This window comes from Neoarius graeffei, chromosome 3 (genome assembly GCF_027579695.1).
Source record: "Neoarius graeffei isolate fNeoGra1 chromosome 3, fNeoGra1.pri, whole genome shotgun sequence".
NCBI classification, from domain to species: domain Eukaryota; kingdom Metazoa; phylum Chordata; class Actinopteri; order Siluriformes; family Ariidae; genus Neoarius; species Neoarius graeffei.
The window spans coordinates 115036226-115324583 of NC_083571.1; the positions used below are offsets into that span (position 1 = coordinate 115036226).

The 288358-nt window shown below is 42.3% G+C and overlaps 1 protein-coding gene across 1 annotated transcript; it reads right to left on the bottom strand.

The window, feature by feature from the left end:
* Positions 1 to 159821: 159821 nt before the first annotated feature.
* sox11b (SRY-box transcription factor 11b) lies at positions 159822 to 162158 on the bottom strand. Its single transcript, XM_060916150.1, has one exon. It carries the CDS (start codon positions 162087 to 162089, stop codon positions 160872 to 160874), a length of 1218 nt encoding a protein of 405 aa, XP_060772133.1. The 5' UTR covers positions 162090 to 162158; the 3' UTR covers positions 159822 to 160871.
* Positions 162159 to 288358: the final 126200 nt, after the last annotated feature.

Below are 288358 nucleotides of genomic sequence, written 5' to 3' on the forward strand. Positions count from 1 at the left end.
AATCCTTCAGGGTAGGGTAGTATGTTGGAAGGATTGTGTGTGTGTGTGTGGGTGTGTGTAATCTCTACCCAGTCTCCTTGAGGCAGGCAGATATTGGTGAATATGAGTGTTTAGGAAAGGTCTATCTCCCTCAGATGAAAGGAAATACTGAGAGAAGAATATCAGAGTAGTGGACTAACTGCTCGGGGCTAAGATCGCCCTGTTCTAGGCTTTTAAAAACCTCTTCTTTCCTGTAGAGCTTGATGGTATATTTATTTATTTCCTGCAGAAGCAGCACTCTCATCTTTCATTTGTTTTAACCCTTTCTGTTTTGTTTACCAGTGTTGCATAAGTAAGGTAGCCATGGCCCGAAGGTTAGAGAAGCAGCCATGGGTCCAAAGGGGTGCTGGTTTGATTCCCAGGACGTGAGTGAATGAACAGCACTTCTCCGTCCCTCTGTATCATGGCTAAAGTGCCCTTGAGCAAGGCACCTAACCCCAACTGTATGCATGTGTGTGTTCACTGCTTCAGATGGGTTAAATACAGAGGAGAAATTTCACTGTGCTTGTGTACATGTGACAAATAAAGGCTTCTTCTCCATAAGTATGAAAGACAGACTTTTAGGGTCATATACTGTACACATGTATAGAAAGATTATTTTCATTACATATTCCACCATGGGGCGGCACGGTGGTGTAGTGGTTAGCGCTGTCGCCTCACAGCAAGAAGGTCCGGGTTCGAGCCCCGTGGCCGGCGAGGGCCTTTCTGTGCGGAGTTTGCATGTTCTCCCCGTGTCCGCGTGGGTTTCCTCCGGGTGCTCCGGTTTCCCCCACAGTCCAAAGACATGCAGGTTAGGTTAACTGGTGACTCTAAATTGACCGTAGGTGTGAATGTGAGTGTGAATGGTTGTCTGTGTCTATGTGTCAGCCCTGTGATGACCTTGCGACTTGTCCAGGGTGTACCCCGCCTTTTGCCCATAGTCAGCTGGGATAGGCTCCTGCTTGCCTGCGACCCTGTAGAAGAGGATAAAGCGGCTAAAGATAATGAGATGAGATGAGATATTCCACCATGTTAGAAAGCTGGACTCAGGGTGGGGCCCTGATACCCCACTTTCAGTAACTGAGAGGGATAAGAGCTTGCTTACAGGCCCCACATTGGCATCTTGGTAGTGTCAGGGCTTGAACGCACGACTTTCTGATCAGTAGCCCAGAGCTTTAACTACTGGCTCATCATTGACACTGATGAAACATCGCTATGTGTTTTGGGATATTGAAGCTGTACAGGATACAGGATCTTGTACAGAACAGGACATTTGGTTGACTGGGGAAAAAATGTTCTAATGTCTTCGTGAGTGAATTCTGGCAAAAAATAAAAATAAAAAAAAATCATGCAGTAATGTTTTTTTCCCTGCCTGTATCATATTTTGACACATCGGTTCTAAGAAACAATAAATCTATTTCACCAAAACAGCATGGAATTAAAAAAACAAACAAACAAAACATTACGCGCTGGCAGGTGGCACAGTGGTGTAGTGGTTAGCACTGTTGCCTCACAGCAAGAAGGTTCTGGGTTCGAGCCCAGTGGCCGACAGGGGCCTTTCTGTGTGGAGTTTGCGTGTTCTCCCCGTGTCTGTGTGGGCTTTCTCCGGGTGCTCTGGTTTCCCCCACAGTCCAAAGACATGCAGGTTAGGCTAATTGGTGGCTCTAAATTGACCATAGGTGTGAGTGTGAATGGTTGTTTGTCTCTATGTGTCAGTCCTGTGATGATCTGGCGACTTGTCCAGGGTGTACCCTGCCTCTTGCCCATAGTCAGCTGGGATAGGCGCCAGCTTGCCCGTGACCCCGCACAGGATAAGCGGTTATGGATAATGGATGGATTATGCACTGGTATATGTGGCAGCATGGTGATGCCCATCTCAGAGCAAGCAGGTTCTAGGTTCAGGCCTTGGCCTGAGCCTTTTTGTGTGCAGGCTATGTTCTCCTTCTGCCTGTGTGGGTTTCCTCTGGGTGCTCTGGTTTCCTCCCCCAGTCCAAAGACATGCAGATTAGCTCAACTGGCTACTCTAAGGCCCTGTCCACACGGCAACGGATTCAGGTGACTCCGATACAATTGCTTATCGTTTAGGCCTGGCGTCCACACGGCACCGGCGTTTTGGGTGCCCAAAACGCAATCTTTTTGAGAACGGGTTCCAGAGTGGAAAGATCTGGCAACATTGCCGTTGTGAAGTCGTCTGGATGAGTAGAACGGATTTGTTTACGATGACGTCACAACCACATGACTGTGAGTGCTTCACGCCGGGTAGAAGTGTAACGAATATCACCAGGAAAAAGCCTTACAGAGCACTAGTGAGAGTGAAACACGAGCTTAGATATTATTATTATTATTATTATTATTATTATTATTATTATTATGTTCAGTGTTAGTTCACAGTAGTAATGCAAGAAGCAGAATAGTGACAGTAATAGTGAAGCAAAAACATGCAATTGTACAAACACTGCAGCTCTACAGCAAAATATTCATTTATGAAATGGTCTGATTCTTAACACCAGTAGTGCCAATGAGCTTCTCATTGCGATGTGAGTTGTCAACAAATCCTATAACTTGGTTCATGAAACGCACTTACAAAATATTTTCACTGTGAATATTTATTGTGTAATGGTGCAAAGTGAGAGAGAGAGAGAGTCAATCCCGCCAGCAAAAATAGAGAAAAAAAGAGCGATCTCACCTCTTCAGATGTGGGTTTAAGTCCTACAATACATTCCTCAAAAAGGGCGTAGAGGAGCAAATTAATCATTATTTAATTAGCATTCAATTTATTCCGGACCATTAAAGACACCGCCTTCCGCGTAGAATCATAGGTCATCCTCGCCGCCATTTTGGAGAGGTCAAAGCGGAGAATAAAGATTAGCTGCGTTTAACTGTACCAACAGGTTTGCCATCCAAACGAGATCACATGGGATTACCTTTCACAGCTGAGACTGGAAAAATACTTTTCATTGTATTTGGTCATTATAATGTAATTTTACAAACAGATTTTCCTGACTTTGTGGCTAATATGCATCCTTACTTCTTCTATTGTTCTGGTGTCTCCGAAGGGACCGTCTTACAGCGCCCCTAGAGGTGTGGCATGTGTATTGCATCGTTTTCAGCAAGCGTTGCGTTGCCATATGGACCTGATATTTTACTGATCGTTGCCCATTTGGACGCGATATATTTTTAAATAACATCTCGTTGCCGTTGTCGTGTGGATGTAGCCTTAGGCTACATCCGCACGACAACGGCAACGAGATGTTATTTAAAAATATATCGCGTCCAAATGGGCAACGATCAGTAAAATATCAGGTCCATATGGCAACGCAACGCTTGCTGAAAACGATGCAATACACATTCCACACCTCTAGGGGCGCTGTAAGACGGTCCCTTCGGAGACACCAGAACAATAGAAGAAGTAAGGACGCATGCGCATAAACTATTATGCGCGAGACTTCATATTAGCCACAAAGTCAGGAAAATCTCTTTGTAAAATTACATTATAATGACCAAATACAATGAAAAGTATTTTTCCAGTCTCACCTGTGAAAGGTAATCCCATGTGATCTCGTTTGGACGGCAAACCTGTTGGTACAGTTAAACGCGGCTAATCTTTATTCTCCACTTTGACCTATCCAATATGGTGGTGAGGATGACGTATGATTCTACGCGGAAGGCGGCGTCTTTAATGGTCCAGAATAAATTGAATGCTACACGTTGATGGATTAATTTGTTGTTTCTCACCTGTGAAAGGTAATCCCATGTGATCTCGTTTGGACGGTAAACCTGTTGGTACAGTTAAACGCAGCACATGAATCTTTATTCTCCGCTTTGACCTATCCAATATGGCGGCGAGGATGACGTATGATTCTACGCGGAAGGCGGCGTCTTTAATGGTCCGGAATAAATTGAATGCTACACGTTGATGGATTAATTTGCTCTTCTACGCCCTTTTTGAGGAATGTATTGTAGGACTTAAACCAACATCTGAAGAGGTGAGATCGCTCCTTTTTTTCCCTATTTTTGCTGGCGGGATTGACTCTGCCCTAAGGGCAGAGTCTCTCTCTCTCTCTCTCTCTCTCTCACTTTGCACCATTACACAATAAATATTCACAGTGAAACTATTTTGTAAGCGCGTTTCATGAACCAAGTTATAGGATTTGTTGACAACTCGCATCGAGTTCGTTACACTTCTACCCGGCGTGAAGCACTCACAGTCATGTGGTTGTGACATCATCGTAAACAAATCCATTCTACTCATCCAGACGACTTCACAACGGCAACGTTGCCAGATCTTTCCACTCTGGAACCCGTTCTCAAAAAGATTGCGTTTTGGGCACCCAAAACGCCGGTGCCGTGTGGACGCCAGGCCTAAACGATAAGCAATTGTATCGGAGTCACCTGAATCCGTTGCCGTGTGGACAGGGCCTAAATTGGCCGTAGGCGTGAACGTGAGTATGAATGGCTGTCTGTTTCTCTGTGTTAGCCCTGTGATAGATTGGTAACCTGTCCAGGATGTACCCTGCCTCTCACCCTACCTCATGTCAGCTGGAATTGTCTCCAGCTCGCCGACAACCCACAGTGGATAAGTGACATAGAAAAATAATGGATAAATGAACTTGCCTAGGTTTTCTTCCTGCAAAGATTGTGTTAGGTAAGATGCCACTTTAACAAATGTGTTGGATAAAGATATCTAAAACCTTGCTTGCTAAATGTGATTTCCTCACACAGTAAATGTCAGCTTTTGATTAAGTTGTTCTATGTCCTATAGCGAAATGGATATAAGCCTAATCAATTCAGCTTGCAATCAGATACTGACACTCGAAATGTCGCAATCAGACAGAGTCAGAATGCACTCTTCAAATGCAATTCACTTTGGGGGTAAAGAGACTTTAAAATGATTTACATGTAGTTGAGATATCTCAGTTCAGGAAAGTCTGTGGTCTTTAAAACTATGCAAAGTCAAACAGGTGAAAGATTTTCCCAGGCCAACACACATTCAATTTTCTGTCATGGCTGTGACACCCCAAATGCTGGAGTTTGATGAGGTGTAAATGAAGTAACTCACCATGCCAGAAGGTCACAGTATTCCAGAGGGGAACCATCAGGGCCTTCTAGGCCTTCAGAAAAGCACAAACATATCAGCATTTCAAATGTTATATTTAATTTCTTTCATTCTTTCATAATGTCATGATAATTATTCTCTTCTAATTCGACCTCATTTTCTATCAAATTTGCTTCAGAAATGAAAGGACAGAAATGACTGTCCTGAAAACATTAAAATCGAGGTATCCAAAGAGATTGTTTTGTTTGTTGTCTCCAGGCTGAGAAGAGTTTAGAGCTGCTCACTCATTGGTTAGGACGTCATTGCTGGGACAGAAGGCCATGGTGGTGTATGTTTATGTAGGAAGTGACAGATTAATTAATTAACCAATCAGATTTTGATTTATAGTGGGAGGGGCCAAAAATGTATCACCCTATACCTTCTCAAAGGCCAATGCGAGCTTAACCGCGAGTCAGTGCAGCAGTGCAGTCACTTTCCAGCCGATGTAGCATTCATCAGTAGTGTTAGCGAATGCTAATAAACCAGTCAAGCCAGTGCTACTGAGAGCTACATGATAATGACCAAGAAACTAAGAATTCTGTCTCCAGACTCTTCTTCCACGCCGCTCGCTACAGTATTTTTCACTCAGACTTAAGTATTAATTTCTCTCTGTAATTTACTGAGTTACTTTTAAAATCAATATCAACAAATACACACAACAGAGCAACTTGGCAGCCTGCCACTAATCTCTTACAAAATCCTTTGCCCTGTTGCTTTTTTGGTGTCTGGCTAAGTTTTGGCTGCGCTCAAGTCCCAGCTCTAATAGTAACAGTTCACCACTGCAGTATTCTGTACATTGGTACCAAACAGCATGTCACCTACCTACCGTTATCAGTATCTACATTGCCTTGCAAAAGTTTTCATCCCCCTTGGTGTTTGTCCTGTTTTGTTGCATTACAAGCTGGAATTAAAATGGATTTTTAGAGGGTTAGCACCATTTGATTGACACAACATGCCTAGCACTTTAAAGATGCACTTTTTTTTTTTATTGTGACACAAACAATAATTAAGATGAAAAAAAAACCCTGAGAAATCTGGAGTGTGCATAGGTATTCATCCCCACCAAAGTCTATACTTTATAGAGCCACCTTTTGCTACAATTCCAGCTGCAAGTCTCTTAGGGTATGTCTTTATTAGTTTAGTACATCTAGCCACTGGGATTTTTGCCTGTTCCTCAAGGCAAAATTGCTCCAACTCCTTCAAGTTAGATGAGTTGTGTTGATGGACAGCAATCTTCAAGTTATGCCACAGATTCTCAATTTGATTAAGGTCTGAGCTTTGAGTAGGCCATTCCAAGACATTTAAATGTTTCCCTTTAAACCACTGCAGTGTAGCTTTAGCAGTATGTTTAGGGTCATTGTCCTGCTAGACTGTGAACTTTCATCCCAGTCTCAAACCTCTGGCCGACTCAAACAGGTTTTCCTCCAGAATTGCCCTGTATTTAGTGCCATCCATCTTTCCTTCAGTTCTGACCAGCTTTCCTGTCCCTGCAGATGAAAAACATCCCCACAGCATGATGCTGCCACCACCATGCTTCACTGTAGGAATGGTGTTCTCAGGATGTTGGGTTTGCGCCACACACGGCATTTCCCATGATGACCAAAAAGATCAATTTTTGTGTCATTTGACCAGAGAATCTTCTTCCATGTGTTTGGGGAGTCTGCCACATGCTGTTGGGCAAACTCCAAATGTGATTTTTTTAAGCAATGACTTTTTTTCTGGCCACTCTTCCATAAAGCCCCACTCTGTGGAGTGTACGGCTTAAAGTGGTCCTATGGACAGATACTCCCATCTCCGCTGTGGATCTTTGCAGCTCCTTCAGTGTTATCTTTGGTGTCTTTGTTGCATCTCTGATGAATGCCCTCCTGTGAGTTTTGGTGGGCGGGGCCTTCTCTTGTCAGGTTTGTAGTGGTGCCATATTCTTTCCATTTTGCTATAATGGATTTAATGGCGCTCTGTGGGATATTCAAAGTTTGGGATATTTTTTATAACCCAACCCTGATCTATACTTCTCCACAACTTTGTCTCTGACCTGTTTGGAGGCTCCTTGGTTTTCATGTTGCTTGCTTCATAGTGTTGCAGAGTCAGGGTCCTTCCAGAACAGGTTGATTTATACAGACATCATGTGATGGATCATGTGACACTTTGATTGCACACAGGTGGATCTTATTTCTCTTATTTCGGGGTTTCATATGAAAGGGGACGAATACTTATGCACACTCCAGATTTATGTTTTTTCATCTTAATTATTGTTTGTGTCATGATAAAAAAGTGCACCTTTAAAGTGGAAGGCATGTTGTGTAAATCAAATGGTGCTAACCCTCCAAAAATCCATTTTAATTCCAGCTTGTAATGCGACAAAACAGGACAAACACCAAGGGGGATGAATACTTTTGCAAGACACTGTATGGTGAGGTAGTATTTTGCCATCCTATTTATTTCAGTGGAATGTGGTTTGATAAACAACCTATCTTAGTTAACATTTTCTCATCACTTTGAATCAGTTTAACAGAATTTTCTCTGCTTGCCAAAAAAAATCTAAAGATATACAACTGAACTGTGAGGTTGAGAAATGATTCTACTTGTAAGTCTCCCTGGTATGTAAATACTTTGCTCGAACCCTGGAAGTGTTTCCTCAGCAAGACAAACTGATGAAGTGTTTTAGATTGAATTTTTATTTTCTGTGCACGTGTACCCTCTTAAAAGTGTTGCTAGTATACTTTGCTCAATTCTGTTTCACTTCTCCTGCAGTGATTTGCACTGACCACTGAATTAACATGGTCAATCACCTCTGCTTAGTGCTCACAAGGGCCAACTAGGTCTAACGATGCATAACACAGTGCAAAACCTATGTCTGAAAATCCATTTGATGTGTAATTGTTAACCTTTCACCCTTCCAGCCTAGGTATTCTTCATTTGCACATGATGTCATAGCTAATTCTGCGCGAGGCTTTGAACTGGAAGGTGGCCATGTTGGAGGATCTACACAAACTCACATTTACGCACATTTACTATAGAAGATCTGCTTGAGAGGTCGTTACGCTCAAGAATTCCTTTTGTTTCTTTGCTATGCCTTTACACTCTTTGTGCTGTAACTGGATGTGGGTTCAACTCTATTTGAGACAAGGGGGCTTATAAGTTCTTTAGAATTCCAGCAATTATAAATAATCAAGGAGAAAAAACACGAGAGCTGTCCACGGAGCGTAGACGTCACTGACTGTCCAACATAAACCGGGCTGATCTCAGCGATGAGAAAGCAAAAACCACACGAGTCTGCAGTGAACATTTTATCAACGGTAAGTGCTACGAACTAGTTATTAATGAAAGATCACAATATATAAGAAATATCGGATCATTTAATAGCCTGGTTGTGCAGAAACTCGCCATGATCATCGAGTGCGTGATCCGACAATCAAAGGCTTCTACGATTATTTCATTTTAAAAAGAGCTGTATATCATTTTTGATGCTGCTGCTTTTATTTTGCTTTTTCTTTCCATTAGTGAAACCAGCTGATCTCGATGATTTTACGGACCCAGACTGGGCTCCGACACAAAATACGGGCCACGACAAAATCAAAGATGGGACTAAAGCGGCAGCTCGAAATGTGAGGCTTACAGAGCGCTGAAAGAAACGCAGAATTATTGAAGAATCTTCCCAAACGATCACAGAATCAATCGAACAAGATTCACGTCAATCCCCGACCTCAAATCCTGCAGCCTCGTCGCCCGGTGAGGGCTCTTTTAGAACTAAATATGTTCTATAGTGTGTTAGACACCGGTCTTTTGAAACAGTTAAAATGATTGTTTTTAAATAGATTTGAGAAACGACTGTGTGTATATGTATATTGTATATCCTCCAACATGGCGGTGGTCAGTGATGGAAGCAGTTTTGGTCACGTGGTTGCAAACGAAGAATACATTAAAGATGTAATAAAACTGCTCCAAAGAGTAACTTTCTGAGAGTTTGGATCTAAATGGTTTCTAAGTGAACAGACAGTCTTTTCTTCTTTTGAAATCTCAGTACTGTCTGGCTATCATTACTGCCTCTGACCTACTGTTGCTGAGTGTCATGTAACTACTTCCTCTCAACAGTTTTAACCCCTGAAACAGGCAGACAGTTCAGAGAATAGAGTGCAATCCAACAGAAAAACTAAAAAAAAAAAAAAAAAAAACCACCTCCTGGCACATTGGCGGCACATTTGCACATTACACGCGCACACACACACACCTAGGAAGGTACCGATAGCTCTTCCCCACACTATAATTAATTAATCAGACTGCTAGCTAATGCTAACAAGCAATGCATCACTGTTGTAAGCCTGAATAATAAATGTGAGGATGTGAGGATGAAATGTGGGGAAAGTGAGGCCCTTTGACTGAGACAAATCTGGTGCACCTGGGCAGAAAATCACATCTGTTACTCTGAGACTGCAGGCCATGAATCAGCTCCACCTTCACTGAGGTCTTGTCCAGCCCAATCTCTATTCCTCTTCCACTCTCTTATCACAGTGACATTGTTCACAGGCTCACTAGTACACAGAAATTCAGCGCTGTGTTTGAAGAATCAGTGTGCAACATGTTCAACATCATCTAAGCGCAGTTCTACATGACATGTTTGCAGATTTTTAAGGCTAAATGAGCTAAATCTCATATGGTTCTGTTTTAGTTCAACTGCGAGAGGTTTGTTCTGTCAACGTTCTTGCCAAGTGAACAGCCTCGCTGAAGTCAACATAAGTAGGTGAATTTATGCTAACTACTTAACCGAACAAATAAATTAATCAAGACAATTAATTAATAATAGTAGGCATAATGAATCATATAATTAATTAACTACACCTACTATAAGTGTCTTTATCAATTAATTATTAATGTTTAATTATTAATTTTTTAATTATTCGTGTAATTAATTATTTGTGAATTAATGTTTTCTAAATGGGAACTGTGGTAAATGTAAAAGAGCGGTGACATAAAAAAAAAAGTCCCTCGTCTTTAAACTAGGGATGTAGCTGAAAATGAATACATTATCCAATATGGACACAAATACAGATACGAATACATGATTTATGATGATGATGATGATACCCCGCCTTTCGCCCGTAGTCAGCTGGGATAGGCTCCAGCTTGCCTGCGACCCTGTAGAACAGGATAAAGCGGCTAGAGATAATGAGATGATGACGATGATGATGATGATTATTATTATCTCATCTCATCTCATTATCTCTAGCCGCTTTATCCTTCTACAGGGTCGCAGGCAAGCTGGAGCCTATCCCAGCTGACTACGGGCGAAAGGCGGGGTACACCCTGGACAAGTCGCCAGATCATCACAGGGCTGACACATAGACACAGACAACCATTCACACTCACATTCACACCTACGGTCAATTTAGAGTCACCAGTTAACCTAACCTGCATGTCTTTGGACTGTGGGGGAAACCGGAGCACCTGGAGGAAACCCACGCGGACACGGGGAGAACATGCAAACTCCACACAGAAAGGCCCTCGCCAGCCCCGGGGCTCGAACCCAGGACCTTCTTGCTGTGAGGCGAAAGCGCTAACCACTACACCACCGTGCCGCCCGATTATTATTATTATTAATTCATTAATTTGTTTGTTTATATATTTATTTTTTGAAAGTTTCACAGGGCATCTGGTTGAAACTCGAGGTGTACATCAGGACTGGGATCTGAAGACAAAAAATAAAATGCGAGGTTTTTTTTTCTTTCTCCCTTTCATGTGGGTGTGAGATATAAAGCCCAAACATATGCAATATTCATTAAAATGAGCAAGTGTCAGTTCTAAGTAACACGTTCAGGGTTGTGGTGATTTAACTTTGACTCATAGTTTGTTTATACTGTATTTTGGGCAATAAAACCAAGTGAATCTTATTTTAAAAAAAAGCAGGTATAAAACTAGAAGGGCACTCGGTTGAGTGCATACCTCCGCCAAGCCATGGATTAGAATATCCAGATGTTTACTATGTTCACATACATATCCGGATTTGCATCAAAATCTAATCAATTGTTCCATGGTCTGTGGTCCACCGTTCCTCAACATTTCATCAAAATCTGTTCAGTACTTTCTGAGTTACGTTGGGAACAGACAAAGAAACGAACAGAGGCAAACACATAACCTCTTCCAGTAAAGTTGGCAGAGGTACACTCTCAGAAAATAAAGTACATTTTTGTACCTTTAGGGGTACAACGACTTGTCACTGGGGCAGAACCCTCTGTGGTGGCGTAGTGGTTAGCGCTGTCGCCTCACAGCAAGAAGGTTCTGGGTTCGAGCCCAGTGGCCGACAGGGGCTTTTCTGTATGGAGATGCTTGTTCTCCTGTGTCTGTATGGGTTTCCTCTGGGTGCTCCGGTTTCCCCCACAGTCCAAAGACATGCAGGTTAGGTTAACATGGGGCAGCCATGGGCTGAGGTTGGGCTGAAATGCCCTTGAGCGAGGCACATAACCCCTACGGTAACTGCTCCGCGGGCCCTGTAGCATAGCTGCCCACTGCTCTGGGTATGATGTGTGCTCATTGCTCACTTGTGTGTGCATGTGTGTGTTCACTACTTCAGATGGGTTAAATACAGAGGAGGAATTTCAGTGTGCTTAAATCTGTGTTTGAGTGTACATGTAATAAATAAAGGTTGCTCTTCTTCTTCTTCTTCTTCTTCTTCTTCTTCTTCTAAAGTACTTATTTGTACCTTTTATGGACTTTTTGGAAACACATATTTACCATATGGAGCCATAGGGAGTACATTAATGTAGACTGGACCTTGGGGGACAGAAATGGACTCCTACTGTACCCCTATTTCTGCCATAATAATAATAATAATAATAATAGCAGCTTGAGCAGAATCATAAACAGTCTGGTACACATGAGGATATGAGGATTAGGAACTCATCTCATTATCTCTAGCCGCTTTATCCTGTTCTACAGGGTCGCAGGCAAGCTGGAGCCTATCCCAGCTGACTACGGGTGAAAGGCGGGGTACACCCTGGACAAGTCGCCAGGTCATCACAGGGCTGACACATAGACACAGACAACCATTCACACTCACATTCACACCTACGCTCAATTTAGAGTCACCAGTTAACCTAACCTGCATGTCTTTGGACTGTGGGGGAAACCGGAGCACCTGGAGGAAACCCACGCGGACACGGGGAGAACATGCAAACTCCACACAGAAAGGCCCTCGCCAGCCCCGGGGCTCGAACCCAGGACCTTCTTGCTGTGAGGCGAAAGCGCTAACCACTACACCACCGTGCCGCCCGATTATTATTATTATTAATTCATTAATTTGTTTGTTTATATATTTATTTTTTGAAAGTTTCACAGGGCATCTGGTTGAAACTCGAGGTGTACATCAGGACTGGGATCTGAAGACAAAAAATAAAATGCGAGGTTTTTTTTTCTTTCTCCCTTTCATGTGGGTGTGAGATATAAAGCCCAAACATATGCAATATTCATTAAAATGAGCAAGTGTCAGTTCTAAGTAACACGTTCAGGGTTGTGGTGATTTAACTTTGACTCATAGTTTGTTTATACTGTATTTTGGGCAATAAAACCAAGTGAATCTTATTTTAAAAAAAAGCAGGTATAAAACTAGAAGGGCACTCGGTTGAGTGCATACCTCCGCCAAGCCATGGATTAGAATATCCAGATGTTTACTATGTTCACATACATATCCGGATTTGCATCAAAATCTAATCAATTGTTCCATGGTCTGTGGTCCACCGTTCCTCAACATTTCATCAAAATCTGTTCAGTACTTTCTGAGTTACGTTGGGAACAGACAAAGAAACGAACAGAGGCAAACACATAACCTCTTCCAGTAAAGTTGGCAGAGGTACACTCTCAGAAAATAAAGTACATTTTTGTACCTTTAGGGGTACAACGACTTGTCACTGGGGCAGAACCCTCTGTGGTGGCGTAGTGGTTAGCGCTGTCGCCTCACAGCAAGAAGGTTCTGGGTTCGAGCCCAGTGGCCGACAGGGGCTTTTCTGTATGGAGTTTGCTTGTTCTCCTGTGTCTGTATGGGTTTCCTCTGGGTGCTCCGGTTTCCCCCACAGTCCAAAGACATGCAGATTAGGTTAACATGGGGCAGCCATGGGCTGAGGTTGGGCTGAAATGCCCTTGAGCGAGGCACATAACCCCTACGGTAACTGCTCCGCGGGCCCTGTAGCATAGCTGCCCACTGCTCTGGGTATGATGTGTGCTCATTGCTCACTTGTGTGTGCATGTGTGTGTTCACTACTTCAGATGGGTTAAATACAGAGGAGGAATTTCAGTGTGCTTAAATCTGTGTTTGAGTGTACATGTAATAAATAAAGGTTGCCCTTCTTCTTCTTCTTCTTCTTCTTCTTCTTCTTCTTCTAAAGTACTTATTTGTACCTTTTATGGACTTTTTGGAAACACATATTTACCATATGGAGCCATAGGGAGTACATTAATGTAGACTGGACCTTGGGGGACAGAAATGGACTCCTACTGTACCCCTATTTCTGCCATAATAATAATAATAATAATAATAATAATAATAATAATAGCAGCTTGAGCAGAATCATAAACAGTCTGGTACACATGAGGATATGAGGATTAGGAACTCATCTCATTATCTCTAGCCGCTTTATCCTGTTCTACAGGGTCGCAGGCAAGCTGGAGCCTATCCCAGCTGACTACGGGTGAAAGGCGGGGTACACCCTGGACAAGTCGCCAGGTCATCGCAGGGCTGACACATAGACACAGACAACCATTCACACTCACATTCACACCTACGCTCAATTTAGAGTCACCAGTTAACCTAACCTGCATGTCTTTGGACTGTGGGGGAAACCGGAGCACCCGGAGGAAACCCACGCGGACACGGGGAGAACATGCAAACTCCGCACAGAAAGGCCCTCGCCGGCCACGGGGCTCGAACCCGGACCTTCTTGCTGTGAGGCGACAGCGCTAACCACTATACCACCGTGCCGCCAGGATTAGGAACTGTCAGAGCATAATTCACAGAGCATGCTGAGGTCTTTCCAGTGTTTCCTGTTGTTCCTGTGGCATAACAGTAGTATTCATATTGATTAAAAACCAACCAAAAAAATAACCTTCCACTTTAGGCCACACCCATTTCAGGTTTAAATCCAAATACAGATACAAATATAAAAACTTAGAGCTCTAAAGAGATACACATACAGGCACTGTGTTACACCGCTACTTTAAACTATAAGCCATGTCAATTGGCTTACTAAGATTTAAAAAAAACAAAAAGGGAGGTGGGTGGAAGGGGGGTGAAAGGCTGTGCAGCTCTGCTTCCCCTGGGGAAATTTCCAGACTGGAAAAATACAAACAGAAGCCTGAAACAACAAAAAGAGCAAGATCCATTGCAAGGCAGTTTTGCAAAGCACCATTTTTCCAGCCTTTCTAAGGTGATTGTGAAATTGTGTGATTATTAGAGGTCTAGGAATGAAAACTTTTAAAAAAAAAAAGTACAATCTGTCCATTCCTGAGTGGCATAACATGCCAGAAAAGATTTAGCCCTATCACTGGGAGATACAGAGTTCAAATTCCCTCTAGGTGAGAAGGGTGGCATGTTCTCTCTCCTGTGCCTATCACAGAGATGTTAGCCCATCGTGGGTCTCTGTGAGCTTATGTATGCGGAAGAGGGCCGATAGAGCTTTCTTCCAAATGTTTTATGCTACTCTGATGCATACATGTCAACCTTTGGTCAATCAAACCTGTATAACCAACCTCCAAAATCCTTATTTCCCTTATAAAATCCGTATAAGATGCAAATTAAAATAATTTACCTAAAATTTGAATGATAATTAACAATGATGTATCCCAGTTACTTTTTATTCAATATTAATAACAATAAACCTTCAGAATGAATACAAAGCTCCAATGTTTGACAAAAACACAAAGTGTTATCAGCGTAGTTACGAAGGAAATACTTCGTTGTTTGGAGACAGGTTTCACCGAGCGGCTATTATGCACGAGACTTCATATTAGCCACAAAGTCAGGAAAATCTGTTCGTAAAATTACGTTATAATGACCAAATACAATGAAAAGTATTTTTCCAGTCTCACCTGTGAAAGGTAATCCCATGTGATCTCGTTTGGACAGTAAACCTGTTGGTACAGTTAAACGCAGCACATGAATGAGGCATCTTTATTCTCGGCTACTGTCTAGACGCTATACCAGAGACGGTTGAAGAATCTCCACTTTGCCACATCCAATATGGCGGCGAGGATGACGTATGAGTCTACGCAGAAGGCAGCGTCTATGTTTATATGTCTATGACTTCACGGTTGGCGGGATTCTCGCAATGCGGTGTGCGCATGATCAAAAGTGGAACGAAGTCTCGCTACCACAAGATAACGCGCGATTTCATAAGACTCTTTACTGGCTGTCTGTGGTGTACAGTACGTTTGTAAATGTTATGCGCTCTTTTATCATCGTGGGAATTGATTATAGCTCTAAATAAATATTGAAGTTTTTTTAAAGAATCCGTATAACTTTATTTATACACCCGTATACTACGTTTATTGAATCAAATCCGTATAAAATACGGACATTCCGTATAGGTTGACATGTATGCTGATGCAGCATGAACAGCTGTTGACTGTCCTCACGAGGAAACACATGAGCCTTCACCCTTCCCGTTTGTTAGCTGTTGTATGATAAGGGACAGATGGTTGGTAGGTGGGAATTAACAGATCAAACTCTGGAGAAAATATAAACACGGCACCTTTAAATGGATATACTTTTTTTTTAATTAAGGAAGCTCATGCATCACTTGATAGTTCCTCCTCTTTACTGAATAGCTTTTCCGAAGTCTATGAACAGACATACAGTGCTGTGAAAAAGTATTTGCCCCTTGCTGATTTCTTCCATTTTTGCTTATTTGTCACATTTAAGTGTTTTAGGTCATTCAACTAAGTCTAATATAAGATTAAGACGATGTAAGTGAACACAAAATGCAGCTTTTAAATGATCACTCCATTTATTAAAAGTTAAGGGTTAATCAAAGCCTATATCACCCATGTGAAAAAGTAATTATCCCCCTTAAACCGAATAACTGGTTGGGCCACCCTTGACAGCAACAACTGCAATTAAATGTTTGCGATAACTTCCAGTGAGGTCTTTTACATCGCTGTGGAGGAATTTTTGCCCACTCTTCTTTGCAGAATTGTTTCAATTCAGCCACACTGGAAGGTTTTCGAGCATGAACTGTCCATTTAAGGTCTTCCCATAGCATCTCAATTGGATTCAAGTCAAGACTTTGACTAGGCCAGTCCAAAACCTTCATTTTATTTCTTTTGAGCCATTCAGAGGTGGACTTCTTGTGTGCTTCAGATCATTGTCCTGCTGCATAACCCTGTTGCACTTCAACTTAAGGCCATTAACTGATGGGCTGATATTCTCCTTCATGATTTTCTGGTAGAGAGCAGAACTCATGGTTCAATTATGGCAAGTCGTCCAGGTCCTGAAACAGAAAAGCAGCCCCAGAGCATCATGCTACCATCACCGTGTTTGACTGTTGGTATGACGTTCTTATTTTGGAATGCTGTGTTAGCCTTACATCAGATGTACTGGGACCTATGTCTTCCAAAAACTTCCATTTTTGACTCATCAGCCCACAGAATATTATCCCAAAAGTCTTGGGGGTCATCAAGATGCTTTTTGGCAAATGTGAGATGAGCCTTTGTGTTCTTTTTGGTCAGCAGTGGTTGGTTTGCATCTTGCAACTCTCCCATGGATACCATTTTTGCCCAGCACCTTCCTTATTGTAGAATCACGAACAATGACCTTAACTGAGGCAAGTGAGGCCTGCAGTTCTTTAGATGTTTGTCGGGGTTCTTTTGTGACCTCCTGGATCCGTCGTCAAAGCACTCTTGGTTGAATTTTGGAAAGCCGGCCACTCCTGGGAAGGTTCATCACTGTTCCAAGTTTTTCCATTTGTAGATAATGGCTCTCACTGTGGTTCTCTGGAGTCCCAGAGCCTTGGCAATAGCTTTGTAACCTTTTCCAGACTGATAGAGTTCAATTATTTTGTTGTACATCTGTTCATGTAACTCTTTACTTCACGGCATCGTTTTAAGATCTATTAGCCTACTTCACATTGCCAGCCTGGTTCTATTTATGTGATATTTAGATTGAACAGGTCTGGTAGTAATCATGCCTGGGTGTAGCTAGTGAAACTGTACCCAATGATCAATTAAATTTGGTTAATTGTTTGATTGGTTTTGGGGGGGTAATTACTTTTTTCACATAGGGCCAGGTTGAGTTGGGTAACTTTTTTTTCCATCAGTAAATGAAATCATCATTTGAAAACTGCATTTTGTGTTTACTTGGGTTATCATGTCTAATATTAAAATGAGTTTGATGACATGAAATGTTTACGTGTGACAAATATACCAAAATAGAACAAATCAGAAAGGGACAAATACTTTCACAGTACTGTAGGAAATGAAAACATTGTGTGCAATGTGAATATATGACATATTCCTTCATTTATTGCCTTTCGGTCAGCATCTTTGCTGAGATGTGGGTTGATAAGACAGCAGCAGACTCAAAATGTGCCATCTGTCCTGAAGAACATGAAGTCTCCTTCAATTTGACTGAACTTGTCTTGGACGTATGTCCTTTTCAGACGGACTGCATTTAGTAGCTTGATTTGTTTAGGAGTGTAAAGTGACCTGGACAGAAAGAACATTTACAGTACAGTGTGAAAGAACTGACGAAGAGAGGGAAACATGACATCATGGTGTCATTGTGACAACAGGCCACACCGTGCTGTAAAAGCACATATGAATACGTCATGACACATACACACACATCAGGGCTCAGATCAATGCTCTTAGATAGGACACAGTAACCATCCACAGTGGTGATGCTATCTCAGCCCAGTATGGGGTGATCTGACTCTTTAGTCAACCAAATTGTTTGGTCTGGTTTCTAAAAGAAGAAATGATCAATGTTTATTCGAACCTCTGACTCAGATGGTGATGATGATGATGATGATGATGCATTGCTCAGTGCACAGCTCATCTGCCTTCAGTGTCTACTGGTGAGACATTTATTTTTCCTCTTTCCTAAGCCTGAGGCGAGCATTTACAGTAGTAGACTTATTTAAATGAGTTAATTTGTTGTGTCTCTATTGTCATAAGATTATATCATGACCGCCATGATTATTGACACACCTTGAAAAGATTTGTAAAAAGGGTTAGAACAAATGCACCTTTTGGTGAATAAAAATCAGACTATTTCAAATGCCCATATCTCAGTGTTATATTGGTCAAATTTATTGATCTATGCATCATCTCATCTCATTATCTCTAGCCGCTTTATCCTGTTCTACAGGGTCGCAGGCGAGCTGGAGCCTATCCCAGCTGACTATGGGCAAAAGGCGGGGTACACCCTGGACAAGTCACCAGGTCATCACAGGGCCGACACACAGACACAGACAACCATTCACACTCACATTCACACCTACGGTCAATTTAGAGTCACCAGTTAACCTAACCTGCATGTCTTTGGACTGTGGGGGAAACCGGAGCACCCGGAGGAAACCCACGCGGACACGGGGAGAACATGCAAACTCCGCACAGAAAGGCCCTCGCCGGCCACGGGGCTCGAACCCGGACCTTCTTGCTGTGAGATGACAGTGCTAACCACTACACCACCGTGCCACCCTTTGGTATATTTATCACACTTAAATGTTTCATGTCATCAAACTCATTTTAATATTAGACAAAGATAACCTAAGTAAACATAAAATGCAGTTTTCAAATGACAGTTTCATTTATTAATGGAAAAGTTACCCAACCTTACCTGGCCCTATGTGAAAAAGTAATTATCACATAATCAACAACCAATCAACCAATTAACCAGATTTAATTGATCACTGGGTCCAATTTCACTAGCCACACTCAGGCATGATTACTACCAGACCTGTTCAATCTAAATATCACATAAATAGAACCAGGCTGGCAATGTGAAGTAGGCTAATAGGTCTTAAAAAGATGCAGTGAAGTAAAGAGTTACAAGAACAGATGTGCAACAAAATAATTGAAATCTATCAGTCTGGAAAAGGTTACAAAGCTATTGCCAAGGCTCTGGGACTCCAGCAAACCACAGTGAGAGCCGTTATCTACAAATGGAAAAACTTGGAACAGTGACAAACCTTCCCAGGAGTGACCGGCCTTCCAAAATTCAACCAAAAGTGCTTCGACGACAGATCCAGGAGGTCACAAAAGAACCCCGACAAATATCTAAAGAACTGCAGGCCTCACTTGCCTCAGTTAAGGTCAATGTTCATGATTCCACAATAAGGAAGGTGCTGGGCAAAAATGGTACCCATGGAAGAGTTGCAAGGAGCAAACCAACCACTGCTGACCAAAAAGAACACAAAGGCTCATCTCACATTTGCCAAAAAGCATCTTGATGACCCACAAGACTTTTGGGATAATATTCTGTAGACTGAGGAGTCAAAAATGGAAGTTTTTGGAAGACATGGGTCCCGGTACATCTGGCGTAAAGCTAACACAGCATTCCAAAATAAGAACATCATACCAACAGTCAAACACAGTGGTGGTAGCATGATGGTCTGGGGCTGCTATTCTGCTTAAGGACCTGGACGACTTGCCATAATTGATGGAAGCATGAGTTCTGCTCTCTACCAGAAAATCATGAAGGAGAATATCAGCCCATCAGTTCATGGCCTTAAGCTGAAGCGCAGCTGGGTTATGCAGCAGGGCAATGATCTGAAGCACACAAGAAGTCCACCTCTGAATGGCTCAAAAGAAATAAAATGAAGGTTTTGGACTGGCCTAGTCAAAGTCTTGACTTGAATCCAATTGAGATGCTATGGGAAGACCTTAAATGGACAGTTCATGCTCGAAAACCTTCCAGTGTGGCTGAATTGAAACAATTCTGCAAAGAAGAGTGGGCAAAAATTCCTCCACAGCGATGTAAAAGACCTCACTGGAAGTTATCGCAAACATTTAATTGCAGTTGTTGCTGTCAAGGGTGGCCCAACCAGTTATTAGGTTTAAGGGGGCAATTACTTTTTCACATGGGTGATACAGGTTTTGATTAACCCTTAACTTTTAATAAATGGAGTCATCATTCAAAAGCTGCATTTTGCGTTCACTTACAGCGTCTTTATCTTATTTTAGACTTAGTTGGATGACCTACAGTAAATGTGACAAATAAGCAAAAATGGAAGAAATCAGCAGGGGGCAAATACTTTTTCACAGCACTGTATTTTGTAATGGAGGTTCAGATATAGGAAACCCTTCAGCAAAGCAAAGCAAATGTAGTCCAACATGTCTATGAAAGGAGTTTAAAAATAAATATCCACTCAGAATTTCATTACAAGTTAAATCTTAGGAATTTGGTCATTAAAGATCACATGTTAATCATAAAGATTGGCCTTTTCTTTTAACCACTGAACTAGTGCCGCATCTAAAGCAAACTCTCTCTGTACTCTCTCCAAATCCTACAGAGACATTGAATCAATTTGGAACATTAGCAGGAATAAGTAAGTTTATCCTATTGTTGCCACATCTTGGCAAGACGAGAGACCTTAAAGGAAGAGAGACATGAGGAGAGAAATATCACATCACACTGCTGAAAGCGAGAAAGCTCCAAGATGCTATTTTTTCTACCACAACCCAGTAGGAGAGACAACGATCAAGCCAAGCTCTGAAACAGCCCAGCCATACTGTGCTATTATAAGAAGCAATAAAAAGAGAAGGATTATGAACAGATGTGAGTTCCACAATGGATTTTACAGTACTTCCTCTGCTTGTGTTTGAATAGGCTGTGAAAGGTCTGAGAAGGTCTAAAGCTCATACAGTCCTGTTCAAAATCTTAGGCACACGTAAAGAAATGCTGGAGACCAAAAATGGCTTAAAAATAATGAAACGAAATGTTTCAGCTTTAAAACAGTAATCAGTAAGCCATAATAAATTAAACAAAGTCAATATTTGGTGTGAGACGATCCTTTGTTTTAAAAAAAAAAAGTCTCAGGTACAATGAATGCAGTTTTATAAGGAAATGATCTGTAGGTTTTACTGAACATCTTGCAGAACCAGCCACAGTTCTTCTGGACACTTTGACTGTCACACTCACTTCTTCATTTTGCACCAAAACTTTTGCAATAGCTTTCATTATATTTTCTTTTTTTAATCTGAAAAGTGCTCTCTTATGCTATGCTGCTCAGATACAAACAATGTTTAAAGCTATACTGTCTTTCAGATTTTTCAAGTGTAGATTAGATTAGATTAGATTAGATTAGATTAGATTAGATTAGATTAGATTAGATTAGATTAGATAAAACTTTATTGATCCCTTTGGGAGGGTTTCCTCAGAGAAATTAAGATTCCAGCAGGATTATTACAGATAAACAGAGAAAAGAAATAGAGAAAACTTCTAGATAAATTAAAATAAATTAAGTATTTACATATACAAATATAAAAAGAATAAGATATAGGGAAGAGAGGAAGGGGGGAAAGGTGGGGAGAAGGGGGGAGAGCGGCAGCAGGAGAGATATTGCACTTTATATTGCACATTGTCTGGTATTGCTTATTGTTAGGCTAGGCTACTGCTCCTTCCCGTCCTCTGTCCTCCTGTTACCCCTCCTCCCCCCAGAGAGGAGTTGTACAGTCTGATGGCGTGAGGGACAAAGGAGTTTTTGAGTCTGTTCGTCCTGCACTTGGGAAGGAGCATTCTGTCACTGAACAGGCTCCTCTGGTTGCTGATGACGGTGTGCAGAGGGTGACTGGCATCGTCCATGATGTTCAATAGTTTGTCCAGAGACCTCTTCTCTGCCACCGTCACCAGAGAGTCCAGCTTCATGCTGACCACAGAGCCGGCCCACCTGATCAGTTTGTCCAGCCTGGATGTGTCCTTCTTGGATGTGCTGCCCCCCCAGCACACCACAGTGTAAAACAGGGCACTGGTGACCACAGACTGATAGAACATCCACAGGAGTTTCCTGCAGATGTTAAAGGACCGCAGCCTCCTAAGGAAGTATAGCCTGCTCTGTCCCTTCCTGTATAAGTGTTTGGTGTTGCAAGTCCAGTCCAGCTTGCTGTCCAGCCACAGCCCGAGGTACTTGTAGGAATCCACAGCCTCCACCTCGACTCCCTCGATCAGAACTGGTCGTGACCTTGGTCTGGACCTCCCAAAGTCAATGACCAGCTCCTTGGTCTTCGAGGTATTGAGCTGCAGATGGTTCCTGTTGCACCACACAGCAAAGTCCCTCACCAGGCTCCTATACTCCTCCTCTCTGTCATCACTGATACACCCAACAATGGCTGTGTCATCGGCAAACTTCTGAATGTGACACAGCTCCGTGTTGTAGCAGATGTCCGTGGTGTACAGGGTGAAGAGAAGAGGGGCCAGCACCATGCCCTGGGGTGCTCTGGTGCTGCTAATCACAGTGTCAGACGTGATGTCCTTCAGCCTGATGTACTGCGGCCTGTCAGTGAGGTAGCTGGAGATCCAGGTGACCAGGCAGGGGTCCACTCGCATCCTGTTCAGTTTGTCCTGAAGCAATAGGGGCTGGATGGTGTTGAAGGCACTCGAGAAGTCCAAGAAGAGGATCCGCACTGTGCCATTTCCCTTATCCAGATGCGAGTGGGCTCGGTGTAGCAGGTAGAGGATGGCGTCTTCCACACCGACACCTGCCCGGTACGCAAACTGCAGACAGTCCTGGGCATGTTGTACCTGGGGTCTGAGGAGTGCTGAGGAAGAGCCGCTCCAACGTCTTCATCAGATGTGAAGTGAGTGCCACCGGTCGGAAGTCGTTCAGCTCGCTGGGCCGATTCTTTTTGGGAACTGGAACAATACATGATGTTTTCCAGAGGGTGGGCACTCTCCCCAGCTGCAGGCTGAGGTTGAAGATGCGTTGGAGTGGTTCACCCAGTTCAGCAGCACAGGTCTTCAGCAGTCGGGGACACACCTTGTCCGGGCCTGCTGCTTTCCTGGGGTGAAGCTTCCTCAGTTGACCTCTGACCTGGTCTGCAGTAATGCATGGAGGAGTCTGTGTTGAGGTGGGGGAGGAGGGGGCTGCTGTGATGACTGGGGGGAGGTGTGTTGAAGGAAGAAGGAGAGATGGCTGCAGTGAGGGAGAGGGTGGGGGGACGTAGGCTGGTTGAACCGATTGAAAAAGTCATTCAACTCATTCGCCCTCTCCACTGTCCCCTCAATGACTCTGGTCTTTGTATTGTGGCCTGTGATGGTTTTCACACCTTCCCAGACCTCCCTCATGCTGTTCTCCTTCAGCTTCTGCTCCACCTTTCTCCTTTAGCTGTCCTTAGCTTCCCTCACGCAGCGTTTTACCTCCTGCTGTGCTGCTTTCATTGCCTCCCTATCCCTGCTCCTGAAGGCGGCCTTCTTCCTGTTGAGGACAGCTTTGACTTCCTGTGTTACCCATGGCTTGTTATTAGGGTAACACCGGACAGTCTTAGCGGGGGAGACCACGTCTGCACAGAAGTTAAGGTAATCCATCAGACAGTGTGTCAGCCCCTCTATGTCCTCACAGTGTGAGCTAAGCAGCACATCCCAGTCTGTGATGTCATAACAGTCCCTGAGGGCATCTTCCATTTCAAGGGACCACCTCCTGATGGAGCTAGTTATTGCAGGCTGCCTTTGAACCAGGGGGGTGTACTTCGGCTGTAGAAGAACCAGGTTGTGGTCAGACTTCCCTAGTGGGGGGAGGGGTGCGACTCTGTATGCATCTCTCACATTAGCATACAGCAAGTCAATTGTCCTGTTGTTCCTTGTTGGACAATCCACAGCCTGGTAAAAAGCAGCCAAAGTAGAGTCCAAAGTAGCATGATTAAAGTCCCCAGAAATAATGATAAATGCCTCAGGGTGCTGTGTCTGCAGCCTTGCTGTGACAGAGTGAATCCTCTCACATGCAGCAGCTGTGTCTGCCCTCGGAGGGATATAAACACAGATGGTGATCACGTGACTGAACTCTCTTGGCAGATAATATGGCCACAGGCTAACAGCTAGCAGCTCCAAGTCCGGGCAACATAAAACTGTCTTTACGGAGATATGTCCCAGGTTACACCAGCGGTTGTTAACGTAAATGATGAGTCCCCCACCTTTGCTTTTCCCGCATGTGTTAGTGTCTCTGTCGGCTCTCAAAGCAGTGAATCCCTGCAGGTCCACGTTAGCATCCGGTACAAGGTGTGTTAGCCATGTCTCCGTAAAGATAAATAAGCTGCTCTCCCCGTAAATCCGCTGGTTGTTCAGAGCGGAAAGCTCGTCAACTTTATTCGGCAGCGAGTTCACATTCCCTATGATAACGGAGGGAATGGATGGTTTGTAGTGCTGCCGGTTGTCCGCTAGCCTAGCCTTTAGATTAGCTCCAGCCTTGCAGCCCCTGGGTTTCCTCCTCAGCTGCACCGGGATGGGGTGTCGTATCCCGGCTCGTGCCATTGTTTTCAGGGCCAGCAGCTCCTCTCTTGAATAAGAGAGAAAACTGGCTCCTGGTTGCGTGTTAAAGTTAAATATATCCATGTTATATAGTTAAACACACTATGTCTTCGTAAGAAGAGTAGAAAAGTAAAAAAGATGGAAAAAAAGGTGTAGGTCATAAAAAGAATTTTCCCCAACACCCAATTATTTTTGTTTAGTGACTGAAAGCTACTCAATTCGAATCACAGACTTCCAATTTTATTATTATTTTTTAAACAGAACAATTAATTAATTTACAGCCATGTGACCTTAAATTCTCCACTATTTTTTTCCTGCTTCACCATGACACAATACAAGATACTACATCATGCATCATGTGGTGGGCTTTCCCCATTCACACAAGGCATTGTGGGATACAAATTTGGAACAGGAGAGAAAAATGGAAGACGCGAGTGTGCGAATGAAATGTGAAAGACCGACTACAGTAACGGAAAGTGAGAAGAAAAGACGTTATGTTATATATGAAGGAAAGGAAACGCAGGACCAAACTAATAAATATTGGTGCTCAGTGAGCACCTCGGTGTGATCAGCTGTTCGTTTAGCGACAGAATGATGGAACTGTCAGTGCACGCTCAAAGGTAAACCTGTAGATGGCAGTAATGCAACACTGTGGACGCCAGCTGCTGTAAAACCCAAAAGAAGAAGAAGGTAAACCTGCGCATGCGCACACGGACTTCCTCTGTCTGCTTGACTGCACGGAGCGAGCGATTTCATGCACATTATTTGTTTTAATCCCCTCAAATTAAATAACTTCCCAGCCACGGAATGGTCTGATATTTTATGAGATATTACAGAAATAAACATATATCACAATGACCCCATTTCAGAAGGAACTAAATTTCACCGATTTTATGAAATCGAAAGGCCGTCTCGCTTTAATTTTTTGCTGGAAAACGAACGTTTGGAACTCTAAAATGTTTTTGTAATGTTTTGACTGGATAATGTAGAAGTCATAAAATAGAAATCTATAACAAAGTTTGTATGAAAAAAAGGGGTGCTTAAGACTTTTGTACAGTACTGTACATTAACATGAATACCAATGCAAGGGATTCAAATTTCCACCAAAAATAATATCTAGCACAATCCATCAAGGATAATACTTAACACAATTTAGGATAATAATTTTTTTTCCCATTTAGTAGATGCATTTATATGACTTACAGTTGAGTTGAGCAGATGAAGGTTTAAGGCCTAACAGTAGCAAGAAGGCAGTGCCAGGATCTGAACTCTTAACCTTCCAATCAGTAGCCCAGAGCCTTAAAGTTAAATCCACCTTGAAACAAATTAAATGCTTACATTACATTATTGCTATTTAGCAGATGCTCTTATCCAGACTGACGTACAACACACCCAGAGCAGCCTGGGGAGCAGTTGGGGGGTTAGGTGTCTTGTTCAAGGGCACTTCAGCCATTCCTGCTGGTCTAGGGAATCAAACTGGCAACCTTCTAGTCCTAAAGCTACTTCTCTAAGCATTAGACCATGGCTTCCCTGAAGCACAGTCACAATGGTGTTTAATAGGAGAAAAAACTTCAGTGGGCGGCACGGTGGTGTAGTGGTTAGCACTGTCGCCTCACAGCAAGAAGGTCCGGGTTCGAGCCCCGTGGCCGGCGAGGGCCTTTCTGTGTGGAGTTTGCATGTTCTCCCCGTGTCCGCGTGGGTTTCCTCCGGGTGCTCCGGTTTCCCCCACAGTCCAAAGACATGCAGGTTAGGTTAACTGGTGACTCTAAATTGACCGTAGGTGTGAATGTGAGTGTGAATGGTTGTCTGTGTCTATGTGTCAGCCCTGTGATGACCTGGTGACTTGTCCAGGGTGTACCCTGCCTTTCGCCCGTAGTCAGCTGGGATAGGCTCCAGCTTGCCTGCAACCCTGTAGAACAGGATAAAGCGGCTACAGATAATGAGATGAGATGAAAAACTTCAGTGATATCAAACATAAGTGATAAGTGATAAATGGTTTCACTGTGAGCTAATTAAAAACAGGAGAGCAAGAGCTTCATTTCTTACTCAGTGTGATATTAATGAGACATCCAGTGCAGGGAAGAGAGCAAGCTTAGACTCAAGCTTCCAGCACAGAGTTATGGTCAAGACTCTGCTCATTAGCTATCTGTGAGATGACAAGTGTGATGGTGTTGATGGTAAGATTATCATGACGGTTGATGCTTTAGAACGTGATTTTTTCCACCGCAGAGTTTATATAAAAGAGGAGGTGAGCGAGCTGGAGGACTAAATCACTGCTGCATCACTCTGTTTCGGTAGAAATGAAGTCAGGGCTTCGTGAAAAAAACCAGACCTACATGTTGACGAAAGATGCTTAAACCAAAAAACTCAGAATTTAATCAGAAAATAGATTGAACACAACTGAAGACTGCATAATGATTATAAATATTGAGATGAAAGACATACAGCATACTGGGAGGATTTTTCCTTTAAGCGCTGAGCCACTAACTCTGACTGAGTTTCCGACCTCGTTAGAAAGCATACACAGGAACAGAATTTTTACCCTTATCAATAAAATCAATAAAATCTCTTCATGACTTTAAGAGTGCATAGAATGAAATATTTTTAAATGCAAAAATGAAACCGTTAAATGCAATAAACATAATTATTATCCATACGGGACACGTTTGCCATGGAATAAAAACATAGTCAATTCCCTTCTAGTGGGTTTATTGATGGCATGCAATATTATCATATCTCTTATCCTCCGTGTATTATGCCACTCTACCCAGTGGAGAATGAGCGTGCAATATTGTTATAATATTGCACATTGTCAAGACAACACGACGTCAACATGTCAGAGCTCATGCGAAGATCCAATGACAAAACTTTTCTGCTGCGCATGCGCACAATCATTTCTTTGTCAGCCAGGACAGAAAGAAGACAAGGCTAATCCAGTGCTAGGATTAAGCACTAAATAAATAAACTGAAATTGAAGACACGCTGAATATCATTAGATATTCTTCACGCATATTTACAAGAGAAAAACATACCAGCAGACATTGAAAAACTGGAAAAGAGACATGTAGGAGATGTAAAACTTCCGCGCTAGTGAGTGATGGTTTGGAAAGAAACATGGCTGCGAGGTTTGCTTTGTTAAAAGCTGAAGATTTTGAGAGAATTTTGGCTGCCAGGTCACTCCGTTGTGTGTAGCTGTCGTTGTTAATTTTAAAAGCAACTAAGTAAATTACACAGGGAAAATAATAATAATAATAATAATAATAATAATAACTAGGCACTGCATCACTAATCAGCTTGACTGTGCTAGCATCAGCCTTCGCTAACACGACACCAGCAAGAAGGTAACTGGACTGCCGTGCTAACAGCACCGAGTTGCGGGTAAGCTAGCGTTGGCCTTTGAGAATGCTAATATGAAGAGAGAATGTATCTATCATAATAATAATAATAATAATAATGTTGGCTGGCTTTTTTTGTGGTCTGTCAGATATATTCCATTCAGCTACTCATTTTCGACTCGTTCAATAACATGCTAGCTGAATGAAATATATCTAATATACCACTCAATGCCAGCCAATATCTCATCTCATCTCATTATCTCTAGCCGCTTTATCCTGTTCTACAGGGTCGCAGGCAAGCTGGAGCCTATCCCAGCTGACTACGGGCGAAAGGCGGGGTACACCCTGGACAAGTCGCCAGGTCATCACAGGGCTGACACATAGACACAGACAACCATTCACACTCACATTCACACCTACGGTCAATTTAGAGTCACCAGTTAACCTAACCTGCATGTCTTTGGACTGTGGGGGAAACCGGAGCACCCGGAGGAAACCCACGCGGACACGGGGAGAACATGCAAACTCCGCACAGAAAGGCCCTCGCCGGCCCCGGGGCTCGAACCCGGACCTTCTTGCTGTGAGGCGACAGCGCTAACCACTACACCACCGTGCCGCCCCCAGCCAATATTATTTAATTATTATACATTCAGGACACTTTTTCGATGGAATAAAAACGTGTTCTATTCCCTTCTAGTGGGTTTCATTCATTTGATTTGACAGAATGCGATATTGTTAGCATATCGTTTATCTTACGTGTATTACGCCACTCTAGCCAATGGAGAATGTGCATTGAATATGGTTTACAATATTGCACGGTTGTCAAGACAACATGACGTCACACATTGGAGACATCAAAGTTCTGCCCTGGTGAGTGAGTGACTGTGACAATTTGCAAACAAACATGGCCACCAGGTTTGCTTCGTTAAATATGGAAGATTTTGAAGGAATTTTGAAAGAGAAAGATGCGTTGAACACCCGAAAGGAATGTGTATGTATAATAATAATAATATCTCATCTCATCTCATCATCTCTAGCCGCTTTATCCTGTTCTACAGGGTCGCAAGCAAGCTGGAGCCTATCCCAGCTGACTACGGGCGAAAGGCGGCGTACACCCTGGACAAGTCGCCAGGTCATCACAGGGCTGACACATAGACACAGACAACCATTCACACTCGCCCTCGCCGGCCACAGGGCTCGAACCCGGACCTTCTTGCTGTGAGGCGACAGCGCTAACCACTACACCACCGTGCCGCCCCATAATGATAATATTAATAATAATATTAATATTGGCTAGATTTTTTTTTCATGGTCTATCGGATATATTCCATTCAGCTACTGGTCTTCGACTTGTTCAGCATCATGCTAGCTGAATGGAATATACAGTGGTGCTTGAAAGTTTGTGAACCCTTTAGAATTTTCTATATTTCTGCATAAATATGACCTAAAACATCATCAGATTTTCACACAAGTCCTAAAAGTAAATAAAGAGAACCCAGTTAAACAAATTAGACAAAAATATTATACTTGGTCATTTATTTATTGAGGAAAATTATCCAATATTACATATCTGTGAGTGGCAAAAGTATGTGAACCTCTAGGATTAGCAGTTAATTTGAAGGTGAAATTAGAGTCAGGTGTTTTCAATCAATGGGATGACAATCAAGTGTGAGTGGGCACCCTGTTTTATTTAAAGAACAGGGATCTATCAAAGTCTGATCTTCACAACACATGTTTGTGGAAGTGTATCATGGCACGAACAAAGGAGATTTCTGAGGACCTCAGAAAAAGCGTTGTTGATGCTCATCAGGCTGGAAAAGGTTACAAAACCATCTCTAAAGAGTTTGGACTTCACCAATCCACAGTCAGACAGATTGTGTACAAATGGAGGAAATTCAAGACCATTGTTACCCTCCCCAGGAGTGGTCCACCAACAAAGATCACTCCAAGAGCAAGGCGTGTAATAGTCAGCGAGGTCACAAAGGACCCCAGGGTAACTTCTAAGCAACTGAAGGCCTTTCTCACATTGGCTAATGTTAATGTTCATGAGTCCACCATCAGGAGAACACTGAACAACAATGGTGTGCATGGCAGGGTTGCAAGGAGAAAGCCACTGCTCTCCAAAAAGAACATTGCTGCTCGTCTGCAGTTTGCTAAAGGTCATGTGGACAAGTCAGAAGGCTATTGGAAAAATGTTTTGTGGACAGATGAGACCAAAATGGAAATTTTGGTTTAAATGAGAAGCGTTATGTTTGTAGGAAGGAAAACACTGTATTCCAGCATAAGAACCTTATCCCATCTGTGAAACATGGTGGTGGTAGTGTCATGGTTTGGGCCTGTTTTGCTGCATCTGGGCCAGGACGGCTTGCCATCATTGATGGAACAATGAATTCTGAATGATGCCAGCGAATACTAAAGGAAAATGTCAGGACATCTGTCCATGAACTGAATCTCAAGAGAAGGTGGGTCATGCAGCAAGACAACGACCCTAAGCACACAAGTCGTTCTACCAAAGAATGGTTAAAGAAGAATAAAGTTAAATGTTTTGGAATGGCTAAGTCAAAGTCCTGACCTTAATCCAATGGAAATGTTGTGGAAGGACCTGAAGCGAGCAGTTCATGTGAGGAAACCCACCAACATCCCAGAGTTGAATCTGTTCTGTACGGAGGAACGGGCTAAAATTCCTCCAAGCCGGTGTGCAGGACTGATCTACAGTTACCGCAAACGTTTAATTGCAGTTATTGCTGCACATGGGGATCACATCAGATACTGAAAGCAAAGGTTCACATACTTTTGCCACTCACAGATATGTAATATTGGATAATTTTCCTCAATAAATAAATGACCAAGTATAATATTTTTGTCTCATTTGTTTAACTGGGTTCTCTTTATCTACTTTTAGGACTTGTGTGAAAATCTGATGATGTTTTAGGTCATATTTATGCAGAAATATAGAAAATTCTAAAGGGTTCACAAACTTTCAAGCACCACTGTATCTGATATACCACGAAAAAAAGAAGCCAGCCAATATTATTTACAAATAGTGTCCATAATTGCGATTAGATGATCATGTAATAATTGTAACATTCCTAGTTGTAGAATCTAAATCTAAAGAACATGTGATATTCATTACCCTGCTTCCTGCTCTTTCCTTCGCTCCATTCCTACCCCTGCATGTGCGACGCTTCACAATTTGCTGGGTGACCACTGAAATGGCATTTGCCTCCCTGATTGAAAGCTGTTCTGTTCCAGCCGTTTAGATGAGTGAGCTCAAACTTCAAGCTGTATGCTCTCGAGTGAAGGCTCCAATCAGGTCGGTTGGATGAAAGACTGTGGGCTAATCAAGAACCTGCTCAGCTTCATTTGGGATCATGGGGGATAAGTGGAGTCTTACTTGCACAGCGACTTACTTACATGGAGCTAACACTCTCGATCTGCCTGTTGATGTTGGCAGAGGCCCTTTCGAGCCGGATTCCTGAGGCCTGCAGCATGCTCAGAGCAGACTCTATATCTGTTCTTAATCACAGCTGCAGAGGAAAGCCCCTGCTTGGTAAAACTCATGTCAGTGCAAAATCCTCCTCTGATCTGAGCATCTCAAATGACCTCGGAGAGACAAATGAGAAACATGTCAGTACAGCTGCACTGCAAGGAGTTTCTTTTCTCCTCTAATCTCTCCTATGTCTTCACATAGCTTATGGGAATGGAAATCGATAAGCACACCAGTAGAAGAAATGCTCTCTCTCTCTCTCTCTCTCTCTCTCTCATCCTCCATCTATTCAGTGGATCCCATATTACAAGAATCACACAAAATGAATTGGCCTATCGACTTGCTATCTTGCGATTTATTTGTGCATTGTTACCATTAGCTCAGCGTCTCGTAGCATGCTATTTATTCTGCAGGAAGTAAGCAGTGCAGGTGTGTAGTTAGCTTTGAGGATTGTGCTCACAGAAGGGGCTCTGGCGCTAATGAGTGATAATAAGCATGCAGGTGTTCTACCTACTGAGTAAGTGGAAACAACAGTGCACAAAGAGGTGATCCAGAACGAGAGAAAAGTAATCTTGTTTTTGTCTCACAGCAGAACAAGCCCTTTATAAAGTCCGATTGTTATTCTCCTTGCCTGTAAATTACTGAAAAAGTAACTGACAAAGTGTTCAGTGGTTATAAGACCCCACTTCCCTGATTCTAATTAAGGCTCAGAGGAGGAAGGTAAAGGTTGGAGTCAGGCGTCTGAATAGTGCTATCCCCTGGCCTTACCCTCTTCAATTACATGTAAAGCAAGGACTGATCTTCACCGGCAGGAAATGAAGCATTGACATTTTAAATGACCTGCATGGGGTTCAGAGGTCTTTGTAGTGATCAGGAGATGGGCAGCAGGATGCATTTGCATGCAAAGAAAGCGCAGCGCACATGACAATGTCAAATTTAGCATCGACACACTGGAAATGATATGCGGAGAAAAGGAGAGAGTCGGAGCTGCAGCTCAGAGAGGCTTAGGGGAGGAAAATAATCCTTTTAGCAAACATTCGGCAGCAATATGGAGATAATTACGGTGGAAATGTCATGGTTTTATCACGGCCCTGTGCAGAAAAGCAATTTCATTCAGAATGAGTATGTGACTGTTTTTAAATGGGTTCACACCCACGTCACACTAAATGTATTTTATTTAAGCACTCTACTCAGCTTTTAGAAAATCATTACAGTCTAAAAAAGTCGAAGGTACCTGTGAGGGAAGATTCTTGTAAAACTAACAACAAAGGACAGTGAATAATATCAAATTAATTCAGCCTTTAAAACTGCATCAGTGCTCTTAGGTGCATTATCATGCGGTTTTATGAGGAAATGGTCTGGAAGGACTGGACTTTTTCTCTCACTCGCTTCCCAGACACCCTCCCTTTATGTTTTTTTATATTCTGAAATACTGTTAAAAATGTTTTTCTTTCGTTAAAGCGAGACAGTCTTTCTATTTCATAAAATCGCTGAAATTTAGTTCCGTCTGAAATGTGGTCATTGTGATATATGTTTATTTTTGTAATATCTCAAAATATCCAGCCATTCTATGGCTGGGAAGTTATTTAATTTGAGGGCAAATAATGTGAATGAAATGGCTCACTTCGTGCAGTCAAGCAGACAGAGGAAGTCCGTGTGCACATGCGCAGGTTTATCTTGACCGTGAACAGCCGATCACACCGAGGTGCTCGCTGACCGCCGATATTTATTAGTTCGGTCCTGTGTTTCCTTTCCTTCGTATATAACATAACGCCTTTTTTTTGCGGTCCGGTTTCCATCAAATCCTGCGCTCTGATTGGCTGGTGAGTGGGTCCGTATACTACGATATGGACCCCAGTTACGGACTCCGGTTATGGACTTCTGGCGACTCACTTGTTCACAACAACAAACATAGTAGCATTTTTTGTCAACATTTATCTTTTTTTTTATAAGATTTATTTATAAGATTATCAAAAATCTTATAAAATTTTGCCAGCAGGAGAATAGCATTAATTTTACAGCATGGATAACGACAGTGTTCACAGCGAAAGCGAGTTTTACTACCCTGAGGAAGACGAAATAAAAGAAAATATTTCAGGAGAAAGCTAAAAACCTCTAACTGTTGCTAATGCCGAGCAAAAACATGGCTGAATCCTGAATGACTCAATTTTGTATAAATAGGGGACTACATAGGCGGCAAAATGTAGTTTTTTTCCTGCCATGGAAGTGCACTTGTATACCGAGGAGGAAGCCATTTGCATTACAGCCGTGAATGAGGATTAAAAATGGCGGCTCGCCTCGCCTTGCCTCGCCTCGGCTCGGTTTTCCCTTTCGGGCGCTCTCGTTTTCTGTTAGAATTTGGTAAAGAAAAAAATTAATATATTATTTACCAGCTTAAGGTCGGTCCATATGGTGAAATACCGTGACCTCGGCCTTGAATACTGACCGAGGCCCACTTTCAAGACCTCGGTCACGGTATTTCACGATACGGACCTCCCAGCTGGTAAATAATATATATTTCTTCTCGCTTTCTTTCCGTTACTGTACTCGCTCTTTCACATTTCATTCGCACACTCACATCCTCCATTTTTCTCTCCTGTTTCAAATTTGTATCCCACAATGCCTTGCACGAACGGGGAAAGCCCATCACGTAATGCATGACATAGTATCTTGAATTGGGTCATGGTGAAGCAGGAAAAAATAGTGGAGGATTCAGGGCCACGTGGCCCTAAATTCATTAATTGTTCTATTTTTAAAAAAAATGAAATTGGAAGTCTGTGATTCGAATTCAGTAGCTTTTGGTCCACAAAACAAAAATAATTGGGTGTCGGGGAAAATTCTTTTTATGACCTCCACTTGAAAAATCTGAAAGGCAGTCTAGCTTTAAGGAGTGCAACATGGAATTCTGTCTGATGAGAAAATACTTGGGTGTAGGATTCTACACAGAACATTTAAGGGTTCCCACTAAAAGGACAACTGAGGCAAAAAGAAAAAAAAAGAATGTACTTTCTTTAACATCATGCAACATCCCCCCTTTGCCCCTGAGTCTTTTTTACTCACAGGTTAATGCAAAGAATTTTTTGTTTACAGTGTTTACAGTGCGGGTGGGGAGCTGTTGACCTCGACTGGGGACATTGTCGGGCGGTGGAAGGAATACTTTGAGGATCTCCTCAATCCCACCGTCATGTCTTCCACTGAGGAGACTGAGGCTGATGACTCAGAGGTGGACTCGTCCATTACCCAAGCCGAAGTCACTGAGGTGGTTTGCAAGCTCCTCGGTGGCAAGGCACCGGGGGTGGATGAGATCCGCCCTGAGTATCTCAAGTCTCTGGATGTTGTGGGGCTGTCTTGGTTGACACGCCTCTGCAACATTGCGTGGTGGTCGGGGACAGTGCCTCTGGAGTGGCAGACTGGGGTGGTGGTCCCTCTTTTTAAGAAAGGGGACCGGAGAGTGTGCCCCAATTATAGGGGAATCACACTTCTCAGCCTCCCAGGGAAGGTTTACTCCAGGGTACTGGAGAGGAGAATTCGACCAATAGTCGAACCTCGGATCCAGGAGGAACAATGCGGTTTTCGTCCTGGTCGCGGAACACTGGACCAGCTCTATACCCTTCATAGGGTGCTCGAGGGTTCATGGGAGTTTGCCCAACCAGTCCACATGTGCTTTGTGGATCTGGAGAAGGCATTCGACCATGTCCCCCGTAGTATTCTGTGGGGGGTGCTTCGGGAGTATGGGGTTCGGGGCTCTTTGCTAAGGGCTGTCCGGTCCCTGTACGAACGGAGCAGGAGTCTGGTTCGCATTGCCGGCAGTAAGTCAGACCTGTTCCCAGTGCATGTTGGACTCCGGCAGGGCTGCCCTTTGTCACCGGTTCTGTTCATAATTTTTATGGACAGAATTTCTAGGCGCAGCCAGGGGCCAGAAGGAATCCTGTTTGGGAACCACAGGATTTCATCTCTGCTTTTTGCGGATGATGTTGTCCTGTTGGCTTCTTCAAACCAGGACCTTCAGCATGCACTGGGGCGGTTTGCAGTCGAGTGTGAAGCGGCTGGGATGAGAATCAGCACCTCCAAGTCCGAGGCCATGGTTCTCGACCGGAAAAGGGTGGCTTGCCCTCTCCAGGTTGGTGGAGAAGTTCTGCCTCAAGTGGAGGAGTTTAAGTATCTCGGGATCTTGTTCACGAGTGAGGGAAGGATGGAGCGTGAGATCGACAGGCGGATCGGTGCAGCCTCCGCAGTGATGCGGTCGCTTTACCGGTCTGTTGTGGTGAAGAAGGAGCTGAGCCAAAAGGCGAAGCTCTCAATTTACCGGTCGATCTACGTTCCGACTCTCACCTATGGTCATGAGCTTTGGGTAATGACCGAAAGGACAAGATCGCGGATACAAGCGGCCGAAATGAGTTTCCTTCGCAGGGTGGCTGGGCGCTCCCTTAGAGATAGGGTGAGAAGCACAGTCACTCGGGAGGAGCTTGGAGTAGAGCCGCTGCTGCTCCACATCGAGAGGAATCAGCTGAGGTGGCTCGGGCATCTTTTTCGGATGCCTCCTGGACGCCTCCCTGGGGAGGTGTTCCAGGCATGTCCCCCCAGGAGGAGGCCCCGGGGAAGACCCAGGACACGCTGGAGGGACTATGTCTCTCGGCTGGCCTGGGAACGCCTCGGTGTTCTTCCCGAGGAGCTGGCCGAGGTGTCTGGGGAAAGGGAAGTTTGGGCTTCCCTGCTTAGACTGCTGCCTCCGCGACCCGGTCCCGGATAAAGCGGAAGAAGACGAGATGAGACGAGGTTAATGCAAAGGGTATCGCAAATATCTGACAAAACATCCATCCATAAATAAAGACTTCCTCTTCTTCTTCTCAATACTTATTTATACCTTTAATAGGCTTTTTGGGAACATATATGTACCTGGGCGGCACGGTGGTGTAGTGGTTAGCACTGTCGCCTCACAGCAAGAAGGTCCTGGGTTCGAGCCCCGTGGCCGGCGAGGGCCTTTCTGTGCGGAGTTTGCATGTTCTCCCCGTGTCCGCGTGGGTTTCCTCCGGGTGCTCCGGTTTCCCCCACAGTCCAAAGACATGCAGGTTAGGTTAACTGGTGACTCTAAATTGACCGTAGGTGTGAATGTGAGTGTGAATGGTTGTCTGTGTCTATGTGTCGGCCCTGTGATGACCTGGCGACTTGTCCAGGGTGTACCCCGCCTTTCGCCCGTAGTCAGCTGGGATAGGCTCCAGCTTGCCTGTGACCCTGTAGAAGGATAAAGCGGCTAGAGATAATGAGATGAGATATATGTACCTTTTTGTCCCTAAAAAGGTACACATAGTTACCTTGAGGTCCAATAATGAGCCAAAGGGGGTACATTAGTGTAGACTGGACCTTGGGGGACAGAACTGAACTCCTACTGTACCGTTATTTCTGACAGTGTAATAATAATCCATCCATTCATTATCCATAACTGCTTATTCTGTACACGGTCATGGGCAAGCTGGAGCCGATCCCAGCTGACTATGGGTGAGAGGCAGGGTACACCCTGGACAAGTCACCAGATCATCGCAGGGCTGACACAGAGAGACACACAACCATTCACATTCACACCTACAGTCAACATATGCCGCTTTTCCACTACCAACGCGGCTGAGTTGGGCTGAGCCGTGCCGTGCTGAGTTGGGCTGAGTCGAGCTGAGTGGGGCTGTTGGAGTTGCATTTCGACTACAACCGCGCTGAACCGTGCTGGCTGGAAGTGGGTGGACACATTGGATGGAGTTAGCGAAAGTGGGTGGACGTCATGTGATGTCGTTAGGCGGCGCAAACAGTGACATCAGTGACCTTTTAAGCAGTAGTCTCACGACCCGGAGAGTAAACAATAAACATGGAGTCGTTAGTGTTGCTGGTCTTGGTGCTGTGGCTTGTTGTCACCAACAACGCCAACAGATACTGGCAAGAGCGTATAGATGAGGCGAGGCGCATAAGGCTTCAGCAATTCTCGTAATTTGTAATTCTTCTTCTTCCGGGTTTACGGTGTTTACAGATCCCAGCGTGCTTGCGGGGCGTGTGTGGGCATGTGAGGACACTCCTCCTCACCAATCAGTGCACAGGGGAGTGTCTCCTCACGCCCCCAGCCCCACTCGGCTCGGTTTGGCTCGCTTCAGCCCCACTCCAAAACTGTGCGAGTTTTGGGTGCTGAGTGAGGCTGAAGCGAGCTGAGTCGCGCCACTCTGAGGTAGTCGAAACGCGAGCCGTGTCGGGCTGAAGTGAACTGAAGTGAGCTGAAAAAGGGTAGTGGAAAAGGGCCATTAGAGCCACCAGTTAAGCTAACCTGCATGTCTTTAGACTGTGGGGGAAACCAGATCACCCAGAGGAAACCCACACAGACACAGGGAGAACATGCAAACTCCACACAGAAAGGCCCCCGTCGGCTACTGGGCTCAAACCCAGAACTTTCTTGCTGTGAAGTGACAGCGCTAACCACTACACCACCATACCGCCCCTGACAAAACATAAATGACAAATTTGGGTGCCTAAACTTTTACACAGTCCCGGATATCTAACTTTCATTGGCATTGTGCATTTCTTAGAGGAATGCATTCCCTTGTATATACTATGTTGATTGCACATGAATTGCACAAGGTGTGAACTCAAATACAAATACACTTTGCCCATTTAAGGACATAGAACAATGTATAGACATTAAAAACACATGGAAAAGAATTACTGTACAAAGTATTGCACACGTGTCATGTGAAACATTATTATACACTACCGTTTAAAAGTTTGGGGTCACTTTGAAATGTCCTTATTTTTGAAAGATAAGCACTGTTCTTTTCAATGAAGATCACTTTAAACTAATCAGAAATCCACTCTATACATTGCTAATGTGGTAAATGACTATTCTAGCTGCAAATGTCTGGTTTTTGGTGCAATATCTCCATAGGTGTATAGAGGCCCATTTCCAGCAACTCTCACTCCAGTGTTCTAATGGTACAATGTGTTTGCTCATTGCCTCAGAAGGCTAATGGATGATTAGAAAACCCTTGTACAATCATGTTAGCACAGCTGAAAACAGTTGAGCTCTTTAGAGAAGCTATAAAACTGACCTTCCTTTGAGCAGATTGAGTTTCTGGAGCATCACATTTGTGGGGTCGATTAAATGCTCAAAATGGCCAGAAAAATGTCTCGACTATATTTTCTATTCATTTTACAACTTATGGTGGTAAATAAAAGTGTGACTTTTCATGGAAAACACAAAATTGTCTGGGTGACCCCAAACTTTTGAACGGTAGTGTATATATATGAGTCATTTAAAGATCAGAAAGGAGACCATACTAACTCATACTGTGTGTTACTCATGATCATAACACTGACCACATGAACATATTCCAGTGTTCACTGAGTGTGTAAGACTCAGTGTTTGACAGCAGTTGACTCCTTGAACTCCTGAAAGCCATGCTGTGAAAGTAAGCATCATGTAAAGATGATCATTTCAATTTAAGATGCCCATACTGTGACTGTAGCTGGGGAAGCCATGGCCCAAAAGTTAGAGAAGCTGCTTTGGGCACAAAAGGTTTCCGGTTCGATTCTCTGGACCAGCAGGAATGGCTGAAATGCCCTTCAGGAAGGCACCTAACCCCCCAGCTGCTCTGAGTATGTTGTACGTCGCTCTGGAGAAGAGCATCTGCTAAATGCCTGTAATGTTTTGAAACCAAATACATCTTCAGCTTCTGCTTGCTCATTAAACCTATCAAGAAAAAAATGAGTGATTGATATTTATGAAGAAGTCATGCATTTACAGAAAGACATGCATGATCTACTGTATACGTGTGTGTGAGAGAGAGACAGAGTGGCATAACTGTAAATAAAAAGTTCATGCATTAAACAAATAAATACAAGCAGGGCGGCACGGTGGTGTAGTGGTTAGCGCTGTCCCCTCACAGCAAGAAGGTCCGGGTTCGAGCCCCGTGGCCAGCGAGGGCCTTTCTGTGTGGAGTTTGCATGTTCTCCCCGTGTCCGCGTGGGTTTCCTCCGGGTGCTCCGGTTTCCCCCACAGTCCAAAGACATGCAGGTTAGGTTAACTGGTGACTCTAAATTGACCGTAGGTGTGAATGTGAGTGTGAATGGTTGTCTGTGTCTATAGACCCCTTTCACTGACGAAACCGGAAGTAAACAGACCCTGCGCCATTTTGGAAGACCAACAAACTCGTGATTAGGGGGAAATAAGTGAACCCACGAGAATAAAGTGGAATGGCAAACGACTTAAACAAATCTGAGCTGTTTTATTTATGATTTATTGGCCCAACAGTAGACTTGAAAGAAACCTGTGTGAGACTTGGCAAAAAACTGTGGATATAATGGATAAGTCTGTGCATGACCTGCGGACACTTTGAGGTAAGAAAACGCAAGAAATTCAGATTTAAAACATGCTAAATTGGCCCCAAGTTGATAACTGTATGAGGAGCAAGCCTCCCAGACTTCTACAATTTAATAATAATAATAATTTAGGATGGTTTGGGGCTTGCTCGCTGCTGCCAGGTTGGTTGTTGAGTAGCCTGACTGTTTTTTTTTTCTTGCGTGTGATATCATTGTTGACGCGAGGTTGTTTTTTGAACATGCCAATGCGGACACGATTTCCCCTGATGAGTTATGACTTCAGACGCGATGCGTGTGTGGAGGTGTGGAGTCCGCGTGATATGTGCGTAAGATAGGCTTCTCATGTGTTTGGAGATCCGCGCTCTGAGACAAGCGCAAGCATACACACCCCCAAGGGAAAAAAAGGGACCCCCCGAAAATATCGGCATAGTTCGAACACTGAGTGTAGGCACTGGGTGTAAACAACAAATAGTGTACAATGTCTGGGTAGCAAACAGATGGCAGAATTGGTGTCAGGTCCTCCTTATGTTTCCATTCTCCCTTGCCCCGAGTCTTATCATATGGGTCAAACCCATCGATCACAGCCAGTTTCTCCACATACCGTGCCCTTTCTGCAACTGGTAATGTACTCACATAACCAGAATTATCATCCATCATGTCACTTTACTCTCGCTCGTACTTTGTTTTATATTGTGAGTGCATGTACTTGGTCTTCCAATATGGCGCCTAACAAAATCTCGCGGCGCGGTGACGTCATGTGAAAGGGGTCTATAGGGCCTTTTCCACTACCCTTTTTCAGCTCACTTCAGCTCACTTCAGCCCAACACGGCTCACGTTTCGACTACCTCAGAGCAGCACGACTCAGCTCACTTCAGCCTTACTCAGCACCCAAAACTCACACGGTTTTGGAGTGGGGCTGAAGTGAGCCCAACCGAGCCGAGTGGGGCTAGGGGCGTGAGCAGACACTCCCCTGTGCACTGATTGGTGAGGAGGAGTGTCCTCACATGCCCACACACGCCCCGCGAGCACGCTGGGATCTGTAAACACCGTAAACCCGGAAGAAGAAGAATTACGACAAAGAAGAAGAAGTTCCCTCTCTTTCTGAAGCCTTATGCGCCTCGCCTCATCTATACGCTCTTGCCAGAATCTGTTGGCGTTGTCGGTGACAACAAGCCACAGCACCAAGACCAGCAACACTAACGACTCCATGTCCTCCATGTTTATTGTTTACTATCCGGGTCGTGAGACTACCGCTTAAAAGGTCACTGATGTCACTGTTTGCGCTGCCTAACGACATCACGTGATGTCCACACACTTTTGCTAACTCCACCCAATGTGTCCACCCACTTCCAGCCAGCACGGTTCACCGTGGTTGTAGTCGAAATGCAACCCGAACAGCCCCACTCAGCTCGACTCAGCCCAACTCAGCACCGCGCGGCTCAGCCCAACTCAGCCGCATTGGTAGTGGAAAAGTCCCATATGTGTCAGCCCTGTGATGACCTGGCGACTTGTCCAGGGTGTACCCCGCCTTTCGCCCGTAGTCAGCTGGGATAGGCTCCAGCTTGCCTGCGACCCTGTAGAACAGGATACAGCAGCTAGAGAGAATGAGATGAGATGAGATGAGATGAGATGAGATGAGATGAGATAAATACAAGCAATAGTTATGTCTTGACAATAGCAACAGGACAATAGCTCATAAAAAGAATTTTCCCCGACACCCAATTATTTTTGTTTAATGGACTGAAAGCTACTGAATTCAAATCACAGACTTCCAATTTTATTGCTTTTTTTACAATAGAACAATTAATGTGGCCCTAAAGTCTCCACTATTTTTTCCTGCTTCCCCATGACCCAATTCAAGATACTACGTCATGCATCACGTGGTGGGCTTTCCCCATTCGCACAAGGCATTATGGGATACAAATTTGAAACAGGAGAGAAAAAATGGATGACGCGAGTGTGTGAATGAAACGTGAAAGACCGACTGCAGTAATGGAAAGCGAGAAGAAAAGACGTTATGTTATATATGAAGGAAAGGAAACGCAGGACCAAACTAATAAATATTGGCGGTCAGCGAGCACCTCGGTGTAATCCGCTGTTCGTTTAGTGACAGAATGATGGAACTGTCAGTGCACGGTCAAAGGTAAACCTGTAGATGGCAGTAATGTGACGCTGTGGATGTCAGCTGCTGTAAAACCCAAAAGAAGAAGAAGAAGGTAAACCTGTGCATGCGCACACGGACTTCCTCTGTCTGCTTGACTGCGTGAAGCGAGCGATTTCATGCACATTATTTGCCCTCAAATTAAACAACTTCCCAGCCACAGAATGGCCTGATATTTTGTGAGATATTACAGAAATAAACATGTATCACAATGACCACATTTCAGAAGGAACTAAATTTCACCGATTTTATGAAATCGAAAGAACGTCTAGCTTTAAGTGAATCTGAATTGGCTGTACAGTTGTTTTCCAGCTGGCAGAAAACATGTTCTGTAATGCATCTGACAGGTTCCAAGAAGGACAAGTTGTAATGCTAGAGAAATAAAGTTCTGAAAATACACTATTTGGCCAAATATAAATGTGGACACCTGTTCTAATGATCCAGTTGCATGAAATCAAGCAAATTGCCATGCGTTCTCCAAAAAAGACAAACACTGGTAGTAGAATGGATCATACTGCAGAGCTCTGTGAGTTTAAACATGGCACTGTCACCTTTCATGAAATTTCTGCCCTGCTAGATCTGCCCTGTTCAACTGTAAGTGCTATTATTGTGAAATGGAAGAATCCAGGAGCAACAACAGCTCCGTACCAAAGTGGTAGACTATTAATTGCCTATTGTTTGTTGCATCACTGACCTCACAGTTACAGACTGCTTCTGGAAGCAACATCAAAACAAGAACTGTGTCAAGTCAAGGGTAATGTTAATGCTGGAGCACACAAAGGCATCGTTGATTGTTGTATGTTCTGGGGAAGACCAACGTATGGGTGTGATTATCAGGTGTCCATACACTTTCAGCCATATAGTATATGTGACATAATAATGATTCTAAGAAAAGTACTCACAAAGTAGCCCAATTCGAGAAAAATAAATCAATAAGGAAACAATTACAGTTGTTACAGAAATGCTGGAGGAACATTTAGAAATGTCAAACCTTTTCAGAACAGCCAGAAAACCCAAGATTGAGTATTCGCAGGGACTAAAGTTTCTTGAACTGTAACATTTAGTGGGGAAAATATTATTAGCAGGGTTGTTATCACCCTCTGCTTCCTCCTACTTCCCAAGCATAGTAATGAGGATAATTACCACTGGTGAGCTCTCGGGCCAGCAAAGCCTTCTCGAACAATTCTCACCAATGTCTTAATCATCTCTTACTCAGCTCCTGTCTACAAACTTAATATAATTTAAAAATTTACAAATTCAAAAGGGCGGCACGGTGGTGTAGTGGTTAGCGCTGTCGCCTCACAGCAAGAAGGTCCTGGGTTCGAGCCCCGTGGCCGGCGAGGGCCTTTCTGTGCGGAGTTTGCATGTTCTCCCCGTGTCCGTGTGGGTTTCCTCCGGGTGCTCCGGTTTCCCCCACAGTCCAAAGACATGCAGGTTAGGTTAACTGGTGACTCTAAATTGACCGTAGGTGTGAATGTGAGTGTGAATGGTTGTCTGTGTCTATGTGTCAGCCCTGTGATGACCTGGCGACTTGTCCAGGGTGTACCCCGCCTTTCACCTGTAGTCAGCTGGGATAGGCTCCAGCTTGCCTGCGACCCTGTAGAACAGGATAAAGCGGCTAGAGATATGAGATGAGATGAGACAAATTCAAAAGAACAAGTGTGATGGACAAGGGTTAATCCTGCTTGTCCCCAATCCCCCAATCAGCACGCCACATAGTGTATCATAAAATTACACTTGGTGTACTACTTGTTTAATTTCCAACCCTTCCATGACACCATGACACGGTGTGTTGTTGTTGTGAGCCTTTAGTCCCGTTTTTGTTACTCATTTTGACAGTACACATTCAAGACATTGGTCCATGGTTTCTTGCAGATGAATTCAATGTCACTCATATTTCAACCAATCAGCACACAGCAGTGCATGTGATTTCCAAAATGACAGCATCGGTGGAGTAGACTGGAAGTTTTCTTCTTAATTGAAAAAAAAATTTAACATTTGGATCAACATTAGCGACTTGAATTGAATAACACGTTGGGCCGAGTAATCTTTATTGATTCATAATCAGAATAAGGTTGGTAGACTGGCCGTGGAGCTAGCAGTTTACGAAATACATGACTTCTAACATGGGAACCCCCAGCTTTGAGATTTTTCTGGGTCAGAACTTGTAGGAAAAGAGGACCAAGGAGGGTTGTGTATTGGGGCATGTAGCGACTGTGCTATCAGTAGGTTGTCAAGTCAAGTCAAGTCAACTTTATTGTCAAATATGCTATACATGCTCGACATACAGCACAGATGAAATTTCAGTCCTCTCTGACCCACGGTGCAAACAGGCAATGCAATAAATAAAAATAAAAATAGAATTGAAAAAACAAACAATATAAACAAATGGCATTGTGGGTAATCCATCCATCCATCCATTATCTGTAACTGCTTATCCTGTGCAGGGTCACTGGCAAGCTGGATCCTATTCCAGCTGACTATGGGTGAGAGTCAGGGTACACCCTGGACAAGTCACCAGATCATCGCAGGGCTGACACATAGAGACAAACAACCACTCACATTCACACCTACGGTCGATTTAGAGCCACCAATTAGCCAAACCTGCATGTCTTTGGACCGTGGGGGAAACTGGAGCACCCAGAGGAAACCCACACAGACACGGGGAGAACATGCAAACTCCACACAGAAAGGCCCCCGTCAGCCACTGGGCTCAAACCCAGAACCTTCTTGCTGTGAGGTGACAGTGCTAACCACTACACCACTGTGCCGCCCATTGTGGGTAACCAAAGAGAAAATAGTTCAACATGCCAGTGAAAGTCAACTCGAAAGGCCAACTGGGAATTTAATTACAGAATAAACCCTCAACAACACCGAAGATCACATGTTAATTATAAAGCTTAATACACAAGTCATTCACAGTGGATTTCATCCTTTAACCTACGTACATTTCAATACAAAATAAGTTACAGTCATGGTCAGAAGTTTACATACACTCATTGTGGACATGAATGTCATGGCAACATTGGGCTTTCAATGATTTCTTTAAACTGTTCCCTCCCAATGGGGAAGCTGGATTATACAACATACATAGAAAAAAATTAATAGAAAAAAGAAGAATTTGGTGCACAAGCTTTAATTTACTTTAGGCTTTCTGAAATCAATAAATGGTCAAACTTTGGGTCAGAAATGTACATACGTCCACTTAGATTATTAATTCAGTCGTGCTGAAAGTTGCAAAATGTCTTTTCACTTACCAAGGCTAAGGTCTCTTAACTTCCTGTTAGTGATCATGATTGACTACAGCTGGTAGGTCCTTTGTGCCAACATAAAAAAGGCTTGCTTGACAAGTTATTGGAAGATCTAACCACTTTGCCAAGGTCTGAGAGGAAACTGATTTGGATGGTCAGGAACAACCCAGCATAGGGCTGCCATGAACTGGAAGCTGCTGGAACACCAGTGTCACGGTCTACAGTCAAGTGAATTTTACATAACCATGGACTGAGAAGCTGCTGTCCAAGAAATAAGCCCCCACTCCAAAGTCTACACCTTCAAGCTCGACTAAAGTTTGCAGCTGACCACACGGACAAAAAAAAAAAGTCTTCTGTCGGAAAGTTTTATGGTCAGCTAAGACAAATGTTGAGTTGTTTTGACCACAATGACCAGAGGAATGTTTGGGGGAGTAAAGGTGGGGCATTCAACCATAAGACAACTGAAACAACTGTTAAGCATGGTTAAACAAAGTGGATGGAATAATGAAGAAGGAGAACTATGTCAGAATTCGTCAGCATAACCTTAAACCATCAGCTAGCTGGTTAATACTTGGATACAATTGGGTGTCCTACCAGGACAATGACCCCAAACACATCAAAGATAGTTGTGGAATGGAGCAACATTAAGCTTTTGGAATGGCCTTACCAAAGTTCTGACCTCCGCTGTATGGGTTGGTAAAGCATTTATCACTTTATAATGTTGCCATTCCTTCTCACAACACTTAAAAAGATGTTTAGGGACTGAAGACACCAAGTGATGAAGCGTTTCAGGTGTTACTTTGTCCCCTTCTCCCTGCAAACAGGTCTTACGGTGTGCAACAGTACGGGGCCATCATTGGATTTTATTTCAAAATTCAACACACATTCTTTATTGGGGACAGAGGGGACAGACACCCTGTCCTTCCACAGCCATGCCTTTGTAATGTGTGCAGAATGTGGTTTTGCATTGTCTTGTTGAAATATCCCTGGAAAAGATGTTCTATTGAAGGCAGCATATGTTCATCCAAAATCTCAATGTGTTTTTCTGCATTAATGCACTATCACAGAGATGTAAGTTACCTTTGCCAAGGGCATTGATATAACCCTATACCATGACAGAGTCTGGCTTTGGGCTTGTTCCTGGTAACAGTCTGGATGGTCCTTTTTGTTTTTGCTCCTGGAGCACAAAGCATCAATTTCTTCCAAAAAACACCTGGAATACTGATTCATCTGACCACAATACATGTTTCCACTGTGTGATGGTCCATCCCAGATGCCTCTGAGCCCAGAGAAGTCAACAGTGCTTCTGGACACAGTTAACATAAGGCTTCCTTTTTACACAGTAAAGTTTTAACTGGCATTTGTGGATGTAACTCTGTATTGTACAGTGGTGCTTGAAAGTTTGTGAACCCTTTAGAATTTTCTATATTTCTGCATAAATATGACCTATGGTAAAACATCATCAAATTTTCACACAAGTCCTAAAAGTAGATAAAGAGAAGGCAGTTAAACAAATGAGACAAAAATATTATACTTGGTCATTTATTTATTGAGGAAAATGATCCAATATTACATATCTGTGAGTGGCAAAAGTATGTGAATCTCTAGGATTAGCAGTTAATTTGAAGGTGAAATTAGAGTCAGGTGTTTTCAATCAATGGGCTGATGATCAGGTGTGAGTGGGCACCCTGTTTTATTTAAAGAACAGGTATCTACCAAAGTCTGATCTTCACAACACATGTTTGTGCAAGTGTATCACGGCACGAACAAAGGAGATTTCTGAGGACCTCAGAAAAAGCATTGCTGATGCTCATCAGGCTGGAAAAGGTTACAAAACCATCTCTAAAGAGTTTGGACTCCACCAATTGACAGTCAGACAGATTGTGTACAAATGGAGGAAATTCAAGAACATTGTTACCCCCCCCCCCCCAGGAGTGGTTGACCAACAAAGATCATTCCAAGAGCAAGGCATGTAATAGTTGGCGAGGTCACAAAGGACCCCAGGGTAACTTCTAAGCAACTGAAGGCCTCTCTCACATTGGCTAATGTTAATGTTCATGAGTCCACCATCAGGAGAACACTGAACAACAATGGTGTGCATGGCAGGGTTGCAAGGAGAAAGTCACTGCTCTCCAAAAAGAACATTGCTGCTCATCTGCAGTTTGCTAAAGATCAAGTGGACAAGCCAGAAGGCTATTGGAAAAATGTTTTGTGGACGGATGAGACCAAAATAGAACTTTTTGGTTTAAATGAGAAGCATTATGTTTGGAGAAAGGAAAACCCTGCATTCCAGCATAAGAACCTTATCCCATCTGTGAAACATGGTGGTGGTAGTATCATGGTTTGGACCTGTTTTGCTGCATCTGGGCCAGGATGGTTTGCCATCATTGGTGGAACAATGAATTCTGAATTATACCAGCGAATTCTAAAGGAAAATGTCAGGACATCTGTCCATGAACTGAATCTCAAGACAAGGTGGGTCATGCAGCAAGACAACGACCCTAAGCACACAAGTCGTTCTACCAAAGAATGGTTAAAGAAGAATAAAGTTAATGTTTTGGAATGGCCAAGTCAAAGTCCTGACCTTAATCCAATGGAAATGTTGTGGAAGAACCTGAAGCAAGCAGCTCATGTGAGGAAACCCACCAACATCCCAGAGTTGAAGCTGTTCTGTACAGAGGAATGGGCTAAAATTCCTCCAAGCCCGTGTGCAGGACTGATCACCAGTTACCGGAAATGTTTAGTTGCAGTTATTGCTGCACAAGGGGGTCACACCAGATACTGAAAGCAAAGGTTCACATACTTTTGCCACTCACAGATATGTAATATTGGATCATTTTCCTCAATAAATAAATGACCAAGTATAATATTTTTGTCTCATTTGTTTAACTGCCTTCTCTTTATCTACTTTTAGGACTTGTGTGAAAATCTGATGATGTTTTAGGTCAAATTTATACAAAAATATAGAAAATTCTAAAGGGTTCACAAAATTTCAAGCACCACCATAGCTTGACAAAGGTTTGCTAAAGTAATCCCAAGCCCATGTGGTTCTATCAGCTATAGATGAATGACGGTTCTTGATGCAGTGCTGTCTGAGGGATTGGAGATCATGGGTGTTTAGATTAGGCTTGAGCCCTTGCCCTTTACACACCGAAATTCCTCCAGAGTCCTTGAATTGTTTAATGATATTATGCACCTCAGCGGGTGAAATAGCTAAATCCTTTCCTATCTTTCTTTGAGGAACATTGTTTTTAAACATTTCAATAATTTTCTCATGCATTTGTTGACAAACTGGAGATCATCGACCCATCTTTGCTCTTCAAAGACTAGGCCTTTCCTGGATACTGATTTTGTACCAAATCATGATTACAATCACTACACCTGTTGACATAATCTGTTTCAAATCACATCATTATTTATTTATTTTTCCTCATTACTAGCCCTAAATTTTCCTCGTCCCTACTTTTTTTGGAATGTGTTGCAGGCTTGAAATGCAGGAAGGGATATACAGTTGTGCTCATAAGTTTACATACCCTGGCAGAATTTTTGCTTTCTTGACCTTTTTTCAGAGAATATGAATGATAACACAAAAACTTTTTCCCCACTCATGGTTAGTGGTTGGGTGAAGCCATTTATTGATAAACAACTGTTTTCTATTTTTAAATCATAATGACAACAAAAAACATCCAAATGACCCTGATCAAAAGTTTACATACCCCAGGTCTTAATACCGTGTATTGCCCCCTCGAACATCAATGACAGCCTGAAGTCTTTTGTCGTAGTTGTGGATGAGGCTCTTTATTTTCTCAGATGGTAAAGCTGCCCATTGTTCTTGGCAAAAAGCCTCCAGTTCCTGTAAATTCCTGGGCTGTCTTGCATGAACTGCGCGTTTGAGATCTCCCCAGAGTGGCTTGATGATATTGAGGTCAGGAGACTGAGATGGCCACTCCAGAACCTTCACTTTGTTCTGCTGTAGCCAATGACAGGTCGACTTGGCCTTGTGTTTTGGATCGTTGTCATGTTGGAATGTCCAAGTACGTCCCATGTGCAGCTTCCGGGCTGATGAGTGCAAATTTGCCTCCAGTATTTGCTGATAACGTGCTGCATTCATCTTTCCTTCAACTGTGACCAAGTTTCCTGTGCCTTTGTAGCTCACACATCCCCAAAACATCAGCGATCCACCTCCCGTGCTTTACAGTAGGAATGGTGTTCCTTTCATCATTGGCCTTGTTAACACCTCTCCAAATGTAACGTTTATGGTTGTGGCCAAAAAGTTCAATTTTGGTCTCATCACTCCAAATTACCTTGTTCCAGAAGTTTTGAGGCTTGTCTCTGTGCTGTTTGGCATAAATTTTTGTTGGTCTACCTGACCGTGGTTTGGTTTTATTTGGTCTGATTTTCCATTTGTTAATCACAGTTTGAACACTGCTGACTGGCATTATCAATTCTGTGGATATCTTTTTGTATCCCTTTCCTGTTTTATACAGTTCAACTACCTTTTCCCGTAGATCCGTTGACAATTCTTTGCTTTCCCCATGACTCAGAATCCAGAAACGTCAGTGGTTGGATGAAAGATGCAAGAGTCTGTCTGGATCCCAGAAACTCACTCAGCTTTTATGCACACACACTGATTATAAGCAAACAGATCACAGGTGAGGATGCTACTTTTAGTAGCCATTCAAACCCATTTGTGTCAACTTCTGTGCATGTTATCAGGACAGAATCACCAGGGTATGTGAACTTTTGATCAGGGTCATTTGGGTAGTTTCTGTTGTCATTATGATTTAAAAAGAGAAAACACAGTCGTTTGACAATAAATGGTTTCATCCAACCACTAAGCATGAGTGGAAAAGATGTTTTTGTGTTATCATTCATATTCTCTGAAAAATGGTCAAAGAATCATAGATTCTGCCAGGGTATGTAAACTTATGAGCACAACTGTATATTAACAAGTGAAATGAATTTGACCAGAAAGCACATGCTATAAACTGGGTTCATATATTTTCATGTATATATTTGGCCCTGTATGTATCGTTTTGACACTGTTGATGTCAGAAAACCCTGAATAAATTAAAACTCATGCCATTCTTTCTATTAAAGATATGTATAATCATTCTTCCCCAGAAAAGAACAGTTCAAAGAAATCACTGAAAGCCAACATTCATATCCAGGGTGAGTGTATGTAAACTTCTGACTGTAACTGTATCTAATACCTACAAGATTGCAAGGGTGTCAGTTTATTCTAGCTTGTTGGCAGCTCAACGAGCATGCCACAGGTATACACTACGAGGCCTAGACCTAAGATGCAGTCCTTCATGGTGCTACATGCTGATCGAAAAGGGGAATGAACAACACTCTAGAGAGAAATGTTTTCACTTTTGAAAGTGAAATTGAATGCCTGATGGGAGCGCTACGTTTCCTGATTTATCCCCCAATGTTCTGTTTCCTTGATTACATCGAAAATACAGTGCATCTCAGAGATAATGAGGAGGGGTATTTCTTCGAGAGAGGTGATGGCGTACAGTCACCCACTGTGCTGTCATTGTGGCTTTTTCACATCTCTCATCCTGACAGTGGTGCTCAGTGGAAAACAGGAACACTGTAATCAGCTGTGTCAGTTTTCATTTAAGGCAGTAAGGTGGCAATTGGACACGTTCCTTCCACAAGAAATGAAGGCGCAGTTTGAGTTTGGATTGACAAGGTAATAAAAATGATGCTGCAAGGAAACTGATAAGGAGTCAAGGGATAGACTTGGATGGATTTGTATTCCTTGAGCACTCCATGTACCTCGACACAAAGAGCAAATGCATGAATGTGCATATACTAACGTATTAATGCATTTAAATGTACTGTATATGCTGACCGCAGTGAAGACAGTGGTGCTCCCTGGTTTGAACCTTTACACTCTATAAATGTTGCATGTCTTGGTAAATCTAATATAGTCACAAAATATTGTGAGGAGAGTATGAGTCAGACCAACAAACCTGCATGAATCTTGTTTTTATCTCATGGTTTGACTCCAATGGAGATTGAGAAAACTGATTGCCAGTTCTTCTGGCTCAATCTTTACGATTGCGTGCATTATCAGAGAAAATAAAGCAGTGAGCAAAGGATGATGCAAAGGCCGTTTGAGTCAACATCGCCTGGTCTGGGTGAAATCAAGGAGAACACTGGGTTCTAGAGAAGCACATGGTTTTGGGTCGGAAAAGAAACCTGAAGGTAAGTGATGCTAATGATGATAATCATTGTGATCTTGCAGTTAAGATACAGCTGAACAAACAGAGAACAACTTGAGAAAGCTGTTTGCTGGAACAGCAACAGGATCTCTTCTTCACGGTCCTGATTTGTGATGTGTGAGAACTGATACAAGACACATGGAGCAAATCAGTACAACCTGCTCACCTTTTAACCATGAGTCCATCATGTTTTTCTGATATATCATGAAAAAGGCTGCCAGTTTAATTTGATTAAACCTGTCTCAGAAATATGTTTTAATTCTGAAGTGAATGGATTTGTATGCTAAACCCCGTGCCTGTTTGTTTACTTAATTTCAGTTATGTTTTGGCCTTTGGAGCTGATGAAAAGTAATCCCATTACCATTCCATACCATGATTAATCCCATACCAATAATTAATCTTGATTTTCATTCGGCATCCTGTTGAGACTTAAGCCAACAAAGAGTCACTCACACATGCCTCCATTTGGAAAGACATTCAGTATTTGGTCTTGACCTTGCTTCATTTTGACCTTTGACATCTGGAGCATAATTATAGGTGCCGACCTCTGCCCTAACTGACAGACAGACAGAAGGGGACTGGGATGAGATGACCATCTAATTGCACACAAGACTCCTGCCTCATCAGCCAAATGGTCATCAGACCAATGAAAACGAATGTTTCTCTTCAACTGCCACATTTGAGCTTATTGTGAAACTCACTGGAGTTTGGATCTCAAACTTGCAGGAGATCAAGTTTCAAGTTTATTTATATCGTGCTTTTGACAATAAACATTGTCGCAAAGCAGCTTTACAGAATTTGAATGACTTAAAACATGAGCTAATTTTATCCCTAATCTATCCCCAATGAGCAAGCCTGCGGCGACGGTGGCAAGGAAAAACTCCCTCAGACGACATGAGGAAGAAACCTCGAGAGGAACCAGACTCAAAGGCAACAGCAGACAACATGACTATAACATTAACAGTTTTAACATGAAGTCAGTTTCGTTGATGTTATAAACTCTTCATTGATGGAAACTTGAGTGTGAAACTGACAACCGCAGTCCTAAAGTTAGCAAGTCAACTGTAGTCCTCAGCCATAAAAGCATTACTGTAAGTGTCCAGAGCGTCCTTCAAGTGTGACTTTCAACTGTCCACATGGGGCCGTTCTCCACAGGAGCGATGCGATGAGACTCCAACCAGACACAGGGCACCAGGATGGATTAGGCGGGTCCGAGGAGCAGAAGAGGTCAGCATCTCGATCCCAGGACCGACATGTAACTCAGAGGGACAGATTGGGGGGGGAGAGAGAGAGAGAGAGAGAGAGAAAGAGAACACAGGTTGTTAGGTATGCCCAATGTCACCTGAATAAGTAGGAACAGTATACATATTGCACTGAGTACAAGCAGGGACTCCGGCAACTAACTATGACAGCATAACTAAAAGGGGAGAGCCAGAAGGTAACACAGGCATGAGGGAGCCCTAAAGCAGCAGCCACTAGACCGTCAACAAACTCGAGTGAGCAAGCGAGTGGGGACTGACAGCATCCATACATCCCAGTTTACCAAAACACTCTAAACATTTAACAGCTGTTGACTTGGGGATGTGTTGGTAAGATTTTATAGCATACACATGAATAGATCTGATGGCAATCAGGCAGTGGTCCTGGAGAGAGCATTTTTTTCTCCGAGTTATAATTTACTCATCCTGTACAGAAATCAGAAAAGGGAAATTAGCAAATACATACTGTCCTAAAGAGATATTTACAACCCCGAATCCCCAGAAAAAGTTGGGACAGTATGGAAAATGCAAATTAAAAAAAAAGAAAGCAATGATTTCTAAATTTACTTTCACTTGTATTTTATAGCAGACACTATGAACCCAAAATATTTCAGGATATGTCTGGTCAACTTCATTTCACTTGTTAATATACATCCATTCCTATGTTTTAGGCCTGCAGCACATCCCCAAAAAATTGGGACGGGGCAATTTAGGGCTAGTAATGTGGTAGAACAGTTAAATAATGATGTGCTTTGAAACAGGTGATGCCAACAGGTGATTGTAATCATGATTTGATACAAAATCAGTATCCAGGAAAGGCCTAGTCTTTGAGGATCAAAGATGGGCCGAGGATCTCCAGTTTGTCAACAAATGCATAAGAAAATTATCTAAATGTTTAAAAACAATGTTCCTCAAAGAAAGATAGGAAGAGATTTGGATATTTCAACATCTATGGTACATAATATTATTAAACAATTCAAGGAATCTGAAGGAATTTTACTAAGGGCAAGGGCTCAAGCCTAATCTGAACACCCGTGACCTCTGATCCCTCAAATGGCACTGCATCAAGACCTGTCATTCATCTATAGCTGATATAACCACATGGGCTTGGGATTATTTGGCAAACCTTTTTCAGGCACAACAATACAGAGTTACATCCACAAATGGCAATTAAACCTTTACTATACAAAAAAAAAAGCTTTATGTTAACTGTGTCTATATGCATCATTGACTTTTCTGGGCTCAGAGGCATCTGGGATGGACCATCACACAGTGGAAACATGTATTGTGGTCAGATGAATCAGTATTCAGGTCTATTTTGGAAGAAATAGATGCCATGTGCTCTGGACCAAAAACGAAAAAGACCATCCAGACTGTTACCAGCAACAAGTCCAAAAGCCAGGGTGTGTCATGGTATGGGGTTGGGTCAGTGCCCTACGCAAAGGTAACTTACACTTCTATGATGGAGCATTAATGCAGAAAAGTACATTGAGATTTTGGATGAACATATGTTGCCTTTAAGATTACATCTTTTCCAAGGTGATTTCAACAAGACAATGCAAAACCACATTCTGTGGCTGTGGAAGGACAGGGTGTCTATCCCCTCTGTCCCCAATAGAGAATGTGTGACTAATTTTGAAATGAAAAGTATGACAATGATGATCCCATATTGTTGCATACCTTAAGACCTGTTTGCAGGAAGAATGGGACAAAATAACACCTGAAGCACTTAATCACTTGGTGTCTTCAGTCCCTAAACATCTTTTAAGTGTTGTGAGAAGGAATGGTAACATTATAAAATGGAAAATACTTTACCGTCCCAACCTTTAAAATGTGTTGCAAGAATCAATTTTGAAATAAGTGTTTATTTGGGGGTGGCACGGTGATGTAGTGGTTAGCACTGTCACCTCACAGCAAGAAGGTTCTGGGTTCGAGCCCAGGGGCCAATGGGGGCCTTTCTGTGTAGAGTTTGCATGTTCTCGCTGTGTCTGCATGGGTTTCCTCCAGGTGCTCAGGTTTCCCCTACAGTCCAAAGACATGCAGGTTAGGTTAATTGGTGGTTCTAAATTGACTGTGAGTGTGAATGGTTGTTTGTGTGTCAGCCCTGTGATGATCTGGTGACTTGTCTAGGGTGTACCCCGCCTCTTGCCCATAGTCATCTGGGATAGGCTCCAGCTTGCCAGTGACCCTGCACAGGATAAGCAGTTACGGATAATGGATGGATGGATGGATTGATTATCTTGGTCAATCTGAAGTCTATACAAGGAAAACTAGACACAATTCAGGAATATACCATGAACAATGTGCTAGTCTATTAAAGGGCATTTAATGCATTTCATGGACACACACACACACACACACACACACACACCTGGGAGCGATTTAGAGTTTTTGGAAGGTAGGAGGAAACCAGAGTCCCTGCAGAAAGCTCACACAGATACAGGCAAAACTCACAGATATCATCCAGCCCTCATGATTGAACCCTGAACCCAGGAGCTGTTAGACACCAAACACTACCTGTTTCCTTGTACCTACATATACCATATTGATTATACAAAATATTCCTGAACATTCCTGAACAAAAGTGAACAGCGCCTTTGGCCGGCTCTACAAACAAGTCTGGAACAACAAGGACCTGAAGAGGAACACCAAAGTTAGTGTCTACCGTGCTGTCATGCTGACTACACTGCTGTACGGCTCAGAGTCATGGGTCACCTATCGGCGACATATACACCTCCTCAAGTGCTTTCACCAGTGCTACCTCCATTCCATCCTTAACATCCACTGGAGTGACTTCGTCACCAACATTGAAGTCCTTCAGGAGGCAGGTCTCACCAGCATTGAATCCATGCTTCTGAAGTCCAGGCTTCATTGGGCAGGCCATGTGTCCAGGATGGAGGACCACCGCCTGCTCAAGATCGTCCTTTATGGTGAGCTATCATCAGGTCACAGAAGCATAGGAGCCCCCAAGAAGTCCTCCCTAGCCACTGACCAAGACTGCTGGAGAAGTACTGTGCATAATGCAGTTGCATCCTTTAAGAACACCCGTTGTTCCAGCTTTGTGGACACGTGAGCAAGGAGGAAAGCCAGGCAATCCACAGCTCCCATTCCTGACCAGACCCTACCTTGCAGCCTGTGTGGTTGTGCCTGTTTATCTTGCACAGGACTCTTTAGCCATGAGCGCACCTATAGGAGATGTGGACAGCCGCTATCATAAATCTTCATTTGTGAAGCCAAGCCATGACATATACCATATTGATTATACAAAATATTCCTGACTTAGGTAACTTGTTCAAGTTGGATCTTTCCTCTGGGGTCTGCTTTTGAACAAAAGTAGAGCAGCTTAAACCTCAGGTGATGTTTGGCATTTTTTTGATGAATTGTTTGTATTGCTTACATTACTGTTGTCTGTTGTAGCTTGTGCTACAGCTTTGCTTGTTTTTTTCCCTTATAGTTTAAAGGAACAGTCCACCGTACTTCCATAATGAAATATGCTCTTATCTGAATTGAGACGAGCTGCTCCGTACCTCTCCGAGCTTTGCACGACCTCCCAGTCAGTCGGACGCAGTCAGACACGCTGTCACTCCTGTTAGCAATGTAGCTAGGCTCAGTATGGCCAATGGTATTTTTTGGGGCTGTAGTTAGATGCGACCAAACTCTTCCGCGTTTTTCCTGTTTACATAGGTTTATATGACCAGTGATATGAAACAAGTTCAGTTACACAAATTGAAATGTGGTGATTTTCTATGCTATGGAAAGTCCGCACTATAATGACAGGCGTACTAACACCTTCTGCGCGCTTCGACAGCGCATTGATATCTGAGCTCCGTATCAATGCGCTGTCGAAGCGCGCAGAAGGTGTTAGTACGCCTGTCATTATAGTGCGGACTTTCCATAGCATAGAAAATCGCTACGTTTCAATTTGTGTAACTGAACTTGTTTCATATCACTGGTCATATAAACCTATGTAAACAGGAAAAACGCGGAAGAGTTTGGTCGCATCTAACTACAGCCCCAAAAAATACCATTGGCCATACTGAGCCTAGCTACACAGCTAACAGGAGTGACAGCGCGTCTGACTGCGTCTGACTGACTGGGAGGTCGCGCAAAGCTCGGAGAGGTACGGAGCAGCTCATCTCAATTCAGATAAGAGCACATTTCATTATGGAAGTATGGTGGACTGTTCCTTTAATGTTTACCCTTTTAATGTTCATCAGCTTGCCTACTGATTTCAGTTAGCTGTGGTCTTGGACTAATTTTGGACTTGACAGTGGAGGTCTTGACTACAGCCCTACTACACTGCTGTGCCATTTCGATTGGTGAGAGAATCCAAAGGCAGTGACACTGATGAAATCCAAGATGTGATGAGCTCAACCAAAGAAGCACTGAACAAATGGGCACCCAATCAAAATATAATTTTATTTAATTACCCATCTAACGCCTCAAGGGGTTCTTTGGTTTGTTGATTTGCAGGAACCATTGAAGGTTCTTTAATATTTTTTACCAGTCAGTGAGGGTTCCAAGTAGAACCATTTTACTTTGCTAAACAAACAAACAAACAAACAAACAAACAAACAAACAAACAAACAAACCCTTTAACTATACAAAGAATGTTTAATGAGTCATTTTGTTTAATGTCTTGGTCTCACATAGCCTGAATATCTTCATGGTAGAGGCCGGTAGACAATTTTGAGCCTTACAGGGGTCAACCAGCATGCGTTCAGGGCCCTTCTGTCAGAATATGAGAGAGTCAGGGAGCTACCTTGACAACCAGGAGGGCATGGCTTCCATCCCTGGAAAGTTTGGCCATGTTGAAAATTGCTGTGGGTCAAGTCCCGGATGAATTCATCAGTCACAACAGTGAAGGCATCCGTAAGCATCCTAGAGGCATATGTGAGGCTTTCGTGGGCTACCAGGGGTTACCGTAGCATTCCGTGGCAACCATCTAGCTCAAAATGTTCATGGAACAACATTCTGCAGGAAGCGAAAAGTTTGCCTTGGGGGCGTGGCTTATTTCGTCTTGCCATGGTTATGCCATACTGCAGCCGTGAAAACCATACACACTGCTGTCATTACCGTAAGGCCATATGTCGTGATACGTTGCTGCTGTCACCTAACCGGCCTCAACCATGGAGGCTACTGCTGCCCAGCCATCATTACCATCAGCACCGTCATTGCTGTCAGTGCTTCCAGCGTCAAGTCAAGTCAAGTTTATTTGTATAGCACTTTTAACAATAAGCATTGTTGCAAAGCAGCTTTACAGAATTTGAACAACTTAAAACATGAGCTAATTTTATCCCTAATCTATCCCCAGTTTCTACTGTCATGGCTATACTGGATTCATTTGCATATTTACTCTGCCCAAAATTATGCAATGGATCACCTCCAAAATCTATCGGAATGGCCACGGTAGCCCCAGCCGCGGTTTTCATGGATCAACCAGCTATGTGTGACCTTAGCATAAGAGTGTAGTTTTGTCTTGATGTGATAGCTAGCCATTAGCTGTAAAGAGTTCATTCAGGGCTTGTCTTTTCCAATAAAGTTTCTGGAATCAAAAACATTTTCTACAACCTCTCCATCATTCAATAACTGTTGAGTACTGTAGATTAGGGTGGCACAGTGGTGTAATGGTTAGCACTGTTGCCTCACAGCAAGAACGTTCTGGGTTTCAGCCCAGTGGCCGATGGGGGCCTTTCTGTGTGGAGTTTGCATGTTCTCCCCGTGTCCACGTGGGTTTCCTCCGGGTGCTCCGGTTTCCCCCACAGTCCAAAGACATGCAGGTTAGGCTAATTGGTGCCTCTAAATTGACCATAAGTGTAAATGGTTGGTTGTCTCTATGTGTCAACCCTGCAATGACCTGGTGACTTGTCCAGGGTGTACCCCGCCTCTCACCCATAGTCAGCTGGGATAGGCTCCAGCTTGCCCGCGACCCTGCACAGGACAAGCGATTATGGATGGATGGATGGATGGATGGATATTGTAGATTATTGAGATGGAAACTAATGCAGAAAGGGGTTACCAGAGGACTAGCCCCCCACTGTAACCCTAGCTGTATAGGCGAGAGGCCGAGGGCTATCGAAACAAAGATCAGTGCTGCACCCATATGCCTTAAAGAGTTGGTTAGTACTGGGACAGAATACTGCCTGGGAAGACCAGATTCTGGCGTGAAAGGGACTTTGACTTTTTTTAACGCAGAAAGGTCACTGGTTTCCTCACGAGGCTCTATTTGTTCATGTATTTCTGTTTATTGTAGTCTCCTAATGAGAGTAATTTAAGAATATGAATTATGCCATGCTTTTTTTTTGCCATAAATTACATTCATATTCCAGTTGAGAGCTTTAATGCTGGCTGGGAGCTTTATTCTTTAGCTAGCTGTCATTGTACTGAAAAACAAATACAAGTCCTGGATCAAATACAGTACTGCAGTAGTTGTCAGAAATTAATTTAGGGCCAAGAGCTGGAGTGGGTCACAGGGCTGTAGGGTCCATCTTCCGACATGATCCTCTCTCAGCAACAACTGCTTCCCTGAGTTATGGAGTAGCCTCAGGAGGGTTCAATTAATCAATGGCGAGCTCATTCAAACAAAGCCATGTCCTGCTGAAAATTTATGGGCCTTTGCTCAATTTCTGAGGCCTTGGTTCCTCTCCATTTTTTTTCTGCTCCTGGCCCACTGGAATGAGGACAACCTTGTTTGTGAACGGCTCATCCTTTACGATGAGGCAGACAGATCAAACACGAGCACAGTCGATGACACTGTAGCACAAATAAATTCCAGGTGACGTCCTGATTCATGGGGTCAACAAATTTTAATAACTGTCGCAAGGTTATTGACAAAGCAGCAGCTGAAAATAGGAGTTGTTTGGAGAAAAATGACGCTCATTTTACAAGGTTTCACTTCTTCTGTGTCCTGTGTTCTTTTAATGGCAGCAGTGATTCTCGTGTGACTTATGAGGCCACATGAGGTGGCAACCCAGCTCAAAGCCCCTTTCCAATATATCAGGAAAGCACTCACTTTGCTCTAACCTAATAAAGACAGCCGGAGCCAATTAAACTAATTTTTTTTTTTCTTTCACCACTCTCGCCTGATTGGATGGAAAATTGAAAAAATAAAAATATTGTTACCAGACGTTTTTAAACACACACAAAGAGGAAGAAAATAATGAGATACTTGGTTACTGTATTCTTCAACGGCATTAGGACTGGCGTGGGCAGACAGGGTGAGCAACAGCCTAAAGGGTTACATACATAGCTCATGAATGCATTTATTCACTATTGGTCCATGTACTGCTCTGCCTATTTCAGACCTAAGATAGGTAGCTCAGGGTCAGCCCACATCTGGGATCAGGGGAGCAGAGGAGGGTGAGGAAGGTCTCCACTGGATCCAGAAGGGAGTAGAAAAGTCAGTGAAAAGGTGCAAGAAGTTGCAAAAGGTCCTGAAGCCTCTCCACTAAAAGCTTGAACATTCATCTCTCGTCTGACCTCTTACCCCCTGCTTCTCGATGCATAATTTCACTGCGTGAGCACCCCTGAAGTTGAGGAGCTCTGGGTGATGCCAGCATTTCCACTGTGCATGTGATATGGAAATGACTTTTATGTTTTGCTGTCCCATCAGTAATTGTCTGTGCACACAATCCACAGTGATATTTATTTTCTATGATAGAGTTATTGAAACACGATAACTGCAGTGAGTCACTTAAAAAGGATGACTACTTAGATGTACTTACTGTAGATTGTGCAGATCGATCTGAACTGCTGCTTTTGGACAGTGTTTATTTTAACAGTTTCTTTCTGTTTGGCAGAGTTCAATAATTGTTATCTACAAGGGTGTGAAACTGCAATGAAAATGCAATAATTTTGAATAGGGGAACAAAATGCGGAGTTGAGTGAACATGTGCAAAACAAAATACTGTAAAAGCAAATTTATTGGAAGCAATAACCTCTTTCAAATTGAGCTGTAAACTGAACATGTGGGAGACGTTGGCATGACTTTGTTCAACCAAGCAGCTATTTGGTTAATGTAAAACATGCAGCCCTTCGGATTTAAGCCAGTGCACACATCTTCACTTTGGGTTAAAAAAATAGATTTCTTTTCTATCTATCTATCTATCTATCTATCTATCTATCTATCTATCTATCTATCTATCTATCTATCTATCTGTCTGTCTGTCTGTCTGTCTGTCTGTCTGTCTATCTATCTATCTATCTACACCTTGAGTCCAAGTCCAGTCTCCAGTGTTCAAGTCCAAGTCATTAAAGAAAATTTTGAGTCAAGTCCACTGTTGGGCGGCACGGTGGTGTAGTGGTTAGCGCTGTCGCCTCACAGCAAGAAGGTCCGGGTTCGAGCCCCGTGGCCGGCGAGGGCCTTTCTGTGCGGAGTTTGCATGTTCTCCCCGTGTCCGCGTGGGTTTCCTCCGGGTGCTCCGGTTTCCCCCACAGTCCAAAGACATGCAGGTTAGGTTAACTGGTGACTCTAAATTGACCGTAGGTGTGAATGTGAGTGTGAATGGTTGTCTGTGTCTATGTGTCAGCCCTGTGATGACCTGGCGACTTGTCCAGGGTGTACCCCGCCTTTCGCCCGTAGTCAGCTGGGATAGGCTCCAGCTTGCCTGCAACCCTGTAGAAGGATAAAGCGGCTAGAGATAATGAGATGAGATGAGATATATATATATACACCTTGAGTCCAAGTCCAGTCTCCAGTGTTCAAGTCCAAGTCATTAAAGAAAATTTTGAGTCAAGTCCACTGTTGGGCGGCACGGTGGTGTAGTGGTTAGCGCTGTCGCCTCACAGCAAGAAGGTCCTGGGTTCGAGCCCCGGGGCCGGCGAGGGCCTTTCTGTGCGGAGTTTGCATGTTCTCCCCGTGTCCGCGTGGGTTTCCTCCGGGTGCTCCGGTTTCCCCCACAGTCCAAAGACATGCAGGTTAGGTTAACTGGTGACTCTAAATTGACCGTAGGTGTGAATGTGAGTGTGAATGGTTGTCTGTGTCTATGTGCCGGCCCTGTGATGACCTGGCGACTTGTCCAGGGTGTACCCCGCCTTTCGCCCGTAGTCAGCTGGGATAGGCTCCAGCTTGCCTGCGACCCTGTAGAAGGATAAAGCGGCTAGAGATAATGAGATGAGATGAGTCCACTGTTGGTCTGAGTTGAATCCGAGTCCAAGACTCCAACCGCACCATTTAATGGTGGCTATTTCAGTGCCATTAACATTAGTTTGTTCCTGAACATGACACATGAACAGGTGAATGTGCTTCTCTTTATCAGGGAGCGTGAAGTATTCTGTCAGAGATGGTTGGGAGACGGATGGAAGTGCAGAAAGTGTGTTTATTAATACAAGTGAAGAGGGTAAACAATCCAGAATGGCAGGCAAAATTGTAAAACGGTGAAACAGGCGACAGGTCGAGCGAGGCACAAACAGGCTATCGTAGACTCGGCAGAATCAAAGATGAGAAACAGGAAATCGGGGATCAGGAAACCAAACAAGGAAATAAAGCTTGGTAATGTGTCAGCAACGCAGCTCAATACTTCGCAAAGTAAGTGTGTTTTCACAGTTTTTATATCAATGCGCTGATTGCGCCTTAATCCTATGCGGGTGTGAATCATTTACGGCGTGCATGAGTCCACTTGGCGCAGGCACTGTCCAGAGCACACCCGAGAGTCTATCTGATGCATGTGCCAAGGCGCGCAGGTGTGATGCTCTTGCACGAAATTAGTACAAAAATTAATGTAGATATAATTATGCCAAATTATTATGGCATGTTACAAAAAATAAAGAAAAAATCCAAGTCCTCGTCTCCAATTTACGAGTCTGAATGCAGTTAATGCATGAGTCCGAGTCCAAGTCATCAGTGCTCAAGTCCGAGTCGAGTCATGAGTCCTTAAAATTAGGGCACGAGTCGGACTCGAGTACTACAAGCCTGATATATAATAATTATTCCACGAAATTGAGTCATACATAAGCTGAAAACCAATGAGGTGTGTAGCACTGAGTTGGCTATAAACCATGTACGATGAGATTGAGTGGAATAATTGTTTTATTCTATCCACATTCACTGGATTTTGAGAGACAGAGTAACTATTGTAAAGGCTTTGTTATTTGGCAAACTTCTTAAAAACCTATCGATGGCTGCACAAAGTGACTTTAGTGTTGTTTTTTGTCGAAAGTGCCGTCTTGCTGTTGTGCCGAGGTATAGAACAGCTTTAGACATTTATTTAAGTCTTCCTTGGACATTTCAGTTCTGTAATTTTCAAACTTCTTGGAGCTTTTGAACCAGTCGAAAAAACATCAAACAAATTTTAATGCTTAAATATGAAGAATGTAAACGAACCGGTGAAATGACAGGAGCAATTTGTGAAAAATGCTATAGTATTAATAATAATAATAATAATAATAATAATAATAATAATAATAATTATTATTATTATTATTATTATTATTGAAAAAAAAACATATGTTCTTACCATCAAGTACTTTCATTCCCTATTTTGTTGCTTTTTTTTTTGTAATTTTTGGCGTTTTGTTTTCGAGTAGAGTTTCTATTTCATCTTCGGTTGATTCAGCAACATGCTCCACCATTTTGTTTTTCTCTACTCTTCTCTACTATTCTTTAAAACTATTTTTTCCAACCCATTAGAAGGAACAAAGCCTGGATTTCTAATTCTCCTTCCTTTGACAGCTATATTGTGAGAAAGTTGACAGTCAGTCCTTGTATCTTTAAATACACAATAAGCTTCCAGCGCCTCTGAATCCCACAGCCCCGAGGCCATGGCACAAGCCATGAAGTAGCCTTTCTTTCCTCAACATGGCTCCTATTGATCCAAAAAACTCAATATTACACTCATCTCCTGTGTGAGGCTGCGTCTCCTCAAAGCCTTAACCTTTAGACTTCTGAGCAGCACCTGCCCTGCGGGGCCCCTGGCCCTGAGGTCATTCTTAAGCATAAGGCTCTCCTCCTTTCCTTGTCCTTTACACCTCCATGCCCCCCCCCAAAAAAAGAGACTGAATCCCTGAGACTCAGCAGGGCTCCTCCTGCTGCTGCCTCCCATCTGCTGCACTGAGCCTGGGCCTCTGAGTCGCCCTGCCTGCTGCCCTCATTAGCAAGTCAATGATCTTAAACCACTTGGCCCGAGGTGGCATCCATACAGACCTGTAATTCTACATACCTCACAAAATATGATATAAAAATACCATCTTATGTCTGTTTTATTTTTAGTGCTGAAGGCACTAAACATGGCAGAATAAAGGGCGGCAGGTGCTGAGACTTGGCTCCTCCTTTTTGTAACGATATCTATTGTAATTAAGTGTTGCCAAAAAAAAACTGAAATGGCAAACAGATTGAATATATGTTATGATGGAATGTAATTTGACAGATTATACAACAAGTGAGAAATAGAAAAACATTTCAATATCAATACAATAACTCCAGAATATAAAGCTAGTGGATAATATGGTGCTGTGATACAATCTTGAGACAAAGAAAGAGATCTGATGAGACCCTCCAAGACCCTTATGAATATTTCCATTGATGAGCGCTACACTAAATCGTGAATAAAATATACAGAGTTGCAAGGGTGTTTCGCTTAAAATTTTAATTTGGCAAGGGCTCAGCTTGCATCTTTCATCACTTCTTCTGTGCGTGTGATTTCCTCATCCTTGTGGAAAGAGGAGTTGTGAGACACATTCAGCAAGAGGAAATGGTGTTGGCATGAAATGTATTTGGGCTTGATGCCAACTCGGAGAACGCTGTGAAGAGTTCAGACTGGTGGTGATGCTCAACTTAAAAAAAAAAAAAACAGCCAAAAAAAAAAAAAATTGTTTAGGCCAGAGGTAGAATCTTTGAGACCCAGTGAAAAACAAATGAAGGTAGTAAAGAATAAAAAAATGGCAGATGCACATTTACAGTACATCAAGAGTGAATTCATGAATCTCCATCTGATAATGTTGAAGCAGGATCCTTTCCGATGAGGAGTTAATTCCCCTCTAGTAAATAAGCAGTTCATTGTGTAAGACGTTGTCTTTCAGTTTTATTAACAATCATGCAATCGTGTCTGGAAGACAGCTAATGCTCCTGTTACAACCAGAGTCAGACAAGAAATACAGTAGGAGCAACGATGCTTGAAACAAGACGTTTAAAAAAAAAAAATCAGCGACCGTTTTAAAGGTACACAGGTCATAAAACTTGCAGTCTTAACTGCTTGAACGTTCCACCCTGGAATATAGCATGGGTTAACGTTTACAGATTGGCCATTAGAACCCTCTCAGGCCAAGTTTACATTAGACCGTATCTGTCTCGTTTTCTTCGCGGATGCACTGTCCGTTTACATTAAAACGCCTGGAAACGCCGGGAAACGGGAATCCGCCAGGGTCCACATATTCAATCCAGATCGTGTCTGATCCGGTGCTGTGTAAACATTGAGAATACGCGGATACGCTGTGCTGAGCTCTAGCTGGCGTCGTCATTGGACAATGTCACTGTGACATCCACCTTCCTGATTCGCTGGCGTTGGTCATGTGACGCGACTGCTGAAAAACGGCGCGGACTTCCGCCTTGTATCACCTTTCATTAAAGAGTATAAAAGTATGAAAATACTGCAAATACTGATGCAAATACTGCCCATTGTGTCGTTATGATTGTCTTTAGGCTTGCCATCCTTCCACTTGCAAGTGGTAAGTGACTTGCGCACAGCGGCTCAGTCCCGAATCACTGCTCGTGCACTACACTCGCGCGCTCTGTGAGCTGCGCAGGGCCGGAGTGCGCACCCTCCAGAGGGCACTCGCTGTTCAGGGCGGAGTGATTTGGAGCGCAGCCGCTGAGGAGGAAGCAATGAGCCGCACTGACACATTTCAACTTACGTGCCGAATTCATGTGATTAGCGTATCCGTGTATTGGCGTTGCTGTGTGCACACGAATCGTGTATTGGCGTTGCTGTGTGCACGCTAATCGTTTTTAAAAACGTTAATCTGATGATCCGCTGATACGGGCTAATGTAAACCCCACCTCAAAATCAGTGGGATGTGTGAAGGGAAACTTTCAAAAGACTCACGACATTTGGAACTTCTTTTCTCTCGTTATCCTCTCCATATTAAATCTGACTGTAATTTATAGTAGCAATGACAGGCCATTTTTAAAGTAGTTGTCCAAGTGTTGTGTAACATATCAAATTAATGAGTGTGAAGAGATGAATTAAAAACTTGTTTAATTTTGTAAATACAATGCCTTGTAAAAGTATTCATCCCCCTTTGTGTTTGTCCTGTTTTTTTGCATTACAAGCTGGAATTAAAATGGATTTTTGGGGGGGTTAGCATCATTTGATTTACACAACATGCCTACCACTTTAAAGGTGAAAATAATCAAGATGAAAAAACAGAAATCTGGAGTGTTCATAGGTATTCACCCCCCAATGTCAATACTTTGTAGAGCCACCTTTTGGTGCAATTCCAGCTGCAAGTCTCGGAGTATGTCTATTACTTTAGCACATCTAGCCACTGGGATTTTTGCTCCAACTCCTTCAGGTTAGATGGGTTGCATTGGTGAACAGCAATCTTCAAGTTATGCCACATATTCTCAATTGGATTGAGGTCTGGGCTTTGATTAGGCCATTCCAAGACATTTAAACATTTCCTTTTAAATCACTCCAGTGCAGCTTTCGCAGTATGTTTAGGGTCATTGTTCTGCTGGAACATGAACCTTCATCCCAGTCTCAAACCTCTGGCTGACTCAAACAGGTTTTCCTCCAGAATAGAGATCTTGCATGTGACATCACAGCCGATCCAGATTGTAACAGACGTCATCTTGTCGGTCAAACGCCATATTTCCGCCTTCTACTTCTGCTTCTACCTTTTCTTCTGGAAAACCCTACTATATACAATTCTACTACAACGGCTGCGGCTACAAGCTCTCCCTACCTGTGCACGTTTTTTATGTTTTTTGTGTGTATTTTTGCGTGTTGTTCATCTGTACCGGACTTCAATATCCACTACAACCGTATGGACTTACTGGACATTGGTTTCCAGCAAAAAATGACGGTTTGTAGCGATTTCCATTGGATGCACAACATTCCGGACGAGATAGCGAGACCAGCGGGGTCTCCGTGGATTGTTATTGGGTCTGGCAGGCGAAGGAGGCGGTGTCGGGAGCGGAAGCAAAAGCGAGGCTGCAGGCAGAGCCGGCCTGTTGACTAAGCTCAGAAAACAGCCACTCAAATCTCCACTGCCAAGCCTCTACCTCTCCAACGCCAGATCCATGGTAAACAAGACGGATGATTTGGAATTACAGCTGGAATTACCTTATTCTATTCTATAATCGGCTGGTCAGTGCTATACTAGATACTATTGATATATCTAGTAACAGCACTAGTAATACTTAAGTGACTTACCCGTCCAATGAGGATTGTCATTTTCTTGTTTACAAGATGCCACATCTGAGGTCGGCTGACAAATCCTGAATTTCTGTAAAGATAACTGTCCAGAGATTTATAAGCATGCAGTGCTTCACCACTGAACAGCGAGGGAAAGTTAATGAGGTAATTATACACGTCTGGGTATTCCACCTCTGGCAGTTCAGTATCCACTGACACGGTCGTGAAAACTACGTCCGGTAAGCAATAAGGGTCACTAATCTGTAGGTCGTTTATTTTAGACATATATCTAATTATCTGTTCATTAGAAAAATGAGCCGTGTAGTCCATCGGTTGAAATTGATCCATTTTGTACACGAGTGCAGCAGTATTCAGCTGTGTTTTTTACCGACAAGATGGCGGCTGTTTACATTCCGGTCACGTGACTGCAAGATCTCTATTGCCCTGGATTTAGTGCCATCCATCTTTCCTTCAGTCCTGGCCAGCTTTCTTGTCCCTGCAGATGAAAAATATCCCCACAACATGATGCTGCCACCACCATGCTTCACTGTAGGAATGGTGTTCTCAGGGTGTTGGGTTTGCGCCACACATGGCATTTCTCATGATGGCCAAAAAGATCAATTTTAGTCTCAATTCACCAGAGAATCTTCTTCCATGTGTTTGGGGAGTCTACCACATGCTGTTGGGCAAACTCCAAATGGGTTTTCTTAAACAATGGCTTTTTTCTGGCCACTCTTCCATAAAGCCCCACTCTGTGGAGTTTATGGCTTAAAGTGGTCCTATGGACAGATACTCCCATCTCCGTTGTGAATCTTTGCAGCTCCTTCAGTGTTGTCTTTGGTGTCTTTGTTGCATCTCTGATTAATGCCCTCCTTGCCCGGTCTGTGAGTTTTGGTGGGCGGGGCCTTCTCTCGTCAGGTTTGTAGTGGTGCCATATTCTTTCCATTTTGCTATAATGGATTTAATGGAGCTCTGTGGGATATTCAAAGTTTGGGATATTTTTTATAACCCAACCCTGATCTATACTTCTCCACAACTTTGTCTCTGACCTGTTTGGAGGCTCCTTGGTTTTCATGTTTCTTGCTTAGTAGTGTTGCAGAGTCAGGGTCCTTCCAGAACAGGTTGATTTATACAGACATCATGTGACAGATCATGTGACACTTTGATTGCACACAGGTTCAAATTCAAGTAACTTTATTTATACCCAAAGGTAAACTTGTTTTGCAGTGAAGTGAGTCAGCTTTCTCTTCCACACACGCCAAACAACACTTAAAACATCTAACATAAAACACATAAAACACAGCATGATGAAAATATAACATTTAAAAAAAAGAAAAAACAAACAAAAAAACATGATAAAAAACATGTAACATAAAACACGACATTAAAACATAAAAAAAACATAAAACCCCACATGAAGCTAAGACTTATTAAAAAGGCTTATGGCAACAGGAACAAAACTGTTTTTATAACGCTTGGTTTTACATTGTGGTACTTTATATCTACGTCCTGACGGGAGAGCCTGGAACTCACAATGTAGTGGGTAGGAAGTGTCCTTTAAAATTGATCCATATGTCCTCTGTACCTGTCTGGAGTACAGTGATTCTGGATTTAACTGCATCTCTCCCGTCAGCTTACTGGACCACTTCACTGTTTGGGTCAGGTGGATCTTAAATCAACTAATTATGCGATTTATGAAGTGAATTGGTTGGAGCAGCTCTTATTTAGGGGTTTCATACGAAAGGGGGGCGGCACGGTGGTGTAGTGGTTAGCGCTGTCGCCTCACAGCAAGAAGGTCCTGGGTTCGACCCCCGGGGCCGCCGAGGGCCTTTCTGTGTGGAGTTTGCATGTTCTCCCCGTGTCCGCGTGGGTTTCCTCCGGGTGCTCCGGTTTCCCCCACAGTCCAAAGACATACAGGATAGGTTAACTGGTGACTCTAAATTGACCGTAGGTGTGAATGTGAGTGTGAATGGTTGTCTGTGTCTATGTGTCAGCCCTGTGATGACCTGGCGACTTGTCCAGGGTGTACCCCGCCTTTCGCCCATAGTCAGCTGGGATAGGCTCCAGCTTGCCTGCGACCCTGTAGAAGGATAAAGCGGCTAGAGATAATGAGATGAGATGAGATTATTGTTTGTATCACAATAAAACAACAATGTGCACCTTTAAAGTGGTCGGTATGTTGTGTAAATCAAATGGTTCTACTGGTAACCCTCCAAAAATCCATTTTAATTCCAGCTTGTAATGCAGCAAAACAGGACAAACACCAAGGGGGATGAATACTTTTGCAAGACACTGTATGTCTAAAAAAAAAAAAAGTTATGAACATTTGAAAAAACTGTTTTATCAAATCTCCATTGCTGTCCATTGCCCTGGTCACAAACCAGCAATCCTTTTCCATTGGTTTAATTTTCCATTCATGAGAAAAAACCTCAATCAGAAATTAATAAACCAATAAGCCCAAAATAAAGAAATTTAGAATTTTGAGTATCAGGGTAAGAATTACAGATAAAGGCTTCTTCTTGTGCCCTGCGATGATCTAGCGACTTGTCCAGGGTGTACCCTGCCTCTCGCCCATAGTCAGCTGGGATAGGCTCCAGCTAGCCTGCGACCCTGTAGGACAGGATAAGTGGCTACAAGTAATGGATGGATGGGCTTCTTCTTGTAGATCACAATTTTGCACCTCGAAGGCTTAAAAGTAACACATCACTGAAATTGGTCCATCCTTTGTGTTTCAACATAAAAGCCAGAATTTATCAGGTATGTTCACTTTAAATTGTGGAAACTGAGTGTCACGAATGACGGTGGTGCTCGAATGTGCTGTGTATAAGGAGGTCAAAACTTTGTTAGTTCTCTTCAAAACCGTATCACTGATATTTATACGCCTTCTCATTTTTTCGCCATGAAAAAATATTAAGAAAATCATTGATCTTTAGGAAGGATACAAAATTTTCCTCAATGATCCGATCTTTCGCGGGCACGAGACAGCAAAGTGTTCAGCTGATTTTATTGGAAAATCAAGTCAACATGAGAGATTCGACCACTAGGTGTGAATTATGAGTTTCAAGCTGATTGAACCAACAGTGAGCAAGCTGGAAACAACAACAAAACACACAGACCAGTGACGAATATAAGATCACCATCTCCACTATATTGGTCATCTATGTAGAATGGACAATACTTCCCTCCTTAAACAGGTCCTATTCGATAAAAGGCGAAATTGGGGTAAAATGGAGAAAATATGGAACATTGAAAAAAGACAATTGATAAAATCATGCATGGACAAAAAGGACATCATGCAACTTATTTAAGTTGCAAGCCCCATGACCGTTCACGTGTCAAGTGGGAAAATCTGATGATGATGATGATGATGATGATGATAAGAAACCCAGGATGGCGGCACCCATGAGTTTGATGTATTGCATTACACAACGTTAAAAACGCTTAAAGTAAAAGCTCATCACAATGCTACACAGAATTACCAATATATTCCGTAAATATGTTATTTATTCTTGAATCAACACTAGTTTTATGTAGATTAAACACTTTTAAATGTCTTTAAAGGCCAAACGAAAACATGCTGTTCTCCCATACAAATGTATGGCGCGCTGTCAAAGCTACTGCAATGGCCAAAACCAAGCGTTTACATCTTAGAATGTAACCCAGAAATAGCTAAAGGGTGAAAATATTCTGTTTGAGGTGAATATTAAATTTAGATGATTGGATGGAAGAGTGGAAACATCTGATCTCCATTGCTGTACCTTGCACAATCCTGAACCCTGAAATGTTTGTAGTGGTGGTGTAATAATGCAATTTATGCGTCTTCCATTTCCCGTGAGGCTGCCTTTCTGTGGAACGGTTCATGGAGACAACTAAATGCTTACATTGTTCTTATTAAAATGTGGCTACTTCAGTGTTCCTGAGGAGTGAACAGCACATTTCCTCTAGCTCTGTTCAGTCAGTAAAAAATACTAAGTATTGGATGGCATGTTTACCTCTGTCAGCTTTGTTGGAGAAGGTTATGGTTTTGCCTCAGTTTGTTTTTTTGGTTTCCTGTTCCCAAAGTAACTCAAAAAGAAGTGAATGGATTTTGATGAAATTTTGAGGAAAGGTGGGCCATGAGCCAAGGAACAACTGATTAGGTTTTGATGCGAACCCTGATATGTACTTGGATCCAGGATTTTTTTTATTATTATTTTTATTTATTTATTTACTGTTTCCAACATAACTCAAAAAGAAGTGAACAGATTTGGATGAAATTTGGTGGACAGCTTTAGTATCATCCTAGGTTCAAGTGATTTGATTTTGATCTTGATAATATGTGGCTTGGCAGAGATATGCACTCTACTAAGGCCCTGTCCACACGGCAACGGATTCAGGTGAATCTGATAAAATTGTTTATCGTTTCGGCCTGGCGTCCACACGGCACCGGCGTTTTGGGTGCCCCAAAACGAAATCTTTTGAGAACGGGTTCCAGAGTGGAAAAATCTGGCAACGGCGCCATTGCGAAGTCGTCTGGATGAGTAGAACGGATTTGTTTACGATGACGTCACAACCACATGACTGTCAGTGCTTCACGCCGGGTAGAAGTGTAACGAACTCGATGCGAGTTGTCAACAAATCCTATAACTTGGTTCATGAAACACGCTTACAAAATATTTTCACTGTGAATATTTATTGTGTAATGGTCCAAAGTGAGAGAGAGAGAGAGAGAGAGAGTGAGAGAATAGCCCTTAGGGCAGAGTCTTTAGTCGAAACACTGCTGAAGTAGTACCAAACCGCGCACCGCCCGTGTGCTTTCCAAAAACAATCCCGCCAGCAAAAAGAGGGAAAAAAAAGGAGTGATCTCACCTCTTCAGATGTTGGTTTAAGTCCGACAATACATTCCTCAAAAAGGGCGTAGAAGAACAAAGTAATCCATCAATGTGTAGCATTCAATTTATTCCGGACCATTAAAGAATTCTGGAGGATATCAGAATGTTGGCGTACCGGCTTCCATCTACCCCCATTCATTCCTCTTTCCACGTCTTTCGTTTTACGCTACTGATTAATAATCAAAACTTTATGTGACTAATGCTATAGAAGAAGGGGTTTATGCGCATGCATCTACTTCTTCTATTGTTCTGGTGTCTCTGATGGGACCGTCTTACAGCGCACGTAGAGGTGTGGCATGTGTTTTGCATCGTTTTCAGCAAGCGTTGCGTTGCCATATGAGCCTGATATTTTACTGATCCGTTGCCCATGTGGACGCGATATTTAAAAAAAAAATCTCATTGCTGTTGTCGTGTGGATGTAGCCTAAGTGCCCTTCTGGTTTAAATAATGTCAACAGCCTCTTATTATTCTAATGCAACACTGCTGTACATGCAATGTTTTATTAAAAATAACAAAAACATTATTACTGAGTATTGGGGTTGAAAAAATACTGAGCTGTTGTGAGTCACCCTATAAAGCCTGTAACTGTAACTTAAAGCCAGAGATGTCAGATTTGATTTGAGTTTTGTATGCATATGTCACACTCCTTATCTGATACATCATGCTCCAAACTTAGAAACAAATCCAGTTCACACAATTAGCTAGTTGACCAAAAGACAGACTGGAGAACACAAACTGGATCAAACTGTCCAGATTAGACCACCAAAGACAAAAAGACAGCACATCGGATAATAAATATCCACACACTAATAACACGTGTGTAAGTTTTGTTCTGCAGATTGAGTTTTAGTTAGCGAGATAAGATAAGCTGGCTAACTTGCTACTATCAAAGCCTCATGGCGCCTTATATAGAGCAAGTATATTCACCATGTGGCTGTAAGCAGAGCACCCTGTCCCTGACAACAGATAATAGCTGTCTAGCTGACACTGAATGCTGTGGTCTGATCCCTCAGAATGAGTACAATGTAGTGTCTGTAATCTAAGGTGACCAGATTTCTGAGAAGAAACCCGGGGACATTTTCAATTTGACATTTCTGGTTTTCATGTATTTTGATCATGTGTTGCATAAAAAATGGGATTTTCCCTCACTGAGTGCACTGTAGGCTGATTCTGTAACTGATTTAGGTGAACTTTAATTAAAGACAATGTGAAAACCTCTGGTATGGGCACATAATTTAGATTTGTAGACTCTTAAATTGTAGGCTAGCTAAAATAGATGTTTTAGACCCATAGAAGTAAATATATTAAATTAACTGCCATATATGCCACTAGTAAGGGACAGTGTATTTTAAAAAAAAAATATACAAAACACACAACACAATTTAAATAAACAGTTTACTTCAATCCAAGCAATTTCAAGGAATGTTAAAATTATTATTATTATTATTATTATTATTATTATACAGTACAGTGTACAGTAGTTCTCCTTACGTGACAGTAGTCACCCCAGAGGCAGGCCAAAACATGTTAATGAGCCTGCTAAACTCAAGTTTGGACTGTGTGGCCCTCTTTGCCTGTTCGGTCGTGATCCCCACAGGTTGCTGATCTTTAGCCAGGGGTATCTGTAGAATTTTCTTGTCGGCAATGCAAATAAGACCTTTTTCATAAGTCTTACATTTTCTTCTCTACACATGAGCAATCCATTTAAAGGAGAACTGAAGGCAAATTTTTTATTATCAAAATTCTATTTCTCTCATTTTATTAAATATCGGAATGCATCTTTGATCGCTATTTCGTCGCTGCTATAGCAAGTTATGAGTGTTTGAAATATGCTCTGTAATATATCAGTCCATATGTCAAAGCAATGGCCATAAACGAGATTCGTTGAGACCTGTGCGAGACATCGTAGGACGGAAGTAAAACGTACAGCGGAAATCAAAGCGACCAACATCTGCTAACGTTGTCAAAAGACGCACGCACCCTCTTTCGAATGCTGACGTAATCAAGCTGGAAGTTTTGTTTGTTTCGATAGCAATCAGGAAAGTTTGAAAAAAGTAGGCAGTAATCGTCATTTAAACTCGTTTTTGTGCAATATTTCATTTGGAAAACAATTTTCAAAATGGCGGCACCGACACCTGGCTGACACTTCACATTTTGAAGTCTCGCACAAGTCTCGTGAAGATTGCGTGGATAAACGACACCTGCCGTGGACCAAATGAACTAAATTCAACGCGGCTAAAAACCGAATAGACCGATAGGTATAATATTTAATTGCAATTAGTTGCCAATACAAGTCATGATATAAGGTTACTAAAACCAAAAACATAATTGAACAACACGTTAATTAAGAAATAAAGCAAGTTTAAAAATGACTTTAGTTCTCCTTTAAGATACTGCACGGTGATAATATCTCTGATGGCCACAGTCTTTGTTATTTTCAAGATGTCTTCATTCGAGTAAACGAAGTGAAACACTTCATCCTTTTCATCAGAAGCCTTCCGGTGCCACCCACCCTTCACCATATTACACAGACATTGTGCCCAGCAAGCTGCAAGCTTGGCCATTTGACGCTCACTTGGAAGCCATGCTCGCGTGCCATAAATAAGTCATGAACGAATGCATGCTTCCACGATCTTTCTTCTAGTGGCCATGGAAACCCTAAAGTCTGTTAACACAATTCTCAACTCATTAAACTTCACGGTCACACTAGCCCAGGGTGTTCACTAGCCACCCATCTTCCGTATTGCTTACAACGTGCCTAAGATACCTAAATTCTCTCACATTCTTGATGGTCTGGCCATCCATACTAAGCAATGTTTGCTTCTGAGCAAGGGATTGGTTATTGAACACCTGTGTTTTTGTTTTCTTGAAGGATGTAGTCAGCCCAAAATGCTTACAGGTCTCATTGAGGATGCTCAAAACTTTTTCGGCCTCATACACGGATTTAGAGAAAAGAACATCATCTGCATACAAAATCCACTTGACATTATTATTATTATTATTATTATCATCTCATCTCATTATCTCTAGCCGCTTTATCCTGTTCTACAGGGTCGCAGGCAAGCTGGAGCCTATCCCAGCTGACTACGGGTGAAAGGCGGGGTTCACCCTGGACAAGTCGCCAGGTCATCACAGGGCTGACACATAGACACAGACAACCATTCACACTCACATTCACACCTACGCTCAATTTAGAGTCACCAGTTAACCTAACCTGCATGTCTTTGGACTGTGGGGGAAACCGGAGCACCCGGAGGAAACCCACGCGGACACGGGGAGAACATGCAAACTCTGCACAGAAAAGCCTTCGCCGGCCACAGGGCTCGAACCCAGACCTTCTTACTGTGAGGCGATAGTGCTAACCACTACACCACCGTGCCGCCCATTATTACACACATCACACATCACATTATCTCTAGCCGCTTTATCCTTCTACAGGGTCGCAGGCAAGCTGGAGCCTATCCCAGCTGACTACGGGCGAAAGGCGGGGTACACCCTGGACAAGTCGCCAGGTCATCACAGGGCTGACACATAGACACAGACAACCATTCACACTCACATTCACACCTACGGTCAATTTAGAGTCACCAGTTAACCTAACCTGCATGTCTTTGGACTGTGGGGGAAACCGGAGCACCCGGAGGAAACCCACGCGGACACGGGGAGAACATGCAAACTCTGCACAGAAAAGCCTTCGCCGGCCACAGGGCTCGAACCCAGACCTTCTTACTGTGAGGCGATAGTGCTAACCACTACACCACCGTGCCGCCCATTATTATTTTATTATTATTAAAGATACAAATAATTCCCGATCTCCCATAGCCTAAATTGGAGCCATAGCTGAATTAGCAACCTAGCCTAAATGAGTAGCCTTAATCAAAATGTGTAGTTGACTACACATCACAACAAATTATACAAATTACTGACACTTTGGTAAAATTGCCATCAGCCTACAGCTTTACAGAGCCAGCTACTCTGTGGAATAACACACCAATGTGTGTGTAAGTTAGCTTATGCCATTGACCTTTTACAATTTCACCTCAGCTGGATTTCTGTTCCAGCAACGCTACATCTAGCAACAACTTCAGCTGACTGATTAGCACTGCGCTGAGCTTTCTCCTGTTAGCATTAGCTGCAGTAGGCTACGGTTTGTTTGGTCAACCTCTACATCTCAATATAGTGTGACAAGCAATGTTATGTCAGTATACAACATTGCAAAATGTAGCTTACACATTTAAAAGCTAAATAACAGATGATAAACAATGTCACTTAGGCCTACAAGAAAAGACTATGGTTCACCTGTCTAGAAGCGGATGAAGCGATCTGTCAAAGCTGAACGGATGACTTTAGTTGAGGCAAAGATTCTAGTGCTCTGCTAAAAACTTGTTCCTCAGCTCCACCAATCAAAATAGTGGAAAGGCTATTACCAGAGGTGTTTTAGAACATCTCTGCGATTGGCCTGAGCCCGTCTTAAAGTGATCCACAAAACAATACATGAGGTGTCTGATAAAATCTGGTAGATGTTTAGGTCTGGGGTTTTTTCCCGGGTCTGTCGGTCATGGTTAAAAATGGGGACATTTTTGGGGACAACTCCAACCGAGGACAGGCCACCAAAAACAGGGACTGTTCCCAGAAAATTGGGACGTCTGGTCACCCTCCTGTCATCGAGACAGTCATACATGAACAGAGTAAGCTAGCCGGCTAATGCTAACTCAGTAGCTAACTGATCCTGTAAGTGCTTGTTGAAGATGAGAGATTTTGCTCTTTCATAGTCACGTCAATAAGGTTTTCATTCTCAAAACTTTTTCATAGAATTGAATAGATTAAAAAACTGTATGAAGACTTACTTGGAAGTTTTATGAGAATAAAGATGAGAATAAAGGCAGCTGGTATTTATATCCTAAGTGTTGAGAATGTCTCAGCTGTATCCTGTGTACTACTGTACAGGATGGCTATGGCAAAACACCAGAGCTGTTATTATTATTATTATTATTATTATTATTAAGGCATACTGTACATTTCAGAGCATAGTATGTGGTTTGAATGCTTTTGAGTTTGTGACAGAGTGATTAATTAAATTACTATATTTCGTATAAATACAGAGGTGATTATAGGAAATCCCGCATGTTGATTGGTCGAGAAATTCAGATTATTTCTCGATAATCACCTCGAGTGACTTGGCAAAATGGCGGCCAATCGCTTTGTCATCAGAAAATGCTGTTCCTAAAAGCACGAAAGATGCAATGAGGTTTGTTCTCAAACTATTCAAAGGTGAGGTGGAATTATGATTTATTTTATTTATTTCAAAACCAAGTATTTTATGTGAGTCAGTAGAGATAAGTGACACAAGTCTGCATGCATTACATTTGCATGCCGCATTTGAAGATTAAAATAAATTATTTTTTAAATATGATTTTTTAAATTTTGTTTTTGAATAATCACATGTATTCATACTAAAACAATTATCCAGCTCAGGCTGAGTGAATATCAGTGAATAATTGTTAAAGCTAGACGGCCTTTCAGATTTTTCAAGTGTAGGTCATAAAAATAATTTTCCCGACACCCAATTATTTTGTTTAGTGGACCGAAAGCTACTGAATTCCAATCACAGACTTCCAATTTTATTAGTTTTCTTTTAAAATAGAACAATTAATGAATTTCGGGCCACATGGCCCTAAATTCTCCGCTATTTTTTCCTGCTTCACCATGATCCAATTCAAGAAAATGGGCTTTCCCTGTTCACACAAGGCATTGTGGGATACAAATTTGAAACAGGAGAGAAAAATGGAGGACATGAGTGTGCGAATGAAACGTGAAAGACCGACTACAGTAACAGAAAGCGAGAAGAAAAGACGTTGTTATATACGAAGGAAAGGAAACGCAGGACCAAACTAATAAATATGGGCGCTCAGCGAGCACCTCGGTGTGATCAGCTGTTCGTTTAGTGACAGAATGATGGAACTGTCAGTGCACGCTCAAAGGTAAACCTGTAGATGGCAGTAATGCAACACTGTGGATGCCAGCTGCCGTAAAACCCAAAAGAAGAAGAAGGTAAACCTGCGCATGCGCACACGGACTTCTTCTGTCTGCTTGACTGCGCAAAGTGAGCGATTTCATGCATATTATTTGCTTTCATCCCCTCGAATTACATAACTTCCCACTTATAAACATATCTCACAATGACCAAATTTCAGAAAGAACTACATTTCACTGATTTTACGAAATTGAAATTCTATATAGCTTTAAATTATGCAATCAATTAAAACTATTTGGGCTCGCTAATTATGGTAATAACATCATTCTTTTCATACATCATTTTTTCCATGGCTATTTCTCCAATTCCTTCCACCATTATTCCACATTTCTATTTCAGAAGAACATGAGCTTGTTTATACAGCTAGTGTATGAGTATGACTCCGCAAAAATCTCACAGCTATTGGAGGTTCTGGGATCTCGGGGTTTCAGTATTTGCAGTAGTGCATGAAAAGCATGGAGGATGGTTGGGGTAGGTCACTGGTGCAGACAATCTGCAGATTTGGGCCTGATCCCAGCTCCTGCTGCCCCGACGGTTTAATTACTGGGAGTAGTCTAGGCTGAAGATGTCATATGGAAAAAGTGGAGGGACTTAAGGTTTGGGTAAACCACCAGGAGACTCACATACCTGGAGGCATTTAGAAACAATACTTTGCCTTTAACCTCTGAGCAGCAGTTTCATGATAAGTCTGTGCAACACTTTTTATTTTTAAAGTAAAATAAATAAAGCCCTTGGAGGAACTAATATATTCTCTGTGGGATGACAGGTTAAAGCATCCTGTGCGCAGAACTAGGTTACTTACGCAGCTCTGAATTAAGAAACAAATATAAACCATTCACTTGTGAAATAAAGTCCTTTGGCAACCCATTTCTGTGTGTGTGACTGGCACAAATTCAGTGGTGCAGGTCAGCCTGGAAGGGAAACTCTTTTGGAAAGATAATATGTGAAGTTTCCCTGCCTGGATGTTCGTGCACTTTCCAGCCTGTGGTAGAGAGACAGATAGACAGAGACAGAGAGAAAGGATCTGTCAGAAGCATATCCCCTGAGTGCAGCTTTACGGTGTTGGTGATTGAAGTGCTCCAGGGCATGAGAAGGGGAATTAGTGGGTGCACCGACACGAGACACCATACCGGCTACAGCCGGGATTGGATAGAAATGGAAAAAAAATAAAAATAAAAGCTGAATGTGTACCCTGTGGCCAAATGTTGAGAAAAATATAAATTAATGCCACAACAAGTCACAAATGCAACCTTTTTCCTGACCTCCCAGGAAAAAAAAAAAGAAGGCTGAAGCAAACACCACAACCAACAATGTTACTGCTTCTGATTAATATTTAATGGAGCCCAGAAAATATAAAACTGTTAAAAAAAATCACAAAGCTACCTCTGTGCAGTGGGTTATCTTTCTACCGGCTGTTGTATGAGTCACTGACCGGCAGAGGTTGGTGATCCCAAAGGATCTCTTTCATTATCACACAGAATGGAACTGAAACATGGTCTGATCCCACCAAGCAAATACATTATTCATGTCCACAGCAAGTACACCAACAAATTGCACTATCTATCTATCTATCTATCTATCTATCTATCTATCTATCTATCTATCTATCTATCTATCTATCTATCTATCTATCTATCTATCTATCTATCTACTCAGTTGTAGTCAGGAATAAAATGCATTCAGGAAAAAAAAAATTGGCTGGATCTGTGCTAAGGCCGTCTCACACTGAGGATGTAATGAGAGATAAACTAGACAAACAAACAGCTTTTGTACAGGACACAAGGGACAAAGTTTTAGATTTGCTTAAATATATGTAGGTTAACTGGACCTGACTATGAGGAAAATATTTTTATTTGATGAGTTGTGCGATGGGCGGCACGGTGGTGTAGTGGTTAGCACTGTTGCCTCACAGCAAGAAGGTCCGGGTTTGAGCCCTGTGGCTGGCGAGGGTCTTTCTGTGCGGAGTTTGCATGTTCTCCCCGTGGGTTTCCTCTGGGTGCTCCGGTTTCCCCCACAGTCCAAAGACATGCAGGTTAGGTTAACTGGTGACTCTAAATTGAGCGTAGGTGTGAATGTGAGTGTGAATGGTTGTCTGTGTCTATGTGTCAGCCCTGTGATGACCTGGCGACTTGTCCAGGGTGTACCCCGCCTTTCGCCCGTAGTCAGCTGGGATAGGCTCCAGCTTGCCTGCGACCCTGTAGAACAGGATAAAGCGGCTACAGATAATGAGATGAGATGAGTTGTGTGATTATTTAGTGGCACTAATTGGAGTAAATACCTGAATTTGCATCTATCTATCTAAAATTTTAGGTTAGAATGGAGTGATGAACTACTGGATGTTCTCCTCTTGAGCCAGTCTTCACTTCCCTGGTGATGGGGCAGCTTTAATCCATGTGCTTTGACTTTGGTGATGGATGACATAATGGCAGGATGGAATTTGGGAATGCACAAGGAAGTGACTAATGCTGTCTTTATGATAACTGGCACTTGGGTATTTTCCTCATCTCAGCTTCTTTCTTCACACTTCCTAAGCATCAGTGTTGTACTCGAGCCACTAAACCTCGAGTCTGAGTCCAGTCTCAAGTCCTCAGTGTTCAAGTCCGAGTCATTAAAGAAAAATTTGAATTGAATCTGAGAACAAGACTCCAACTGCACCATTTGACGGTGGCTGTTGCTGCCTTTATGTGAAAGCGTCTCTGCTACTGTGTTGGACTAACGTTCCTGCTCGACTGCCCCATTTTAGTTAACAGGCTACAGATAAAAAAGCTTGTTCATCGTTCAGCAAGGCCCGCCCACTATCAACAGGGCAAATCACATGAGAGAGGGTTAACACTAGCTAGTTCATCGCTCAGCAAGCAAGCCCTGCCCACTATCAACAGAGCAATGAACATACTGTAGCATGTCACTTCCTTCTCTGGGTGGAGTCTTGCCAAATGACGATTGAAGTTCGAGGTTGTCCCCGTCGTCTCCTCGATAGTTCTTCTACATATGGAACACACAGCAGTGCATTTTTTCCCACTGCACGAGAAGTCTGTATAAGCAAAGCGGACAATCCTAGCGGCGTCTCTCCAGGCATTTTAGCGCCATTAACGTTAGTTTGTTCCTGAACATGACGTATGAACAGGTGAATGTGCATTCTCTTGCACAAAATTAGTATTAAAATGAATTTAGAAATGTATAAATATCTTATGCCAAATTATTATGGCATGTTACAAAAAATAAAGAAAAAAAATCAGAATCCTCATCTCCGATTTACGAGCCCGAATGCAGTTAATGCATGAGTCCAAGTCCGAGTCATCACTGCTCAAGTCCAAGTCAAGTCATGAGTCCTTAAAGTGCCATTCCACCATTGGATGTATTCTTTGGCATAAAATACAATATATTTTATGACAACATGACTAGACAGAGAAATCTTTTAGCTTCAAAATGATATATCAAACATAATTTTTTGACAACGACAAGTATATTAATTTTGCGACCAAAGTCACCTACCCTTTTAATTTCCGCGCGGTAGTGAAACGTGATGTCATCGGCAGGTTCCCCTTCTTGTGTACCACGTGTCGGTCTATTTTTAGACCAGGAAACCCCCAAAGTGAGAGAGTCATTTCTCCTCATATATGGGGGCCAAAAAAATTGCGAAAAATTTTGAGTTAATCTTTCAGTTAGCTAGATTTATTGGTATTAGCTAGATTTATTGGTATTATTTTTATCGCGTTCTATCCGCCATTGCTGATAATATGTGCCACGTCACACGTCACGTGGTACACAAGAAGGGGAACCTGCCGATGACATCACGCGCGGAAATTAAAAGGGTAGGTGACTTTGGTCGCAAAATTAATATACTTGTCGTTGTCAAAAAATTATGTTTGATATATCATTTTGAAGCTAAAAGATTTCTCTATCTAGTGATACCATTTATATATGTTGTCAAAATATATTGTATTTTATGCCAAAGAATACATCTAATGGTGGAATGGCACTTTAAAATTAGGGCACGAGTCAGACTTGAGTACTAAAAGCTTGCTAAGCAGTCATGTGACCTCTACAATTTCAGGTTGGAAAACCTAATGCTTATTTGGCTTTTGTACTGATATAAATATCTCTAAAATCACTTAAAAAAAAAAGCACCCCAGGGATTTGTTTGATTAGGAACCTTTACAGGACATTATCCAATTATCAACCTGTACTGTGGCATATGAAACAAATATATCAGTTTAAAGGTCTGCTTAAAATGTCAAAACATCATACTATTTCATGTTTTTATTCTGCTCTATGGCTACTGTCATGGCGTTTCAACTCTGGGAAGACAGACGGAGAATTCATTTTTCCTGTTCAAAGTGACCTCAACCTTTTAAGCACTAAGAATTAACACATTTTCTCCAGTAGAAAGTATCAAACTGCACAAGCTTTATTGCTGGCCTTAAAATAAGTAAACAACCTTAAATAAATAAAACCTGAACTATAAGACTACGTTCAGACTGCACCCTGAAACGACCCATATCCGATTTATTTGCCCATATGCGACCTGTATCCGATTTGTTATTGACAATCTGAACGACACAGATCCGATTTTTTCACATGCGACCCAGGCCGCTTGGATATGTGGTCCTAATTCCGATGCATATCCGTTATTTTCACATGCGACTGCAGTCTGACCGGACAGGTCGCATTCATGCGACCTACACGTCATCAACAAGAGACAAACGTCACTATTCTGCATTGGCTAATCCCGCCTCTTTGGTGGAAAACAACAACATTTGTACAGTTTTCAGAATTTAAATAGACTTTTATAGAATTGATCAAGCTAATGGTGGATTTGGTAGGGACCTGGATGTTAAATCATCCTGTATTACAAGATTATAAGATTGTTCTGGAAATTTCCAGTAATTTGACACCTTCGGTCTCATTAGTCTGCTGCCCACATTAATCAGATTATTGTGTGAGTTCCGCCGCCGCCACAAAAACCACATCGCCAGGTCTCGCCTCATCTCCATGCTTTACTTGCAAACTTGAAGAGTGCGCTTTTTTTTTGTTTACGTATTACGTAGATGTGCTTATTATGTGTCAATTTGCGCATGCGGGACACTTTTGGGTCGTTTTCCGTTCATATTGGAGATCGCATACAAGTCTCATATAATTGGTAATGTGAACGGCCTAAAAAAAAAATCGGATTTCACAACAAATCGGATATGGGTCATTTCACGTTGCAGTCTGAACGTAGTGCAAGTGTTGATTAGTAATATTATCTAATATATAGAGAAGATTACACAGTCATAGATATGAAGTTTATCTTCAAGTGGTGAATATATTCATGAGTGAGTGAAGTGAATGAGTGAAATATTTTCAACACAAGAAGGTAAACTTCATGTCTTTGCATCACCATGTGATGTCCTTTATATTCCTTTTTATTCTAACCACATATACTGGATATGAGCAATCGTGCACTCTGATTGGCTACTCTCCTACTAGGATATCAGCTCATATACCATGAGTAGAGAAAAACAAAATGGCGGCACACATCAAGTCAGATACATCACTTTATCAAGTCTTTAAAAGAAACAGAAATAGCTAAAAGAATATAGTTTTTGTTTCCCCCTCCCCCCAATATCTCCTGTTCCACACTCCAGCCCAGTTGGTGGTGGTAATGCACCTTTATGTTGGTTTGCCAACCACCACAAACCCTAAATAAGAAAAACAACATGGTGGACAATGTTGCTGAACCAACCGAGGACGAAATAAAAACACTGCTTGAAAACAAAACCTCAAAAAATAAAAAAAAGCAACAAAATATGAAATAAAAGTATTTGATGGTAAGAACATATCTTTTTTTAATTTTTCAAGAATTATCACATTATTATCATCACATTTTTCACAAATTGCTTCTGTCATTTCGCCAGTTTGTTTACATTCAAAGCAGAAATGATTGTCGGACATTTTGTATAAAGTTTTTCTTTATCGGATTTGCAAAAAATAAAAATGTTCAGTTTCTCAAAATCCAGTGAATGTAGGTAGAATAAAACAGTTATTCCACTCAATCTCATCATATATGGCTTATAGCCAACTTGGTGCTACATGCCTCGTCGGCTATCAGCTCATGTACGGCTCGATTTCATGGAATAACTTAAATGTTATATGGACATATCCAGAAAAAAACCCCATGCATGTTAATCAAAAGAATTTTAAGTTTGAACCCGTTCAGTATTTTGACAACGCAGGTAAAGTCCAGGCTTTCGTCTAAACGGGGGAACAGGGGCGCTGCGCCCTCTTACTCTCGGTGTGCGCCCCCTTACGACTCTGTGAAAACATCCCAGCAACACTACGTGACAATGTGTCTGATCATCAAATACGTTATAATTACTCCAAAAATATTCCAATCATAGTAGATACACCGCCAGACGGTGCAAAAACAATCCGAATTGGCGTTTTCCAGACTGAGGCGCCATGTTGTTTAGTTGTTTACTTGTCGCGGCTGCTCTCGCGAGATTTGACATGGGTTACATACAAGGTCAGCTGACTTGTAGAGCGAGATTTCTCGAGACTGAATGACCTTTCACCCACCGGCGCGGGAGCTTTTGACAGAAGTAGTTCGCGAGTTGTTTTTGTTCACACTTGGGCATTTAAAGATGTCATCCCGCGGCACGAAGCGGAAGAAAGCCAAAGACTGTCTGGGGCAGAAGAAGATTACTTCTTTCTTTTTCAATGTTGACAGACAATTTGTTACAATTTCCCTCTCAGATACTCAGAATGTCCCATTGGAGCATTTTTCAAAGGCTTTGCACGGCGGGGGGGACAACCGGCACCATCCCCCCCCCCCCCCCCCCCCGCTTCGCTCCCTCGCCATGGTGAGCGCCCTCATACTAAATTTTTCTAGAAAAAACCCTGAAGTCAGTGGGAAAACATTGGAAGTGATATCATCGGAATTAAATATCAGGAATTATTATCCATACAGGACACTTTTTCAATGGAATAAAAACATTTTCTATTCCCTTCTAGAGGGTTTCATTCATTTGGTTTGATAGCATGCGATATTGTTAGCATACCGCTTATCCTATGTGTGTTACATCACTCTACCCAATGGAGAATGAGTGTTGAATATGGTTTACAATATTGCATGGTTGTCAAGACAACGTGACATCACACGTCAGAGCTGATGCAAATATCCAATAAGAAAGTTTTCTGCTGCGCATGCACAGAAGCATTTCTTTGTTTGCTGGGAAATAAATGAACACCCAAAAGGCTACCAAAAGTTCATTAGATGTTCTCCACACACATTTACAAGAGAAAAACATACCGACGGACATCGAAAAACTGGAAAAGAGACACGTCAGAGACGTAAAACTTCCGCGCTAGCGAGCGACTGTGACAATTTGTAAACAATCATGGCCGCCAGGTTTGCTTCGTTAAAAATGGAAGATTTTGACAAAATTTTGAAAGACACAGATGTGTTGAAACCCAAAAGGAATGTGTACGTATCATAATAATAATAATAATAATAATAATAATAATAATAAATAATATTGGCTGGCTGTTTTTCATGGTATATCAGATATGTTCCATTCAGCTACTCATCTTCGACTCATTCAGTGTCATGCTAGCTGAATGGAATATATCTGATAGACCACTCAACACCAGCCGATATTATTTAAATATGCCACTCAGATCCGTGATGCATTTTTTATGAAAAATGCAAGTTTTTCAACACGAGAACATAAACTTCATATCTTCAAGCAAACATGTGATTTTCTTTTTATTATATTGACACATTCATGAACAAAACGTCCCCAAATTTATCAAAACAATTAATCAATTTCCTCACCAGTGAAGATATTGAAAAATATGTTACGCAAAGTCCCGGATGTAGTTCATATGAAAAATATGAGTGGCATTTCCCAGTAAAACACTCATGTCTGTGTAATACTTAACAATTATTCCATGAAATCGAGTCGTACATGAGCTGATAGCCGACGAGGCGCATAGCACTGAGTTGACTATAAGCCATGTACGACTAGATTGAATGGAATAACCGTTTTATTCTAACCACATTCACTGGATTTTGAGAAACAGAGCATTTTTATTTTTTGAAAATTCGATAAATAACTTTATACAAAATGTCTGACAATCATCTCCACTTAGAATGTAAACAAACAGGTGAAATGACAGGAGCAATTTATGAAAAATGTGATAATTCTTGAAAAAAAAGATATGTTCTTACCATCAAATACTTTTATTCCATATTTTGTTGTATTTTTTGAGGTTTTGTTTTTGAGCAGAGTTTTTATTTCATCCTCGGTTGGCTCAGCAACGCGGTCCACCATTTTGTTTTTCTTCTTTTGGGTTTTTTTGGTGGTTGGCAAACCAACTTAAAGGTGCATTACCGCCACCAACTGGGCTGGAGTGTGGAACAGGAGATATTGGGGGGGGAGGAACCCCCAAAACAAAACCGTATTCTTTTAGCTAGTTCTGTTTCTTTTAAATACTTGATAAAGTGATATATCTGAGTTGATGCACTCTGCCATTTTGTTTTTCTCTACTCATGGTATATGAGCTGATAGCCTAGTAGCCAATCAGAGCACACGATTCCTCATATTCAGTGAATGTGGATAGAATAAAAAGAGAAGCATCAAGCAGCCATTAAATGAAAAACAGACTAATTTATTCTTTGGATAACTGTGATATTGCATTTACGTTTAAACTCCATACCTTGGCCTGAAGATCCTCCAGTTCTTTGGGTCATGGGTTTTATTAACTCTCTTCCACTTACATGAGAAAATGTATAAATGTATATTTCAAATGGAATATACCATGTTTGTATGTGTACTATCTGTATGATTCACCTCAGTGTTAGTACAGTTAAATAAATCACATACTATAGAAGGTATAGCACGACCTCGGAAATCATAGTGTGGACCTTTGGGAGTAGAATAAGGAGAATCCAGGATATAGCCTTTTGTCACATCCCTTTTCATTTCATATCTATTTTGCACCTCTTGGGAAACTGAGACATCACCTGCCCCATGCTAGTCTCTATTCGGAAAGGCAGAGAGGGTAAGAAAGACTAACAAAAATAAAAGCCAGTGTCTAATGTAATCAGCTCTGCAGTTCAAAATACACAAGCTATTCCAACTCTCCTAGTAACTTGTGCAAATAAATGCTTTGTTTCACCTGGTGTCTCTCACATGAACGCAAAGCAATTATTGCATGCATCGATTACAGACTAAAAAAAGATGACAGTATAGACCCTTTTCAGTCACGTGACTGTCGTAAACGCGACCGCCATTTTGGACATGTAGTGGACTTCGGCTCGAATCAGTTTGAATGCGAGGAAGGCGACAAACAAAAAACATAAAAGAAAAAGGAGTGAGATGCAGAAAACACCTTCACTATCCAGCGACGTAGGGCATTTACAGGGCGAGCAGAGGGAGAGGTATTTGCAAAAATTGAGGTTAGCAGGCTTAGAGAACGACGTTTACCTGCTTCCACCAGGATTGTTCACTGACGTACGGAAGTACACGAAGCCCTCGTCTTTACCTGACTTCGGCCCACATGATCTGTATACCTATGTCATTAAAAACCCATCGCCATACACATACACGCCAACGTCCGAGGTTCCGGAGCGCGCTCCGGCTTGCTCCAGGAGTGCTCCGGCCGAGGTTACGGAGCGCGCTGCTTAATTTGAGGGGAACCTCGGCCGGAGTGTGCTCCGGAACCTTGGCCGGAGCACTCTGGGAGCAAGCCGGCGCGCGCTGCTTAATTTGAGGGGAACCTCGCCCGGAGCACTCCGGGAGCAAGCCGGCGCGCGCTGCTTAATTTGAAGGGAACCTCGGCCGGAGCACTCCGGGAGCAAGCCGGAACGCGCTGCTTAATTTGAGGGGGAGCAAGCCGGAGCGCGCTCCGGAACCTCGGACGTTGGCTCCGGCAGCTATTTATACTGGATCCGGTGTAAATAGCTGCCGGATCATAATTACAGTAAACTAGTAAATACAGTAAAGGAAAAACTTGAGACTGAAAGGTTTTAACAGTCATCCAAATGACTGAACGTAAACATTGCTACAGTAACATACCAGCTACTTGTTGACATTAGCTAGTCAACAATAGCTACTACAGAAGAACAAAGAGGTTACAATGGGTTATTTTAACCTATTTGGTTACACACTCGCCGCCACAGAATGTTAACACCAATGTAATGCCTTTTCTGGCTAATTTTATACATCTTACCTCCAACAAAGTGGTCACTACACAAGCGTTGGTATGCCGAGGGAGGGCTGCCAATCTTTCCTGTTTATGGCCGCTATCTATCTTCTCCGTTGGGATCCGATAAAATGATAACCCTTGCCTTGTTTGTTGATGGTTACTACATCCAGGTGCACAACAATATAGTGGCATGATGGAAGTCTTGCTGAAAGTAAAAACTTTCTTTGCTGCCGTTCCTCAATGTTGGCTGTGGTAAACTACTGGTAGTACATGTCCAAAATGGCGGCCGCGTTTGTCGTGACGTCACGTGAAAAGGGTCTATACCATAGTGTCTTTAATCGTCTGTTTTACTGACAAAAAAGGCAAAGTGGGCAGAATAAATAAACAACCTCAAGCATCAGTGATGATTCTTAATGGATTGGAATGTTGTGTGGCATCACTTTAAAATGTTTGTATTTCCACCTTAGCTGTACTTTTATTTGTTTTGTTGAAGGCATGCTGATCTGCACACATGCTACATAATGTGAACTACAGTCCTCACTGGCAATGATGTAAATCTAATCACAGCGAAATTGCATTGCAAGAACCTTGCAACAGTCATCAGTAGCCAGGTTGACGTCGTCATTTTCTGAAAGCAGCAAAGCTTCTAGGCAATAGAAGGCTCTTCTTAACCACTGACAATTACAAGATGGTCTGTAGCTTAGGAAATGAGCGACAGAATCTCAAAGACGTTAAACACCAGCATTTGTCAGCTGGTAGCCTCCAGCCTGTGTGGGCAGAGTAGGGCTGACAGAGCTCTTTCATACCCTTTCATTAGCCGCTCTTGGATGAGGTAAGAATGGGGTGGAGCGCTAGCCATAGCATTTGCTAAGCCCGGTCTCTGCCAGGCAAAGTTATGTGTACCGTTTGCTTTGAGGGACTCCATGCTGCCCTGCTTACACAACGGAGTAGTGACTTCTTTAGCATGGGTTAAAAACATTAGTCAGCAGTGGAGGCTATGGCTAGAGGTGCAAGTGACTGCTCTCTTAGTCACATATGTGTGGTTTTTAGCTCTCTTGTTGGGCAGTTCCACCCACCAAAAGCATGTTCACAAAGACCACTGGTTAACAAATGTGGGCTAGATTTTTTAAAAATCAAATGGAAAGGAGAAAAAAAACCCGAAACCAGTATCTCCTCAAAAAGAAGGTTATCCTTCTTAGAGCCTCATTATCTTATATAAACATATTCAAAAATACAAAGTACTTGGTTGTATTTACTAGGCTGGATTCTGACACTGTGAAAAAATAAGAACATTTAAAGCTAGACGGCCTTTCGATTTCATTAAATCCGTGAAAATGAGTTCCCTCTGAAATTTGGTCATTGTGATATCTCATCTCATCTCATTATCTGTAGCCGCTTTATCCTGTTCTACAGGGTCGCAGGCAAGCTGGAGCCTATCCCAGCTGACTACGGGTGAAAGGCGGGGTACACCCTGGACAAGTCGCCAGGTCATCACAGGGCTGACACATAGACACAGACAACCATTCACACTCACACTCACACCTACGGTCAATTTAGAGTCACCAGTTAACCTAACCTGCATGTCTTTGGACTGTGGGGGAAACCGGAGCACCCGGAGGAAACCCACGCGGACACGGGGAGAACATGCAAACTCCGCACAGAAAGGCCCTCGCCGGCCATGGGGCTCGAACCCGGACCCTCATGCTGTGAGGCGACAGCGCTAACCACTACACCACCGTGCCACCCGGTCATTGCGATATATGTTTATTTAATAAGAAGTTAAATTTATATAGCGCCTTTCTCAATACCCAAGGTTGCTTTACAATTATAAGGGGGTGGAGGAGTCCACCAAATAAAGGTCAGGATGTCATTCCAATGGTGTAGCAGCCACAGTCCCACCAAAAGATGCGTGAAAACAAGTCCCACACTGCCTACACAGCTGCCACAACACCACACTATGGATCCACAAAGCGAGCACAGAAGCACCGTCACGCAGAGCGTCGGTATGTCCCAAACCACCTGCACAGCCGCCGCGACGCCACCGAGCAACATCGCTCGGAACACTGCGCCAAGCACAAAAGCACCGCCGCACAGAGCGCTGGACAACCACGATGTTAAAATGAGCAATGAGCTCACTTCAGTCCATAACGAGGAGCACCGGCATCACCCATGGTGAACCAAGGCTTGGAGAGAACTGACACCCAAAACTGGGTCTGGAGCTACACCACAACCAGCAGACAAAACAGTCAAACAAAAACAAACATCAAACTACAAAAACACAAAAAAGAAAAACAACAGAGAAAATAAAATGAAATAAAAAGCTCCAGTGAGAAGCAGCAGCCAGAATGTGCACGGCATACTCTCAACTGGAAATGGAAAAAAATATAAATATTTCTGCAATATCTCAAAAAACAGGCCGTTTCTGGCTGCGAAGTTATTTAATTTGAGGGGATTCCCTACCAAATAATGTGCATGAAATCGCTCGCTTTGCGCAGTCAAGCAGACAGAGGAAATCTTTGCCAAATCTTATGCCAAATTATTATGGCACGTTACAAAAAATAAAGAAAAAATCAGAGTCCTCATCTCCAACTTACGAGTCCAAATGCAGTTAATGCACGAGTCCGAGTCCAAGTCCGAGTCATCACTGCTCAAGTCCAAGTCAAGTCACAAGTTCTTAAAATTAGGGCACGAGTCCTGGACTCGAGTACTACAAGCCTGGGTAAAACATCAAATAATGTGCATTTGTATTGCTTTGAGTGCAATACAGGTCAAAGATTTTTTTATTTACAAATCATTGTTTTCAGTTTTAATTTCAATTTCAAAATACCATCCCAACTTTTTCTGATTCTGAGTTGTGTTTTGAAGTTTTTTTGCAGCCGTTATATAAATTCCTGAGAATATCACGACAATGCAAATCAAGCTCCTGGAAAGCTACTCATTTGTACCTCTGAGCAAGTTCACATCAGACCCAACTCATTCTGCACTTTTATGTATGTACATGTATTTATGGTTTTATGGTAATATATGGAGTTTCTAATTTACACATCATCAATATTCATAGATGTTAGAGAAGGTGTTGAGCTGTTTCAGCCATTTTTAGTAGTTTCCTGGGTGTTATACAACATTACTGAACAATTTATTGTTCAATGTAGATTCATGACATTAGTTTACGATGACATGGTGGGATATTTTAAATAAATAAATAAATAAATAAATAAATACATGGCTGAAAAGATTTACCAAGCTGTCATATTCATGTTTGGAATATTTCATTAACAACACTCAGAAGCCAGTTATGTAAAAAATGTAGTGGGATTTAAACTGAGCCAAGGACAAGAATGTTGCCAGGAGCTTTAAAATATAAAACACTGAGCTAAATTTGACAGCATAACCCAGGGTGTGTTACATTAAAAGGCAAAACTCAAAGCATACAATAAATAATCATGTTCACAGCCCTGCATAGTGATAAATCAGAGACTATAAAACATTCATAAAAACATCTAAACAGTCTGCAGGACGTTCATGGCTCCCACAGAGTCTCCCATACGAATACATTCGGAGGAAATGGTTTGCATGGTGCAGTGATGATATTACGAGCAAATGCTCTGTGAGAGCCTCTCATACAATATAGTCAGAACGTGTGAATTTGTTCATCAGCACCAATCCTGGCTGGCAGTGTTGTGCTTAGCTGGATCACAACAAACCTCAGCCAAGCACATTAATCACATTAATTGGAGAACGAGGTCTACATGGAATGGCTGGAAATAATTTGAGCAGTTGTGTCACACAGAAATGTTTGCGCTATGCTATTGCAGGCTGTGTTTAGAGAATCAGTTCCCCTGGGTCGCGGTGCTCACACTGGGCCGTTTGTGAAAGCCCGTCTGTGATGGCCAGGATAACCCTGTCGACCCCGGTGTCTCTCTTGGGAGTTCAGGCTTCAGCAAGCTGATCCGACAGACCAAGAACGTTGGGGGGACGCAGGAAGCAAGCGTTTGGCCCTGTCTGACCTCGGCTCATTTTCCTCTCTCTATGTGTTTTTCTCTTCTGAAGATTTCTTTCACTCTGCACTCCAGGCCTGATGAAGTGCTAGATGACCTGTGTTCACTCTATGACGAGTGTGAAAGGAAGTCCATGGAGCTGCCATCTCTAATATCACTAGTAAAATACGTGATGCTGCTGCTTAAGCCTCACTCCTGTGTCGTGCTGAAATAAAACACAGAAAGAAAGAAGAAACCAGCTGACCTGCAAAAGTAATGTACAGTGGTGCTTGAAAGTTTGTGAACCCTTTAGAATTTTCTATATTTCTGCATAAATATGACCTAAAACATCATCAGATTTTTCACACACGTCCTAAAAGTAGATAAAGAGAACCCAGTTAAACAAATGAGACACAAATATTATACTTGGTCATTTATTTATTTATTAAGGAAAATGATCCAATATTACATATCTGTGAGTGGCAAAAGTATGTGAACCTCTAGGATTAGCAGTTAATTTGAAGGTGAAATTAGAGTCAGGTGTTTTCAATCAATGGGATGACAATCAGGTGTGAGTGGGCACCCTGTTTTATTTCAAGAACAGGGATCTATCAAAGTCTGATCTTCACAACACATTTGTGGAAGTGTATCATGGTATGAACAAAGGAGATTTCTGAGGACCTCGGAAAAAGCGTTGTTGATGCTCATCAGGCTGGAAAAGGTTGCAAAACCATCTCTAAAGAGTTTGGACTCCACCAATCCACAGTCAGACAGATTGTGTACAAATGGAGGAAATTCAAGACCATTGTTACCCTCCCCAGGAGTGGTCGACCAACAAAGATCACTCCAAGAGCAAGGTGTGTAATAGTCGGCGAGGCCACAAAGGACCCCAGGGTAACTTCTAAGCAACTGAAGGCCTCTCTCACATTGGCTAATGTTAAATGTTCATGAGTCCACCATCAGGAGAACACTGAACAACAAATGGTGTGCATGGCAGGGTTGCAAGGAGAAAGCCACTGCTCTCCAAAAAGAACATTGCTGCTCGTCTGCAGTTTGCAAAAGATCATGTGGACAAGCCAGAAGGCTACTGGAAAAATGTTTTGTGGACGGATGAAACCAAAATAGAACTTTTTGGTTTAAATGAGAAGCGTTATGTTTGGAGAAAGGAAAACACTGCATTACAGCATAAGAACCTTATCCCATCTGTGAAACATGGTGGTGGTGGTATCATGGTTTGGGCCTGTTTTGCTGCATCTGGGCCAGGACAGCTTGCCATCATTGATGGAACAATGAATTCTGAATTATACCAGTAAATTCTAAAGGAAAATGTCAGGACATCTGTCCATGAATTGAATCTCAAGAGAAGGTGGGTCATGCAGCAAAACAATGACCCTAAGCACACAAGTCGTTCTACCAAAGAATGGTTAAAGAAGAATAAAGTTAATGTTTTGGAATGGCCAAGTCAAAGTGCTGACCTTAATCCAATGGAAATGTTGTGGAAGGACCTGAAGCGAGCAGTTCATGTGAGGAAACCCACCAACATCCCAGAGTTGAAGCTGTTCTGTACGGAGGAACGGGCTAAAATTCCTCCAAGCTGGTGTGCAGGACTGATCAACAGTTACCGGAAATGTTTAGTTGCAGTTATTGCTGCACAAGAGGGTCACACCAGATACTGAAAGCAAAGGTTCACATACTTTTGCCACTCACGGATATGTAATATTGGATAATTTTCTCAATAAATAAATGACCAAGTATAATATTTTTGTCTCATTTGTTTAACTGGTTTCTTTTTATCTACTTTTAGGACTTGTGTGAAAATCTGATGATGTTTTAGGTCATATTTATGCTGAACTATCGAAAATTCTAAAGGGTTCACAAACTTTCAAGCACCACTGTATGTTTTTTGGAGCATGTTTCCATCTTGACTGAATAGTGCATGTGTGATGATCTGACGATGAATACTATTTATTCTCACGTACTGCTCAAAGACTGATTCACGTGGCAGTTGCAGACATCTGAGGGACTGCAACTTGAAGCTGAGCTGTTCTGAGGTTATTAGCGGGCCAAGCTGTGTTCTTTCAGCAATGCTGCAGTTTGTGTATGGCAGACTCATCTGCAGGCATCATTAGCATGTCTGCTAGAGCAACCACACCAAAGTCCGGCTCCGAGTTAGGCACGGCTGATCTCAGAGCAGTTCTTAAATCAAAAACTCATTATTCGCTTGCCTGCTAGCTTGTGGCACCACCAGGACAAATCAGACTCTAGTCCTTTTTCCTCCAACTTCATGTTTAACAATTTCCTCCCCTTTGCAGAGCCAAATGTACCCACCCACCCCCTTCGCTCACCCTCCCTCTCCTTCTCTCTTTCTCCACGTAAACACCACAGCACTTGGTTCTAATAAAATCCAATGTAAATTAGCAGCTCAATGTACCAAAGTTACCAAATAATCATTAGCTAACTTTGCTAGATCGCTAAGAGAGCAAGCCAATTTCTCTGAAAACATCAGCCGGCTACTTTAGCTTACCAAATTAGACTCTTTTTTTTTTGTTGAAGTTCAGCTGAAGCACAAAAAGGCATCTCAGAAGAAATTAGAAACCAAATTAAGAACATTAAAAAGTCCTCCACTCTCCATCTATGTTTTTTTTTTTAAATTTCTTCTCCTTTACAGAGCCACATCTGTGTTCGACGTTCATGAAGATGTTACCTGGAACTTTCAGCTAGAGTCTGGCTTTCAGCATGTTCTCCCATGTCACTTTGTTCTTTCTAAATTTGAAGCATAGTGAACCCTTATATTTTTTGCAGCACGCCGTGGCATTCATCTTGGATAGTATAAATATTGACCCGAATGAAAGGATATGAGACACTTAAAATCTGAACTGCAGTGGAAAAACAATAGTATTGCTCTGTGGTGTAGTTTTCATTTTCACACCATGGCATAATACACATCACGAGAACATACTGCTATAGCAGAATAAGTCCGACGCAGTTCTATCCCAACAGCAAAGGCAGACCTTTTGGGAAGCCAGTGAATTCATTTACAGGAGAAATCTTAAGGTAAATGTCTCAAGGATTGTATTAAGAATAAAGCCTGGGAGATTGACATTACAAATAAAAATTCACAGAAACTCCAATTTTGAATCGCAGTAACACTCGGACTGTTTCAGAGTGTCATCAAACTGTTCGATTTACAACTCGCATAACTTGCTTCCTCATAAATAAAGCAATAGAATAAAATATAATTTTTTACAGTGCATAATTTATGAAGGAACCTACCCTGTATTGAGGGTGTGTTGCATCATTTCATCTTTAAAAGGAAAAACGTCTCAAAGGTAGCGCTTGTTTTTGTCTTTGAGTGCAAAACAGTTGTTTTATCATTTCTAGATCTTGGTTTCTGTATTGTATGGTACCTCGATACCAGTAGCATGGAATATGTCATGGAGTCCTGCAGCCAGTTGCATCATCCATCCATTATCCATAACCGCTTATCCTGTGCAGGATTGCAGGCAAGCTGGAGCCTATCCCAGCTGACTGTGGGTGAGAGGCGAGGTACACCCTGGACAAGTTGCTAGATCATCACAGGGCTGACACATAGAGACAAACAACCATTCACACTCACAGTCAATTTAGAGCCACCAGTTAACCTAACTGCATATCTTTGGACTGTGGGGGAAACCGAAGCACCCAGAGGAAACCCATGCAGGCATGGGGAGAACACGCAAACTTCCACACAGAAAAGCCCACTGGGCTCAAACCCAGAACCTTCTTGCTGTGAGGTGCCAGTGCTAACCACTACACCACCTTGCCACCCCCAAATAAGCATTTATTTCACATTTGATTCTTGCAACACATTTCAAAAAGTTGGGACGATAAATCATTTACCACGTTTTTTTCTCCTCCTGTGTAAAGACCACAAGCGAAGGCCATCTACATCGGATCTGCTTTAATATCAACAGATCTTCGATTAAGGTACGTGAATCTTTTCATCATGGCACACCTTCAGACTGTTCAGTGTGCTGAGTGCAGGATGTTTAGTCATTCTTCCTCCATCGTTAGTGATAGCTTTATTTGTGATAAGTGCAGATTAGTTAGCTCTCTGACGGAGAAGATTATAGTCCTAGAAGCGCATGTCCAGGCTTTAGAGAAGGTCAGTGAGCGTGAGAACAGTGTAGTTTCTGTAGAGGAAAGTCTGGATGCCCTAGGTGGAGTTAGTAATCCCCCAACTCCGACATTAGAGCCCTTACAGCAGGGCGAATGGGTGACGGCTCGGCGGCATAAGTGTAGAGCCAAAGCTACCACTGAGGCTCACCCACAGGAGCACCACTCCCCTCCGTGTCACGTGTCGAACAGGTTTGCTCTCCTTAGTGATGCACCCGCTGAGAAACCTGAAAGAGCTCTGGTTATAGGGGACTCTATCATATGGCACATGAAATTAGCTCAGCCTTTAGGGGCACCAGCAGTTTTAGTCAGGTGTATACCGGGAGCCAGGGCACCGGACATAGCAGGTAATCTTAGGGTCTTAGGCAAGCACAGGTTCTCATAGATAGTTATCCATGCAGGAGCTAATGATATATGCCTTCATCAGTCTGAGGTTACTAAGAATAACTTTGTAGAGGTGTTTAAATTAGCGAAGGCGATGTCCAATGCTGTAGTATGCTCTGGCCCCATCCCAATGCAGCGTGGCGATGTAGCTTACAGCAGGTTATGGTCGCTGAACTGCTGGCTGTCCAGGTGGTGCTCTGAAAACAGTGTGGGCTTTATAGATAATTGGGCTAATTTTGAGGGCACTGCTGGCCTGTTAGGGCTGGACGGTATCCATCCCACTCGGGAAGGTGCTGCTCTCATTTCCTGCAGCATAGGTCATAGTCTCAGAACAGGCCTAGTTAATTTCTGACAATCCAGAGCCAAGGCCAAGGAGCAGACAAACAGGCTAAACCGACTGTCTGCTAGCTGCACAGAGTCGTCACTCAAGGTCCACTACATCGAGACTGTGTCTGTTCCCCAAGCTCAACAAAAAGGTAGAAATACTCAGAGAGTTTGTTCCAGTAACCTAATCAATATAAAATTAGATCATACTGACTGTACACCTGCTGCCAGCACCTTTGATCTAAAGGTGGGGCTGTTAAATATTAGATCTCTTACATCTAAAGCGCTAATGGTTAATGAACTCATTACTGATCAGGAGTTTAATGTACTTTGTTCAACTGAAACATGGATTAAGCCAAATGAATATATAGCATTAAATGAAGCGAGTCCTCCTGGATACAGTTATATACACCAGCCTCGTCTAACTGGCAGAGGAGGAGGCGTTGCGGTTATTTATAACGATTATCTAGATGTAACACAAAAACCTGGTTATAAATTTAATACATTTGAAGTTCTTCATACTCATATAATGTATGTAGCCTCGAAAAATAAGTCTACCCAGTTAATTCCGTTACTTATTATTTACAGGCCCCCGGGGCCATATTCTGAGTTTCTTTCTGAATTTGCAGATTTTATCTCAGATCTGGTTATTTCCTTAGACAAAGCTTTAGTTGTTGGAGATTTTAATATTCACTTTGATAACCCAGAAGACCCTTTGAAAACAGCATTTGTGTCCATTTTAGATTCAGTAGGGATTAATCAGAATGTCATAGGACCGACCCATAATGGTGGTCACACCCTCGATCTAATACTAACATTTGGGTTAAACAGAGAAAATACAGTCATACTTCCACAGTCTGAAGTTATCTCAGATCATTATCTCATCTCATTCAAACTATGTTTGAGTAATAATATATGCACCTCACCACGCTACTGTATTAAACGTACTTTCACGTCAACTACTGCACAGAGCTTTATAAATGATCTCCCAGAGTTATCAACTTTGATTGGGTCACTGTCAGCCCCTGCAGAACTTGATCAGGCAACTGAATGCTTGGAGTCAACATATCGCCATACCTTAGATAATGTAGCTCCTCTTAAAAGGAAAATAGTCAGATACAAAAAATTAGCACCCTGGTATAATGATGACACTTGTATATTAAAACAGACCACTTGAAAATTGGAGCGTAAATGGCGTCAAACAAAGTTGGTAGTGTTCAAATTAATGTAGAAGGAGAGCTTCCTGAAGTATAGAAAAGCTCTTAGTGCTGCTAGATCAACATATCTCTCCTCCCTAATAGAAGATAACAAAAATAATCCTAGATTCCTATTTAATACTGTAGCAAAATTAACCAGGAATAAGTCCACTATAGACACATGCATACCTGTAGTATGTAGTAGCAACGATTTCATGGATTTTTTTAATGACAAAATTGAAAATATCCGACAAAAAAATTCAAACTACTAATTTAAGATCAGACAATGTAAGTGACCCTGTAGTTAACAATATAACTGTATCAGATCAGCAATTAGAATGTTTTACTCCCCTAAAAGAAACTGAATTCCTTTCATTAATCTCGGCATCAAATTCTCAACTTGTGTACTACAGTGGGGCAAAAAAGTATTTAGTCAGCCACCAATTGTGCAAGTTCTCCCACTTAAAAAGATGAGAGAGGCCTGTAATTTTCATCATAGGTACACTTCAACTATGAGAGACAGAATGGGGGAAAGAATCCAGGAAATCACATTGTAGGATTTTTAATGAATTAATTGGTAAATTCCTCGGTAAAATAAGTATTTGGTCACCTACTGGTACAAACAAGCAATATTTCTGGCTCTCACAGATCTGTAACTTCTTCTTTAAGAGGCTCCTCTGTCCTCCACTTGTTACCTGTATTAATGGCACCTGTTTGAACTCATCTCATCTCATCATCTCTAGCCGCTTTATCCTGTTCTACAGGGTCGCAGGCAAGCTGGAGCCTATCCCAGCTGACTACGGGCGAAAGGCGGGGTACACCCTGGACAAGTCGCCAGGTCATCACAGGGCTGACACATAGACACAGACAACCATTCACACTCACATTCACACCTACGGTCAATTTAGAGTCACCAGTTAACCTAACCTGCATGTCTTTAGACTGTGGGGGAAACCAGAGCACCCGGAGGAAACCCACGCAGACACGGGGAGAACATGCAAACTCCGCACAGAAAGGCCCTCGTCAGCCACGGGGCTCGAACCCGGACCTTCTTGCTGTGAGGTGACAGCGTTAACCACTACACCACCGTGGCGCCCTGTTTGAACTCGTTATCAGTATAAAAGACACCTGTCCACAACCTCCAACAGTCACACTCCAAACTCCACTATGGCCAAGACCAAAGAGCTGTCAAAGGACACCAGAAACAAAATTGTAGCCCTGCACCAGGCTGGGAAGACTGAATCTGCAATAGGTAAGCAGCTTGGTGTGAAGAAATCAACTGTGGGAACAATTATTAGAAAATGGAAGACATACAAGACCACTGATAATTTCCCTCGATCTGGGGCTCCACACAAGATCTCACCCCGTGGGGTCAAAATGATCACAAGAACGGTGAGCAAAAATCCCAGAACCACACGGGGGGACCTAGTGAATGACCTGCAGAGAGCTGGGACCAAAGTAACAAAGGCTACCATCAGTAACACACTACGCCGCCAGGGACTCAAATCCTGCAGTGCCAGACGTGTCCCCCTGCTTAAGCCAGTACATGTCCAGGCCCGTCTGAAGTTTGCTAGAGAGCATTTGGATGATCCAGAAGAGGATTGGGAGTATGTCATATGGTCAGATGAAACCAAAATAGAACTTTTTGCTAAAAACTCAACTTGTCGTGTTTGGAGGAGAAAGAATGCTGAGTTGCATCCAAAGAACACCATACCTACTGTGAAGCATGGGGGTGGAAACATCATGCTTTGGGGCTGTTTTTCTGCAAAGGGACCAGGACGACTGATCCATGTAAAGGAAAGAATGAATGGGGCCATGTATTGTGAGATTTAGAGTGAAAACCTCCTTCCATCAGCAAGGGCATTGAAGATGAAACATGGCTGGGTCTTTCAGCATGACGATGATCTCAAACACACCGCCCGGGCAATGAAGGAGTGGCTTCGTAAGAAGCATTTCAAGGTCCTGGAGTGGCCTAGCCAGTCTCCAGATCTCAACCCCATAGAAAATCTTTGGAGGGAGTTGAAAGTCCGTGTTGCCCAGCAACAGCCCCAAAACATCACTGCTCTAGAGGAGATCTGCATGGAGGAATGGGCCAAAATACCAGCAACAGTGTGTGAAAACCTTGTGAAGACTTACAGAAAACGTTTGACCTCTGTCATTGCCAACAAAGGGTATATATCAAAGTATTGAGATGAACTTTTGTTATTGACCAAATACTTATTTTCCCCCCATAATTTGCAAATAAATTCTTTAAAAATCAGACAATGTGATTTTCTGGATTTTTTTTTTCTCATTTTGTCTCTCATAGTTGAGGTATACCTATGATGAAAATTACAGGCCTCTCTCATCTTTTTAAGTGGGAGAACTTGCACAATTGGTGGCTGACCAAATGCTTTTTTGCCCCACTGTAGATCCCTTACCTACACATCTATTCAAACAGATAATACCTGAAGTAATTGAACCGCTTCTAAAAATAATAAATTCTTCTCTTACGATTGGCTATGTACCCAAATCCTTTAAACTAGCAGTTATCAAACCCCTGATTAAAAAACCTGACCTTGATCCCTGTCAGCTGTCCAATTATTGGTCAATATCAAACCTCCCCTTTATCTCCAAGATCCTTGAAAAAGCTGTGGCACAGCAATTATTTACATAGGAATAACACCCATGAAATGTATCAGTCAGGATTTAGACCTAATCATAGCACAGAGACAGCTTTGGTTAAAGTAGTAAACGACCTACTGTTGGCGTCTGATCAGGGCTGTGTCTCGCTGCTTGTGTTGCTTGACCTAAGTGCAGCATTTGATACCATTGATCATTCCATTCTTCTGGATAGACTAGAAAATGTTGTAGGAGTTAAGGGAACGACCCTCTCCTGGCTCAGCTCTTATTTAACTGATTGCTATCGGTATGTCGATGTAAATGGTGATTTTCTAGACGGACTGAGGTAAAGTTTGGTGTTCCACAAGGTTCTGTCTTGGGTCCACTGCCTTTTTCTTTATATATGTTACCTCTGGGTGATATTATTCATAAAAATTTTATTAGTTTCCACTCTTATGCTGATGACACACAGTTGTATGTCTCTGCAAAACCTGATGAGAGACACCAGCTTAAGAGAGTTGAGGAATGTGTAAAGGACATTAGACACTGGATGCTTATTAACTTCCTTCTGCTTAACTCTGACAAGACTGAAGTACAACGTACTTGTATTAGGACCACATGCAGCTAGAAGTAAGTTTTCTGATTACACAGTAACTCTGGATGGCCTTTCTGTTTCTTCACGTGCAGCAGTAAAAGACCTCGGAGTGATTATTGACCCCAGTCTTTCATTCAAAACTCACACTGATAACGTAACCCAGATAGCTTTCTTTCATCTCAGAAATATGAATGAATTTATTTTATTTTCGAACATGTATAAAAAAATGTATGTAATTATTTGTACATACAAAAGAAAGAAAATGAGAAAGTGAAAAAAAAGAATAAATGAAATAACATATTGCTAAGATAAGAAATTTAATGTCACTACATGATGCGGAAAAACTAGTTCATGCTTTCGTTACCTCCAGGTTGGATTATTGTAATGCCTTACTGTCTGGATGTTCCAATAAGTGCATAAATAAGCTCCAGTTAGTTCAAAATGCAGCAGCAAGAGTCCTTACTAGAACTAGAAAATATGACCACATCACCCGTCTTATCCACACTGCATTGGCTCCCAATCAAATTTCATATTGATTACAAAATACTACTATTGACCTTTAAAGCACTGAATGGTCTCATGTCACAGTACCTGAGTGAACTTCTGCTCCTCTATGACCCGCCACGCCTACTTAGATCAAAAGGTGCAGGCTATCTGCTGGTACCTCGTATAGTGAAGGCTACATCAGGGGGCGGAGCCTTTTCTTACAAAGCCTCAGTGCAATATGTATACTGTTCCTACTTATTCAGGTGACATTGGGCATACCTAACAACCTGTGTTTTCTCTCTCTTCTCCCCCCCAATCGGTCCCTCTGAGTTACATGTCGGTCCTGGGATTGAGATGCTGGCCTCTTCTGCTCCTCGGACCTGCCTGGTCCATCCTGGTGCCCTGTGTCTGGTTGGAGTCTCATCGCATCGCTCCTGTGGAGGGCGGCCCCATGTGGACAGTTGGGGGTCGCGCCTGGAGGACGCTCTGGACTCTTGTAGTGGTGATTTTGTGGCTGGGGACTGCAGTTGACTTGCTGACTTTAGGACTGCAGTTGACTTGCTGACTTTGGGACTGCGGTTGTCGTGAACGGTTTTGCACTCGGGTTTCTGTTGGTGGGGGGTTTATAGCATCAACGAAGCTGACTTTGTTAGGACTGTTAATGTTATAGTCATGTTGTCTGTTGTTGCCCAGATGGGGATGGGTTCCCTTTTGAGTCTGGTTCCTCTCAAGGTTTCTTCCTCGTGTCGTCTGAGGGAGTTTTTCCTTGCCACTGTCGCCACAGGCGTGCTCATTGGGGATAGATTGGGGGTAAAATTAGCTCATATTTTAAGTCTTTCAAATTCTCTCAGCTTTAGAATATAGCTTTGCAATAATGTTTATTGTTAAAAGTGCTATACAAATAAACTTGACTTGACTACCACTTTATAATGTTGCCATTCCTTCTCACAACACTTAAAAGATGTTTAGGGACTGAATACACCAAGTGATGAAGTGTTTCAGGTGTTATTTTCTCTCATTCTTCCTGCAAACAGGTGTTAAGGTGTGCAACAGTACGGGGTCCTCGTTGTCATATTTTTTGTTTCAAAAAGGCCCCCATCAGCTCCAAACCCAGAACCTTCTTACTGTGTAGCGATAGTGCTAACCACTACACCACCATGCCACCCTCCAGTTGCACCAGTTTGATTAAAAGTTAGAGTGTATTCTTGGTCCTAAAAGTTTGAGAGTTGAGAGTAGTTAGTCTAAAACTGGCACAGTGTAGAATTTTGAACATGTAAGGTAACATCATAATGAGGTAATGTCATAACTAGGAATGCACAGCTCATGCAAGGTCTATGGTATCTCTTGGACACAAATGGTTCATCTCTTGGACTTGTTCTGCTTGGGCTCTCATGTGATTTCAATAGCATTTTAATATCGAACCATTGCAACAAAAAGTCAACAAAGCGGCTGAATGACAGAATAAAGTCCTGTATAGCTTTACATTACTGGTAAAATGTTTTAAATATAAAGTACTTTGCCTATGGGTGGCACAGTGGTCTAGTGGTTAGCACTGTTGCCTCACAGCAAGAAGGTTCTGGGTCTGAGCCCAGTGGCTGACGGGGACCTTTCTGTGTGGAGTTTGTATGTTCTCCCCATGTCTGTGTGGGTTTCTTCCTGGTGTTCTGGTTTCCCAAACAGTCCAAAGATATACAATTAGGTTAACTGGCTACATTCACATGCATAGGTGTGAGTGCACAGAAAGGAACTGGCCACCCTACTGCTGCAATTCTGGCCAAATGAACCAAACATGGTTTGCCTCAAGCCTGGATCAGGGTCGGTTGTGGTGATGACCTTGCCTATAATCCTAAATAGACCTAAGTGCTTGTTCAGGTTCAGCATGCTTTAGCCCTTAAAGGGCTGTTGGCACTTCACTGAGAAACTAAAGGCTAAAATAATCAAATGGTTGCCACTCCACAATTGACTTGAAGGAGTTGCTGGATGGCTGTCACTAGCTCTCCGGAGCTGATGCCCTTTAGATGGATCTTGTATTTAATTCCATCAGGGTGTCCAGCCACCAAACTCATCATACACCAAGGAGTTGGTGGGGGAGATGGTTTAGTCACCTGCCTACCTGACCCTGCAGCAGGTACTACTGGATTACAGGATACCAGTAACAGGTCTCCTAGCCTGAGCTGACCTGACAAGTTCTTGATAAGTGATTGGTACACTGCCTGATCTAAAATATTCTGTTGTTCCTATTATCCCTTATGCTTATACCGTATGTGCTGTGGGGCGGCACAGTGGTGTAGTGGTTAGCATTGTCACCTCACAGCAAGAAGGTCCTGGATTTGAGCCCAGTGGCTGATGGGGGCCTTTCTGTGTGGAGTTTGCATGTTCTCCCCGTGTCTGTGTGGATTTCCTCTGGGTGCTCCGGTTTCCCCCACAGTCCAAAGGCATGCAGGTTAGGCTAATTGGTGGCTCTAAATTGACCGTAGGTGTGAATGAGTGTGAATGGTTGTTTGTCTCTATGTGTCAGCCCTGTGATGACCTGGCAACTTGTCCAGGGCGTACCCTGCCTCTCGCCCATAGTCAGCTGGGATAGGATCCAGCTTGCCTGTGACCCTGTACAGGATAAGTGCCTACAGATAATGGATGTATGTGCTGTTACAAACAATGTATTTCAGGAAGGTGGTCATGTTCCATGATTGTAGACCACAAAATACTTCCCATATAAAGAAAATCATAGTCGACACCAAATTTTAAAAAAAGCACAGTTATAGGCAGTAAACATGCACTTTTTACTCTGAACACTTAGAAAATAATAACTGAGTAGTTTTATTTATGGCAGATGTTGCACCTACCGTAATAGGGGGAGGAGAAAGTTTTAAGCTCTAACTTAAAGCAATGCTACTTATAACTCTGCTACGTTTTAGTTAATAGCGTATAACTACACAAAATTTTAGTAGCCTGTCAATGTGATCATAGGAGTATTAAAACTAGATTATGACAAAGGTTCTACTAGTGCAACCTGCTGCTGGCCAAATTAACCTGAAATCTTATAGAACCAACCTATGAACTTGAGGACAAAGTTTTGCGACCACTGTTACCCCAGCAATAAGCTTCACAATAACCCTACTGTCACCATATAACCTCCTGGGGTGGAGAGAAGGTCATATGATAACACAGAGAGAGAGAGAAACATTTCTGTATATTGGAGATGTCACTCATGATCACTATCTGAGAATGAGTCTGTGGTGATATTTTTCAAGCTGTGCAGGCAGGGGATCATACTGTTTACCTTAAACCTTCTCACAGACACATTAAGCCTCAAGCACCCAAATCTACCCAGATAACACAGCCAGGTTCCTCTGTGGGTCAACAGCAACAACCGATGCAGCAAGGAGGGAAGATTGGCTCAGCAGTAAACACCAAAGGCACTCAAATCCAATATAATCTAGTGGAAGATAGCAGCTGTGTCTTCCAGAGTCACCAACCGGCAGAGTCACTAAGGGTAGCTTGTTGCGTTTATTATTAAAATAATCATTAGCTAATTTAGCTAGATAGCTAGACAACTGAGTGACCAAGGTTTCTCTGAAAATATTAGCCAAATATGTTAGCTTGCTAGATTAGACTATTTAATTAGTAAGCAAGTACACATCTCTGCTGTGGATCTTTGCAGCTCCTTCAGTGTTATCTTTGGTGTCTTTGTTGCATCTCTGATTAATGCCCTCCTTGCCCGGTCTGTGAGTTTTGGTGGGCGGCCTTCTCTTGTCAGGTTTGTAGTGGTGCCATATTCTTTCCATTTTGCTATAATGGATTTAATGGAGCTCCGTGGAATATTCAAAGTTTGGGATATTTTTTTTTATAACCCAACCTTGATCTATACTTCTCCACAACTTTGTCTCTGACCTGTTTGGAGGCTCCTTGGTTTTCATGTTTCTTACTTAGTAGTGTTGCAGAGTCAGGGTCCTTCCAGAACAGGTTGATGTATACAGACATCATGTGACTGATCATGTGATACTTTGATTGCACACAGGTGGATCTTAATCAACTAATTATGTGACTTATGAAGTGAATTGGTTGGACCAGCTCTTATTTAGGGGTTTCATATGAAAGGGGGTGAATACCTATGGACACTCCAGATTTCTGTTTTTTTTTTATCTCAATTATTGTTTGTGTCACAGTAAAACAACAATTTTTACCTTTAAAGTGGTCGGCATGTTCATCTCATCTCATCTCATTATCTCTAGATCTCTAGCCGCTTTATCCTTCTACAGGGTCGCAGGCAAGCTGGAGCCTATCCCAGCTGACTATGGGCGAAAGGCGGGGTACACCCTGGACAAGTCGCCAGGTCATCACAGGGCTGACACATAGACACAGACAACCATTCACACTCACATTCACACCTACGCTCAATTTAGAGTCACCAGTTAACCTAACCTGCATGTCTTTGGACTGTGTGGGAAACCGGAGCACCCAGAGGAAACCCACACGGACACGGGGAGAACATGCAAACTCCACACAGAAAGGCCCTCACCGGCCCCGGGGCTCGAACCCGGACCTTCTTGCTGTGAGGCAACAGCGCTAACCACTACACCACCGGGTCGGCATGTTGTGTAAATCAAATGGTTCTAACACCCCCCAAAATCCATTTTAATTCCAGCTTGTAATGCGACAAAACAGGACAAACACCAAGGGGGATGAATACTTTTGCAAGACACTGTGGGTTAGAAGAAAAATGTACATCAGTGTCCTACAACATTCACTCCACCTTACCCTACCTGACCACATTCATACCTTTGAATGTATATATTCCACAAGTCACATGTTCAAAAGAAAATTGTATCATCTGAGTTTCCCGAAGATGATGGGAAGATCAAAATTAAGTCCTCTCATTATTTCTTCATTTTCAATAATATTGCGACATTGACTGATGTCATTTTGAAAATACAACATGGCTGCCCAAATTATAGATTGAAAGTAAACTATAAAGTAAATTTAAAAAATATATACACAATATGTCAAAAGTATGTAGACACCTAACCATCACACCCATTTGTGGGCCTTCCCTAAACTGTTGTCCAAAGTTTTCTTTGTATACTGTGGCATTATTTGTTTCCTTCACTGGAACTAAGGGGTTGAGCCTAAACCTGTTCCAGCATGACAATGCCCCGTGCACAAAGCAAAGTCCATGAAGACATGGTTTGCCAATGTTGGACTGGAAGAACTTGAGTGTTATGTCCTGACGTCAACCCCACTCAACATCTTCAACTTTTGGGATGAACTGGAATGCTAACAATGGCTAACGCTGGAATGTCAACATGCCCCAGATTGGAATTAAATGATTGGATGATGGATTTTTTTCTTTTTTATTCTCAGAGTATTTGATTTATTCATTGTTATTAGGATGTGAAGAGAAATAGAACAAACATGCTTCTAAAAAAATGACTTACTCTAGCTTTAACCACATTCTGTGTATGAAGTCACAGTCAAATGGACCTTGTGACGAGAAATTAGATATTGCTGGCATATTTGAATGATTTGAATGATTAAATGCATGTTTTCTTTGATTCAGTGTTGAAATATTATTATAAAAAAGTGTCATTTTTAGGAATTATAAAGAGTAAATGGCACATCAATTGTGAAATCGCTCTTAACCAGTGTTGTAGTCGAGTCACTAAACCTTGAGTCTGAGTCCAGTCTTGAGTCCCCAGTGTTCAAGTCCAAGTCATAAAAGAAAACTTCGAGTCGACTCCGAGTTGAGTCCACTATTGATCCGAGTCGAGTCTGAGAACAAGACTCCAACTGTACCATGTGACGGTGGCTGTTGCTGCCTTTATGTGAAAGCGTCTCTGCTACTGTGTTGGACTAACGTTACTGCTCGACTGCCCCATTTTAGTTAACAGGCTACAGATAAAAACCTTGTTCATCGCTCAGCGAGCCCCACCCACTATCAACAGGGCAAATATCATGAGAGAGGGTTAACACTAGCTAATTCATCACTCAGCAAGCAAGCCCTGCCCACTATCAACAGAGCAATGAACATAGCGTGTCACTTCCTTCTCTGGGTGGAGTCTTACCAAATGACAATTGAAGTTCGAGGTTGTCCCCGTCATCTCCTTGATAGTCCTTCTACATATGGAACACATAGCAGTGCATTTTTTCCCACTGCACGAGAAGTCTGTATAAGCAAAGCGGACAATCCTGGGGCGTTCTCTATGGGCATTTTAGCGCCATTAACGTTAGTTTGTTCCTGAACATGATGTATGAACAGGTGAATGTGCATTCTCTTGCACAACATTAGTATAAAAATTAATGTAGATATAAATATCTTGGCGGCACAGTGGTGTAGTGGTTAGCACTGTCACGTCACAGCAAGAAGGTCCTGGGTTTGAGCCCAGTGGCCGGCAAGGGTCTTTCTGCGTGGAGTTTGCATGTTCTGCGTGGGTTTCCTCCGGGTGCTCCGGTTTCCCCCAAAGACCTGCAGGTTAGGCTAATTGGTGGCTCTAAATTGACCATAGGTGTGAGTGTGAATGGTTGTTTGTCTCTGTGTCAGCCCTGCGATGACCTGGCGACTTGTCCAGGGTGTACCCCACCTCTCACCCATAGTCAGCTGGAATAGGCTCCAGCTTGCCTGCGACCCTGTAGAACAGGATAAGCAGCTACAGATAAATAGATGGATGGATATAAATATCTTATGCCAAATTATTATGGCATGTTACAAAAAATAAAAAGTCAGAGTCTTCGGCCGAATCCCATTTCACCCCTTGGACCAACCCCTTGGCCCTTCCCCTCCATTTTGCGCGTTCACGTGAAGGGGTAGGGGTATCCCAATCCCAGTTAACGCGGAGGGGTAGGGGAAGGGGTAGGGCTTCTGTACCCCTCCAAACGGAGATTTTCCTGGAGCTGACTCCGAACGAAGGGGTTTGAGTGATTTCCCACAATGCCATGCGGATTTCAGCGAGATTTCATGCGGATTTCAGAAAGATGGCGGTTCCCGCGGCGAAAGATTGTCATAAATGTATTTTCTCCATTATTTACGTGTTTTAAGTTGTTATCCAGAGGAAACATGCCGCTTGATTCGCTTTCGAGCTGAGAATGAGCAGCGATTTCTGAAATCCAAGCTGCTGCTAAAAAGCTTTGGGAGTGAGTATTGTTTTCGGTTGCTTGACGTTTTGTTCTGTTATTCTCGCTTTTATTGTTTACATGAGTGTTCTGACACCTCATTCTGTCGGATGTGGTGCACGAAGCGCCAAAGATATCCCATTCAGTGGTGTTAGTTAACAAATCACACCCTGCCAGCAGAGATTTCTGGTTCTGCCTTTGGCTCTGACTGTAGCGGCTGGTCGCAGCCAATGACGCATTTGGTCGCGTTTTGCTAACGTAAACGCTGACGGAGGTACGCGATGACGTATGCGATCGTTGAAGGGCTATCCCAATACGTAAGAGTTGAATTTCAAGCCCTATCCCTTGTAGCTCAGTTTCAAGGGGAAGGGCCAAGGGGAAGGGGGAGGGGTAGGGGTAGAAATTAGAATTGGGATTGGGCCTTCGTCTCCAATTTACGTGTTCGAATGCAGTTAATGCATGAGTCCGAGTCCAAGTCCGAGTCATCAGTGCTCAAGTCCAAGTTAAGTCACGAGTCCTTAAAATTAGGGCACGAGTCAGACTCTAGTACTACAAGCCTGCTTTTAACTATCCAAAGAACCCTTGAGGAACATATTTTCTTCTTGCACTGTAGTCTCAGAATCACGTTTTGATGCCTGGAGATCCATAAATGAAATTATGCCATGTGTCACTTGTTAACTCGTGTACATTGCAGACCCTTTGCTGTGAATGCTGTTTTTTCAAGCAGAGCTTTGTACACAATCCTGCCACATTAGCCAGCCTGAATGAATCTGGGTCTAAGCAGGTAATGTTTCTCTAAAACTGTACGTGTTTGAACACGCCAGTTTGTTATGGTTGCGTGAGTTAGTGCGCATCAGTGTCAATGTGACTATGCATGTGCTAATATCACAGCTATGTGACTGTTCCCTTGCGCACACATGAGACTTTCAAAAGCAGTGAGGGAGTGATCGTCTTCTCTAGAAAGAATGTCAGACCCTGAGGTCAATATGAATGAGCTGGGGTGTTGTTTAGGCTGTAGATATTCAAGGTATTGAGACTGTTAAGTAATGAGTTATGGCATTTTCAAGGCTCCAGAGAAGATTAAAATAGCTTTAATAAATAGACCAAATCTGGCCGTTGGGTGAGCAGCTAGTGATGCACACACAATAAACCTTGCATCATGACTCAATCCTTCTTGTCATCTCAGACAATCGGCTGTCTCATGGTGTGTGTGTGCTACATGATCAAGAGAGATGAGTGTACTGTCCTAGAGGACATGTATTCTGTCTTTGGAGGTTGTTTCTAAAATGCCTAGGCTGTGCTCATATCCCTTGTGGTTCAAAGGCAGATATTAGAAATAAATCAAGGAATAGCACTGCCTCTCTTTTATCTCTCACTGATGTCTTTCTTTGACTTGCAAATCACACGGAATTATCCTGATCCCTTTCGACTGACACTAATGCCTTTGCTTGCTGTTGACCTTTAAGATTGTTCTTTACCGTCACAGTAAACATAGTGATGAACATTACCCATGACGTTCTGTTCCTCAGTGCTGACTGGCAGAATAACACAGCGAGCCTTAAGCACAATTTATACAGAACAGACAGCCTTATTAGACCATTATTTATCCCATATCAGACAACATGTTTAAAAAAATCAGAACAAGAAGGCACACTGTATTGTTTTTGGTGATACAATACACTGTGTGAAAGTACACAGACATTGGATTCTATTTTATTATTTTTTTTAATGTGACTGCTGCCATGGAACACAACATACACTTCAGAAAAATCAGAAACCAGACTTTACAAGTGCACAGACAAACAATAATAACGCAGAGCCCAGGAACATGGCATGGTCAATGATACCAGGTGACCAGGTTTGTTCTGATGAGACTGAGCCATGCAAGGTGCAAGTACAATACACTGTGAAAAAAATAATATCTTAGAAAGTGAGCATATCATGGATATCATCGAATTGATCTAATATTTCTCATTAGAATAGTATTATGATGCGAAAAACAAATATTCGATTACTAAGCTTATTTTGAGGCTTTTTTTTTTTCAAGCTGGAAATTGTTTTTTTCTTTGGCCAGATTTTAAAAAAGTTTGAAATATCTCATTCTCATCTCATCTCATTATCTCAAGCCGCTTTATTCTTCTACAGGGTCGCAGGCAAGCTGGAGCCTATCCCAGCTGACTACGGGCGAAAGGCGGGGTACACCCTGGACAAGTCGCCAGGTCATCACAGGGCTGACACATAGACACAGACAACCATTCACACTCACATTCACACCTACGCTCAATTTAGGCCAAGTTTACATTAGACCGTATCTGTCTTGTTTTCTTCGCGGATGCACTGTCCGTTTACATTAAAACGCCTGGAAACGCCGGGAAACGGGAATCCGCCAGCGTCCACGTATTCAATCCAGATCGTGTCTGAGCCGGTGCTGTGTAAACATTGAGGATACGCGGATACGCTGTGCTGAGCTCTAGCTGGCGTCGTCATTGGACAACGTCACTGTGACATCCACCTTCCTGATTCGCTGGCGTTGGTCATGTGACGCGACTGCTGAAAAACGGCGCGGACTTCCGCCTTGTATCACCTTTCATTAAAGAGTATAAAAGTATGAAAATACTGCAAATACTGATGCAAATACTGCCCATTGTGTAGTTATGATGGTCTTTAGGCTTGCCATCCTTCCACTTGCAAGTGGTAAGTGACTTGTGCACAGCGGCTCAGTCCCGAATCACTGCTCGTGCGCTTCACTCGCGCGCTCTGTGAGCTGCGCAGGGCCGGAGTGCGCACCCTCCAGAGGGCACTCGCTGTTCAGGGCGGAGTGATTTGGAGCGCAGCCGCTGAGGAGGAAGCGATGAGCCGCACTGACACATTTCAACTTACGTGCCGAATTAGTCATGTGATTAGCGTATCTGTGTATTGGCCTTGCTGTGTGCACGCGAATCATGTATTGGCGTTGCTGTGTGCACGCTAATCGTTTTTAAAAACGTTAATCTGATGATCCGCTGATACGGTCTAATGTAAACCCCACCTTAGAGTCACCAGTTAACCTAACCTGCATGTCTTTGGACTGTGGGGGAAACCGGAGCACCCGGAGGAAACCCACGCGGACACGGGGAGAACATGCAAACTCCGCACAGAAAGGCCCTCGCCGGCCCCGGGGCTCGAACCCAGACCTTCTTGCTGTGAGGTGACAGCGCTAACCACTACACCACCGTGCCGCCAGTTTGAAATATATCGCCCAATACTGTATATTAAAAAAAGATCTCAAGTTTGAAATTAGTAAAAACTCATAAATAAATAAATAATCTAGGAATAGGCCTAACCTTTTGTGATAACTTGTTACATCCTGATCTCATGATGATGAATTTTAGACAAAGGACCTACAATCAAGATATTTGCACTTGCTAAGATATACATTTTTCTGTGCAAAAAAAAAAAAATCAGCATACCATGAGGATATAAGTCTTACAAATGACAGATGCTATTACAGATAGTAATAATACCTGTAGTAATTTGGTAAACTGGGATGTATGGATGCTGTCAGTCCCCCACTCGCTTGCTCACTCGAGTTTGTTGATGGTGTCGTGGCTGCTGCTTTATGTCCCGGGGCTCCCTCATGCCTGTGTTACCTTCTGGCTCTCCACTTTTAGTTATGCTGTCATAATTAGTTTTGCCGGAGTCCCTGCTTGCACTCAGCGCAAAATGTATACTGTTCCTACTTATCAGGTGACATTGGGCATACCTGTGTTTTCTCCCCCCCATAACAAGTTTTTTTTTTTTTTATTTGAGTAGTGAAAAAATTCTCTCTATTTTTACACACCATTCAAAGCCACAGACCATGTGAGAGATTCCTGATGATTCACTGCCATAATGTTAACATTTCTGAGCTCTTAAACTGTATTGACTACTTTCACATTACCCATAATGCTTTGTGTCTTGGGGGTAACCAGGTGCTATATTTGTTTACTAAGACAGAAAATCTCAGTGGGTGGCACAGTGGTGTAGTGGTTAGCGCTGTCGCCTCACAGCAAGAAGGTCCGGGTTCGAGCCCCGGGGCCGGCGAGGGCCTTTCTGTGAGGAGTTTGCATGTTCTCCCCGTGTCCGCGTGGGTTTCCTCCAGGTGCTCCGGTTTCCCCCACAGTCCAAAGACATGCAGGTTAGGTTAACTGGTGACTCTAAATTGACCGTAGGTGTCAATGTGAGTGTGAATGGTTGTCTGTGTCTATGTGTCAGCCCTGTGATGACCTGGCGACTTGTCCAGGGTGTACCCCGCCTTTCGCCCGTAGTCAGCTGGGATAGGCTCCAGTTGCCTGCGACCCTGTAGAACAGGATAAAGCGGCTAGAGATAATGAGATGAGATGAGAAGACAGAAAACCTCAGTGGGCAGCACGGTGGTGTAGTGGTTAGCACTGTCGCCTCACAGCAAGAAGGTCCGGGTTCGAGCCCCGTGGCCGGCGAGGGCCTTTCTGTGCGGAGTTTGCAGGTTCTCCCCGTGTCCGCGTGGGTTTCCTCCGGGTGCTCCAGTTTCCCCCACAGTCCAAAGACATGCAGGTTAGGTTAACTGGTGACTCTAAATTGACCGTAGGTGTGAATGTGAGTGTGAATGGTTGTCTGTGTCTATGTGTCAGCCCTGTGATGACCTGGCGACTTGTCCAGGGTGAACCCCGCCTTTCGCCCGTAGTCAGCTGGGATAGGCTCCAGTTGCCTGCGACCCTGTATGGTAGAACAGGATAAAGCGGCTACAGATAATGAGATGAGATGAGAGAACCTCAGTCATTTTTTTTTTCAAATTCACATGAGGAAAAACAACTTTTCCTGCTTTAAAGTTTTATAGAATACCTAAAGAGGCTAAGCATCGAAACGTGTGGTGAGACAGAATTCACCGTCAAAATTTTACACCAACAGACAACACACAACTGTGTTCTACACACTTCAGTGGTGGAGTAAAGTCTGATGATCCAAGTAACGAAGCCGACAACCCGTCTGTCTTTGTGTTTAGTCATAAAAAGTGCAAAAACCGAAAAACAAGAACAAGTCAAAGAACTGAAAAGGACGACTTTATTGAAGGATCAACTCCCAAAACAGTGCAAACGATGCAGTGTCAGTAAGCTTACCGTACATGTCCTTCTGCTTTTAGTGTTTCTGGAGGGAGAGCGAGTGTAGTATTTGACCCTGTAGTCCGAACAGCTTCCTCTAACAGCCCAAAGATTGTCGTAATCTGGTAGCGTATGAGCTCGAGGAAAATCAGAGTGAAGGAACTCAAAATCAACTTCAACTTAAAAGAAATGTGACGGTTCTGCTGTGTTTACAGTCCTGACTTGACTGAGTGAATTCCTTGCTTGTGTTCTCGTGCACGAAGCGTTTTGTATTTTCTTACGGCTTTCTCGTCATAACCAGCACCCAGCAAAAACCATTTCACTGTGGATTCTTCTCTGATCAGTGTCGATCTTTCTCAGCTTTTCTGCCAATCTTTTACCTTCTGCAGGTCTGTAATTGTTGGAGCACCCGTGTTGACAGATGAAGAAGGCTGCTGACTCACTGTCACCTGAAGTAGAGACGTTCAAATCGTTTGATACAATATTTACAAACGCTTTTATACCAACTGATTTCTTGAAGTCAACAGAAAAGGCTTTGCAGACTTCTTTAAGCCTTGGTTTCATTAGTTTTGACACTTCTTTGAAGGTTTTAGAGAGATTTAAAGTCAAAAGATTACGGTCAGTGTGCAACAACAACGCGTTGTTTTAGTTTGTTTATATTTTGGTTACCCCCCAAGGAGCAAAGCATTATGGGTAATGTGAAAGTAGTCAGTAGAAGAAGAAGAAGAAGAAGAATGGAGCTTTTTGAAGAAGCCTTTATTTATCACATATCCATGACAGCACAATGTAATTCCTTCTCTGCCTTTAACCCTTCTGAGGCAGTGAACACACACACAAGTGAGCAATGAACTCACACACACACACACACACACACACACACACACACACACACACACACACACACACACAGAGCGGTGGGCAGCTATGGTACAGCACCCAGGATGGAGTTGGGGGTTAGGTGTCTTGCTCAAGGGCACTTCAGCCATGCATGTAGAGGGAGGGGACAGTGCTGTTCACTCACTCCCCCCACCCACACATTTTTTCCTGCTGGTCCAATGAATCGGTGACCTTTTGGTCCCGACCTGCTTCTCTAACCTTTAGGCCATGGCTGCCCCTTGTATACCACGGCACAGCTCGGCAAATCACCCACAATCTTCGTTGTTAACACTTTATTCACTGCCAAGCCAGCTGTGCTGTGCTTATGTACCTACGGTCAATTTGCAATCCGTCTTACTTCGGTCCCATGTGAGGACAAAGTGGTGGAGCTAAGAATAGTGCAGACCACTGATTTATCAGGACCGGCTAGTGGCCTAGTGGTAGCATGTCTGCCTCTCGATCCTGAGTTCTATTCACGGTCGGGTCATACCAAAGACCATCATAAAAATGGTACCTACTACCATCTGGCAAGGCACGCTGCAATACAGATGCGAGCAGGGAGTTAAACTCTCGTGGTTACCAGAGGACACGCCCCCCACTGTAACCCTAGCTATGTAATAGGCGAGAGGCCGAGGGCTGCGGAAATGGAGATCGGCGCCGCCCGATGCACCACATGGCGCGGGAAGGACTTTAACTTTTTAACTGATTTATCAGACACAGTCATACAGACACCCTGATTAATGTTTCTGACTGGAAATGTTTCTCTACAGGTGCAAAAATCTTTTCTGCTAGGTTTAAAAGGCAGAAATTTAAATTATTTATGGAGCTTTAAATAGCAATTAGATTATTCATATTCAGTTTTATTTATTCAACCAAAGTAGCATGACTGTCTGCTTCGTGTTATCTGTCTTCTATGTGATTGAAGTAAAATCTTCAAGTTAGGTCACATACTAAGTTAGCTTTCTATTTGGTAATTTCAACCCTTAATTGGACATAGCATAACAGACCTGAATGCCCTCCTGGTGCTGTCACAAATAGTGTAGAAATGGATCCTGAACAAGGACGGCTGTGCATGTGTATTTTCGTAATTTCATATGGTCAGGTTTGTACTCAAACACCTTTGTATTTGCACTAAAGTTTAAAAGGTAGACGGCTTTTCAGATTTTTCAAGTGTAGGTCATAAAAAGAATTTTCCCCGACACCCAATTATTTTTGTTTAGTGGACTGAAAGCTACTGAATTCGAATCACAGACTTCCAATTTTATTCGTTTTTTAAAAATAGAACAATTAATGAATTTAGGACCACGTGGCCCTAAATTCTCCACTATTTTTTTCTTGCTTCACCATGACCCAATACAAGATATTACATCATGCATCACATCACATGGTGGGCTTTCCCTGTTGGCGCAAGGCATTGTGGGATACAAATTTGAAACAGGAGAGAAAAATGGAGGACGTGAGTGTGCGAATGAAACGTGAAAGACCGACTGCAGTAACGGACAGCGAGAAGAAAAGACGTTATGTTATATACGAAGGAAAGGAAACGCAGGACCTAACTAATAAATATGGGCGCTCAGCGAGCACCTCGGTGTGATCAGCTGTTCGTTTAGCGACAGAATGATGGAACTGTCAGTGCATGCTCAAAGGGAAACCTGTAGATGGCAGTAATGCAACACTGTGGATGCCAGCTGCCGTAAAACCCAAAAGAAGAAGAAGGTAAACCTGCGCATGCGCACACGGACTTCCTCTGTCTGCTTGACTGCATGAAGCGAGCGATTTCATGCACATTATTTGCCTTAATCCCCTCAAATTAAATAACTTCCCAGCCACAGAATGGCCCTTTTTTTTTTTGAGATATTACAGAAATAAACATATATCACCATGACCACATTTCAGAGGGAACTAAATTTCACCGATTTTATGAAATTGAAAGGCCGTCTTGCTTTAAAGTATTGGCACAAATGCCTCTATCTGGGCATATAAAGCACCACCCTGAAACCTCCAGAGAGATGACTTCTAGTTTCAAGGGAAGAGTTTTGTGATGGGAAAGTGACTCACGGACGAGACCAGGATATAGACAGTCCTGAATTCACACATGAGCTGGGATCAGCCAACATGTTCGGTGGAGAAACGCTATAAGTAGAAGGATAATCCACTATAGGCAGCTGGTGGTGCCTTATTATTACATAATGGGCCTCATTTATCAAACTGGACATATATGAATTTATTCATAAATTGTTCACAGGGGCATTTGGACAAGAAATGCAGCATTCATGAAAATGTAGTTAGTTTGGGAAAATGTTCATATCCCATGGAATTTCCTGAGTTTGTGTGCATTTATGTTTAAGTCAACTCACTAATGTAAACCTCGATTTATCAGCTTTGCATCTTGATATGAATTATGCTGTCTGGTTTAAATTGCATATTTATTTCAACTGCATGTGCATTTTTTTGTGAAACTTGGTTATTTCATATTGGACTGTTTCACAATCAGGTTATATTTTTCAGGTCCACAACAGTCCAAAAATCAAATTTCAGATTTTTCTGTTTCTCTGCTGCCAAAAATGACCTTATGAGATGGAAATTAACTGCAGAATTTCATAGCTACAGGTCAAATACTTGCCATGTTACTGTGGTGAGAAGAGTCATATAGTGTATTTCTAAAATTGACCCACTTTCTTATAGTCCAAAAGAGTAAGGGTCCACAAAGTGAACAACTGTTGAGTGATTTTAAGTACAAATTGTCAAACACTGTGCAGCAGTGATGTGTGTACATGGTGGCATCAGTAATAACAACCAAAGTGGTGTGGTTTTCTGGAGAGGACACTTTTTGACAGACTCACATTTCAACCACATGTGAGGCTCCGCTGCAAATGTGTCTCACATCTGTTTCAAGTCCTGTTTTGTACTGTGCAACAACAGAGTATTCTGCTTCAAAAGAGACAAATATTTTCTTAAAAAATAATTTACAACCTCATCATATAGCAAGTGTTTTCCAGACAGGACATTTTTGACAGATAAAGGATCCTATCTGAGGCACTTAATTTACAAAAAAAATTAACATCCACTTAAATATTGTGAATAAAATTACAGTATACGTCCCAAAGTAAAACCCAGTTAGTACTAAAAACATGCAATTCTGAATTGAACCAGTAAAATCTAAGTGTAATAATTAAAGTAGAATTAAATGAAATGACCACAAGGTCAAAACTGAGCCCAAAAACATATTTATAAGAACTTATAAGAGATATCACTGCTGTAGGTAGGGCTCGTGTGTCCCTGTAAAATAAGGTAGAAGAAACTCCAGCGAATATATACTGCACCTAGTTGCAGGAGTTAGTTCCTCCTCCTCCTCCTCCTCCTAAACCTCATGCCAGCATGGCGTTGAGCCCACCAGTGCCACTGAACTCCACCATCTCTCACGGTCTTGGCTGAGTGCCAGGACATCCTCCAGCCTCAAATTCATCTGGACGAACAACATTGATCGGGCATGGGGATGTGTCCATCCTTCCACTGACAGATCATACTCGTAAATGGCTCTTGTGGGGTGGTTGTCTGTGCAGCACAGGACATATCTGAGCCAACAAACATGGTGCAGAGGATATTTGGTTGGTTAGTCCTCTGGTGGAGCTTGAAGCCAAGGACACAGGTAGCCAAAGTCTTGCTGAGAGGCCAGGTCTCTGTGCCATAGAGCAGCACAGACAAAACCACAGCGTTGTAGACCCGTCAGGAGATGTCACATTGTCTCCAGAGTAGTCTCATGACACCTGCCACCAGTCTACATTGCCTATTGATCTCAGTGAAGAGGTCACCATTGTTGGCGACTTTTGATCCCAGGTAAACAAATGAAGGAGTTCGTTGGTGTTATTCAGAAAGACAGCCATGATTATGAAACAGCCATATTTATCACCTGAAAGAAAGCAATTCAAAAGAAATCCATAAGTGAAGACAGTTAAGACTAACCCTTCGATTAGGAAAAACAAGATCAACTATGCTCCCTTACGTATCCCCCCACTCTTGCTTATATCAGAATGCAAGCAATCAAAGGAATAGGACACTTATTATGAATGTTGACTTCAACAAATAATGACCCCTGAAACGAGTAAAGAGCAGTGTCTCTCCCCAGGGGTTTCAAATACCATCCTGATAAACTGTCATTTTGAAAGAGCATTTTGCTTCTTGAAATAGAATCAAAATCCACCCTATATGTTTCATAAATACATTATCAGTAAACAGGAAGTCGATCTGTGATAGACCTGAAAATGGTAAACATGGTATAGAACCCCAAGCTGAAGCTCAGTACCAAATATCAAGCAGTTATGATTTGAAGTTGCTGAGAAAAGTGTTACAAAAATTCTGTAAATTCATGCTATATGTTTCGTAAATACAATCAGTCAGAAAACAGGAAGTCGATGTGGGACAGACCTGAAAATGGTATACACGGTATAGAACCCCAAGCTGAAGTTTGGTGCCAAGTACCAAGTGGCTATGATTTGTGGTTCCTGAGAAAAAGGGTGTTTCAGACGGATGGAGATACGGACGGACAGAGGTAAACCAGTATACCCCCGGAACAGGGACATAAAGAAACAGTGTTCTATAAAGTAAGAAGACTTATGGTATGTTTGTTGTAGCTGACGTGCTGCAGTGTTTAAACTACATTAGTGGAAGCACACACAGTTCTTAGAATGCACTCTCTCACCGTTTAGTCATCATTTTGGCTTTTTCAGCTCTAAATGTAAATCAGCTGTGCCGTCAACACACACAGTGAACATCTGCACAGGTATGAAGAAAATCTCCATTACTGAAACCTTTGTAAGTCTGAGAATCTTTGGTTTGGCTTCCAAAAACATTTACATACAACTTTACTGAAGACTGATAAATGAGGCTATGCACAGATCTCTGGGGAATTGTCCTTGGGCTTTTTTTTCTGTTCTCATAATCAAAGTACAGCTCTTTTTTTTTTCTTTTCGGGACAACCGTAAGAACACATAGAGAGGTCAATCTGACCACAAGCAACTGATTTAGCTTCTGATGTCATTGTATTACAACCCCGATTCCAAAACAGTTGGGACAAAGTACAATTGTAAATAAAAACGGAATGCAATAATTTACAAATCTCAAAAACTGATATTGTATTCACAATAGAACATAGACAACATATCCAATGTCCAAAGTGAGACATTTTGAAATTTCATGCCAAATATTGGCTCATTTGAAATTTCATGACAGCAACACATCTCGAAAAAGTTGGGACAGGGGCAATAAGAGGCTGGAAAAGTTAAAGGTACAAAAAAGGAACAGCTGGAGGACCAAATTGCAACTCATTAGGTCAATTGGCAATAGGTCATTAACATGACTGGGTATAAAAAGAGCATCTTGGAGTGGCAGCGGCTCTCAGAAGTAAAGATGGGAAGAGGATCACCAATCCCCCTAATTCTGCGCCGACAAATAGTGGAGCAATATCAGAAAGGAGTTCGACAGTGTAAAATTGCAAAGAGTTTGAACATATCATCTACAGTGCATAATATCATCAACAGATTCAGAGAATCTGGAAGAATCTCTGTGCGTAAGGGTCAAGGCCGGAAAACCATACTGGGTGCCCGTGATCTTCGGGCCCTTAGACGGCACTGCATCACATACAGGCATGCTTCTGTATTGGAAATCACAAAATGGGCTGAGGAATATTTCCAGAGAACATTATCTGTGAACACAATTCACCGTGCCATCCGCCGTCGCCAGCTAAAACTCTATAGTTCAAAGAAGAAGCCGTATCTAAACATGATCCAGAAGCGCAGACGTCTTCTCTGGGCCAAGGCTCATTTAAAATGGACTGTGGCAAAGTGGAAAACTGTTCTGTGGTCAGACGAATCAAAATTTGAAGTTCTTTATGGAAATCAGGGATGCCATGTCATTCGGACTAAAGAGGAGAAGGACGACCCAAGTTGTTATCAGCGCTCAGTTCAGAAGCCTGCATCTCTGATGGTATGGGGTTGCATTAGTGCGTGTGGCATGGGCAGCTTACACATCTGGAAAGACACCATCAATGCTGAAAGGTATATCCAGGTTCTAGAGCAACATATGCTCCCATCCAGACGACGTCTCTTTCAGGGAAGACCTTGCATTTTCCAACATGACAATGCCAAACCACATACTGCATCAATTACAGCATCATGGCTGCGTAGAAGAAGGGTCCGGGTACTGAACTGGCCAGCCTGCAGTCCAGATCTTTCACCCATAGAAAACATTTGGCGCATCATAAAACGGAAGATACGACAAAAAAGACCTAAGACAGTTGAGCAACTAGAATCCTACATTAGACAAGAATGGGTTAACATTCCTATCCCTAAACTTGAGCAACTTGTCTCCTCAGTCCCCAGACGTTTACAGACTGTTGTAAAGAGAAAAGGGGATGTCTCACAGTGGTAAACATGGCCTTGTCCCAACTTTTTTGAGATGTGTTGTTGTCATGAAATTTAAAATCACCTAATTTTTCTCTTTAAATGATACATTTTCTCAGTTTAAACATTTGATATGTCATCTATGTTCTATTCTGAATAAAATATGGAATTTTGAAACTTCCACATCATTGCATTCCGTTTTTATTTACAATTTGTACTTTGTCCCAACTTTTTTGGAATCGGGGTTGTACATAATAATGCTTTATATAATACTTTATATACATAATATAATACCTGTACTACTTTCTGCTCAGGGTTGTAACGGCAACACATTACAAGAGTCTGATGTTGAAGACGTGTGCTTGTATTGATATGGGAAAAATTTCCCTCCTTTCTTTGAGAAGACTGTTAGCAAGCTAATGAATATTAACAAACCTTGAGGGCATGCTTAATGATTAATAATAATAATAATAATAATAATAATAATAATAATGACTAGAGAGCATCGTCAGCAAAACGTGCCTGTGAGCTGAAGAGGCAGGAAAAAAAAGGCACTTGACACAATCTAGTCATTCTGATATATGTTTATTTCTGTAATATCGCAAAAAAAAAAAAAATCAGGCCATTCTGTGGCTGGAAAGGTATTTAACTAATGTGCATGAAATCGCTTGCTTTGCGCAGTCAAGCAGACAGAGGAAGCCCATCTGCGCATGTAAAGGTTTACCTTCTTCTTCTTTTGGGTTTTACGGCAGCTGGCATCCACAGTGTTGCATTACTGCCATCTACAGGTTTCCCTTTGAGCGTGCACTGACAGTTCCATCATTCTGTCGCTAAACGAACAGCTGATCACACCAAGGTGCTCGCTGAGCGCCGATATTTATTAGTTTGGTCCTGCGTTTCCTTTCCTTCGTATAGAACATAACGTCTTTTCTTCTCGCTTTCTTTCCGTTACTGTAGTCGGTTTTTCACATTTCATTCACACACTCACGTCCTCCATTTTTCTCTCCTGTTTCAAATTTGTATCCCACAATCAACGGGGAAAGCCCACCATGTGATGCATGACGTAGTATCTTGAATTGGGTCATGGTGAAGCAGGAGAAAATAGCGGAGAATTTAGGGCCACTTGGAGATAAATTCATTAATTGTTCTATTTAAAAAAAAAACCCGAATAAAATTGGGAGTCTGTGATTCAAATTCAGTAGCTTTCAGTCACTAAACAAAAATAACTGGGTGTCGGAAAAATTATTTTTATGACCTACACTTGAAAAATCTGAAAGGCAGTCTAGCTTTAAACTGAAAAACATTTCAGATGTGTTCCACAAACACTCAGGACTCATCCAAAATGCCTGAAAAGAACAGGATACATGATTTTGTAAAACAAGTCAAAAGGATAAATCTGCAGGATTGTAAAGAATCAGGACTTAAGACGTCTTGCCGTGGCAGTGGAAGAGTAATTGGTTATTTGTTTGCATGTTTGGGCTCCAGGCTCCAGACACTGAAACTCAGCAGTTGAAAAAACACTCTCTCTTGCGCCTCATCCTCTCTGACCTCCCACCTCGAACACACACTCGGCTGTGTCCCAGCTGCTTGTTCAATAACATCATGCTACACGCTGCCAAACAAGCAGAGGCTGAGACCGCGGTCTCGTCTACAGCAAACAACTGAAGATAAGAATGAACAGGGAAAAATACCTGAACTTCACTCCATATGAATCATCCACACTGATTCAAACATTGTAATATATTAACGTGTGTGTGGCCATGACCCACAGGCACAGACACTTGCATGCAAAAAAAAATAATAAATAAAACAATAATAATAACAATAACTTCCATCCATCCATCCATCCATCCATTATCTGTAGCCGCTTTATCCTGTTCTACAGGGTCGCAGGCAAGCTGGAACCTATCCCAGCTGACTATGGGTGAGAGGCGGGGTACACCCTGGACAAGTCGCCAGGTTATCGCAGGGCCAATAATAATAACTTGGTAATTGAAAAATAAATATATTTATTATACCCACGCTCCGAGGGGGGTGGGTGGGGGTATCCTGGTTTACCTCTGTCCGTCTGTATCTCTGTATTTCCGTCTGTCCAAAACACCCTTTTTCTCAGCAACCACAAATCATAGCCACTTAGCACTTGGTACCAAACTTCAGCTCGGGGTTCTACAAGTATACCATGTATACTGTATTCAGTTTTGTTGCACATCAACTTCCTGTTTCCCGACTGAATGTCTTTACAAAACATATAGGGTGCATTTACAAAATTTTTGTAACACTTTTCTCAGCAACTACAAATCACAACTGCTTGATATTTGGTACGGAGCTTCAGCTTGGGGTTCTATACCGTGTCTACCATTTTCAGGTCTGTCCCACATCGACTTCCTGTTTACCGACTGAATGTATTTACGAAACATATAGGGTGGATTTGGCGGCACAGTGGTGTAGTGGTTAGCGCTGTCGCCTCACAGCAAGAAGGTCTTGGGTTCGAGCCCCGTGGCCGGCGAGGGCCTTTCTGTGTGGAGTTTGCATGTTCTCCCTGTGTCCGCGTGGGTTTCCTCCGGGTGCTCCGGTTTCCCCCACAGTCCAAAGACATGCAGGTTAGGTTAACTGGTGACTCTAAATTGAGCGTAGGTGTGAATGTGAGTGTGAATGGTTGTCTGTGTCTATGTGTCGGCCCTGTGATGACCTGGCGACTTGTCCAGGGTGTACCCCGCCTTTCGCCCGTAGTCAGCTGGGATAGGCTCCAGCTTGCCTGTGACCCTGTAGAAGGATAAAGCGGCTAGAGATAATGAGATGAGATGAGATAGGGTGGATTTTGATGCTATTTCAAGAAGCAAAATGCGATTTCAAAATGACAGTTTACCAGGATCCTATTTGAAATCCCTGGGGAGAGACACTGCTTTTTACTTACTTGTTTCAGGGTTCATTATTTGTTGAAGTCAACATTCGTAATAAGTGTCCTATTCTTTCAATTGCTTGCGTTCTGATATAAGCGAGAACGGGGGGGATACGTAAGGGAGCAGGAGCTCACAGTTGATCTTGTTTTTCCTTTTGATAGAGAAAGAAACAAGCATTCTGACTTCCAGTTAAAGCAGACAACATGAGTCAGATTGGTCGTTTTGATAAGAAGGAGAGGGAAATTATGGTATTTCGCACAATTTCCTGTTGGTTTTTTGATAAAGATTTATAAAAGATGTAAGTTTTTTTCTGTAAAAACAAGTCATTGTTTGGAGAATCATTTCACAGAATAACAATAATGTGGTTACACTGGGCCAGAGAATTAACCATGTTCCACCCTAAATGTGTTTAAATCTCATGCTATAATTGTAACATGCTTTTAAACAATGGTTTCTTTACTGGTGGTCTGTAATCATCGGGTCTCCGAACAGTCTAATATGTCACTGAGGTGGACTACAGGGCTTGCAACCACAGGCAAGACTCTCTCTCTCTCTCTCTCTCTGTTTCTCCCTGTCCCCCTTTTTTTCCATTCACTCCTACACACACATTCAGATGCTTCTAGGAACAGTTAGCGGTATGGCTCAGAGTGCAGTGCTCAGATGAAGACTAGGCCTCTTTTTGCATACCCAGTGTGTACAGTGCGGCCATTCTAAAATGCCTTGTGTTTATGTTAGTGCTGCTGACTCGGTGGCCCACACACAGCTGGAAGACTCTGGCACATAGGCGAGACACGCACAGAGAGGGGCCAAGCAGAAAGCTTGGCAAATTAGGCCTGCTGCCAGTCAGCTGTCTCTGCCACCTACCCCTAGGTCTTGATTCAATGGTCTGCGCCTCCCAGCATGGAGGTGCCAGTCTGAGTTCGGGCTTTTTGGCTGTCAGCGTTTTACATAAAGCTTATGTAAGTAAGTGCTGTGGGGGACACATGCTAACTCTTCCATCACCACCTCTAGAGGCTGCCTACTTAGGGAGGAAATAGAGCATTAATTGTGTCCTTCCTTCCTTCCTTTCTTTTCACCTCCATCTGGTCTATTTCAGATGTGAGCTTCAGTAGCACGTAGCAGCTTCTGCAGAACTGATCCAAAGCCTCTGACGTCTAGAGAGACAAAACCGCAAGCTCACAGATGCAGCGATAAGTACCGCCCTGGCATGACAGGCTGTTTTTTTTTCCTCCATACACAAACACTTCAACCACATGAATCAGCAGCTCAAAGGCACAGATTCAGGGGGCATTACTCACATGCACCCATGGTTGTGCTATACACATATAACATGACAGTCTGTACACTCTAAAGTGTATTCTGTGTGAAGAACCTATTCAGAGTAATAGAATAGGATTGTTTAGCAGTTGCCTCCAGCGTGTGTGTGTGTGTGTGTGTGTGTGCTTTGCGTGGGTGGGTGGAAGTGAAACTATAGGTGCTGAGAAGATCAAAGTGCTGCTGAAATCTGAAAATCAGAAATCAGATTCGTGCTTTGATGGTGAACCAAGCTGTGCACTTCATCTACAACTGCCCAGGTGTTTCAAGCATTGACACTTGAATATGTTCAAGAGAGAAAAGAGAAGTGTTTCAGGGTGTCATTATGTGAGTGTGTGTTTACCCAGCTGCCTGCAGCGCTAACTTAACTGGAGATAAAGATTAGTGCACCTAAAGTTGTATTCAGTAGATAAACCAATAAAAACAGATCATATAGAAACCAAATCAGTCACTATCTGTAACAACACATTGTAAAAAATGGGCCCCTCACAGATTCTCAGGTGTTCATGTCCCTCAGCAGCACTGAGGCACTCAGGAACATGAGAAGCTTTTTTTTAAAGAGCTACTCTGTTTAAGGCAAGCTCAGCAGAGACCTTGGACAAAAGGGGTGCATGCCCATCTCCCCTCTTCCTGTCTGTGAGTCTGTTTGCCTTTCCTATACTTTTCTATTGTGGGTTGAACTCAGGCACCGAGTTCCAGCCTGGAGCTAATTTTTTTCCCCTCTGGATCAAGTTTCTCAGCACAGATGCTGCAACAGAGAAGACTTAAGAACACCAGTGCATGCTTACATCAAATTCCTGCTTGGCTTTAAAGACCTAAACAGCTTCGAAAAACATTTTGGCTGAGAAACACCAAAGCTCAGATGCAGACACAAAAAGGAATGCTTGAAAGCCAAAAGACATGAGACACCGTGTGTATTTAAGAGCACAGCACTGCTAGTTCACCAAGGTCATCTCAGCTAGCTGATCAAACATGGAATGCATTCTCTCCCCAACTTAATGCTGGTAAAGTATCTCATTTTGCCATCTAGCTTCCTGGTCCCAACATGTCTGAATGCGGATAGTGTCCTAATGACGTGGGACTGCAGTTAAGGAAAAGATCTACATCAGCTCAGCTGCTCTAGAATTAAAAAAAAAAAAAACATTTGGAATGGACAAAAACATCAAGCCATGCTTCTGAATTGCATTTTTTAAATAGGTGTTTATAGTTTTGTCTCTAAAACTAACCAGCTTGAGGATCGTGAAAGATGCAGGAATGTTAGACACACAAAAGATGGAGATGACGTCAATCTGATGATCGACCATTCACCAGCAGGACACATACGTGTATCGAGTGGTGTGCAGATATAATCTGACAGCCTCTGGAGGATTCAGGCACACCATCAATCACTCATTCAGCCTCCTGATCGTGCAGGTGGCCAACATGAGGAATAACAGATGAGCCTTGTCATTTAATAATACACAAATGTTCTGCTGCCATTGGCATAAACACAGTGCTGCACTGGAAAATGGCACTGATTTCCTCAGCATTAATCAGATGTCTTGAATTTATGAGAGAATTAAAATCATTTTGTGATGCCTATAGGCTGGTAGATACCGCGAGCTGGCCTGGTGGTTAGCATGTCTCCCCCTTGACTGGGAGATCGCGAGTTCTACTCACGGTCAGGTCATACCAAAGACCATTATCAAAATGGTACCTACTGCCATTTGCTGAGGCATGCCACAATACAAATGTGAGTAGGGAGTCATGTTCTCATGGTTACCAGAGAACCAGCCCCCACTGTAACCCCAGCTATGTAATAGACAAGAGGCTGAGGGGTACCGAAACGGAGATTGGCGCCACCCAATACACTAAGTGCCTGATTAGCACTGGGACACGAAACTGCCTGGGAAGATCAGGTCCTGGCATGGGAGGGGCTTTGACTTTGATAGGCTGGTAGCCAGAATCACAAGTGGTAAGAAGTGCATACTTGCTGTTGATATACTTTCTTCCTGGGAAGTAACAAAGTACCTTTATTATTCTTATACTAGATTTTAAGTCTGTGATGTGCCTAGTGTGTAGGCTAAATGTCTGTGTGCTCACCACTTCTCGCCTTCAGCCTCATCACTGCTAGCAGTGCTGCTCCATAGCACCATGAAAAGAGAGCTGAGTGTGTAAGTCTCTCCTGCCGGTACATAGCCTCTCCACAGCAAGTTCCATGCAGTGCCTCCACGTGGCTACAGAGGGAAACTGGGGACCGTAAGGCCCCAGGCAAAACTGCTGGGAGCTTGGAGGAGGTCTGGCCCCAAGACATGCATCATGCATGGCCCACCAGTGTGTGGACATGCCCTGATGCCTATGAACCAGACCCCCAGCTATGGGTAAATAGCACTCGAGTGGATGAAACTCAGTAGCCCTGGCAGGCAATCCATCTAGGACAAGGACAGTCTGATGTAAAACCTACGACCCAAGAATCCTGCTGCCGTCGTCCCAGCTTGCTGGGCCATGGCAGATGAACCTTAGGTGTAAAGGGTGGGGCCAGTACAGTGCACACCAGACTCCACCTTAAAACTCCTTTGCGCAGTCCTGAAGCAAACATCCACGTTCACTAGATTTTAAGTATATTTTTACTTTACTTGAGTTTCTCTTTGGTGGCATGGTACTGTATTTAGCACTGTCACCTCATAACAAGAAGGTTCTGGGTTCAAACCTTGTCCACGACTGGGGCCTTTCTCACCAAGCGTTTGCATATTCTCACTATGAGTTTCCTCCAAGTGCTCTAGTTTCTTCTCACAGTCCAAAGACATGCTAATGAGGTCAACTTGCTACTCTAAATTACCCATAGGTGTGAATGTGAGTGTGAATGGTTGTGTGGCTCTGTTAACCCTGTGATAGATTGGCACCCTGCCTCTCGCCTGAAGTCAGCTGGGATGAGCTCCTGAAACCCTGATGGATAAGTGGTATTGATGGATGTCTTTCTCTTTCACCTAACACTTTTGACTTTTTCTCACCACATTTCTACTACCACATTACAATTCTCTTGAATCATATTCACTCAGAAACACTTTATGAGGAACACCACACTAATACTGGTTAAAACAGCCTCTTTCTTCATGGTACAGATTCCACAAGGTGTATTTGAGATTCTGGTTCATGTTGACTTGATTACATCATGTAATTGCTGCAGATTTGTGAGCTACACTTTCATGCTGTGAATCTACTAAATCCCAAAGGTGCTCTATTGGATTCAGATCTTGTGACTGGGGAGACTATTGAAGTAGCGAACTCATTGTCACACTCCAGTGTCATGAATCCAGTTTGAGATGGCTTGTGCTTTGTGATGTGGCGCATTACCATGCTGGAAATAGCCATTATAAAAAGGGTAAATTGTAACCATAAAAGGATGCACATGGTCAGCAACAATACTTGGTTAGGCTGGGGCATCCAAATCATCCCAGAATATAGTAGTACGTTGGTGCTGAATGTGTACCAAGAAAAGATTCCCACACCATTACATCATTACACCACCAACGTCCTGAACTGTTGACACAGAGCAGGTTGGGACGATGCTTTCATGCATATTCAATTCAGACACTGTCATTTTCATGTCACAGAAGAAATCAAGATTCAGCAGACCAGGTGATGTTTTTCCAATTCATCTGCCCAGTTTCATTTGGTGAGCCTGTTCCCACTGTAGCCTTGGATTCCTGTTCCAGTAGGACGTGGTCTTCTGTTCTTGCAGTCTCTTTGCGTCAAGGTTTGGTGTTTCGTGTGTTCTGAGATGCTTTTCTGATCACCACGGTTGTAAAAAGTAGTTATTTGACTTCTCATAGCCTTCCTGACAGCTTGAACCAGTCTGGCTGGTTCCTCTGACTCTTCTGACTTCTCTCATCAACAAGGTTTCTGACCAACAGTTCTTCCTGCAGAACTGAAGCCCACTAGATGTTTCATTCTCTGTAAACTCTATAGATCTATGTCTGAGAATCCCAGGAGATCAGTGCTCAAACCAGCCCATCTGGCACCAACAACCATGTCGTGGTCAAAGTCTCTGAGATCACATTTTTTTCCCCATACTGAGGGCTTTCTTGGATGATTTGATAATGACATGAATAAGCAGCCATACAGATGTTCCAAATTAAGAGACTGATTAGTGTATTTGTGGCTTTTTAGCATCTCAAATTTTACAGATTACATTCTTATGACAACAAGCTTGAGACCTGATCCTCATCACTGTAGTCTTGTTGCTATGTATACGTTGTATTTATCAAGCAAGTCTTTACTGCAACACAAAAATTCACAAATGTATTGAGACAGCTAGTGATTAGCAGTCAGCTAGTTTGTGTTGTCAGCAGTGTTGTAGTCGAGTCACTAAACCTCAAGTCCGAGTCCAGCCTCGAGTCCCCAGCGTTCAAGTTCGAGTCAAGCCCAAATCATGAAAGAAAATTTCGAGTCAAGTCTGAGAACAAGACTCCAACTGCACCATTTGACGGTGGCTGTTGGTGCCTTTATGTGAAAGCGTCTCTGCTACTGCGTTGGACTAATGTTACTGCTCGACTGCTCCATTTTAGTGAACAGGCTACAGATAAAAAGCTTGTTCATCGCTCAGCAAGCCACACCCACTATCAACAGGGCAAATAACATGAGAGAGGGTTAACACTAGCTAGTTCATTGCTCAGCAAGCAAGCCCCTCCCACTATCAACAGAGCAATGAACATAGCATGTCACTTCCTTCTCTGGGTGGAGTCTTGCCAAATGACGATTGAAGTTCGAGGTTGTCCCCTCGATAGTTCTTCTACATATGGAACAAATATCAGTGCATTTTTTCCTACTGCACGAGAAGTCTGTATTGAGGTATTTCACCTGACGTCACAGGGTCACGTGACGCCCCGGTGTCCACCATTTTGGACGGCAAGCTAGCTAATGTCAACAACAGTAGCTGGTATGTTACTGTAGCAATATTTATGTTCAGTCATTTGGATGACTGTTAAAACCTTTCAGTCTCAAGTTTTTCCTTTACTGGATTTACTAGTTTACTGAGCTAGCGCGCGCTGGCTCCCGGCTTGGCCGGCTAGCGCGCGATGGCTCCCGGCTTGGCCGGCGAGCGCGCGATGGCTCCCGGCTTGGCCGGCTAGCGCGCGATGGCTCCCGGCTTGGCCGGCTAGCGCGCGATGGCTCCCGGCTTGGCCGGCTAGCGCGCGATGGCTCCCGGCTTGGCCGGCGAGCGCGCGATGGCTCCCGGCTTGGCCGGCGAGCGCGCGATGGCTCCCGGCTTGGCCGGCTAGCGCGCGATGGCTCCCGGCTTGGCCGAGCGCGCTAGCTCAGTAAACTAGTAAATCCAGTAAAGGAAAAACTTGAGACTGAAAGGTTTTAACAGTCATCCAAATGACTGAACGTAAACATTGCTACAGTAACATACCAGCTACGATGTTGTTGACATTAGCTAGTGCTAACAGCTAGTTGCTAATACACTGCTACAACTACACCGACCCTAATAATACAGTTCTTAGTCATTGCCTGGTAACAGCAAATTTATAACGGGCCATGTCTCAACAGACTAAGAAGTTATTTCAATGACATTTAATAACATTTTGTTTATCCTGAGGACCGAAAAAATGAAAATGTGAACAAACCTTAGCTGTAATCAGATGGCGACCACCGGCTCCAGGGACGACCCGCTGATGTAGGCATGTTACCCAGCCTGACACAAAATATTTGTAGGCATCCAAACTCGTATACGCTTTCAGATCAATACCTGTGTATGGCGATGGGTTTTTAACGACATAGGTATACAGATCATGTGGGCCGAAGTCAGGTAAAGACGAGGGCTTCGTGTACTTCCGTACGTCAGTGAACAATCCTGGTGGAAGCAGGTAAACGTCGTTCTCTAAGCCTGCTAACCTCAATTTTTGCAAATACCTCTCCCTCTGCTCGCCCTGTAAATGCCCTACGTCGCTGGATAGTGAAGGTGTTTTCTGCATCTCGCTCCTTTTTCTTTTATGTTTTTCGTTTGTCGCCTTCCTTGCATTCAAACTGATTCGAGCCGTGCCGTCCAAAATGGCAGCATCACATGACTTGGTCACGTTAGTGAAATACCTCAATAAGCAAAGCAGACAATCCTAGGGGCGTCTCTCCAGGCATTTTAGCACCATTAACAGGTGAAGGTGTATTCTCTTGCACAAAATTAGTATAAAATTAATGTAGATATAACTATTTTATGCCAAATTATTATGGCATGTGACAAAAAATAAAGAAAAAAAATCACAGTCCTCGTCTCCAATTTACGAGTCAGAATGCAGTTAATGCACGAGTCCAAGTCCAAGTCAAGTCACGAGCCCTTAAAATTAAGGTGTGAGTCGGACTCAAGTACTACAAGCCTGGTTGTCCGTGTTATTGTCATGCTAGCTAACCCTCGAAACATTGGAAATAAAGCTGCATATAGTTAGCCTTAGCTAATGTTTTCCGACACCACTAGGTACTTTGGTGAAAATGGCATTACTTTACCACAAGTAGCTAAAATCTGTGTGTGAATCTTTTTTGCACTTTTACTTTCATACATGACATAATTTTAAGGCTTTACACTTGGCTGTTTAACACAACTGAAGAATTCTATGCTGTGCTTTCATATTTACCAGAGTATTTACTGAAATTAGATTTTATGCTGGGGCGGCACGGTGGTGTAGTGGTTAGCGCTGTCACCTCACAGCAAGAGGGTCCGGGTTCGATCCCCGTGCCCGGCGTGGGCCTTTCTGTGTGGAGTTTGCATGTTCTCCCCATGTTCGCGTGGGTTTCCTCCGGGTGCTCCGGTTTCCCCCAAAGACATGCAGGTTAGGTTAACTGGTGACTCTAAATTGACCGTAGGTGTGAATGTGAGTGTGAATGGTTGTCTGTGTCTGTCAGTGCGTTTACATGCACATAAAGAAAATCGAATTTCTGCCGTAGCTCGACTGAAATCGAAGTTCTAAATGGCATGGAAACACCTTAGCTCGGCTGAAATCGAACCGAACTGGATTTCTCGTAATCAAGCTACGCGACCTAGATTATGCAATTGTAGCCGAGCTACTTAGTGCATGTATACCCTGTCGAGCTACGTAGTCGAGCTACTTACTTCAGCACTGCCCCTTCCGGGAGTGACGAGACCACAAGCGGGAAACACAACAGCCTCGGTCCGCATGACAACAGTAGTAGAAACGTGCACTTCTGGAGCAATGAGGAGATAGAGTTCATGCTCATTCAGCTTAAGGAGTTGAATATATATATATATATATATATATATATATATATATATATATAAAATATATCTCGATGTTGCTGTCCTCGTTGTCGTTCTTCTTGTGAACACGGAACTGATAACTTTGTTTATACTCTTGAATAGCTCTTCTTCATGACGACAACCGGAAGTGTACCAACACAATGGGGCGTGTAGCACCACCTGTGGCTCGGGTGCACAATGTACCTCACACAATAGCTCGATTTCCTTGTGTGCATGTAGGATTGGATTTCTCTGGCACCCCTGCTGGGACCCTTTGCTCGATTACCGACAGTAGCTCGATTTGGATGTGAATGTAAACGCACTGTATGTGTCGGCCCTGTGGTGACCTGGCGACTTGTCCAGGGTGTACCCCGCCTTTCGCCCGTAGTCAGCTGGGATAGGCTCCAGCTTGCCTGCGACCCTGTAGAGCAGGATAAAGTGGCTAGAGATAATGAGATGAGATTTTATGCTTTTATTTGTGGTGTTTTTTTTTTTGCCACCTCTGTTCCTAAGATTAGCTCGAAAGAATGGTCCCAGAAGTCGAGCTTAGCTAACATAGCACATGAAGCAGACAACTCACTAGCAGGAGAGTTTTAGCTGTTAATGTGTGCATGTGTTAGGATTTGTAGTGGGGGAAGGGAAAGGGAAGGAAAGGGAAGGGAAGGGAAGAGGAGCAGTCGAGACAGCTATGTTCACAAAACAGGACATTTAACCAGCCAATTAATTGTTTCACACACAATGCATTGCACAGGTTGCACATTAATTTGAGAAAATGAGCAGGAAAAGTGGAAGTGGAGATGGCGAGAAGGGGTTACACTGGATTAATTATACCGGAGCCGGATAACCCTTCAGTACATAGATACACTCGATACGGTCCTTATACTGCACCGTCTTTTATGAAAATAATATTCTGAGTTATTGTCTATTTTGGCTTAGAATGATTTTCCTTTAGACAGAGAACGCAAGAAAGCATTTTGACAGCTGGTAATTTCTCCATTCTCAATTTGACGGAACACTGAGAGACACGTTCCTTGGAGCTTTCCCCCCACGTTTCTCTGACTTAGACCCAAACATTCTATATGTGCACATGTGTGTGTGTGTGTGTGCGTGTGTTCCTCCACACACAATTAGTGCTAAATCTCTGGCAATGCTGTCACAGTTTGCCAAAACAAGAAAAGCTCACTCTGCAATACCTCCATATTATTGAGAGTGCACAATGCATGAAAAACAAGAGTCATCAGGAGATGACGTATCCCCCCAGCCTCCACATGAAAACCCACTCCAAATTTCCCTAAGTTGAATTGGTTGTCATGGAAATATGGAAAAAAAAATCACAGAAATCCCAAAATGTCAAAAGACACAATTCATCTAGTCACTTAATATAACCATCAGGGTTTGTAAAAAAAAAAAAATCCTAATAGTTTTTGAGTTATGCTCCAGAAACTAAAATGTTTACAGATGGACGGACAGAGCGATAGCTATATCCTCCGCATTATATGATGGGGGATAAAAAATGAACTCTATCCCTGTGTCCGAAATAACTCACTACATAATGGACTATTATAGTGAATTCGCCATTTTGTAGTGCTGTCCAAATGTACAGTGGTGCTTGAAAGTTTGTGAACCCTTTAGAATTTTCTATATTTCTGCATATATATGACCTACAATAAAACATCATCAGATTTTCACACAAGTCCTAAAAGTAGATAAAGAGAACCCAGTTAAACAAATGAGACAAAAATATTATACTTGGTCATTTATTTATTGAGGAAAATGATCCAATATTACATATCTGTGTGTGGCAAAAGTATGTGAACCTCTAGGATTAGCAGTTAATTTGAAGGTGAAATTAGAGTCAGGTGTTTTCAATCAATGGGATGACAGTCAGGTGTGAGTGGGCACCCTGTTTTATTTAAAGAACAGGGATCTATCAAAGTCTGATCTTCACAACACATGTTTGTGGAAGTGTATCATGGCACGAACAAAGGAGATTTCTGAGGACCTCAGAAAAAGTGTTGTCAGGGATGAGAATGAAAAATATTTTAAAAGTCTGAAAAAAGCCGGGGGTTTGGGGGCCGCAGGCACCCAGCGGGGCCCAGGGGCAGAGCCCCGGTGGGGGCCCAGGGGGCGGGAGCTCATGATTTTTGGCTATTTTTTTTTTACCCCAAAACCATTAATTTTATTAGCAAAAAGTTGCAATTTATTTGGAAATAAATTCCCCTTCTTGGTGGACTACCAGGTGAAAATGATTAATATGGTGCAAAAGACTTGTTTTTAATCAATTCACATTTGATGATTTAAAAAAATCAATGCACCTTTTAATATAAACGAGCTCTACAGTATTATATTTCTGCATTTTTGCTATTCATGTCTTTGAATACTCTAAACCTTTAAAATGAAGTGCAAACCAGAAAAAAGTTCAATCATATAATTCTCAAGCTTTCTTCTGACGTTATCATGGTAGCAGGAGGTCTTGCATATTAAGCAGGCAACATTCAACATCACTTATCACTTCCCTTTCAACTGTTGTGTGTACGAACTAGGCTTTACCTGGACAGGATGTTGTGTAATGTAATGCATATACCATACGGTCAATTTGAAGAGCAAGATGGTGATTTTTAATTAAAGAACAGACATGTACAATGGGCATTACATATTGGAAATTTTTTTAAAATCAAAAACTATAAGTTCATCTCGGCCTAAAAAATTTGGGCAGACGCTCCCGCGCGGCACATGCCAACAACACCCCCCCCGTCCCCCCCCCCCCCCCGTCCCCCTATGAATTGAGCAATAAGTAGGAGAGTTATACACGGTATCAAACCTAAAATTTTATCAGAAATATAGATACGATACTATGATTCTCCCCAACATGCTACATTAGATAAGCTAACCCCATTTATAAAAGATACACACTTATATATGACGTGTATTTGATATATATGTGATATATATGATGTATATTCATACATTTTTATTTTACGGAAATCTTCAATAAGTTTGGTCTTTTCATGACAGCCTGTTGTAGACCTAAATATAATGCACATGAAATGACACTCCTCACCTCAACATGTCCTTTACAATTATTTAAGCCACCATGGGCAATGCTGAAACCACTGCTGCAAACAGTACATCACGCGAAACTGTCATTATTTTTGACCCTTATTAGACAGGGAGATTCTTTTGTGTAATCTGAGGTGAAGTGGGTTTTGTATTTTGGTTTTTTGGGGCGCGCGCTCTCTCTCTGCCATGCCGATCCTGTAGGCTGCACTGACTCAACTGAAAACTTCGGTCCTCGAGAAAAGAGATAAAAGCCCGCCCACACTGAAAGCTGATTGGCTTATTTTGCTGAGTAAACCAGTCAGGATGCTCTTTGTCTAGCATGCGCTACATGAACAGGCACACGCGCAGTCTCTCTCTCTCTCTCTCCCTCGCACACTCCATCATATGCATGATGCAGACATTAATTTTTCGAGTGCACGCTCTTGCTCGCTTGCTCTAGATTCTGGGAGATGTTCTCCAATTTGCGGGCATCAGGGAGCCACTATCAATATGTGGAAGACTCCTGGAACTTCTGGGAGACTTGGGATGTCTGCATTATAAGGTGACCACAGATCGTTAACCATACACACCCCCCCTGAAAATTTCTCAACGGATTTACATCGATCTCAGAAATGATCATTTTAGTCTGAAAAAGTCGGAAATCCGCCGATCAGCGGAAAATTCTCATCCCTGCGTTGTTGATGCTCATCAGGCTGGAAAAGGTTACAAAACCATCTCTAAAGAGTTTGGACTCCACCAATCCACAGTCAGACAGATTGTGTACAAATGGAGGAAATTCAAGACCATTGTTACCCTCCCCAGGAGTGGTCGACCAACAAAGATCACTCCAAGAGCAAGGCGTGTAATAAAGGACCCCAGGGTAACTTCTAGGCAACTGAAGGCCTCCCTCACATTGGCTCATGTTAATGTTCATGAGTCCACCATCAGGAGAACACTGAACAACAATGGTGTGCATGGCAGGGTTGCAAGGAGAAAGCCACTGCTCTCCAAAAAGAACATTGCTGCTCATCTGCAGTTTGCTAAAGATCATGTGGACAAGCCAGAAGACTATTGGAAAAATGTTTTGTGGACGGATGAGACCAAAATAGAACTTTTTGGTTTAAATAAGAAGCGTTACATTTGGAGAAAAGAAAACACTGCATTCCAGCATAAGAACCTTATCCCATCTGTGAAACATGGTGGTGGTAGTATCATGGTTTGGGCCTGTTTTGCTGCATCTGGGCCAGGACGGCTTGCCATCATTGATGGAACAATGAATTCTGAATTATACCAGCGAATTCTAAAGGAAAATGTCAGGACATCTGTCCATGAACTGAATCTCAAGAGAAGGTGGGTCATGCAGCAAGACAATGACCCTAAGCACACAAGTCATTCTACCAAAGAATGGTTAAAGAAGAATAAAGTTAATGGTTTGGAATGGCCGAGTCAAAGTCCTGACCTTAATCCAATGGAAATGTTGTGGAAGGACCTGAAGCGAGCAGTTCATGTGAGGAAACCCACCAACATCCCAGAGTTGAAGCTGTTCTGTACGGAGGAACGGGCTAAAATTCCTCCAAGCCGGTGTGCAGGACTGATCAACAGTTACCGCAAACGTTTAGTTGCAGTTATTGCTGCACAAAGGGGTCACACCAGATACTGAAAGCAAAGGTTCACATACTTTTGCCACTCACAGATATGTAATATCAGATCATTTTCCTCAATAAATAAATGACCAAGTATAATATTTATGTCTCATTTGTTTAACTGGGTTCTCTTTATCTACTTTTAGGACTTGTGTGAAAATCTGATGATGTTTTAGGTCATATTTATGCAGAAATATAGAAAATTCAAAAGGGTTCACAAACTTTCAAGCACCACTGTATAGTGAGAATTATTACACCCTATATAGTGGACTCGTAGTATCCCAGAATGGACTGTGAAAAGTAGTATACAATCAATGGTCATTAACCAAGCAATATGCATCATGCATTGCGGTTGCGCTGAAAGAAAAACAGGTGTGTTGGGGTGAATGGATGGAGGAAGAAACACATTATAAACAGACATTCAAGTACAATTAAAAATAGTAAAAGAATAAAAAAAGCTAAAATAGAATAAGACATAAAATACAAGAATAAAAGAGTGCAGAGCGAGGAATTAATCAAAAGCCTCAAATTTGATTTAATAAAAGGCAGCGGGAAAGAAGAAAGACAGTATTCAGCCTTGATTTAAAAGAACTGAAAGATGCAGCAGACACAAAGTACTTTGCATTTATTCATGTGGGAAATACGCTCACTATAATATGGATTTATTATTTTGAAAACCCACCATCCGACTGATCTGGCATGTTTTAATTGTGCCACAGTAATGACGTAAATAATGGTGCAGCAGAGTAGTGTCAGAAAGTGTTTTTTTTTTCATTTTACCAATGAGCTCACTATATAGTCCTCTATATAGAATTCCCTAGATAGTGAATAGGGAGTAGTGAATGAGTGAGTGATTTTGGACACAGCCTATGTGGATTTGTCTGTGCATGTTACCTCTCAATTCCATAACACCACAGAATGCCCCATGAGTTTTTTCCTACCTGTGAGCGTCAAGCTGTATAGCTCCTCCCCCTTCCGCAAGATGGACAGCTGATCAATCAAGACAATAATACCTTTATCATGTGCAATATTTACTTTCACCATTAGGTTAGTCTCTTACATAACTTACCTTATTTCTACTGTTAGAATGCTAACCATCGAGGCACTGGTTTTTGCTTTTTCTATTCCCCTTATGTAACTTATACTGTATTGTTATGGAGTGACTTCTGGAGCAAGAATTTCCCTCGGGATTAATAAAGTTTTATCTTATCTTAAACACCGACACCCATGCAGGAACACACACACACACACACACACAAATGAAAACGCCACAAATGCATGCCCTTGTCCTCTGGTACATGTTAAGAGAGAAAATATCTTGCAGAGGAAAAGAAGAAAGTTTACACAGAGGGAGAAAGTCACATTCGTCTGAACAAAATCAATGAATAGTTAAAAGGGTTGTCTTGCAGTGGAAGGTTAAAGAAGTAGCCTATACACTGCACAATTATCCTGTTAGATAACAAATACTTGCTTGAAAATATTATCTTAATAGCAAACACGTGCCATAATTAAACAGGATTATCATCGATACAACAGATGCTAGATAAAGCATAGCATTAGATTGGGTTTATATTTTGAGTTGGATATTCTCTACAAGCAGGTGAGTAGCAGTGTTGTAGTTGAGTCACTAAACCTTGAGTCCGAGTCCAGTCTCGAGTCCCCAGTGTTCAAGTCCGAGTCATTCAAAAAATTTCAAGTCAAGTCCATGATTGATCCGAGTCGAGTCAGAGTCCAAGACTCCAACCGCACCACTTGACGGTGTCTGTTTCAGCATCATTAACATTAGTTTGTTCCTGAACATGCCATATGAACAGGTGAATGTGCTTGTCTTTATCTGGGAGTGTGAAGTACAGTGGTGCTTGAAAGTTTGTGAACCCTTTAGAATTTTCTATATTTCTGCATAAATACGACCTAAAACATCATCAGATTTTCACACAAGTCCTCAAAGTAGATAAACAGAACCCAGTTAAACAAATGAGACAAAAATATTATACTTGGTCATTTATTTATTGAGGAAAATGATCCAATATTACATATCTGTGAGTGGCAAAAGTATGTGAACCTCTAGGATTAGCAGTTAATTTGAAGGTGAAATTAGAGTCAGGTGTTTTCAATCAATGGGATGACAATCAGGTGTGAGTGGGCACGCTGTTTTATTTAAAGATCTTTCAAAGTCTGATCTTCACAACACATGTTTGTGGAAGTGTATCACGGCACGAACAAAGGAGATTTCTGAGGACCTCAGAAAAAGCGTTGTTGATGCTCATCAGGCTGGAAAAGGTTACAAAACCGTCTCTAAAGAGTTTGGACTCCACCAATCCACAGTCAGACAGATTGTGTACAAATGCAGGAAATTCAAGACCATTGTTACCCTCCCCAGGAGTGGTCGACCAACAAAGATCACTCCAAGAGCAAGGCGTGTAATAGTCGGCGGGATCACAAAGGACCCCAGGGTAACTTCTAAGCAACTGAAGGCCTCTCTCACATTGGCTCATGTTAATGTTCATGAGTCCACCATCAGGCGAACACTGAACAACAATGGTGTGCATGGCAGGGTTGCAAGGAGAAAGTCACTGCTCTCCAAAAAGAACACTGCTGTTTGTCTGCACTTTGTTAAAGATCACGTGGCCAAGCCAGAAGGCTACTGGAAAAATGTTTTGTGGATGGATGAGACCAGAATAGAACTTTTTGGTTTAAATGAGAAGCGTTATGTTTGGAGAAAGGAAAACACTGCATTCCAGCATAAGAACCTTATCCCATCTGTGAAACATGGTGGTGGTAGTATCATGGTTTGGGCCTGTTTTGCTGCATCTGGGCCAGGACGGCTTGCCATCATTGATGGAATAATGAATTCTGAATTATACCAGCGAATTCTAAAGGAAAATGTCAGGACATCTGTCCATGAACTGAATCTCAAGAGAAGGTGGGTCATGCAGCAAGACAACAACCCTAAGCACACAAGTTGTTCTACCAAAGAATGGTTAAAGAAGAATAAAGTTAATGTTTTGGAATGGCCAAGTCAAAGTCCTGACCTTAATCCAATCAAAATGTTGTGGAAGGACCTGAAGCGAGCAGTTCATGTGAGGAAACCCACCAACATCCCAGAGTTGAAGCTGTTCTGTACGGAGGAACGGGCTAAAATTCCTCCAAGCCGGTGTGCAGGACTGATCAACAGTTACCGGAAACGTTTAGTTGCAATTATTGCTGCACAAGGGGGTCACACCAGATACTGAAAGCAAAGGTTCACATACTTTTGCCACTCACAGATATGTAATATTGGATCATTTTCCTCAATAAATAAATGACCAAGTGTAATATTTTTGTCTCATTTGTTTAACTGGGTTCTCTTTATCTACGTTTAGGACTTGTGTGAAAATCTGATGATGTTTTAGATCATATTTATGCAGAAATCTAGAAAATTCTAAAGGGTTCACAAACTTTCAAGCACCACTGTGTTCTGTCAGAGACGGTTGGGAGACGGATGTAAGTGCAGAAGGTGTGTTTATTAATACAAGTGAAGGCGCTAAACAATCCAGAATGCCAGGCAAAATCATAAAACGGTGAAACAGGCAATAGGTCAAGCGAGACACAAACAGGCTATCGTAGACTCGGCAGAATCAAAGACGAGAAACAGGAAATCAGGGATCAGGAAACCAAACAAGGAAATAAGGCTCGGTAACATGTCAGCAACACACCTCAATACTTTGCAAAGTAAGTGTGTTTTCACAGTTTTTATATCAGTGCGCTGATTGCGCCTTAATCCTGTGCAGGTGCGAGTCGTTTACGGCGTGCTTGTGCGAGTCTGCCCAAGAGTGTGACGCTCTTGCATGAAATTAGTTTAAAAATTAATGTAGATATAAATATCTTATGCCAAATCATTATGGCATGTTACAAAAAATAAAGTAAAAATATGAGTCCTCATCTCCAATTTATGAGTCCGAATGCAGTTAATGCACGAGTCCGAGTCATCAGTACTCAAGTCCAAGTCAAATCATAAGTCCTGGACTTGAGTCCTACAAGCCTGGTGAATATTGATATTTATAGAGAATAAAGAATGCAGACCTTTGAAACACAGCAACTAAAAATATATATGTTACTATATTCTCAGTAGTCTATGGTGGCTTCATGTAGGTCTTTTTCAGGTATGTAATTCTAATCATTCGCTAGCATTCAGAAGCCAAAATCATGCAAGCCATGCTGGAATAAATCCAGAAACAATAAATGCCTAGCTGTGAAATTACAACAGCTGTGCTGTCTGCTCGAGAGTTGGAAGTAAAAGCCACACACCAGGGCAAAGGAGAGAGGGAAGGGGAGTGCTGCGAGGTTATGACTGATTGGCATTGATGGCTTTGGTCAATAAAAGCAATAACTGTGTTTACTCTGTGGGTTAGAACTCCAGCAGCAACAGCATCTGCAAGCTCTTATCAGCGCATGGGCTCGGCAGGAAGCAGCAGAAAGCCAGCCTTATCTGTGTTCTGGTCTGGACCTCTGAGGATGGGAGGTTTCACTTTTTGGGTCAGGTTTGTTTTCAGAGAAGAAGGGAAGCAGAGAAACATGACCTGAGGAGCAGTGATGCAGTCAGACTGGAGAATTCAGTGAAGGGTGGAGAGAGGATATTTTGAGGTCAGGAGAGATATTTGCTAATAAATCAGGTTCATAAGGGAGCGCTATCAAAACCATTATGTATGTGTGCAGTACATATCCTGGAATCACAAGGATATGAGCAACAAGCTTCTTACAAATAAGACATACACTCTGATTAGATTATTAAATGAAAATGATAGAAATAGAAAGAGAAATTATGCCTAGTTTGAATTTTTTTCCTGATCCAACAAATCATCACTGTTGATTCAACATCTCTACATGGCAAGTTCCCTGACAAGAAATGGACTATTTGGAATTACTATACATACAGGACACTTTTTCCATGGAATAAAAACATGTTCTCTTCCCTTCTAGCATGTTTCATTCATTTGATTCGATAGCATGCAATATTGTTAGCATATCGCTTATCCTCCAATGTTTTCCATGAGCATCGAATATTGTTACGATACTGCACGTTGTCGAGACAACACAACATCACACGTCAGAGCTGATGCGAATATCCAATGAGAAACTTTTCTGCTGTGTTCGCTTGGAAAGAGAAAGACGTGCTGAACACCTGAAAGGCTACCAAAACTTCATTAGATATTCTTTACGCCGGGGCGATTTCTCAGAGACAACAAGGGAAGCCGAACTTCCCCTAAAATTCTCTCCCCAAATTGCGGCATCTACGACGTTGAATTCTCATTAAAACAATAAGTTGCATAACATAATATATGCCCAAGATTGTATTTACATTCATAACTATCCCTATGTCATCCTGTAACTTATTTGAGTGATGTCTGACGAACTTGCAGTTCGCTACGAGAATCACCTTTGCTGCCAGGCTGTAACCTTTCTTATTTCAATGGGCTCTATGGACTGGCAGCCGGGTATCCGTTGCAGTCTACGAGACGGCTCTGAACAGCCAATTTCGGCTAGTTGTTATTGGTTAAAATCGACAAAATCATCACTTCCGGGGAAGCCGGGTATCTCTGGGGGTAAACGGGACATGGGCGGGCCAAGAAGCCAGGCTGATAAAGGATTATTGGAGGTGGTGTTTGAAAGACATGAGGAGGGCGGTCGCTGTACTTTGGCGTCGGCGAGGAACACGGTAAGCATGATCAGTCAGTCCCTAGCGGATGTCGAGAAAATGTAGTCGTGTGCCAAAGTGCTGTCTGAATTTCTTTTCATATAAACGTTTCTTCTCATTGATGTCTCTGTACATTACTCTGTAAATAAATGTAAATATTACTCGTTGTGCTCCGTTAACTTTCATCCATTCTATCAGTTTGATCATTCTTGAATTCACTCGTTTATTTAATTTGTAGTTCAATCAACGTGGTTGTAGGCTAGCTTGAGCCTTATTGGGATCTGCAGTGCTAGCTGCTAACAGATGGTATCTTTCTGCTATAATGGCAAAGTACGGCCAGTCATTTTGCCCCGCCCCCACCTTGTGCTCCATCCGGTGCGGTAGTGATGTCCCGTTGCTCGCGCGCCACAGCAGAGACCCGCGCGACCTTCAGCCGGTACAGTCGCTGTTCTTTTACCACCGCCGTTATTCTCATCTTTCCGGTGTGTTCTTGATTTTTCCATTGTGTCCTATTTTGCCATATCAAATACCCAAAATGGTATCGTATTATTCATATTTAAGTGAATAATCAATTAAGTCATCCTAACTTGGCATTTTTAACCCAAGCAATCAAAAAGAGGAAATTTTTTCAATATTTTCAAAAAATTTTACAAAAACATTTGAATTGTAATAAAAAAAAAAATTCCACAGCAGAGGCCAGATAAAGCAAGACGCTATCTTTATTCTTATTAAGCATGATAAAAGAAACATTGAGTGTTAGGTAAATGCAAAAAAAAAAAGTAAAATTAGAAAATTTATTTTTTGACCATAATGTCCCAAATGAGAGACCAGTTTCTGAGACAGACCCACATAACAACAAATTGACTCATGACAAATAACAAATAATTGAAAAATTGTATTACGTAGACCTAAAACTGAGCTTCCCCTATTTCAAAGCCCACCAGCCGCCACTGCTTTACGCATATTTACAAGAGAAAAACATACCAATAGACATTGAAAAACTGGAAAAGAGATTTTGAGAGAATTTTGGCTGCCAGGTTGCTCTATTGTGTGTAGCTGTCGATGATGATTTTAAAAGTAACGAAGTAAATTACACATGGAAATTAATACTTAAGTATGAGTAAAAAATATTGTATCAAGCGTGCAGTGTGGAAGAAGAGTCTGGAGACAGAAATCTTAGTTTCTCGGTTATTAGTCTGTGCTACTTGCTCTTGATAGCACTGGCTTGACTGCTTAATTAGCGTTTGCTAACACTACTGATGAATGCTACACCAGCTGAAAGGTAACTGGACTGCCGTGCTAACAGCATCGAGTGAGTCGCGGGTAAGTTAGCATTGGCCTTCGAGAATGCTGATACGCTGATGTATAATAAAAATAATAATAATAATATTGACTGGTTTTTTTCACGGTACATCAGATATATTCCATTCAGCTACTCGTCTTTGACTCATTTAGTATCATGCTAGTTGAATGGAATACATCTGATCTACCACTCAATGCCAGCCAATATTATTTAAATGTTATATTTAGGCCGAATCCCATTTCACCCCTTGGACCAACCCCTTGGCCCTTCCCCTCCATTTTGCGCGTTCACGTGAAGGGGTAGGGGTATCCCAATCCCAGTTAATGCGGAGGGGTAGGGGAAGGGGTAGGGCTTCTGTACCCCTCCAAACGGAGATTTTCCTGGAGCTGACTCCGAACGAAGGGGTTTGAGTGATTTCCCACAATGCCATGCGGATTTCAGCGAGATTTCATGCGGATTTCAGAAAGATGACGGTTCCCGCGGCGAAAGATTGTCATAAATGTATTTTCTCCATTATTTACGTGTTTTAAGTTGTTATCCAGAGGAAACACGCCGCTTGATTCGCTTTCGAGCTGAGAATGAGCAGCGATTTCTGAAATCCAAGCTACTGCTAAAAAGCTTTGGGAGTGAGTATTGTTTTCGGTTGCTTGACTGCGTACGTTTTGTTCTGTTATCCCGCTTTTATTGTTTACATGAGTGTTCTGACACCTCATTCTGTCGGATGTGGTGCACGAAGCGCCAAAGATATCCCATTCAGTGGTGTTAGTTAACAAATCACACCCTGCCAGCAGAGATTTCTGGTTCTGCCTCTGGCTCTGACTGTAGCGGCTGGTCGCAGCCAATGACGCATTTGGTCGCGTTTTGCTAACGTAAACGTTGACGGAGGTACGCGATGACGTATGCGATCGTTGAAGGGTTATCCCAATACGTAAGGGTTGAATTTCAAGCCCTATCCCTTGTAGCTCAGTTTCAAGGGGAAGGGCCAAGGGGAAGGGGGAGGGGTAGGGGTAGGGGTAGGGGTAGAAATTAGAATTGGGATTGGGCCTTAGTGTTCACCTGAAGAGATTATCCATGAATGAGACCAGGTCACAATACATTAGAATGACTGTAAAATAAAAATGAAACAAAACAAAACAAAGATGTCCCCTACCTACTACCTCAGAAAGGTTGTAAACCTAATGATGCAAGAATTCTCCGTGGGTTTTTACACCTTTGGAAAGTGTGAACACAGCAAAACATGGTAATGTGAAAGGAAAGCAAGGACATCTGTTGGCTTTCTCTCTTAGATATGAAGATATGAAGGTAATATGCAAAAGTTACATGTGCATGTTATCAATAATTGTGATAAAAACAATATAGATTAAAAACTATAAATGAGACACAACAAACAGTAGTGTCATTTGATCACTGTAATAGTACTGAGCAGCAACATGAACGTGTAAACGCACTTTTGCGTATGAGTTTAGGACATATTATACAGGCTCAAAAGTAATTGGACAACTGACTGATAAGCAGTTTCATCGCCAGTTATGGCCTGTTTCCTTGTTATTTCATGATGAATGAAGGTGATAAAAGGTCTGGAGTTGATTCTACGTGTTGAATTTGCATTTGGCAGCTGTTCATGGAAACTCTCCATCTGTGGCTCAAAGAAGTGTCGATGCAAATGAAGGAGGCCATCATTAGGCTGAAAAAAAACCCCAGACCCATCAAAGTGATAGCAGAAACTTTAGGAGTGGCCAAATCAACAATCTGGTACATTCTGAAAAAGATGGAATGCCCTGGCGAGATCAGCAACACCAAGAAGACCACAGAAAATAACTAAAGTAGAACTACAGTATTTCCTTGGTGAAGAAAAACCCCTTCACAACATCTCACTAAGTCAAGAACACTCTCAAGGAGGTAGCCCTATCATTGTGAAAGTCTACAATTAAGTGACGCCTTCATGAATGTAAATAAAGGGGATTTACCTCAAGAACAGAAAGGCCAGATTAGACTTTGCTAGAAAGCATGCCCAGTTCTGGAACAAGATTTTATGGACAGATGAAACCAAGTTAAACTTGTACCAGAATGATGGGAAGAGAAGGTTATGCAGAAGGAAAGGAATGGAAGGAATGGCTCATGATCCAAAGCATACCAGGCTTGCAGTACTTGAGTCTGACTCGTGCCCTAATTTTAAGGACTCGTGACTTGACTTGGACTCGAGCACTGATGACTCAGATTTGGACTCTGACTCGTGCGTTAACTGCAATAAGACTCTAGTCTGGCTAACGCGACTTCAAAGCTCTGCGAGCATTTGGTCTGGCAAAGATATTAAGCCCAACCGTTTCCCAAAGGCGTGGTTGACCCGCCTCCCTGAAATGCCTCAGTTTGCTACTGGTCGAAGCCAGAAAAGGCTGTGACGAAGCTTAAACCAATCACATCACTCTTTCCTCTGACGTATGTGACGCGACGGAAACTGCTCGAGTAACAGGAGGAAGATAAATACCTCCAGGGCTGCTCTTTGCTCCATTTTCAATGAGAACTTCCCGTTGAATGCTTTCAATATAGCATCTACCGCTGTGTCAAAGGCTTGCCACTGCTCCATGTTCGTAATGTTTCTAGTGAATGAAGCACTTCCGGCATAGATTCTGTAAACAATCTATGGCTTCCGGTCGCAGTTCTACTACGTCACTGCCTTGAACACGCCTCTACCCAGGGCCGTTGGAGATGCTCAAAGTTGATTGGCTCCCGATTTTTCGGGAGCTTGGAAGAGCTGGAGATAGCTTGCCTTGCCAGACTAAGCTCGCAACAGGCCCTCGTGTTGCGTCACACTTAGGATGGGCGGGCCCAGGCTAATAAGACTTGTAAATTGGAGATGAGGACTCAGATATTTTCTTTATTTTTTTGTAACATGCCATAATAATTTGGCAAACGATATTTATATCGACATTAATTTTTGTACTAATTTTGTGCAAGAGTGTCACACCTGTGCGCCTTGGCGTGTGCATCAGATAGACTCTTGGGGGCGCTCCGGACAGCGCGTGCACCAAGCGGACTCTTGTGCACACCGTAAACGACTCGCACCTGCACAGGATTAAGGCGCAATCAGCGCGCCGATATAAAAACTGTGAAAACACACTTACTTTGTGAAGTATTGAGGTGCATTGCTGACACATTACTGAGCCTTATTTCCTTGTTTGGTTTCCTGATCCCTGATTTCCTGTTTCTCGTCTTTGATTCTGCTGAGTCTACGATAGCCTTTTTGTGCCTCACTCGATCTATCGCCTGTTTCACCATTTTACAATTTTTCCTGCCGTTCTGGATTGTTTACCGTCTTCACTAGTATTAATAAACACACCTTCTGCACTTACATCCGTCTCCCAACCATCTCTGATAGAATACTTCACACTCCCTGATAAAGAGAAGCACATTCACCTGTTCAACAAACTAATGTTACTGGCGCTAAAACAACCACCATCAAATGGTACGGTTGGAGTCTTGTTCTCGGACTCGATTCTAATTTTTTTTTAATGACTCGGACTTGACACTGGGGGCTCGAGACCGGACTCGGACTCGAGTTTTAGTGACTCTACTACAACACTGATGCTTACCATATCATATGTCAAACATGGTGGACACGGGCATGTATGTATTCTCCAAATGTATAAAATATTATAGGAAAAGACTCAGTGTGGTTTTAGTGGCAGGGAGGTTGTACAAAGTATTAAATCCAGGGATGCCAATGATGTGTTTTTGTTGAAAAGAATTCTTTCTTGATGAGGGATTTGTTTTTCTCTGAATACATTCATTTCCATTAAAGGTTGGATTTTTCTCATTTTTTCAGTGTGAGATGAAGCGACTTCACCAAAAAGTGGATTTTTTCCAACCCTTTTTGTTAACCTTTATAAGGGGTGCCAATAATTGTGGAGGAAACTTATATATATACACCCTAAATGTCAAAAAAAAAATCAACAAACCAATATCATATAGTAAGTAGAAAACAATTTTGTGATAAATGTTAAATGAGGTAAATGTTAAAGAGGAAAATATGGTCATATAAAAGACCCATTCAAAAGAAGGCAAAGCAAAGAGCAAATCAGGGAGAAATCACATTTTTGACGTTTCAATTTCCTCATGACATCCTGCCATTCCAGTCGGAGACATTTTTACCGTGTCTATAGAACAGGCCTTAATAGAGGTGCAGGAGGTTACATGTATCAAGAATCATTTCCCAGTTTATTTACTGCTAATCTCGGGCTCTGTATTAAACCTATGAGATCAGCTTGGGAAGGTTTTCTGTTTTTGGAGCTGCAGTTACCATGTATACTTTGTTTTCACACTTCAGTGACTGTACGAGGACTATTATTGATCCAGGAACTGATTTCACGTGAGCTGATCAACAGATACCCCTTTTCCACCAAATCAGTTCCAGGGCTGGTTCGGGGCCAGTGCTGGTGCTGGTTCACAACTCGTTCAACTTGCGAGCCAGCTGAGAACCAGTTTGCTTTTCCATAGCTCGCGGTGCGAAGGGAATCCATGTCATTACTTCGCTGTATACGTCATTACGTCGGTGTATACGTCAGTTACATCGCTACGTTTGCGTAAACCTTGGCGCGAATATCGAAGCAAAAACAACACGGAAGAAGCGGCAGCAGCAACAACAACAATAATAATAATAATAAATGACTTCACGTTTGTACAGCTGCTGCTTCTCGTCGCTTAATAATGGCGATCTTTCGCGGTCTTGTTATTGTTGTTGGTCTTAACAACTCCGCCCCCCCCGCTGACGTAAGCGGTTCTTTCCTCTGGCCCAGCAGAGAGTTGGTGCTAGACTGGAACCGGTTTTTCTGGCCCCAGAGCCAGTTCTTTGTCAGTGGAAACAGAAAACCCGGTTCCAAACTAAGCACTGGCCCCGAACCAGCCCTGGAACTGCTTTGGTGGAAAAGGGGCAAGAGTTAAGTTTTATTATAGCTTTAGTAAACTTAAGTCTTGCTCAATGCTTTAAAATGGTCATTGTTAGAGAACGGTATCAGGCTTTAATGTAGACTTTATCCTTTAGGTAGGGAGTTATGTGGTGTGCTTTCTGCAGAGCAATCACACAAACAGACCATCACAGCACATCTGTTTACTTGACACTACTACATGTAGTATTGACTACTTTCACATTACCCATAATGCTTTGCACCTTGGAGGGTAATCAGGCGCTATATTTGTTTACTAAGTTGGATAACTTCAGTCATTTCTTTGAATTCACATGAGGAACAGCGACTTTGTTTGAGTTAAATTTTTATCGAATACCTAGAGGCTAAGCGTCGAAATGTGTGGCGAGACAGAATTCGCTGTCAAAATTTTGCGCCGACAGGCAACACGCGACTGTGTTCTACACATTTCAGTGGTGGAGTAAAGTCTGATGATCCAAGTCACGAAGCCGACAATCCGTCTGTCTTTGTGTTAAGTCGTTAAAAGTGCGAAAACTGAAAAACAAGGATGAGTCAAAGAACTCAAAAAGGACGACTTTATTGAAGGATCAACTCCCAAAACAAAGAGCAAACGATGCAGTGTCAGTAATGGCCCTTTTCCACTACCCTTTTTCAGCTCACTTCAGCTCGCTTCAGCTCACTTCAGCCCGACACGGCTCGCGTTTCGACTACCAAAAACCAGCACGACTCAGCTCGCTTCAGCCCTGCTTAGCCCCTAAAACTCGCACCGTTTTGGAGTGGGGCTGAAGCGAGCCAAAGCGAGCCGAGTGAGGCTGGGGGCGTGAGCAGACACTCCCCTGTGCACTGATTGGTGAGGAGGAGTGTCCTCACATGCCCACACACGCCCCGCGAGCACGCTGGGATCTGTAAACACCGTAAACCCGGAAGAAGGAGAATTACGAATTACGAGAATTTCTGAAGCCTTATGCGCCTCGCCTCATCTATACGCTCTTGCCAGTATCTGTTCGCGTTGTCGGTGACAACAAGCCACAGCACCAAGACCAGCAACACTAACGACTCCATGTCCTCCATGTTTATTGTTTACTATTCGGGTCGTGAGACTACCGCTTAAAAGCTCACTGATGTCACTGTTTGCGCCGCTTAACGACATCACGTGACGTCCACCCACTTTCGCTAACTCCACCCAATGTGTCCACCCACTTCCAGCCAGCACGGTTCAGCGCGGTTGTAGTCAAAATGCAACTCCAACAGCCCCACTCAGCTCGACTCAGCACGGCACGGCTCAGCCCGACTCAGCCGCGTTTGTAGTGGAAAAGCGGCATAAGCTTACCGTACATGTCCTTCTGCTTTTAGTGTTTCTGGAGGGAGAGCGAGTGTAGTATTTGACCCTGTAGTCCGAACAGCTTCCTCTAACAACTCAAAGATTGTCGTAATCTGGTAGCGTATGAGCTCGAGGAAAATCAGAGTGAAGGAACTCAAAATCAACTTCAACTTAAAAGAAATGTGACGGTTCTGCTGTGTTTACAGTCCTGACTTGACTGAGTGAATTCCTTGCTTGTGTTCTCGTGCACAAAGCGTTTTGTATTTTTCTTACGGCTTTCTTGTCGTAACCAGCACCCAGCAAAAACCGTTTCACTGTGGATTCTTCTCTGATCAGTGTCGATCTTTCTCAGCTTTTCTGCCAATCTTTTACCTTCTGCAGGTCTGTAATTGTTGGAGCACCCGTGTTGACAGATGAAGAAGGCTGCTGACTCACTGTCACCTGAAGTAGAGACGTTCAAAGCATTCGATACGATATTTACAAGCGCTTTTTTACTGATTGATTTCTTGAAGTCCACAGACAAGGCTTTGCAGACTTCTTTAAACTTTGGTTTCGTTAGTTTTGACACTTCTTTGAAGGTTTTAAGGGGATTTAAATTCAAAAGATTATTGTCAGTGTGCGACGATGCCATGTTGTTTTAGTTTGTTTATATTTTGGTTACCCCTCAAGGTGCAAAGCATTATGGGTAATATGAAAGTAGTCAATTTTGGATCTCAGCCTCAAATGTTACACTACAATGCAAGTAGTACTAAAGAGTTGAAAGATACAGAACAAGCAATGCAGTTATTACTGAATGCACGGCACCCCTCATGAAACATTAATACATTGCTCAATCATCCTTTGGCTACCTCTTTCGAGCAAAAGTAAGCTGAGACTTTAGGTTAAGAAAGAACACAGATCAGGAGTCATGATCTGTAGCTTTGAATAATGTAGAATTATTCAGCAGTCCTAAAAGACTTAGTGTATTTTCATTCACCTTCACTAACTGCTTTATTCTCACCATGGTCACCAGATCCTATCCCAGGGACACTAGGCGTGAGGGAATCCACTCTGCACTGGATGCCAGTTCATCTCAAACCTCCATGCACACATCTTCATACTTAGTGTCAATTCACAGACACCAATCACCTACCGGCATGTTTTTGAGAGGTGGGAAGAAATCCGAAGACCCCACAGAAATCTGAAACCTGGGGCCAACATGCACAGACACATCACATGGAGAGCAACCGGCGATCAGAGTCGAACCAGGAACCCAGGAGCTGTGAGGTTGCAGTACTACCTTGTACCACCAATGCTAAAGAATGACTTGTGTTCTCATCAATATCAAGTCCACTTTCATCAGGCTTTCTAGACTGTCATGCAGAAGAATAATTCCTGGAAAAACCTGAACAGTGGTTTCCTTTTTATCCTGGGCAGTTTACGGTTGTTTAGCCCAAAAGTCTTTTAGCACAAGTTCTAAAGTCTCTTAGCACAAGAACACTTAATCTTCTCATCTCATCTCATTATCTCTAGCCACTTTATCCTGTTCTACAGGGTCGCAGGCAAGCTGGAGCCTATCCCAGCTGACTACGGGCGAAAGGCGGGGTACACCCTGGACAAGTCGCCAGGTCATCACAGGGCTGACACATAGACACAGACAACCATTCACACTCACATTCACACCTACGCTCAATTTAGAGTCACCAGTTAACCTAACCTGCATGTCTTTGGATTGTGGGGGAAACCGGAGCACCCGGAGGAAACCCACGCGGACACGGGGAGAACATGCAAACTCCGCACAGAAAGGCCCTCGCCGGCCACGGGGCTCGAACCCGGACCTTCTTGCTGTGAGGCGACAGTGCTAACCACTACACCACCGTGCCGCCCTCACTTAATCTTTATGATGAAAACCTACTGATCATGTTTAAAGATGTTTGATGGATTAAGATTCCGATAAAAAACGAGCGATTGTATTTCCCCACTCCGCCATCTTGAAACCGCCATGTTTGATGTATCCTGTATGTTTGTCACCAATCCTCCCTCCAAATTATTTAACACAGCACGAACCCTGACACAGTACACCGCTACAGCCAACTTCCAGGCTTGTTTTGTGTTAAAACAAAGTGCTAAGCTTAAATTATATCATATTTATTACTTACAACTTGCTAGTTTAATTTGAGTAAGTTTTTAGGAATAGATTCCGCTCTTAGTCGGCAAAACACATGTTGTCAAGCAGGGCAAGAGACATAATCCCCCGGTTAATTAATTCGGCAAACACGTAATTACTGACAGTCAGTTGAATTTGTGATATGATCAGAAGTGACTGAAGTTATCTATGAAGGTGCCGACAATTCAATGTTTGTTATGGCTTAATTACAAATATCCAAAGACACCAAAGAATCGGATTTTCAGTCCACGTTTCAGGGATCGACAACTGATCCTTAACATGCACAGCAGCAGAAATTCCGGCTTCCAGTCCCTAAGCGATCATAATAAACCCCTTCCTATATCAAGATGAGTATTTTTTTTTAATTATTGTGACCAAATCCAGAGTCGTGCTAAAGAACATGGAGTTATGCTAAGAGACTTTGAAAGTTGTGCTAAAAGACTTTTGTGCTAAATAACCGGATACCTCCTGGGCTATCACTTACAATCATGTGAAAAAGAAAGTACACCCTCTCCCAGTTGGTTTTACCAATCAAGACATAACAAAAAATCATCTGATCCTTATCAAGTCCTAAAATTATGCAAATCTAACCTCAGGTGTAAAGCAACACACAACAGATTCCACCGTGTCATTATTTATTTCACAAAATTTAAGTGAAAATGCACAATCCATGTGTGAAAAAGTAAGTACACCCCATTATTCAGTAGCTTGTAGAACCACCTTTTGCAGCAATCACTTGAAGCAATCGTTTTCTGTATGATTTTATCAGTCTCTCACATCATTGTGGAGGAATTCTGGCCCGCTCTTCTTTACAACACTGCTTCAGTTCATTCACGTTTGAGGGCATTTGTTTACGTGCAGCTCTCTTAAGGTCCCGCCATGGCATTTCAATTGGGTTGAGGTCTGGACTTTGATTTGGTCATTCCAACACCTTGATTCGTTTCTTTTTCAGCCATTCTGCTGTAGATTCGCTGGTGTGCTTGGGATCATTGTCCTGTTGCATGACCCAATTGCAGCCAAGCTTTAGCTGTTGGACAGATGGCCTCACGTTTGCCTCTAGAATACTTTGGTATACAGAGGAGTTCATGGTTGACTCAATGACTGCAAGGTGCTCAGGCCCTGTGGCTGCAAAACAAGCCCAAATCATCACCCCTCCACCACCGTGCTTGATGATTGGTATGAGGTGTTTGTGTTGATATGCAGTGTTTGGTTTTCGCCAAACATGGCGCTGTGCATTATAGCCAAACATTTCCACTTTGGTCTCATCTGTCCAAAGGACATTGTTCCAGAAGGCTTGTGGTTTGTTCAGATGCATCTTTGCAAACCTAAGCTGTGCTGCCATGTTCTTTTTAGATAGAAGAGGCTTTCTTCTGGCAACCCTTCCAAACAAGCCATACTTGCGCAGTCTTTTTCTCATTGTACTGTCATGAACTTTAGCATTTAACATGCTAACTGCGGCCTGTAGCATCCTAGATGTAGTTCTTGGGTTTTTTGCAGTTTCTCTGAGCATTGCACGGTCTGACCTTGGAGTAAATTTGCTGGGACGTCCACTCCTGGGAAGATTGCCAACTGTCTTGAATGTTTTCTACTTCTGAATAATGTTTCTCACAGTAGAATGATGGATTTCAAATTGTTTGGAAAAGGCCTTCTAACCTTTCCCAGACTGATGTGCAGCAACAGTTGCTTCTCTAAGATCATTGCTGATGTCTTTCCTCCTTGTTAGCATACACCTGAGTGTTCCAGACCAGCAAACTGCCAAAACTTCTGCTTTTTAAGACGTGGACACACTTGCTGATGATCAGTTAACCAAATTCATTTGATCAGTAACACCTGGCTGCTAATTGCCTTCATAATTTCTATGGAAGCAGTAAGGGTGTACTTAATTTTTCACACACTGCTACTGCATTTTTGGCTTACTTTGTGTTAAATAAATAATGACAGGGTAAATATGTCATGTGTTATTGGTCATCTGAGGTTGTATTTGTCTAATTTTAAGACCTGGTAAGGACCAGATGATTTTTTTTTTAAAATTATGTCCTGACACTTAAAACCTAGACTTGAAAGTGGGTGTACTTTCTTTTTCACATGACTGTAAAGGTGACGTTCCACTGCTGACTGTATAGAAAAGGTGTGAGTTTAACAAGCAAGACAATGTTGCTGTGAAACTACAACCCCGATTCCAAAAAAGTTGGGACAAAGTACAAATTGTAAATAAAAACGGAATGCAATGATGTGGAAGTTTCAAAATTCCATATTTTATTCAGAATAGAACATAGATGACATATCAAATGTTTAAACTGAGAAAATGTATCATTTAAAGAGAAAAATTAGGTGATTTTAAATTTCATGACAACAACACATCTCAAAAAAGTTGGGACAAGGCCATGTTTCCCACTGTGAGACATCCCCTTTTCTCTTTACAACAGTCTGTAAACGTCTGGGGACTGAGGAGACAAGTTGCTCAAGTTTAGGGATAGGAATGTTAACCCATTCTTGTCTAATGTAGGATTCTAGTTGCTCAACTGTCTTAGGTCTTTTTTGTCGTATCTTCCATTTTATGATGCACCAAATGTTTTCTATGGGTGAAAGATCTGGACTGCAGGCTGGCCAGTTCAGTACCCGGACCCTTCTTCTACGCAGCCATGATGCTGTAATTGATGCAGTATGTGGTTTGGCATTGTCATGTTGGAAAATGCAAGGTCTTCCCTGAAAGAGACGTCGTCTGGATGGGAGCATATGTTGCTCTAGAACCTGGATATACCTTTCAGCATTGATGGTGTCTTTCCAGATGTGTAAGCTGCCCATGCCACATGCACTAATGCAACCCCATACCATCAGAGATGCAGGCTTCTGAACTGAGCGCCGATAACAACTCGGGTCGTCTTTCTCCTCTTTAGTCCGAATGACACGGCGTCCCTGACTTCCATAAAGAACTTCAAATTTTGATTCGTCTGACCACAGAACAGTTTTCCACTTTGCCACAGTCCATTTTAAATGAGCCTTGGCCCAGAGAAGACGTCTGCGCTTCTGGATCGTGTTTAGATACGGCTTCTTCTTTGAACTATAGAGTTTTAGCTGGCAACGGCGGATGGCATGGTGAATTGTGTTCACAGATAATGTTCTCTGGAAATATTCCTGAGCCCATTTTGTGATTTCCAATACAGAAGCATGCCTGTATGTGATGCAGTGCCATCTAAGAGCCAGAAGATCATGGGCACCCAGTATGGTTTTCCAGCCTTGACCCTTACGCACAGAGATTCTTCCAGATTCTCTGAATCTTTTGATGATATTATGCACTGTAGATGATGATATGTTCAAACTCTTTGCAATTTTACACTGTCGAACTCCTTTCTGATATTGCTCCACTATTTGTCGGCGCAGAATTAGGGGGATTGGTGATCCTCTTCCCATCTTTACTTCTGAGAGCCGCTGCCACTCCAAGATGCTCTTTTTATACCCAGTCATGTTAATGACCTATTGCCAATTGACCTAATGAGTTGCAATTTGGTCCTCCAGCTGTTCCTTTTTTGTACCTTTAACTTTTCCAGCCTCTTATTGCCCCGTCCCAACTTTTTTGAGATGTGTTGCTGTCATGAAATTTCAAATTGTCTCACTTTCGACATTTGATATGTTGTCTATGTTCTATTGTGAATACAATATCAGTTTTTGAGATTTGTAAATTATTGCATTCCGTTTTTATTTACAATTTGTACTTTATCCCAACTTTTTTGGAATCGGGGTTATAATTCCCAAGTATCCTACACAGCACAGGAAACATGACTAAAGTATGCATTATGGAATAAATAATTGCGACTTAAAATCTGAGTTTTCAGTCGCTCCTGTAGATTTTTGGATCGCCTCCTTCGAATGCTTGTAGAAATTAACCCCAAATCACAGTACAACTGTTTTGTTCTCGGTTTGTTTTCCTTCGACGATTTCTGCTTTAGAAGAAACTAATTCGCTGCTCAAATAATTGCAACTTTAAACATCTTTCTTTCTTTTTTTTTTATCAAAACCGATTTGTGCAGTGTTTACTAATGGCATTAACAGGCCAGATGCTTGCTGAGCCTATCTAAGTGAGCGTGCCAGCTTCTAGTTCTGGAGGCAATAGCATACGGTTTTGCTTGCAAATCATGTAAACAGATCTGTTTGGGTTTAGGCAGCGCTACAGAGAGATGTACAGGCAGCTTCACACCAGCCCGCCATCTGGGTCGGCACGGAGAGCAGTTAGGATGCTTTCTGCAATAATTTGCTTTGCTTGTTATTTTCTGTCATCTTGATAGTCTTTTGAGGCAACAGAGCAGCTAATAAAGGTGCAGCTCAGAAAGGCTGTAAATGCAAGTAGCGGGGGGGAGGCACCCAGCCGAGCGCTGAACTTGTGTAGACACCGCCGAATCAGCTTAATTCACATCCTTTACAAGTTACACATGTGCGCATATCAAAAGCGGCTCTCGCATTCCTGCATGAATATAGTCGGGTAATCAGGTTGGATACGGTATGTAACACTATACACTCACCTGACACTTTAATAGGAACTTGTTCTTGATTCTAAGATTCCTGTTCTTGACTGCAGCACTGGAACCCAATGTGTTCTTCTGTTTTCTGTTGCATGCTGAGATGCTTTTCTGCTCACCACGGTTGTAAAGAGTTGCTATGAGTTACTATATCCTTCCTGGCAAAAAAAAAAAGCTTGAACCAACCTGTCCCGTTTCCCTCTGACCCTCTCTCACCATTCTGTGCAAACTCTAGAGACTGCTGTGTGTGAAAACCCCAGGAGGAGATCAGCAGTTTCTGAAATACTCAAACCGCCAACCGGCTCAAACCGACACCCATGCCACAGTGAAAGAAAGAAAGTCACACTTCACCGTGAGATCACAATTTTTCCCATTCTTATGTTTGAACATTGTGAACATTAACCGAAGCTCTTGATTTGGATCGGCATGATTTGTTGCATCGTCCTGCTGTCGAGGGATCGGCTGATTAGAGAACTGCATCAAACAGAACAGTAGGTGGGTGTCGGGGTGTTCCTAATAATATGTACGGTCAATGGTTATCTCTATTACAGCACATATTTAATGTTTTGTAGATTTTGCTCAAACCTATCCTAATTATGATTGCGTATATATACTTGGTTATGTTATTTTATTTATTCATTCATTCTATCCATCCACATTCACTGGATATGAGCAATCATGCGTTCTGATTGGCTACTCTACTACTAGGCTATCAGCTCATATACCATGAGTAGAGAAAAACAAAATGGCAGAGCGTGTTGCTGAACCAACCGAGGACGAAATAAAAACTCTACTCGAGAACAAACCCCAAAAATACAAAACAAAAAGTGCAACAAATATGGAACGAATTTTTTTTATTTTTTCAAGAATTATTATTATTGCATTTTTCACAAATTGCTCCTGTCATTTCGCCAGTTCGTTTACATTCCAAGCGGAAATGATTTTGTCGGACGTTTTGTATGAAGTTTTTATTTATCGAATTTGCAAAAAATAAAAATGCTCCGTTTCTGAACATCCAGTGAATGTGGATAGAATAAAACAGTTATTCCACTCAATCTCGTCGTACATGGCTTATAGCCGCAATCAGCTCATGTACGACTCGATTTCGTGGAATAACTTAAAATATATAGCCTGTAATGTCTATCCACTTCCAGACAAACACACCTGAAAATGCTCCTCCACCCCAGATCGTGGGGATATTCTCACAGAATAAGGGCACAATTCATCTTGATAATCATCTTGAGATGCTTTGCAAGATGTTTATCGTATTAATAATGAAATTTAATGGAGGAAAGGTTGCATAGATGTCCTAATGATGTTACCAAGGATATTCATCATCATTAACTCTTGAAGCACTCTTAGCTTCCTGTGTTAATCAAGCAATAAATCAGCCACTTGAATGACTTTTCAATAACCCACCCAAGCAACAGAGCCTGAACAATCTCCAGATCAGTGGAGGGAAGAGACGTAATGGGCCTCGTCACGGTTGCTGTGTGAACACGCGGCTGAAAAGCGTTAGCTCCAAAAACAAACAGGAACAGAACGTGAATCAAATTGAGCATTTTAAGTATATCTGCGTACGTTGTATCTAAAAGCGAGCAGCTCTTTGTTTTGGCGCTTCCTTGGCTTTATCTTAGCCAGTGGGTCTTTCAAAGAACATGTTATCATGGAAATGATAGGCCTTGTGGATGAGCCGGAAGGAGAGGAAAAGCAACACTCGGGTAACAGAGGCTGTTTCAGTAGTAATCTGAGCAGTAATACACACTCGCAAAAAGAACAGGGGAACAGATAATCAAAGCCATGCAAGCCTGGCAGCCATCCAGAACGAGACTTTCCACCTATAGATGAACATATGTGGCAAATGTAGGCAGGAATGCTTGTGGCTGTAAGCTGTTAGAAATCAGAGGGGGGAAAAATAAAGGCACCAAAAAGGCACAAGTAGGTTTTGAGTGCATTTTAGAGTGATCGGATAACTAGGAGTTTGATTTAATTTTATATGTGATATGTATTAATATGTACAGTATATTTATCTAACTATCTATGAAAAAGAACTTTGTGATCCTATGAACTGATTTTGACAATTGCAACCAAGCTCAAATTCTTATTTTCTCATACAAGACAGACATTTATGTATCTGAAAGAAGGAGGGGAAAAAAGTTTCCTTGATAAAAGAACCTGCAAATTTGATTCCTGCTGTCATTGTAAGTCGAGAGGCCGTCGCAGGGAAACAGCTGCATTGATACGCCGGAGTCCAGTGCCTACTGAATGAATGGAGAGAGAAAAAGGCTTAAATCAAATCTTCCCAGGGGGAAAAGCTTGACCAATCAAGAGTGACCGCTTGAAATTGTGAGATTTGATTGTAAAAAAAAAAAAAAGAAAGGAAAAAAAAAGCCCCACCATGATCTTTGCTGCTTTAAAAAAAGTCAGAGGAAGGAGGGGAAGATAATAAAAGAGACAGTCAACACACACATACAACAACAAAATGGCCTTGATTGCACAGGATCACTTACACACACACACACAAAATAAAGCAGACATACATCCTATCAGTTCCAGCTGATTTATTTGTCAAGATACAGACTTCAGCATGACGACGACATGTAATGCATTTTTCCTTTGCTACAAAATGCAGATGGTCCATTTCAAGAGTATATTGCACAAAATAATGAAAAGTAAAAAAAAAAAAAAAGCCATTAAGATGGTAAAATGCAAAACATTTTTTTTAAAATCAGTTTCACACCTGCTATTTGGGACCCATTCACACTGATATACATAAACTCCTAGCTTTTACTATATTACAGAACATATACAATCTTGAATCTAGTACCAGCAATGAGGTCTAGAATTCCCCAATTCCATTGTACATCTCTTGAGAAACGCACGGTCCAATCTACACCTGTACACAGTCTAGAACATGAACTCATCATCATCATCATCATCATCCCAAGGCATTTAAGATGCAAAGATGATATCGATGTTGATGTCGTTTAACCCTTGCATGCTTGAAAAAAAAATAACAATAAAAAATCAATGAAACCGGGTAGAAGTGCCTGAAGAAACCTCACTGAGAGCACAGTAAGATAAGAACATTCCCTTTAACTGTACAAAAATATGCCAGAAAATATCACTTTTTTCACTTTTTTTTTAAAAGATGAGGTATGTTGGTTATGTATCAAAAACTCTTCCTGCCATACCTGTGTCCTAGAACAGTTTAATCTCCGCATCTCCATTGGCTGGAGGGTTACAAAAAACTAATTTGTGGCATACAGAATTTAAAAAAAAAAAAAAAAAAAAAGGAAAAAAAAGATCACATAAAACCCTCTGGAAAAGTGAACATCCTGAAGTGGTGTAGACTCGCCTCCTTCCTGTAGATGCACGAGGTGGGATGGGAATGCATAGTTCAGCTTTGCTCTCCACCTGAAGCCTCACACACCTAGAAAACCCTGTGAAGGTGAGAAACTTTTTTTATTATTCTTTCTTTCTTGTCATGTCAGTGGCGCGTCCGCTGCGTCTTCTTCTTCTGCTTCCTCCATGTGCTATCTGGAAGGGGCACAAAACCCAAGAGGCGAGTCTGAAAGAACCTGAAGATCTAACCGTTAGTAGGTGAACACCAAGTCGGAGAAATTGGCCTCGAGCCAATCTCCTGCGATCATCTCACTCAGCTCTGGAGTACAGTAGTCCGGGAACTCGAAGTGGGAGCCGAGGCTGCCCTCGCTGAACGAGTCCAAGTCCTTATCCACCAGAGACAGGCACAAGTTCCCTGAAGCGTGGCTGGTCTGCTCGCCGCCTGCTGCCAAGTTCAAGCTGAAGTCGACCAGCAGGTCGTCCGCGTCCTCAGACGACATGGACGCGGAACGGAAAGACGGAGCCGGAGACAGTGCAGATGATGATGATGATGATGATGATGATGAAGAAGATCGGCTCGCATGGTGATGGTGGTGGTGGTGGTGATGGTGGTGCAGCGGCTGCTGCTTGGTGATGTTCTTGAAGCTGTAAAACAGTCTGGAACCGGCTGTTGCGCTTGCGCGCCCGGACATCTCCTCATACATGCTTGCGCCTTCCGACTCGGCGGCTGAGCTCAGCGTGGGACTCGCCGGCACTTTGGCTACACCGTACGGTCTCAGGTGCTCCTCATCATCCTCAGCTTTAAAGCGCATCGGGGACTCGACATCATAGTCATCGTCGTCATCATCATCATCGTCGTCGTCGTCGTCTTCTTCTTCTTCATCATCATCCTCGTCTTCGTCGTCCGTAAGCTCCCTCTTGACCGACTTGCCGACTTTGAAGTTCGCGAACGCATAGCTGCACCGCACATCTTGCGCTGCGCGCGCGCTCGCGCCGACGACGCTCGCCGGTTTGCTGGCTTTCATCTTTGCGCATTTCTTTGCGCCGGCTTTGACAGCCTTGTTGCCGCTTTTCTCCGGTGACAGCGCGCCCGGTTTGGAAGAGTTGTCCAGTTTGGGTTTCTTCTTCGGTCTGTACTTGTAGTCTGGATAATCAGCCATGTGCTGCAGGCGCAGCCGCTCGGCTTCCCGGATGAACGGGATCTTCTCGCTGTCCTTCAGCATTTTCCAGCGCTTGCCGAGTCTTTTGGAGATCTCCGCGTTGTGCATGTCCGGTGACTGCTCCATGATCTTCCTCCGCTCGATCTTCGACCACACCATGAACGCGTTCATGGGCCGCTTGATGTGTCCGGTGGCTGTCCGGCACCAGTCCGGTTTTGGAGGCACGGGGCTGCAGACGCTCATCTCCGGTTCCTCGGTGTCTGTAGCCTCACGGGACGCGCCGCTCTCCGTCTCACTTTGCTGGACCATGATCTGCTGTTCCTTCAATCTCTCTCTGATCCTTTTTCCCGCAGCTCAAATCAAACCTCTTTGCAAAGTTTTACTGGCTCGCTTATTAACTACTTCTCTGCGGGTTTTTTTTTTCCACACTTGTGACGTCATGTATAATTATCCAATAGCACGGCTTTGCCCCGCCTTCAGCTGTTCCTTGAACCTCTCGCGTCCGCTTCAGGGATTTCATTGGTCCAGGCTCGTTGTGGGCGTGGTTATCGGTGTCAGAAGCGCATGGGGGATTTGAAAGAACGTGATCTTGTCAAGGAGATAGACATCAGTGTATAAAGACAGTCTGGGTTTGGGCCACCACTGAGAAATAAATTAATATTTTGTTCTGTTACGCTTGTTTTAATTAAAAAGTCATGGTGGCACATGAACTGGTTTGTAATTTGCTCTAATATTGCACTTTATAATCCAGAACTGTCTGTACATATTGCATCTACAAATCAACCTTAAATGAGTTTCATATATTTATGGGAAGACATTTCTAATACAGCCCTGCGATGACCTGGCGACTTGTCCAGGGTTTACCCTGCCTCTTGCCCATAGTCAGCTGGGATCGGCTCCAGCTTGGTCAAACAGGATAAGCGGCTACGGATGGATGGATGGATGGATGGATGGATGGATGGATGGACATTTTTAATACTTGTGTCTTTGCGTAGTCAGGCAACGAAGAAACTCTTTCCCTGCAGGCCACCACAGACATCTACTGATAATCAGCTTCTTTCTTTCTCTCGCTTTCCTTTTCTCTCTGTCCCCTAGAGGGCAATCATTTACCCCTCTGAAAAAATCACACTGCCCATCCACCACTACCACAATACTGCCTTCCTTCTGTTATTCTCATGTGGCGACACATTAGAAATGCAGTGAGAGCCTCCTGCCCTGCCTCACCTCTTGCCTCCCGCAGGCAGTGCATGGTCATTTTTACACCGAGATATTGAGATATCGCCTCAGATTAATTTCCACCAGCAGGGCATGCTGCTACTGGCCCACATCACCCACCAACTGCTGAGGTGGCTCAAGATCAGCTGCTCCAGAACGAGTGATTTGAACATCTGCAGCCGTACCATGGCTCATGACATTTTAGTCAAGTCAAGTTTATTTGTATAGTGCTTTTAACAACAGACATTGTCACAAAGCAGCTTGACAGAATATTAAAGATTTTAAACACAAGCTAATTTTATCACTAACAAATTTATTTCTCCCTGATAAGCAAGCCTATGGTGACGGCGGCGAGGAAAAACTCGCTCAGACGACACGAGGAAGAAACCTCAAAAGGAACCAGACTCAAAAGGGAACCCATCTTCATCTGGGTGATAACAGATAGCGCGATTATAGATAATTTGCTTCGATAACAGTGTCGTATATAGTCACAATTTGCAAGTGACGTCAAAGCAAAATAGAAACCGGGATGTCGGCCATGTTGGTGGAGATACAAATGCAGGGTCAAGTGACATGCCATACAAAACATAGTCACGTGTGCGCAACTCTCTTTGTTTTTCCACTGCTTTAAGCGTTCTTTTAACTATGCCATATCTTTGTGCTGTATATATTTGTGGTCACAACAGTACTTGTGACCGTGGTACGTTCCGATTTTTTTAGAATTCCGTATGTGATTCGGAAAGAGGGCAAGGAAACTCTGAGGCTTAGTATGGAAAGGAGACGAGCACGGCTGAACAACATCAGCAGGGCTAATCTAACAGAGGCTAAAACCAAAACAGCTCATGTTTGCAGTAATCATTTTATCTCAGGTCAGATTCAAAAGCATTCTCGATAATATCATGGAAGAATTTTATTTCGTGTTGCTAGAATTTTGCTATAAAATTAGCGTTCTCTTGTCGTGGTTCACTCGCTCGTTGTTATCATTTTAACACGTGTATTACCATTTCGCTTCTAGGAGCGCCAGCAAAATTATATAATAGATACAATCCAGACTGGGAACCCACTCGGAAAATGGGCTATGTTTCGACTTGATTCTTCGGCAGCCAAACCAGATAGAACGCGATATCTGGGTATTCGATAGTCAGTAGAAGCGATCTTCAGAAAAGTGACTTTTTTTTAAATAATATGGGTCAAAACCACACACATCCATCTTCTCTTTGTATCGAATCTTCACTCGACCGTTCAAATCATGGTAATACTGAGAAAATTCAGTATTGACTGCTGCCGTCCTAGTCACTTTGTATATCCACCATCATGGCGGACGCTCATGACGTAGCACATTTTGATCACGTGGCTGCAAGTCATCTATAACTGTGAAACCAGGAAATTCATTATAATTTTAGCATGAAGTCTGTTTTGTTGAAGTTATCAACTGTTCATTGATGGAAACTTGAGTGCAAAACCGTTCATGACACTGCAGTTCGTGTTGTCATGAACATTTTAGACTCCTAATGATTGCATTATTTCAGGGTTGTCTTGTTAACATCAGATTTTCATGATGTTTGTATCATCATTTGAGAATTTAATACAGAAATGGTATGAACTCAGTGGATTTTTTTTATAGCCTCCTCCTCTGAGCGAGTACTGGTGTGTTACAGTAAATTAGATGGTACTTATAACACACCTATAATAGAGAGAAGAAAGAGAATCAGACCGAAAGAGAGAAAGCAAATGTGAGACAGAAGAAAGAAAGAGAGATATTGAAAGAAAGAAAGAAAGAAAGAAAGAAAGAAAGAAAGAAAGAAAGAGAGAGAGCCCTCCAGATGGGAATGACTAATCTCCTGGCTGGTGCTTATCATCCAAAGACCGGGTGCTGCCTCCCTCCACACAGCAGCGCAGAAGGAAAGAATCGATAGGCAGCCCTGACTATCCACTATCTGATATTGAAGATGAAGGAATGTATTCCTTCTGAATAGCCTCCAGACTGGTGTGTTCGATATTCCTGCAATCTTGTCAGCTCACGAAAGGCCAAGTTTGGATTAGGTAACTGCAGGGCCCAAGTACCATACCATGGCAGCTACACTCACTAATAAAATTTCTCATATCAGACACCTCTTTGATTATTCTACTGAAGCATGAATTTCTTTGGAATGTACTTTATATCGCCATTATTATTTATTTATTTTTTTACCATTCACCTTCAAGTGCAAACCTTGGAAAACAAATGTCACGCTTTCAGAAGTAGCCGTTCAGTTTGGGTGGAGAGTCACATTCACATAAATGAGTTAACTCGGGCTACATCCTGGCCATTGATTAGGAATGCGCCAGCCAGCTTTGGTCTGGAGGGACATGGCTCGACTAATGGCCGCCGTTAGACGTGTGAACTCAGAAGCACAGTTCAGCAGGTATGCAAATGGCCTGTTGTGAGTGTTATGTCACACTTTTGTTTCTGGCGGCTGTAAAGCTGTGTGAACGAGCAGTTGCCAAGCTTTTACTGGGGCTTATGGGGTTAGCTTAAAGATGTCGTTGACCTAACAACTGCAGTGCTTTTAAAATGTGTAAGCGGAAAGTACGTTGTTGGGTTTTTTTTTCTCATTAAAAAAATGTAGAAGTGTTTTAAAAGCATTTCATCAAAAATGTCATTTAAAGAACTGCATTGCGTATTTAAATTCTCAACAAAATGTGACTAGTTGCGATAACCTCTGTTTTTCCATGGCTTCACGTTCACTATTTGGAATAACCTGGCTGTGGAGAAGAGTGTCGTTATCAGGGTGAGATAAGCAGCTTCAGAAGTGCAATAATACTGTAATGATTCCATGTATACTATCATTAATATTATTATATTATTATTAAACCCTTAGCTCCTGAGGAACATAGGCCACCAACAAGAGCTTTCCATCTAGTTCTATTCTGTGCCGTTTTCTCTCGTGTTTACCATGAATAGCCCCTGGTTTTCATTTCGCCTTCAACACTTCGCCTCTCCTGTCCTCTAGGTGTTTTTAGGACAAACTCTTTTCCTTGTTCCTTGTGGGTTCCATTTTGAAGCTTGCTTACTGATGTTCTTTGGCGACTTCCTGAGTGTATATCCTGTCCAGCTCCACTTCTTCTTCTTCTGGATTGACATCTCTACTGGTTGTTAGTTGGTTAATTCCCATAGTTCTTTGTTCGTTCTTCATTTTTATCTGACCATCTAACATTCATTATTCTCCTCAGACAATAATTAAGTAATGTTTGAATTTTCCTAAGCATAGCTTTGGTAGCTCTCCAAGTCTCTGCTCCATACAAGAGGACGGACTGAACATTCGATTCAAAAATCTTTAACTTAGTAATTTTAGATAGGACCTTTGATGCCCAGATGTTCCCCAGATTGTTAAAGACTATTCTGGCTTTGTTTATCCTTGTTTTAACATCCTCATCCGTTCCTCTGTCGACACTTACCACACTTCCAAGATACACAAAGGGGTTCACTTCTTCCACGATGTTCTCCATCATTGTTAGAGACCGTCTGTCCTTATAGTTTACCATCATCTATAAAGTTTTCACTGTATTTGGCTTTAGGCCAAGTTTCATTGATGTGGTCGACAGGCGAGATGACAGGAGGGATAAAAATGTAAAGTGTTTTAAAACCATTTCATCAAAAATGTACAGTGCTGCTTGAAAGTTTGTGAACCCTTTAGAATTTTCTATATTTCTGCATAAATATGACCTAAAACATCATCAGATTTTTCACACAAGTCCTAAAAGTAGATAAAGAGACCCAGTTAAACAAACGAGACAAAAATATTATACTTGGTCATTTATTTATTTATTAAGGAAAATGGTCCAATATTACATATCTGTGAGTGGCAAAAGTATGTGAACCTCTAGGATTAGCAGTTAATTTGAAGGTGAAATTAGAGTCAGGTGTTTTCAATCAATGGGATGACAATCAGGTGTGAGTGGGCACCCTGTTTTATTTAAAGAACAGGGATCTATCAAAGTCTGATCTTCACAACGCATGTTTGTGGAAGTGTATCATGGCACGAACAAAGGAGATTTCTGAGGACCTCAGAAAAAGCGTCGTTGATGCTCATCAGGCTGGAAAAGGTTGCAAAACCATCTCTAAAGAGTTTGGACTCCACCAATCCACAGTCAGACAGATTGTGTACAAATGGAGGAAATTCAAGACCATTGTTACCCTCCCCAGGAGTGGTCGACCAACAAAGGCTACATCCACATGACAACGGCAACGAGATTTAAAAAAAAAAAATCGCATCCACATGGGCAACGGATCAGTAAAATATCAGATACATATGGCAATGCAACGCTTGCTGAAAATGATGCAATACACATGCCACACCTCTAGGTGCACTGTAAGACGGTCCCATCGGAGACACCACAACAATAGAAGAAGTAAGAACGCATGCGCATAAACTATTATGCACGAGACTTCATATTAGCCACAAAGTCAGAAAAATCTGTTTGTAAAATTACGTTATAATGACCAAATACAATGAAAAGTATTTTTCCAGTCTCACCTCTGAAAGGTAATCCCATGTGATCTTGTTTGGACGGCAAACCTGTTGGTACAGTTAAACGCAGCACATGAATGAGGCATCTTTATTCTCCACTTTGACCCATCCAATATGGCGGCGAGGATGACATATGATTCTACGCAGAAGGCGGCGTCTTTAATGGTCCGGAATAAATTGAATGTTACACGTTGATGGATTAATTTGTTCTTCTACTCCCTTTTTGAGGAATGTATTGTAGGACTTAAACCAACATCTGAAGAGGTGAGATCGCTCCTTTTTTTCCCTATTTTTGCTGGCGGGATTGACTCTCACTCTCTCTCTCACTTTGCACCATTACACAATAAATATTCACAGTGAAAATATTTTGTAAGCGCGTTTCATGAACCAAGTTATAGGATTTGTTGACAACTCGCATCAAGTTTGTTACACTTCTACCCGGAGTGAAGCACTGACAGTCATGTGGTTGTGACGTCATCATAAACAAATCCATTCTACTCATCCAGACGACTTCGCAATGGCGCCGTTGCCAGATCCTTCCACTCTGGAACCCGTTCTCAAAAGATTTAATTTTGGGGCACCCAAAACGCCGGTGCCGTGTGGACGCCAGGCCGAAACGATAAACAATTTTATCAGATTCACCTGAATCCATTGCCATGTGGACAGGGCCAAAGATCACTCCAAAAGCAAGGTGTGTAACAGTTGGCGAGGTCACAAAGGACCCCAGAGTAACTTCTAAGCAACTGAAGGCCTCTCTCACATTGGCTAATGTTAATGTTCATGAGTCCACCATCAGGCAAACACTGAACAACAATGGTGTGCATGGCAGGGTTGCGAGGAGAAAGCCACTGCTCTCCAAAACGAACATTGCTGCTCGTCTGCAGCTTGCTAAAGATCATGTGGACAAGCCAGAAGGCTATTGGAAAAATGTTTTGTGGACAGATGAGACCAAACTAGAACTTTTTGGTTTAAATGAGAAGCGTTATGTTTGGAGAAAGGAAAACACTGCATTCCAGCATAAGAACCTTATCCCATCTGTGAAACATGGTGGTGGTAGTATCATGGTTTGGGCCTGTTTTGCTGCATCTGGGCCAGGACGGCTTGCCATCATTGATGGAACAATGAATTCTGAATTATACCAGCAAATTCTAAAGGAAAATGTCAGGACATCTGTCCATGAACTGAATCTCAAGAGAAGGTGGGTCATGCAGCAAGACAACGACCCTAAGCACACAAGTCGTTCTACCAAAGAATGGTTAAAGAATAAAGTTAATGTTTTGGAATGGCCAAGTGACCTTAATCCTGACCTTAATCCAATCAAGATGTTGTGGAAGGACCTGAAGCAAGCAGTTCATGCGAGGAAACCCACCAACGTCCCAGAGTTGAAGCTGTTCTGTATGGAGGAACGGGCTAAAATTCCTCCAAGCCGGTGTGCAGGACTGATCAACAGTTACCGCAAACGTTTAGTTGCAGTTATTGCTGCATAAGGGGGTCAGACCAGATACTGAAAGCAAAGGTTCACATACTTTTGCCACTCACAGATATGTAATATTGGATCATTTTCCTCAATAAATAAATGACCAAGTATAATATTTTTGTCTCATTTGTTTAACTGGGTTCTCTTTATCTACTTTTCAGACTTGTGTGAAAATCTGATGATGTTTTAGGTCATATTTATGCAGAAATATAGAAAATTCTAAAGGGTTCACAAACTTTCAAGCACCACTGTAATTAAAATAACTGCACTGCATATTTAAATTCTCAAAAAAATGTGACTAGTTGCGATAACCTCTGTTTTTCCATGACTTCATGTTCCCTATTTGGAATAACCTGGCTGTGGAGAAGAGTGTCGTTATCAGGGTGAGATAAGCAGCTTCAGAAGTGCAATAATACTGTAATGATTCCATGTCCCTCAACTTTAAAGATCTGAATCCCTTCTGCCTCTTGACGGGAAAGTAAACAAGGTGTTCTTAACACTTTGGTGGGTGTTTGTCTGTGCATGCACACACACACATTTAGTTGTGCTGGTTATCCACCATTGTTCTCCGAAACCACACAAACACCTCTGTGTATAAAGTACATTGATTTGAGTAAGATTTTTACATCATTTTTATCACAGCTTCTTTGTCAGTACTGATGCTTGATCACTCCATATATTCTACTGCTTCTCCTTTTCCATTTTATATAAACATTGCCGTTTCAAGTATTTATCAAGCATTAAATGTTATCAGATCATTCAGTAAAGCTACAGGTGAGGCTGCAAAATTACAAAAGTAATGTTTACGTAATGGTCTGAATTATGCTTTAATAATGGTTTGTGCTACAATGTTATAAGAATGTTGCTCACACACTGTCATTAGTAATTATAAAAGTAATCGCTGGGGTTCCACAAGGCGGAGTTAGATCTCCTACACTCTTCAATGTTTATATTGAATGACATTGAGGAAGCCATTCCAAGTGACCTGGTTACAACATGCAAATACGCTGATGACTGCACACAATATGAGATAATACTTTTAAACTCAGAGAGTTGTACGCAGGATGTCATGCATTATTTGGAATCCTGGGTCGTGAGTAACAAAATGGAACTCGATGCCAAAACAAAGAAAACAAAAGATATGTGGATTTCTTTTAAAAAAAAACCCCCAAACCTAACAACTCCCAACTTCCTTTACGCATCGACGATGTAGAGCTTGAAAGAATCATTGAGTTCAAGTTGCTTGGAATTGTAGTACACAGGATAACTTAAAGTGGAATTCATACATATCGAGTATCGTCAGTAAAGCTAGCAAACATATTTATTATGTGAGAACATGTAGGAAAGCCGCTCTTCCTATAGAGGGATCCCGCATGACATCACCGCGCCGCGAGATTTCGGTAGTCGCCATATTGGAAGACCAAGTAGACATCTATGCAAGTACATACATACATAAAACAAACTACACCTGAAATGTAGCCCGGGCCGGTTCTGCCCTAATCTGGACCCGGGTGCAACATCGCGCAACCCCCCCCCCCAAAAAAAACACACCAGTCTAAATCAGGACAACCAGTGTTCGAACTACGGGGGTACTCGGGGGATCCGAGATCCCCTGAAACAGACATGAGATCCCTTGAAAACATCTCATCTCATCTCATTATCTCTAGCCGCTTTATCCTTCTACAGGGTCGCAGGCAAGCTGGAGCCTATCCCAGCTGACTACGGGCGAAAGGCGGGGTACACCCTGGACAAGTCGCCAGGTCATCACAGGGCTGACACATAGACACAGACAACCATTCACACTCACATTCACACCTACGCTCAATTTAGAGTCACCAGTTAACCTAACCTGCATGTCTTTGGACTGTGGGGGAAACCGGAGCACCCGGAGGAAACCCACGTGGACACGGGGAGAACATGCAAACTCCACACAGAAAGGCCCTCGCCGGCCCCGGGGCTCGAACCCAGGACCTTCTTGCTGTGAGGCGACAGCGCTAACCACTACACCACCGTGCCGCCCCCCCTTGAAAACATGATTTGGGAAATGTTGGGGGGTCTCTAAAATATTGGCAAAATGATGTTTATTGACATAGCAATCGTGTGTAACGGGAAGCATTTGCATATCCGAAGTGTTGTGTTTACATCAAAGATAAAATAAACCGATATGACAACGACTGCTGCTGCCAGGTTGGTTGTTGAGTAGCCTGACTGTTTTTGTTCTTGCGTGTGGTATCATTGTTGATGCGAGGTTGTTTTTTGAACATGCCAATGCGGACACGATTTCCCCTGATGAGTTATGACTTCAGACGCGATGCGTGTGTGGAGGTGTGGAGTCCGCGTGATATGTGCGTAAGATAGGCTTCTCATGTGTTTGGAGATCCGCGCTCCGAGACAAGCGCAAGCGCCCCAAGGGAAAAAAAGGGACCCCCCGAAAATATCGGCATAGTTCGAACACTGAGGACAACCATCACATAACTATAACTATAAACATTTTAGATCAACTATTTTAACTAAATGGGCTATAATAAATAAGCCTGCAGGCAGCCACGGCGGGCTGCCTCAGAAAAGTAACCATTCAATGACACAACTGAAAGCCTGCAGCCACGGCGGGCTGCCTCAGAAAAGTAACCATTTGTTCTACCTTAAAACTCGTTTTGCATTTTCTGCCTCCTTTTTTGTATTTTCGACCCTGCGTTTATTTTCTTTCCTTTTCTGAAAACCCGATTTGTATCCAGACATTTTGTTCTGCTACCAACGAACTAACTCGTCAGGTCTCGTCTCTCGAGTCCGCGATGAAGGGCAACAATTGATACATTTTTACAAACAGCCAATAAACAGCCAATAGGGAGGTTGCAACGTTCAGGCTCTCCTTTGCTCACAGACACTCAGTAATGCACTTATTCTCTGTCTCCTGGCAGAAAGCTCCTTAGTTTGCTCCCCTTGTGTCTCAATGTATTCTGAAGAAAGACTTCTTTTCACCTTTCCCATCAGCTTTGTTGGAACACCCTAACACAGCACAGAAGTTTACCATTGTAGGTTTATGATGAATCAAGTCCCTCGTGGGTTTAAATTCCGCGCGCTGCCGTTATTTCCCCCTGATCACGAGTTTGTTGGTCTTCCAATATGGCGCAGGGTCTGTTTACTTCCGGTTTCTGGTGACGTCAGTGGGAAGGGTCTATAGAGGTTGGCCTTACTACCTACATCACAAAGATCCAGCCCTTGTTAGAATATACCAGTCCCATTTGGGCTGGTTTGCCTGAGTATCTCTCTGTGGAGCTACAAAGAGTGCAAGACCTCTGTCTGAGGATCCTTGGACTTTCAAAGGACACCCTGGAACCACTGGAATGACTTATTTCAACAATCTGAGCCCATACACAACTACAGCTGAAGGAACGGTGAAGAGTAACCAAGCACCACTTTCCAGAACGAAGAGACATCGACAATCGATCATCTCTAGAGCTTTGAGACTGTAGCTGTCGGAGCTATATTATATTATATTTAACATTCATATAAATATACATATATACAAACTATAGTAATTTATAGCTAAATGGTTGCAGCAGCATTATAAGCCCATTCATAAACTTGAAATTAAAGCTAGACGGCCTTTCGGTTTCATAAAATCAGTGAAATTTAGTTCCGTCTGAAATGTGGTCATTATAATATATGTTTATTTCTGTAATATCTCACAAAATATCAGGCCATTCTGTGACTGGGAAGTCATTTAATTTGAGCGGATTAAAGCAAAGAATGTGCATGAAATCGCTCGCTTCGCGCAGTCAAGCAGACAGAGGAAGTCCATGTGCGCATGCGCAGGTTTACCTTCTTCTTTTGGGTTTCATGGCAGCTGGCATCCACAGTGTTGCATTACTGCCATCTACAGGTTTCCCTTTGAGCGTGCACTGACAGTTCCATCATTCTGTCGCTAAACGAACAGCTGATCACACCGAGGTGCTCGCTGAGCGCCCACATTTATTAGTTTGGTCCTGCGTTTCCTTTCCTTCATATATAACATAGCATCTTTTCTTCTCGCTTTCTTTCCGTTACTGTAGTCGGTCTTTCATTTGCACACTCACGTCCTCCATTTTTCTTTCCTGTTTCAAATTTGTATCCCACAATGCCTTGCGTGAACGGGGAAAGCCCACCACATGATGCAGGATGTAGTATCTTGAATTGGGTCATGGTGAAGCAGGAAAAAATAGCTGAGAATTTAGGGCCACGTGGTTCTAAATACATTCTAATAAAATTGGAAGTTTGTGATTCAAATTCAGTAGCTTTCAGTCACTAAACAAAAATACCAGCACAGAAGACCACTCCTCCCCTGGATGAACAGGCCATATGTCTGGATCCAGCCAGTGTGGAGAGGACCCTCTCCAGGATCAACCCACATAAGGCAACTGGACCAGACAACATACCTGGTCGTGTTCTGAAGGACTGTGCCATGGAGCTCAGGGATGTCCTCGCTGACATCTTTAACATCTCCCTGAACCAAGCTGTTGTCCCCACGTGTTTCAAAGCTACAACCATAATACCAATGCCAAAGAAGCCCCTCCCATCTAACTATAATGACTATAGGCCCGTAGCACTGACTTCTATCATCATTAAGTGCTTTGAGCAACTAGTCATGCAGAACATAAAGTCCATTCTCCCTCCCTCTCATGACCCATTCCAGTTTGCATATAGCTCAAACAGGTCCATAGAGGACGCTATCTCCGCTGCTCTCCACCCAGCCCTCACTCACCTGGACTCAAAGAACACCTATGTGCGAATGCTGTTCTTGGATTACAGTTCGGCATTCAACACAATCATTCCCCAGCAGCTAATACAAAAACTCGGACATTTGGCACTCAATACCTCGCTTTGTAACTGGGTGCTGGACTTTCTTACAGGGAGGCCACAGAACATTTGGGTCAGCAGTAACATCTCCAGGACCATCATGCTGAGCACAGGGGCCCCACAAGGGTGTGTGCTCAGCCCGCTGCTCTTCACCCTGCTGACCCATGACTGTGTACCAACCTTCAGCACCAACCACATCATCAAGTTTGCGGATGACACGACTGTGGTGGGCCTCATCACTAACAACAATGAAGCCAACTATATGAATGAGGTGAGCCAACTGGTCCAGTGGAGTAAAGACAACAATCTCTTTCTGAATGCGAAGAAGACCAAAGAGATTGTAGTTGACTTCAGGAGAGGTCACTCACAGCATCCCCCTCTGATCATCAATGGTGCTGCAGTGGAGAGGGTGAGCAGCACCAAATTCCTAGGGTTGCACATCGCTGAGGACCTCTCCTGGTCCAACAACACTGCATCGCTGGCCAACAAGGCTCAAACTCGCCTCTACTTCCTCAGCAAACTGAGGAGTGCACAAGTCCCATCCCCCATCATGTGCTCATTCTACAGGGGCACCATTGAGGGTGTCCTCACTGGCTGCATCACTGCGTGGTATGAAGGCTGCAATGCCTCCTGCCAGAAGACTCTGCAACGCATAGTGAACACGGCCAGCAAGGTCATCGGTACCCCTCAGCTCTCCCTTATGGACATCTATCACTCCCGTCTCACCCGCAGAGCCATCAGCATCACTGGTGACATTTCCCACCCTTCACACTCACTCTTCAACCTCCTGCCCTCAGGGAAAAGGTACCGGAGACTCCAGGCCCGCTCCACAAGACTGCTGAACAGCTTCATCCACCAGGCTGTCAGGATGCTGAGCTCTGTTCACTACCTACCCCCTACCCCTGGTCTGGAACACATTCATTCACATAAGAAAACTACCTCATCCATTTGCACATCACATGACAAACATTAGCATTACTGCTGTATCTGCTGCTATTGTTCATTTGCACTACTGTCATATACACCACATACGCTGCTCTTCTAAGCACCTTCTCCATTATTGTACTGTATTGCACTACTGCCATTTTGTACATTGTTTGATTTTAGAGTGTATTTTTTATCTATATCATCTATATTTATATACATTGTCTCATCTCATTATCTCTAGCCGCTTTATCCTGTTCTACAGGGTCGCAGGTAAGCAGGAGCCTATCCCAGCTGACTACGGGCGAAAGGCGGGGTACACCCTGGACAAGTCGCCAGGTCATCACAGGGCTGACACATAGACACAGACAACCATTCACACTCACATTCACACCTACGCTCAATTTAGAGTCACCAGTTAACCTAACCTGCATGTCTTTGGACTGTGGGGGAAACTGGAGCACCCGGAGGAAACCCACGCGGACACGGGGAGAACATGCAAACTCCACACAGAAAGGCCCTCACCGGCTACGGGGCTCGAACCCGGACCTTCTTGCTGTGAGGCGACAGCGCTAACCACTACACCACCGTGCCGCCCTATATATAGTGTTTTTCTTAATTTTGTTATCTATATTTTCTATATTTATAAATATTTATATCTATTTGTTTTTGTTTGTTTGTGTGTGTAATCTTTATCTGTGCCCTGTGATGACCTGGCGACTTGTCCAGGGTGTACCCCGCCTTTCGCCCGTAGTCAGCTGGGATAGGCTCCAGCTTGCCTGCGACCCTGCAGAACAGGATAAAGCGGCTACAGATAATGAGATGAGAGATGAGAACATAGGACAACAATGCAAAAAAAGAGAAGAATCCAACCTTTAATTCAAGTGCATTTATTCAGTGGGAAAAAAATCCCACATTAAGAAATAATTCTTTTACATGAAATCATGTGTGCCACAATTATTGGCACCCCTGATGTTAATACTTTGTACAACCCCCTTTTGCCAACAAGACAGCACTTAATCTTCTCCTATAACATTTCACAAGATGGGAGAATACAGAGAGAGGGATCTTGGACAATTCCTCTTTGCACAATCTCTCTAAATTGTCCAGAGTCCTGGGTCCTTTCCTATGCACTCTCCTCTTCAGCTCACCCCACAGGTTTTCAATTGGGTTGAGGTCTGGGGACTGAGATGGTCATGGGAGGAGCTTGATTTTGTGTCTGGTGAACCATTTTTTGTGTAGATTTGGCCACATGTTTAGGTTCATTATCTTGCTGAAAGACCCAGTGACGACCCATCTTCAGCTTTCGGGCAGAGGCCACCAGATTTTGATTTAAAATGTCCTGGTATTTCAAAGAGTTCATGATGCCATGCACCCTAACAAGGTTCCCGGGGCCTTTGGAAGAGAAACAGGCCCACAGCATCACCGATCCTCCCCCATACTTCACAGTGGGCATGAAGTGCTTTTCCGCATACTCATCTTTTGTGTTACGCCAGACCCACTTAGAGTATTTGTTGCCAAAAAGCTCTATCTTGGTCTCATCTGACCAAAGCACATGGTCCCAGTTGAAGTCCCAGTACCGCTTAGCGAACTCCAGACATTTACATTTATGCTTGTAAGTGAGAAAATGCTTTTTCCGTGCATGCCTCCCAAACAGCTTGCTGGCGTGTAAATAGCGCCTGATGGTTGTTATGGAGATTTTGTGACCCCAAGATGCTACTCTTTGATGCAATTCTCTAACAGTGAGCGTTGGAGAACTTTTTACTTCTTTTACCATCCTCCTCACTGTGTGTGGTGGCAAGATAAACTTGCATCCTTGTCCAGGCTTGTTTGCCACTGTTCCAGTTGTTTTAAACTTCTTGATGATTCCTCTGGCTGTAGATATGGGCCGGTGTAGGCGAGTGGCTATTTTCTTGTAGCCATTGCCTGACTTATGAAGGTCGACACACATCTGCCTTACTTGAATGGTGTGTTCTCTTGTCTTTCTCATGTTGAAGAGTGGATAAGAGAAATAGGCCTCTGTGTCACATCATATTTATACCCCAGGGAAACAGTATGTGATGAATTTCTAATTAAAGGTTCCTACATACTCTGATCAACTTTATAAACTACAGTAGAAATGACAGAAATGCTTCAATTACATTTATACTCTAGGAATTGTTTTGGGTGCCAATAATTGTGGAGCAGGTGATTTTATGAAAAATAATTATTTCTTAGTCAGGGTTTTTTTTTAATTCGCTTGAGTTAAAGGTTACATTTTTCTACAATTTTCAGTGTGAGATTATGCTTCTGTAATAAAAATTGAATTTATTTTAAAGCTTTTAACACGGGGCGGCACGGTGGTGTAGTGGTTAGCGCTGTCGCCTCACAGCAAGAAGGTCCTGGGTTCGAGCCCCGGGGCCGGCGAGGGCCTTTCTGTGTGGAGTTTGCATGTTCTCCCCGTGTCCGCGTGGGTTTCCTCCGGGTGCTCCGGTTTCCCCCAAAGACATGCAGGTTAGGTTAACTGGTGACTCTAAATTGAGCGTAGGTGTGAATGTGAGTGTGAATGGTTGTCTGTGTCTATGTGTCAGCCCTGTGATGACCTGGCGACTTGTCCAGGGTGTACCCCGCCTTTCGCCCGTAATCAGCTGGGATAGGCTCCAGCTTGCCTGCGACCCTGTAGAAGGATAAAGCGGCTAGAGATGATGAGATGAGATGAGATGATCTTTTAACACATCTTAACCGGGGTGCCAATAATTGTGGAGGGCATTGTATGTCCTGGATAGATAGTGAATTGACAATAAAGAATCTTTGAATCTTTGAAAATAATTGGGTGTCGGGAAAATTCTTTTTCTGACCTACACTTGAAAAATCTGATAGGCAGTCTACCTTTAAATGTTCAAACATGTCCTAGAACCTTAACATTCCACTAACCTAAAAGTTTGTTTGCTGGGATCATGCAAGAGAAATGTTAAATGTCTCTGAATGCATATCCAGTTTTATCACCATGTCTACAGCTCGTTTACAGTCCTTCCTTAAGTAAATATAATCAAAGTTTCTGATAAGTAGTGCTGGGGAACCATGAACGCGCATGTCAAACGCTTGTCTAAGAAAATTCTTATGTATTTCTTTTTCATCAGTCAGTTTAGCTATAACTGGCCATCAATGCATGTGTTCAGTATGGTAGTCGTTGTTCGCCGTCTTCCTGCTTTGGTGCACTTGTTTAGTCATTTGTGTGGTAATAGTAAACATGTATGCAGAGGCTTTCAGAGGCCTTGACCTGCTATAATGAGAGTGTGTTTAGTCTGAAGGCCAGGTCCTGTGTTGATGGATTGCCTGGCCTGAGGGAGAGAACTCTTTTCCCAGCTCTCGGACACTTGCAGAAAGAGCAGCGTGGACATCGACTTGCATTTGCTTATGTGCCCTTTTCAAAAGTATTGACTTACTGAAGCCTGTTAGGTGCCATATCTCTACATTTCATATGTGTGGGTTGGCAAAGGGCAAGATGGAAGATCTACAACTGTGTTCTTGTTGTATTAATGTACATCCCAGTTACATACAGTACATGGCAAGCTAAAGTAGTCTTTATTTTTTCTCACTTGTATGACCTGTCCTGTATTATGCACTGTATGAATAGTTTTTATTGCTCAGGAAGTCTCAGATCGTGCTGTAGTAGGTCTGGGCTTAATGACTGAATCCAGTATGATTCGACTGCAGAAAAATGTGATGGCAAAAGATAAGATGAAAGACTTGGCATAATGTTAATGGTTTTTTTTTTTTTTTTGGATAGTCATCTTGCAAGAATAAGAAAAAAACAAATGAATTCAATCTTACCCTGGCAGATGCGAAAAAATCTGCACAGAACAGTTTGCTAGGAAGCCATGTTAATGTCCTAAGTAAACATAACAGTATTAAATATTGAGAATAAAAATAGTAACTCGAAGGAGACTGTGACTAAAGTCACAGTGATTTGTGCTAGCTCTTACAAACCGGGGCATCTGGTCACCGTACCCTACAGATCTGGAATGGTAAGAGATAGAGAATGACGCTTAGTTAGGAAAAAAGCCTGTTTTTCATGGATCATTCCAGTTCAGTGATCCAGATCAGCACCAAAAGTCATAGCAACTTAATTCAGCCCAGAGTTATTCTGCATGTGAAATTTGGTGATAATTGGTTGAAAACTGAAAAAGAAATAGCATCCTAAAAAAAAAAACATAATAATAATAATAATAATAGGGGCAGCATGGTGGTGTAGTGGTTAGCGCTGTTGCCTCACAGCAAGAAGGTTCTGGGTTCGAGTCTAGCAGCCGACGAGGACCTTTCTGTGTCATTCTGTGTGGAGTTTGCATGTTCTCCCCGTGTCTGCGTGGGTTTCCTCCGGGTGCTCCGGTTTCCCCCACAGTCCAAAGACATGCAGGTTAGGTTAACTGGTGACTCTAAATTGAGCGTAGGTGTGAATGTGAGTGTGAATGGTTATCTGTGTCTATGTGTCAGCCCTGTGATGACCTGGAGACTTGTCCAGGGTGTACCCCGCCTTTCACCCGTAGTCAGCTGGGATAGGCTCCAGCTTGCCTGTGACCCTACACAGGATAAGCGGCTACAGATAATGGATGGATGGATAATAATGACAACAACAACTCAACAGAGACTGTAAGTAAAGTCACAGTAATTTGCACTAACTGACCTCTGTCAATTGATGGTCAAGGAAAAGTTGCTCCCTGACACTCTGTACAAAATAAAAAAAAAGTTTGAAAAAATCATGAAAATTGACAGAGTTATAAGTGACTGACAAAAAGCCCGTTTTTCATGGTGTGTAAATCTTAAAGATGGACGCAATTAAAAATTGACAAAGCAACTTACAAAGGGGTGGTTTTTTTTTGCCATTTTAGTATTTACCATGTCCAGTCAAAAGTTTGGACACGCTTTTGAATTCAATGGTTTTTCTTTATTTTTGTTACCTCGCCTGGGATGGAGTCCATCAGGGGGCGAGGTATTGTTTTCGGTGGGGTTTCTTTGTTTCTTTGTGAGCAACATTACGAGAAAACTGCTGGACCAATCTTCATGAAACTTTCAAGATAGATGCCCATTGGTCTCAAATAGAACCTCCAACATTTTGAGGGTCATCCGGTCAAGGTCAAGGTCACAAAAAAGGTCAAAATCGATTTTGGCTCAAATGGTGTCCCAATGTCCTGAATGTGTCCCAAATCACTCCCTACTCACTACATAGTGGACTATATAGTCAGGTCGCCATTTTGTAGTGCTGTCCGAATGTATAGTGAGCATTATTACACCCTATATAGTGCACTCAAAGTATCTCACAATGCATCATGAAAAGTAGTGCCGCAGCAAAGAAGGAAAAAAAAAGCTGTGGCAAAGAAGAAGTTTTATCATTTAATCAATGAACTCACTATATAGTCCTATATATAGTAATTCCTTATATAGTGAGTAGGGCATAGTGAATGAGTGATTTCGGATGCAGCATTTGTAACCAATCAGCACTTATCCTAATCAAGTTCGATTACCCGTTCTATTTCTGGATAAACTTCAGAACCAATCAGAACTAGAAACGAAATAAGAGAAACTCGTTATAACTTTGTTGTATTGGAAGATAATCAACAGATAAAAAGATAAACGAAATTCACCTTATGGTTCACCAAGGCTACTGATTCAATATCAAGTAAGTGGTGTTTACTTTAAGAAAATTTACCTTTTGATTATCACAGCTTTTGTTTGGTCCTTCTGAAAAGTCAAATAAAAAGTTTTGTAAGTTTTTTTTTTTTTTAGCTTTTTGGCAGATATTTAGAGTCTTTACACTACACTTATGAAATAAAATGTTCTCATTTGTATTAATGACCTTGAAAGAACAGAGACCACACTTGTGGGATTGAATCAGTTGTTATAACACTAAAATAAGTGCTACCTGGCTAGGTTTCTTTTGCCTGGCAACGCTTGTTACCTCACCTGGGACGGAGTCCACCAGGGGGCGAGGCATTGTTTTTGGTCAGGTTTCTTTGTTTGTTTGTTTGTTTGTTAATGATGCTATGGGAAAATGGCTGGACCAATCTTCATGAAACTTTCAGGATAGATGGGCATTGGTGTCAAATAGAGATCCAACATTTTGGGGGTCATCCGGTCAAGGTCAAGGTTTTTGTGGCTGCTGCCTCATATAGAGGCAGTAGCCACTATGTCATCGTGCTGTAAGAATGTAAGAGTGTAACAATCCACAGTATGGCGTGAGAGCAGTATGGTGTGTTCTGATTGGCTGAGAGCAGTAAGCAGTACAGTGTGTTCTGGTTGGCTGAAAGCAGAAGAGAATCAGAATCATGTTTATTGGCCAAATATGTTTACACACAAGGTCAAAATCAAGGTCAAGGTCACCAAAAAGGTCAAAATCATTTTTTTTGCGATATCTTCCTTCATATTCATCATAAGTGCTACTGGGCGAGGTTTGTTTTGCCTGACAACACTTGTTAATTAAAGTAATGATGAATGTCGTTTCTCTTTACTTACACTACGTTCAGACTGCACCCTGAAACGACCCATATCCGATTTTTTTGCCCATATGCGACCTGTATCCGATTTGTTATTGACAATCTGAACGACACAGATCCGATTTTTTCACATGCGACCCAGGCCGCTTGGATATGTGGTCCTAATTCCGATGCATATCCGTTATTTTCACATGCGACTGCAGTCTGACCGGACAGGTCGCATTCATGCGACCTACACGTCATCAACAAGAGACAAACGTCACTATTCTGCGTTGGCTAATCCCACCTCTTTGGTGGAAAACAACAACATTTGTACAGTTTTCAGAATTTAAATAGACTTTTATAGAATTGATCAAGCTAATGGTGGATTTGGTAGGGACCTGGATGTTAAATCATCCTGTATTACAAGATTATAAGATTGTTCTGGAAATTTCCAGTAATTTGACATCTTCGGTCTCATGAGTCTGCTGCCCACATTAATCAGATTATTGTGTGAGTTCCGCCGCCACCACAAAAACCACATCGCCAGGTCTCGCCTCATCTCCATGCTTTACTTGCAAACTTGAAGAGTGCGCTTTTTTTTGTTTACGTATTACATAGATGTGCTTATTACGTGTCAATTTGCGCATGCGGGACACTTTTGGGTCGTTTTCCGTTCATATTGGAGATCGCATACAAGTCTCATATAACTGGTAATGTGAACGGCCTAACAAAAAAATCGGATTTCACAACAAATCGGATATGAGTCGTTTCAGGTTGCAGTCTGAACGTAGTGTTAGCTGAGCAGTTATTGATATAATATGGATTACTACAGTTGTGGAATAGGGATATTTCAAAATCAAAGTCCCTCTCACGCCAGAATCTGGTCTTCCCAGGCGGTCTGCTGTCCCAGTACTAACCAACTCTTTCAGGCACATGGGTGCGGTGCCAATCTCTATTTCGATAGCCCTCAGCCTCTCGCCTATACAGCTAGGGTAACAGTGGGGGGGCTAGTCTTCTAGTAACCGCAAGAGTTTGACTTCCCCACTTGCATCTGTATTGCAGTGTATCTTGCCAGACAAAAGTAGGTATCATTTTTATGATGGTCTTTGGTATGACCCGACCACAAGTAGAACTTGCAATCTCCTGGTCAAGAGGCAGACATGCTAACCACTAGGCCAACTCACAGTTCATAGGGATACTGTGTTTTTATTAATTATTTACTGTTTGATCTCAAAGGCATTAAGAAGGCAAGAAATTGCACTAATTACCTTTTGATAAGGCACACCTGTTAATTGAAAAGCATTCCAAGTGACTACCTCATGAAGCTGGTTAAGAAAATGCCAGTAGTGTGTAAAGCGTCATCAAAGTAAATGCTGGCTACTTTGGAGAATCTAAAATAAAGAAAGAAAAGAAAAAAGAAAGCACAACTTTATTCATCACACACTTGTGAAATTTCCTCTCTGCATTTAACCCATCTGAAACAGTGAACACACACATGCACAATGAGCACACACACATACCCAGAGCAGTGGGCAGCCATGCTAACAGCGCCCAGGGAGTAGTTGGGAGTTAGGTGCCTCGCTCAAGGGCACCTCAGCCCAAGGCCATCCCATATTAACCTAACCTGCATGTCTTTGGATTGTGGGGGAAACCGGAGCACCCGGAGGAAACCCACGTAGACACAGGGAGAACATGCAAACTCCACACAGAAAGGCCCTTGCCGGCCACTGGGTTCGAACACAGAACCTTTTTGCTGTGAGGCGACTGTGCTAACCACTACACCACCATGCCGCCAATATGAAACATGTTTTGCTTTTAAACACTTTTTTTTTGTTTACCATACAATTCTGTACATGTTCCAGATGTTATTTCATAGTTTTGATGTCTTCAGTAATGTTTCACAATGTAGAAAATACAAAATATAGAAAAGCCTATGAATGTGTAGGGGTGTACAAACTTTTGACTGGTACTGTAGAAGACATCCACATTTATAACAGCAATGTCAAGGCCATCCTTCTATATGGGAGTGAATGCTGGAGAGTCACCAAGTCCAATATGGAAACATTGTCCAGTTTCCACCATGGGTGTCTCAGGAGGATAAACAGAATATTTTGGCCCAACAAGATCTCCAACAAAGACCTCCTCCAGCTCAACCAGACCACATGCATCATCAGCGAAATACAGCATAGACGACTTTGATGGCTAGGACATGTGCTGAGGATGCCACAGACAAGTATTGTGAGGGTTGCACTGTGATGGACCCCACAAGTCAAGAGACCAAGAGGCAGGCCAAGGAACACCTGGCGAAGGACAGTTGAAGCAGAACTTAAAGGGCATATTCTGGACCAATTTCATTTTTTTAATATGAAAGTATGTCCCTTTACACACTCATCCAGAAGAGTAATTTTGCACAAGGCCATGTGTCTCCAGCAGAAAAAAATAAAATAACAAAACGTGTCTGGAAAAATCCCAAGGGAGTCTGGAGCCAGAATCGTGATATTATCTGCGGAAGCGTGAGCAGGCTGTGCGAGCTTGCACAGTTTCAGTGCACAACCTGTGTAGACCAAGCGCTCCCATTTCTCTCTCATTGTCTGGTCTTTTGGGAAACGATGAGTACTAATCCCATCATGATTGGTGTTGCTACACCCTCCTACGATACATCTGTTAACCATTTTAATAATTACGCGATAACGTTGAAGAAATTTGCAGAAAACCACCAGGTCGTTTTCTCATAAACAAACCAGCACTGACGTAGGATTCAGAGGGAAGCGTCCCGCAGATGACATCACAAAAATCAATGTTTGCTGGGAAATTCAAATGCCAAATTTTTTCAGAGGCGCACCAATTTGCCTCAAATGGCTTGATTTCAACTGAATTTTTCTGGTATTGCACAAGGTAAAAAAACTGCAGAGAATGCAGAATGTTACAGATATTTGACCAAAGTTTAATACAACCCCGATTCCAAAAAAGTTGGGACAAAGTACAAATTGTAAATAAAAACGGAATGCAATGATGTGGAAGTTTCAAAATTCCATATTTTATTCAGAATAGAACATAGATGACATATCAAATGTTTAAACTGAGAAAATGTATCATTTAAAGAGAAAAATTAGGTGATTTTAAATTTCATGACAACAGCACATCTCAAAAAAGTTGGGACAAGGCCATGTTTCCCACTGTGAGACATCCCCTTTTCTCTTTACAACAGTCTGTAAACGTCTGGGGACTGAGGAGACAAGTTGCTCAAGTTTAGGGATAGGAATGTTAACCCATTCTTGTCTAATGTAGGATTCTAGTTGCTCAACTGTCTTAGGTCTTTTTTGTCGTATCTTCCATTTTATGATGCGCCAAATGTTTTCTATGGGTGAAAGATCTGGACTGCAGGCTGGCCAGTTCAGTACCCGGACCCTTCTTCTACGCAGCCATGATGCTGTAATTGATGCAGTATGTGGTTTGGCATTGTCATGTTGGAAAATGCAAGGTCTTCCCTGAAAGAGACGTCATCTGGATGGGAGTATATGTTGCTCTAGAACCTGGATATACCTTTCAGCATTGATGGTGTCTTTCCAGATGTGTAAGCTGCCCATGCCACACGCACTAATGCAACCCCATACCATCAGAGATGCAGGCTTCTGAACTGAGCGCTGATAACAACTTGGGTCGTCCTTCTCCTCTTTAGTCCAAATGACACGGCGTCCCTGATTTCCATAAAGAACTTCAAATTTTGATTCGTCTGACCACAGAACAGTTTTCCACTTTGCCACAGTCCATTTTAAATGAGCCTTGGCCCAGAGAAGACGTCTGCGCTTCTGGATCATGTTTAGATACGGCTTCTTCTTTGAACTATAGAGTTTTAGCTGGCAACGGTGGATGGCACGGTGAATTGTGTTCACAGATAATGTTCTCTGGAAATATTCCTGAGCCCATTTTGTGATTTCCAATACAGAAGCATGCCCATATGTGATGCAGTGCCGTCTAAGGGCCCGAAGATCACGGGCACCCAGTATGGTTTTCCGGCCTTGACCCTTACGCACAGAGATTCTTCCAAATTCTCTGAATCTTTTGATGATATTATGCACTGTAGATGATGATATGTTCAAACTCTTTGCAATTTTACACTGTTGAACTCCTTTCTGATATTGCTCCACTATTTGTCGGCGCAGAATTGGGGGGATTGGTGATCCTCTTCCCATCTTTACTTCCGAGAGCCGCTGCCACTCCAAGATGCTCTTTTTATACCCAGTCATGTTAATGACCTATTGCCAATTGACCTAATGAGTTGCAATTTGGTCCTCCAGCTGTTCCTTTTTTGTACCTTTAACTTTTCCAGCCTCTTATTGCCCCTGTCCCAACTTTTTTGAGATGTGTTGCTGTCATGAAATTTCAAATGAGCCAATATTTGGCATGAAATTTCAAAATGTCTCACTTTGGACATTTGATATGTTGTCTATGTTCTATTGTGAATACAATATCAGTTTCTGAGGTTTGTAAATTATTGCATTCCATTTTCATTTACAATTTGTACTTTGTCCCAACTTTTTTGGAATCGGGGTTGTATAAAATAGGAGAATTACATTGATCTTGCTCCTGGATTTACCTGTGATATGCCCTTTAAGCAAATTGGAATGGAGTGAGGCTGAGACCAAGGCAAAAGACCATGTTGGACGGAGGGATCTTGTGGAGACCTTATGCTCCAGTGGGAGCAAAGAGGATAAGTAAGTAATTAGAAGTTATCCACTTGCATCCCTTTTCAAATCAAGCCCTGTTCATGGTTAATTTATATATTTAAAATAATGTTTAATCCAAAGACTAGTGTTTAGTCAAAACCCCTGTTAATTCTACTATGCACTAAAGGAATTTTATCCCAGACTCTACTGTGTAAAAGTAGAAATGCATTGTTTTTTCTTATAGCTTAACTTTATGAGAGTTAGTACATTTTCACTGTGTGCTGCTTAGCTGACAAAAGAGACACTGTGGCTATAATGGCTTTAGATTTTGTGCAATCAGCCTGACAATGAGAAGTAGTTATCCACCACTGCGCAAGACCTGATGGCAAGGTCGTGAGAGAACCATTCATCCTCTACCTGTTCAGCTTACAGCTGAAAGTGGCTCGATTTAAAATGTTTACTTCCTTTCTCTTCTGATTGGCATAAAAAAAAAAAACATACCAAGCAGCCCCATATTACAATATTACCAATGCTTGTCACTCTGGTGGTACTTTTGCCATCAGTATGAGCATTAAATTATTTGGTTAGGGCAAATATTTTTAGATAATTATGTTGACCATCGGGCGGTATGGTGGTGTAGTGGTTAGCACTGTCGCCTCACAGCAAGAAGGTTCTGGGTTCAAGCCCAGTGACCAATGGGGGCCTTTCTGTGTGGAGTTTGCATGTTCTCCCCGTGTCTGCGTGGGTTTCCTCCGGGTGCTCCTATTTCCCCCACAATCCAAAGACATGCAGGTTAGGCTAACTGATGGCTCTAAATTGACCGTAGGTGTGAATGGTTGTTTGTCTCTGTGTCAGCACTGTGATGATCTGGCAACTTGTCCAGCCAGGTTGTATCCCACCTCTCGCCCATCCTTGACTTGCAAGTGATGTCAAAGCAAAATCGAAACCCCGATGTCGGCCATGGTGGTGGAGATACAAATGGGGGGTCAAGCGACATTCCATACAAAACATAGTCATGCGTGCACAATTCTTTTTGTTTTTCCACTGCTTTAAGCGTTATTTTAGCAATGCCATGTCTTTGTGCTGTATATGGTTGTGGTCACAACAGTACTCGTGACCATGGCACCTTCCAATTTTTTAGAATTCCGTCCGTGATTTGGAATTCTAAAAAATTGGAAGGTGCCACGTTGTTATAATTTTAACACGTGTATTACTATTTCGCTTCTAGGAGCTCCAGCAAAATTATACAATAGATACAATCCAGACTGGGCACCCACTCAGAAAATGGGCTATGTTTCGTCCAAGGTCGGACTTGATTCTTTGGCAGCCAGACCATATAGAATGCGATATCTGGCTGCTTGATGGTCGGTAAAAGCATCTTATCTTCAGAAAAGTCTGACTTTTTAAAAAATATGGGTCAAAACCACACACATCTATCTTCTCTTTGTATTCTTCGCTCGACCATTCAAATCGTGGTAATAGTGAGAAAATTCAGCATTGTTTACAGACACGCTTTCAGCGGCTGCTATCCTAGTTGCTTTGTATATCCACCATCATGGCGGATGCTCATGACGTAGCACATTTTGATCACGTGGTTGCAAGTCATCTATAAGCAGTTACGGATAATGGAAAAATGTTGAACGTAAATGTTCTTAGCTTTTAACAGTTTTACAGAAATGGACATAAAAATTAAACATTTTCTGACTATTACCTCATTAGAAAGTAACCTATCCTAATTAAAAAATGATAATTTTATTACTGGTCATTTATTACTTTTGCCAACTTTGTTGGAGGAAGTTATGTTTTTGCATTTGTTTGTTTGTTTGTTTGTTCCCAATGTAACTCAAAAAATAGTGAATTCAATTTGATGAAATTTTGAGGAAAGATGAACCATGTGCCAAATATTGTGCTTCAAAATCTATTTTCTGATTGGTACCTCATTAGAAAGTGACCTATTCTAATTTAAAAAATCCTTTTATCTTGAAACTTGTGTCTCAAAAATCTATAAATATATTTAGACTTTTTTTGTGATCAATTCTGATACGTGGCTTGGCCGAGATATGTACGCTACCATGTGCCGTTCTAGTTTACTGCATGCTATTGTATGTATCTCTTTTTTATGTAGCTAAATTCCTCTTATAAAATTGTAAAATGAAGTGACATAAGCTCAGAAAGTTTCACAAAACATTGACCTTTGAATGCAAGATCCTTTCTTTTTCCCAAATGGTATTTACAGTGCACTGATTTGAACTCATCCTTTGCTGAAGTGGTGAATTAGTAAGCTGTCAGAGTCTTACTCACAAATTGCTCTTTGCTACTCGAAAATTGAAGTTCTCTCTCCTCCGCAAGCCTCTTCAGAGTGCTCCACCCTCAGGGCAGGCTAATTTAAAGGTAAGTAGAGGATGTCATCAATTTTGAACAAATAAGACAATGGCATGGAGGGCTCAGGCAATGGGAGGAAGCAGCAGAGATGGGTAGAAAAAGAAAAATACAAAGATAATGATCACAGCTTGTAGATAAAAGAAGCTATTATTTCACCCCAGTTCATCTCGTGTTGACATTCCAGTTAATTACCTGGTGCCTGGAGAGAAGAAGGAGCTCGAACAGGAGCACGCCAAACACACAACACACTCCTTCCAAGGAACCTGAAGGTAACTCTATCCACAACTCCAAGTTCATCAGAAGCACCTCTCAGCATCCATCCAGAGCATAAACACTTCTTCAGTTTAGTGAACACCATCGCAAATGACTATGCAATTGAGAGTAACAGTGGATTATAGTGGAATAATTCTGAATTTTGAACACATCCTACAAGCCCCTCCTCTTCAAGTTTACATCAAGGTTAAGGTTAATGCAATGCCGTTATAGCCATCTGTTTATTTCTGCAAATATTTAGATCTCTGTCTGTATTTGGATTCAGAAACGGATGTGGTTTAGATCAGATTTGGTCAGAAGTTATGCCTATTACTATGTCCTTGGAAAAGCACTAAAAATAAAACAAAGCTACAGGGAAAAGAAGTGATTTTTAATGCACAAATTATAAAAGCAAATATCAATTTGTAGAAGATAACTTTTATTCAACTCCTATCCAGTTCCCCAACCTCAGCTACATCGCTTGAGTTCATATCTGGTCTAAATCAGACACCATGTTGACCTTTCTGACAAGCTTTCTATCTAATGTGACTAAGTTTATGACTTTCAAAACAACAATGTTCCCCAAATCAGGAACTGTTGATGATAATGGTTGACAATGGTAGCCACCTAACAATATTTTTTTATCAAATTTACAACCGGGCGGCACGGTGGTGTAGTGGTTAGCGCTGTCACCTCACAGCAAGAAGGTCCTGGGTTCGAGCCCCATGGCCGGCGAGGGCCTTTCTGTGTGGAGTTTGCATGTTCTCCCCGTGTCCGCGTGGGTTTCCTCCGGGTGCTCCGGTTTCCCCCACAGTCCAAAGACATGCAGGTTAGGTTAACTGGTGACTCTAAATTGAGCGTAGGTGTGAATGTGAGCGTGAATGGTTGTCTGTGTCTATGTGTCAGCCCTGTGATGACCTGGCGACTTGTCCAGGGTGTACCCCGCCTTTCGCCCGTAGTCAGCTGGGATAGGCTCCAGCTTGCCTGTGACCCTGTAGAAGGATAAAGAGGCTAGAGATAATGAGATGGGATGAGAAATTTACAACCCCAATTCCAAAAAAGTTGGGACGCTATGTAAACTGTAAATAAAACAGAATGTGATAATTTGCAAATCATGGAAACCCTGATTTGAAAACAGGACAAGGACAACATATCAAATGTTGAAAGTGAGAAATTTTATAGTTTTTTGAAAAATATATGCTCATTTTGAATTTGATGTCAGCAACACGTTTCAAAAAAGTTGGGACGGGGCGTGTTTACTACTGTGTTGTACCACATCACCTCTACTTTTAACAACACTCTAAACATTTGGGAACTGAGGAGACCAATTGCTGTAGTTTTGAAAGAGAAATGTTGTCCCATTCTTGCCTGATATACATTTTCAGTTGCTCAACAGTTCAGGGTCTCACATCTTTGTCATATTTTGCGCTTCATAATGTGCCAAATGTTTTACATAGGAGACAGGTCTGGACTGCAGCAGGCCAGTTTAGCAACTGGACTCTTTTGCAAACAGAATGCGATAATATGCAGTTTTAATATGTGCAGAAAGCAGTTTCGTGTTGTCTTGCTGAAAGAAGGAAGGCCTTCCCTGAAAAAGATTTTGTCTGGATGGCAGCATATTGCTCTGAAACGTGTTTATATCATTCAGCATTAATGATGCCTTCCCAGATGTACAAGCTACCCATGTCATGTGCACTAATGCCCCCTCATACCATCACAAATGCTGGCTTTTGAGCTGTGCACTGATAACAAGCCGGATGGTCCCTTTCCTCTTTAGCCTAGAGGACGTGGTGTCCATGATTTCTAAAAAGAATTTCTACTTTTGATTCGTCAGACCTCAGGACAGTTTTCCACTTCGCCTCAGTCCATTGTAAAAGAGCTCAGGTCCAGAGAAGGGGGCGGTGTTTCTGGATATTGTTTATATCTGGTTTTAACTTGCATTTGTGGATGCAGTAATGAATTGTTTTCACAGATGATGGTTTTCTGAAGTGTTCCTGAGCCCATACAGTGATTTCCACTACAGACACGTGTCTGCTTTTAATGCAGTGTCTCCTGAGGGCCTGAAGATCACAGGCATCCAATGCCAGTTTTCATCCTTGTTTCTTGCATACAGAGATTTCTCCAGATTCTCTGAATCTTTTAATGATATTATGGACCATAGATGATGTGATTCACAAATTCTTTGTGATTTTTTTCCATTGAGGAACGTTATTCTTAAATTGTTGCACTGTTTGTCCACGCAGTCTTTCACAAAGCGGTGAACCCCTCCCCATCTTTATTTCTGAGACTCCGCATCTTTGGGATGCTCTTTTTATGCCCAATCATCTTACTGACCTGTTGCCAATTAACCTAATTAGTTTTTTTTTAGCATTACACAACTTTTTGTCTTTTGTTGCCCCGTTCCAACTTTTTTGAAACGTCTTGCTGACATTAAATTCAAAATAAGCATATATTTTAAAAAAAGAAATTTCAGTTTGAACATTTGATATGTTGTCTTTGTACTATTTTCAATGAAATATATGGTTTCCATGATTTGCAAATTATCACATTATGTTTTTATTTATATTTTACACAGTGTCCCAACTTTCTTGGACTTGGGGTTGTACCTTAGATCAGAATGATCAGAAAGGTTCACTGGACATCAGTGATCAGATCAGAATTTGCTATGAAGCTGGGATGCACTTAAAGCAGCACTACTTGTCTAGCTAGGGTTTTAAGGTGACATTTTGTCAAAATGCGTGATTTTCTGGGAAGATTTTCTTTTAATAATGATGCAGAAGATTCATTTAAGAACAATCAAAAACTTACACAATAAGTGTACAATTTAATATATTACTTTAAATTTATTTTATTGTTTCTTTGGAGACCCAGCAGAGATATGCTCACAGCACCTGGTCTGTGTGAGCTATGGAGTCACATCATGTCACAATCCCATAGCCCACAAGGGCCATGGGGCCCCACTGATGACATTTTAGCAGTCCATCATTGGTGTGTCTAGGAAACTTAAACTTGGTGGAGCCCATTCCTCTCCAAGCTTGATAAATGGGCAATTTAGAGTAGCCAGTTAACCTAATTCCAAGTCTTTGAACTGTGGAGGAAACCCATGCAGACACAGGAAGAACATGCAAACTCCACACAGAAAGGCCCCTACCAGTGACTGCGCTCGAACCCAGAACCCTCTTGCTGTGAGGTGACAGTGCTAACCACTGCACCACCATGCCACTCTAGTGATGGAGTGGTGGCGCTATAAATAAAAGTGTATTCTTTTGTGAATTTTAGGCCAGTTTGTACAGAACAGTGTGTCATGTTAATGACAGAATATTTGTTAATGAACTTTGCTCAACCCTGCATCTTATGATGGTTAAAACCTCCTGCTTGCACAAGCTTTCTAAAAAAATAGTAGGTCTATTTGTATCTGTTTAGAACAAATTACCCACAGATCCACAAACTTCCAATGAGAAGGAATTCATGTTCGGTTACTGCCCTAAGAGGTAGAAACCGTGGCATTGTCAGAATGGTGTGTGAATTATTTTGCTGACATTTCTACATCAGTTCAGTGGTCTCAACTAGAGAAGTGCATTAAAAAAAAAAAACCCTGATTTCTGTTTGAACCTACCAGTGATGTTTTCTAAGGAATTTTGTTGGATCTATTTCCAAAAAAGAACCTCAATGAACTTCAATCCTTAAACCCTCAAGATGATTTCTGTAGATGGGACATGCACATAGATAGATAGATAGATAGATAGATAGATAGATAGATAGATAGATAGATAGATAGATAGATAGATAGATAGATAGATAGATAGATAGATAGATAGATAGATTTGGTTGGAGGGGTCACTGTATATGACATCTTCCACCCTACCACCCTTCAGTCAGCTGTGCATCCGTCTGGAGTAGACCCACATAAAAAGAGGCAGCAGCAGGACTTTTCCTCCCCCAACTGCAAGGGCTTATGTTCTCATCGACTGGCTCTAATGAGCCTGAATTGAACCAGATGAACCAGACTGAGGCTCAGTGTTGAGGGTAGGGGGAGGGGAGGATGAAGGATGTGTGTGGGGGGGCATGAGGGGGAGACCTGATTACCATGTTTTCTTCATAAGGACGCTCAAATATTACAAATATGCAAAAGTGCAATGCATATGTGCTATTCATTCATGACATTCTGTACTGCATGAATCATTTTGTTTGTATAGATGTTTGTCATTTTAAAATGCCACAATTATATTGGATGGATTGTTGTTGTTGTTTTTAAATATTGGTATAGTATGTATATATGTATACTGTTGTTGAATTGGTACATAATTATACAACCCCGATTCCAAAAAAGTTGGGACAAAGTACAAATTGTAAATAAAAATGGAATGCAATAATTTACAAATCTCAAAAACTGATATTGTATTCACAATAGAACATAGACAACGTATCAAATGTCGAAAGTGAGACATTTTGAAATTTCATGCCAAATATTGGCTCATTTGAAATTTCATGACAGCAACACATCTCAAAAAAGTTGGGACAGGGGCAATAAGAGGCTGGAAAAGTTAAAGGTACAAAAAAGGAACAGCTGGAGGCAGAGCCGGCCCGTGGCATAGGCAATATAGGCAAATGCTAAGGGCGCTGCGTCCATCCAGGGGCGCAGAAACGGGGGGAGAAAATTATGACTTCCACTATTCTGAAAACGAGTCAGCATTATAATGTCTTAGCCTAATTTAATTGTACAGCAAAGCATGTAGTCAGGGTGCGATTTGTCAAAAAAAGCAGGGTGGGGTGGGGTGGGGTGGGGTGTGGTGGTGGTTGTTAATCATGAAACAATAAGTGCTCAACAGTGGTTCGCCTTGTCTATAGTGTCTTCGGGCGCGCAAGTGCGCATCCGCGGCTATGCTCTGTTTTGGCCATGTAATCATAGCCGGTGATTGCTATAGGCGACCTAGGCAATTGCCTAGAGCACAAAGTGTGCCCAGGGGCACCAAGGGCGACCAAAACCCCACCAAAAAGGAGGGATGGAGTTATTGAATGGAGATGTTACCAAGTGCATCAGTGGTGTACAGTGTTTTCAACCACTGTGCTGCCGAACTCTAGTACCGCGGAACACTAGTGTGCCGTGAGAGATCACCAAGTGTACCATGGAAAATTATTGAATGACTGTATATTGTAAATATTGGCAACAGCGTTTTAGTTTCAGTCAACATTTTCTATTGGTGATGTGCCTTGAGATTTTTTCATTGAAAAAAGTGCGCCCTGGCTCAAAAAGGTTGAAAAACAAGTGTAGCCTACGCAGTAGTGGTCGGTGATTTCCTTATGCCTACTAAATATGCACAATGATAGGTTATAAGGGGGGCGGGGGGAGCGGTGTTCATCGGGGAATGAGAATGGCTATCCACTGCAAAAAGTAGCCCAGACTACAAGTGCTTAAATGAAGAAATCCAAACTCTCGGGTGCGCAAGGGCGCAAACGAAGGCTACAGGAAGAAACAAATAAAGCCAAGTATAGAGGTAAGTCTGATCTAATCTCTCATATCAACCATTATAGTGGCAAATTAATATTTTAGACGCCTGAATCAATGTCTGCCTAGCTAACTAGATGCAAACAGCAATAGACTTCAATAACAAAGTACCCATAATAGCACTTTTGTTTGAAAATACAGCCCATTGATGTCCTAACAGGGTGCTTAAGTTTGCATTATTTAGAATTGTAGAATTTTTTATTCATTTAATTTGTTAATTCTTCAGAGATGACTTAACTTTTAATAGCAAAAAAGAAACTAAAAATAATTTCTTGTTTATTGTCCATGCACTACACTTTGAACAGGGTGCGGAAGAGTTTTTGCCCATTATATGGAGATATGTATTGAATTTGTGTGGTCATTTTACTTTGTGACACTTTATGTTAATAATGATAACAATATTAACAATAATGAAAAAGATGAAAATGACTTCTTGTTTATTGTCCATGCACCGTACATTGTTTAATAGTAATAGAATAGAGTGATTAGATTAAAGTGTTATTTAGATGTTATTAGAAGGGTTTTTTTCTTGGGGGGGCGCCAAAACTCAATCTCGCCTAGGGCAGCCAAAGACCTAGAGCCGGCCCTGGCTGGAGGACCAAATTGCAACTCATTAGGTCAATTGGCAATAGGTCATTAACATGACTGGGTATAAAAAGAGCATCTTGGAGTGGCAGCGGCTCTCAGAAGTAAAGATGGGAAGAGGATCACCAATCCCCCTAATTCTGCGCCGACAAATAGTGGAGCAATATCAGAAAGGAGTTTGACAGTGTAAAATTGCAAAGAGTTTGAACATATCATCATCTACAGTGCATAATATCATCAAAAGATTCAGAGAATCTGGAAGAATCTCTGTGCGTAAGGGTCAAGGCCAGAAAACCATACTGGGTGCCCGTGATCTTCGGGCCCTTAGACGGCACTGCATCACATACAGGCATGCTTCTGTATTGGAAATCACAAAATGGGCTCAGGAATATTTCCAGAGAACATTATCTGTGAACACAATTCACCGTGCCATCCGCCATTGCCAGCTAAAACTCTATAGTTCAAAGAAGAAGCCGTATCTAAACATGATCCAGAAGCGCAGACGTCTTCTCTGGGCCAAGGCTCATTTAAAATGGACTGTGGCAAAGTGGAAAACTGTTCTGTGGTCAGACGAATCAAAATTTGAATTTCTTTATGGAAATCAGGGACGCCGTGTCATTCGGACTAAAGAGGAGAAGGACGACCCGAGTTGTTATCAGCGCTCAGTTCAGAAGCCTGCATCTCTGATGGTATGGGGTTGCATTAGTGCGTGTGGCATGGGCAGCTTACACATCTGGAAAGACACCATCAATGCTGAAAGGTATATCCAGGTTCTAGAGCAACATATGCTCCCATCCAGACGACGTCTCTTTCAGGGAAGACCTTGCATTTTCCAACATGACAATGCCAAACCACATACTGCATCAATTACAGCATCATGGCTGCGTAGAAGAAGGGTCCGGGTACTGAACTGGCCAGCCTGCAGTCCAGATCTTTCACCCATAGAAAACATTTGGCGCATCATAAAACGGAAGATACGACAAAAAAGACCTAAGACAGTTGAGCAACTAGAATCCTACATTAGACAAGAATGGGTTAACATTCCTATCCCTAAACTTGAGCAACTTGTCTCCTCAGTCCCCAGACGTTTACAGACTGTTGTAAAGAGAAAAGGGGATGTCTCACAGTGGGAAACATGGCCTTGTCCCAACTTTTTTGAGATGTGTTGTTGCCATGAAATTTAAAAATCACCTAATTTTTCTCTTTCAATGATACATTTTCTCAGTTTAAACATTTGATATGTCATCTATGTTCTATTCTGAATAAAATATGGAATTTTGAAACTTCCACATCATTGCATTCCGTTTTTATTTACAATTTGTACTTTGTCTCTACTTTTTTGGAATCGGGGTTGTAATTCATAATGCAGTATTGATAAAATCAACAGTAATAATTGGACAGCTCCATTAACTTATGACCATAATCCACCTTCAGCAACTTAATCTTTATAATTATCATGTGACCTTTGTCCAAGGTTTTTTTGTAAGGAAATTCTGAGATTTTTTTTTTGTTCCCCCCTCCCGGAGTTCCACTAACTTGACCTGGGAATGCCTGAATTTCCTCAGAATTCCTCAGCTCAAAACAACAAACACAAATATTTCAGTATAAACATATGTAATGTGTTTCAGGGAGTTTTCCCTGAAAAACATGCTATTACAGGGTTAGTCAAAATTGTTAACACGAATGAATTATTTTTCTCCTGCAGATACAGTAGATGTACACCATGGGTGGCAGATTAAATGGTACTGTTGCTCGCTGGTTTTTGTGTGTTGAACACGATGGCGAACATGTATGTATGTTTTGTGAATAAATGGTTTCTACTATTTAAGTGGTAACATAATTTTGACTAACCCTGTACTGTATATACAGAGGGGTAAGATGTATGAAAAAAATATACTTGAAGGGGAAAATATTGGATATTGTCTCAAAATATTAATTAAAGCTGGACAAAATGGCTGCACTAAAATGTACTGCTTTGAAATTAATTAATTAATTAATTTGTTTGTTTGTTTGTTTGTTTTACCAGCTCTGACACTTGCAAATTCATCACAATTTCCACAATGGATTCATATGAATGCTCTATTATGTCCTGGATGTTAAAGCTATACAGCCTTTCAATTTCATAAAATCTGTGAAATTTAGTTCCCTCTGAAATTTGGTCATTGTGATTTATATTTATTTGGGTAACATCTCACAAAATATCAGGCCATTCTGTGGCTGGGAAGTTATTTAATTTGAGGGAATTAAAACAAATAATGTGCATGAAATCGCTCACTTTGCACAGTCAAGCAGACAGAGGAAGTCCGTGTGCGCATGCGCAGGTTTGCCTTCTTCTTCTTTTGGGTTTTACGGCAGCTGGCATCCACAGTGTTGCATTACTGCCATCTACAGGTTTCCCTTTGACCGTGCACTGACAGTTCCATCATTCTGTCACAAAACGAACAGCTGATCACACCGAGGTGCTCGCTGAGTGCCGATATTTATTAGTTTGGTCCTGCGTTTCCTTTTCTTCATATATAACATAACGTCTTTTCTTCTCACTTTCTTTCCGTTACTGTAGTCGCTCTTTCACGTTTCATTCGCACACTCACATCCTCCATTTTTCTCTCCTGTTTCAAATTTGTATCCCATAATGCCTTGTGTGAACGGGGAAAGCCCACCACGTGATGCATGACGTAGTATCTTGTATTGGGTCATGGTGAAGCAGGAAAAAATAGCGGTGCATTTAAGGCCATGTGGCGTTAATTCATTAATTGTTCTGTTTTTAAAAACTAATAAAATTGGAAGTCTGTGATTTGAATTCAGTAGCTTTCGGTTCACTAAACAAAAATAATTGGGTGTCAGGGAAAATTCTTTTTCTGACCTACACTTGAAAAATCTGAAAGGCCGTCTAGCTTTAAATTTGTTAACACTTTTTTTTTTTTAATCAGCTCAACAAAATAGCATTGGCGATTGCAAATTCAAATCACAACCATGCTGAGCCTAGGGAATAAATCTGGTCATGCTCTCTGTGTATGAGGGATGGCAATGCACTCTCTCCCATGTCAATCACAGCAAAGCCAGCCAATCATGGGCTTATGTGAGCTTATGTATGTGGAAGAAGGTAGACAGCTCTTTCCTCTGAGTGTGTTACCCTGGCTTCATGTGTCTCAGAGCATAAGAAGCATGTTTTAACCTTTACTCTCCATAGTTCATAGCTGTCATGTGATAGAGAGCTGACTGGTGAATGAGAATTAGCAAGAGACCAAATTGGTGAGAAATGTTGAAAAAAAAATAGCAACACAACATGGTTGGATGAGTTTGTTGCGTTGTGTTACAAGCCTTTAATTTGTTATGAATAATAAGAAAGTCTAAGATACGTTCTTTTCTGGGCATTCCTTAGAGATCTTCTTGCGGTTCTTCATGCAGAACATAGCAGAGTGCTGTGGAGCTGGTTTTATGCCTCTCCTGAAGCTTTAAATTATTGATTGTTCTGAAGGAACACAATTCAAAATGGTATTTTAAGCAGCACATTTGGGGAAAAAAATCTTAAGCAGTCACTCAATCTAATTCTTTCCCAAGTTTTTCTTCAGTTATAATGATAGAACAGGTCATTAGGAAACGTTGATAAACTGAAATGGAATATTGGTTTTCTAGTTCATATTCTAGTCATGGCTGTAAAATATGCACATATAGACCACTATTTTCCAGCTTTTTATATGAGAGACGTCTTTGCCTTTTAAGTGTCTCCTCCCAATTTTCCTCAAATCTCAGTCATTCTCTCCATTTTTGTTATCTCAATATGGCATTTAAATGGGTGGAAGTAAGTTTTAGCAGTCTGTGTTATTTATGTTTTGTTTTTAGAAGTAGACACCAGTCTGTGATGCATAGTGAGCTTCAGGTCTGTTCCTCTAACCGTCTGTTATTCGCTGGTGAAGCTTATCCTAAAGGAAAGGGGAAGAAAGCTAGTGACTTCCTTTCCATGTTATTCCTACAGCTGGCATGTCATAAAGTGAACCATAGCAAGCCTGTAATCCAATTTCCTGTTTCCTGATCTCAAAAAGAATATATTTTTAACCTTCCTGTGCAACACATGTTTTCAGGCGAAGAAGATTTTTGTCATCAGGACTATTTCAGAGTTGCTTCAAAGCATACAGTCTGTGGTTGTTTAACATCAGGATGAAGGAACATGCGAAGAACATGCAAGATTGGTGTTCATGCTCTGGGCATGCAAAACATGTTGCTTATTTATTTCTTTAACATATCCAAGTGTGAGGCAAATCAAGTTGCATTGTCACTTCATTTTAGAAAAAAAATATATTTACCTGCATTCGTTTTCTTCTCCATAGGACGGTTCTCCCAAATCACTCATTTTTATCCCCTGCTGGCTGAAAGGCTCGAAGGGGGATTATGTCGTGGCGATTTTCGTCCGTTCGTCCGTCGGTCCGTCCTGGGAAGGGTTCTCGCCTTCTGAAATCAACTCCTCTCACAGTTTTTGGAGGAATTTCACAAAACTTGGGAGAGTTCTTTGTTATATGTCAGTAATACGCAGATTGTAATTTCGTTAAATTCGGTCACATTTTACCAGAATTACAGCCCTTGATTAACAAAATTATACTTTGACAATTTCATGAGGGTGTACGTGCATCTGAAATCAACTCCTCTCACAATTTGTGGAGGAATTTCAAGAAACTTGGCAAAAGGCTTTGTTATATGTCATTAATACACATATTGTAATTTCGTTAAATTCGGTCACATTTTACCAGAGTTACAGCCCTTGATTAACAACCTTGTACTTTGACAATTTCATGAGGGTGTACGTTCTTCTGAAATCAACTCCTCTCACAATTTGTGGAGGAATTTCACCAAACTGGGCAAAAGGCTTTGTTATATGACAGTTATATGTAGATTGAAATTTCGTTTAATTTGGGCAAATTTTCCCAGAGTTACGCCCTTGATTATTAACAAATTTGTATTTTGGCAATTTCATCAAGGTGTGCTTGCTTTCTGAAATCAACTTCCCTCACAATTTTTATCCCCCACTGGCTGAAAGGCCGGAAAGGGGATTATGTCATGGCAATGTCCGTCCGTCCATCTATCCGTCCGTCCTGGGAAGGGTACTCACCTTCTGAAATCAACTCTTCTCACAATTTTTGGAGGAATTTTACGAAACTTGACAGGATTCTTTGTCATATGTCGGTAATACACATATTGCAATTTTGTTCAATTCAGTCACATTTTTCCAGAATTATGGCATAATTGCCAGCGGGGGATACAGTGGTGCTTGAAAGTTTGTGAACCCTTTAGAATTTTCTATATTTCTGCATAAATATGACCTAAAACATCATCAGATTTTCACACAAGTCCTAAAAGTAGATAAAGAGAACCCAGTTAAACAAATGAGACAAAAATATTATACTTGGTCATTTATTTATTGAGGAAAATGATCCAATATTACATATTTGTGAGTGGCAAAAGTATGTGAACCTCTAGGATTAGCAGTTAATTTGAGGGTGAAATTAGAGTCAGGTGTTTTCAATCAATGGGATGACAATCAGGTGTGAGTGGGCACCCTGTTTTATTTAAAGAACAGGGATCTATCAAAGTCTGATCTTCACAACACATGTTTGTGGAAGTGTATCATGGCACGAACAAAGGAGATTTCCAAGGACCTCAGAGAAACGTTTGCTGATGCTCATCAGGCTGGAAAAGGTTACAAACCCATTTCTAAAGAGTTTGGACTCCACCAATCCACAGTCAGACAAATTGTGTACAAATGGAAGAAATTCAAGACCATTGTTACCTTCCCCAGGAGTGGTCAACTGACAAAGATCACTCCAAGAGGCGTGTAATCATCTGCGAGGTCACAAAGGACCCCAGGGTAACTTCTAAGCAACTGAAGGCCTCTCTCACATTGGCTAATGCTAATGTTCATGAGTCAACCATCAGGAGAGCACTGAACAACAATGGTGTGCATGGCAGGGTTGCAAGGAGAAAGCCTCTGCTCTCCAAAAAGAACATTGCTGTTCATCTGCAGTTTGCTAAAGATCACAAGGACAAGCCAGAAAGCTATTGGAAAAATGTTTTGTGGACGGATGAGACCAAAATAGAACTTTTTGGTTTAAATGAAAAGCATTATGTTTGAAGAAAGGAAAACACTGCATTCCAGCATAAGAACCTTATCCCATCTGTGAAACATGGTGGTGGTAGTATCCTGGTTTGGGGCTGTTTTGCTGCATCTGGGCCAGGACGGCTTGCCATCATTGCTGGAACAATGAATTCTGAATTATACCAGTGAATTCTAAAGGAAAATGTCCTGACATCTATCCATGAACTGAATCTCAAGAGAAGGTGGGTCATGCAGTAAGACAACGACCCTAAGCACACAAGTCGTTCTACCAAAGAATGGTTAAAGAAGAATAAAGTTAATGGTTTGGAATGGCCAAGTCAAAGTCCTGACCTTAATCCAATGGAAATGTTGTGGAAGGACCTGAAGCAAGCAGTTCATGTGAGGAAACCCACCAACATCCCAGAGTTGAAGCTGTTCTGTATGGAGGAACGGGCTAAAATTCCTCCAAGCCGGTGTGCAGGACTGATCAACAGTTACCGCAAACGTTTAGTTGCAGTTATTGCTGCACAAGGGGGTCACACCAGATACTGAAAGCAAAGGTTCACATACTTTTGCCACTCACAGATGTGTAATATTGGATCATTTTCCTCAATAAATAAATGACCAAGTATAATATTTTTGTCTCATTTGTTTAACTGGGTTCTTTTTATCTACTTTTAGGGCTTGTGTGAAAATCTGATGATGTTTTAGATCATATTTATGCAGAAATATAGAAAATTCTAAAGGGTTCACTAACTTTCAAGCACCACTGTATTGTGCTCTCAGAGCACTCTTGTTTTGGGCGTCACAGTGTTCTCTGTGTGATTTCCAGTTGCAGTAACAGTAGCATTACCTCACAGCCATTGGCATGAAGCACACACCTAAATGATGGATAGCAGCCATTATACAGCAAAACCCCCTCCACCTGTCTGTAGTGGCAAAGAAGCAGGGATTCATCTTACCCATTACAGGAAGTCTCTTATTAAAAGTACAGAGGAACCTACAGAAATTGAAACCTCCAGGAGAGTCTGGGTGACACAAGCCTCAGCCTAAAACATCATTCATGAAAGAACACTTCATTCTCTGGTGTTTGTTCTCTGAAATCCAGCCTAAAAAGCAAAAAGGCACTTCAGTCTTGTACAGTGTTTCTGAATGATATTGAAAAAGTAACATGGATAGAGTTACAGATACTTTATAAGTGCCCCCAAGGTCATGCTGGTTTGCGTTTGTTTATTTAGTTCTCGTTTAAGTTTAGGGTTACTGGGTGATTTCATAGCTAGTTATTTTTTTTTTACGTATTTACATCATTGCATCCACTAACTTTGTTGAAGGAGGTTAAGTTTTCGCCTCAGTTTGTTGGTTTGTTTGTTTGTTTGTCTGTTTCCAATGTAACTCAAAAAGTACTGAACAGATTTTGATGTAATTTTGAGGAAAGGTGATCCATGGGCCAAGGAACAAGTGATTAGATTTTGATGCAAATCGGGATATGTACATAGATCCAGGATTATTATTTTTTGTCTGTTCCCAATGAAACTCAACTAGAAGGGCACTCTGTAGAGTGCATACCACCCCCCAAGCCACATATTCAGATTTACATTAAAATCTAATCAATTGTTTCTTTGCCCATGGCCCACATCTATTGATTGGCCTACGAGTACAGTAATGTAATTGACAACTTCTAAAATTTATCTATGATGTTAAAAAATAATTCTTACAATGTTCTGAATATATTTGATGTAATTAACAGTTATTCCACGAAATCGAGTTGTACATGAGCTGATAGCTATAAGTACAACAAGATTGAGTGGAATAATTGCTTTATTCTATCCATATTCACTGGATTTTGAGAAACAGAACATTTTTATTTTTATTTTTTGCAAATTCGCTAAATAAAAACTTTCGATATAACGTCCGACAAAATCATTTCCACTTAGAATGCAGAGGTGGACAGTAACAAAGTACATTTACTTTAGTACTGTACTTAAGTACACTTTTTGAGTATCTGTCCTTTACTTGAGTATTATTTTTGTTGGAAACTTATAACTTTACTCCATTTGAAAGATAAATATCGTACTTTTCACTCCACTACATTTCTATCAAGGTCCTCGTTACTTGTGACTATTTAGTGGCTTTGAAAGTGGATGTTTTTTTTCTCTTCTTTTCTAAAATGTGATTTTTTTTTTCACAGGTGACACTGAGACAGACTATCAGTAATCACTAGGGTCACGTCACATCCATAGACTGGATAAAATCAAGATCAGTGATTTCTCAGCAGCATTATTTGAACACGATCAGTTGATGGCAGAATGGAAGGAGGCGGTTCTTCTGGGGAATGGACACACCCATGGCCCATGAAACCATGTTTTAGGCTACATCCACACGACAACGGCAATGAGATTTTTTTTTTAAATATCGCGTCCACATGGGCAACGGATCAGTTACATTTCAGGTCCATATGGCAACGGAACGCTTGCTGAAAACGATGCAATACACATGCCACACCTCTAGGTGAGCTGTAAGACGGTCCCATCGGAGACACCAGAACAATAGAAGAAGTAGACGCATGCGCATAAACCCCTTCTTCTGTAGCATTAGCCACATAAAGTTTTGATTATTAATCAGTAGCGTAAAATGAAAGATGCAGAAAGAGGAATGAATGGGGGTAGATGGAAGCCGGTACACCAACATTCTGATATCCTCCAGAATTCTTTAATGGTCCGGAATAAATTGAATGCTACACGTTGATGGATTACTTTGTTCTTCTACGCCCTTTTTGAGGAATGTATTGTCGGACTTAAACCAACATCTGAAGAGGTGAGATCGCTCCTTTTTTTTCCTCTTTTTGCTGGCGGGATTGGTTTTGTTTTTGGAAAGCACACGGGCGGTGTGCGGCTTTGGTTACTGCTTCCGCAGTGTTTGGACTAGTTATATGATTTGTTGACAACTCGCATCGAGTTCGTTACACTTCTACCCGGCGTGAAGCACTGACAGTCATGTGGTTGTGACGTCATCGTAAACAAATCCGTTCTACTCATCCAGACGACTTTGCAACGGGGCCGTTGCCAGATTTTTTCACTCTCGAACCCGTTCTCAAAAGATTTCGTTTTGGGGCACCGAAAACGCCGGTGCCGTCTGGACGCCAGGCCGAAATGATAAGCAATTTTATCAGATTCACCTGAATCCGTTGCCGTGTGGACAGGGCCTTAGTTTTCTGAAAGGATTAAAGATTCATTTTAATTGTTTGCTTTGTTTGCCTAAAACAAACCATATCATGGCCTATAAAAACTTGCTGTCCAACCTGCGGAAGCATAATGAGGTATATAAACATTTTATTCCAAGAGAAAGCTTGTAATGAAGTTGTCTGTGCTTTTAGAGCTAGCGATAATGTTGCAATAGCTATGCAGTCTGGTTAGTCAAATGACTTGCTATGGATTTGCCTGCCAAGTTGCTGTAGCCTTGTCCACAGTTAAAGTTAACACATAGCTAGTTAACTTGGACACTGTTAGCTAGCATGTAAAAACGGAGTTACACTAACATGAATAACGTTAACTTATCTGAAGTCCTTTCAGAAATATGTTTTAGCATAATCTTTTCCAAATAAACAGAATATAGAAATCTTTCTTTTCTAGTAGCGTTAGCTACACAATATGATTTCGAGTTTGAAGAGAGTTTGCTAGCATGTCAGGTGGAGTTTCACTGACTAGCTAGCTTAACGTTAAACCATCATGATGCACAGCATGCGTTCCATTTGTGAATTCATATTTTTGCCTTTGGTAACAGCATTAGGTTTTGTAAGAGTCGTGGCAATAATACAACAGTGTGTTGACAGAAAATGTACTTTTAATACTGAAGTATTTGTAAAAGCAAGTACTTCAGTACTTTAACTTAAGTAAAAATTTGACTGTACAACTTTCACTTGTATCGGAGTAACATTTGACCAGCAGGATCTGTACTTTTACTTAAGTAATGAAGTTGAGTTCTTTGTCCACCTCTGTTAGAATGTAAACAAATTAGCAAAATGACATTAGCAATTTGTGAAAAATGCAATAATAATAATAATTCTTGAAAATTAAAAAAGGTAAGTTCTTACCATCAAATACTGTACTTTCGTTCTATATTTTGTTGCTTTTTTTGTATTTTGGGGGGTTTTGTTTTCAAGTAGAGTTTTTATTTCATCCTCGGTTGATTCAGCAACACACCCCACCATTTTGTTTTTCTCTACTCACGGTATATGAGCTGATATCCTAGTAGTTGAGTAGCCAATCAGAGTGCGCGATTGCTCATATCCAGTGAATGTGAATAGAATAATAATCTCATCTCATCTCATTATCTCTAGCCGCTTTATCCTTCTACAGGGTCGCAGGCAAGCTGGAGCCTATCCCAGCTGACTACGGGCGAAAGGCGGGGTACACCCTGGACAAGTCGCCAGGTCATCACAGGGCTGACACATAGACACAGACAACCATTCACACTCACATTCACACCTACGCTCAATTTAGAGTCACCAGTTAACCTAACCTGCATGTCTTTGGACTGTGGGGGAAACCGGAGCACCCGGAGGAAACCCACGCGGACACGGGGAGAACATGCAAACTCCACACAGAAAGGCCCGGGGCTCGAACCCAGGACCTTCTTGCTGTGAGGCGACAGCGCTAACCACTACACCACCGTGCCGCCCTAGAATAATAATATTTAGCTTTGCTTCACTTTCATCATCAAAGCTATGTTGACACAAGCACATTTTTGATTGCATCAAACAACATGCAAATAAACTGCAAACTGCATTCAAACTCATGAATTGTTGTACAACAACAAGTATCCTGCGAGTCAGCTTCAGCTACGTGGACACAACCTTCCACCCACCAGTTATATGTATATGACAAGCCCCAGTTTATGCCTACAGTGGATATAAAAATTCTACACAGATCCCAGGTTTTTGTGATGTACAAAATATGATATACAACCAATAAACTTCAAGTGAAAAACAAACAGAAATGCTTTCGGGGAAAAATGAGAAAAGAAAACTTATAATAACCTAGTTACACAAGTGTGAACTCTCTGTAACTAATACATTGTTAAAGCATCCTTTCCTTATAATACAGCACTCAGTCTGTTTGAGTCTTACCCAAAATTTGAAGTCAACTTATGAAGCCGACCAAGTTCAAGCACATCGTGATTTGGCAATTTTCTTCCACTCTTCCTTGCAAAAGTGTGCCAGATCTGTGAATTTGTGAGGGGATCTCCAGTGCATTCCACAAGTCATTCCACAGGTTTTCAATAGGCTTTAGATCTGGGCTCTGACTGGGCCGTTCCAAAACTCTGGTCTTCTTTATTTCTATCTATCTATCTATCTATCTATCTATCTATCTATCTATCTATCTATCTATCTATCTATCTATCTATCTATCTATCTATCTATCTATCTATCTCTATTTTGTGCTTTAGCACTTTGGCTTGTCATTGTTCTGGAAGGTCAACTTTCTTCATCTTCAGCTGTCTACAGAGACTTGCAGGTTTGGTGCCAAAATAGACTGGTATTTGGAGCTATCCATGATTCTCTCTAACTTGACTAGAGCCCCAGTTCCAGCTGAAGAGAAGCAACCTTGTAGGATGATGCAGCCACCACCATGCTTCACTGTATCGTATATCACCCATAACTGTGTGGCAAAATGTGTTTATGTTCTGATCAAACAAAGGTAGAATCTTTTGGACATAATTCTAAAAGATCTGTTTGGTGCAAAAACAAGACAGCTTTTCACCCAAAGCAGGCTTGGGAGGTTTTTTTTAATCATTTTTTGGGCTTCTGTATAGCCACCCTACCCCATCCTTGACTTGCAAGTGATGTCAAAGTAAAATAGAAACCCGGATGTTGGCCATGTTGGTGGATATACAAAGGGGGGTCGAGCGACATTCCATACAAAACATAATTACGCGTGCGTAACTCTTTGTTTTTCCACTGCTTTAAGCGTTCTTTTAGCTATGCCATAGCTTTGTGCTGTATATGGTTGTGGTCACAATAGTACTCGTGACTATGGCATGTTCTGATTTTTTAGAATTCCATCCGTGATTCGGAAAGAGGGCGAGGAAACTGAGGCTTAGTACGGAGAGGAGACGAGCACAGCTGAACAACATCGGCAGGGCTGATCTAACAGAGGCTAAAACCAAAACAGCTCGTGTTTGCATTAATCATTTTATCTCAGGTCAGATTCAAAAGCTTTCTTGATAATATCATAGAAGAATTTTATTCCGTGCTGCTAGGATTTTGCTATAAAATGAGTGTTCTCTTGTTGTGGTTCACTCGGTCGCTGTTATAATTTCAACACGTGTATTACCATTTCGCTTCTAGGAGCGCCAGCAAAATTATACGATAGAAACAATCCAGACTGGGTGCCCACTCGGAAAATGGGCTATGTTTCAGCCAAGGTCAGACTTGATTCTTTGGCAGCCAAACCAGATAGAATGCAATATCTGGGTACTTGATGGTCAGTAGAAGCGTCTTATTTTCAGAAAGTCTGACTTACGGGTACGGTAATAATATGGGTCAAAACCACACATATCTATCTTCTCTTTGTATCAAATCTTTGCTCAACTGTTCAAATTGTGGTAATACTGAGAAAATTCAGCATTGTTTACAGACATGCTTTCAGCAGCCGCCATCCTAGTCACTTTGTATATCATGGTGGATGCTCATGACGTAGCACATTTTGATCACGTGGTTGCAAGTCATCTATTGCCCAGATATGTGAAAAATACAATAGATTGGCCAGTCCTTCCCAGATATTCTTGCAACTCCTTTAATGTTGATTTATGTCTCTTGGCAGCCTCCGTGATAAGTTTTCTTCTTGTTCTTTCATTAATTTTGGAGGAACATCCCTTTTTTGGTAATGTCATGATGGTGCCCAATGTTCTATACTTGTTGATAAAAGGCTGAGCAGACTTGTACAATCAGGTTATTGCATCCTTTTTTCCCCTTAAAATGTTTATTTTGTTGGTGCTATATCATATTAAAGGTGGAAAAAGAGCTCACATCTCTTGAGTTATCTTGATTTAATTGTTTCATCACAAAAACCTAGGGTGTGTATGGGGGAGTAAGGAAAGCATTCACCATATTCAGCATATCTGAGGATCTGAGGAAGATTTGAAAGAGTTGTCTGGCCCTCTGAGGGTATTTTCTGGCACTCTGATGATTTTGGTATGCTCTGATGGTGTTGTCAATTTCAACAAATCTAAGCAGTATTTTCAAAGTCATATGTTTTTTTGTATTCAGCACAAGTTCAGCTACAATTATATCTATGTATTATGTATATCATGGACCGCGAGTTGGCCTACTGGTTAGCATGTCCGCCTCTTGACCGGGAAATCATGAGTTCTACTCATGGTTGGATCATACCAAAGACCATCATAAAATGGTACCTACTACCATCTGGCAAGGCACGCTGCAATACAGATGCGAGTGGCGAAGTCAAACTCTTGCAGTTACCAGAGGACCCGCCCCCCACTGTAACCCTAGGGGCTGAGGGCTAAATAATCTCATCTCATTATCTCTAGCCTCGTTATCCTTCTACAGGGTCGCAGGCAAGCTGGATCCTATCCCAGCTGACTACGGGCGAAAGGCAGGGTACACCCTGGACAAGTCGCCAGGTCATCACAGGGCTGACACATAGACACAGACAACCATTCACACTCACATTCACACCTACGCTCAATTTAGAGTCACCAGTTAACCTAACCTGCATGTCTTTGGACTGTGGGGGAAACCGGAGCACCCGGAGGAAACCCACGCGGACATGGGGAGAACATGCAAACTCCACACAGAAAGGCCCTCGCCGGCCACGGGGCTCGAACCCGGACCTTCTTGCTGTGAGGCGACAGCGCTAACCACTACACCACCGTGCTGCCCTGGGCTAAATAATGTTTGTGCAAATAACATGATAATATATGGTTGACACAAGAAAGTACATATATGTTATTTACCAGCTGGGATGTCCGTATCGTGAAATACCATGACCGAGGTCTTGAAAGTACTGAGTGAGGCCCTCATACTGAGGTCAGTATTCAAGGCCGAGGTCACGGTATTTCACCATACGGACCGACTTTAAGCTGGTAAATAATATATTTATTTTTTCTTTACCAAATTCTAACAGAAAACGAGAGCAACCAAAAGGGAAAACCGAGCCGAGCCGCCATTTTGAATCCTCATTCACGGCTGTAATGCAAATTGCTTTCTCGTCGGTATACAAGTGCACTTCCATGGCAGGAAAAAAACTACATTTTGCCACCTATGTAGTCCCCTATTTATACAAATAGGAGTCATTCAGGATTCAGCCATGTTTTTGCTCGGCGTTAGCAACAGTTACAGGTTTTTAGCTTTTTCCTGGAATGTTTTCTTTTATTTCTTCTTCCTCAGGGTAGTAAAACTCACTTTCACTGTGAACACTGTCGTTATCGCTATCCATGCTGTAAAATTAATGCTATTCTCCTGAGAAATGCTGGCAAAAAATTTATAAGATTTTTGATAATCTTATAAATAAATCTTATAAAAAAAAGATAAATGTTGACAAAAAATGCTACTATGTTTGTTGTTGTTGTGAACGAGCAAGTCATCAGAGGTCCGTAACCGGGGTCCGTAACTGGGGTCCGTACAGTAGGATACGGACCCGCTCGCCAGCCAATCAGAGCGCAGGATTTGGACCGTGAAAAAAATAAATGTACTTATTTCCATTGTGGTCCATTATAAAAAATACGCATGACTTAGTTCAATAGCACCAATAAAAAATAGCTAAGTAGAGAGATATATTAAAAGTGGAAAATTTGCATTAATAAAATACAAAATGACTAAATTCTGTTAATACTTTCAAATACAAACTTTTTGACTATAAATTTGAACTGAGATTTACTCGTAGTACCTTTGACATTTAATGGTAAACCATTCCATAATAAAATACTAGAATAAAAGAATGATGTTTTACCATGAGAATTTACTCTGGGGATGTAGCACTACGTCTTGTGGTAAAGTTGTGGAGATTACGTGTTAAATTGAATGGTGTCATCAAATAGCCTGGTGCAGTTTCGTTGTAGATGTTATACACCATATTTAATTTTAGCTGTTTAACACATAATTCCACTGGCGACATACCAACCACCTCAAACTCCGGAGCACCAACATGTTTTCTAGCCGATGCGTTCACAAGGAACCGAATAATTTTGTTTTGGGTACACTGTAACCTAACCTTATATCTCTTGGTTAAACCAGAGTACCATGATGTGCAAGCATAGTCGAAGTGACATTGAATAAGTACTGATATTAATCATTTTTTGGTCTTCATGTTGACATTCCTGACCTGTCTATATTAGAATTTTAATCTGGCATTTGACTTACTGATGACGTTTTCAGCCATGCCTTCTCCAGAAAGAGATTGATCTAGTTTGGCACCTCTGACACTAGTACAGCATGTCAATGTTTTGCCTGCACATTGCACCTGAATGGATTTATTATGTTTGAGTCTACGTTTAGAGCCAAAAAGAATAGACTCAGTTTTATCCAGATGTAGGGAGAGCTTATTGTCACTCAGCCATTCTCTGATTGAAGCCAGCTCAGAGGATAGTGTACTTTGGATATCTTTGACACAAGGGCCCAAAACTATGAGCGCATGTCATCTGGCTATCGAAATGGAGATCGGCGCCACACCCATATGCTTTAAAGAGTTGGTTAGTACTGGGACAGGAGACTGCCTGGGAAGACCAGATTCTGGCGTGAGAGGGACTTTGTCTTTGATGTATATCATGATTGTATTTAAAAAAAAGTACAATCAGCACGGTGGTGTAGTGGTTAGCACTGTCGCCTCACAGCAAGAAGGTTCTGGGTTCGAGCCTAGTGGCCGATGGGAACCTTTCTGTGTATAGTTTGCATGTTCTCCCCGTGTCTGCGTGGGTTTCCTCCGGGTGCTCCAGTTTCCCCCAAAGACATGCAGTTAGGTTAACATGGGATGGTCTTGGGCTGAAGTGCCCAAGAGTGGCATGCACATACGCAGCGGCTTTGCTCTCCTATGATGAACTAAATTTTGTTGTACATTTGTGCAGAGACAATAAAAGGCATTCTATCTATTAAAAAAAAGAACAGATAAATGAAGATGTTGTGAAGAGCGGTTTTAGAACTGTGTTGGAATGTGTGAAAAAAAAAACCATGACCTTACCCATTGTGCCAAACTGTTTAGGTCACTTGAGGTGATTTTGTTAAAGGGGAACTGAAGGCAAATTTTTTATTATCAAAATTCTATTTATCTCCAATGGTTCGAAGTCAGGGCGGCACGGTGGTGTAGTGGTTAGCGCTGTCACCTCACAGCAAGAAGGTCCGAGTTCGAGCCCCATGGCCGGCGAGGGCCTTTCTGTGCGGAGTTTGCATGTTCTTCCCGTGTCCGCGTGGGTTTCCTCCGGGTGCTCCGGTTTCCCCCACAGTCCAAAGACATGCAGGTTAGGTTAACTGGTGACTCTAAATTGACCGTAGGTGTGAGTGTGAATGGTTGTCTGTGTCTATGGCCAAGTTTACATTAGACCGTATCAGCGGATCATCAGATTAACGTTTTTAAAACGATTAGTGTGCACACAGCAACACCAATACACGATTCGCGTGCACATAGCAACGCCAATACATGGATACGCTCGGCTCCGCAGGCATCCTGCGCTCCAAATCACTCCGCCCTGAACAGTGAGTGCCCTCTGGAGGGTGCGCACTCCGGCCCTGCGCAGCTCACACAGCGCGCGAGTGAAGTGCACGAGCCACGATTCGGGACTGAGCCGCTGTGTGTGTGATCCCAGCGCATATCACTTACCACTTGCAAGTGGAAGGATGGCAAGCCTAAAGACAATCATAACTACACAATGGGCAGTATTTGCATCAGTATTTGCAGTATTTTCATACTTTTATACTCTTTAATGAAAGGTGATACAAGGCGGAAGTCCACGCCGTTTTTCAGCAGTCGCGTCACATGACCAACGCCAGCGAATCAGGAAGGTGGATGTCACAGTGACGTTGTCCAATGACGACGCCAGCTAGAGCTCAGCACAGCGTATCCGCGTATCTCAATGTTTACACAGCACCAGAGCTGACACGATCTGGATTGAATACGTGGACGCTGGCGGATTCCCGTTTCCCGGCGTTTCCAGGCGGTTTAATGTAAACGGACAGTGCATCCGCGAAGAAAACGAGACAGATATGGTCTAATGTAAACTTGGCCTATGTGTCAGCCCTGAGATGACCTGGCGACTTGTCCAGGGTGTACCCCGCCTTTCTCCTATAGTCAGCTGGGATAGGCTCCAGCTCGCCTGCGACCCTGTAGGACAGGATAAAGCGGCTACAGATAATGAGATGAGATGAGGTTCGAAGTCGTATGGAATAATCTCCATCACTGATAAAGCTGGCAAATCTCGAAATTAATCTAAATTGGAATGATATGGTGATCTGGCTGCTGTGTAAACAGTTTTCAAAATGGCGGCGCTGACACTTCATATTTGAAGTCTCGCACAAGTCTCGGGAAGATCACGTGGATAAGCGACGCCTGCCGTGGACCAAATGAACTACATTCAACATGGCTAAAAACCGAAAAGGCTGATAAGTGTAATATAATATGCCAATACCAGCCATGATATAAGGTTAATAAAACCAAAAACATAATTGAATAACACATTAATTAAGAAATAAAGCAAGTTTAAAAATGACTTCAGCTCCCCTTTAAGTCTTATCACAAAAACTTACATAGACAATTAACTGACCATCAAAACTTGTATGTCCTATTGTTTTGGGATAAAGAGTCGGCAGTGTGAGGTGTAATCACTCTCTCATTGAATATGCAAAAGAAACTGTTCACAGGTCAGCCCAGGTAAATGCCCCCCCCCCCCCCCCCCCCCACACACACACACACACTCACACACTAATGCCTTTTACAAAGAGGCAACAGATGAAAAAAAAGTAATTTTGTGACATTTATTTGAATATCTCAACAGCATTTTTGAACATGCACAAAAATATTGAACATCACTGTGTTTTAAGCAAAGAGGAACCTCACACTCCTTGCATGTCCATGGAGTGTTCTGTTTCTTGCCACTGTCCATCCTGCACAGGATACAGGTCTTGTGACTATAGGATGCCACCGTGCTGATATTGGTATTCAGTGTAGCCACTGGAACAGGGACATGATCAGACGTGGACTGTTTGGCTGGGGTCTTATTTGACACACCACAGAGCTCTGAAATAAGGCTACATCCACACGACAACGGCAACGAGATGTTATTTAAAAATATATCGCGTCCAAATGGGCAACAATCAGTAAAATATCAGGTCCATATGGCAACGCAACGCTTGCTGAAAACGATGCAATACACATGCCACACCTCTAGGGGCGCTGTAAGACGGTCCCTTTGGAGACACCAGAACAATAGAAGAAGTAAGGATGCATGCGCATAAACTATTATGCGTGAGACTTCATATTAGCCACAAAGTCAGGAAAATCTGTTTGTAAAATTACATTATAATGACCAAATACAATGAAAAGTATTTTTCCAGTCTCACCTGTGAAAGGTAATCCCATGTGATCTCGTTTGGACGGCAAACCTGTTGGTACAGTTAAACGCAGCTAATCTTTATTCTCTGCTTTGACCTCTCCAAAATGGCGGCGAGGATGACATGATTCTACGCGGAAGGCGGCGTCTTTAATGGTCCGGAATAAATTGAATGCTACACGTTGATGGATTAATTTGTTGTTTCTCACCTGTGAAAGGTAATCCCATATGATCTCGTTTGGACGGTAAACCTGTTGGTACAGTTAAACGCAGCACATGAATCTTTATTCTCCGCTTTGACCTATCCAATATGGCGACGAGGATGACGTATGATTCTACGCGGAAGGCGGCGTCTTTAATGGTCCGGAATAAATTGAATGATACACGTTGATGGATTAATTTCTTCTACGCCCTTTTTGAGGAATGTATTGTAGGACTTAAACCCACATCTGAAGAGGTGAGATCGCTCCTTTTTTTCCCTATTTTTGCTGGCGGGATTGACTCTGCCCTAAGGGCAGAGTCTCTCTCTCTCTCTCTCTCTCTCTCACTTTGCACCATTACACAATAAATATTCACAGTGAAAATATTTTGTAAGCGCGTTTCATGAACCAAGTTATAGGATTTGTTGACAACTCGCATCGAGTTCGTTACACTTCTACCCGGCGTGAAGCACTCACAGTCATGTGGTTGTGACGTCATCGTAAACAAATCCGTTCTACTCATCCAGACGACTTCACAACGGCAACGTTGCCAGATCTTTCCACTCTGGAACCCGTTCTCAAAAAGATTGTGTTTTGGGCACCCAAAACGCCGGTGCCGTGTGGACGCCAGGCCTAAACGATAAGCAATTGTATCGGAGTCACCTGAATCTGTTGCCGTGTGGACAGGGCCTAAGTTCCTCCATGAAGGCCTTGTGGGTCATTGTTTCCTGCTATTTTGGTGATGTCAGTTCTTTGTGCAGGATGTATGCATTTGTGGCCACGATGTCCAAGAAATGCAGGAACAGTTTCCGGTACCACTTCATCGATTTCTGCTGTGCTGTGTAGTATTGTCCATGTGTAGTATTGCCCATGTATACACGATATCCTGAACCCAGGTATGAACGAGTCATGAGTGACATTACAGAGTCACATGAAAGTCCTTGGCCAGTGTGGCAGCTGTTTTTCCCTGTGTACACAGCAAAATCTACAGTGTACCCATTGCTTGAGTCAGCAAGCACAAACAACTTGAAGCCCCAGTTCATTAGTTTTGCCTTCATATTCTGTGTCATGCCTGAGTTGGCCTTGGTTGCCACCGTTCTTTCATGCACTACAAGGTTCCTGCGAGGAAGATAAAAGGCTTTGCTGGCATTCCGAATAACGTCCATGAGAGGTTTCACCCGGAACAAGCCGTCGTGTTCTGGTGTTCCTCGCTTGTTGTCATTGTCTTGGTCCTCATCTGGATCACTCATATGAACATTCCAGGAAATGGTTCTGTATCCGTCCCTGGACATCACTGTTGCTGGGAATGGAACAGAGAAAATGTAGCCCTGCCACCAGTAATTCCTGATGTGGTCCAGCTTCACCATTACCGTGTAAAAAGTTCGTCCAATATACTTGTAGAATTCACTGATCCCAACAGGAGTCCACTTGTACTTGTGCCCTTTTGCAGCATTCTTGGCAGCCTGTTTAGATAAAAGAAGATTAGATGTGATTCAACTTTATTATTATTGTGCAATGTACAGGTACTATGAAATGCAGTTACCATCTAACCAGAAATGCAAAAGAATAGTATCTATTCTTCATTTGCACGCGACGTCATAGCTAATTATGTGTGAGGCTTTGAACCGGACAGGCTGGGCTGCCTGTCCACTGTGACCCCTGAAATGCCTTTTTGTTGGTGGTGTTACATTTCTCTAAATATGATAGAAAGTACTGAGAAAATGTAGCATATTCAGTAAAATAATAAGAAAACAAAGCAAAGAAGCAAAAGACCCAAGCCCACACACACACACAAGTATTCAAGTGATTGTACACATGTTTATCTTCTCAAGTAGCATTTGCACTGCAAAGAATTTGCACTATACAGCAGTGACTTTTTTTTCCTAAAGAAATATTTTTTGTCACAAGAAATATTTACACTTACTCATCAAGCTGGGTTTCCTCTCCGGCATGTTCACCTGTGTGGTTCGTTGCCTGTGCGCGCCGAGCCTTGCGTTGCCTTTTTCTAGTTATAGGCTGTGCCTCTTCTGGTGCATTGTCATTTCTGTAAATACAGGTATAATAAAAGAAAGTATTGAGGAAACGTGGCACCTTCAGTAAAATAAAAAAAACAAAGAAGAAAAGAAAGCAAACAAGTAATGGTGCACATTTTGTTTACTCAGGAAGCATGCAAAGAAATAAGAAATAGAAGAAATATTTACACTCACTCGAGTTGATCTTCGGCTGGATTGAGTCGAAGTTCAAAATGACACCACTCATCATCAGTGTCGCAGTCCTCAAGATCTGATGAACTGCTGAAACCATCATCACTTTCCTGAATCACCCAAAGCGCCTCCTGAGCATCAAATCGGCGTGCCATCTCGCAACAAGTTTGACCTCCAAACAGGGAGCCTAAACTATGGCTGACATATTTATCCTGTTTACAGTGGGCGTTCTCACTGTGAAAGAGAAACCAATCAAAACCGAAAGAGTGAAAGTGATTATCATGTCGTTATCATGTGAATAGTCTTTTATGAATGTGTAAGTGGGCTCTCAGCACTCTGACTGAGTTTGGTGACAAGTTTTATGTTTCGGCTAATTTAGGTAATTTAAAAAAAAATTATAATATTATTTGGCAGTGGACACATACTGTAAGAAAGTGTAAAGTATAAGGTCTGTCAATATGTTTATCATGCTTGTATGATAAAAACTCGTGAAGATGTTTATCTAAATACATGACCTACTCATTCCAAACCTGTGAAGCTCTCGAACCCAGAAGGTTAGAACCTGAAGAAAGAAGTAAATTTGGAGAAGAGACATTAATTTCAGTGTAATTGAGTAAGAGGTAGGCTACTATTGCCCGAAATTGCTACAACTACTTAGACAGATTTTATACAGCTATTTAGGTCACAATTATTATCATCATCATCATCATCATAGTTTCCCGCCCGGTGCATTTCTGGCCTTGGGGCACTTCGGAATGCATGGAGGTGGAAATCTGACATCCATCAGTCACAGGAGGGCTGCCTTTTCCATCATGGCTTTTCTTGCCTGTTGGGCGTCGGCTCCCAGTAGCTTTTCAACATTCGTCCATACTTTCCTAGATGTTCTTCCATCAAAGAGTGCCTGTTTTTGCAGGGCATCATTGTCAAGTTGGCAGATATGGCCAACATACTTCAAATATTGGCGGTAGCAGAACTTGCAGATACAATTGTGTTGGTGTGTTGGTGATCCTCCTGTAGGCGTTGGTCTAAGATTGTAAAGCTCCAATCCATCTCTCCTTCAAGCTGGACATCACTCTGTTCTTTTCTGCTAGGGGCATTTTTACGCTGGTATCCACCTTTCACCATTTTCCTTAAGAAACCATGCCACAAAGCCTCAATCTTATCCAGTTCCTTCTCCGTTAGAGACCATGCTTGGGTGCTATATAGCAGACGAGACCGCACACATGTGGTCAGAAATGCCACTCTTGTAGTTAACTGTATTCTATGGTCTGTCAACATGTGTTTAAGCTCATTCCATTTCTGTAAGGCGACTCCAATCCCGGCATACAGGAAACGAGAGGTATCTATTTCATCGTTTGCAATGATGTAGCCAAGGTATCTGAAACTTTGCACATTCTTTATTTTATTGTTACCGACAGTTATTAGGCATTCCTGGTTCTTGACTTCATAATTGAATTAGCTAGAAATATCATGTATAGTTGCATAATCACTGTTTATAGTACAATTATTATTCACTTTAGTGTGTAAAAAAGGTAGACTCAATTAAATCTCATCTCATCTCATTATCTGTAGCCGCTTTATCCTTCTACAGGGTCGCAGGCAAGCTGGAGCCTATCCCAGCTGACTACGGGCGAAAGGCGGGGTACACCCTGGACAAGTCGCCAGGTCATCACAGGGCTGACACATATGACCCTTTTCCACTACCCTTTTTCAGCTCACTTCAGCTCGCTTCAGCTCACTTCAGCCCGACACGGCTCGCGTTTCGACTACCTTAGAGCAGCACGACTCAGCTCGCTTCAGCCCTGCTTAGCACCCAAAACTTGCACGGTTTTGGAATGGGGCTGAAGCGAGCCAAACCGAGCCGAGTGGGGCTAGGGGCGTGAGGAGACACTCCCCTGTGCACTGATTGGTGAGGAGGAGTGTCCTCACATGCCCACACACGCCCCGCAAGCACACTGGGATCTGTAAACCCGGAAGAAGAAGAATTACGAATTACGAGAATTTCTGAAGCCTTATGCGCCTCGCCTCATCTATACGCTCTTGCCAGTATCTGTTGGCGTTGTCGGTGACAACAAGCCACAGCACCAAGATCAGCAACACTAACGACTCCATGTTTATTGTTTACTATCTGGGTCGTGAGACTACCGCTTAAAAGATCACTGATGTCACTGTTTGCGCCGCCTAACGACATCATGTGACATCCACCCACTTTCGCTAACTCCACCCAATGTGTCCACCCACTTCCAGCCAGCACGGTTTTAGTCGAAATGCAACTCCAACAGCCCCGCTCAGCTCGACTCAGCACGGCACGGCTCAGCCCGACTCAGCCGCGTTGGTAGTGAAAAAGTGGCAATAGACACAGACAACCATTCACACTCACATTCACACTCACGGTCAATTTAGAGTCACCAGTTAACCTAACCTGCATGTCTTTGGACTGTGGGGGAAACCGGAGCACCCGGAGGAAACCCACACGGACACGGGGAGAACATGCAAACTCCGCACAGAAAAGCCCTCGCCGGCCATGGGGCTCGAACCCGGACCTTCTTGCCGTGAGGCGACAGCGCTAACCACTACACCACCGTGCCGCCCTACATAAACAAATCCTTATTTCATATAAAGAAGATGCTAAAAGAAATGGAACAGCCTATTAAAATGAATAAAACTGTCCTGGGATGTTTTAGTGTTGATATGAAATTATTCAAAAACCTCAAAAAACGTGTGATGCGCTCTAAGCACCACTGAATATCCAATCTGCCCAAGACTCTGAATCCTGAATCCAGGGCAGCTACTGATGGTGTCTCTTGTACGCAAACACACCTATTACTTAACTAAAGGAATAATGAGCTGATAACGATCCACATCTGAGCCTCTGAGTCACACACAAAAGCCCATTATCTACAGGATATTGTAACGCAAGGTCCATGTGTGTGTGCAGTTGTGATGTACAACATTATTTGATGTTTTTATAGTTATATTAGTTAGTTATATTAGTCTACTTATATATTCTGCTTGCTATACTTATCGATGATATTGGTTTTGATTATTTTACTGTAAATTAAGCATTTTTTAAAAAGTGTAAATATTTTTCTCCAATGAACCATGAATACCATACACACCCTGAATTTGATCATACAGATGAAACATAAGGGACGTGTGAGTGGAATTTGCATACACTTATTTTATGATCGGATTTGACCATACACGACTTTGAAACCAGAAATCATTCCAAGGTAGGCAAAAAAACCAACTTTATTGAAATGTTTTTGTCGACATGTTTACAATTAAGGGCAGGTCCTACAACACTGATAACTATAACTGTACCTATAACTCCAACTCTGACTCTCCCTCTGCCTGAATTTAGTTCCAGTCTGGAGCAGAAACACCACAACTATAATCCCAACTATAATATCGGTTGGTCCTGACACTCAGGGAAATAAATTCATGCAACTTAGGAATAGTCATGGAAGTTTTTTCCAAGTAATAGCACATTATTCCGGGTCATACCGTACAGCTCGGACTTCAGAACGACCACTTCGGTAGTTGATATAATACGGATAGGTCACAGATTATGGAAATATAATAAAAAAGGATACAAAATACGGAGTGGTTACGGATTTTAATACAGATGCATCACGGATGCTAATCATTTATGGATTCGTCATGTACGTTTCAGTATATTACAGATGGCTTACCGATTTCATATGGATGATGCATCACGGATAAAAAAAAAAAATAAGAAGTCTAAAACAACTCAATGTTTGGACTGCCGAAGTTCATCTCATCTCATCTCATTATCTGTAGCCGCTTTATCCTGTTCTACAGGGTCGCAGGCGAGCTGGAGCCTATCCCAGCTGACTACGGGCGAAAGGCGGGGTTCACCCTGGACAAGTCGCCAGGTCATCACAGGGCTGACACATAGACACAGACAACCATTCACACTCACATTCACACCTACGGTCAATTTAGGCCAAGTTTACATTAGACCGTATCTGTCTCGTTTTCTTCGCGGATGCACTGTCTGTTTACATTAAAACGCCTGGAAACGCCGGGAAACAGGAATCCGCCAGGGTCCACGTATTCAATCCAGATTGTGTCTGGTCCGGTGCTGTGTAAACATTGAGAATACGCGGATACGCTGTGCTGAGCTCTAGCTGGCATCGTCATTGGACAACGTCACTGTGACATCCACCTTCCTGATTCGCTGGCGTTGGTCATGTGACACGACTGCTGAAAAACGGCGCGGACTTCTGCCTAGTATCACCTTTCATTAAAGAGTATAAAAGTATGAAAATACTGCAAATACTGATGCAAATACTGCCCATTGTGTAGTTATGATGGTCTTTAGGCTCGCCATCCTTCCACTTGCAAGTGGTAAGTGACTTGCGCATGCCCGATATGCACTGGGATCACACACACAGCGGCTCAGTCCCGAATCACTGCTCGTGCGCTTCACTCGCGCGCTCTGTGAGCTGCGCAGGGCCAGAGTGCGCACCCTCCAGAGGGCACTCGCTGTTCAGGGCGGAGTGATTTGGAGCGCAGGATGCCTGCGGAGCCGAGCGTATCCGTGTATTGGCGTTGCTGTGTGCACGCGAATCGTGTATTGGCGTTGCTGTGTGCACGCTAATCATTTTAAAAACGTTAATCTGATGATCCGCTGATACGGTCTAATGTAAACCCCACCTTAGAGTCACCAGTTAACCTAACCTGCATGTCTTTGGACTGTGGGGGAAACCGGAGCACCCGGAGGAAACCCACGCGAACACAGGGAGAACATGCAAACTCCACACAGAAAGGCCCTCGCCGGCCACGGGGCTCGAACCCAGGACCTTCTTGCTGTGAGGCGACAGCACTAACCACTACACCACCGTGCCGCCTGCCGAAGTTCATAATTAAAATATCTTACCTGCATTTATGTGTTTATTAATTTACTCTGGATATTTCACAGAAAATCACATAACTGTGAATAAAACATCCATGCTTTGTGTTATTTTTTTTTAATTTTCTGTGAATCCATATTCCGTGACTTCATGATGCAACAAGGATGTACAAAGATGTTCAGGAAAAATAACACGTGCTCAGACAACATCACATCTAACTGATTAGCTGATCGGTCAGATGTTTTATCGGATCAGGTCCAGGCCTGGAAAAATTGCTCCAGAAGCAATCTCACTGAAACGGATAAACCCAGGCCTGGGCTATAGGATTGTTATTGGATCAGTGTGACCACCAACCACATAAACTGCAGAGGACTGATTTCCAGTTGTAGTCAGAAGTTTACATACAGTGACATGAATGTCATCTTGGATATGAATAGAACAGGAAAGAGGAACGAGTGTTCATGATAATTTATCCAGACTATTTGTGCTGGCTTGTTTTCAATTTTCATGCACAGAGGGAACAGAAGGTGGGGGGTTGCTTGAGAAGAGGCAGTTCCCACTGCTGTTAGATTGATGGTTGAGTCGGGGCGGTTGACAAATCCATGTTGAACCAGCAGCAGTGCATCTGCATCAATGGGTTGAGGGAGGTTTTAGGGGAGGTACAATGTACAGTACATCATCTTATCGACCAGTCTATTAGAGACGATTAATACCCCTGGACAGCGCTGTTAAATTATTTCACAGGAGATTAGAGAAGGTGGATAGTAAGGGAGCTGAATGTTGAAGACAACATCAACATTCATGACTTCTGCATGAACTTGTGGTTGTGTTTTCTTAGCTGAAATCATATGAGCTTTTTTTGACTTGGACACTGTGAATCTCTGATTCCTCACTACACTTTTCGCTATACTGTTTTTTCAATTTGCAATGAATAACGAATAAGCGTTTGTGGCTGTAAATGCATATGACTCCTTTATATATACTGTATGTATTTCACTCAATCACTGGATATGAGCAATAGTGCACTCTGATTGGCTACTCTGCTACTAGGATATAGCTCATATACCATTAGTAGAGAAAAATAAAATGGTGGCACGTGTTACTGAACCATGGTTAAAAAAAACCCAACAAAATATGGAATGAAAGTATATGATGGCAAGAACGTATCTTTTTTATAATTTTTCAAGAATTATTATTATTATCATCATCACATTTTTCACAAATTGCTCCTGTCATTTTGCAGGTTTGTTTACATACTAAGCAGAAATTATTTTGTCGGATGTTTTGTATAAAGTTTTTATTTATCAAATTTGCAAAAAATAAAAATAAAAAGGCTCTGTTTCTCCAAATCCAGTGAATGTGGATAGAATAAAACAATTATTCCACTCAATCTCATCCTACACGGCTTATAGCCAATTCTGTGCTACGCGCCTTGTCGGCTATCATCTCGTGTACGACTCAATTTTGTGGAATAACTGTTAATTATTCTATCCACATTCACTGGATATGAGTAATCGCATGCTCTGATTGGCTACTCTACTACTAAGATATCAACGCATATACTGTGGATAGAGAAAAACAAAATGGCGGAGTGTGTTGCTAAACCAACCGAGGAGGAAATTAAAAAAAGGCAACAAAATATGTAATAAAAGTATTTGATGGTAAGAACGTATCGTTTAAAAAAAATTCAAGAATTATTATTATTATTATTATTATTATTATTGCATTTTTCACAAATCGCTCCTGTCATTTCACCGGTTTGTTTACATTCTAAGTGGAAATTATTTTGTCGGACGTTTTGTATTAAGTGCTATGCACCTCGTCGGCTATCAGATCATGTATGACTCAATTCCGTGGAATAACTGTTAATTATTCTATCCACATTCACTGGATATGAGCAATCGCAGACTCTGATTGGCTACTGTACAACTAAGATATCAGCTCATATACCGTGAGTAGAGAAAAACAAAATATCGGAGCACATCAAGTCAGATATATCACTTTGTTATCAAGTATTTAAAAAAAAACAGAAATAGCTAAAATAATTTATGTATATTTAAGAGTTATTCCACTCAATCTCGTCATACATGGCTTATAGCCAACTCGGTGTTACGCGCCTCGTCAGCTATTAGCTCATATACGACTCGATTTCATGGAATAACCCTTAAATATACTGTAGATGCATTTTGAATTGATCTCAGATACTAAATAAGAAGCAGCAGATAAGAAGCAGGACTTAACCTGCTTAATTGAAATTAAAGTATGCCACCTTTTAAATGGGCTGTTAAAGCCAGTTGACCCCTCAGGATCTGGGTGTTGGAGAGCTATTAGAAAAACAACAACAACAACAACAAAACTCTCGTTCGCATAATAATGAGGGTTTTTTTTACACGCTGAGGACTCGAGCCAGTCGAGGAGACAGAAAATGTGATCTCTTTGTGTCTCTCCAAACCACCTGTTACTGCTTATAAAGATAATTAAAAGCATGCATTTGAAGTTCAAAGAAAAGATTGGTCTCTCTGATCACATTTTGCAGCTAGGTCAGATGGGAAAAAAAGATTAAATAAGATTAAATAAGCCAGGTTTTTTTAATGTCTGCTTTTACTAGGTCATACGGTATGTATAAACATTTCTACATCAGAAGTTAAAAAAAAAAAGTGAAATGAGGTTTTAATCAGTGTGAAATATTTTGCTTGTAGACTCGTGTTTCATGGGTAGGGGTGTATACAGTGGTGCTTGAAAGTTTGTGAACCCTTTAGAATTTTCTATATTTCTGCATAAATATGACCTAAAACATCATCAGATTTTCACACAAGTCCTAAAAGTAGATAAAGAGAACCCAGTTAAACAAATGAGACAAAAATATTATACTTGGTCATTTATTTATTGAGGAAAATGATCCAATATTACATATCTGTGAGTGGCAAAAGTATGTGAACCTCTAGGATGAGCAGTTAATTTGAAGGTGAAATTAGAGTCAGGTGTTTTCAATCAATGGGATGACAATCAGGTGTGAGTGGGCACCCTGTTTTATTTAAAGAACAGGGATCTATCAAGGGCGGCACGGTGGTGTAGTGGTTAGCGCTGTCGCCTCACAGCAAGAAGGTCCTGGGTTCGAGCCCCAGGGCCGGCGAGGGCCTTTCTGTGTGGAGTTTGCATGTTCTCCCCGTGTCCGCGTGGGTTTCCTCCGGGTGCTCCGGTTTCCCCCACAGTCCAAAGACATGCAGGTTAGGTTAACTGGTGACTCTAAATTGAGCGTAGGTGTGAATGTGAGTGTGAATGGTTGTCTGTGTCTATGTGTCGGCCCTGTGATGACCTGGCGACTTGTCCAGGGTGTACCCCGCCTTTCGCCCGTAGTCAGCTGGGATAGGCTCCAGCTCGCCTGCAACCCTGTAGAAGGATAAAGCGGCTAGAGATGATGAGATGAGGGATCTATCAAAGTCTGATCTTCACAACACATGTTTGTGGAAGTGTATCATGGCATGAACAAAGGAGATTTCTGAGGACCTCAGAGAAAGCGTTGTTGGTGCTCACCAGGCTGGAAAAGGTTACAAAACCATCTCTAAAGAGTTTGGACTCCACCAATCCACAGTCAGACGGATTGTGTACAAATGGAGGAGATTCAAGACCATTGTTACCCTCCCTAGGAGTGGTTGACCAACAAAGATCACTCCAAGAGCAAGGCGTGTAATAGTCAGCGAGGTCACAAAGGACCCCAGGGTAACTTCTAAGCAACTGAAGGCCTCTCTCACATTGGCTAATGTTAATATTTGTGAGTCCACCATCAGGAGAACACTGAACAACAATGGTGTATGGCAGGGTTGCAAGGAGAAAGCCACTGCTCTCCAAAAAGAACATTGCTGCTCGTCTGCAGTTTGCTAAAGATCACGTGGACAAGCCAGAAGGCTATTGGAAAAATTTTTTTGGACGGATGAGACCAAAATAGAACTTTTTGGTTTAAATGAGAAGCGTTATGTTTGGAGAAAGGAAAACACTGCATTCCAGCATAAGAACCTTATCCCATCTGTGAAACATTGTGGTGGTAGTACCATGGTTTGGGCCTGTTTTGCTGCATCTGGGCCAGGACGGCTTGCCATCATTAATGGAACAATGAATTCTGAATTATACCAGCAAATTCTAAAGGAAAATGTCAGGACATCTGTCCATGACCTGAATCTCAAGAGAAGGTGGGTCATGCAGCAAGACAACGACCCTAAGCACACAAGTCGCTCTCCTAAAGAATGGTTAAAGAAGAATAAAGTTAATGTTTTGGAATGGCCAAGTCAAAGTCCTAACCTTAATCCGATGGAAATGTTGTGGAAGGACCTGAAGCGAGCAGTTCATGTGAGGAAACCCACCAACATCCCAGAGTTGAAGCTGTTCTGTACGGAGGAACGGGCTAAAATTCCTCCAAGCCGGTGTGCAGGACTGATCAACAGTTACCGCAAACGTTTAGTTGCAGTTATTGCTGCACAAGGGGGTCACACCAGATACTGAACGCAAAGGTTCACATACTTTTGCCACTCACAGATATGTAATATTGGATCATTTTCCTCAATAAATAAATGACCAAGTATAATATTTTTGTCTCATTTGTTTAACTGGGTTCTCTTTATCTACTTTTAGGACTTGTGTGAAAATCTGATGATGTTTTAGGTCATATTTATGCAGAAATATAGAAAATTCTAAAGGGTTCACAAACTTTCAAGCACCACTGTATGTATGTGTGTGTGTGTGTGTGGGGGGGGGGGGGGGGGTTGCTTGGCCAGTTTTCCAGCTTGAATGCCACCCAGTGCCATAAAAGTCATTAAAATGTGTCATCGCCAACGTGCTTTAGCCTGTGGCATGCCACACAGAGGCAGGGTAAAATTACCCACGAGGGCTAAACATGGGAATGTGTCTCCCAAAGACCCAGTGAGAGACATGGAATTCTGCAACTGTCTGAGATTCTCAGACGTATCTCTACTGCTCGTGGAATGTGTTCTCGTTCATGAATGATCCACCCATCTCGTCATCAGCTGAAAAACAGTTGAAAAGGAAAAACAAAACCAAAACATACCATCCACGAATGAGAGACATTCATGCAGAAATACAAGTTTGGACGCAATATGGAATATCAAACGTAGTGAAACCATAACCTGCTCGGATCTGTCTGTGTCTGAGAATTTTCCATAAACAGCATAGCTACATAGCTAGAAAATGTAAATATAATGAACCTTGGATGAACTCCTGCATTATAATATTGAATTAATGCACTTGGTGCAGATATGTAAACATTATGTGGCCTTCAATATAGAACTTGTCTGAAACTTATACTAGACAGACAGAGTCGAGCAGGTCCTAGCTTTCCCTTGTCTTTCTGAAAGCTTCCAGCTGCTGATATGTATTGAATATCCCCCTATTGCTCGAGTGGAATGCATTCCAGTTGTTGTGCCCCCTCTGAGCTAAACCCCTGCCATTTTGTTTTTCCATCTTTGACTGGAAGGATGTGGGTGACAATTTATAGAGCATGTCCAATTGCTTTGTGAGTGTACCAGCGTGGGGCTTGGTGTAAGAAGTGTGCTGGTACAGTAGGTACATGGCCAGGGAATGCAGGGGGCTCTGCTCTCAGTGGGGACCAAATCCAGCTGAGACGAGAAGGAAGAAAAAAAAGAGAGAGAGAGAGAGAAGCAGGAAATCAAGATCCCCATCAAAGAGGTTTTTATATGTGCTGGAGGACTGTAATGACTGAAAGGTGTCTGGGCAGTGCCGTGTTCGAGACAGGATGAAGGAGGCAGTGAAACAGAAGACATATCAGCTGCACGAGCTGTATCCATTGCCAGCTTGTCTGCTCCATATGCATAGTATTTTTGTTTCAAGGTGCACAACAGACGCATGTTAGTCACACTTGTGTGTTTTTAAAGATCTGAGATAATGAAGACGTGAGAAGGGGGGGAAAAAACAAGCCCTAGAAAAAGGTTTACACTAAGCAGCCTTAGGAATTAGGAACAGCTTTTTTTTTTTCCCTCAGTTGAAGTGAATGGGGCTCAGGGCAGCTGTTGGAGGCCCTGATCTGCTCCCATGCTGGCTGGCTGTTTGAAGAGGTTCTGCTGCTTTACACACAGTGTTTGCCTCTATTGTCCTTGGACGGCAGGTTTCAAGGACCACGATGGATAGATGAGGGCTACAGCTGTACAGAGCTATAGGTTAAAGACGGGGCAGTGCAGTTTTCTTGTGGAAATCCCCCTGGTCCTAATATTGTATTTTACTGAATACCAAATGAAAAGTGCTAGCTAGAAAGAATCCATGCTGGTCCTTGCTATCCTCTTAAACCTTTGTAAATCAGTTCCCTTAAGCAATGATCCCACACTGAATAGCCCCCAAGCATAACTACGTCATCACTTGTTTATCGCAATGCATTATGGGGGATAGCCAGGGTCAGTAGTTGGGCAATATAACGGATGTTGGATTAATTTTATGTGAGAGTGATGTGAGAGGAGCGATTTTACCGCCCTCTGTCGTGGAAGACACTGAAATTGGTGATTTAAAGAGGTGGATAACGTGTCAAGGGTTTACAGCAGGAAAATCCAAATCAAGCTTGGTGAGAAGGTAAGAGTCTAGACTGAGTCTACCACACTGTACAACAACAACATCATCATCAAATCTCAGAATGTCTTATCAAAACATTTATAAATGAGTGATTAGTTAGTGATTAGGAAACATTACCAAAAAAAAAATCGTTGGAAACCTGCTGATCTGCCATGTCATGTTCAGTATAAATGCATTTTCTTCAATAAATGCCACTAGTGAGGTGCACCGAACATTATACCGACCCGAAAGAGAACCCTTGGTGATTTTATCGGTCCGACAGGCTCGCTTGGCTGCCGAGTGCTGCGGTACGTTGAAAGGCAAAGGCCAAAGAATGCGTCTTTGTTTTACAGGCTTTGGAATATCGCTAGTTTCAGATGATGAACAGTGTCGATTGTTATAATAATCTATAACCGAAGGCCGTTCCGCAGACCATGGAAATATTGCTGGGTCACAGTTTAAGTCCGTCTTTTTCCCATCAGAGAAATGGAAGCTACAAACACTTGTCCATTTCGATTCAGTTTGAAGGTGTTTGTTGCGGATTAAACTTATCCATTTCTTTCTTCTCTTCTCAACTGGCAGCTGATAAAAGCTCAAATGAGGTGTTCTCTTTGTTGTGGTGACACAGTTAGACAGAACAATGCAGTGTTTAACAAAGGCGAAAGTAAACAATATGACGGTGCTGACCCCGGGTATCACGCATAATATACTACCGTTCAAAAGTTTGGGGTCACCCAGACAATTTTGTGTTTTCCATGAAAAGTCACACTTTTATTTCCCACCATAAGTTGTAAAATGAATAGAAAATATAGTCAAGACATTTTTCTGGCCATTTTGAGCATTTAATCGACCCCACAAATGTGATGCTCCAGAAACTCAATCTGCTCAAAGGAAGGTCAGTTTTATAGCTTCTCTAAAGAGCTCAACTGTTTTCAGCTGTGCTAACATGATTGTACAAGGGTTTTCTAATCATCCATTAGCCTTCTGAGGCAATGAGCAAACACATTGTACCATTAGAACACTGGAGTGAGAGTTGCTGGAAATGGGCCTCTATACACCTATGGAGATATTGCACCAAAAACCAGACATTTGCAGCTAGAATAGTCATTTACCACATTAGCAATGTATAGAGTGGATTTCTGATTAGTTTAAAGTGATCTTCATTGAAAAGAACAGTGCTTTTCTTTCAAAATTAAGGACATTTCAAAGTGACCCCAAACTTTTAAACGGTAGTGTACATTGTGGTAAACAAGCGATGATGCAGTCAGGGGTTAGGGTTATTGGAATTGGACATTTGGGGGAAAATGTAGGACAGAAAAAAAGCATGTAAGCAGATCCTGGTATCCTGCAATTTTAAATCCAAAGTGTTTCAGTGTTGTATGGGAAGCAGCACAACCTACAGTACTGACTTCTGACTTCTCTTTGCCACAGGATTCAAATGTTTAAACTGCTGTACTTCTCATGCAAAGTTAACACACAAGACAGTCTCCCACTTCTGTGAATTATTAACTGGATGGTAACTGAATGATATTTGAATCTACAAAATGCAACCATGAATAAGAAATTACTTTTTTTTTTTTTGCATGAGTAGGTGTTGAGAAACGCAATGCTGATTTCAGTTACCAATTTTACCTCAGGAACACTGAAATGTGTTACTTGGTCCAACTCTAGAAGACATTGATATACAGTAGTTATCTAACCTCGAGCAGAAATGGTAAAAAAAGAAGCAAAGGAGACAGGAAATATTGTTGTGAAAGAAAAGAAGAGAAGAAAAAAGATAGGATCGAGCCTGATGTAAGAGATTTAACAGCAACAAGCAGAATGAAGTTCAGTCTGCCTACACAATGTTCAAAAGAATTTAAAGTCTCCAATTGAGAACGCTGTTAAAAATGCCAGGATTGGTCAGTGCTGGTCTCATTAACTTTGTAGGATCCGCTGCAATGGTGTACACATTCCTTCTGCATAAGTAGCATTTGGATGCAAACATTAAGCCTTATTGACCCTTTAGAAAGCACGAGTTAGAGGTGGGAGGCATCTATTCTGCCCGATCCTGCTAATCTGAACTTCAGCACAAGTGAGACAGAGCAAGCACCGTTGAGAATAATAGGCCTATTGATTTCCGCTGTGCCCCAACGTGCCTCTTTTTAACTTCCCTCCTTTGCCATAGAATAAATCTGGATCACAATACAAACCCACTGCAAACCTGAGGCACTGTTAAACATCCATGTCCGAAGGGAGAGCTTGGTATGGTGCAACGAGCGCTGGTGAACCACCAAGCAAATCCTGGAGAGAATGCAAACATGTTGAAACTCTATTTTAGGCAGGACTAACTGGGTGGATTGACGTTATAGATTGAATCTAACCTTGTTGCTCTACAGTAACCCAAATGAACATGGTGAGAAGATTTCCTAGAGAGAATTGACTGAAAAAGTGTGTGGGTGGAGCTCCCAAGAAGACATGCAACACATATTGTTCTATGCCAAGCACTGTGTTGGCCAAGAATGTAGTCAGTCCTATAAAACTGCATAAAGTTTCAAATAATTTCCTCCGTGTCTTCTGACCTGCTCATGCTTCCCAAGTCTTCAGTTTCATCATCATCATCATCATCTGTCATCCGGCGAGCCGGTGACTTGATAAGATATCCTATCCCAGACCCGCCGGTCGAGCATAGCTGCTCTGAGTTGATCTTCCTTCAACCCTGTCTCTCGCTCGAGGACCATTTTCAGAGTGGTACGTGGTCGACCGACTTTGCGCTTCGCCTCAGGCTCCCACAAGAGAACTTGTGCGGCAGGTTGATCGTGACGAAACACATGGCCGCACAATGCCAGACGGCATTTGATGATTATGGTCGAGAGGCGTGGTAGGGAACCGTACAGGCGGTCATTTGTCCAATGGTCCTGCCAGCTGACATTGAACACTCTGCAGAGCATGCGGGTGTACGTGCCATCCAAGGACTGCTCTTGTGCTCTCGTTAGAGACCAAGACTCGGATCTGTAGAGAAGAATGGATTCGACTGAGGCCTTGAACACTCTGACCTTTGTGTCTCTAGACAGCGGGGCAGCCCACACCTTGATTAGAGAATTTAGGGTGCCCCAGGCTTTGGCCTTTCTGGAGTTGATGTCATGAGCAGTGTTCATCCAACTGCCAAGGTATTTGAAGTCGTCCACCTTCTCGATAGTAGAGTTGTCAAGCGCGTGGAGAAATTGGTCCGTAGAGGAATTTATATGCATCCATTTGGTTTTGCATGCGTTCAACTGAAGGCCAACTGATTTAGCATCCAGTTCTACTCGGTGGAGAAGATCCTCGCCCGAATTCACAGAGTCCTCAAGAAGAGCAATGTCATCAGCGAAGTCGAGATCGGATAGATGGACAGCAGGGTGGCGAGAACTTCTATGGCGTTTAAGAGTGAGCCCATCATCCATGCGAAGGGCTAAACACAAGGCGTAATCAAGAACAATGATGAAGAGCAGAGGAGCTAGGGGGTCTCCTTGAAGGACGCCCGAGTTGATAGAAAACTCCTCAGTTACACCGTCAGGAGTTATAACCACGGCAGTGTTATTGATATACATTGTCCTGATTGCCTCGACCATGCTAGGGGGGATGCCATATGCTTGTAGAATGGAAAACATTGTGTCATGTCTGATGGAATCAAAAGCCTTCTTAAAGTCCAAAAAGACTATCACACCTTCTTTATGGTGGTTCATGAGCTCTTCGATAATGCGCCGGAGGGCTAAGATGTGAGTGCTAGTAGACAGCAGTTGACGGAATCCATTTTGGTTTGGGTGCAAGAAGTTATCCATTACCGGCCTCAACCTATTGAGTAACAGTCGGTTATACACTTTAGAGGCGATCTGAGCTAGACTAATTCCCCTGTAGTTGTCAGGCAACGTCAGGTTGCCTTTCTTAGGGACAGGGACGATGCCTGCTAGACCCCATTCCTTGGGCCTGTTGCCTGCAAGGGTTTCATTGCAGAACGTGAAGAGGAAGTTGCGGATGTTTGGGAGCTTCCATAGCTCAATAGGGAGACCATCCATCCCAGGAGCGCAACCAGATTTCATCTCCTCGCTCTTCAGTTTAGCTTATGGGAAACATGCTCCTTGGAAAAGTCTTAAGGTTAATAATACATGTAAGGGAGTAAGCACAAAGGCAGCGGTGCCAGACTGGAGCAGGTGATTTGAGGTGAAAGTAAATGTACAACATCATGCCAAAGCTACTGTCAGTTCGAAGGGAGATGCAGGTCATTTATATATCCATTTACAGTTCACCTCAAGCATTCTTCTCCCTGCATTTGTCTTTGGCTGGGCTGTTGTCGGACAACATTAAATCACGTAGACAACCGAGACAATTTCATTATGTGTTTAGATGAAGGTGGCAGACAAGTGTGAGAGGAGTAGATGAGATCGACTTGCTGCTATGCAAATGAAGCCCGGAGAAGCCTCAGCAGGGGGGCGCCGTAGTAGAGTGTTCGGAGATATGGAGGAGAAAATGATTATTTTTTTTCTGGCATTTGGAAAAATGAAACGATTTCTTTGTAATGCATGGATGCTTAGTTACAGCTGTGTGTGTCTAACTGAATATTACTTACAACCAAACTGATGAGGGAAATTACAGCAGTGGAATTTTTATCATCATCATAAACCTATTTCATGCATTAAATTGTAGGATTGTGTCATTTCTTGCCATTAATGCTTTAAGAAAGCATAAAATGAATGCTCCTCTGTGATGGATATATGATCATCAGCTATTTTGATGTTTGATGCTATTTTGATTGATTTGTTTACATTCTAAGTGGAAATGATTTTGTCAGACGTTTTGTATAAAGTTTTTATTGATCGAATTTGAAAATAATAAAACTAAAACTGCTCTGTTTCACAAAATCCAGTGAATGTGGATAGAATAAAACAGTTATTCCACTCAGTCTCGTCGTACATGGATTATAGCGCTATCAGCTCCTGTACGACTAGATTTTGTGGAATAACTGTAAAAGTTAGACGGCCTTTCGATTTCATAAAATTGGTGAACTTTAGTTCCGTCTGAAATTTGGTCATTGTGATATATGTTTATTTCTGTAATATCTCACAAAATATCAGGCCATTCTGTAGCTGGGAAGTTATTTAATTTGAGGGATTTCACTAGAAAATAATGTTTACTAAAAAAAAAAAAAAAATCGCTCGCTTCGCGCAGTCAAGCAGACAGAGGAAGTCCATGTGCGCATGCGCAGGTTTACCTTCTTCTTCTTCTTCTTTTGGGTTTTACAGCAGCTGGCATCCACAGTGTTGCATTACTGCCATCTACAGGTTTACCTTTGAGCGTGCACTGACAGTTCCATCATTCTGTCGCTAAACGAACAGCTGATCACACCGAGGTGCTCACTGAACGCCCATATTTATTAGTTTGGTCCTGTGTTTCCTTTCCTTCGTATATAACATAACATCTTTTCTTCTCGCTTTCCGTTAATGTAGTCGCTCTTTCACGTTTCATTCGCACACTGACGTGCTCCATTTTTCTCTCCTGTTTCAAATTTGTATCCCACAATGCCTTACGCGAACAGGGAAAGCCCACCATGTGATGCATGACATAGTATCTTGAATTGGGTCATGGTGAAGCAGGAAAAAATAGCGGAGAATTTAAGGCCACATGGCTCTAAATTCATTAATTGTTCTGTTTTAAAAAACTATTAAAATTGGAAGCCTGTGGTTCAAATTCAGTAGCTTTCAGTCCACTAGACAAAAATAATTGGGGGTCAGGGAAAATTCTTTTTATGACCTGCGCTTGAAAAATCTGAAAGGCAGAATAGCTTTAAATATATGAACCAGATATATTTCTCATTTCATCTCATTATCTGTAGCCGCTTTATCCTTCTACAGGGTCGTGGGCAAGCTGGAGCCTATCCCAGCTGACTACGGGCGAAAGGCAGGGTACACCCTGGACAAGTCGCCAGGTCATCACAGGGCTGACACATAGACACAGACAACCATTCACACTCACATTCACACCTACGCTCAATTTAGAGTCACCAGGTAACCTAACCTGCATGTCTTTGGACTGTGGGGGAAACCGGAGCACCCGGAGGAAACCCACGCGGACACGGGGAGAACATGCAAACTCCACACAGAAAGGCCCTCGCCGGCCACGGGGCTCGAACCCGGACCTTCTTGCTGTGAGGCGACAGCGCTAACCACTACACCACCATTCCGCCCCCAGATATATTTATAGCACAATTTCATAAATTCTCCAATGAAAGGCATTTGTCATTTTAGCTCTAATTATGCATCATTTCTTCTTTCAGGGATGAGAATGTTTTCTTAATTGTTGTGTGTTTATGAATGGACACTACAAAACCTCAAAGAAAGTGTAACCAGAATTACATTTGAGTTCATTGATCTACTTCGTTGAGCATTCATAAGAGCAGGCTTTTCCTTCCTTATCATTAAAATATATAATACATTTACAGTAGTTTTAAATGCGTGCCTATATTTTAAACATTTATTAATAGAGTTGAAGAACTGCCCTTTGGCTTCCACTATAATTCAATAAAAAAGGGGAGACTTCAGTTCTTTTCTAATGACTCGGGAAATGGTGAAATTCCTAAAATTCTTGTCTATGCTAATCTAATGACACATCCGCTACAGGACTGTCCGATAGAGATAAGGCTGAAAATGAGTATTCTGTTAAAAGTGACTTTTAAAAACCTCACCATAAGAGGGCTTTACTGCTGTCTGGCGTGTCTATTAAACCCTGCCTCATAAAAGTCATCACATTGACTCGAGACAACATAATGAGCAGATCCTGCGTGGATTATTGGAGTAACCTTGCTCCAGTTTTCCTAAGTTGTACTTTGATTTTAAGATTCAGACTTGACAAACTTGCATGTTGGAAAGGGCATGCAAATGGAACGACGTTTCCTCTTCAGAGCCACATTTAGACCAGCAGACCACAAGGAACACATGTACTATAGGGCTAACTATACACTACAAGATACAAACTTTTGTAGAAAAGCTTTCCCTGTTTTTCCCAGTGCTCTCATTCCTATGACAGGCCCCTTGCTGCTGCCTAGGATCAGTATAATCGGACCCTAATTTCCTGAGTGGGAATCATCTGGGGTGCTTTAATTGACTCGCAGTGCAATGAATTTAAATAGGAACCAAATGCGAATGGCCAAAGTCATGACCACCTGATAAGATCTACACACAGAACAACAGAAGCCCAGCAATATGAACACAAAGAGCCACTGCATGATTTTGTGACCGTGTGTTTAAATAACATAGACAAATGAGTGCCAAGAAAAGTTTCTTCATATAATAACTCCTTGAAAGATCATTCCTGCTTGCTGGAATATTTCCTGAGACACACTTACATCGTCGAATGGTTGTTTGCAAACTTATAACTTGTGGTTTATGAACTTTGTCATTTCTTTTCTTTTCTTTTTTTTTAAATACTTTTTAACAGCTGCTTCTTTGTAAAAGCTTGCATGGGAATGTGATTTTGCTCTGTGCTATTGATATTGCTTTGCCGTTCTTGATTCCACAGATAACATGCCAATTCCAGTTGATTTTGGCTGCTTGCATTTGAACCACTTCCAGTCTGGCTACAATAGGTCATCCCCTCCAGCCAGGGGTTTTGTCTTTCCAAAATTAGCATACGATGAAAGACTATAATGAGCACACAGCAACAAAGTGCTTATCTCAGGAAATGAAATAATCACTGATTTTAAAATCAGATAATTTTAGAGGCAGCTTAAAAAACATTTGGCCTGCTGTTTGCTGATCCGCCCAACATATGGGTGAAGTTCTGTTGTTTTTAGTCTCCTGGAGGAAACAACAAAGTCTGTCAGTCTTCCTAAAAAACAAGGCATGAGCAGGTCACCCTAAACTACTCCCCCTACACCCCAGCCCCCAAAATAACTTTGTACAATTAATTAACTCTCTGTGTGTTAGCCGAACAGAACATTAACTAAAAAAAGAATAATAATAAAAAAATAAAAGAGAGACCATCAGTGACAGCGTAGCTCACTCCGGCCCCGTCTAGTCTGGAAGGAATGATCTAAAGTGGGCCACCTTGTGCAATAAATGTTATAAGCTATATATAGAAGTGATATCCACAGCTAAAATCCACATTCATATATCAGTAATATCACTTGCAAAATATCTGCACACTTATACTGTCATTCTGTGCTCACTGTGACTTATATGTATGTGTATGTGTGTATATATATATATATATATATATATATATATATATATATATATATATATATATATATATATATATATATATATTTATATATATGTGTGTGTGTGTATATGTATATATATGTGTATATGTACAACCCCGAGTCCAAAAAAGTTGGGACAAAGTACAAATTGTAAATAAAAACGGAATGCAATGATGTGGAAGTTTCAAAATTCCATATTTTATATAAAGAATAGAACATAGATGAGATATCAAATGTTTAAACTGAGAAAATTTATCATTTAAAGAGAAAAATTAGGTGATTTTAAATTTCATGACAACAACACATCTCAAAAAAAGTTGGGACAAGGCCATGTTTCCCACTGTGAGACATCCCCTTTTCTCTTTACAACAGTCTGTAAACGTCTGGGGACTGAGGAGACAAGTTGCTCAAGTTTAGGGATAGGAATGTTAACCCATTCTTGTCTAATGTAGGATTCTAGTTGCTCAACTGTCTTAGGTCTTTTTTGTCGTATCTTCCGTTTTATGATGCACCAAATGTTTTCTATGGGTGAAAGATCTGGACTGCAGGCTGGCCAGTTCAGTACCCGGACCCTTCTTCTATGCAGCCATGATGCTGTAATTGATGCAGTATGTGGTTTGGCATTGTCATGTTGGAAAATGCAAGGTCTTCCCTGAAAGAGACGTCGTCTGGATGGGAGCATATGTTGCTCTAGAACCTGGATATACCTTTCAGCATTGATGGTGTCTTTCCAGATGTGTAAGCTGCCTATGCCACATGCACAAATGCCGCTTTTCCACTACAAACGCGGCTGAGCCGTGCCGTGCCGAGTCGAGCTGAGTCAAGCTGAGCGGGGCTGTTGGAGTTGCATTTCGACTACAACCGCACTGAACCGTGCTGGCTGGAAGTGGGTGGACACATTGGGTGGAGTTAGCGAAAGTGGGTGGACGTCACGTGATGTCGTTAAGCAGCGCAAACAATGACATCAGTGACAGTGGCGGAACAAGTCAGAGCCGGGCCGGGGGCGGGGCAAATGACCGGGCCCTTTATTAAAGCTTATCATAACATCATTTTAGGCTACAAAATGTCCGCAACTGCGGTGTTTACCAATTTCAACACTACCGGGTGCAACTATGTTATTTAGTACATCAAGTCCTTCAAACGAACATGTAACTCAGAAACAAAAAACATTAGGATACTGTACATGGCTCATAATAAAACATCAATAGCCTACTGCGCACATTATTTGAAGGGCATACGAATGAGCGCTCAGAGTGGTGACAGGAAGAGTCAGAAATAAAAGGAGGGCGGTGCAAACCTCACTGAATGCACTGTGTTTACCAATTTCAACACTACGGGGTGCAACTATGTTATTTTGTACATTAAGTCCTTCAAACGAACATGTAACTCAGAAACAAAAAAACATTAGGCGACATACTGTACATGGCTCATAATAAAACATCAATAGCCTACTGCGCGCATTATTTGAAGGGCATACGACGAGCCTTGCGCTCCGCGAACTCGTCCACGATGCTCTGTATGTCACTGATTCAGTGAGCTTTTAAGCGGTAGTCTCACGACCCGAATAGTAAACAATAAACATGGAGGACATGGAGTCGTTAGTGTTGCTGGTCTTGGTGCTGTGGCTTGTTGTCACCGACAACGCCAACAGATACTGGCAAGAGCGTATAGATGAGGCGAGGCGCATAAGGCTTCAGAAATTCTCGCAATTCGTAATTATTCTTCTTCCGGGTTTGCGGTGTTGACAGATCCCAGCGCGCTCGCGGGGTGTGTGTGGGCATGTGAGGACACGCCTCCTCACCAATCAGTGCACAGGGGAGTGTCTGCTCACGCCCCCAACCTCAGTCGGCACGGTTTGGCTCGCTTCAGCCCCACTCCAAAACGGTGCGAGTTTTAGGGGCTAAGCAGGGCTGAAACGAGCTGAGTCGTGCTGGTTTTTGGTAGTCGAAACGCGAGCCGTGTCGGGCTGAAGTGAGCTGAAGCGAGCTGAAGTGAGCTGAAAAAGGGTAGTGGAAAAGGGCCATAATGCGACCCCATACCATCAGAGATGCAGGCTTCTGAACTGAGCGCAGATAACAACTTGGGTCGTCCTTCTCCTCTTTAGTCCGAATGACACTGCGTCCCTGATTTCCATAAAGAACTTCAAATTTTGATTCGTCTGACCACAGAACAGTTTTCCACTTTGCCACAGTCCATTTTAAATGAGCCTTGGCCCAGAGAAGACGTCTGCGCTTCTGGATCATGTTTAGATACGGCTTCTTCTTTGAACTATAGAGTTTTAGCTGGCAACGGCGGATGGCACGGTGAATTGTGTTCACAGATAATGTTCTCTGAAAATATTCCTGAGCCCATTTTGTGATTTCCAATACAGAAGCATGCCTGTATGTGATGCAGTGCCGTCTAAGGGCCCGAAGATCACGGGCACCCAGTATAGTTTTCCAGCCTTGACCCTTACGCACAGAGATTCTTCCAGATTCTCTGAATCTTTTGATGATATTATGCACTGTAGATGATGATATGTTCAAACTCTTTGCAATTTTACACTGTCAAACTCCTTTCTGATATTGGTCCACTATTTGTCGGCGCAGAATTAGGGGGATTGGTGATCCTCTTCCCATCTTTACTTCTGAGAGCCGCTGCCACTCCAAGATGCTCTTTTTATACCCAGTCATGTTAATGACCTATTGCCAATTGACCTAATGAGTTGCAATTTGGTCCTCCAGCTGTTCCTTTTTTGTACCTTTAGCTTTTCCAGCCTCTTATTGCCCCTGTCCCAACTTTTTTGAGATGTGTTGCTGTCATGAAATTTCAAATGAGCCAGTATTTGGCATGAAATTTCAAAATGTCTCACTTTCGACATCTGATATGTTGTCTATGTTCTATTGTGAATACAATATCAGTTTTTGAGATTTGTAAATTATTGCATCCCGTTTTTATTTACAATTTGTACTTTGTCCCAACTTTTTTGGAATCGGGGTTGTATATATATATATATATATATATATATATATATATATATATATATATATAAAATCTCATCTCATTATCTGTAGCTGCTTTATCCTGTCCTACAGGGTCACAGGCAAGCTGGAGCCTATCCCAGCTGACTACGGGCGAAAGGCGGGGTACACCTTGGACAAGTCGCCAGGTCATCACAGGGCTGACACATAGACACAGACAACCATTCACACTCACATTCACACCTACGGTCAATTTAGAGTCGCCAGTTAACCTAACCTGCATGTCTTTGGACTGTGGGGGAAACCGGAGCACCCGGAGGAAACCCACGCGGACACGGGGAGAACATGCAAACTCCGCACAGAAAGGCCCTCGCCGGCCGTGGGGCTCAAACCCGGACCTTCTTGCTGTGAGGCGACAGCGCTAACCACTACACCACCATGCCGCCCGCCCATATATATAATTTTTTTTTTTACTTATTTAAATTTACTATTCATCTTTGCACTATGCACCATATTGCACCAAAAAGGAAAATCCTTTCTGTGATGAACAGCTAAAATCCAGATTCATATATCAGTAATATCACTTGTAAAATATCTGAACACTTATACCGTCATTCTGTGCACACTGTATACTTTATATTTATTTAACTATTCCATACTTGACTTACCTGGATTACTTTGCACTATGCACCTATTTTTGTTGTTGTTTGCTTGTTTGTTTGTTTTGTGTTTACACTTTTTTATCTGTTTTTGTGCTATGAGAGCTAAGTGAACCGGAGTCAAATTCCTCGTGTGTGTCCACACACCTGGCAATAAAAGTGTTTCTATTCTATTCTATATCCACCCTAGGAATACCAACCTATTTGCCAGAAAGAATCCAAAACAGCGAGGAATTGACTGAGAAGAAGCGATTTTTTTAAACTGCTCATTAAGGCTTAATTAGTTCATAACTTCATTAGTAATTGTAATTCAGCAAATCTGGATTGAAGTTATATGCACCCTTGGTACCCCTACCTTCATGCCAGAAAGAATGAAAATCAGTGAAGAATTGAGGGAGAAGAAGTGATTTGTGTGGACACTGCTCGTTAGGGATTGATTAATTACTCCATATCTTCATTGTTAACTGCAATTATGCAAATTTGGGTGGAAGCTATATGCACCCCAGGCAGACCTACCTTCCTGCCAAAAAGACTAAAAATCAGTGAAGAAAGAGAGGAAGAGATTTTCATGAAATGTGGATGATGCACAATGCATGATGGCATTAAACTCATCTCCTGTCAACCAGATGACCTAATAAAATACATCACGTGTCAATGAGTGACTGTTTTTTTTTTTGGTTTGGTTGTTTTTTTTTTTCTAAAAGGCACAAGAATAGGATAATTTACAGTTGCGGTCAGAAGTTTACATACAGTGACATGAATGTCATCTTGGATATGAATGTCATGGCAATATTTGGGCTTTCAGTCATTTCTTTGAACTGTTTTTTTTTCTGTGGCAGAATGATTGTACAGCATACAGCTTTAATTAAAAAACACTAAAATTTGGTGCACAAGTTTTAATTTTCTTTGGGTTTTCTGAACTCAACACAGGGTCAAAATTATACATACAGAGTCAAAAGTATACATACAGCACACCTAATATTTGGGTAAAATGTCACTTCACAAGATTCACTTTGACCAAACATTTCTGTTTACCATGAACAAGCTTCTGGAAGAATTCTGGTTGGATATTTCATGACTCTTCATGGTAGAATTGGTAGAGTTCAATTCATTTTTTTTTCTTGGCATGGACTCGACTTATAAGCACAGTCCATACAACAGGGTTGAAATCAGGACTTGTTTTAAGCTTAATGTTAGCCTGCTTTATCCTCCACAACCAGCTCTGATGCATGTTTGGGTTCATTGTCCTGTTGTAACTCCCAAGTCCCAAGTCGTGTTCAAGTTTCTGATGGTTTAGGCTGAAGAATTCTGAGAATCCTCCTTCATTATTCCATGAACCAGTTCCACTGGCAGCAAAACAACCCCAGAGCATGATGATCCTACCACCACCACCAGCTGGTACAGTGTCCCTCTGTACATGGTGGTCATTGTGGCCAAACAACTCAATATTTATCTCATCTGACCATACAGCTTTCCTCCAGAAGGCTTTTTCTTTGTCCATGTGGTCAGCTTCAAACTTTAGTTAAGCTTGAAGGTGTCAATTTTGGAGCAGGAGGTTATTTCTTGGATAGCAGCCTCTTAGTCCATGGTGACCTGAACTGTAGACAGTGATCCATCAGCTTCCAGTTCATGGCAGGGCTGTGCCATGGTGGTTCCCAGGTTGTTCCTGACCATCCAAACCAATTTCCTTTCAGCTGAGGGTGACCGTTTGGGTTTTCTTGAAGTAAGGTGGCTTGGCAAAGTGACTCCACCTCACAATAACTTGGATACAATTGTTTGAACTGGTCTTGGAATTTGCAGTTGTTTAGAAATGGCTCCAAGAGACATTCCGGAGTTGTGCATATCTGCGATCCTCTTTTTCAGATCTGCACTGAGCTCCTTGGACTTTCCCATTTTACTGTGTGTTGGTCAATCCAATGAGTGCTGTAAACAAACCCTTTTTATGAAGGCACAGAGAAGCTACCAGCTGCAGTCAATCATGATCACTAATACTGTAGGAAGTTAAGAGACCTTGGCCTTGGCAAGATAAGAGACATTTTGGAAGTTTCAGCCCCTCTGAATTAAAAATCTAAGTGAGCGTATGTAAATTTTTGACCCTGTATTTATAATTTTGACCCTGTGTTGATTTCAGAAAACCCAAAATAAATTAAAACTTGTGCACCAAATTCTAGTGTTTTTTTATTAAAGCTGTATGCTGTACAATCATTCTGCCACAGAAAAAGAACAGTTCAAAGAAATGACTGAAAGCCCAAATATTGCCATGACATTCGTTTGTTGACGGTTTTGCCGGAGTCCCTGCTTGCACTCAGTGCAAAATGTGTCCTGTTCATACTCATGAGGTGACATTGGGCATACCTAACAACCTGTGTTTTCTCTCTCCCCCAACCTTCCCTCTGTCTGTCCCTCTGAATTACATGTCGATCCTGAGACACCGGTGGTGCTGACCTCTTCTGCTCCTCCGACCTGCCTGATCCATCCTGATGCCCTACGTCTGGCTGGAGTCTCATCACACCGCTCCTGTGGATGACGGCCCCATATAGACAGTCGAAAGTCACACTTGGAAGACGCTCTGGACACTTACAGTAATACATTTATGGCTGAGGATGACAGTTAACTTGCTAACTTTAGGACTGCAGTTGTCATGAATAGTTTTGCACTCAAGTTTCCATCAATGAAGAGTTTATAACATCAGCAAAACAGACTTCATGTTAAAACTATAATGAATTTCCTGTTTTCACAGTTATACTTTGTGACTCTATAGGGCACTGTTAAAGAAGCGAGTTATTTATCATCATGGTATCTGTTATCACCTGGATGACAATGGGTTCCCTTTTGAGTCTGGTTCCTCTCGAGGTTTCTTACTCATGTCGTCTGAGGGAGTTTTACTGGCACGCTCTCTCAGGTCTGACAATCAAAACCTTTTGTCTGTCCCGCGTACTCGTCTAAAAACCCGTTGTGACCGTGCGTTTGAGACAGTTGCTCCTAAATTGTGGAATGCCCTACCTATTCATCTTAGGCTACATCCACACGACAACGGCAACGAGATGTTATTTAAAAATATATCACGTCCAAATGGGCAACGATCAGTAAAATATCAGGTCCATATGGCAACGCAACGCTTACTGAAAACGATGCAATACACATGCCACACCTCTAGGGGCGCTGTAAGACGGTCCCTTCGGAGACACCAGAACAATAGAAGAAGTAAGGACGCATGCGCATAAACTATTATGCGTGAGACTTCATATTAGCCACAAAGTCAGAAAAATCTGTTCGTAAAATTACATTATAATGACCAAATACAATGAAAAGTATTTTTCCAGTCTCACCTGTGAAAGGTAATCCCATGTGATCTCGTTTGGACGGCAAACCTGTTGGTACAGTTAAACGCAGCTAATCTTTATTCTCCGCTTTGACCTATCCAATATGGCGGCGAGGATGACGTATGATTCTACGCGGAAGGCGGCGTCTTTAATAGTCCGGAATAAATTGAATGCTACACGTTGATGGATTAATTTGTTGTTTCTCACCTGTGAAAGGTAATCCCATGTGATCTCGTTTGGATGGTAAACCTGTTGGTACAGTTAAACGCAGCACATGAATCTTTATTCTCCGCTTTGACCTATCCAATATGGCGGCGAGGATGACGTATGATCCTATGCGGAAGGCGGCGTCTTTAATGGTCCGGAATAAATTGAATGCTACACGTTGATGGATTAATTTGCTCTTCTATGCCCTTTTTGAGGAATGTATTGTAGGACTTAAACCAACATCTGAAGAGGTGAGATCGCTCCTTTTTTTCCCTATTTTTGCTGGTGGGATTGACTCTGCCCTAAGGGCTATTCTCTCTCTCTCTCTCTCTCTCTCTCTCTCTCTCTCTCTCACTTTGCACCATTACACAATAAATATTCACAGTGAAAATATTTTGTAAGCGCATTTCATGAACCAAGTTATAGGATTTGTTGACAACTCACATCGAGTTCGTTACACTTCTACCCGGCGTGAAGCACTCACAGTCATGTGGTTGTGACGTCATCGTAAACAAATCCGTTCTACTCATCCAGACGACTTCACAACGGCAACGTTGCCAGATCTTTCCACTCTGGAACCCGTTCTCAAAAAGATTGCGTTTTGGGCACCCAAAACGCCGGTGCCGTGTGGACGCCAGGCCTAAACGATAAGCAATTGTATCGGAGTCACCTGAATCCGTTACCGTGTGGACAGGGCCTTAGGTTTGCTGTGTCTGTAGACTGTTTTAAAAGGCAGCTAAAGACACACTTTTTTAAACTAGCTTTTGGTTAACATTGTATACCTATTGCTTCATTATCTGTGACTATAGCTGTGTTCACATATATACCGGTACGATAGTGGTATAACTGTATCGATACAAAGTATACCGGTACAGTTTAGTGCATCTGTCCACACTAGCGAGAAATGTTTGCGGTTTTCTTTCACAGTAGTTGAAATGCGCGTGCGCGAAATGTTTCCGTGGTTACCGAGTAACTTCCTTCCGAGAATATGGCGGATGAAACAACGTGTGTGTGCTTTTTGTTGTCAATGTACAGTCTGTATTTCTGTTGGTCATTTATTCAGTCGAATCGTATAAAACGTGCGAGGCAATTGAGAAAGAAACAAAGAAAACGAATCTCCGTTCTTCACTATTTATTCAGCGAAGACATCGATTGAGGTGTGTGACTTTGCGCATGTGCATTATATTTGTATCGATACAGAGCCGCTTCATCTGTCCACACTACAGCGAAGCGCTACAGTACCGATACTGTACCGGTACGAAACCCATACATTTGTGGGTTTCGTACCGATACAGTTATACCGCTACAGTACCGGTATAGTTGCTAGTGTGGACAGGTGTTGCGGTACAAAAGTAGTATCGTATCGGTACAAAATCCCTAGTGTGGACAGGGTATATGTCTCATTGTGTTATTATGTTTCTGTGTTTTAGCCTTTTAATTTTTCTGTTATTGTGTCTGTTTTGTCTGGGAAAAGCACGATATAAATAAATTTTACTTTACTTACTTTTTCCTCGCCACCGTCACCACAGGGTTGCTCATAGTGGATAAATTAGGGATAAAATTAGCTCATGTTTAAAGCCTTTAATTTTCTGTAAAGCTGCTTTGCAACGATGTCTATTGTTAAAAGCGCTATACAAATAAACTTGACGACTATTATATGTGAAAGTTCTGTGGTTCTACCTTGCTCCAGCTTTGAGTTACGAGTGTTTGAAGTTTGCAGTAACTGCAAATTTACCATGTCAAACCAAGGCAAACTGCCATTTCTCTCAACTCAGTGATTATGCAGATACTACAGTTTGCCTTCACATGGCAGCTTGGGGGACATCCAAATAGTTCGTTATACCATAAAGTTCAGAATACTGAAATGGACTCACTTATCACACCAAACCCTCATGTTATATATGAAATTTTATGCACATTCTCCTTATCACGGATTTCTCCTTCCGAGTCATTTTCGGTTCCCCCACAGTCCAAAGGCATGTGGTTAGGATAACATGGGCTGACCTTGGGCTTAAGTGCCCTTGAGCAAGGCATCTAACCCCCAACTGCTTCCCGGCTGCTGTAGCAAAGCTGCCCACTGCTCTGGGTATGTGTGTGTGCTCACTGCTCACTTGTGCGCGTGCATGCATGTGTTCGCTGCTTCAGATGGGTTAAATGCAGAGGACGAATTTCACTGTGCTTGAGTGTGCTTGTGACAAATAAAGGCTTCTTCTTCTTCTATCGCAGTTCATTGACGGAGTTAAAGGATTATGAATGGAGGTGATGACTTCTTCGTTTGTTATGGAAATGATGGAAGTTACTGGTGTATCATTGTCAATTTCTACCCACTGACTTGTTTACTGAACTAGACCGAGACATACACGGTATTTATACTGCTTTATTCAAACTTGAAATGAAATACTCTGATACTGGATTTCTGATTTTCATGAGCTAAAAGCCATTAAAATTTAAATGAAAATGAAAATAAAAAAAACCTTGAAATATTTCACTTTACATGTAATGAATGTAGAATATATGAAAGTTGACCTTTTTGAAATAAATTACACAAAAAAAGAACTTTTTCATGAGATTCCAATATTTTGAGATGCACTAGTAGTCCTTAAAAGAGAACTGAAGGCAATTTTTTATTATCAAAATTCTATTTATCTCATTTTATTAAATATAGGAATGCATTTTTGATAGCTATTTTGTCGCTGGGGGCGGCACGGTGGTGTAGTGGTTAGCGCTGTCACCTCACAGCAAGAAGGTCCGGGTTCGAGCCCCGTGGCCGGCGAGGGCCTTTCTGTGTGGAGTTTGCATGTTCTCCCCGTGTCCGCGTGGGTTTCCTCCGGTTTCCCCCACAGTCCAAAGACATGCAGGTTAGGTTAACTGGTGACTCTAAATTGAGCGTAGGTGTGAATGTGAGTGTGAATGGTTGTCTGTGTCTATGTGTCAGCCCTGTGATGACCTGGCGACTTGTCCAGGGTGTACCCCGCCTTTCGCCCGTAGTCAGCTGGGATAGGCTCCAGCTTGCCTGCGACCCTGTAGAACAGGATAAAGTGGCTAGAGAGAATGAGATGACATGAGATTTTGTCGCTGCTATAGCAAGTTATGAGTGTTTGAAATATGCTCTGTAATATATCAGTCCATATGTCAAAGCAACGGCCATAAACGAGATTCGTTGAGACCTGTGCGAGACATCGTAGGACGGAAGTAAAACATACAGCGGAAATCAAAGTGACCAACATCTGCCAACGTTCCCTGTGTCCGAAATCGCTCACTCGTTCACTCTTCCCTACTCCCTATATAGGGAATTACTATATAGAGGACTATACAGTGAGCTCATTGGTAAAATGAAAAAACGTTTTCAGACACTAGTCCGTCGCGCTGGTATTTATGTCATTACTGTCGCACAATTAAAACGTGCCAGATCAGTCGGCTGGTGGGTTTCAAAATAATAAATACATGCATGTGTTTTTGTGATAAATCCATATTATACTGAGCGCATTTCCCACATTAATCAATACAGAGTACCTGCAGCTTTCAGTTCTTTTAAATCAAGGCTGAATACTTTCTTTCTTCTTTGCCGCTGCCTTTTATTAAATCAAATTTGAGACTTTTAATTTGATTTCTTTCCGTGCAACTGCAATGCATGATGGGATATATTGCTTTGGTTAGTGACCATTGGTTGTACACTACTTTTCATGATGCATTGTGGGATACTTTGAGTGCACTATATAGGGTGTAAATAATCCTCACTAAGGTTTCAGACAGGAGTATAGAATGGCATCCCCACTATACAGTGCCCGATATAGTGAATAGGGGGTGATTTCGGACACAGGTTGTCAAAAAACGCGAGCGCCCTCTTTCGAATGCTGATGTAATCAAACCAGAAGTTTTGTTTGTTTTGATAGCAATCAGGAAAGTTTGAAAAAAGTAGGCAGTAATCGTCATTTAAACTCATTTTTGTGCAATATTTTGTCTGGAAAACAGTTTTCAAAATGGCGGCACTGACACCTGGCTGACACTTCACGTTTCGAAGTCTTGCACAAGTCTCGTGAAGATCGCACGGATAAGCGACGCCTGCCGTGGACCAAACGAACTAAATTCAACACGGCTAAACACCGAATAGGCCGATAAGTATAATATTTAATTGCAATTAGTTGCCAATATGAGTCATAATATAAGGTTACTAAAATCGAAAATGTAATTGAATAACATGTTAATTATAAAATAAAGCAAGTTTAAAAATGACAAAAAGTTCCCCTTTAATAGGCCTCTGGGGAAGAAAAAAAAAGCTTGTTTGAAAAAGTGCCATCAGCAGTAATCACACACCTACACCATCATTACAGAATGTATAATTTGTGATGGATTTCTTTCATCCTCAGAGCCCTTATGTCTTATTTTCTTCCAACTACAGGATCCATCAGCACATCTTGAGTGCTCAATATATATGTCATCACCAAGACTGTCTCGATGGTGGCCTTCTGTTAGCATGTGGCCATAACATACTCGCACGTGTTTACATCAAGGAGAGAGAGAGACTCATACTGTATCTGTGCTATTGTAGCATTCGCTAAACTGAACAACCTGTTCTCAGTGAAACTTCCATCCATCCATTATCTGTAGCTGCTTATCCTGTCCTACAGGGTCGCAGGCAAGCTGGAGCCTATCCCAGCTGACTACGGGCGAAAGGCGGGGTACACCCTGGACAAGTCGCCAGGTCATCACAGGGCTGACACATAGACACAGACAACCATTCACACTCACATTCACACCTACGGTCAATTTAGAGTCACCAGTTAACCTAACCTGCATGTCTTTGGACTGTGGGGGAAACCGGAGCACCCGGAGGAAACCCACGCGGACACGGGGAGAACATGCAAACTCCGCACAGAAAGGCCCTCGCCGGCCACGGGGCTCGAACCCAGACCTTCTTGCTGTGAGGCGACAGCACTAACCACTACACCACCGTGCCGCCCCTTCAGTGAAAGTTAGTCCAGAAATTATTCATCTCATCTCATTATCTCTAGCCGCTTTATCCTTCTACAGGGTCGCAGGCAAGCTGGAGCCTATCCCAGCTGACCACGGGCGAAAGGCGGGGTACACCCTGGACAAGTCGCCAGGTCATCACAGGGCCGACACATAGACACAGACAACCATTCACACTCACATTCACACCTACGGTCAATTTAGAGTCACCAGTTAACCTAACCTGCATGTCTTTGGACTGCGGGGGAAACCGGAGCACCCGGAGGAAACCCACGCGGACACGGGGAGAACATGCAAACTCCACACAGAAAGGCCCTCACCGGCCACGGGGCTCGAACCCGGACCTTCTTGCTGTGAGGCGACAGCGCTAACCACTACACCACCGTGCCGCCCCTTCAGTGAAAGTTAGTCCAGAAATTATTATTAACCTTTATTTAACCAGGAAAGACTCCTTGAGATTAAAAATCTCTTTTCCAAGAGCGTCCTGGCCAAGAGAGGCAGCAGCACAGTTAACAAAACATAGAGCCAATACAAACATGTATACACTTCTTTGGCAGTTCAGTCTCAAGAGACCATCATTATCGCATGGTTGACCCTAGATAGCTGAATTTGTCCACAACTTCCAAGGTGACACTGTTCATTTTGATGGAGGGGACCATACTTGCACCTTGTACGCAGATGCAGGTCTTCTTCAGGCTGACAGTGAGCCCAAACTGGGTGCATGCATCAGCGAAGCAGTCAATCTGTCTCTGAAGGGCCTCCTCTGTGTGGGCCGAGAGTGTAGCATCGTCTGCAAAGAGCATCTCTTTGAGGAGTACTGTCCTCACCTTAGTCTTTGAACACAGACGTGTCAGGGTGTACAGTTTGCTGTCAGACCTAGTGTGTAGCCCATCAATTTACAAAATAAATTACACAATAAAGGGATAATTTAAAAGTAATCAACAAAAGTTCTTTCAAAATAGTATTCTAAAAAGTCAGTGTAGGATAACACAAGGACTTTTGGCTTGAACAAATTTAATTTCACAATGTTGACATCAGCAATAGGGTGGCATATACAGTGGTGCTTGAAAGTTTGTGAACCCTTTAGAATTTTCTATATTTCTGCATATATATGACCTAAAACATCATCAGATTTTCACACAAGTCCTAAAAGTAGATAAAGAGAACCCAGTTTAACAAATGAGACAAAAATATTATACTTGGTCATTTATTTATTGAGGAAAATGATCCAATATTACATATCTGTGAGTGGCAAAAGTATGTGAACCTTTGCTTTCAGTATCTGGTGTGACCCCCTTGTGCAGCAATAACTGCAACTAAACGCTTGCGGTAACTGTTGATCAGTCCTGCACACCGGCTTGGAGGAATTTTAGCCCATTCCTCCGTACAGAACAGCTTCAACTCTGGGATGTTGGTGGGTTTCCTCACATGAACTGCTCGCTTCAGGTCCTTCCACAACATTTCCATTGGATTAAGGTCAGGACTTTGACTTGGCCATTCCAAAACATTCACTTTATTCTTCTTTAACCATTCTTTGGTAGAACGACTTGTGTGCTTAGGGTCGTTGTCTTGCTGCATGACCCACCTTCTCTTGAGATTCAGTTCATGGACAGATGTCCTGACATTTTCTTTTAGAATTTACTGGTATAATTCAGAATTCATTGTTCCATCAATGATGGCAAGCCGTCCTGGCCCAGATGCAGCAAAACAGACCCAAACCATGATACTACCACCACCATGTTTCACAGATGGGATAAGGTTCTTATGCTGGAATGCAGTGTTTTCCTTTCTCCAAACATAACGCTTCTCATTTCAACCAAAAAGTTCTATTTTGGTCTCATCTGTCCACAAAACATTTTTCCAATAGCTTTCTGGCTTGTCCTTGTGATCTTTAGCAAACTGCAGATGAGCAGCAATGTTCTTTTTGGAGAGCAGTGGCTTTCTCCTTGCAACCCTGCCATGCACACCATTGTTGCTCAGTGTTCTCCTGATGGTGGACTCATGAACATTAACATTAGCCAATGTGAGAGAGGCCTTCAGTTGCTTAGAAGTTACCCTGGGGTCCTTTGTGACCTTGCCAACTATTCCACGCCTTGCTCTTGGAGTGATCTTTGTTGGTCAACCACTCCTGGGGAGAGTAATGATGGTCGTGAATTTCCTCCATTTGTACACAATCTGTCTGACTGTGGATTGGTGGAGTCCAAACTCTTTAGAGATGGTTTTGTAACCTTTTCCAGCATGATGAGCATCAACGCTTTTTCTGAGGTCCTCAGAAATCTCCTTTGTTTGTGCCATGATACACTTCCACAAACATGTGTTGTGAAGATCAGACTTTGATAGATCCCTGTTCTTTAAATAAAACAGGGTGCCCACTCACACCTGATTGTCGTCCCATTGATTGAAAACACCTGACTCTAATTTCACCCTCAAATTAACTGCTAATCCTAGAGGTTCACATACTTTTGCCACTCACATATATGTAATATTGGATCATTTTCCTCAATAAATAAATGACCAAGTATAATATTTTTGTCTCATTTGTTTAACTGGGTTCTCTTTATCTACTTTCAGGACTTGTGTGAAAATCTGATGATGTTTTAGGTCATATTTATGCAGAAATATAGAAAATTCTAAAGGGTTCACAAACTTTCAAGCACCACTGTACCCCTTTTCCACCAAATCAGTTCCAGGGCTGGTTCGGGGCCAGTGCTGGTGCTGGTTCACAACTCGTTCACCTTGCGAGCCAGCTGAGAACCAGTTTGCTTTTCCATCGCTCGCGGTGCTAACGGAAGACATGTCATTACGTCGCTGTATACATCAGTTACGTCATTGTATACGTCATTACGTCGCTGTATACATCAGTTACATCGCTACATTTGCATAAACCTTGGCGCGAATATCGAAGCAAAAACAACACGGAAGAAGCAGCAGCAGCAACAACAATAATAATAATGGATGACTTCGCGTTTGTACAGCTGCTGCTTCTCGCCGCTTAAAAATGGCGATCTTTCGCGGTCTTGTTATTGTTGTTGGTCTTAACAACTCCACCCCCCCGCTGATGTAAGCGGTTCTTTCCTCTGGCCCAGCAGAGAGTTGGTGCTAGCCTGGAACCGGTTTTTCTGGCCCCAGAGCCAGTTCTTTGTCAGTGGAAACAGAAAACCCGGTTCCAAACTAAGCACTGGCCCCGAACCAGCCCCGGAACTGCTTTGGTGGAAAAGGGGCAACAGTGGTGTAGTGGTTAGCACTGTCACCTCACAGCAAAAAGGTCCTGGGTTTGAGCCCAGTGGCCAACGGGGGCCTTTCTGTGTGGAGTTTGCATGTTCTCCCCATGTGAGTTTCCTCCAGGTGCTCCGGTTTCCCCCACAGTCCAAAGACATGCAGATTAGGCTAATTGGTGGCTCTAAATTGACCGTGGGTGTGAGTGTGAATGGTTGTGTGTCTCTATGCCCATGTTTACATTAGACCGTATCAGCGGATCATCAGATTAACGTTTTTAAAACGATTAGTGTGCACACAGCAACTCCAATACACGATTCGCGTGCACATAGCAACACCAATACACGGATACGCTCGGCTCCGCAGGCATCCTGCGCTCCAAATCACTCCGCCCTGAACAGCGAGTGCCCTCTGGAGGGTGCGCACTCCAGCCTTGCGCAGCTCACAGAGCGCGCGAGTGAAGTGAACAAGCTGTGATTCGGGACTGAGCCGCTGTGTGTGTGATCCCAGCGCATATCACTTACCACTTGCAAGTGGAAGGATGGCAAGCCTAAAGACAATCATAACTACACAATGGGCAGTATTTGCATCAGTATTTACAGTATTTTCATACTTTTATACTCTTTAATGAAAGGTGATACAAGGCGGAAGTCCGCGCCGTTTTTCAGCAGTCGCGTCACATGACCAACGCCAGCGAATCAGGAAGGTGGATGTCACAGTGACGTTGTCCAATGAGACGCCAGCTAGAGCTCAGCACAGCGTATCCGCGTATTCTCAATGTTTACACAGCACTGGAGCTGACACGATCTGGATTGAATACGTGGACCCTGGCGGATTCCCGTTTCCCGGCGTTTCCAGGCGGTTTAATGTAAACGGACAGTGCATCCACGAAGAAAACGAGACAGATACGGTCTAATGTAAACTTGGCCTATGTGTCAGCCCTGTGATGATCTGGTGACTTGTCCAGGGTGTACCCCGCCTCTTGCCCATAGTCAGATGGGATAGGCTCCAACTTGCCTGCGACCCTGTACAGGATAAGTGGTTACAGATAATGGATGGATGGATGGATGGATGGATGGACGGACATCAGCAATGTTGTTGTTTACACGCAGAAACGTAATAATGGTTCAAGCTGAATAAAAACAAAAATGAAGAAATTAATTAAATGAATTTACAAAGAAAGATAAGCTTTAGAACCTATAGTTTCACAAATATTTGATAACTGTGAGTGGTTGAAATCACGTAACATGGTTTTACCATGAAAATACAATGAGATAAATAGAGCTCACAAAATGCTTATAAATTACACAGAAAATGAATTAAATAGCAATTAAATACGTATTAGAAACTGAAATTTGTCTACTTACAAAATTTTGGCCTCTATTACCACCACAGTGGTTCCCCACAATAATGAAAACAAACTGTAACATGACACCTCAGTTCCATTTACATGAAATGAACAAGCTAGCGGTGTTCTTCCAACCTTTAAATTTGACATGATAAACCCAGATTTAATACCGGACCCAACCAAAAAATATCACATGCATTAACCAGACCAAACCACAATATTATCATGTGTCATCTACAGCTGGATGTCTCTGTCTGAAAATCATTTAAAATCATGTTAAATACATGTAATGGGATGAATTCCTTAAAGGACATGGGACATGGATTTTTTTCTGGGTATAATTATGTATAAAGGACATAAGAAATGCCATCTAAATCACTGCAGGGCGTCAAAAATGTGAAAATCATCACATTATTCAACTTTTTTATACATCAGCATAAAACAATGATTCGTTAATTAGCTAAGCGGTCACGTGACCCGTGACATCACAAAAACTTTTCAAGGAGCCAGCGCTTGGGTATCTAATGTAAACAGGTTACCGAAATGGACACCATTGACTGTGACATTCCCGATGTTTCACAGAGATGTGAAGTTAGACCCTATCAATTCGAACCGATAGCTGGAAATTCACATGAACATGGATCTTGTCTTTACTCTGACGGGTCAGATGATTCTGAGAGTGAGGGTTCATTCAGTCCCCATGAAACTGAAAGCGGTCGGCTCGATAACACTTCCTGGTAAGTTAAAAACAATTCTGCTCAAAGGCTAATGATCTGTTGAAAGAAGTATTATTTTTGTATCATACATTGAAAGTTCATCATAGATCTAGCTAAAGTCCGTTGCAAGCTAGGTTTTTTTTTGCTGATATTTTTCGAGATTGATTGAGATACAATGCTTCCAGAGTCCGAGATGAAAACATTCAAAATGGCGAAACGAGTCAGAATTATGATAATCAATAATTGATACACCCAAAATTATAATACTAATCCTTACCGCATGAGGCCCATGGTAAAACCACACTTCCAGGAGGGGCTGCCGTCTGCCTCCCAAGCCGGCCGAGAGCGCTCCTTGTCGGGCACGGCCAGGCGGGCGAATGCCCTGGTCCGTCCACCCTGTCTAAAAAATAATGGTACAACTCCGAGTGAAGGTATCAATGTGCTGCCGAAGCGCGCAGAAGGTGTTAGTACGCCTGTCATTATAGTGCGGACTTTCCATAGCATAGAAAATCGCCACGTTTCAATTTGTGTAACTGAACTTTGTTTCATGTCACTGGTCATATAAACCTATGTAAACAGGAAAAATGTGGAAGAGTTTGGTCGCATCTAACTACAGCCCCAAAAAATACCATTGGCCATACTGAGCCTAGCTACATTGCTAACAGGAGTAACAGCGCGTCTGACTGACTGGGAGGTCGCAATACACCATGATGTTCAATGTACGTTAAACACTCTAAAAACGAAACAATTTTCTTGTCATCCAAGACACAAAAACTATTTTGTCGCATTCGTCATCATCACGATTCACACTTCTTCATATTCATCTACCCGCTTGTGCTGTACCCGAAAGTTTTTGTGACGTATGATCACGTGACAGCGGCTCTTCCGGTTGTAAAATATGCATATCGGAGCTCGAGCAGAAATGCCATATAATCATCACGAATATAACGATTTTGCTGAATTTAATAGATAATTTTTTATTTGTTGATGCAATTATTTCATATTTTTAATGGAAAGAAACTGATATAGCGTGCATTTATGTTTCATGTCCCATGTCCTTTAAGTTTCAGGTCCATTTGTAACTGGTTCCAAGCAGAGGGTGCAAAAAAAACTTAAATCCCTTTTTTCCCAATTCAGTAAGACCTTTGGAACAGAAAGTAAAAACAGATCCTGTGAACAAAGACTAAACTGCCCACACTTTTTTGACAAATGTACAAGAACATGCCAATGTTTAAGTCTACGTGTGGACAGAGCAAACCATCCAACACAAGCACACAACAAACAATGACGAGTTTGCTCAGAAACGTTTGCTACATGCGCAACCAACCTAAAAAAAAAACCATTAAAAAGCTCTTAAAAGTTGTTAAAGGAACATTAAAATTGGTTAAATCCCGGGCCTTTGATGCCTCTGGCTTATTACTGCGCACAGGAGCCATAAAAAAGGGCATGTGAGGAAGGTGAAATTGAGAGATTGAGGCCTTGTAGGTGATTTGTTTTTTCAGTGGAGGAGAGCTTGAAAGAAAGTTAATGCTCCTGGCTTTCTGCTTTGACTTTCCACAAGTCTGACAGTCATTAATTAAGACATAAGTTTTTACAAAATGAAGCAAAGTTATGAATGATGAATGTAGACCAGTATAATGTATATGTTTAACTAATAAGGCAAGGAGTCATTAACAACAACAACAACAACAACAAAATCACAACATTGCCTTGCACGGGTGTTTATATCCAATGTTGTGTAACATAAATTATTTTCTGAGGTCAATGAAAGGTATTTGCCACTGGCTGGAAGACGCCGCTGGAGAAACATGTTTGGTGAGGTAGAGAGAGAGAGATAGAGAGTTTTGCATGTGTCCATACCTGAGGCTAGCCATCTGCTACAGTAGCTGAGAAAAGGAGAGAGGAGGCATGTCTTGACCATTCTCCTTTCTCTATTTTCGCACTCCATCTATCAGAATGCATCCATCATCAACAGCTGGATGTTCCCCCAGGCTGAATTTCTGCTTCGTTAAAGCTCTGGACTTTGGCTTCTGGGACTTAGAGGGTTTTTCAGGCCTCAAGTGAGATGCGGCTGTTGAACTCTTTGGCTGTGTAATTTGATTTACTTCAGGTGTTTTAGGCGAAACAAAATCGAAATGAGTCTACGCTCTGGGTCGGTCAGCATAACTGCCAGAAACATTTCTTTAATCTATTAAAGTAAGAACTATGTGGCACAAATACATTTTATTTACCAAGCACCACTGGAGACACAGACGGCAATGCCAGACTCGAGCTTATTAAACTGCAGGTGTTCAACTGGAACTCAAAGTATAATGGGAACTGGTAGGACTATGCTTAGTAATACTAATGACTCTCGATATATGAGTATAATACGCTGGCCTGCATGGATGAGGCAGTGAAGGATGGGGGTAGAGGCTTTCTGAATTAGTCTAGGCTGTCCTGGAGGCCTTCCGGGGTGCATTCATTTGCAAAACACTCAAGGAATGGGCCATCCATTTCACCCCTGGCCTCCACCAAACCCCCCACTGGAGAGATGCAATCTTATCAACTCAATAATGGCTGTGCATACAAAAAGAGACTTAAACACGGCGGGTGCTTCATTTCGAATCTAAGGGGTGTGAGTGGAGCTCAGGTTGGGGGCAGCAAAGATAAGTGCTGAAAAGGTTGACTTGAATGATAGCACCAAAGGCCAAAGCTTTGCCTTGGGATTTACTTATCTGCCTGGCAATAAGAAATGCAAACAGCATTCAGTGTGCAGATAAAATAGCACTGTCTTCATTACTCATCTGAAATAATAGAGAGGGCAAAGAAAAGAAAGGAGATACGAGGAATGTTCTACAGGCAAAAGACATGCCGAAGTAAAACTAATGTATGCTATTAGTTAAAAAAACACTAAAAAAACCCTAAATTGCAACCCTTACCTAGGATTAGGACTTAAACCAAAGCACAGCACAAGGGAGAGTTGTTGTGTTCTAAATCTAAATTATTGTGTGGCATTATAATGATGTCAAAATAGACAAAAAACCCCTGCAACTTTAAAATTGGCCACACAGTTCTAAAAGGCCAGAACGATGTTTTCATGATGTCAATGTTGATAATAATAATAATAATAATAATAATAATACATAAACTGAATAGTAATGTTACCACATTACCACATAACAGCACCCATGAAAGAAGTTCTCATCTCATCTCATTATCTGTAGCCGCTTTATCCTTCTACAGGGTCGCAGGCAAGCTGGAGCCTATCCCAACTGACTACGGGCGAAAGGCGGGGTACACCCTGGACAAGTCGCCAGGTCATCACAGGGCTGACACATAGACACAGACAACCATTCACACTCACATTCACACCTACGGTCAATTTAGAGTCACCAGTTAACCTAACCTGCATGTCTTTGGACTGTGGGGGAAACCGGAGCACCCGGAGGAAACCCACGCGGACACGGGGAGAACATGCAAACTCCACACAGAAAGGCCCTCGCCGGCCCCGGGGCTCGAACCCAGGACCTTCTTGCTGTGAGGCGACAGCGCTAACCACTACACCACCATGCCGCCCTGAAAGAAGTTCTCCCAGCTCCTAAATCCCAGTTTAACCCCTGCCTAGAAAACATCTCCTAGAAATGTCAGTGCAGGGAAGGTGCTGTTATCCTCTGCTTTAAGAGGGTGATGGGTTTTAGTGAATTTGTAACAATTTTAAAAAGTCAGTTTTGTTTAGACCTCGTTCGACCTCCTCATACACAAACTGCTCCTCAAGGATCGTGATGCAAAACACCAATGTAGGAGCACAGGTTTACTTGCTTAGTAATAATCTTGTCCTTAGCAGATTTTAACAGTGATCGAATTTTTCAGGTGGTCACGGCAACAGCGTGTTAAGTCTTTAATAAAGAAGCATTTAAGTTACATGAGTGAGACGTCTTTGCTAATAACTGTGCTCTTTAGAGATCTAAAGAAACAGCCTTAAAGCCAAACATCCATCCATCCAGTTTCTTTCACTTATCTGAAGTTGGGTCGTGGTGGCAGCAGGCTAAGCAGGGTATTCCAGGTGTTCCTCTCCCCAGCAATGCTTTCCAGTTCCTCCTGGGGGATCCCAAGGTGCTTCCAGGCCAGATGAGATATATAATCTCTCCAGAGTGTTCTGGGTCTACTCCGAGGTCTCCTCCCAGTTGGACATGCCTGGAAAACCTCCAAAGGAAGGCGCCCAGGAGGCATCCTAATCAGATGCCCGAACCACCTCAAGCTGACTCCTTTCAACATGAAGAAGTAGCGGCTCTACTCCGAGATCCCTCCGGATGTCTGAGCTCCTCACCCGATCTCTAAGGGTGAGCCCAGCCACCCTATGGAGAAAGCTAATTTCAGCCACTTGTATCCGCGATCTCATCCTTTCGGTCACCACCTGAAGCTCATGACCATAGGTGAGGGTTGGAATGTAGATTGACTGGTAAATCAAAAACTTTGCCTTCCAGCTCAGCTCCCTCTTTACCACGACGGTCCGGTACAATGCCTGCATTACTGCTGACACCGCCCCAACCTGCCTGTCCATCTCACACTTCATTTTACCATCACTCATAAACAAGACCCCAAGATACTTGAACTCCTTCACTTGGGGGAGCAACTCACTTCCAACCCAAAGCCAAACCAAACCCATGGTTAAAGAAGCAGCTTTGGGACCAAAAGGTTCAATTCCCTGGACCAGCAGGAATGGCTGAAGTGCCTTAAGCAAGGCACCTGACCCCCAACTGCTCCCCAGGCTGCTCTAGGTATGTTGTATGTCACTCTGGATAAATACCTCTAATGTAATGTCATGTAAATGCCCAGCCATTGGGGTTGCACAAGCCAGTGCATACTTAGGTGGTGTTTACATTAGACCGTATCAGCGGATCATCAGATTAATGTTTTTAAAACGATTCGCGTGCACACAGCAACGCCAATACACGATTCGCGTGCACACAGCAACGCCAATACACGGATACACTCGGCTCCGCAGGCATCCTGCGCTCCAAATCACTCCACCCTGAACAGCGAGTGCCCTCTGGAGGGTGCGCACTCCGGCCCTGCGCAGCTCACAGAGCGCACGAGTGAAGCGCACGAGCAGTGATTCGGGACAAATAGCAGGAAGTGAAAGTCCGCACCGTTTTTCAGCAGTCGCGTCACATGACCAACGTGGCATGACCAACCCCAGCGAATCAGGAAGGTGGATGTCACAGTGACGTTGTCCAATGACGATGTCAGCTAGAGCTCAGCACAGCGTATCCTCGTTCCTCAATGTTTACACAGCACCGGATCAGATACATAATGGATTGAATACGTGGGCCCTGGCGGATTCAAGTTGTTCCGCCTGTGGAGTCGTTTCCCGGCGTTTTAATGTGAACAGACAGTGCATCCATGACGAAAACGAGACGGATACGGTCTAATGTAAACACCACCTTAGTGCTGGTCCCAAGCCCGGACAGACTGGGGAGGGTTGTGTTAGGAAGGACATCTGGTATAAAAACCTATGTCAAATCAAATATGCAGATCATGATGATCCGCTGCAGTGACCCCTAATGGGAGCAGCCCAAAGAAGAAAAAGATAACAATTTATCCATTTTAAAAGTTGCAATATTACTAAAAATGGGGATAGATTGGGTGTGGGCATGGCCATTTATACTGAAATCAGATATCCACTTGTGACGTAGCTTACCCACTAGTACACCATTTGCCTTAGTAACACAGAGCCATCAACTCAGAAATTTTCTGTGAACTTTTTTTGTAGTTTTGCTGTGCAAACATGGTAAATGTTCCTGAACAAAAAGTGATTCAGTCGTATATGTTTGAACCAGAATATGAGCCCGGGTAGGAACAAATAATCCGTGAAAGTTATTCCAGTGATACCGGAAGCAATGAAATGCAGCCATTTTGCAGCTTGCTTCTTCAAAGTAATATTCTTTAAAGGATTGGGGATGGCAAAAAACAATTTCCCTTTGCGACATACGGGTTTATTTTTACATCCAAACACTTGACACTCACTCGGGCATCTTCAGGGTTGTTTACAACAAGTTAGAAGTGATGTACATGCAATGTATCCACTAGATCTCAGCCTCGGTAAGTCATTTGGTATGTAAGTGATGCCACGATTTCAGATTCTCTCATGTATTAATACTGTATGCAGCTGCAAGCTTCATTTGGAACATTCTTTTCAGTTCAGGTGTTGAGCACAAGTTGCACACTCAGGCTGGCTGGCTGTTTTCGGTCACCTGCTCTTTTTGAACGCTTCCCAGTTTATTTTGTCAGGAAGGAAATCACCCTGAGGAAATCAAGTTAGCAGTAATAAAATCAATACCCCTCACTGCCTCTCCTCACCACTTAGATACTCTGATAGAACCAAGGTGTGTGAGTGACAGATAAGATGTACACAAACTAAAATTTTTCAGATCTGCTGTACTGCACACACACTCATCTATGGACACACTTGTACATGCTTCCTGTGAGGTAACACAAATATATTCATTTTATTCTGAAAGTACTTAATCATATCTTATGAAGCAGACAGGGTAAACCAGGCCCAGTGCCAGCTGAATGATCAAAGGCAGAGCAGACATCCAGAGAACAGGCCTAGTGTCAGCTCAGGCTTGTACCATTAATCTCACTGCACCACTAAACACGTCCAGTCAGGGGTTTTGATAGAGAACTCATCCAGTCATGTATTCAGACTATAGCCATTCATGGGTTCTCACATACCCCTTTTCCATTCTGGTTTGCACACCACATTATTTGATTTGATTTTTTGATTTATTAGCTTTGCCATAGCAAGATCTACAACCCCGATTCCAAAAAAGTTGGGACAAAGTACAAATTGTAAATAAAAACGGAATGCAATAATTTACAAATCTCAAAAACTGATATTGTATTCACAATAGAACATAAGACAACATATCAGATGTCAAAAGTGAGACATTTTGAAATTTCATGCCAAATATTGGCTCATTTGAAATTTCATGACAGCAACACATCTCAAAAAAGTTGGGACAGGGGCAATAAGAGGCTGGAAAAGTTAAAGGTACAAAAAAGGAACAGCTGGAGGATCAACTTGCAACTCATTAGGTCAATTGGCAATAGGTCATTAACATGACTGGGTATAAAAAGAGTATCTTGGAGTGGCAGCGGCTCTCAGAAGTAAAGCTGGGAAGAGGATCACCAATCCCCCTAATTCTGCGCCAACAAATAGTGGAGCAATATCAGAAAGGAGTTCGACAGTGTAAAATTGCAAAGAGTTTGAACATATCATCATCTACAGTGCATAATATCATCAAAAGATTCAGAGAATCTGGAAGAATCTCTGTGCGTAAGGGTCGAGGCCAGAAAACCATACTGGGTGCCCGTGATCTTCGGGCCCTTAGATGGCACTGCATCACATACAGGCATGCTTCTGTATTGGAAATCACAAAATGGGCTCAGGAATATTTCCAGAGAACATTATTGGTGAACACAATTCACCGTGCCATCCGCCGTTGCCAGCTAAAACTCTATAGTTCAAAGAAGAAGCCGTATCTAAACATGATCCAGAAGCGCAGACGTCTTCTCTGGGCCAAGGCTCATTTAAAATGGACTGTGGCAAAGTGGAAAACTGTTCTGTGGTCAGACAAATCAAAATTTGAAGTTCTTTATGGAAATCAGGGACGTCGTGTCATTCGGACTAAAGAGGAGAAGGACGACCCAAGTTGTTATCAGCGCTCAGTTCAGAAGCCTGCATCTCTGATGGTATGGGGTTGCATTAGTGCATGTGGCATGGGCAGCTTACACATCTGGAAAGACACCATCAATGCTGAAAGGTATATCCAGGTTCTAGAGCAACATATGCTCCCATCCAGACGACGTCTCTTTCAGGGAAGACCTTGCATTTTCCAACATGACAATGCCAAACCACATACTGCATCAATTACAGCATCATGGCTGCGTAGAAGAAGGGTCCGGGTACTGAACTGGCCAGCCTGCAGTCCAGATCTTTCACCCATAGAAAACATTTGGCGCATCATAAAACGGAAGATACGACAAAAAAGACCTAAGACAGTTGAGCAACTAGAATCCTACATTAGACAAGAATGGGTTAACATTCCTATCCCTAAACTTGAGCAACTTGTCTCCTCAGTCCCCAGACGTTTACAGACTGTTGTAAAGAGAAAAGGGGATGTCTCACAGTGGTAAACATGGCCTTGTCCCAACTTTTTTGAGATGTGTTGTTGTCATGAAATTTAAAATCACCTAATTTTTCTCTTTAAATGTTTAAACATGTGATATGTCATCTATGTTCTATTCTGAATAAAATATGGAATTTTGAAACTTCCACGTCATTGCATTCCGTTTTTATTTACAATTTGTACTTTGTCCCAACTTTTTTGGAATCGGGATTTTATATATGTACATACATTATAGCTGGGAAACCACTACAGCTTACGCCAATTACAGTAGTCCCATTGTACTGAATCTGCATGTCTTTGAACTGTGGGGGAAACCAGAGCACCTGGAGGAAACCCACACAGACACGGGGAGAACATGCAAACTCCACACAGAAAGGCTCCTGTCGGCCGCGAGGTTCAAACCCAGAACCTTCTTGCTGTGAGGCAACAGTGATAACCACTACACCACCGTGCCGCCCCTAAACCATTCAGAGCATTTCAACTAAAAATAAACTGCCTTGGAACCTGAAGAGTTGGTTCCTAGCCGGAACCAATATATAGCTGTTTTTTCCAGCACAAACCATGATGACATCAGTGGGCATGTCATTAGTTTGACAGAAAAGGATACAGTACATCTTCAGAAAAAATGGGATGAAAACAAATATCTGCAGTAATACAGCAAAAGCTTAGGTAAAGCTCAGATACTCAGTGCAATCCACCATCTTGCAACTGTCTGTCTGTCTGTCTGTCTGTCTGTCTGTCGCCGTCCTCACAGTTGAGGGTCAGCGATCCAGGAACCTATCAACTAGCTTCCCTGAATTCTCTTGGGTGATTATAGCACACCGGAGGGACCCAAACCCTCATCTGGTGGCAGGTACACATACACACCTATGGGCAATTTAGAGTATCCAATCAACCTCATGTCTTTGGACTGTGGGGGAAACCAGAGCACCCCCACATAGACACAGGGAGAACCTGCAAACTCCACACAGAAAGGCCCCTGTCGGCCACTGGGCTCGAACCCAGAACCTTCTTGCTCTGAGGCAACAGTGTTAACTACTACACCACCATGCCACCCAACTTGCAACTAGTCAAGTCAAATTATTTATTTTAACAATAGACAATAGAATTGTCACAAAGCAGCTTGAGAAAAAATTAAGATTTTAAACATATGAACTAATAAATGCATCCCTAATAAATTTATTGATCCCTGATGAGCAAGCCTGAGGCAACAGTGGCAAGGAAAACCTTCCTGAGACAACAGGAGGAAGAAAATTTGATTCAAAAGGGAACCTATCATTATCTGGGTGGTAACAGATAGTGTGAGTATAAATACAGTAAGTCGTTTCTATAACTGTGTCCTATATGGTCAAAAATTGCAATTGTGTATGGCTACTACTGTTTACTCCTGTTGTGCATTGTGCAACACCCTCCATTAATGATGCATCCTTGATTATAACGTTTCTGCTCAAAACTGGAGAAAACATGGGATGGTTCACTCACTGGCACCTGTTGGTCGATCCAGTCCAGTCATGGGTTCTAAGAATGATCATATATGTATGACATTTTAATATGGTTTTCATTTTCATTTCACATTTGGACATCTAATCTTTTGCAAAATTTTCATTAGTTGGTCATGTTTACTTTAATCTTGTATCTTAATGAGGCTATAGTCTTTGGACTGTGGGAAAGAACCCGAAGCACCTGAAGGAAACCCATGCAGACACTGGGAGAACATTCAAACGCCAGACAGAAAGGCCCCCCCATCAGCCACTGGGCTTGAACCCAGAACCTTCTTGCTGTGCAGTGACAGTGCTAAGCACTACATCACCATGCCACCCTGTTTAGGGGACTATAGCTTGATTCAAAGTCAAAGTCCCTTCCATGCCAGGATCTGGTCTTCCCAGGCAATCTTCTGTCCCCATACTACCAAATTCCTTAAGGCGTATAGGTGAGGCGCTGATCTCTGATTTGTTAGCCCTCGGCCTCTCGCCTATTATAGCTAGTGTTATAGTGGGGGGCTAGTCCTCTGGTAACCGCGAGAGTTTGACGCCCCCACTCACGTCTGCATTGCAGTATGCCTTGCCAGATGGTAGTAGGTGCCATTTTTATGATGGTCTTTGGTATGACCCGACCACGAGTAGAACTCGCGATCTCCCGGTCAAGAGGCGGACACGCTAACCACTAGGCCAACTCACGGTTCTAGTTTGAGTATTGTTCTTGAATAAGTTTAAGAGCATGTTTAATAGCAAAAACCTGATCCCAAACAAAATGCTAATTCTAATGAGTGAGGAAGAGTTCACTAGATTTTTAAGTCAAAAGAAAGTTAAAATGCCCTCACTCTAAGCATGTGTTTCTTTTAATTGTACTTGTGTTAATTTGTGGTAGGATGAATGCGTTGGTTTCGGTTCGATTCCTCAAGTTGAGTGAAAAAAGCTTAAAAAAAGCTTAAAATAAATAAATTATTTGATAATAGGAATGATTTTAAAGCACTTGGAAAGGTCATTTGCATAAGCCACAGTAGGAAACTGTGAGAACAAGAAAATAAAACAGGCCAATCATACCTTAAAGCATTGTGTCTAATTAAATTCACAAGCACACACGGGTTTCCAAGCACCACCGACAAGGTTCAATAATTTGAAAATTTCTGGTGGATGGTGTTTTATTAGTTTAGGTTAGGTGGTGATTTAAGAGACAGGCAGAATTTATCTTTATTACTGTAGTTATTCATGTGTTTGTGAACGCAAATGAGTCCTTGGGCATTTCATGTAATTAATTCTTGATTCCAGGAGCAATCTCTTCCACAAATTAGTCACAGATATTCAGAAAACAGCATGAAACATTGCCAAAGTCGCCGTGTGGTCAGTGTGAAAAACAACATAAACCTTTTTCCTCATGCATCCTTCCTAATGTAATTAGCACCGACCATATTTAGAAACTTGGCCAGATATTCACAGTGGCTCTGTATAAACTGACCAAGCTGTATTAGTGAGTCCAAACACATATTTGGGGGGGAAAAAAAACACCTCTGAACCTTTACTGGCCATTTATCTTTATGCCACCAGGAGAATAAAAGAAGACCCACAGACTAATAAAATCCCCACATCAGAGATTATATCAGAATAAGATCCCTAGAATCTGTCTGAGGTGCTCAATTTAAAATCCATAGTGGGCTCTCCAATTCGATTTGAAACTGTTTTCTTACTGAAGATACGATCAGAGGCTGTTCTTGTTTGCTCTCCTTGTGATGTTGAGGCCATCGTCATGCAAATGGACCCTCAGTCCTGCTGTCATTTTTCTCGGCTTATCTACTATGGACCAGGAAATGTGAGTCTTATTCATTATTATGCAGTTAATGTTTCAAGAGAAATCACCTGCATCATCTCTGGCTTGGGTGTTGAGAAAAATATATGTGACATCGACCATGGAGACATCATCAAGCCTGGGAAATGCATCAATCAATCAATCAATCAATCAATCAATCAATCAATCAATCAATCAATCAATCAATCAATGATAACTGTAGACCTTATGAATACAAAATTAACACACATAGCACATCTTCATGGCAGATGGTAGACCAGTTCACAAGGTGCACTGAGTGTTTATGCTCATATCCCAGTTTTCAACAAGCGTTTCTGGCAAGCATGAAGGATGAGACAAGAAAGTGTGTGACCTGTCCAGGATCAGGCTAATCCAAGAACGCACAGCTGTGTGTGTAAGAATCAGTGGGCATGGCCCTGCTACCCTCACTGACTGGGATCCAGTCCTCTGCTATTTGGGCAGACTGAAAGAAAACCCGATATGGACCACAAAGGAAAAGATCGAACAAAAGCCTCCTCAAGAACACATTCTGAGCCCTGGGAGGAAGGCCAACTTTTGTGAATGACCAGTGACCAACGCAGACAGATGTGTGTGTGTGTGTGTGTGTGTGTGTGCGTGCGTGTGTGTGTGTGTGTGTGTGTTAGAAAGGGTCAGAAGCTTCAATCCAGTCCAATTCCAAACCAGTTTAATTCTCTATCTCTAGTGAATTTATATGTTCCTGATAAAAAGTGTTCACTGGTATCAAGCTTCATATAAGATGTATAAAAACATATTGGATTATTTCGTTCAATTTCCTTTCGGAATTTTGTCTAGGCAGCCGCTTGCGGAGGAGCAGGGCAGGGAGTGAGCTGGATTTACACAGAGCTGCTGAAACGAAAGTAAGCAGTCATGGCCCAAAGAGCAGATAGATTGCAACTCTCTCTCTCTCTCTCTCTCTCTCAGCAGGGGGCTGTGGGTGGCAGCAGAGTGTCGGGTCTCTGGTGAGAATTGATTTCCATTGTTCCTCCCCAGCCCCCCAAAGCCCATGGCAGCAGAAGGCTCAGGTCACATCCCCAGCCTGCCCAAGCAAGATAACAACAAATGAAATGAGATCAAGTCACCTGGAACTGCACAAAAACGGTGATATTAGCTCAAATTGACCAGCTCTATTTCAGAGCTCAGCCTGTGTATGAGGCACAGTTAATGCAAGTAGCTCATAGTAGTGTGTACTTATTTATTTATTTATTTATTTATTTATTTATTTTTCTTTCTGTAAATTGTCCTGTATTACTGCTCCTCCCTCCCCCTTCCTTTTTTCCCCTCTCCATCTGATTATGAGTACTTTGCAATCTACGACAGTTTGATTGATGCTCCTCCTCCATGAGCAGAATTTTGAGCAGCGCTTCCTCGGAGCGCCCAGCTACGCTCCTGCAAAGCCGGTAACCTTGAATTTATGTTGCCACGGCAACAGAGCAGGTCATGCATTATGGATTATCATTGAAATTCTACACCACCTACCTAACATAATAATGGAGGCTTGGGAGTTAATCAAATCAGCCGTTCTCTGAATGTGTGCGTGTGTGTGTAGAAACCTGTGCTCCTGTGTATGTATTTGGATATGTTTGGGCATGGGCAATGAAACGTGTGTGTTTGTACGTGGATACATGTCCAGATGGCATATTCTCATCTGAAGGATGCAGGGTGAGCATCTTGTCTGTACTCAAATGATGCATGACTTTACCTGGAGTATCTGTGTGAGAGAACGGAACAGGACTAAACAGACCCTGAAAGATGTCTCACACTTGTCAATTTGACAGTCATGATGTCTTATAATCATAATATACATAATCTTGAGAGGTACGTGCATGACTGTCTCTGTGAGCAACGTTTTTACTCTACTCTAATACACTCTAATACCCTGTCCACACTAGGGATTTTGTACCGATACGAAACTACTTTCGTACCGCAACACCTGTCCACACTAGCAACTATACCGGTACTGTAGCGGTATAACTGTATCGGTACGAAACCCACAAATGTATGGGTTTCGTACCGGTACAGTATCGGTACTGTAGCTCTTCACGTAGTGTGGACAGATGAAGCGGCTCTGTATCGATACAAATATAATGCACATGCGCAAAGTCACACACCTCAATTGATGTCTTCGCTGAATAAAATAGTGAAGAACGGAGATTTGTTTGTTTCTTTCTCAACTGCCTCGCGCGTTTTATACGATTCGACTGAATAAATGACCACCAGAAATACAGACTGTACATTGACAACAAAAAGCACACACACGCTGTTTCATCCACCATATATTCTCGGAAGGAAGTCACTCGGTAACCACAGAAACATTTTGCGCACACGCATTTCAACTACCGTGAAAGAAAACCACAAACATTTCTCGCTAGTGTGGACAGATGCACTAAACTGTACCGGTCTACTTTGTATCGATACAGTTATACCACTATCATACCGGTATAAGTGTGAACACAGCATAATACTCTCTAATACTCACCACTCCTGAGGGCCTTTTCAAAAATATGTATCACTTCGTTTGTACGTGACGTCATAGCTAATCCTGCGTGAGGCTTTGAACCGGAAGGTGGCCATGTTGGAGGATCTACACAGACTCACACGGCGCACATTTACTATTGAAGATCTGCTTGAGAGGTTGTTATATTCAAGAATTACTTTTGTTTCTCCGCTATGCCTTTACACTATTTGTGCTGTAACTGGATGTGGGTTCAACTCTATTCGAGACAAGGGGGCTTATAAGTTCTTTAGAATTCCAGCAATTATAAATAATCAAGGAGAAAAAACAAGAGAGTTGTCCACGGAGCGGAGACGTCACTGACTGTCCAACATAAACCGAGCTGATCTCAGCGATGAGAAAGCAAAAACCACACGAGTCTGCAGTGAACATTTTATCAACGGTAAGTGCTACGAACTAGTTATTAATGAAAGATCACAATATATAAGAAATATCGGATCATTTAATAGCCTGGTCGTGCAGAAACTCACCGTGATCATCGAGTGTGTGATCCGACAATCAAAAGCTTTTACAATTATTTCATCTTAAAAAGAGCTGTATATCATTTTTGATGATGCTGCTTTAATTTTGCTTTTTCTTTTCCATTAGTGAAACCTGCTGATCTCGACAATTTTACGAATCCAGACTGGGCTCCGACACAAAATACGGGCCACAACAAAATCAAAGATGGGACTAAAATGGCAGCTCGAAATGCGAGGCTTGCAGAGCGCAGAAAGAAACGCAAAACTATTGAAGAATCTTCCCAAACGATCACAGAATCAATCGAGCAAGATTCACGTCAATCCCCGACCTCAAATCCTGCAGCCTCGTCGCCCGGTGAGGGCTCTTTTAGAACTAAATATGTTCTATAGTGTGTTAGATACCGGTCTTTTGAAGCAGACAAAATGATTGTTTTTAAAATAGATTTGAGAAACGACTACAAGCTTCTAAATGGAACTCCTCTTTACCTTCCAGTCTGTACTCTTACCATGGTATATATAATATATATTGTTTTTCCTCCAACATGGCGGCGCTTAAAAATGCAAGCAGTTTTGGTCACATGGTTGCAAACGAAGAATTAGTGCATTAGCATACAAATATATATATCTCATCTCATTATCTGTAGCCGCTTTATCCTGTTCTACAGGGTCGCAGGCAAGCTGGAGCCTATCCCAGCTGACTACGGGCGAAAGGCAGGGTACACCCTGGACAAGTCGCCAGGTCATCACAGGGCTGACACATAGACACAGACAACCATTCACACTCACATTCACACCTACGCTCAATTTAGAGTCACCAGTTAACCTAACCTGCATGTCTTTGGACTGTGGGGGAAACCGGAGCACCCGGAGGAAACCCACGCGGACACGGGGAGAACATGCAAACTCTGCAGAGAAAGGCCCTCGCCGGCCACGGGGCTCGAACCCGGACCTTCTTGCTGTGAGGCGACGGCGCTAACCACTACACCACCGTGCTGCCAAATATATATACAAGAAGCAATTTACAATGTCAGAATGTTGATAAAGGCATATTTATAGGATGCCGATACTGTATATGTGACCTATTTTCTGACCTCATATGCACAAGCTGTGATTCCTTCTCTCTCAGACTATTATTTAGGTAAAAACCATATCCAATTACACTGCACTCTGAGACAGAACCATATATGAGGACAACTTCCAAAAGGTCAGTATGGACGAGACAACACTCAGGACAAATCACACACCCGACACTGATCACTCAGATGGGGTTTACATTAGACCGTATCAGCGGATCATCAGATTAACGTTTTTAAAACGATTAGTGTGCACACAGCAACACCAATACACGATTCGCGTGCACACAGCAACACCAATACACGGATACGCTCGGCTCCGCAGGCATCCTGCGCTCCAAATCACTCCGCCCTGAACAGCGAGTGCCCTCTGGAGGGTGCGCACTCCGGCCCTGCGCAGCTCACAGAGCGCACGAGTGAAGCTCACGAGCAGTGATTCGGGACTGAGCCGCTGTGTGTGTGATCCCAGCGCATATCACTTACCACTTGCAAGTGGAAGGATGGCAAGCCTAAAGACAATCATAACTACACAATGGGCAGTATTTGCATCAGTATTTGCAGTATTTTCATACTTTTATACTCTTTAATGAAAGGTGATACAAGGCGGAAGTCCGCGCTGTTTTTCAGCAGTCGCGTCACATGACCAACGCCAGCGAATCAGGAAGGTGGATGTCACAGTGACGTTGTCCAATGACGACGCCAGCTAGAGCTCAGCACAGCGTATCCGCGTATTCTCAATGTTTACACAGCACCGGACCAGACACGATCTGGATTGAATACGTGGACCCTGGCGGATTCCCGTTTCCCGGCGTTTCCAGGCGTTTTAATGTAAACGGACAGTGCATCCGCGAAGAAAACGAGACAGATACGGTCTAATGTAAACTTGGCCTCAGCCTGCGCTTAACAACTGTAATTGTTGTAATATGCTTCAGTGTACTGTACTAAATTGTTTACAGTGGGCTCAAACTTCCTCCGCTGTGTCTAAATTAACCCGGTGTATTAATACAAAATGAACAATGGCACTCTGCTGCTTCTCGCTGAAAAGCCTCCATTGTGTTGTATCTTTAATGACAAGCGATGAAGCCGAGGAGATGAGTACAGGCACGAGAGATGTTCTGACAAAGAGACGCAAAGACAAAGAGACAAAAAGACGCTCTGTAATTAGACGCTAGAGGCTGTCTGACAGCACATGATGTATTGACACCCCGAAACTAGTCCTGCAGCCTTTTCATTAAATACTGTCTGCGTGACCTACAGAGCGCTACTTAATGTAAAATTTGGTGGGTTAATTCAGCTGCTGAGTAGATTTTCTTTGAGATTGTAATTCCTTTCCATTAATCAGCAAGTCATTTCAAACCTCAGGTTAAAAACAAAAAAAAGACATTGAGGGCCTCGACATGATGCAATTATGATTTGTATGTACTGCTTAGGTAAGAAAAAAGGTTCATAAGGTAGCCATATTATGTAAAACAGGCAAAGCTTCATGGAGCATGACGGAGATGGAGCATGTGGAGATGAGGATGCTCTGACATAACGGAGAAAGCCTGTATGTTTTGCATACTATAGGGTGCAGTTTATTTGAAGGCATGAAAATTTATTTTTGGAATAAATAGGGGAGTTAGGAAAGTGGATTATTATTATTATCCATCCATTATCTGTAGCCGCTTATCCTGTTCTACAGGGTCGCAGGCAAGCTGGAGCCTATCCCAGCTGACTATGGGCGAGAGGCGGGGTACACCCTGGACAAGTCGCCAGGTCATCACAGGGCTGACATATTATTATTATTATTATTATAGAAGGAAAAACTAGTTAGTAAAGCATCAGACTCTCTCATGGAATTCTAGCTTTGTAATTGGCTCAGTTTTTTTTTTTAATTTAATGATCACTCCCCTTTGAGCAATAATAATAATAATAATAATAATAATAATACCTGGGCGGCACGGTGGTGTAGTGGTTAGCGCTGTCGCCTCACAGCAAGAAGGTCCGGGTTCGAGCCCCGTGGCCGGCGAGGGCCTTTCTGTGTGGAGTTTGCATGTTCTCCCCGTGTCCTTGTGGGTTTCCTCCGGGTGCTCCGGTTTCCCGCACAGTCCAAAGACACGCAGGTTAGGTTAACTGGTGACTCTAAATTGAGTGTAGGTGTGAATGTGAGTGTGAATGGTTGTCTGTGTCTATGTGTCAGCCCTGTGATGACCTGGCGACTTGTCCAGGGTGTACCCCGCCTTTCGCCCGTAGTCAGCTGGGATAGGCTCCAGCTTGCCTGCGACCCTGTAGAACAGGATAAAGCGGCTAGAGATAATGAGATGAGATAATAATACCTGTTCTGCTGCTGGTTATTTTAACTTTGGGATATATTTTAGGGATTTAATGCTTTAAAGCTAGACTGCCTTTCAGATTTTTCAAGTGTAGGTCATAAAAAAATTTTCCCCAACACCCAAATATTTTTGTTTAGTGGACCAAAAGCTACTGAATTCAAATCACAGACTTCCAATTTTATTATTTTTTTTAAAATAGAACAATTAATGAATTTAGAGCCAGGTGTCCCTAAATTCTCTGCTATTTTTTCCTGCTTCACCATGAACCAATTCAAGATACTACATCATGCATCACATGGTGGGCTTTCCCCATTCGTGCAAGGCATTGTGGGATACAAATTTGAAACAGGAGAGAAAAATGGAGGACGTGAGTGTGCAAATGAAACGTGAAAGACTGACTATGGTCATGGAAAGCCAGAAGAAAAGACGTTATGTTATATACGAAGGAAAGGAAACGCAGGACCAAACTAATAAATATCGGCGCTCAGCGAGCACCTCGGTGTGATCAGCTGTTCGTTTAGCGACAGAATGATGGAACTGTCAGTGCACGCTCAAAGGGAAACCTGTAGATGGCAGTAATGCGACACTGTGGATGCCAGCTGATGTAAAACCCAAAAGAAGAAGGTAAACCTGCGCATGCGCACACGGACTTCCTCTGTCTGCTTGACTGCACGAAGCGAGCGATTTCATGCACATTATTTGCTTTAATCCCCTCAAATTAAATAACTTCCCAGCCACAGAATGGCCTGATATTTTGTGAGATATTACAGAAATAAACATATATCACAATGACCACATTGCAGAGATAACTAAATATCACCGATTTTATGAAATCGAAAGGCCGTCTAGCTTTAAGGCCAGTAGGAAAATGTTATTGTAAACAATTCATTATAGAATATATTGTCATGTGGATCAATTGTAAAGACACCAATGGTGCATTGTTATAGTACTGATTATAGAAGTGTTTCTTATAGAAGTGTTATAATAAACAAATGAGTTTTATCTATTAATTTATTTATTTATTCCCATTTTCTTTCCAATGTGGCCATCTGCCAATCCCAACCCCCCATTCCGCACTCCCCATCACACCACAGCTACAAACCAAGGAGGGTGGGGGCTTACACATGTTTCCTAGATATGTGAAGCCAGCCAACCAGATCTTTTCATCCTGCTGCTCATGCTGCATCACACTGCAGCATAAAACCCTTGGAGGAAAACATTATCTGCCCTATTTCACATACATGAGCTCACAGACTCCCACAATTGACCAATTTTGCCAAAAGCACAGCCAATTTTCCTCTCTTGGCTCCCAGCCGTGGATGGCTGTGGCATCATTGAGATTCAAACTTCACTCGGGTGATCAGCAATAGGGCGAATGTTTTTCTGTTGCACCACTTGGGAGTCCCGCAGTCCCAATATGTAGGGGTATATTGCTGGCATGGTTTGGATCCACTTGTCCCCTTAGAGAGAAGAATCACTATAAATCAATACAAAGTTTTTCTTACTGAACACCTTTATCCTTTGATGAAACATTTCTATCCTAATGGGAGTGGTCTCTCCAGGATGACACTGCCATACAACCAGAGGGCAATTGATTCAGTGAAATGCTTTGGGGAGATGTGGTAGATCTCTCTCTCTCGCTCTCTCTCTCTCTCCCACCATCATCAAAACACCAAATAAGGCAATGTTTTTTGTTGTTTTTTTTTATAATAAGAATGGTATTCACTCCTCCAGTACCATACAGTTCTTCCTTCCCAGAAGCTAACTATCTATTTCGAGCAAGCTTGGACATCGACTAGCTTCCTTCATTCTTCACAGTCATCCATGATGTTTTTCTATTCCTCAGTGGTGTCTTTCTTCAACTGGTCAACATAAGTGACTGCTGGTCTTCCCCTCCTTCTTACTCCTTGCTTTGGCTCCCAAAGAAACACTTGGCTCACTAATTCCTCCTTTCTCCTCCACATGTGCCTGATAAACTTCAGCCTTCCTAAATGAAGTGTTGATGAGATGTTGCTGAGGTTTCTGTACAGCTCATTGTTCAATTTGTGATCTTTCCAAGAAACACAGAGAACTGCTCTTAGCACTCGTGTGTACGTGCCATCTAATCAGCTGTTCATATCCTTTGTAAGTGTAAGGCAATCTGCACTGGACAACAAAACACTCTCAACTCATCATCATCATATCTTGTCACTCCAACTCTGGATCCAGCGACGAGCTATCTCATTGGCCTCCCGGAGATCGCCGTCTGAGCAGGTCGGACCAAGTTCGCAGTTATGTAGAAGGTGCTATATGGTTTGGGGGTCTTCCCTGCAGGGACAGGCTGCACTTGTAGATTTACCCCATCTCAGCATGTTGTCACCAGTCCTAGCTACCTTGCATCTGGCTCTGTTGAGCGTGACCCAGTCCCTCCTCGGTAGGTCTGCTCCCGGGGGAAGTGTCTCACTAGGGGGAGGTAATGACTCATTGTTGTTAGAGTCATTCTCCTTCCACCTCTCCATCCTGAAGGTTTTTGATGGTACTACACCTAGGCCTTGAACTGTCATGAAGCTGTGACGTGATCTCAGCCATTGGGGGACCTCCTGATGTCTGTGTAGTGGGTGTCTGGGGTCGTTCAGTTGCTTGTCATGCTTCATTCTCACTTGAGCTTCTTGGTGTATACCAGGTGGGCAAATAACTGATAGTTTGTACAGTGCTGGCAAGGGAGTAGCTTTCAGGGTGCCTGTGATGGTGTGACAGGCTCTGTTGAGCTCTACGCCGATCTTGGAAGCATGGGCTGACCTCTCCCATACTGCAGCGCGGTACTCAGCTGTTGAATAGCACAGCGTCAGCACGGACTGCTTGAGGGTGTTGGGGTCAGCACCCCAGCTGGAGTTAGCAAGGTTGTCGAGAAGGTTTTTGCAGGTGGATACTTTCCTCCGGAGCTTAGCAACGTGCTCTTTGAAGGACAAGGTCCTATCGAGGGTGACACCAAGGTACACCGGGTAGGGTGTGTTCTCTAGTTATTTCCCTTCCCACATGATTCTAAGTTTCCTAGATGCAGCTCGGTTGTTTAGGTGGAAGGTGCAGATCTGGGTCTTGCCTGGGTTAGTGTTCAGGAACCATGATCTGTAGTAGCCCGTTAGTGTCTTCAGAGCAACAGTTGAGAGTGTTAGTGAAGACACTAACGCTCTCAACTGTCGCTCTGTAGAACTGTATTTTTGTGATCTCTCTCGGTTAGATTTCCATAGTTTGTTCATTTTGTTCAGTGCTTGCAAAGCTAGTCCAATTCTTATTCCCATATCTATCCATCCATCCATCCCATCCAGCCATTATCTGTAACCGCTTATCCTATGCAGGGTCGCGGGCAAGCTGGAGCCTATCCCAGCTGACTGTGGGTGAGAGGCAGGGTACACCCTGGACAAGTTGCCAGATCATTGCAGGGCTGACACATAGAGACAAACAACCATACACACACCTACAGTCAATTTAGAGTGACCAATTAGCCTAACCTGCATGTCTCTGGACTGTGGGGGAAACCAAAGCACCCGGAGAAAACCCACGCAGACATGGGAAGAACATGCAGACTCCACACAGAAAGGCCCCTGTTGGCCACTGGGTTTGAACCCAGAACCTTCTTGCTGTGAGGCGACAGTGCTAACCCCTACACCACTGTGCTGCCTATTGTCATATCCTTCTTGCTAGAGTCTATCCATGAACCGAAATACTGAAAATCTTCAACCTGTTTCAGATTCTTTCCCTCTAGTGTTATCAAATCAGCATTTGCCTGGGTGTACAGCATGTACGCTGTCTTCTTGTAGTTGACATGCAAGCCAATAGCTTCTCCTGTGATTTCCAACCTCAATAAGAGTAGTTGGGCCTGCTCCACATAGTTTGAAAGTAAGGCCAAATCATCAGCGACATCTGTGTTTGTGATGCATACAGAAGGTTGCTGATTGCCTTGTCATTTTGATGTCATGAACCCTATTTCTGGATCTCTGGTAGCTTTGTGAAGGGTGTAATCTAATGCAATTATAAGCAAGAAGACAGAGTCATCTATATCCCCCACCCTATATACCAACTATATACCAAGTTTCATTATATTCTTTGACACATTTTTCAAGTTCTGCTGCAGGAAACCAACCCGACCTCTTTACACCGACCTCAGCAGCCCATGGCATAAACCCACCGGACCTTTGGTCCAGGTCAGCTAAAAATGAACATTTCTTAGTATCAAAAGGCACATATACATTACTTAATCAACACATATACCAACTTTCAAGACCATACCACTCATAGTTTTCAAGTTCTGCTCTAGAAACAAAACCTACCCCTAAGACTAACCTGAGAGACTAAATCTGAAATTGTTTCCATGGAAACATGAAAAATTAAAATTTCTCAAATTTCTTGGTATGAAAAGGCACATCTACATCACCTTGTTAACATGTATACCAAGTTTCAAATCCGTATCATGAATAGTTTTGGATATCTCATCTCATTATCTCTAGCCGCTTTATCCTGTTCTACAGGGTCGCAGGCAAGCTGGAGCCTATCCCAGCTGTCTACGGGCGAAAGGCGGGGTACACCCTGGACAAGTCGCCAGGTCATCACAGGGCTGACACATAGACACAGACAACCATTCACACTCACATTCACACCTATGGTCAATTTAGAGTCACCAGTTAACCTAACCTGCATGTCTTTGGACTGTGGGGGAAACCGGAGCACCCGGAGGAAACCCACGTGGACACGGGGAGAACATGCAAACTCCACACAGAAAGGCCCTCGCCGGCCACGGGGCTCGAACCCGGACCTTCTTGCTGTGAGGCGACAGCGCTAACCACTACACCACCATGCCGCCCCTAGTTTTGGATATATGCTCTGGAAATGAACATTGCTCTTAGAAACTATGTCAAAATCTATTTTTTATGTAAAAATTTGAAAAAAAAAAAACTTTTTTCCAAAAATCCAAAATAGCAAAAGGCACCAGTTCACATGTTGCTTGATATGTATACAAAGTTTCATGAAGATATCTTCAGTAGTTTTAAAGATATGGCCCAGAAACAAAAATGTGACCAGAAGGATGAAGTTTGAGTGGGAGATAATGAGAATGGTACAAGGGTATCTCCTTGTAGGTCATCTGCAACTACATCAAAAAACTCAGTGTCTCCATCAGGTGTTCTTCCAAGAAGAATGGAGGTTATACAGATTTAACATGAAGTCTGTTTCGTTGATGTAATAAACTCTTCATTGATGGAAACTTGAGTGCAAAACTGTTCATGACAACTGCAGTCCTAAAGTTAGCAAGTCAACTGTAGTCCTCATCCATAAAAGCATTACTGTAAGAGTCCGGAGCGTCCTCCAAGTGTAACTTTCAACTGTCCATATGGGGCCGTCCTCCACAGGAACAATGTGATGAAACTCCTGCCAGACGTAGGGCATCAGGATGGATCAGACAAATCCCCTCAGCCATACTCCAAAATCTAGTGGAAAGCCTTCCCAGAAGAATGGAGGTTATTATAACAGCAAAGGGGGACTAAAACTGTCTTAATGCACATGGTATTGGCATGGGCTCATGTCTGTCTGTGTATAACAACAAACATAGAAGATCTCTGAAGGTTTGAGATCATGCTTTTTAAAATTATTTATATCTACAGTACAGATCAAAACAGGAGGCTATAATGATCCAAAATACACAATTCTCTATTTAAAATTGATACTTTCTTCTGATAAAAAGTATGTGAATATTTTCAGTACATGAAAAGGCGGTATAGTTTAATTAAACGGAAATAATACACTTTCAGCCTGTCTTCTATCTGGATTAAAGCTACTTAGCCGTCAACGGCAGTTAGCACAACATCACTGCTCTGAATGTATCTGCTCCTGTCTGTGTATTTGCGTTCAGCTGTTCCATAACATCCTCTGGCAGATGGCTTCCTGTGTGGCTCCATGTAATTGTCAGACCTAAACAACAAGGCACAATGAGAAGAAAAACAGCCATCCACATATTCAATCGAAAACACAGCCCTGCTCAAATTAAAATAAAAATGCTTGGTTAAATGAGCTGCTCTGGTTGACTGAGGACTACACAATTGGCAGTGACAGTTCTCGAGCAGAACGTTAGGGCTGTAATGGTGGTGAGTTAAGCAGAGGTGCCGGTGATGGATTTGGCTGTCTGAATCCATTCCTAGAGGAGGAGGACTCTGAGTGCTTGGCTGCTGCATATTTCCATAATTAGCAGTACATTTTATTTTGGACACACTGTAGGATTTGCAAAAAGACATTTCTCTCTCTGCTCTGATAGATTATTTTTGAGCTGTAAATTAAGGATCTAACATGCCATCTCTGTGATGAAAACCAAAAAGGTGGATTGTAGAAGTGAAATGGCAAAATGTAAAAAAAATAAAAATAAATAATAATAATAATAATGAATGAATAGTATTTAGAGAGAAAAAAAGGCTGAGAAGAGTTTTTAGCTTGTCACTCCAGGTGAATATTTTGAGTAAGAAGCAAATGAATAATGAATAACAAACAAATAACATTTTATTTGAACATTTAGTACATTAAAGTGAGACGGACTTTTTTTATTTCATAAAATTGTTGAAATTTAGTTCCCTCTGAAATTTGGTCATTGTGATATCTGTTTATTTCTGTAGTATCTCACAAAATATCAGGGATTCCCTACCAAATAATGTGCATGAAATCGCTCGCTTGGCGCAGTCAAGCAGACAGAGGAAGTCCGTGTGCGCATGCGCAGGTTTATCTTCTTCTTCTTTTGGGTTTTACGGCAGCTGGCATCCACAGGTTTCCCTTTGAGCGTGCACTGACAGTTCCATCATTCTGTCGCTAAACGAACAGCTGATTACACTGAGGTGCTCGCTGAGCGCCGATATTTATTAGTTTGGTCCTGCGTTTCCTTTCCTTCGTATATAACATAACGTCTTTTCTTCTCGCTTTCTTTCCGTTACTGTAGTCGCTCTTTCACGTTTCATTCGCATACTCACGTCCTCCATTTTTGTCTCCTGTTTCAAATTTGTATCCCACAATGCCTTGCGTGAACGGGGAAAGCCCACCAAGTGATGCATGACATAGTATCTTGAATTGGGTCATGGTGAAGCAGGAAAAAATAGCGGAGAATTTAGGGCCACGTCAAGGTAAATTCATTAACTGGGGGGGGGGGGGGGGAAGTCCACCAAATAAAGGTCAGGATGTAATTCCAATGGTGTAGCAGCCACAGTCCCACCAAAAGGCACATGGAAATACCATAAGTCCCACACTGCCTGCATAGTCACAGCAACGCCGCTGGGCAACACAGCCCGGAACACCACGCCATGGATCCACAAAGCAAGCACAGAAGCACCACCACACAGAGCGTCAGTATGTCCCAAACCACCCGCACAGCCGCCGTGACGCCACCAAGCAACATCGCTTGGAACACCATCATACTTGCCAACTTTTCAAAATTCTCCTTGGGGAGAAAAGTGCGTGAACGAAATTTTCAATTGGACGAGGGTATGATGCGCGGTTGAAATTATAAAAACAGTAGATCCCAACTAATTGCAAACCATTTGAAATTTATACAATTAAAGAGTTTTTGAATTGTTGATATTGTTCTATCAATTCCTGTAGGTGATGGGATTCATGTATCAGGCATGAGAGAGCTCAGAGTGAAAAATCTAAAATAATACTCGTCTTGAATTTTAATATAATAACACTGAAAGGGAAGTCTTAAATCAGATTTTGAGCTGAAAAATCTCCTGCCTGAATATTGTATCCATACGGAGACCCACAGAAAATAACACAAGTGATGCTTTAGAAGAATGTTTATCATTTCTTAAAATAGTCACAGTGAATGAAAATATTATTGGATTGCATCAAAAGTGTTTTCCTTCTGTAAGCTCATGTAAAAATACAGAGAACTATAATATCATATATAAATTCAATAATATTTTAATAAAATTTAACCAAAATAGAAACAACTCGATTAAATAAATACTGCACTGTCTTAGTACGACTAAAATGCATCTCTCTCACTAAACACTTTCCAACAGAATTTTTAAAAAGCGCTAGAAATCCTATCAAAATCCTATCGGAATGCAGCAAAGGAATTTGCTCATTTGCAAACTTTGACTGAAAGTTTTCAAACAAAATGTAAAAATGGCGCTATAAATACTACCATAATATCAAAATATACTCCACAAAGAAATTCACTCGAATGCAAAATTTATTCCGACCAAAATACACTCACTAGTAATCTTTCACTTAAAACCTCAAAACTCGATCAAAATCAATCACTTTCCAGATAATTCACTTGTAAACTTTCACTTAAAACTCATGTCATCTCATTATCTGTAGCCGCTTTATACTGTTCTACAGGGTCGCAGGCAAGCTGGAGCCTATCCCAGCTGACTACGGGCGAAAGGCGGGGTACACCCTGGACAAGTCGCCAGGTCATCACAGGGCTGACACATAGACACAGACAACCATTCACACTCACATTCACACCTACGCTCAATATATACCCTGTCCACACTAGGGATTTTGTACCGATACGATACTACTTTCGTACCCAGACCTTCTTGCTGTGAGGCGACAGCGCTAACCACTACACCACCATGCCGCCCTCACTTAAAACTTTCAAACATAAATTCAAAATAGCACTAAGACACTCCCACACGATTCAAATACACTCACCAAACACATTCTCTGTCGTGCAAAATTTCACTAAACACTTTAGAAGTTGTACAGTTTGTTTCTGAAATGCTATGGAAGACGAGTTTAATTTCACACTCAAATGTCCATTATATTCTGATTTAAGGTATCTTTACCTTAAAATGTGTAATTAGCTGGTCGAGCATTTGCTTATCCATGGAAATTCATTCTCCCATGCAACCTGGGATTTGCATTCATATTTTTGCCGTATGGTATTGGGTTTAGCGGCCATGATGAATCACTGCTTGTAAAAAATGTCGGACAGCCTGAGTGAATCCTACGTTACGGAAGTGACTGTCGTTCTGTTCATTGATTGGTTAAAAATCAGTTGACGTCAGCAGTGTTTCTCATACAATTCTGATTGGACATAATCGGGAGTATTTTTAACTTGGCAGTAGGGATTTCCCAAACCGGAAGATTATCCAGTTTTTAACAAAAACGATCGGGAGGCGGAGACTAAAATCGGGAGCCTCCCGCCGAAATCAGGAGGGTTGACAAGTATGCACCAAACCAAGCACAAAAGCGCCGCCGCACAGAGCGCTGGACAACACAGATGTTAAAATGAACAACGAGCTCACTGCAGTCCATAGCAAGCAGCACATGCATCACCCATAGTGAACCAAGGCCTGGAGGGAACCAACGTCCAAAAAGGAGAACTAAAGTAATTTTTAAACTTGCTTTATTTCTTAATTAACGTGTTATTCAATTACGTTTTCAGTTTTAGTAACCTTATATCATGACTCGTATTGGCAACTAATTGCAATTAAATATTATACTTATCGGCCTATTCGGTTTTTAGCCGTGTTGAATTTAGTTCGTTTGGTCCACGGCAGGCGTCGCTTATCTGCATGATCTTCACGAGACTTGTGCGAGACTTCGAAACATGACATGTCAGCCAGGTGTCAGTGCCGCCATTTTGAAAACTGCTTTCCAAACAAAATATTGGACAAAAACGAGTTTAAATGATGATTACGGCCTACTTTTTTCAAACTTTCCTGATTACTCTCAAAACAAACAAATCTTCCGGCTTGATTACATCAGCATTCGAAAGAGGGCGCGCGTGTCTTTTGACAACTTTGGCAGATGTTGGTCACTTTGATTTCCGCTGTACGTTTTACTTCCGTCCTACGATGTCTCACACAGGTCTCAACAAATCTCGTTTACGGCCATTGCTTTGACATATGGACTGATATATTACAGAGCATATTTCAAACACTCAGAACTTGCTATAGCAGCGACAAAATAGCGATCAAAAATGCATTCCTATACTGAGGTAAATAGAATTTTGATTAAAAAAAATTGCCTTCAGTTCTCCTTTAAACCATAAGATACTCTGGACCATAAGGCAGTTTTCCAAACAATGTTCTCAACCACATAATACGCTTGTGCTGACACTGTGTCTTCGACACTTCCTTTTAAATCATCTTTGGTGGCATGGCGGTGTAGTGGTTAGCACTGTTGCCTCACAGCAAGAAGGTACTGGGTTCGAGCCCAGTGGCTGACAGGGATCTTTCTGTGTGGAGTCTGCATGTTCTCCCCATGTCTGTCTGGGGCTGCTCCAGTTTTCCCCACAATCCAAAGACATGTGGTTAGGTTAACATGGTACGGCTTTGGGCTGAAGTGCCTTTGAGCAAGGCACCTAGCCCCCAACTGCTTCCCGGGCACTCTAGTATGGCTGCCCACTGCTCTGGGTATGTGTGTGTGCTCACTGCTTCAGATGGGTTAAATACAGAGGATGAATTTCACTGTGCTTGAGTGTGCATCTCATCTCATCTCATCTCATCTCATCATCTCTAGCCGCTTTATCCTGTTCTACAGGGTCGCAGGCAAGCTGGAGCCTATCCCAGCTGACTACGGGCGAAAGGCGGGGTACACCCTGGACAAGTCACCAGGTCATCACAGGGCTGACACATAGACACAGACAACCATTCACACTCACATTCACACCTACGCTCAATTTAGAGTCACCAGTTAACCTAACTGCATGTCTTTGGACTGTGGGGGAAACCGGAACACCCGGAGGAAACCCACGCGGACACGGGGAGAACATGAAAACTCCGCACAGAAAGGCCCTCGCCGGCCCCGGGGCTCGAACCCGGACCTTCTTGCTGTGAGGCGACAGTACTAACCACTACACCACCGTGCCGCCTGCTTGAGTGTGCATGTGACCAATAAATTCTTCTTTGACATACTTCCAGGTTATTTGTAAAAGTATGAATTTTAAAAAATCCACTAATTCACCTTTAATGGAAATTTTACATTTTCCAACTCCTTTAATAGAAGATTCTAACTGATTTGTTAATAGCATTTAAGAAACTCATTCACTAATATCATTTAAGGAAAAATAAAATCTGTGTGAAAACCAAAAAGCTAATATATCTATGTGATGAAATTACCCAAATTTTCTGGTGTATTGGAAATAGCTAAGTAGGTTTTTGTAGGTCCGTCACAGATAACAGGCAGCATTCATGCAAATGTTCTGCTCCCTGAGGAAGGATAGCGAGAGACTCAGTGACAGGCTCCGATCCCATACACCTCCATCTATTCCTCCATGTCCCTGCTGGCAGCGTTGGGGTCATGGGTGAAGGTTGAGGGGGCTGCTTCCACATTAATGTCCTCATATTGGGCCTCTCTGGAAGTGAGGTGATTGATGACTACTGAGATTTTCCTTCTTTTGTTTTTTACCTTGGGAACCATGCAAGCGATGAATGGGCAATGGTTCAACGACCAAAATCACCAGCAAATATCTGGGGCAAAGGCTTGGATGATTCAGAATATATTTCTGTGAACTATAACTAATTTAGGCTGTGCCCATGTTCAACATGCTACGCATGCATGACTTATACGCCATGCATAAAACAGCACGGTTTTCCAACCAGAATAATTATGTGTGCTCTACAGATGCTCTGCCATAATGAAACGTTTGCACTAATGTCTGTGTTTCTGTGCCTATATATGAGTGTGTGTGTTTTGGCCTGACATATATGTCCAGCTGCAGTATTTTATATAGTGTTTTGTATTTGGCACACTGTATCATGTCCAATATAACTGCTTAAACAATGATTTGTGAGGTTCAAGGTTCAGGAATTGAGGTGCAGTCTTGCAGAAGTATAATTTATTACGTACAATTGGATTTTGGCACCAGCCTAGTTGTCGAATGCGATATTGCCGTTATTTATGCGGGCATGACAAATAAAAACTTTCTGGCACACTGGTGAATAATCCCTGGCATCGCAAGCCTTCATTAATTGGTCACACCGAACCCAGTGTGTGCTAAAAATTCATCCACAGCACGTCATGACAGAGAAGAAACCAAATGGAAGCGCTTAATCATTGAACATTCGCTATACCACTTTCATGACTGCGCATGAAGCCACTTTGCATTTTCTATTTGTGAAATCACTAGGAACAGAGAACATATGCTTTCCTCATTCTAAATAAGCGAATAACTTTGGACCTTCAGCTATGGAACAGACTTGCCATGAACCTAAGAGTTATTTCAACTAGCTGAGAGCAGCGTGGAGGAAAATGAGAGAACATGGGAACTGAGAACTTGTGGATATTATGAGGTTGAGGCAGTGTTGCAGTCAAGTCACTAAATCTCGAGTCCGAGTTGAGTCTCCAGTGTTCAAGTCCAAGTCATTAAAAAAAATTCCAACTTAATTCCACTATTGATCCGAGTCGAATCGAGTCCAAGACTCCAACTGCACCATTTGACCGTGGCTGTTTCAGCCCCATTAACATTAGTTTGCTCCTGAACATGACATATGAACAGGTGAATGTGCTTCTCTTTATCAGGGAGTGTGAAGTATTCCGTCAGAGACGGTTGGGAGACGGATGTAAGTGCAGAAGGTGTGTTTATTAATACAAGTGAAGACGGTAAACAATCCAGAACGGCAGGCAAAATCATAAAACGGTGAAACAGGCGAGAGGTTTCAACGAGCGAGACACAAACAGGCTATCGTAGACTCAACAGGATCAAAGACGAGAAACAGGAAATCAGGGATCAGGAAACCAAACAAGGAAATAAGGCTCGATAATGTATCAGCAACTCAATACTTCGCAAAGTAAGTGTGTTTTCACAGTTTTTACGTATATAGGCGTGCTGATTGTGCCTTAATCCTGTGCAGGTGCGAGTCATTTATGGCACACGCAAGAGTCCGCTTGGCATGCACGCTGTCCGGAACGCATCTGAGAGTCTATGTGATGCACGCACCAAGGCGCACAGGTGTGACAAGCTTACATGAAATTCGTACAAAAATTAATGTAGATATAAATATCTTGTGCCAAATTATCATGGGACGCTACAAAAAATAAAGAAAAAAAGTCTGAGTCCTCGTCTCTAATTTACGAGTCCGAATGCAGTTAATGTATGAGTCTGAGTCCAAGTCATCAGTGCTCAAGTCCAAGTCAAGCCATGAGTCCTTAAAATTAGGGTACGAGTCAGATTCGAGTCCGAGTCCTGGACTCAAGTACTACAAGCCTGGGTTGACGTTGGTTAACTGGGTGGTTATAAATGGGGATGCACCAGGACTGGGACATTGACCTTTTTAGGGGTTACTGGTCTGATCTGGTGTTGGTGTCAGATGTCAGACAAAATGGAGACACAGAAAATTGTCACTGTTTAACAAATAATGGACGATGTATGTGTGAGGTACATAGTTCTTCTAACTCTGTTCATATCACCAGGTTGTGACACAAATCTGATTTTCTGCAATAATATGACAATGTTTTCAGGAGTGTGTGGACACAAAAATCCAATCCCTTCAAATCAGACTGAGCCACATTCATATGTGGTTTTAGATCAGATACCACATATCTGCCAGAAGACATCAATGACAACCATCAGATTGGAACGCAAGTGACTTTTCCCCAACATATTTCATCATCATCACTGCTGCACCTCATCCGGGCTTGAGGAGAACCATATTTGGTTGGCTTGGCCAGAATTGCAGCAGTAGGGTGGCCAGTTCCTTCCTGCACACTCACGACAATTTAGAGTAGCCAGTTATCCAAACTGCATGTCTTTGGACTGTGGGGGAAACCAGAGCACCTGAAGGAAACCCACAGAGACACCAGGAGAACATGCAAACTCCACACAGAAAGGCCCCCATTGGCCACTGGGCTCAAACCCAGAATCTTCTTGCTGTGAGGCAACAGTGCAAACCACTACACCACCGTGTCACTCCATTCCCCAATAAACATGTGCACATCATCATCATCATCATCATCCATTGTTGACAACACAGCAAAATACAAAGGTGGACAATGGAAGCAAAGGGAAATTGGTGATTTACTCCATATTTGAAGTTGGCTTAACAGCGAACCCACCACTGTGCTGATGAACCTCCTGTACGTTTATATGGGAGAACAGCATGTTTATGTTTGGCCTTTAAAGACATTTAAAAATATCTAATCTACATGAAACTAGTGTCGATTCAAGAATAAGTAACATATTTACGGAATATATTGTTAATTTTGTGAGGCGTTGTGATGACCTTTTACTTTAAGTGGTTTTTTAACATTGTGTAATGCAATACACCAAACTAACAGGCGTTGCCATCTTGGGTTTTTTAGTGATATTCATCACCGGTCTGTGTGTTTTGTTGTCACTTCCAGTTCACTCACTGTTGGTTCAATCAGCTTGAAACTCACAATTCACACCTAGTGGTCGAATCTCTCATATTGACTTGATTTTCTGATAAAATCGGCTGAACACTTTGCTGTCTCGTGCTCGCGAAAGATCGGATCATTGAGGAAAATTTTGTATCCTTCCTAAAAAGCAGTGATTTTCCTAATATTTTTGTTCATGGAGAAAAAATGAGAAGGTGTATAAATATCAGTGATACTGTTTTGAAGAGAAGTAACAAAAGTTTTGACCCTCTTATTCACAGCGCATTCGAGCACCACCGTCATTAGTGATGCTCGGTGTCCACAGTTTAAAGTGAACATACCCGATAAATTCTGGCTTTTATGTTTAAACACAAAGGATGGACCGATTTCAGTGATGTGTTACTTTTAAGCCTTTGAGGTGCAGAATTGTGATCTACAAGAAGAAGCCTTTATCTGTAATTCTTACCCTGACACTCAAAATTCTAAATCTCTTTATTTTTGACTTTTTGGTTTATTAATTTCTGATTGAGTTTTTTTCTCATGAATGGAAAATTAAACCAGTGGAAAATGGTTGTTGGTTTGTGACCGGAGCAATGGACAGACATGGAAATTTTATAAAACACTAGATTTTCAAATGTTCATAACTTTGTTTTTTTTTCGACATATTTACAGAATTAAACAAGTTTTCAATTCAGATCTTCACAATCCTTAATTTGATATATTACACAACACTATGACAACAACTACTTTAAGAAAAATGTCCCATCATTGCTATTTGAGGATCTTATTCAAGCAAAACTGGAAAGAACTGACTGAAACTACTGAACAGTAGTAGTTTTGAAAAAAAAAATAGTCCAAGCAATCAGGCTGTTTCCGTAGACAGGTAAAAACAGACATGGATCGCATGTGATTGTCATGTCATGATGGACAGATCTGATCTGACCAAAAAAACATCTGAATTGTTTAATGAAGCCGACAGTGTTTCAAAATGTGTTGAAAGTGGTCAGCTCAGTAAGATACCGTTCCTACTGTAAAAGCACATCATATTATAGCTAGAGCAGCGGCTACAATTATCGACAGTCCACAATTATCGACACCTTTTCAGATTTACCAATATAGAACAATTTTACAAAGATGAGTTTCAGTTTCAACAGTTATTATTGGTTAATTAATCAACCGGAAGACCCCACCCCCATCCCCGCCCTTTGATCTTGTTGTCCGATGACACAGCTCATTACCTGAGATGGAATTTTTTTAGCACAATCAGCAATTTGAGAAAACCTAGATGTTATCATCGCAGGCAAGCATGGTGGAAAGATCATGGACACGTTTTTACTGATCAAATTCACCGATATTTCATGATCTCCTCATCAAAACCTACTTTGTTGCTTACTCTTTCATTTGACAGCCGCCATTTTGTATCTAAACGGGCATTTGAGAAGTCACATGAGGTGTCAATAATAGTGATCACTTTCACTGGTGTCCACCATTATCGACACCCTGTGGAATTAAGGGACATTTACAACTGTGTGCAACATTGTTGAAGTAGATGAAGTACTTAAAAAAAAAGTTCTGTGATTTATAATAATGATTTTTCTGATTCATAACAGAATGGAATGTTTATAGAGTATTTGGAATCCAATTGCAATAAATAGAATTAGAACAGAATTAAATTCTGAGCATATAAAAATTACATGCTTGAAATATTCAGATTTTTCTATTCCATTCAGAAAATAAATAAATAATCATCTTATCTCATTATCTCTAGCCGCTTTATCCTTCTACAGGGTCGCAGGCAAGCTGGATCCTATCCCAGCTGACTACTGGCGAAAGGCGGGGTACACCCTGGACAAGTCGCCAGGTCATCACAGGGCTGACACATAGACACAGACAACCATTCACACTCACATTCACACCTACGCTCAATTTAGAGTCACCAGTTAACCTAACCTGCATGTCTTTGGACTGTGGGGGAAACCGGAGCACCTGGAGGAAACCCACGCGGACATGGGGAGAACATGCAAACTCCGCACAGAAAGGCCCTTGCCGGCCACGGGGCTCGAACCCGGACCTTCTTGCTGTGAGGTGACAGCGCTAACCACTACACCACCGTGCCATTAAAATAATAAGTTTTTCTGATGTAAAAAAATGAGACTATGATAAATAATTTCTAAACTTTTCCCACCTTTAATGTGACCTATATCCTGTACAATTCAATTGAAAAACAAACAAATCTGCTCAGGGGAAAAACATAAAAAATAAAAAATGTACAATAAGCTGGTTGCATAAGTGTGTGTGTGTGTGCGTGTGTATGTATATGTATTGCAGTTTGGTGTAAATATCTACCACATATTACAATAATCAGGAGACATTTTAGGCGGCATGGTGGTGTAGTGGTTAGTGCTGTCGCCTCACAGCAAGAAGGTCCGGGTTCGAGCCCCGGGGCCGGCGAGGGCCTTTCTGTGCGGAGTTTGCATGTTCTCCCCGTGTCCGCGTGGGTTTCCTCCGGGTGCTCCGGTTTCCCCCACAGTCCAAAGACATGCAGGTTAGGTTAACTGGTGACTCTAAATTGAGCGTAGGTGTGAGTGTGAATGGTTGTCTGTGTCTATGTGTCAGCCCTGTGATGACCTGGCGACTTGTCCAGGGTGTACCCCGCCTTTCGCCCGTAGTCAGCTGGGATAGGCTCCAGCTTGCCTGTGACCCTGTAGAACAGGATAAAGTGGCTAGAGATAATGAGAATGGAAAAAAAAATCACCTGTTTGAAAATACTGAGTATAGAGTATTTATACTGTTATAGAGTGTTTATATTGTCTGTCTGAGTGTTTAGTCTGTGTGTAGTTCTTATCTAGTGTTTACACTGTTTATATTGTCTGAGTGTTTAGTCTGTCTTGTTCTTATCTCGTGTTTATACTGTTTATTTATACTGTTTATATTGTTTGAGTGTTATCTAGTTCCTATCTAGAGTGTTTATACTTTTTTTTTTTCAATTATTCTATTTTTATTTATTGCATTGCCTGTTTGCACCGTGGGTCAGAGAGGACTGAAATTTCATCTGTGCTGTATGTCGAGCATGTATAGCATATTTGACAATAAAGTTGACTTGACTTGACGCTTCACTAATCTGAATCTAATTGCAACAAATTAGAGCATTGTTTGAATTATTGGTAAACTACAAAACTAGAAATTAATACAAACAACAATGAATGATTAACAAAATGTGATCTATGAAAATACTTAGAAAGTGGGTAGAAAGTGGAACAAAAAGATTTTCTGATGCAGGTTAACCATTATCAGTTCATTTGTTAACAAACATTAGAATTATTTCCTAATTTACATTAACACTGACATCCATATATTTATATAAAAGATATTTTGTACTGAATATAAGTCTATGGAAAACAAATTTTAAATAAAAACTGTTTTGTTAACTTGATACCACATACTGATTATTTATTTATTTTTTATAAATAATCATCTGGGTGTCGATAATTGTGGAACGGTG

Excerpts from the sequence above, each read along its gene's own strand:
- sox11b (XM_060916150.1), bottom strand. The coding sequence starts at position 162,089 with ATGGTCCAGCAAAGTGAGACGGAGAGCGGCGCGTCCCGTGAGGCTACA.